The sequence below is a fragment of the Perna viridis genome, chromosome 15 (genome assembly GCF_037379345.1).
Source record: "Perna viridis isolate PV_CMFRI_1.1 ecotype Kerala chromosome 15, ASM3737934v1, whole genome shotgun sequence".
NCBI classification, from domain to species: domain Eukaryota; kingdom Metazoa; phylum Mollusca; class Bivalvia; order Mytilida; family Mytilidae; genus Perna; species Perna viridis.
In genome coordinates, this window is record NC_142459.1 from 13,701,714 (window position 1) to 13,990,071 (window position 288,358).

General features: G+C 33.1%; 10 protein-coding genes, 1 long non-coding RNA gene and 2 pseudogenes across 33 annotated transcripts in view; 6 read left to right on the forward strand and 7 right to left on the reverse strand.

Moving 5' to 3' along the window:
• Positions 1 to 7,978: 7,978 nt before the first annotated feature.
• Positions 7,979 to 12,874, reverse strand: LOC148597028 (uncharacterized). The gene is made up of 3 exons (XR_015919192.1): positions 12,745 to 12,874; positions 10,505 to 10,533; positions 7,979 to 8,230 (listed from the first exon to the last, which is right to left on the reverse strand). It is a non-coding gene; the product is annotated as an uncharacterized LOC148597028 (long non-coding RNA).
• Positions 12,875 to 31,345: 18,471 nt separating this feature from the next.
• LOC148597029 (uncharacterized) lies at positions 31,346 to 33,999 on the reverse strand. The gene is made up of 3 exons (XM_088562943.1): positions 33,893 to 33,999; positions 32,627 to 32,753; positions 31,346 to 31,768 (listed from the first exon to the last, which is right to left on the reverse strand). Exons 1-3 carry the CDS (start codon positions 33,902 to 33,904, stop codon positions 31,380 to 31,382), a joined length of 528 nt encoding a protein of 175 aa, XP_088419069.1. The 5' UTR covers positions 33,905 to 33,999; the 3' UTR covers positions 31,346 to 31,379.
• A 3,721-nt stretch (positions 34,000 to 37,720) lies between these two features.
• LOC148597030 (uncharacterized) lies at positions 37,721 to 70,085 on the reverse strand. 2 transcript variants are annotated; one of them, XM_088562955.1, is made up of 3 exons: positions 70,002 to 70,085; positions 39,114 to 39,246; positions 37,721 to 38,155 (listed from the first exon to the last, which is right to left on the reverse strand). In XM_088562955.1, the coding sequence occupies exons 1-3, from the start codon at positions 70,068 to 70,070 to the stop codon at positions 37,767 to 37,769; spliced, it is 591 nt and encodes a 196-aa protein (XP_088419081.1). In that variant the 5' UTR covers positions 70,071 to 70,085; the 3' UTR covers positions 37,721 to 37,766. The 2 variants fall into 2 exon arrangements, with proteins under 2 accessions (XP_088419081.1, XP_088419082.1); XM_088562956.1 differs by lacking the exon at positions 70,002 to 70,085 and adding an exon at positions 40,341 to 40,458.
• Positions 41,772 to 113,299, forward strand: LOC148597031 (hydroxysteroid 11-beta-dehydrogenase 1-like protein). Of its 10 annotated transcripts, XM_088562951.1 has the most exons (11): positions 41,772 to 41,936; positions 45,852 to 46,073; positions 68,461 to 68,535; positions 74,884 to 74,996; positions 99,057 to 99,126; positions 102,720 to 102,799; positions 104,822 to 104,952; positions 105,352 to 105,450; positions 106,210 to 106,423; positions 107,231 to 107,368; positions 108,629 to 113,299. In XM_088562951.1, exons 6-11 carry the CDS (start codon positions 102,727 to 102,729, stop codon positions 108,856 to 108,858), a joined length of 885 nt encoding a protein of 294 aa, XP_088419077.1. In that variant the 5' UTR covers positions 41,772 to 41,936; positions 45,852 to 46,073; positions 68,461 to 68,535; positions 74,884 to 74,996; positions 99,057 to 99,126; positions 102,720 to 102,726; the 3' UTR covers positions 108,859 to 113,299. The 10 variants fall into 10 exon arrangements, with proteins under 10 accessions (XP_088419077.1, XP_088419070.1, XP_088419072.1 ...); XM_088562944.1 differs by lacking the exon at positions 99,057 to 99,126; XM_088562946.1 differs by lacking the exons at positions 68,461 to 68,535; positions 99,057 to 99,126.
• Positions 113,300 to 115,210: 1,911 nt separating this feature from the next.
• Positions 115,211 to 125,861, reverse strand: LOC148597032 (uncharacterized). Its single transcript, XM_088564363.1, has 4 exons — positions 125,578 to 125,861; positions 124,204 to 124,576; positions 117,458 to 119,143; positions 115,211 to 116,808 (listed from the first exon to the last, which is right to left on the reverse strand). Exons 1-4 carry the CDS (start codon positions 125,752 to 125,754, stop codon positions 115,829 to 115,831), a joined length of 3,216 nt encoding a protein of 1,071 aa, XP_088420489.1. The 5' UTR covers positions 125,755 to 125,861; the 3' UTR covers positions 115,211 to 115,828.
• Positions 125,862 to 131,318: 5,457 nt separating this feature from the next.
• Positions 131,319 to 135,139, forward strand: LOC148597033 (uncharacterized; annotated as a pseudogene).
• An 11,415-nt stretch (positions 135,140 to 146,554) lies between these two features.
• On the forward strand, positions 146,555 to 175,639 carry LOC148597034 (uncharacterized). Of its 7 annotated transcripts, none has more exons than XM_088562970.1 (16): positions 146,555 to 146,696; positions 148,103 to 148,173; positions 150,114 to 150,200; positions 152,412 to 152,513; positions 152,796 to 152,894; positions 159,438 to 159,536; positions 159,860 to 159,922; positions 160,486 to 160,501; positions 164,000 to 164,251; positions 167,025 to 167,546; positions 168,556 to 168,662; positions 168,855 to 170,057; positions 170,410 to 170,440; positions 172,947 to 173,218; positions 174,200 to 174,221; positions 174,467 to 175,639. In XM_088562970.1, exons 2-16 carry the CDS (start codon positions 148,147 to 148,149, stop codon positions 174,745 to 174,747), a joined length of 3,183 nt encoding a protein of 1,060 aa, XP_088419096.1. In that variant the 5' UTR covers positions 146,555 to 146,696; positions 148,103 to 148,146; the 3' UTR covers positions 174,748 to 175,639. The 7 variants fall into 7 exon arrangements, with proteins under 7 accessions (XP_088419096.1, XP_088419098.1, XP_088419097.1 ...); XM_088562971.1 differs by lacking the exon at positions 146,555 to 146,696 and adding an exon at positions 146,704 to 147,146; XM_088562972.1 differs by lacking the exon at positions 159,438 to 159,536.
• Positions 175,640 to 189,962: 14,323 nt separating this feature from the next.
• On the reverse strand, positions 189,963 to 193,827 carry LOC148597035 (uncharacterized; annotated as a pseudogene).
• A 19,333-nt stretch (positions 193,828 to 213,160) lies between these two features.
• LOC148597036 (GA-binding protein subunit beta-2-like) lies at positions 213,161 to 233,172 on the forward strand. Of its 3 annotated transcripts, XM_088562682.1 has the most exons (12): positions 214,503 to 214,638; positions 217,666 to 217,733; positions 219,178 to 219,264; positions 219,400 to 219,506; positions 221,586 to 221,684; positions 222,573 to 222,670; positions 224,191 to 224,289; positions 226,154 to 226,252; positions 228,517 to 228,615; positions 231,730 to 231,792; positions 232,871 to 232,886; positions 233,117 to 233,172. In XM_088562682.1, the coding sequence occupies exons 2-5, from the start codon at positions 217,713 to 217,715 to the stop codon at positions 221,647 to 221,649; spliced, it is 279 nt and encodes a 92-aa protein (XP_088418808.1). In that variant the 5' UTR covers positions 214,503 to 214,638; positions 217,666 to 217,712; the 3' UTR covers positions 221,650 to 221,684; positions 222,573 to 222,670; positions 224,191 to 224,289; positions 226,154 to 226,252; positions 228,517 to 228,615; positions 231,730 to 231,792; positions 232,871 to 232,886; positions 233,117 to 233,172. The 3 variants fall into 3 exon arrangements, with proteins under 3 accessions (XP_088418807.1, XP_088418808.1, XP_088418806.1); XM_088562681.1 differs by lacking the exons at positions 214,503 to 214,638; positions 219,400 to 219,506 and adding an exon at positions 213,161 to 213,223; XM_088562680.1 differs by lacking the exon at positions 219,400 to 219,506.
• On the forward strand, positions 232,918 to 244,393 carry LOC148597037 (uncharacterized). 3 transcript variants are annotated; one of them, XM_088562661.1, is made up of 6 exons: positions 232,920 to 233,368; positions 234,602 to 235,168; positions 236,093 to 236,199; positions 236,997 to 237,246; positions 238,611 to 238,650; positions 240,621 to 240,760. In XM_088562661.1, exons 1-5 carry the CDS (start codon positions 233,101 to 233,103, stop codon positions 238,625 to 238,627), a joined length of 1,209 nt encoding a protein of 402 aa, XP_088418787.1. In that variant the 5' UTR covers positions 232,920 to 233,100; the 3' UTR covers positions 238,628 to 238,650; positions 240,621 to 240,760. The 3 variants fall into 3 exon arrangements, with proteins under 3 accessions (XP_088418786.1, XP_088418787.1, XP_088418788.1); XM_088562662.1 differs by lacking the exons at positions 232,920 to 233,368; positions 234,602 to 235,168; positions 236,093 to 236,199; positions 236,997 to 237,246 and adding exons at positions 238,151 to 238,285; positions 241,940 to 241,961; positions 242,365 to 244,393 and having other exon boundaries at positions 240,621 to 240,931; XM_088562660.1 differs by lacking the exons at positions 238,611 to 238,650; positions 240,621 to 240,760 and having other exon boundaries at positions 232,918 to 233,368; positions 236,997 to 237,956.
• Positions 244,394 to 247,609: 3,216 nt separating this feature from the next.
• Positions 247,610 to 255,449, reverse strand: LOC148597038 (uncharacterized). Its single transcript, XM_088562671.1, has 3 exons — positions 254,978 to 255,449; positions 249,358 to 249,858; positions 247,610 to 248,197 (listed from the first exon to the last, which is right to left on the reverse strand). Exons 1-3 carry the CDS (start codon positions 255,030 to 255,032, stop codon positions 247,932 to 247,934), a joined length of 822 nt encoding a protein of 273 aa, XP_088418797.1. The 5' UTR covers positions 255,033 to 255,449; the 3' UTR covers positions 247,610 to 247,931.
• Positions 255,450 to 259,456: 4,007 nt separating this feature from the next.
• Positions 259,457 to 280,334, reverse strand: LOC148597039 (signal peptide peptidase-like 2A). Of its 2 annotated transcripts, XM_088562663.1 has the most exons (16): positions 280,044 to 280,207; positions 277,324 to 277,446; positions 276,266 to 276,448; positions 275,595 to 275,684; positions 274,836 to 274,978; positions 273,447 to 273,652; positions 271,804 to 271,897; positions 271,433 to 271,540; positions 270,223 to 270,304; positions 269,383 to 269,457; positions 268,029 to 268,061; positions 266,016 to 266,075; positions 264,592 to 264,688; positions 263,359 to 263,436; positions 262,399 to 262,559; positions 259,457 to 261,444 (listed from the first exon to the last, which is right to left on the reverse strand). In XM_088562663.1, the coding sequence occupies exons 1-16, from the start codon at positions 280,083 to 280,085 to the stop codon at positions 261,298 to 261,300; spliced, it is 1,722 nt and encodes a 573-aa protein (XP_088418789.1). In that variant the 5' UTR covers positions 280,086 to 280,207; the 3' UTR covers positions 259,457 to 261,297. The 2 variants fall into 2 exon arrangements, with proteins under 2 accessions (XP_088418789.1, XP_088418790.1); XM_088562664.1 differs by lacking the exon at positions 268,029 to 268,061 and having other exon boundaries at positions 280,044 to 280,334.
• Positions 280,335 to 280,373: 39 nt separating this feature from the next.
• Positions 280,374 to 288,358, forward strand: part of LOC148597040 (uncharacterized) — a 10,766-nt gene continuing 2,781 nt past the window's right edge. Inside the window, exons 1-3 of one of the 2 annotated variants that reach the window (XM_088562645.1) lie at positions 280,374 to 280,499; positions 282,153 to 282,332; positions 285,094 to 287,626. In XM_088562645.1, the coding sequence (XP_088418771.1) occupies positions 282,162 to 282,332; positions 285,094 to 287,626 (2,704 nt within the window). In that variant the 5' untranslated portion in view covers positions 280,374 to 280,499; positions 282,153 to 282,161. The remainder of the gene's footprint in view (positions 280,500 to 282,152; positions 282,333 to 285,093; positions 287,627 to 288,358) is intronic. The other variant, XM_088562646.1, reaches the window with a different exon arrangement.

Consider the following 288,358-nt stretch of genomic DNA (forward strand, 5'->3'; position numbering starts at 1 on the left):
AGAAAATGAATTTTTAATATTACAAAATAAATCATTGTTTTTATATATTACAATTTTTTTTTAATATTAGAAATTCATTTTGTAATATTATAAATTCCTGATTTAGTAATATTATAAAATATCACACATTTTGTAATATTACAAATTGAATTTGTAGTATTAGAGAATGAATTTGTAATATTAGAAAATCAGTCACATTTTTTAATATTACAAAATAATTTTCTAATATTGATAAATCGCAACTGAATACGACAAATACATTTTCTAATATTAGAAAATCGATTTCTTATATTAAAAAATTGTTTTGTGATATTAGAAATCTAATTTGTAATATTAGAAATCTAATTTGTGATATTAGAAAATGAATTTGTACTATTGGAAAATGAATTTGTAATATCAAAAAAAAATCATTTTTTTAATATAAAAAAAATCATTTTTTTAATATTTAAAAAATCATTTTTTTAATATCAAAAATCATTTTTTTTAATATTTAAAAAAACATTTTTTTTTAATATTTATAATTTTTTTTTAATACTAAAAAAAAATCATCTTTTTTATATTGGAAAACACTTATTTCCTAATATTACAAATTCATTTCCTTATGTTATAAATCATTTTCTAATTTTAAAAATTCTTGATTTAGTAATATTATAAAATATCACAAGTTTTGTAATATTAGAAATTAATTTGTAATATCAGAAAATCAGTCACATTTTTAATATTAAAAAATCGTCACAGAATATGAACAATCCATTTTCTAATTTATGAAAATCAATTTCTATAATATCAATTTTTTTTTTAATATTAGAAATTTAATTGAATTTTTAATATTAAAAAATGTATTTTTAAAATTAAAAAAATGTTAAGTGATGTGAGAAATATAATTTGTAATATTAGAAAGATGAATTTGTAATATTAAAAAATCATTTTGTGATATTAGAAAATGCTCATGTTTGTTCCTTTTGGCTTGCCATGCAAAATCATTTTGATAAGCCAGGATCAGAACCAGGACCAGAACAAGGGTTAGGACCAGGACCGTTATTGTAGATGTAATAAGTAGAATTCTAAAAACTGCTTGACGTTATGTATTTTTCAATGATTTAGTTTTTTTGGTTTTTTTTTTTTATCACAACCAATTTTTAATTAACTGTATATTTCGTCCGATTTTTGTAAAATGACGGTTTAAATACGCACAATTGAAATCAAATGTTTATTAAAGATGAGTTTTTGTGCACTTTAGCATGTGTATTTATACATGGGGAATCAGTTCAAATTTACATGCATTATTGTGAAGTATTCAGAACAAATATTCAAAATAACCAAATTGATAGCAGTCCACCTAAAATTCAGACACTACCAATGGTAAAGTGATTCATGGTCAAGAAAAACCCACCAAACGAACGATGCTTTTTTAGTCTACATATGCTATACTTTCACATAACAACAATCTTTTCTGTCTTCAGATTTGAGAAAATCATACCTTTATCTCCCACTAAAAACAACTAAATGAAGCCAAATCAAGAACGATAACTCTTGCAAAGTGCAAATTTCATGTACAATCTCTATATTTTTATCTCAAAAGCGCAACAACCAAATGAAAAACTAACACTGGTTACGTGATCAGTTACTGTTTATCAACAAGAAATAAAACTGAATTTGGTGGGTTTTTGACTTGCATGAATCATATCCTGTCTGATTTGTATAAAGACTGGTACTTAAACAAAACTGTATTGTATTGACTAGACACTAAGTCTAATTAGGTAACATGAAAATAATATCAGATAGCAAATGAGTATTGTCATAGTGTTTAGATACTTTTTGTATTCTAGTAACAGCAAAAAGTAACGAAATAATACATATGAAAAAGAAGCAATTCTCCATACCACCTGCAACTGATTAATAAAACAAGTACACAGTTACACATACATGTAATACAGTGTTCAAAATATATAGTGCAACATATTTAAATGTATTATTTTCAAATATCTTCTTCTTCGTGATTAACACTATAATGACCTAGAGTTAAAGCGTTTTTACACTTTGTAGGAGTTATCCGTCTTGATATTGTCTGATTTGGTTGAATTTAGTGGGAGATATATGTATCATTCTCTCCAAATTGCAGATCTGAATGCAGAAATTATTATAGTTCTGTACAAAATATAGCATACACAGCCAAATGTGCCACATATGATAATCAAATGGTGCTCAATTCATATGATAATCATATGGTGCTCGATTCATATTATTATCATATGATGTTCAATTCATATGACAATCATATGATATTGAGCATATGATAGTAATATGATTATCATATGATTCTCATGTGGTAATTTTGGCTTAAAAAACATGACAATCATATGTTTGTGAAAAACATATCATTAGCATATGATAATTATATGTATACCGAAACATATGATTATCATATGGTGCTCGTTTTATATGATAATCATATGATGCAAACCATATGATTCTCATGTGTGGCACATTTGCCTGCCACAACAAAGAACATAAAGTAACCTAAATTCATACGTACAAATTAACAAAAGTAAATTGTAAATGGCGCAATTGAATTCGAGAAAAAGATCTATCTTTGACAGGTTCCCAGGATTATTAAATTCAAGAAAGAGAAGTAATCAAAGGTGTGCAATTACATATATGAAATTATAATTACAAACAAATAACTTCCAAGAAAAATAACAATATTAAGCAAATGTAGTTTTGTTGAATCAAACAAAAAATGAATAGTAAATAATGTACAATGTAGTCTCTTTAAGGAGGTATGCCTAAGGTAAGGGACACAACTCTTATAAATCATTGGTACGTTTGTATTCAGCATTTTACACCAACATCATCTATGCATCAACAAAACTTGGACTGATTTCATTCTGTGTCTAATGAAAGCTTGATAGGCTTTGGTGACATTGAATATGATACAAACATATCACTGATTTAAAGAGTTCTGTCCCTTACTCTAGGTCTAACTCCTTAATCAGGTGTTGCTAATGATCTTTATTTTTATTTTTGATAAATATTTTTTTTATAAATATATTAGTCAGCAAAAAGAAAACGGATTATTTATAGGAGTAAATGATCCATTAACACAATATGTAAATGGACGCTTTATTACAACTGGTAAAACCAGTAATACATGTAAGTGTGTATATATTATCTTCCAAACAAAATTCTATGAAAAGAATCAATTTATGATAGGGTAGGGTGTAAGTGTGGACACAGTCTGATATTCCAAAAGAAGGAAGTTGGACTAAAGAAAATGGAATATTTATAGGAGTAAATGATCCATTAACACAATATGCAAATGGACGCTTTATAACACATGTACAACTGATAACACCAGTAATGCATGTAAGTGTGTATATGTTAGCTGCCAAATAATTTTCTTTGAAAAGAATAACTTAAAATTTAAAATTAGGTAGGGTGTAAGTGTGGACACAGTCTGATATTCCAAAAGGAGGAAGTTGGACTAGTTTGTCTTGAAAACACAATTTCTTCTCAAAATCAACCCTACCCTTCGTATAATGGTATGACACATTTTGGTACGACATCAGAGTGATATATTCTCTGAAAGTCAAGTTTTTGTTAGGATATCATTTTTAGGCCCTTTTTTAAACGGTTTTAGGGTCTTAGTGACTACCCCCGTCACCCCCTCTAAATCAATCACAACATTACTTTTGTAGTATAGCAACATGTAATATAATTTCATAAAAGAGGCATCCACTTCTTTTCAATTTATTCGGACGACGAAATCATTTTTAGGTTGTAAATGGTATTGTAAATTAAAAGGGAAATACGCCTTCTATTTCAATCAAATATGAAGCCTATTTCACCCCTGTTTTGCAGGTAGGGGTCAGTACACCCATGTTTTAGTGTAAGCTTCCTCTAGAAACAAGTAACAAACTGTCAAAATTTCATGAAATTTGGTTGACTCCCAAAATTTTCACAGAGAGCAGTTACATCCGCAGATGGGAACTCTGAGCAGATGGCCATAAACCAATCTTATTGCGGCTCTTATTTAGGCTGACTTCACAGTGTCTCTGGAATTTTTTCGCTCAAGTTCTTTGGGATAAGTGCGATGTACAAAATCCCTGAAACTAGATTGTTCAACGATAATACGTCATCTATATAGCAGGAAACAGAGATCAAAGGATCTGGCTTAACGATGTTCCTACCTTTGGATCAGATCAGACAAAAAGTCAGCCTCATACGAGTGAAGGATAGGTCGGCGAGTAAAGGGGTTGAAAAATATGTTCACCTCTCAGGACAAATATGTTGTCGATCAAAAATTTCAGCATTTTGAAAACATCTACGGTATATTTGGAAGATGGTTTAGAAAGGCTTTTATACGAAGAATGAGAAACCTTTACAAGGTACTATATATCTGTATCTAGGAGTACCGTGTTTGTAATATGTATTTTTATTTAGTAACAACGATGTATAATGTTTTTGAGTCGGGAATGGGGACAAGAAGCATAAAGAGTTGAAAAATCATAGGTTTTGATGCTATTGTATTCTGATAATAATCTTGAATTGAGGGTTTCCAGAAATTTTTTAAATTTTTTCAGAAGCCACATTGAATTAATTGCAAGTGTCGTGGTAGGACTGAAGACTTACCGTACAATTACAGGGATTCCTTTTTTATGCATACAGTCCTTAACTCTTGAGAAGGGACTAACATCAAAGAAATAAAGTATTTTACGAAGTTTCAGGAAAATTGGTGAAATTTACTGAGATATAGTGTAAACACTATGAATTCTTCTTGTTATGAACTGTCCTATATACATGTATCTAATTCATAAAAAAAATGACTTCCAAAAAAAAACAAGAATTTCCAGCAATTTAAGTAAATAATTGAGAAATTTCATTGACAGTGCTGCAAGGGTCTTTTCTTCAGTTATAATAGTTCAAAAACAGAACAAAGTCAGTTACATAACTTAAAATTTTAAAAAAATCGTGAATTTATCAAAATCGAATGGAAGTTAACATCAAAAAATACAAAGACACCTCATATATGTTTTATAAGATTGGTTGCAGCACATTTAAGTTACTTTTGCCAAGTGTGAACTACGTACGGAGGGACGGTCACTGGTGTATCAGAATACACCCCGTCTAGGAAAACCTAACTGAGATAGCTTCCCATGATAATATGACTGCATATCGTGTAGTAATATAAAAAAAAGTATAAAAAATGTTTCGGCCTCAAGCATCAATATACATCATTCATCTTTATGTGGGTTGGAACCTTGTAACAAGGAACTTTTACGTTTCCGCTAAAACAATATCTTGCTTTTTTACCAAATACACTTCAAACTGTAGCTGCATTAGTAGCTAACAACACACTTGTTAAATGATTTGTGCTAATCTGTATTTGATCCGATAAATAAATAAATGTAAAAAGCAGCTTAGCTTATGTTTAAAATCGCATCGCATTTATACAAATACATGTATCAGTAAAGTATTTTTTTTTTATTTTGACGAACTGCATGATTGTTTGTTTGTTTGTTGGGGTTTAACGTCCGAGCAGCAATATTTCAGCTATATTCAGACAATGAACATGAAATGAAAAAAAAAGATGGGTCACAAGGATAATAGGGTCGACAAATTTAGATTGCCACTGGAAAAAGGGGGATGGGTAAGGTCGGGCAATTTAGCCTCCTGTGGCGGAGCGCAAAGGTTCCTACTCCTATCGAATACCACAGCAAGGTTCTTTAACGTGCGAGGAACGTGGCATCTTTCCCAACACGGTGCACCACTATGGTTTGCGGTCAGGTTTTCCGTATTATAGCCTGACAACCCCAGCATGTAACACGCCAGGGGTACCCCATTCCACCACCTGGGGCACACATCCCAGTTTCTCTGTGGGCAGAGCGCCCTAGCCCCCGGCTAGGTTTCTGAGCACTATTTAGTCGCCTTATACGACAAGCTTAGCGCTGCTGCAGGCCTATTCTTTTAACACCCGGACCTGCACGGGGTAACTGCATGATGGATAGCACTACCAATATTTTGCAATTTAAACGCAAGATAATTGCCATGGAAGGTATGCGAAACTATGGTTCGAACGTTAATTATGTAATTATGTTAACACTGCAAGAGTTTTAATGTACAATAAATAATTTGGCTCTATGTGGAAAGCAGATGAGAGTGAGTAAAGACGAAAGGAAGATACATGTACGTAGACGGAATATAGTGTTATCACTTACGTCCGTCGCTCGACCAGTTCACAGCAACATGTGCATATTATTTTTGATCTCATATTTCCTGACGTGTTTGATTATAATGCAGCTGTTGAAAGTTACTCCTTGAAACATATACAGCATTCCGACATGTACGATATAGCATTGGTACCGTGTATTATTTGTATTCCAATTCTTTAATATTGTTTCAGTAGATACGCATATTTATTTCACTAATTCATTTCATACATTAACACTTGCTTTGAAGGTAAAGTATGTCCTTTAAACAACATTGGCCAATATATTAACTTATGGTAGTGCTATCCATTTTTATATAGTTATTACTTTTTTATTTTATTTATTTTTGTTTTGTTTATTTTGTTTAAGTATCAGTCCAAAAAACTTCAGACACTACCTATGGTAAGGTGATTAATGATGTAGAAAAATCCATAAATCAGGCGATATTTTTTTTTTGTTTTTTTTTTTTTTTTGTCAGCATGAATTATTATATGAATCAGCAAGTTAATGTTATCCCTAAAAATAGGGACCTTTTAATGTTTGCAGTATTTTATCTGTATTTACTATAAACTTACATTTATCATTTAGTTCTTAAAATTAACCCTATAAAAATAGTATCTGGTCTTTCTTTACTTGATAGTAAATTTCTTGTAAATTTACATACATGTTTTACTGTTACTTTTTAGTTAATGGTACATGTCAAGGTGAAATTTAATTCGATTTTTATATACAAACGTCTCCGAATGTGACGACTCTATTTGCTACACTGCTCCATCGGATCAAATTGATACAGGGAAGATATGTAAACGTATAGAAAGGTCTGAAAAATTCCCAACAATGTTAGAACTGTCAAATTTGCGATGCAAATTTTTTGTCGTTCCCTCCGCGAGACTTGAACTCGTACCGCTGTGACATCTATGACAACACGGCCTGCACAAAGTCCAGCGCCCTAGAATACTCGGCCAGCTAGGCTATAAAATATAACTTTCGCTGGCCGGGTCATACCTCCTCGTAGGATTAATCTAGGGCTGTAACTTAGTACACGATGTATGTTAGTACGGCGGAACAGTTCATTTAGATGTTATTATGTAGGATAGTTTTTGACAGTTCTAACATAGTTGGGAATTTTTCAGACCTTTCTATATTTTGTTTTTCAAACCAAGATGTTCAGCAAAGGTCATTTTAGATATTGAATATTAGTACAACCAACTTATCGGTATTGATTTCTTATTGTTAAACCACCAATATAGTTATTACTTTTTAATTTTATTTATTTTTGTTTTTGTTTATTTTGTTTTAGTATCAGTCCAAAAAACTTCAGACACTACCTATGGTAAGGTGATTAATGATGTAGAAAAATCCATGGATCAGGCGATGTTTTTTTTTGGGGGGTCTACATATGCCATATTTTTAAGTGACGATGGTCCTTTCTGTATTTAGATCTGTACTTTTGAGAAATCTACACTTTAACCTACTAAAATCAACAAAATCAACCCATAACGATAAGACTTGCAAAATGCTAATTTCATGTACAATCTATATGAATTTCCTCTCAATAGCACAACCGTCAAATGAAAAACTAAGACTGGTTATGTGATCTATAAGGGTTTCTGAACAAGAAGTAAAACTGAGTTCGGTGGGTTTTGGACATGCATGAATCACCTCCTGTCTGATTTTTATTAAGACTCTACTAAATCGATAACTGTTTTCTTTCTTTTTACTGTTTGAGAATATGGTATAGTTCGTCTTTTCCAAGGAAGGTAAAATAATTTCTATTGATATATTATCTTTTATTTCAAGTACATATGTGTGTATGCTGCATACAAATATTGTAAGCAGCAGTGATTAGGATAACTGACTCAGCAAGTAATGCAGCCACCTTTGTAATATTTCCCGCCTTGGTAGTAGCCTCCCTTGCTATATCTCCCGCCTTTGTAGTAGCCTTTCCTGCCACTACTGCTGCTACTACTGCTACTTCCTTTCTTGTACTTGTACTTGTATTTTTTTTTATAGTATTTTTTCTGAAGGAAAAATCATAACAAATACATAAATACACGAATACATGCTACATTCATTACATAAATATCAGTCTATTTGTTTTGTTCCGGCACTGAGTACAACAACGCGTGACACTTTTTTGCAATCCTAGTATGCAACATTGTGTGTGTGTGTGTGTGTGTGTGCGTGTGTACGTGCTTGCATGTGTGTGCGTCTTCCGCTATAGAAGAAACCTTCTGCCATGAAATTATAAAACAAATAAATACAAATATATTAGTCATACCGAGCATCGCATGCGCGTCCAGCCAACCGAAGTTTCAACCAAAGGGTCAGGGAAGTGAATCCAAAGTGAAAGTAGCTTTAGATTGTTTTGAAATTTAAATTATACAGTTAATGAACAATGAAAAAATACAAACAAAAAATGTTTTACAATATCTTGACCCTGTATGCTTGATCATTTTTTTTTAATAAACAATCGTTAAGCTATCTTATCTTGCCCAATTTATCTATCGTCCCTCTTTTAATGACTTAACAAACGTACGAGAAAACACATAATTGCTATGCTCTGTTGTAAGCTTTGCTTAACTCATATTACTAATATTAAAAATTGCACTATGGTGTACGTGAAAATGATACCTCACATCAAGAACTATAATACATAGGAAGATCTAGACCCAAAAATAAATTGTATAAAGGAATTACTCAAAACCAAAAATATAGAAGTTGTTAGCCATATCCTGCACCGAGAAATTATACCATGGACAATACTTGGAATGAAGTCTCCGTTTAAAATAAGTGATTATCTATGATAGTATTACTCGTGTCAACAAATCACGCCATTTTTCCCATGTTTTGCGCTTACTATACAGGTCGAGTGATCTACTGAGGACATTGTATACATAAAACTGATTACCAGGAATGACCTATCATCAAGTCATTATGAGAAACCCGCACACGACGTTGTCTTTAAGCATGTTTACTATAAGTTTAGGAGGTAGACCTAGGGTAAGGGGCAAACTCTTACAAATCAATCCTACGTTTGTGTAAACCATTTAACATGAATATCATGTAAGCATCTAAGAAACATATCACTGATTTCAAGATGTGTTTCCCTTACCCTAGGTCTCCCCTTCTTAATTGCTGATACGTGTAAGATTGATTTTTGCTGGTAAATTGTCAACATTATTAGGTTCTTAAACGTGTGAGTAGTGAAGATCGGGGATATCTTCCACGGGTGTGAGAAATTCCGAAAAGACTCGAATTTTCACACGAGTGGAAGATATCCAAGATCGTCACTATTCACGAGTACAAGAACCTATTTTTTTTCGTTTAAAATTACTAAAACTATATGAATGAATGACGTTGAAAAATGGAGCAAATAAATGCACCCTTTTGAAAATGTGTGTCATGTCAGACAAAAATAAATACCTTAAAATAAAATCCTGAGTAAAACTAATTATTGTATAATTTCTAAGAATAATACAACAGACGCAATGACGTTGTTCAATATGAGAAGGTCATGGAATATTTTTTTCTGAAATATGGTTCTACAATGTACTTTTTTTGGCGAATATTGACTTTTGTACCTTGATTTTGATTGGATGGCTTTGCCAGTGACGACAGGGTCATGTGCCGCTGTCTTCGTTGGGCTGTCTTCACCAGAAATTGATCATAAACGAAAGAAACCTGTATGTCTCTGGGTAAACATTTCTTTCTTAGTTAGAATAATATATGTATTGTATGGATAAATGCTTCTATGAGCCGATTGACCGTCATTGTTTCAGTTAAAAACAGTCCCCAAATGTACCTTAATAAAATACGCTCTAGCAAGTATGACGTCATTTTTTAATCATATTTTCATATTTTCTTAAATAAAACCCAGTGATATTTTGATAAAATTTGAATCGGAACCTCAATTTACCCTCCGAAAATACTTTAAAAAGTGAATGATTTTTCGCCTTGCCTTCTAATTACATGTCACCACTCTTTCAAGCTGTCAATAGTATTGTACATCATTTGACAGCCATATGAAAGAAGTAGAAGTAGAAAAGATTTTTTTTCTTATTTCGTCACGGAAGCGTACATATATATTTCTTCATCATAATTCTAGTGCGTTTTACATTTACTGGTTTCGTACGGTCATTGCTGTTTGGATTAAGATGAATTTATCTTCCGATCGGAGTTTTAAATATATAGATTTACTGATACCTGCAAAACACAAAAACAAAATTATAAGAAGAATAGATAAGATTACTAAAATGAATTTTTGACAAATAATAAAGTAGGATTTCACTTACTTTATACTTTTTAGAACTGCTTGATGCATCTGAAAAGAAAAAAAGAACGTACTTATATTTCTAACAGTCTTAATCTGTTATTGTACACGTTCCACGCAGCGACGCAGTCGTTCATTTCCTTGTTTACTAACTGCTGCAGACAGGCCCTTCGAAGTTCTCTATCATTTGGCAATCGGAAAACGTTGCGTAAAATCATTCACATTTTCCCGCCTTCAAATTTCTTGCATTTTACTAACCGCTGCAGACAGGCCCTTCGAAGTTCTCTATCATTTGGCAATAGGAAAACGTTGCGTAAAATCATTCACATTTTCCCGCCTTCAAATTTCTTGCATTTTACTAACCGCTGCAGACAGGCCCTTCGAAGTTCTCTATCATTTGGCAATCGGAAAACGTTGCGTAAAATCATTCACATTTTCCCGCCTTCAAATTTCTTGCATTTTACTAACCGCTGCAGACAGGCCTTTCGAAGTTCTCTATCATTTGGCAATAGGAAAACGTTGCGTAAAATCATTCACATTTTCCCGCCTTCAAATTTCTTGCATTTTACTAACCGCTGCAGACAGGCCCTTCGAAGTTCTCTATCATTTGGCAATCGGAAAACGTTGCGTAAAATCATTCACATTTTCCCGCCTTCAAATTTCTTGCATTTTACTAACCGCTGCAGACAGGCCCTTCGAAGTTCTCTATCATTTGGCAATCGGAAAACGTTGCGTAAAATCATTCACATTTTCCCGCCTTCAAATTTCTTGCATTTTACTAACCGCTGCAGACAGGCCCTTCGAAGTTCTCTATCATTTGGCAATCGGAAAACGTTGCGTAAAATCATTCACATTTTCCCGCCTTCAAATTTCTTGCATTTTACTAACCGCTGCAGACAGGCCCTTCGAAGTTCTCTATCATTTGGCAATAGGAAAACGTTGCGTAAAATCATTCACATTTTCCCGCCTTCAAATTTCTTGCATTTTACTAACCGCTGCAGACAGGCCCTTCGAAGTTCTCTATCATTTGGCAATCGGAAAACGTTGCGTAAAATCATTCACATTTTCCCGCCTTCAAATTTCTTGCATTTTACTAACCGCTGCAGACAGGCCCTTCGAAGTTCTCTATCATTTGGCAATCGGAAAACGTTGCGTAAAATCATTCACATTTTCCCGCCTTCAAATTTCTTGCATTTTACTAACCGCTGCAGACAGGCCCTTCGAAGTTCTCTATCATTTGGCAATCGGAAAACGTTGCGTAAAATCATTCACATTTTCCCGCCTTCAAATTTCTTGCATTTTACTAACCGCTGCAGACAGGCCCTTCGAAGTTCTCTATCATTTGGCAATCGGAAAACGTTGCGTAAAATCATTCACATTTTCCCGCCTTCAAATTTCTTGCATTTTACTAACCGCTGCAGACAGGCCCTTCGAAGTTCTCTATCATTTGGCAATCGGAAAACGTTGCGTAAAATCATTCATATTTTCCCGCCTTCAAATTTCTTGCATTTTCCGAGAGGGCTGGTAGCAGAGTCTAGAGTGTATTCGGAACGTCAGAGGAGCTTGGTTGTTACAGTACAGGAAAAAACTTGTCTTAATTTACCGAAATTAAAGTATCACTCCAGCTAATAATCTTGCAAAATGTGATACATGGTTGGAAAGTCTACATATTTTTATTTTCGATATTTTGTTAAAAATGTCATAATAAACAGAAAGTAACATGCAGTTTTGAAATAATCCTTGTTCATAGGAGTATCAAAAAATCAAAATTAAGGGAAATAACTCAATAAGTGGCATTATGATAAAATACAAACTGTTGGAATTTCCACAAGGATTATCTCCTTGGAGCAGAAAGATAGGAATGAATAATTATACATTTCATCATATACACCAACATGTATAAAGTAACTGAATAACAAAAATTAAAATATGTAGCCTTTTTTAGGTGTATCACATTATACAGAATTTGCATGATTCTTACAAAGACTGTTAATTAAATAGACCGGTAACCTCTGTAAGCCAAACATTCTTTGAAATCCCTTCATATTGATCAGTTTCAAGATTTTAACCTGTGTTACATGTAACTGAACATCTGCCTTATCTGAGCAAAGCTTTAGTTCATTTGTACAGTCCAAAAAATGTTGAGTTTAGTCGATATCACTGTTTATGCGATTCAAGCCAAATATTTTAAGAATCGGAATTCTTTCTTCTGCAATTGTAAGAAGTTGATTTTTGTTAATATAAAATGTATGGTATACTCACCAACAGTTGTCAGGCAGATGACTGAAATAACAGCAAGTAGTAAGATAATATACGATATCTTCATAACGTTAAGTTCTTTATAAACCTGAACAGAACTTGTCTGGCTAAGAGGAAGGTATGAATGTCTTGTTGAAGAATGACGTTTATATAAGAAGGGTTAGCTTTTATTTGCAGCAGCTTACATGCTTTTTACATGCTTCATTTGTTAGATGCATGTATTTTAAAGTTTTTAGGTCGCACTTAAATGCTTTTTTCTATTGCATTAACACATGTTATTATTTTTTGACCAAACCTAAAATGTCAACATGCGTGTTGCCACCAAATACAATAAATTGTAATCGTTATTCTATTTTGACAACTGCAACAGGTTTGGAGAATCGAATGATATACAAAACAAATCTACCATCTAGTTATAAAATTATGCTTCATTACTTGAAATGCACATGGTAAAACCTGTTGAAATTGATTTGGTTTTCCACTTCGATAATTATAGATTTAAGTACTTCTTGTATACAATTAATTTTAAGTTTAAAATGTTCCTATATATATACCGATAAAGATGTTAACACACTATAATAAAGTATATAATGGGCACAATTTTCAGTCAACAAATGACCTTCTTCAGTGCCTTAAATAAACTGAGTGTGTATGAGAGTAAATGGTCTGTGAACACAACTCACTACCTAATCAGGTGAATACCTGTGACGTATAATTTTGTTTTACCGACTGTAACAAAGATCTTGAACATTGTGCTATAGACATACGTTGTGTGTTGATCTTGAATACTGAACTATAAAAATAAAAAATATTTACAAATAGTGTTATAAGAAACTATACAAAATAGGAAGAACTTAATGTTTTTTGTTAACTCCGTGTGGGTGTAAAACACGGAGTTCTTTTATCCAAAATCCCTCCCGCTTCACTCTCTGTAAATCGCTCCAGATCGTGTTTTGTTCCACGATGAAGATTTTCAATTTGTTAAAATCATCGAGGCAGTGGTTAGGTAATCTAAAGTGTTGACCCACTGGGAGTAAAGGCTTTTTTGTTAGGTCACTCCTGTATCCGTTCAAGCGCTTGTGAAAAGGCTGTTTTGATTCACCAACATATTGAAGGCCACAAATGGGACAGTGGAGCAAATATATTACATTAGCACTCTTGCAGTGCACGTTGCAAAATATTTTGTAGCGTTTCCCCGTGACTTTGCTGGTGAATGATGACGAGTGGTGAATTTGGTTGCAACATTTACACCTTTTGTCAGCACAGGAGCGACTCTCGCCTGGAGTCAAGTTGGGCTTAGATATTTCAGCCCGCACAAGTAGACTACGTAAACTGTCTGACTGTCTGAAAGCAATCATAGGTGGTTCGGGAAAGACTTTGGATAATGTTGAGTTTCTCTCGACAGAGGCCCAGTGCTCACGAATGGTATTGTAGCTGTTTTTAAGGCAGGGGTGGTATGTTAGAACACAAGGGGTTCTTTTGCATTTTTTCTTTGCCTTGTATTGTAGCAGACTACTTCCTGGGATATTGTGAATTTTTTGGAACCCTTCTTTGATGGTCTTGTATCTATATCCCCTTCTTCTTAAATTGTTCTTCAGTTGACCTAGACGTTTCTTTAAGGATTCGTCATTTGAACAAATGCGTCTTAGTCTAAGAGCTTGACTGAATGGTATTAGGCATAAGATATTGATGTGTGTCAGTTGGTTTTGAGTATAGGTCCGTGGAGAGCTCTCCCCCCGATAAGGTGCTGGAGGTATCGAGGAACGAGATGCTAGTAGCAGATGTTTCGTGAGTGAACTTAATTGAAAGATGTTGACTGTTGGCACGAGCGATAAAATTGTTTAGTTCTTCTTCGTCATGTGTGCACTTCATATCCACGTCGTCAATAAACCTATACCAGGACAGAGGCTTTTCTATAGAGGATTCAAGTAGTTCTTTTTCAAATTTTCCCATGAAAATGTTGGCATAAGACGGAGCCATTTTGGTACCCATAGCTGCGCCATTTATTTGTAAGTAATGGTCTCCTTTAAAAGTACTTTTCAGACGATGAAAACAACTATCGGTTTATAAAGAAAAGTGAGTGGGTCCCTGAAAAGAGCAAAAATTTAACTTTGGAATCATTTATTGATAATGTAAAATCTGACTTAATAAGAAATGTAAGGGTCAACATAGAGAGTCACGATAATTTAACAATAGGGGAACGTGCTGCACTTCAAGGTCTAAGGACCAATGACAATATCATAATAAAACCTGCAGACAAAGGCAGCGCTGTAGTGATCATGGAGAAATCCGCCTACATTAATGAGGCCGAGCGTCAACTTAAAGACGACCGTTTTTATATCAAATTAACAACAGACCCCACTCAATCCTTTACGGACGAAATAAACACTGAGTTAAACAAAATGTACGATAATAACCACATTGACATTAAAACTCTTGAATATCTCAAACCTGAAAATCCTAAACCTGGTCGATTCTACCTACTCCACAAAATTCACAAAGTTAACAACCCTTCTTTGATGGTCTTGTATCTATATCCCCTTCTTCTTAAATTGTTCTTCAGGTGACCTAGACGTTTCTTTATGGATTCGTCATTTGAACAAATGCGTCTTAGCCTAAGAGCTTGACTGAATGGTATACTCTTAGTTAGGTGAGATGGATGACAGCTCACAGACCATTTACTTTCATACACACTCAGTTTATTTAAGGCACTGAAGAAGGTCATTTGTTGACTGAAAATTTTGCCCATTATATACTTTATTATAGTGTGTTAACATCTTTATCGGTATCGTTGTACAATCCTTTAGACTTATATAATTATTTTTGTTTGTGCTGCATCGTCATGACTGGACGATCCGATACCCATTAAGTTTGCTGGTTGGCAGATTCCTTTAGGCTTTATATATGTCGTTACTCCCTTAAAATCGGTAAGCATCTTTAGATTCAATACAAACATCATGCACTGGTTCCCTTTCCTATATCTATTTCTTTTATCCTGCATTAGCTGTACCAGAACCAGTTTATCACGTACATCGTTATGGTGTGATATTCCACCAATCACAAATGCGATTACTTGTCCATCAACTTATTTATGTCCTTTAACTTCCGAACAATCATTTTGTCACGTCAATCACTGACCTGGTCACACTGACCCTACACTGTCCTGACAACGAATTCAATGTGGATTTGATTGACATATTTTCACAGCGTTTGTGGGAGACTTTCATTTGTCTGGCACAATTCCAGTTTTCCCTATCGTTCCTCGATTTTCTTAATGCGAAGTGGCGACAAATAGCCTTTTCACGCATCTTTAGTGCGTCAGCTGAAAAGATACAATGCAGCAGTCGAAAATTACAGACATGATCACTGGGTGGTTCTAACCTTTATTCTTTACTCAAAAACTAGGAGTAAAGAATAACTATGATCATTGGGTGATTCTAACCTTTATTCTTTACTCATAAACTATGAGTAAAGAATAACTATGATCATTGGGTGGTTCTAACCTTTATTCTTTACTCAAAAACTATCAGTAAAATGTGCATATTAAGTGAATTGAAGGGGGTTGCAATTACACTTACATTGTAAATATGTTACTAGATACACAAATATTACTGGAACCTACATGTGCAGGACTAGTGTGAAATTCAACCTGCCATACCAATATCATATCGCTTGCTCTCCCCGTATAATACTCAGGGTAACGTGCGCAGTTTGAGTCAATCATTTTGGTCCTGAACTGAATGGGATATTAATCTGGTTCCCTGGTCAATATCATAAGCGACCCTGGGATCGCTAAAATATAGACTCAGGTCACCACCGATGGATATGCACAGTATATGATTAAATTTCGTTTTTGAGATAAAGTAAAAACCAAGATACAATTATCTAAACTAACTTAATTATTGTCCATTTATATGTATTTCAAAAAATAATGTAAGTAATTTGAAAGAAATATTTCAACGTTTCTTTTCTAAATCGTTTAAATTTGAATATTAGAACGTATAAAAATAAAATGACGTCATATCCGCTCAGCCAATCAACAGACGGAAGACGTCATTTTTATATTTGATAGAAAATTGTGAAACGTAAATATTACCCGGGCTTCCAGGTTATAGGGAATATTTGCCATTCAAATGTACCAAATGTAAACCATTACATCGTGTCATATTGGCGTAATCTAATAAAATAAAACTAATTCTCGTAAATCTGTGAGAAAATTATGCTTTCTTGATGATACCCCCAGTCTACCAGAAACCAAAATAAGAGGTGGGTAATGGCATTATGTGCTAAAAAATGTGAACGTTTCATTAAACTCTATTCAACGGTTTCAGCGGAGGTGGGGAATAGATAATGGACCCACCCTTATCTAATGATGACCATAGTCCATTATTGCACCATGAAACCCCACAAAAATCACCCAGATTGAAATACGAAATAAGAGATACAAAATGGCATCATGTGATAAGGAATTTATGAAAGTTAGATCAAATCATACTTTGCCGTTTTAAAGGCCTTCGTTCGACAGTTGACTTAAATTGTGAAAACCAAATATGTTGCCCAACAACGTTAACTTCCATCTTAAGTGGCTCCTTCAATAGCGTTATATGTGATTTTGTATTTATCGATGACGTATAGTACAAACTTCCTGCGGAAGGAAGTCCTGAATTTCAAAATATAGAAATAGTATCGGTGAGCAAGCTTTTTTGAAAGCTTTATACTTGTTTAACTTAAGAGTACTATCATAATTTTGGTTGTTTTATATTTTATTATTTTTGTTAAAGTGTGTGTTTGGGTTTTTTTATTTGCTTTGTCTTTTTTGTGTTTTTGCTTTAGTTTTTTGGTTTTGTTTTACCTCACCTGGCTATGTTGTCTGTTGTCCGTCGTCGTTAACAATTTTTCTAAACTCTTCACCTCTGAAACTACTGAATCAATTAGAATGGAACGTAAGCGTATTCTGCATAGAACTGATAAAGGGATTTTTACTTTATCCGTCGAACAGCATGGCCGCCGTTGCTAAGAATATAACATAGGGGTCAGACTGACATTTTCCCCATATATCTCCAATAGCGTTAGATTTAACAAAATTCTGACATGTGAAAATGTTCAGCATGATGAGAGCTATCCGCAAACTGACTATCGTTTTAATCTGATAAGCAATATTGGAGTTGTCGACGTTTTTCTATGTTTTTCCCTATTTCTTAAGGTTATGTCTTTCGAAATTCTTCTCCTCTCATACCATTGGATCAATTAGAACCACAATTAATATGAATATTCCTTCAGATATTCTGCATAGATCTCGTGTTGGGACTTTTTTCCGTCTATAAACAAGGACTAAAATAGAACAAAGGGGTTAATCCAAAGTTTTTTTTCATATATCCCTAAAACCGTTAGGTTAAAACTTAACCAGGTGAGCAATGCAGCCTCCTAGGAGCCTTTTGTTTATTTTGTTGTGTTTTTTCCGAATATATATAATGTGTGAAAGGAGAAAGAACAATTGTATTATTATTTCTTTTAAGACATGAGTATAACATAACATGGATTACATTCATAATTCAACTGCATCACATTTGGGTCAAACCATGTTATATGCATATTTTTTTCCATTACAACTAACCAGCAATGTCTAAGTTAATACTGTACCATGATGTGACAACCTAATCCAAAACTGACAACAACAACAGGTTGCACGACTCAGACTAAATATGTACATTTGTATTTCAACCAATGAAAATCAATTAACATTTCGTTGCCAAGATGAAATCATAACTACTCGGCCATTCACACTAAATCTTAACCTGGGATGCAGGAATGGGAATTCTTGAATTATTTGCCGGAATATACATGTACAAATGTAGTGATACCCGGATCAAAGTAATTCAATCCACCAGGTGGTGCTAAAAATTGTAATAGACCTGTTTGTGCTAACAGTAGACTAGTCGATCAGCATGCGTAAAGCATGCTCTATGTACAGTTCCGCGAGGAACTCTCTTTTGTTCTACCCAAGCCCTATATTGTACCTCGCGGAAGTGTATACTGAGCATGCACATCAACTTACTACAAAAGTGTCTATAACACATGGCTAGAAAAAAACAGTAACCTTTCCAAGAATTTTGTCGCAAAGAAAGGAGCTAAGAAAAAAAATAATGGTAAAAATTTAACCAGCTCAATTATAATTTTAGATGAAAAGTAATAAGAAAATTACCAAACTGATAAAATTACGTAGTAGAATCAGATCGGACAAATTCCTGACAAATTGTACTAACATACCCACGGGTGATGTAACCATATTTTGCCTCAATCGGAAATTAAAGAGGGACACAACTCTTAAAAATCATTCAAACATTTGTATTCAGCATTTTACATCAATCCTATGTAAGCATCTAATTAACTTAGATTCATTTTATTCTGCATTAAACAAAAGCTTGAGAGGCTATGGTGAGAATGAATATAATACAAACATATCACTGATTTCATGAGTGATTGTGAAAACATAGAACAAGTACGATCTACATGTATGTACCGGTTATTTTGTTTGACACGCATGTTTGATTTGTCCGGATATTTTTTCAATTGCTCAATTGAGTCTTGGAATAAAGAAATTAAAATGATCTTACAATTAAGACACAACATCATACATTACAGTCTATACATTGTATATATATTTGGGAGTGTATTACCGATACTGCGAGATACATTTTATTCTATCTATTATTTTTTTTTTACTAAAACTAATATGGTTTTTTATTACTAGAATTGCTATTAATAGTGCCTCGTTCTTCTATAAAATTACGTAAAACAGACCTTTCAAACATTGGTAAAATGTCTATTGATCGGCGCACACCTTGTTGCTATCTCAACCAATATTTTTGATAAGGCCTGTTGCTACAAGTAAAGCATAAGTGTTCATTTAGTTTTGTTTAGCATTAGAGAATTTCCGGGTAATTTATTATTTAAGAATTGGCTTTGATATTAATTTTGTCTATTGAAAAATAACATGAATTTCCCATGTGCATATTCTTTATTGCGCGAAGCCAATTCTTATAAATTAATTTTAAAATATATTTTTATCTTTAAACATGAAAAAGGTAGATCTGAATTTTACTGAATAAGGGCGTGTCAATATTTTTTTATCCATTGAGATATAACAAAATTGTTTTAACCAATCAGTATTTATCTCAAATTAATTTATTCTGATATAATTGATTGATTGATTATCTTTTATTCATCCGTTAACATGAAGAGCATATTATTGTTACATCAGTATAAACAACTCAAACTAATTCAAGGAAGGAAACAAATAAAACATATTTACACATGAAAACTCGTAAATTGAATCCAAAGTAAAGTCATATCATCATAAAATATTCAATACATCTAAGTGAGGTCGAATATAAGACAGTATAAGGGGTATTTGAATTCGCCATGAAGCTTATAAATATTGTCAGCTGTGTGACTTATCAATTCAGTCCATACATTGGCAGATAACGCTTTACTACTGTCCGTCATTCCACCCAAAAGCGAAATCATAAGTTCGTCATCATCTTACTCGAGATAACTTATGGAGTTATTGATTGGTAAAATGTCGATTATTCCATAAAACATTTCAGTTCGAGTATTCAGAAAATGCTCACAACTTAGGACTAAGTGTTTACGTATATCAAGTAAGTAAATGTTGCACAAAGAACAGTTCGCTGCCTTACTTGGTAAAGAGCCTAGTTTTACAAGTAACAACGTTTGTTTGTTATTGTTTGGATATAAAACCCCCAGCCTTAATAGTCTATGTTCTGTAAGATTTGTGTGTATTTTCGCATATCGCACCAGGATTGGTCGTTTCATAAGTGCGGATCGCCATTGAATTTCTTCATAAGTTTCCAAAGCTTGGTTTATAATTTTCTTCCATAGTAGCGTGTTTGGGAAATAGCAATCAGTCAAAAACTCTTCCAGAAAAAAGTGTTAAGTCATATTTGGCCAAAATTTTTATGAAATTAAGAGTTATTGATTTTTTACTGCACACCTATTCCTCGTTAAAGTGCGCATTTGAATTTACAATAGTCGCCGACAGTTGTCAGTGAAGATATTGAAATAGTTTATAAAAAAATATTATTTATCAGTGCAAGTACACATTATATACCTTTTAGGTGCTATTAGTAAGTTTAACATCTGTAATTTTTAAAATTATGATCAACGAATATGCTCTACTGGATGAAAATCCCCATGTCGTCCTAAAGGATAACATTCTTACTCTATGATAGTATGAAATATATCGATCAGTATAAAATCAATCAAGTTGAAATATGTAATTATAATAATACTAAAGGTTTCTGAAAGTATTAATAACTTATCTGAAAAATTGAATCATAATTGACCTTTTAAGTTTGTCGCCTGATTTTGGTAATCTACGTTACTAGAACATCTACTTCTTGATTTTTTCGAGAAGGTGTCAACATAAAAACAGTATTGCAACAAGTCATATATTTAGACAAAATATCAACCACCAATACAGTTTCTATGTAGTCAAAAGTAAGTCACGCTATTCAAAGGTAAATCTAGTAGTTTTTTTAAGGATGTAATCTACGTTCTGACTAATCTCGCGGAACTTTATCCCACGGCCTATTTAACGATTAATTAAAATAGTCTTGCTATCAAACTGATCTGAATCACCCCAAAATGCTTTTTATAAAACATATTATCTTGAGTAAAATCATCGTGTAATGAAATCGTGTAATATACGTTCTGTAATATACGTTCCGATTATATTGTCACAGTTAAGTAGTGATAAATAGCTACGTCTATTTTGTTGGAAATGCGAAAAAGGTACGTTGTGGTACCGCCTTTGTTATAGATTTTATGTTTTTTACGTCATTTCCGAAATTTTGAGAAGTTACAAGGGCAGCAAAATTCGAATAGATACTGCATCAACATACACACAGAAATTGCCCCTGGCGGACCAAACAGAAGAAACAGAAGGTAAAAATAGTTGAGGATATATTTGTTTGTGTAACTACTTACCTGGCAACTGAAGTAAAAAAGAAAAACGCTTTGGAAACTATCTTAATCTGTAGAGGTCATGTTGAGAAATTAAACTACTTGTCACTTTTAAAATTTAATTATGCACGTGTAACTTCATATATACATACACTACGAAAAGAAACGCATATATAAATAATAGAAAACAAAATCAAAAGAATCACGAACAACAAAAATTAAAACTGTTTTTCATCCAAACATACCAGAACTTGTAAATTTTGTGAAGGTAACGTATATTAAATTTTGTACAGACTGAAAGCAATGAAACATGGATTTTACTTAATAGTTGATAAATATTTATTGCCTGTTTAGTTCGTCCATCCTGACTGATGGTATCCTTATCTTTTATAACAAACATTACACTTATAACTATCTTATTATATCGATTAAAAGCTTACAATATAAGGTAACGTAGATTACAATTTGACTTCTATCTTTTGTAGGATGCCTATGAGTAAAGCAGAAAAAAACATAAAGCCTATAGAGAGCGAAAAAAAACAAGAACAAGACGAATCATATCTAGAAAAAGAGAGAAAACGGACAAAACAGTACTATGTACCTATAGCGAAAAAATCATGAAAGGACCAGAAGAAGAGAAGGAAAAAAGTTAGAAAGCTTGTGCGTAAGCACAGAGAAAGAATAAGGCAATCGACAAACGAACAAAGCCAGCCGACCGAGCAAGTTGCATCAAATTAAGAGGAACAAGATCAAGCTGTAAGCTCAAGCACAGATATAATTTCAATTCCACTGGTAGTGAGACTACCATACCAAAATCCTAAAAATCGAACAAGAAAAAGGATAAGTAGACAGGTTGCTAAATGCAACCGCGAAATTGAACGCTAGAAAAATGAAAATATACACACAAAGAAAGTACACAACAGTATCAAAACGGTACCAGAGACTTTTGAAGAAAACTGGACGACATAAAGTTCCATCTAACAGAGTTGAACAAAATAAGCAAACAGGAGATGAAAAAGAAGGCCCGAACTCATCAAACAACTCAAAAGATAAACTAACTCCCAAGAAAAGAGCGTTTCTAGAGCTAAGAGACGAAGGCGTGTCATCAAGAAAAATCACCAAAAATTATGACGGACAAACTTGTCTTGGTAAATGTACCACCAGATGAAATAGAGGATGTTTATAACAAAAGTGACCAACAAGGGAAAGCCATTGTCACGAGTATAGTACCCAGCAACAAACTAAAGAGCATAAGCTCACAAAAACGCTTAGTAAAAGTACAGGAATTAGAAGAAGCCGACTCGTTAAGAAGCGGAAAAAAGTACAGAAGAGAACTAGGAACCGTATTCAACGTGAAACACTTCGCAAAGATATATCAAGGTTCTTGGAAAGAGACGACAATAGCAGGGAAATGTCAGGCATAAACGACAAAGCAAAAACGGCAGATGGGTACGCACATAAAAGAATCCTTAATGATAATATGGCGGTTTTGCATCTTAAATATAAGACTAAAACATCAAGTAAAGTATCATTTTCTCGCTTTTGCACAAAGAAAATTAATCAAAGATGTAAGAACTTCTATTCAATTACGAACTTTGTTGGAATGTAGTAATTTACGTTACCGATGTTTCTCAAAAAAACTATTGGTGAGACGTCGATTCCATTTCAATTTTTATTCCACAACATTTCATTTATACCTAGTACTATCAAATCAAATTGACAAGAACAAGAGATATGTTTTTCTTAAAGATTAAAAATCTTTCCACACAATTTCTTGTCAAGTTATGGTTACATTGCAATCTGTCTAGAATTATCAACAACATTTGAATTTTGTCTGTAATATTTTTTTTTTTTCATATATATGTTGTCATACTTTCGTATAGTTTCACTAAGATTCATTTTTGTTTTGGAATATGACATTATCAGGAGATTGTTAAATTGTAGTCTACGTGACAAATTAGTTGTAATTTACGTTACCAAAGTTAATCTGAAATAAAATTTTGCATTAGTAAAATTATCATTTTCAGACCAGAAACAACTTAATACAATTACCCATTGTTTTATTTTAACATCAAATGTTACTTACCGTTTAGATGATAATTGATGTAGGGTAGTTGGAAGACAGGCCTTTGTAAAACTGTTTTGTAACCCCCAAAAGTTGTTGTTCATTTTGATACTACATTTGTTTTATTAACCTCTTTTTTATAACCCTTTTTCTATGCTTCGGTATTAATAATCACACAATAGTTTTGTCTTTTGAATTAATTCATAAATATCCTTCATTTTTCTATGTGAATAAGTCCCAAATTACTAACAAAGGAATCGGAGGGGCTTCTTTTTTAAAATCTGAGTATGAATCTTGAGAAGTATCTCTGTGTTGTTTCAAGAATATTGATATCTCGGTTTGTAAGTGGTCCCCACGTTTCACAGCAAAAAGTCCAGTAGGAAGGATTACACGTTTCCATATAATACTACTTGTAAGTGAATTCATACCGCGTGGGTTTAAACCAACAGAATATAGTTAGTGAAGTTATTGCTTGAGTTTGTTGGCTATGTTTTCAGTTCTTTGAAGTGTGTTATTTTCCATGTCAATTACTGTCCCTGCATAAGTTATTTGTTTTTTTCCAGTCAATTATAGAATCACTCAGGTTGAATGGTATTTGCTCATTTGAATCACGGTTCTTTTTTGGTAGAAAACGTAAGGCCCTACCTTTTGATGCATTATATTTAAGCTTCCATTTCTTCGCATACGCATTAACAATATTTAGCATTTTCTGACAACCATTGATCGTTGAACTTAGAATAGTTGTATCATCTGCAAGAAGTATAGCAGGAATGTGAAGACCCCTTACGTTAAGTACTCCCTGCTTAATCCGAAAACATTACTTGAGATTCCATTGAATTGAACATGTGCAATGGCGGATTTGTACGAAATATAAACAATATTCCAAAAATTCCCAACTATACCAATTTCATTTAGCTTGTATAAGATACCATTTTGCCACACTCTATCGAATGCCTTTTTCTTATATAGAGATATAGCATAAACGTTAGAATCTCGTTCTAAGTAATAATGTAGCGACTTTTTCAGTGTATAAATTGCAGGTATTGCTATGTGGTCCTTAACGACCCCGAATTGTAAACGATGAGGAATAACACAGTTCGTCTTAGTTAATTTGTCTTGAATACGTCCAAGTAACGTTTTCTCGAAAAGTTTGCCAATCGCTGAGGTTAATGTGAAAGCGCGATAGCTGTTCGGGTTTGTCTTGACCTTATTATTCCATTTGTATAACGGAATATTTTAACACAGTTTTACCTCCGTGGATTAAATGTTGGTTTGTTATTTTATCTTGTCCCGGGGATTTACCAGTTTTTAAAGTACTAACATAGCTTTGCAATTCATCAGTTGTTATCAGATTTTCTAAATTGTTACCACTATTATGATTATTTGAAAATAAGTTATGAACAGATTGTGTCACGTGAGTTTGAAAACTTTTTTCCGTTTTCGTCGTCCGAAATACCCGAGTATAACCGTTCAAAATATTGTCCCCATAGGTCACACACTTCGCCTGGCGAGGTTCCTTCCTTATTATCGAAAAGTAATTTAGAAGTTGAAGCACCTCAATATTTTGCATTTCGGACCGTTTTGCAGAACTCACTTGTATCATATTCAGCTGCTTGCTTGAATTCTTCGTACTTTTCGGCATTCCATATCCTTTCTGCTTGTCGCCTCCGCTTTCTAAACTCTTTTTTTCAATTCTTTGTATTCCGTGTACAGTCTATTCGATATCCCCTTTGGTCTCCCAGTGTCGACCCACTCACGTCGGTCTTTTCGTTGTTTGTAATGGTAATTACCTAAATCGTTACGGTTCCAGTAAGGTTTCAAAAGGGAACGAAACTGTCCATACGGAATACACGAGTCCGCTGCCATGTGCAGAACATTCGTTATGATACACACATCCTGCTTTATCCCGTTTGTGTTACAGCACGAAATATCAGGACTATGAAAGTCTAAAAGTTTATTAATTTCAGTTTGATACATTTTAAGTTAAAAATTATCTGCTTTTGACCACTTCAGATCACGCTTATGAACACAAGGTCGGCATGATATGTCACACAGCAAATTAATATCTAATGACATAGACAGTGGAAAATGATCAGAGTATTCAAAAGGACAATCATCATGAACCTTAACTAGGGGTACACAATTTGTTAAAAAAAAAACTCTGGTATACCTATATAATCTATCAGTGTTCTCTGCGATCGATTTTTATTTCTATATGTATAGCAAGGACCAATTATTTTATGTAGTAAAGGAGCAACCTTTATATTCTTTGTTTCAAAAAAATACCTTAAAGAATTACTCTTGGTATTGTACAAAGTATTGTGTATATCAACATTAAAATCTCCCCAAATAATTGTGACATAATCTTCACTCAAAATATCATAGTAACATATTAGTATATCAAGATGTTTTATATACTCTGATTGTGAAAAATTTGTTGATGGCAACAAACTACAGATATCTTTGAAATTTTCAGAACTTAATACAGCTCCACATAATCTATCAGTATCAAAATCTAGCGGTTTGGTTGTTGTACCTGGCAGTTTACGTATGAAAAAAGCAGTACCACCTGAACGTCTATTTGAATCACTACAATTTTACTTATAATATAAACAACATGAAAACCTCTATCAAATTCTTGGTAAAAAGATACATTGTTCTCATTTAACCAATGCTCAGTGAAAAAAGATAAATTTTTCTCATTTAACCAATGCTCAGGGGAAAAAGATACATTGTTCTCATTTAACCAATGCTCAGGGGAAAAAGATACATTGTTCTCATTTAACCAATGCTCAGTGAAATAAGATACATTGTTCTCATTTAACCAATGCTAAGTGAAAAAAAAAATATCTAACATCGCAATAAAGTTTCTAAGTAATTTGTGCCATACAAGGCAACCTCAAATTCCAGCATAAAAAGTTAATCATGATAGAAAGTGAAACAAAACTAATTATGAAATACGTGTATCTCAATCCCATACTTGATTTGAATTGTTGTTGTTATATGGTATGTATTCCCGCCAATAGAATCATACAGGCCAAAGTGGCTCATCATTCACAACTTTTTCAAAGTCATTTTCATCAATGTTCACACGCATTGTATACGTGGATCTTCCACGAAAATCACGCTGCTTCAAAGGTTTCGTGTGAGTTACTTTAACACCATTTTTCTCAGCAAAGGTTACAACAGCCCTGCTCACCATATCATACGGGTTGTCACCCTTAACGTTATAAAGGACAATTCGTTTTGTTCTTTTTCTCACAACACCTTTGAATATATCTGTGTCAGTTTTTTTTTAATAAAATTTGTTTGTTTATGTTTATGCTTTTGTTTGATTTGTTTTGTTTTCTTCTTTCATCTTTTCGTTTTGTTTTTCCTTCTTTGTTGTTGTTCTCTCTCTCTCTCTCTCTCTCTCTCTCTCTCTCTCTTTACTATTTTGTTTTGTTTAGTTATGTTAGTTGGGTTTTTCGTCTACTTTTTTATATTATTTTTATTTTTTATGTTTTGTTTTTGAGTATTTCTTGTTTTTGTTTTGTTTGTTTGTTTGTTTGTTTGTTGTGTTTATTGATTTTGTCAGACCGGCTGTAAATGATCATGCTTTTTATTTCATCATTGTCATAAGGACTTTACTATCTGCACCAGGATGGAAATGATGGCAGTTGTTGAAAAGCAAGCTGTAGCTTCCAAACCTCCATCTTTCCAAACAATCAACACTTATTTTGCTGTATCCACCAGGAATATTTTCGCGGCGGGTCCAGCACTTGTCACTATCAATCGGGTGGCCGTAGGTGATTTCCTATCCCCAGCGGAATCTTTCAAAATAATATCCTCAATACAGAATCTATCTGTGTGAGTACTGTAGTGTGGACGGTCTGTGTATCTTTTTCCTTTCTTTCCACATCCTAGTTTGGTCGTGCCGAAGTAGTATGGTTTCCCTCTAGACGGGTCTGAAAAGTTAATGTTATAAATTTTGACCATACGTCCATACTATACACATATTGCCTGCGGTAGAGTGTGTAACTCGATACATCACTCTCTGTTGCAGGCAATACATGTTATTATACACATACTGTACTGCTTACAGTTGAGTGTGGTATACTAGATAACAACACGAAAGAAGTATATACTAATATTGACGACACAACAATTTTAGACCCTTATGAAAACTGAAGGAGTTCGCACTCATACTTTTTGCAAGAAAATTTCATATTTAAAGAATTTAACTGAAATATAAATGTGTCGCAGGCACCCAATATGATAGTAAGATTAAAAGAATTAACATTTTATACAGTAATGTAAGACCCGTATTGAACTTAAAATTGCTCGCACTCATAATGACTTATTTAAGAATTTAGACCGACATATATGCGTCACAAGTCACCCACATGATAAAAAGATTTAAAAAAAAATTATCATTTTATTAAAAGTAATTCTACAGTTTTTACTTAAACCGGTACTTATGTGCGTAATTCCGACTTCCTGTGCAATGAACGTTTTTAAACTGTTCTGCAATGCTAAGAATTTAACGCCACTTCTTAATCTAAGTTGTTTTCTCCCACTATCAAATGTGCAAATACAATATAACCTTGAATAATCCACAAAGCAAGTGGGAAAGTATTTCTGCTCAAGGGTTGTTCCCCTTTGTATATTTTATGCACTTCATATGTAAATTGGTAAAGTATTGCATAATTTTGCAGATAGTATTTGTATAAGCGGTGTCTGCTACAGTTGAGGAAGTTTTTACCCACAAAATTTTCTTAAAATTCTATTTACGCCTCCCCCTAAACCTGAGATCCTGTATCCGCCCCTGTAAACAATTGTCCTATCCTACTAGGGTGTAGCATGTTATGTTCCAGTCCAATCATCACCACTTACCATTGCATGTCGGTGATTGACAGGGATGTCTTCGCCACAACCATCCGGTACTGCATCGTGCTGATCTTGCTCTTCTGTGCCACCATAAAAATCCATCAGTCGAAGCCACAAGAGAAACAATGATCACAAAAAGAAACTAATTAAAAAGAAAATTTAAGATTACATAGTTAATTAAGCTATTTAACAAATGTCCATATAAATTCTGAAAGACTAACAGTGTATTATACAGCCTATGAAGGAACTTCTAGTTACAGTCCAGACGAAAGTACCTGGAAGTAGATCAAATGGATTAGCGGTTTCAATCTGAAAAAACAACAAACAAACAAGGGGTTTAAAGGTTATAATTTGCTATTTTTTGCCAAACTTTTCCAAAACAAATGACAAAGTTTTACATACAACAAAGGAGGATAAAATTCCGATTTTGGAGTATGAAGGGATGGCGAATAGTAACAAGCACATGTACATGTAATAGGAGTTGCGAACGAGCGGATGCGGATTTTGAGTGGGAGAAGGGGGTGCCGCTTCCATTTTGTTTCAAACTCGACTTCTTGAAGAATACCCATATTTATTTAAAGTTATCTTTCCTGCATTAACTATTTTATTTTTTATGTGATGGTTTGATGGTCTCAGTCTTGTATTCTTACCACATAGGCTTCTAAAGTAAACCTTTAATTTTCATGATTTTTTAAGGCGTATCTGTGTAATTTTTGACCATATTTATCCATTAAGGAAATGTCAAAAATACGTTTTAGGTCCATTTAAGAAAAAAAGGTGCAAACTTTGGTACACCAGAACAGGTCGAACTGAAAATAGACTTCTACTTTCACTTTTATTTTGAGTTCATAAAATAGACCCCTTTTCTGACGCATTATTGTTCATAAAATGCTGTTTTTCCTCAAAAACATTTATTTTTTGGTTTCATAGCTTAATATATACCCTATATTTTTTTATGAAAAATGGTAATCATTTGCGAAAAAGCAAAAAAAAAACAGGAAAGGCAAAAAGAAAGCGCACTACATGTTACAGCGTATACCCGCTCAGGAATATGCAATACAAGGCTGATACCTGATATATGGTATCCTGCCGTTAACTCCATGTAGAAAGACTTATAGAAATATGATTATCAAAATAAACGTAATATACAAGTGTATGATGCTGGACATTTCATGAACAAATCATACTTTTACCAACTATTTACGACTGGTTAGAACACTTTAAAAAAATACTTTCTAGATAACTAAGACCTTGTGTTTAAGATTTTTTACATTTCATGTCGATTTAGTAGTTTTCTTTCTTTTACGCAAAGTTAAATATTTTTGGAGTATTGATTTATTTTTTTTTTATTTGAAGACATAAACCAAGCTCATCCACTGACAACCTCGATAACTAATAAATAAATACAATCGTGTACGATGTATCTAACACGGCCTTGATTTTTTTTTATCTATATCGTTGTTATGATTATTAAAAAAAAAATACACTGTTATGATTATAATTATCAATATTATTATTATCATTATTATTAAAACTCTTTTTTTTTTTTTTTTTTTTTTTTTTTTATTTTTTATATTAAAATTATTTTCTTCTTTTCAAAATGATGTTTTATTCTATTTTCTCATTTCCTTTTTGTATTTATTTTCTTAGTACCTATATGTTTCCGTGTTTGAAGCGTAACATACATGTATATGTAATGTCTAACCGTCAAAGCTACATGTAGTTTCATATTGTTTACAATAATTTATGTTACGATGATACTTACTTTATTACACTACAGAGAGTGACAGCAGTGCATGATAATATGCAATTAGCATCGATCGTCTGTTTGGTTTTTTTTTTGGGAATCAGCTTTCACTTGTGTGTCGCATGTTCGTTTAAAAGATAATCTGATCAATTCCCAATTGCTTATTCTTATTTTTTTGTTTTTGTTTTGTTTTGTTTTAAAATTTGTTTTTGTTTGTTTTTGTTTGTTTCTTTGTTTGTTTGTTTGTTTGTTTTTGTGTGTTTTTTGTTTGTTGTTTTTTAGGGAATGTATAATATGTTCTTGTTTGTTTTAATGTGTTTATTTGTTTGTTGTTTCGTTATCTGTTGTTCTGTTTGTTGTCTTATTTTTTGTTTGTTTGAATATGTTATACATGTGTGTATGACGTGGATTTTTCTGTTCTGTTGTAATGAGTCAATATCTAAGCAGATAGTAATATGCTCCTGACAAATTAAACTTGTCTAGAGTATATCTAGGGGGCTACCATCTAATTTCTATCGGCGCAAAAGAGGATAAATTTTCTATATTCTGCCTTTTTATTTTGCGAAAATATAGGGCCTTCCTTTTTTCCGCGGCCTGTTCTACTTTTATATTTCTTGAAAATTTCAATCCTGCCTTTTTATTTCAAATATCATTTTATATATTGTAGCCCCCGCCCGATAAAACCAACGATCGAAGCATGAATGAGATGATTGTGGAAGCCCAAGACGGTCTTGCTTATGAGCACGTTCATGTGTTTCATGAGCATTTTAGCAAACTACCAAAGACACAGTGTTATTAACGTTTCCGTTATGAGGCTTGCGCCATACAAAAAAAAAAACAGTAAAAACAAAACAAAAACAAAAACAACAAAAACAAAAACAAAAAAACAAATCATAAAGATACTTTTCACAAATCGCTCAACCAGCAAAACACTAAAATTCAGTAATATTCATTTTATTTTGAATTTCTCTGTCATGCGCACCATGATGGGCAAGTGGACCTTGTACATAAAATGTCGGCCATCCGGTTGGCAAAGTGATGGCAGTTGTTTCTAATTAAACGATATCTTCCAAATTTTCGTTTATACTTGTCGGTGCAACGTTTCATGCATTGGACACCAATACTGCTGTAACCTGCCGGACGACCCTCACGTTTTGTGTAACATTTGTGCATAGCAACAGAATGGCCATAAGTATAGACATCTTTGTTAGTCATTCTTTCAAAGTAATACCCATCATACAATATCCATCGATGTTTTAGTTGAAGCGTCGGTCGTGATGGTGATGCTTCACGCTTCCCTTTCATTGCTATACACCAGAGCTTTGTGGTGCCAAAGTAGAATGGTTTACCTTTGGAAGGATCTGAAGTTTACAAAACAACTGCAGTTAAACTCATGGAACCCTCTATTCTTGGTGTATAAAGTATAACTTTTAATCAAAAATTCAACGTAAATGAACAAGGACCACCTTTCAGTACAACAAATGTCTTATACCAAAACTATCAAAATTCTTCCCGGTGTGTTTAATGTATTTAACCACGTGTAAGCGGACATGAGAACTGAGGAATCGACAACGATTCACCATTGCGCATTTGTAGAAAAAACGAATGTTTAAAAGTCTTCTGGAAAATACACAGTGTTGTTTATTTAAAATATAGACATTTTTTTACATGAAATCGGTATCAGGACACTTGTATTTTCTAGGCCTACATTGTTTGATATTAAAAGAGGCATCAGCATAATGAATACTAAGTTGAAATAATGTTGTCTAAAGTTCAAGAAGCAGGTCATTACAGTGAAATTGTTTACCTTAAAGTACCTCCAAAATAAATCAGCAGTTTTCCCGATTAGGCAGAAAAATGGATAAAAAATAAACGCAAAGGAGATTAAATATTTTCCGAATGTTAGTGAAAGGGTTGGATATGGAGTTTTTGGTCAAACTTACACTGATTAAATATTTATGAGGAGAAGAGTTTTGAAAATGTGTCAACGACGGAGACGGACGACGGCCACGACGGACGCCAAGTGATGGCAATAGGGATGATGTAGTAATGGAAAGGGCCAACAACATATCACTGCATTATAAGAGCTACTTCACATTTGATTAAGAAAATATTGCGATACTAGCTGTTCCGTGGCATGACATTTCAAAACAGGAAGTGCGTACAGGAAGTACCGAACTTTAGTTTTACACGATTCGATAGATACATATAAAACTCACCGCTGCATTTAGATGATGTGCATGGTCGTCGTTTCCACCACCTGCCACATCGATTTCTTCTATATCTCCGTCTAAGTAGCCAGCTATCTGTGGACAACACCAAAATAACCAATAGTACAATAAACGCCTGGTAAAAGCAAATGAATACTTTAACTGTAATAGACCCTTTTGTGGTAAGTTGATGAGCATGCTCAGAATAAACTTCCGAGAGGTAGGGCTCTACTCATGGTCATCGACTATTCTACGGTTAGCAGAAAAAATGTCTATTGAACTACATTGTATCAAAGGGGCTTGGTGAAATGTATTTTAAGTAACATATATGCTCGCTGCGTGTGTAATATGAACCTCGAAAAAAAATCAAAAAGGAAATTTACGAGTTGCTTACAGCCTTTATTTTAAATTGGATTTTTTCTCGCCTGAAATCGTCATTGACTAATTTAATTTTTCGATGCCAAAATCGAGTTGATATGTTCTATTTCTGTATTAAACCTCCCCTACACTCTAAACTTCTCTTTAAACATCGATTTTACCATGTTTTTTTTTCACCAGATACCAGACGACGGACAACTGCTACATGTATGACTGGAAGTGAAAGTATTGGCGCTCAGTATGGTCTAAAATGTGTAACCCGTACCCGTACCAGTACCGATCCAAATAATATTTTGCTAAAATATCAATTCTTACGGTATGTTAAGAAACGAAAACTGCATAAGATGTGGAAAAGTATGTTTCGATTCATTTCTAGTGAAGAAACATACCGTAAGAATTAATTTTTTTGGATGATTATATGTGAACGTGAGCCCTCTTTCGCATTTTAACTCATTAAGGCAAAATGACGTATATGTGCATTGTACATGTAATGTTTAGATGCGAATTAATAAACTCTGGGGCAGATCCAGACACTCAGAAAACAGAGGTGCTGGGACAAATTTACCAATTTTTGTCAATTTTACAAGTGAAAATGACAAATTTACAATAAATGGAGGGTTGCTCTTTGTAATAAAGAAACTGTTTCTAAGGAAAATACGCGAGAGAGAAAGAGTGGTTTTAATTAGTTGACAAGTCTATAATTTTGCCAACGGAATTATTTTGACTAGTTTCATTTCTTGCCAACATTAGGCAGATCTCTTATTTCTATTTTCATCATTAACTTTTGAAAATGTCTCCGATTGTTTAGAATATGTTCAACTTTTGAACTTTTTCTTTATTTGCATGCTACTTTGTTTGACATGTATTTAAACAAATAATGTATAAAGTTAAACTCACCTTAAATTTCATAGTATTCAAGATTAACAAAATTACACTCTGACGAATTTCAACACAATCTCTATAGAGTTTTGTGATAAAAATTGTAACATGAACATGTATAAAAGCTTAACATTTACACGTTTAAGTGGGGGAATCTTAATCTATACGTAAATTATCATTTGCGCCATTTATAAATGTTGTCGTTGTGTTATATTCAGGAACTGTTCATTGATAATCGATGCCCTATGGTGACCAATTTGAAATATCTCTTCCCTTAACTAGAAAAACACACCGAGTCAATCGTAAGGGGGAGTACCATACATGTATGATATTGAGTAGGGACCTTGATGGAATTTTGAAAAGAATAGTTTTGCTCGAACCATTTTGGAATCTGGAAGGTCATAATAATGCTGAAAAAATATCCTTCCAAATCACTCCAGATCTGATCCGAACATAATTTATTATACATAATGAAAATAAAAGAATACAAGTATGCATATACATATATAATTAAGTCTAACTTTCATCCAAGCACTGGAATCTATTTCAAGGCTAGAAATTTGCCGTGCAAATTTGGTCGCTATAGTTCTTTCTTTGCTCTGACACTACTTGCACTAATTCCAAATACACATTGTAGATAATATAATACATAATTCTCCGTAAACTTCTGAAGGAAGTAGACCGTTTGTATTCAGCATTTTACATCAATCTCATGTAAGCATCAAAGTAACTTGGACTAATTTAATTTTATTTCCAAGGAAAGCTTGAAAGGCTTTGGGGAAATAGAATATGACACAAACATATCACTGATTTCAAGAGTTACGTCCCATACCCTAGGTTTACCACCTTAAGCAGTTCTTACTCAGTTTTGTGAACCCCCATTTCTTTGGTCATGAACAACCACTTTACTTCTAGATTACAACTAGTTTTTACTACAGTTCAGTAACATTGATTTCGACATGTAATGTTGATGACAACGTGTAAGCTCAATAAAATTGCACACTCAGTTTTACTTAAGTAACAGTTTTAGTAACAATCATGCAAATTGTGTAAATTAAATATGTGATACAACTCCTCCCCCCCAAAAAAAAAAACAAAAACAAAAACAAAAACAAAAAACAAAACAAACAAAACAAAAACAAAAACAAAACAAAAACAAAAACAAACAAATGCTACATATTTTGTATTTATGTTATTAAATTGCTTTATATGTCTATATGATGAAATGTATAATTATTCATTCCAATCTGTCTGTTTTCAGGAGATAATCCACATGGAAAATCCAACAGTGTCTATTGAACTTTCATTACTGTCATTTTCATAGTTATTTCCATTAATTTGGAATTTTACAGTGCATTCTATATATATATTTTTTTCCTCCTAAGAACACGGTTTCTATGAAAAACCACTTAATATTTCCTGTTTACTTAAGCATTGTAAAGAAAATATTAAAAATAGAAATATGTAGGCTTTCCAACCATGTATCACATTTTGCATGATTCTTAGCTGGAGTGATACTTAATATCATTGGAAAAGTACAGATCTATTTGAACATGCTTTAAGAAAACCAACAACAGTGCAGGAGGAGTGGATGCTTAACAGAAGACCACCAGTTTTTAGAGGAATCAAAAATCTTAGTGTGAAGGCGAAAGACAACCACACATGTTCCATGTATGGAGTTCGTTCCGGGTAAGGATATTTTTCATTAAAAAACGAAGATGACCTTTATCGTGCATTAAACTCCACCAAAGGACATTTGCCCGAAGTCAGTCCAACTCGAACGTATTAGTCCGTGGGCTGGGAGGGTCCATCATGCACTAATCAACATCATGATGATTTTCAGGTACCATTAAACCTCCCATTACTGAATCAATTTGTCCCCAAAGAATTCTGATTCTTTTTCACTTTAAGTCTAAGTATATTTGTATCCAACTGACACAAAAAGCCAAAAATTTTGTGACTCAATTGTTCGAGCGTCTAAGTCTTCCTAGGATAGCACAAGAAAATAAACAATATATATATGTATTGGTCTCAGCTTTGTAATGGTCTAGTTGCGGTGACATGTAAGGTTTTGTAGCAAAATGAAAATTATGTATCCTTACCCAATAAAAAATCGCTCAAATTGACATTTATTTAATGTTAAAACCCTACAGTATTTATGCTTCAGAAGAAAATGAATTATTTAGTATTTTCTGCTTATTACCACGTCAATGATACCTCTGGGTTTTTATGACTTGTGGCGATTTTTATAGTTAGAATTTGACAAAATTGTGAAAAATGCAATTTTCGATTTTCCCATAAAAATTTCGACTGTACAAGTTATTGCTCAAGCAAAACATCTCAGGATTTAAATCATTCCAAAGATAATTCAATTTTCTTCATACGAAAGCCACCAGAAACTATTTTTTTTGAAAGAATATTCAAAAAAGGGGAAAATATCACAGCATAAGAACACCGTAACTCATACTGTAGGCATAATTCATTGAGATAATGATATATCCAACATATCGATAAATTCAGACGCTTAGATTTTATTTACTACATGTATTACTATAAAATCGTAAAAAATGGAATTTTCAGAATTTCTGATTTTCTTCTATATCACCTGTTATTGTCATTTATCATTCATACCTTAGTTCTATCAAGCAATTTGCAATTGTATGATACAGTACAATTATATAGAGTTGTCTAATTATCTTCCACTTTAACAGAAATTGGCAATTTCTTTCAAACACCGTTCTTCAAACAAGCATGTAAATATTCAAATACGTTTATATAGCATAGTAGCTATCTAATGATCCAAAGTAATGTTTTATTAAACCTATTTAGGTTGCAGAATTGTACCCTCATCCCACTAAAATCTGCCTCGATATGCAAAAAATTATCTGCTTGAGCAATAGCTTGTACAGTCAAATTTATGTGACCTTTTATGTGACCTTTTATGGGAAAATCGAAAATCGTATTACAATTTTTGATAAATTCTGACAATGAAAATCGCCACAAGTCATCAAGAGAACCCCAGAATTTTCAATTGTAATTGTTGTGAACAGAAAATACCAAATAAGCCATTTTTTACGGGAAAGTATTACTCTAAGGGATTTGACATTGAAAATGATGTCAAATTAAACGATTTTTCGGTTGGGTAGGTAAACATAGTTTTCATTTAAAAATTTTCTCTAAAACCTAGTTAGTTGGTTCTTGGCAATCAGGACACGTTCTTTCAACATGGTGGGACGGTGATGCATAGTCACCCGACCCCAAACTTTACCCAGCGGCAGACGTTCGTTTCTTCTCTTACTATAGTGAATTTCGAACGTCAGACGATGTTCTGAGCTTGACCCGACCCTCCTGTTACACTTGTAAGATACATGTAAGTATTTTGTGGTCGTTTCTTTATCTTCATCACGTAAGAAGTACTTACAAGTAAAAACGTAATAAAACCAGTAAGATTTACATGTACGCCCATAATTACATTTTAATATTTTAATCTTGCTGTTTCAAGTTATATTATGTTGTGATAGAAGTTGGTTTTTTCTGTTGTTGTTGTTTTTGTTTTTGTCTTTATTTGTATTAGTATTGTTTTTATTAGATCCCCACTGGTTCACTTATAGTCGCTTTATGTGGTTACTTATATGTACCTTGATTAGTTTTAGGTCAAGTTTACATTGTATTTGTTTTAACATTTGGTGTTCGTCGAAGTTAAATGTTTAGGACATTTTTTCAGTCACTAAGGGACTATGACTGTGCTGCTTTTTGTTAATATATACTCTCATAACACTCTCGTAGTTTCTTTCGATCATTTCTTCATTTATTTTAATAATATTTATGAAGATAAAAAGAGTAATATAAGTTTGCATTATTTATTTTTTATAATTTATATATTCGTTAATCCTCATGCGCACCATGATGGACACGTGGATCTGGTGCACAAGATGTTAGACATCCGGTTGGCAAAGTGATGGCAGTTGTTCCGTAACAGACGATACCTTCCAAATTGTCGTCTGTACTTTCTGGTGCATCGCTTGATACAGTCGACTCCAAGTTTGCTGTATCCGGCGGGACGGCTCTCGCGACTAGTTCGGCATTTATTCATGTCGGTGGAGTATCCGTAATTGTAAACGTCAGCATTTCTTAGTCTCTCGAAATAATAGCCGTCGTACAAAATCCATCGGTGTATCGTCTTCAGTGTTGGGCGTGTTGGATGGGATGCTCGTTTACCTTTTTTCGCCATACACCAGAGATTGGTTGTTCCAAAATAATACGGTTTCCCTCTAGATGGATCTGAAAATTAGATACAATGCAAATTCAGCAATATTTCATAGAGTATTGGCATCATTATTACATGTATAAGTATTTGAATTTAGAATATTAAATAATAGTCTCAGCCTCAGCTGATTTAACCAGACATTGTATATATACACACGCTTGTACCTCACCTTTTCCCGTTCTCCTTTCTTCGTATTCTCCTCGATATGGCAACTGATCAAGCTCGATCTCACGGATAGAAGATTAAAAGGATCAAGATTAAATGAATCTCTATAGAAGATCTTGAATTTCTTCTTTCTAGAAAAGCAGAGGACGCTTACCTTACCGGTGCACCTGGTCCATGCTCCCTGTTTTTTAGTGGAGTTCGAGTTGCTCATTTGCTTTTGTTACTTTGTATGTGTGATTTAGTTACTTCGTGTTCTTTGTTGTGCATGTCTGTTTTCCATGTCTGGTCTTGTCCCTGGATTACATTGTTTTGATTACCACTATAACCTTGGTTCCCTTGATTATTTTCTCAAGAGTGTGAGAAATTCCGTCTTTTTTTCTCACACGAGTGAGCGCCGACAAACCACTTGCGATTATAGTAATTTTTAATCCGACGTCATCAGTTTATTTTTCGGGTACTCAACGATTTTGAGGAACTTTGAATTGGAAAAATAGGAATTATTTGGTCAATTTGCAAGTTATCATTTATGAGTCAAGGGGAAGTACAGAGAAACAGACATACGGACACATAAAGGTACTTGTCTATATAACACATGATATCACATACTGTCGTGATAACTCGTCACTATACGTGTAGCGGGAAGTGTTAAAATTTAGTGTACAATTCTCAATAATAACTATAGGAGTATGTTTTAGGTGGCTATATTCTTTACTTCCCATGCAATCACCATAATTCTTAATTTAATTTCTAAACCACCCAATTGAGCTAAATCTTACCCAGCATTTCCTTCAAATACATCTGACTCACCATTACACATAGTTGATGTACATTTATGTCTTCTCCACCACCATCCTCCACAACGATTCCTTACACTTCGACGTCGTCGCCGGAACAACCAGCCGTCAACAGTCAACAAAGAAACGACAAGCACCAACACAAGCTGATTGAAGAAATATATATAATGAGCGACGATTTAAACAAGACCACGCGCCCCATCTGGCTATAAACTACACAAATTAACATTAGTTACCATGAACCTACACGTATCGATAGGCGTTACATTACAATATTGTGAAGGTAGAACATGATTCCAAGTTATGTGAATCTGAACTTGACTCTCTATTCAATGGCTCCGAATATGCAAATTTTATTAAAAATAAATTACATGTACATCGTAAATAGTAATGTCAGGATACCAATATCTTATTCACATTCTATTGATACCACCATCCTTATTCAAATTCTATCTTTTTTCCAGTTGTTCTGGTCAAAAGACTTGTATCATAAAAACATAAATAAACACGTTTCGATCATAGAATAGAAACTCAAAGTTCTCAAACCATTTTAAGAGCTAACATAAAACTTTTTTTAATATTCATGTCTATATATAAGAAGATGAAACAATACATGTAGTTCTATTGGAGTGGTATATTGCCTGTATCAAGCATTCATCAGAAACGGTTCCGGAAGGCTTTTAATGGTGAAACATTTTGTGCAATATTTTTTAGAAAGAACAGTAAAAAAATGTCTGCATGGAACGACCTTTTTTCAGTTTTAACACCTGCTTTCATATACATGACTAATTACATGTATTTTGAAACTATAAGACAGTTTATTCGGATGTATAACTGTGATTGTGATGTTTTGCTAAAAGTTAAATCGTGCGCAGGTCTGGCTGTAAAAATTATCATAAAATGAAAATTTTCCTGAAATTCTTGATTTTTTTTCATATCTTCAAATTCAAGTGATAGGTGATTTGATTGATATAAATCAAAATTTGAATTGAAGACGGATTTGAGGAGGAAATAAACCCGGTCCTGCTTTCGTAAAAATTTAATTACTTTCCTAATTTTGAGAAAAAAAGTTAACCAAAACTGAAACACTAATGCAAAAAAAAAATCCAAAAAACAAAAACAAACAAAAAACAAACAAACAAAAACAAACACAGCAACAAACAACGACATAAAAAAAAAAAAAAAAAAATTAAACCGAAAAAAAAACCCGAAAAAAATGAAGAAAAAAACCGGAACTTACCAACAGTCCTATTTTCATGTTGCCTTTAGTTGCAGACTCTAAGCTGAATGCTTTGCGGTACCATTATAGCGAAACTTGAGTTTTTGCGCAATTAGCATTGATTTTCATGTTTTAACAGAAATACTTGGAATCACTATTATATTTCAGTAACATGTTTACAACATAATGACCGATTTTATATTCTTGTGAAAAAATAATGTATTTATAACAAGAATTCATAACTTGTCTAGCCCGAGTTTTCTTTTACCCTTGAGCCCTCTTCACACGCGGAGTAGGGGAGGGTCTTTTTGTTAAAATTTGGTTCAGGGGTGCAGCTGAGGCTGAAAAAAAAACACTTCCATTCATATATTTGTCTGGGAAGAAATACATACCCATTCATATATATTTAGTTGTAGACAAAAATGTAGAAAAATGTAGTAGTATAGAGTGGACAAACATCAATATTTTGCAATATTAGAAAATAATTTTTAATATTACAAAATCAGTTTTTTTTTAAATTAGAAAATATTTTTCAATATCACAAATTCATTTTCTAATACATGTACATTGTATCAAAAATTCTTTATTTAGTAATATTATAAAATATCACACATTTTGTAATATTACAAATTGAATTTGTAATATTAGAAAATGAGTTTGCAATATTAAAAAAATCACTTTGCAATATTGCAAAATCAGTCACATTTTAATATTAAAAAATGATTTTCTAGTATTATAAAATAAATAATTTAGTACAACAATGCATCGATCAATTTCTATTATTAAAATATATAAATATTCGATTGAATATTCAACATTAAAAAAAAGGTTTTTTTTTTTATTAGAAATCAAATTTGTAATATTAGAAAATAAATTTGTAATACTAAAAGATCCTTTCTTGATATTAGAAAACACTTATTTTGTAATATTAGAAATCGTACTTTTTTGATATTGTAAATCATTATCTGATATAAAAAGAAATCGTAACTGAATAAAACAAATTCATTTTCTAATATTAGAAAATCAATTTATAATATTAAAAAAAATAACATTTTTAAATATTAGAAATTTAATAGAATTTTTAATATCAAAATATTATCTTTTTTAATATTAAAAACGGGTTTTGTAATTAAGAAATCAAATTTGTAATATCAAAAAATGAATTTGTAATATTAAAAAATCATTTTACACTCATTTTGTCCACTTTGGCTTGCCATAAAAATGACCCGTTTATATAGTATAGCTAAGAAATGGCAGCCCGTTGACAAAGTTAAAGGTCTAGATTTTATCAAAAGCAAAATATATGAATAGATTGGGGTAACACAATCCCAGCGGCATCCCTATCAAGGCCACCGAGATATACGGATATTGAAAGCAACCGACATTGTATGTAGTGTTGGAATTTTCCCGCCTAAATTAAGCCTGTGCAGTGGTAAGCAATTAGTTTTCTTGAAAGTTGCCATTTTTGTACTAACTGTGGCTAACAACGATGGCACCATTTTCTTTAGCAGATCCAGGGGAGGGTTAAAAAAAATAGCTGTGAAAGACTGGACCCCTCCCCCTGTTTTAAAAATCTTTGAATCTGACCCAGTAATGGTCCAGATGATAAGCCATAAGGTAGGTTAAATTAAAGTATAAAACAGGGATTGAATTTAAGTAATTTTTCACTAGCTGAATTTAGCAAGTGCTGAGATTGTAAGTTCCTTGGATTATTTCTGAACATATAGAATTCAACAAGCAAATTTTATTAAGTGGAAATAATTTCTACCAGCAAAATTGAATTTTAACTTGTATTTCCCCTCAAAGTCTGATCCCTGTAAAAGTGCCATTTCAGTTAAAATTTAATGACAATTAACAGATTAATGCTTCAAATCAGGGTAGGAAACTCACTCAAATTCTAGCCAGTCCAGAATAATTTTTTTCAATATATTTACTATATGGCTTAATAAATTTTTGCTACAATTAGCCAGTCCTGCCAAAAAATAGCCAGTCTCGGGCTGGCCGGCAGGCTACTATTTCTAACTCTCTTCAAAGTTAAAAAAAAAAGACAGAAGTTTGTTTTGTTGTTTAAATACATGTACAATATACTTTTGTACATTAACATGTTGCTTCTACAAAAAGATATAGCTGCGAAATCATAGCACTTGATCTTTTTTTCTTTTTTTTTTTGATTCTGCGATCTAGAGAAAATACCAAAAAAAATAGTTAGAGCTACGTTTCGCAGCTACAAAAGATATATTTTGAAATTCAAAATCAACTAATCAGTTAATGATAAGACATTAAAGTGGTCAAGCCAAGGTAAAGCTATTCCATATCTTCAAGTCCATAATGTTCTATAATTTTTGCTCTGTCGCAGAATACATGTATATGCATAACACTAGGTAATGTGTGATGCCATATGTTAATATTTTATAACATACTGGTGTGTATTGTGTAAGTTAAGAACATGTTCTATAATAGAATAAGATTAGATAAGTTTTATTTTCAATACAGCATACATGTATATATTTCAAAACTACATGTACAAACATAAGCTGTGAGGAGTTTTTTTCCCAAATATAGCATATACATGTGACATAAAAACATCTTCATGTACTACAATTATGAGGCATTCAAACATAAAAAAAAAAAAAAAACATACCGAGCACAGATACAAGGACTGGTGTGCCGGGCGTACGCCTCCCCTAAATCAGTGAGAAAAAAAATTTCACAAGTTTCACCCCATTGAAAGGTGGTGCCCAGTAATTTTTCCCTTCTAAGCTGCTGAAAGGTACCTCCTGAATTTAAAAATTTCAAATATGTTCAAAAAAGCAAATGAAGAAAATTACATCCTACAAAACCAAAGGTTCCTGCATTGCAAAAAAATAATTAAACCACTGCTAAGTAGCTGACTAAGCATCACTCAATAAGACCAGAAAAAAACATTAATATTGGAAATTAAAATTAACACAAAGCAGATTTAAGTTATTTGCATGCTTAACAGCGACATCCCAACCCTGTTCAGGACTGTATGAAGTTCTTAAATTATAGAAACTGTTGACAGCCCTGAAAATCCATTTATTTGCTGAGGTGCCTTTTTAGTTAAAAGCAGAAAAAAATTGCATATGTACTTATTCTTCATACCATTTAATCTTTTTGAATGCTCAAAAAGGGAGATCTCCCTTTTTCAGCATTTATAAGAGGGAGATTTAGCGTGGTGACATTTTTCACTTAACAAAAATCCAAGATCAAAGATTAGAACAAAGATTTAAATTTATGATTATCTCATTAATCCACTAAGGGTTTCTAATCAAAACTTGAGTAGTCAGTACAACAAAAGGATTTATTATTTATTGCAGAGTTAGAAATAGTAACCTGCCCGCCAGCCAGAGACTGGCTATTTTTTGGCAGGGCTGGCTAATTTTTGCAAAAATTTATATAGCCATATAGTAAATATATTAAAAAATTGTATTCAGGACTCGCTAGAATATGAGCGAGTTCCCTACCCTGTTCGTGGATTATTATGTTACATAAACATTGTATTTATATTAAGATACTGAATTAGATAAAACATAATTTGTGCAATATTTCTGCTAAGAGATATTTGGGAAAAATTTTGGGAAGAGGGAGATTTGTGTCTCCCACATTGGACATTTTCTCAGAGGGAGATTGACCTATAAGAGGGGAGTCTCCTTCCTATAGCGGGAGGGTAAACTGGTATAATTCTTGTTCTTCTCATGCACTTTTATCATTCAGACTTGTGCCATGATGTGTGTGACTTTATTGTTACCTTGACCTTTGACCTCAAGGTTGAGTATACATGTATGTTCATGTTCTTTGTTGTGTTTGTATATTTTCCATGTCTCGGTCTTGATCCTTGGAACATATTCTTCTGATATTTGAGTCTTGGTTCACTTGAGTACACCCACCTTGTGGGTAAGCATGTTTATGATCCACGTGAAAGAAACTAAGCAATCTCTTTTTGATGAGAAGTATGTAAATATTCCTGCTTGCTTTGTTCATTGGTGTTTTGTTTTTTGTTCAATAATTTTTGTGCTAAGTAAGGCTATAAAAGTTACTTTCTAATCAAAAATAGGGACGTCGGTCAGCATTTTCATTTTATGAACAAGTAGAAACGATCAGTTAACTCAAACACAGGGAGGACAGCTGAATTCTTTCATTTTAAACAAGAAATACTTTTTTTTACTTTCAGTATGCTGATAAATTGGCTTAGAGTTGGGGAAAATAATAGGATTAGGAACAGTTATATATTTATTTATGACAAACATTCAACATGCTTACAATGTGCAAGGTGAGTTTTTCGTGTGTTTATGGTTCAAGGGAAACAGACTAAGCAATCATTTGGCCATACTGCATTCATTTAGTCCATCTGTCTCACAGTCCCTTCTGTTACATGTTTTTGTAACAGATTTGTCAGCTTTACTGGAGGGAATGCTTAGATATTTGGTATATTGCCTTGAATCTCACCTTGACTGGCACTGGTCTTCCCATTTCTGGTTTGTTACTCTTCTTCATTCAGTTTACCAATCAACTAAGCAGTTTTTTACGCGCTGCATAATAGACATTTTTCTCACAGATTTCTCAGCTTCTAAGAAAGGGAGTGCTGTTTCTAGAAAAGCAGAGGACGCTTACCCTACGGGTGCACCTGGTCCATGCTCCCAGTTTTTAGTGGAGTCCGAGTTGCTCATTTACTTTTGTTACTTTGTATGTATGATTTTAGTTACTTCATGTTCTTTGTGGTGTACATGTACATGTGTATGTCTGTTTTCCATGTCTGGTCTTTGTCCCTGGATTGCATTCTTTTGAGTACCTCTATAACCTTGGTTCCCTTGATTACTCATAGATATTTAGTATATTGCTTTCTTGTGATGACTTTCACCATGCATCCCTTTTACAGGTTGGTGCCTCATCTACTTCCTGTTTACCAATCAACTTCATTATTTTTTAGGCACTGCATAATGAAAATTTTCCTAACTGATTTCTCAGGTTCTACTGGAGGGAATGCTTACATATTTGGTATATTGCTTTTGCATGACGACTGTACTGTACATTGTCTCCCCCTTTTTCTGGTCTGTGCCTCATCCACATCCAGTGTACCTAAAACTTAGTTTTTTTGGTGCTTCATAATGGAAATATTCTTAACAGATTTTTCAGCTTCTATGACATGGAAAGCATAGATATTTGATATATTGCTTCTGCATGATGACTTCATTGTGTGTCATTTTCCCAGCTTTGACTGAAATTGTTTAGTGCAGGTATTCTTTGCATGACATATCATGCAACGTCTTGGCAGTATGTTTACTTGTTTTGTCCAGTTTTGTTTATAATTTGTCCTGACATTTTCCCTGAAAGTAAACATTTAACATTATGTCTACTTTCATTACAAATATTCGTCACCCAAGTTTATCTTGTTCGTAATGGGAATGTTGTGCACTAATTATCACTTTAATGTTAGTGGTATCCCACCAAGTAAGCTATGCTTTTCTTACACAAGAAAAATTGCTAGAACCTGTCGACTTTGTTTATTTTCAGAAGCATAAATGCTAATCAGATTGCATATAGCTGTCAGGATAACTTAGCTTTGAATGTCTTAAAGAGGACATCTAGATGATGGAGTGATCATTTGTTCAGTACATTAGCCTTTTTATTTATAATTTGGCTATAATCAGTGTGCTGACATTACTTCTTAAGTGTGGATTAATTTGAAAGACTAAAAGAGACGTATATATAGTTGGATAGTGAATTTTCCTTGAAGTAAGTACATGTATTTATCAGCAAAATGAAGTTATAAACCTGTACATGAATATTTGTACATGTATGTTCCAATCCTAAATCAGAACTAGAGCCAGCGTCGCAAACTCAATCAAATTCTAGCCAGTCCTGAATACAACTTTTCATTATATTTACATATGGCTATATTAATTTTTGCTATAATTAGCCAGCCCTGCCAAAAAATGGCCAGTTTTGTGCTGGCAGGCAGGCTACTATTTCTGATTCTGCTATAGCACCTATTGGGCAGCTTTAATAACTGGAGTAGAATTTTTTTTTTCAACTGTTAAATGAAGGGAACTTTTTGGTGTGTATTAAAAATTTTTTTTTATCTAATTTGTGGTCGTAGTACTGACAGTAACATTTCTTTTGTAAAGTATATTTGTACTTTACATAACCACAAAAATCTTTTTCTATGATATAGTACAATGATTTAACCCTGTTATTGCTGTAATTGTTGTTCGTCTCTGTTAACTTTATTTTATTTATTTATACCTTTGTCTTGTACATATGCTGATACTACATTGATACATTGATTCTTCAATTTAATCTCACCTCTTGTCTGTAACTTGCTGTTATTGGAACAATATAATTGGTTTATTAAGGACTTAGACCTAGAGTAAGGGACATAACTCTTGCAATTAGTGATATGTTTGTATTATATTCAATATCACCAAGGCCTTTCAAGCTTTCCTTTGAAACAGAATAAGATCAGTCCAAGTTACTTTGATGTTTACATGAGATTGTTGTAAAATGGTGAATACAAACGTACCAGTGATTTGTTAGAGTTGTGTCCCTTACCTTGAACTATTAATGACATGCTTTTTGGCTCACTTGGTTGAAGGCCATGTGAGTTATTGCCATCAGTTGATGTTCATCATCATCGTCGATGTCTGTTGTCGTTGTGACCATGGCCGTTGTCAAATATGGTAACAAAGTGTGATACCACAATGTTCATTACAGAAAATTGCAGAATTGCAGAAGGGGGTGATTGGCCCCTTGTCAGTTAAGCAGGATCATTTTCAGAATAAAGGGGGCCAATATGACAGTATGATAGGGGGTTGTTTACAGAATACAAGAGAGATTCATTCAACAAATAAGTAAACATAAGGTTTATACACACTTCATAGTTTTATTTTAGGTGAGAGGTAACAGAGGTACATACACTTCAAATTAACAAAAAAATAGTTTGTTTTGTTTATTTATTATGGCATTTTGTTGATTGGAATTGATATTCATTTTGATGTTACAGCTCCACTTAGAACTTTCTGTTCTTTTCTGGGTCATATCCAACCCGGCCCAGGCTCATGGAATTCAGTTTCCATTTTACTCAGAATGCTCTAGGTTACCCCACTGTGTTAGTTTGTTTTCTATCAGTTGGCTCATATGAGATTTACTGGGAGCAAGGTCAGGGGAAACAACATTTCCCCTGCAAACTGCCTGCAGTTTCTTTAAGTCGTTTCTGACCTGAAAAAATTTTTGTTTCTCATGTTCAGTTGGAAACAGTCAAAGCCATTGGCGCTTTTATATGACTGAAATGTGTCTGAACATGGAACTAGAAAAAATTTCTGGAAATTCATACATCAATCTACGGAATATTGTACGCCCGCTGGGCTCATATGCCGCACATTTTGTGTGTCTGACATAAAATATCCATGCTAAGGCGCAAGGGCAAGGTCTGGAATGAACACTGATACATTTACCTTTACTTACTAAGTTAAAAGGGTATGGTTTGCCTTTTGAGGGATTCAGGCTCTTCGAGAGCCTCTTTTTTTCATAACAAACATAGGGTGATACAAAGTTGGACCCCCACCCACACCAAAAAAATGTCTTGGAAAAAACAATGCTACGTATGTTTTCATTTATTATTGTATATACCCCCCCACTTCAGGTGTCCTTTATTCCTTCTTCCCCTACCTTCCATTGCGTAGAGGGGTATATAGCCATCTCTTATCCATTACTCCACTTTCACCACTGAATGGCATGAAATTAAATTTTGAAATGATCTCCACGACATTGCCCTACTTTATCAAATGATCAAAAACCTCACAGACGCTGAAAACATGGATGGTCTCATGTTTTGCAGTTCTTGTTTCCTTAATATGTAAATATTCATGGTGAGTCAGAAAAGCGTGAAAAATAGTACATGCGAAATTGATTTTTAACACTAAATAATGCTTACTATTTTTTGAAACCACAAAAATTGATACCTGCCAATATGTTTACTTGACAGAATCCGCGAAAATTAGCAACCGTGAAAATTAATACCGTTAACAGTAGTCGTAAATGAATGATAATTTCCCCCCACCTTTTCATTGCTTGAAATACAATAATGATACAAATTTTATGATAAAAATTATTAACACTGCATAGTAATTGAATAACCAGTCATTTGTACTACTTTATTGAAGTAAACAGTATTTTTATTAATTTTTTTTAACAGATTGACGTTAATATTTTTCTAGAGAAATTCCTAAACAAAGAATATAAAAACTGTGGCCTAACTAAGGCTGAACATAGTAGTAATTGTTAATTATTCTTCTATATGATTTATGTACACAAACTGTTTCATGGCTGTGTATAAATACCTATTTATGCTATAAATTAATGATGCCAAAAATTTTAATGTATTAAGGCACATTCTTTGTACAAATGTTACTGAAAAATTGTCCATAAAATTGATTAAAAAATCATGTAATGCATTGCTTTACAAGTTCTGAAGGGTTTCCATCCAATGCAGCAAAGCTCTTTGTTGACCTTGAAGAAGGTAGTTTTATAAAAAGGGAAAATTGGCATTTAATACTTTTCCAGACTTCTGTTTTCTTTTGGAAAGCAATGTAGTTTATTTATCAAAATACGATACTTACAGGTATCTTTGATGTTTTTTTTTTTTTTTTTGGTATTAGTCTGTCTCTGTATTCTTTGCTATTTTGTGATACCCAGTTGAAATTTGTGCCTCTGTCCATCCCATGACAGTTTGTGGATCCATACAGTGTAATAACCTTAGAATATAGAGTAAAGGGTTCTTTTTTACCCTTTTATTACAGCCAAATATCGGCTGTTTCCCTTGGAGAACAATATTTTTCCGAAAGGAAGGAAAATTCTCATTTGTCAGGCATGATTTATTGAAAACCAGGTAAAGAAGCAAGTGAAACGTTCCTTGAGTGATTTCTCTGGCTGGTACTTTGTTCAATTCTTGGGAATATGTTTCTCGGCAAGTCATAACCTAATGAATGTTGAGAGTACATGTACATATTTGTCAGTTTGGTGTCGGTTTTCAGTTTTGGATTGGCATTATAATGACATGTTTCTGTGCTTTGTAAAATATTTCCCAAGGTGTTGAAAATATGGCAACAATTTCCCAAAAATAAAGGGTTGGGGCTGCTTTTAAACAAGGAACCAAATCACTGATTTCTCTGTCCATATGTCTGTTCTCACTAATAGTGAGTCTTAGTCATTACTTCATAATAGATGCAACTCAAAATGCTGTCAGCAATATTCATGAAACTTTAGTGAACTCTGTATATTAGCATGAGCTACCAGCAATCTTTTTTGATGATCCAGTTTTGCTTCTCTGAGTTCGGGGACTGCAAATCATGAAAATGGAATTTTTTGGGGAAGAGGCATGATGGAAATCAAAAGACCTAATTTAGCAAATTTAAATTGTGATAGAAGACATGTAGTGAGTATTAAGCATCCCATTTCCAGGAATTGATCTTGGCTCACAACAGCGAACAGGGCCCAGTTATACAAAGGATCTCAAATTTTTTCAGATTTTCCTCTAATACTTCCTCAACTAAAATTTCAACCAATTTGAAGATTTGTGGGGAAATTCAAGAATTTGAGGAAAATTTTCAATTTTGGACATGTTCAATGAAATCCAGGCCAGGTCTTTGAACCTGCAGAGTTTAATTTGAACTTTTTTAAAACAGCATTCGCTTCTATGCATGAATTTTTACATTCCTTGACAATTATTACAATTTTTATTTTACAAAAAATGAATTGGCTTACAGTTTCTTAGCAATAGCCAGATGATTATTTGAGCAGAATCTTCATTCTTGTAAAGATGATAACAAATCCTTAAGTATGGTTATATAAACTGATTAAGATACTTTTAATCACACACTGTACTTGATAAGTGACAATCTTGTATATAAAACACAACTTAATAAGATAGCATACCCAACTGATAACATAAACGATGCTTAAATACCTACATCATGTAATTAGACAAAGCATGCTACTGTTTATATAATCTCAAATTATCTTAGGATTTTTAGGTTATTTGTCTTTTCTTCATGATGGTATCTCCAACTGTATTTATTTTGTCTCGTTCCTATTTTTTATTTATTTTTTTACCATAAAACTATCTCCCATTCTAAGCCGTGATTAAAAGTGCACGGGACTATTTAACCACCAGCTTTAATTAAATTTCTGTGAGAGTTTTCCTGCCGTTTTACATTCCTAGTTTATCACAGATTTCATGGGAGAAACAGGTTCTTCTCTTTTAAATTGTAAAATTTTGTCAATTTTTCTCAGGTACTATTAATCACAGGTTGCAGACATTATTTTGTGTGATGAATTTTTGTACACATATGATCTCTATCTCAAAAAAAAAAAAAAAAATGATGGAAAGTTGCTCACAGATTTCTTGTTTTTGGTGGTATTGGTATTGTGTTACCTTCTTTGTCCGCATATTTAAGTACTTCTCTATCTAATAAACAGGCCAAATATGGGTAAGGTATGATCTGTGAAGAAAAGTATGCATACATGTAGACTTTATTGCATTATTCAAAGGTTTATACCTCATAACCTCCAGAAATAATCATCGAAGTGTAAAGATATTGATAGGTCAAACCACTTTGGAAAAATGGCAGGAAAAATTTCTTGCACTTTTCCCCTATACAGGCAGTCAAAAAATATCTGTGTCACAGATGCTTCAGGTTAAATTTAAATAGATTTTCAGTTGTTTTCTTTATGTTTTGAATATACATGTATTTGAGGCAGTAAAAAAGACCAAATTGAGAAAAACTATGTACCACCAATTGCCTGATTTCTTCACAGAATGGTACTTAGAACATGGTTTTCAGGGAATAACTTTATTAGTAGTTCAACTTAAAGGTTCTTTATAGAATTTTACTACCATAAGGTTCCCAACCTCGAACAAAAGGTTAAGATTGGAGACTATATATGGCTTCATTTGCTGAAGCCTTAGGTGACAATCATTCTTTATAACTTTGTATAAATTGCTTATTTCTTGACCAATTTCAACATAGTTTGATTTATAATATGTAATTTCTTAGGGGTCGTTGATATGCTGAATCTAACTGCATGGGTTCAAATTTACTTTCAAGAGTGAAAGGTCCTGGCGTTGATTTCACAAAAAATCGTAAGTGTGAAATTGATTGTATATTATGACCTCACAATGCTATTTTAGGTTGTGACGTCATTACTTACGATCAACTTTACACTTACAACTTTTTGTGAAATAGAGGCTTGGATCTTTTTGCTGTAAAAAAGTGAAAGAACCTATATAAGAGTGAACCTAAATGTGGTAGGTTCAGGACCTAGGTAAATGATATATAAAAGGACCTGCATCAGAAATTAATGTTCCTGGACCTTAAACCAATGAAATTAACACTCATCAGCCATTAGTCCAACCAAGGCTTATAGGGCTTCAATGTCCTGGAGTTTTTTGCATCCTAAATGAAAGGTCCTCAATCAGCATAATAAGAGTAAACATAAATATGGTAGGTCCAGGACCTAAATAAATTTTGTTTAAAAGGTCCTACATCTGATATTGGTGGTCTTGGACTTAAGAACCTAATTAGAATCCCTGACTGATGGATTTTGTTTCATAATAGATAATGTGTATTGATTTTGGATCCATGATATACATGTATTTTGTTTACCTGCTGGCAACCAAGGTTCCGGTGGCAGGACATGTTGCTTGGAGATTTGGTAATGTAGGCTTGATGTATGTTTGGATGGTATTATCTGCAAGGGCTGCCAAAATTTGTGTTTACCATAATTGTAAGATTAATCAAGGGAACCAAGAATTCTAGCGGAAATCAATAGAATGTAATCCAGGAACAAAGACCAGACATGGAAAACAGGCATACACAACATAGAACATTAATTAACAAAAGCAATACATACAAAGCAACAAAAGTAAATGAACAACTTGAACTCCACTGAAAACTGGGAGCATAGACCAGGTGCACCGTTAGGGTAAGCGTCCTCTGCTTTTCTAGAAACACCCACCAAGTTGCTCATAAAAAATCAAGTCCGGGGTAGACGAAAGAGGAAGGGAATACTATAACCCGTTGAACAAATCTGTTTTCAACGTCTTTAAAATGTCTTTTAAATTTTATTATGTAGTTAACTGTAGAAAGATCTATTATTGAGTGTCCATAATATAATTATGCATTGATGAAAAATAGCATGTCCAAACATCCATCTGTCCTTCCCAGGACCTTTTCCACATGATATTCCATTGTTATAGACTGAAAATACTGATCAAGATTTACAATGTACTGGTATATGAACCATGCAAGTTATAGCTGGGGCGGATGAAGAGATTCTGTAATGAAAAGGGGGTGTGGAATGTTCAAGACTGTTATTTACTCATTTTTGCCCCACATTTTGCACTAAGCTAGTCAAAATTTCCCCTGGATCGACCAATGTACAGGCTGTTTTAATTTAAAAAAAATATGAGACAGAAGTACCTAGGGTCATGGGGTGAACTTTCTGTATTTAATTTTGTTTGTCTGTTTGTACTTGGGGCATTTTGCTTTCAACAGTGTTGTAAATTTTCCTAATTAAGTATCAGTCTTCAAATTAAAATCAGCCAATTTGAATCTATTGCACTGGAATGTTGTTTACTGTATAGACATTTCCTGGTTCATTGATGTTATGAATAATTAAAACTTTCAAAAAACCCCTGGAAGCATTTCTGATTAAGATAGATTCCATCTGATTTTGATGTTTAATCAACAGATCCTCTGATACCATTAGATAAGATGCACAGCATGAATTTTAGATAAGTATGTTTTTTTTACATTAATAAGGATCAGTTTTGAGGGGACAAAGCCATTTGTATTCTAATAAAAGTTGGTCAAAGACAGAAGTGGCAGAGTTGCCATGAAGAGGAGGTAGAAGTGTGACAGACCTTGAATCGCTTCCCACAATATGGGACCACCTACTGAAATTGTGTACCAAATATCTAGTGGCCATGATTTATAGATGTGGAGAAAAATGTAATGAAAATATTTTCCTTGGGTCAACCACCCGTCATAGAAAGGATGTCAGATTATTCAGGGTTTGGTTAGGAGAGGTTGTCAGATTATTCAGGGTTTGGTTAGGAGAGATTGTCAGACTATTCAGGGTTTGGTTCAAACATGACGTCAGATTATTCATGATTTGGTTCGGACAGGATGTCAGATTATTCAGGGTTTGGACAGTATGTCAGATTATTCAGGGTTTGATTTAGAAAGGATGTCAGATTATTCAGGATTTGGTTCAGATAGGATGTCAGATTATTCAGGGCTTGGTTATGAGAGGTTGTCAGATTATTCAGGGTTTGATTTAGAAAGGATGTCAGATTATTCAGGGTTTGGTTCAGACAGGATATCAGATTATTCAGGGTTTGGCTAGGAGTGATTGTCAGATTATTCAGGGTTTGGTTCAGGAAGGATGTCAGATTATTCAGTTTGGTTCAGACCAGATGTCAGATTATTCAGGGTTTTGTTTGGACAGGACATCAGATTATTCAGGGTGTGGTTCAGACAAGAAGTCAGATTTTTCAGGGTTTATGTAAGAAAGGATGTCAGATTATTCAGGGTACACTGTATAATATTGTCTTTGATAATTTAGAATTTTGTATACACTGATAAAACAAAGTGATTGCCCCCTTAGGGACACTCAGGTAAAGAAATTTAGCATAAAAAATTTCCTTTATCAATCTACTCTAGATGCTCAAAACATTCTTATTTTGTGGGTGGCCTAAATATGCTAGACAATATCTTTGCTCTTTCAATTTTCCCCTTTTGATACAATATTTCTTATTAAATCACATATTTAGATCCCTTAAATGGGACAGCCTATCACATATCACCCCCTAAAAAAATATATATATAGGTATAAAAAATATAAAAACTGTAACTAAATATTCGAATCAATTACATACGTGCAAATCTGACATTATCTTTTACCCATTCATCAAATAGAACACATATTTCAGCAACAAAACAAATACAGTAAGACCTGTATGAAATATAACTCAGGAAAAACCAGAAAACTCTGTAAACCAGTCAACTGATTCAGCCCATTCATTTCAGTAGGTAGACCTAGGGTAAGGGACACAACTCTTAAAAATCATTGGAATGTTTGTATTCAGCAATTTACATAGTCTCTTGTAAGCATCAAAGTAAGGTACAACTGATTTTATTCCGTTTCAAAGGAAAGCTTGATAAGCTTTGGTGAAATTGAATATGATACAAACATATCACTGATTTCACGAGTTATGTCCCTTACCCTTGGTCTACCTCCTTAATCCAATCCTTTTTGAACCTGTGTTAGCCAAACACTATTCTTTACCAAGCAAAACTATTAGTCAAAAAATGGTTCAAGTTAGGCAGATTTCACTGTATCTATACTCATATCAATGTTTTATCACAAATATTTTACTCTGGGGCATTTACTTAGCATGTTCTCCAATAAAAATTATCTGTTAAACTCATTTTCTATGACCCTGAAGAGTAAATACACTAGCCATGCTGTATTAATTTCTCAAAACTTGCTGTTCAGTGACAAAGTGCCTTCATATCTTTCAATTATAAGTTAATTTTATACTGCATTGCCCTCTTCTCTCTGTTGACTTATTCTTGTATGCTGTTTTGAAAAGGTCAATGAGAACACTTTGGTGTATTGTGAAACTTTGACTGGCTTACAATGGAATGGAGTGGTAAAATGGATAATTTCTAGTAGCTTATATTTCCTGTGAACATGTGTCCTGATTTGGATAGAGAAGAACATTTTATAAAGAAAAGATGTTCTGTATTGGCTAAGCAATAACAAAGGCATTCTTGATTGGCTAAGTCAGTTACTTGAAATAGTCATGATGTACCTTTGCCCTCTGATTACAAAGTTTGTATTACAATAACTAACCCATGAATATTTAATTTTAATTACGCAAAAAAAAAATATTTCTTGACGTAGACATCACCAGTGTTCCAGTTTATTAAATAGATGGCAGTGTTTTATTGAATGTTCCCAGTGAAATAAATTTCGATAATTCACACTGTTAAATAAATTTGGTAATTTCACTCTCTGCCAAAACGTCACAACTTTGAAATCAATCCGCCGTTCACAAAATTTTGAAAATAGCGTCGAATAATTGAGGAACTCTATATAGTAAGTAGCATAATCAATTGGTTATCGTTAATAACCAAAATATGATCACTCGTGCCAAGGACACAGTAAGATTTAACTTGTGTGCGGAACAAGTTTCGCACACTTGTTAAACATAATATATTGATTTTGGATATTTTTCTCCTGTTTGGTCCATTTTCATAGATGCCAACTTTTATGATTTGTCTGTAATTTTTATGAAATATGAGTAGAATATATGGTCTCACAGTCAACAGACTAATATTTTAGAATTTCCAACTGTTTACTCTCTGAGCTGTTCCTGGTTTAGAAAGCGTGTTTTGATCTTTTTGGACACTTCTTAGATACCACTGAAATAATCCCAATGAGGATTTGGATCGTGGCGTGCGTTCAGGTTTCATGAATGTTATCTGTTTGGTTAATATGAATCTTATTGTTTCAGAGCATTGAACTAAACACATTTTCATGCAGACAAATTTTAGATGTCAATTTCAGTTTTACTGATAATTACTGACACAAGTACCAAATTATGATTCATAATTATAATTCATGTTTTTTTTACTGATCGTATCAAAAAGAGGTTGGCATCTATGCATTTTGAGTGTGCAGTATAACCAAATATTTTGGTGTTCAACTGTTGAATATTATGAATTCCAAGTGATATTAATGACTTTTTATGAGGGACTCGATGGGTGTTTCTAGAAAAGCAGAGGACGCTTACCCTACTGGTGCACCTGGTCCATGCTCCCAGTTTTTAGTGGAGTCTTGAGTTGCTCAATTACTTTTGTTACTTTGTATGTATGATTTTAGTTACTTTGTGTTATTGTTGTGTATGTCTGTTTTCCATGTCTGGTCTTTGTCCCTGGATTACATTCTTTTGATTACCGCTATAACCTTGGTTCCCTTGATTACTCTTGATGAAACTATATGACTAAAAATTCGGAATTGCTGTGGTATAAAGCTAGTAATAAATTCAATTCCATTCCATAAACCAGTTCAGACCATATTTTAGAATGTACCATAGTTGTTACCAGTAAAACTTTTCTGGTTGAGTAAATTCACAAAGCCTGTAATAGCTGTATCTGCTATGAAATTGCTTGTTATTTAAACTATGAACAGTTTTCTATTCCTCTCATAACAGTTGGGCTCTTTAATAAATTCATCAAACAGGAAACAACTTCTCACCGTTTTATGTCAAACTCCAACTCCAGAAGGTGTTAAACAATTGTCACATAAAATTTTCAGATATTTCAAATTCTTGACAACTTATGCTATTTAAAAGATAAAAGGTAGCTGATGTAAGTAGCTTTAAATATTAATATTGATTACAAAGTTGGTTAGCAATTAAAAGTGATAATTTGAGAGCTGAATATTATAGCTTTTTTTTTGTCAGTCAGTCTGTTAGTATGATATCTTTAAATGATAATTTCTAGGGTGGATCAAGAAATTTTGACAAAGAGGAGTTTCCAGGCTATTATTTGTTTGTTTTTACCTTAATTTTGAATGAAATAAGACATTCCAACAAAAGGGGGAAAAGGGGGGGGGTCAGACCAAGGAACCCTTTAGATCTGCCACTGATATTAAATTTAAGGATAGTTCAATGCAACTTTTATTTAATGTAAGCAATTAAAAGTGTTAATTTGTTTGGAAGCTGGATGTTATGGCTTCTTTATGTCTGTCAGTCTGTAGCATGCAATTGTCAATGAATTATTAACTAGAAATCAAAGGATTTATTGATCAAAATGACATAATTAAGGATACAGATTTTTATACAGATCTGTTTCAAGTGTTTGCGAAAGTTTTTGTTTCAAGTAGAGTATTGAACAAAAGATGTTTTCATCCATGAGAAATTTGAGATGTCAATTTCAGTTTTACTGATGATTACTGACAAATTATGGGCAACTCATGTTTTTTTACTGATTGTATCAAAAAGGGGTTGGTATCTATGCATTTCGAGTCTTCAGTATAACGTATAACAAATTTGTTGTTGAATAATACGAACCATATGACTAAAAATACTAAATTAATTTCCATTCTATAAACCAGTTCAGACCATAGTTTAGAATGTACCTCAGACCATTAAATATAACATAAAAATACATAAACAAGGTATTATTTAAATTTGGAATTATTTTGGATTTAAGAAAATAAGTGAAAAAAATTATTTATAAACTTATCCCTACTGAAGGGGTTAGTCATGCTGTCATGACTAAGAGGGGTTAGTAAGTTTCATTGACTTTAGTTATCCTACTAACTCTACCTTCCCTTAGACATACTGGCATGACTAACCCCCTTAGTAAGGGTTAAATTTACAAATCTTTTTTGGGGTCATTTTCTTCATTCAAAAATAATTCCAAATTCAAACTTGTTCTAAGTATATTTAATTCTTAAAGAACAATATAAACCTAGAATTTTTCATTTACTTATAACTCACTAACATTTAGTATGTCCCAAAATTCTTAAATAACCCCCCCTCAGAGAATTTAATGCTCTCTTTGTAATTCAGAGTAACCACCCTTCAGGGAATTTAATGCTTTCTTCAAAATTCAGAATAACCACCCCTCAGGGAATTTAATGCCCTCTTCGTAAATCAGAATAACCACCCCTCAGGGAATTTAATGCCCTCTTGGTAATTCAGAGGTGTTTACTTAAATTATTTCTTTTCTAATATGACAAAAAAGTACCAGTAAGTAATTGGACAAAAAAGTACCAGTAAGTAATTGGACAAAAAAGTACAAGTAAGTAATTGCAGTAATGCACTCCTTAAGAAAACAAAATATTTGGCGCTTCCACATCTCACCGTATTATATTTTTTACAATAAAGTACTATTATTTCAACTGTTGCAACAGTAATATTTTAAACACATGTATATAATGGTAATAAAAAGTAATATTTATACTTAGAAATCGAAAATTTTAGCCGCATTTACAAATAAAAAATCCAGTGAAATCATGTCATGACGTCACATTATGTTATGTAGATTTACAAATGTAGGTCATTCATTCATAGTGGAAATGCCCTGTTAAGTTGCTAGGGTTTGTCTAAACAACAAATAAGGGTCCTATAAAACACAGTTCATTCTTGGTGAATGACATTTCAATGTTGATTTGCTGGGGTGATCACAGTCCTTCAGTGCTGGGCCAAAACCTGTCATTTTATATGCGTCATACAGCCAACTGCCAGTTTGACCAAATCATTAGATATTTCTAAGATCTTAATAGATTAGAGCAGTTTCTCGACTTTTTTGCTTATATATTTAGTGAAGACTACAATTAATGAAAAACGACCCTTTCATTACAATGATTGTGCAAGTGCAAGTAGGGTTTTATGCTATTTAGACCTCCTCTACTTACAAAGCGAACATGTCGTGCCATATTGAAATTGATTTAAACCACCCACTCCCCAACCCCCCCACTCTCCCCCCCCCCAGTCCACATGAAGTTGTGAAGTATTATGTGATGCTTTGCAAAGTTGGTGTCTATATGTACGTCTCCAAACAGTTTTCTGATTATAACCTAAGTTTGTTTGTTGGGGTTAACGCCCAAGCAGCAATATTTTAGCTATATTCAGGCGATTGATTGATTGTTGGGGTTTAACACCCGAGCAGCAATATTTCAGCTATATTCAGGTGATTGATTGATTGATTATTGGGGTTTAATGCCTGACCAGCAATATTTCAGCTATATTCAGGCAATTGATTGATTGATTGTTGGGGTTTAACACCCGAGCAGCAATATTTCAGCTATATTCAGACGATGAAAATGAAGTGGATGATAAAATGAACCTGAAATGATGATGAAATGAAAAATGGGATGGGACACAAGGATAATGGGGGTTGAGAAATTTTGATTGCTACTGGAAGTAGGGAGAGGTGGGTAGTGTCTGGCAATTTAGAACTGATCAATCAATTTTCAAAACATTGCAAGGTCGTTCAGTACTATATTGAAACAAAGTTGGGAAACATGTATGTTCATACAGCAAAATCATAATTATTTTTTGGACTCTTCTTTTGTGAGCTTGGCTCCTAGTTTTTCTAGTTATAAATTAAGAAATCAGTCTGTTGATATACTATAGATGACAATCTAAAAAATTTCTATATCTGATCAAATTAAACCATGTATAATAATTCCCCTACAAGGTTAATAACTAAATTGAAATTCTGTTTATAAACTTTTTATTGATAGAAGTCCCCCACAAATAACTATTTATGGACTTGCGTAGGTTTTAATACAAATTTACCTTCATTATTGGAGAATTTATTCCTTAAAATTGTTGCTTACATTATGTTACTTTATTAATTTCTCTTTGCAATAAAGAAAAATAAAACAAGTTATTAAGTATGGGGCTTGAAATAAGCAGAACTCGCGAAGTTAATGCTGTACATGTGGGCAAACATACAAAATTATTGTTATATTTTTAATTTAGTTCCTGAAAATTGAAGAAGTATATTTGCAAGCCCTCTGAAATTTGTAGAATTCATCTTGTTGTATAAGCCTTTGTTAAAGTAACCTTAATGAATTAAGGAGTCATACAAGGGCAGGGGGAGGGGGATTTAGGAATATACAAGGGCAGGGGGAGGGGGGTTTAGGAATAGAGTTTTATATGACATTGTCAAAAAATTGTACTTTAAACAAGGTATTGTTTGAATTTGGAATTATTTTTTAATTAAAAAAATGACCCCCCCCCCCCACAAAAAAAAAAATTGTAAATTTAACCCTTACTTAGAGGGTTAGTCATGTTGGCATGTCTAAGGGGTAGGGTTTGTAGGATAACAAAAGTCAAGGAAAGGGGGTTAGTCATGTTGGCATGTCTAAGGGGTAGGGTTTGTAGGATAACAAAAGTCAAGGAAACTTACTAACCACCCTTAGTAGAGGTAAGTTTATACATAATTTTGTTCACTTATTTTCTTAAATCCAAAATAATTCCAAATTCAAATAATACCTTGTTTTTTATTAATATGAATTTCTTATTGAAAATAAAGACAATAAAATTAAAATAAGATTTCCCTCCCTACCTAGAGATATGTTCACTGAATGTGTTTTATGCCATATACACTGACAAATTTTCTTCATGTGAAATTCACAAAATTTGAGCTTCATGCAAAATTCATGTGGAATTGATACAAAATTAACAGAATTTAACATATATTAGTTCATGTTTCACATGAAATTCATGTTAAAGTTTCACAAAAAAATCACGCAAACTATCTTAATGTGAATTTTACATTAAATTCATGTGATGAAAATTTGCTGGTGTAAAAAGGGGGAAGGGGAGGAGGTGATTGAGCATACCTGTTAGCCTTTTGAACTGTTTGTGTTGGAAATTCTCTGATATTGACACTGTCTCTCGTAGGAGATTTTTAGGAATAAGCCCTTTTTTTTTTTTTAATGTTGAATCATTTCTTTAATATTTTTCACAGATAATATACAATGTAGTAATTTCAACCAAGCCCCTCCAATGGGGGAATTTGGTTTGCTGTCAATTTGTCAGCCTCTTGTGACAAAATCATCCAGTCCAGGTCTCAGTACAAAGTAATGTCAGTATGAGACTATGTACTTTGTATGGATTAAGATGTACTTGTGAATACTTGAAGCATACTTAAAGTGTGCTTGGACAATTTGGTCACGCTTTGTTACTTGGTTCTGACATAGCTTTAGAGCATGTCAAGTGCATCAAGTGTTTACACTTTTAAATTTCTAAATAACTTGAATTTAAAAAAAAAAATATATGAGGTTTTTCCGAAGTTGTACATTGTATTTCTTTATGGATTGTAACTTTGTTCCCAGGAATGTTGACTGTAGTTAAGGCCTTCATGAAAAGAATTTGTAGATTTTCTTACAACATTTGTTCAAAATTAGGCATGGGGGCGGGGGGCAATTTTTTTTTATTATTATTTTTTATTATTTTTTATCAATTTCAGTGAAAAATGCTGTCAATTTGAAAGAAATTGACTTAAATTGGGGAACAAATCAAAATATAGTTTTTCAGGGAGGGTGGACAAAATTGGGTTGGGAGGGGATGAGAATCTAGGACTTTTTTTTGGCCAAAACTCTATTGGTTGTGAATCACCAAATGTAAGACTCAAGGGATCAGTTTCATATAGGTGTTAGCGCTCCAAAATTCTGAAATAGGCGATCTCTTTCTCAAAACTTTCTCAAAATGGACAAGGTTTTGTTTTTGCAGCCCGTTTTACGTTAAGCAACAACTCTTATTTGAACTTAAATCCAATTTCACTGCGACAATTTTTCATGACATTCTCTCCCTTATCAATGTTTACCATATGTTACAATGGCCTTAATCACAGGTTTGAAATAAATTGGTTTAAGCAAGAATTAAAGTAAGCTATTTTGATTTTAATCCCAAAATTCAATTAAGGCTGATGAAATTTCTGAAATGCTGCTTAATCTTCAGCTTTGACATGGAAACATTTATTATCGGGAAATTGTGATTTTTTCAATTCAGTCAATGAATTTTCACTTTTTACCCTTTGATCTGAAAGATGCTCTTTCAAGGAAACGCAAGTCACCTGATCGCAATTCTGTTTCCCGAAATGCCAAATACTGTTAACATAGTGGAGTTTGATAAAGCTGTATCGAAATTGCGTGCCATGTGTTATTTCCAGAATGAAATGCTGAAAATTATAAGTAGAAAGAACATAATTTTACTTTGTTGGCTATCTATTCTTTAAAGATAGTACTTGTTTTTTAATGAAATATCAGGAGGCTTAAAAATAACGATGTCATTAAATACAGTTGCACATTTTGTCATTAAGTTGCATAAACAGGTTTATTTTTTAAATACCTTAGTAAAGAGCTGACACTTATTACCAGCATGTCCATTCAAGTACAGTATGTTTTTCACTTGCAACAAAAATCATGTATGTACAGTTTCAAAAGTCAAAATGTTCATGAACAATATTAGTGCGGAAGAACGCCTAGATTTAACGAGTATGCAGAACTTGTTCTACGCACGAGTTAAATCCTCAAGTGTTCTTGGCACGAGTGATAATATTTTGGTTATTCATGATAACCAATTGATTATTCTGTCATTGACGGATTCATATCAAATTTGTGACATTTTTGGCGGGAGAAAGCGTGAGAGTGAAAATACCAAATTTATTTCACAGTGTGAATTATCGAAATTTATTACATTCGGAACATTTAATAAAACACTGCTATCTATATAATAAGCATTTCAAATATTCCGTTTGGGAAACAATTAATGGTAATTGAAACTGGAGGTTAATGTTTGAATTTCTTGTTTTACATTCCATTAGTGTCAATATTTGAGAGTAAGATTTGTTTACATCAAATACAAAAGTGAAAAATTGTATTAACAAATCAATCAGTTGTACCCTTAAAAAAATATCTGTACCTCAAAGTTCAAAGGTGACAGTGGTGAAGCTCATTTATTATACAGAAATTTTCAAAAAGGCAAAGAAAAACAAATATGTCCGTTTATGGTGAAATGACTGATACTATTTTTTTTTTTGCTCTGACAGTTTTATCAATCAGTAAGTTATGGTTCAAAAAAGATCTTTAATGACAATGGCGGACCCAGTCATAAGAGGCCAGTCAGCAGCACTTGTTATTGATAATACATATTAAAGTATTGTTACATGTGCATGAAACAACACTCAGAGACTAATGATTTGATAGAAGTAAAGGTTTCAATCCATTGAACCACTATCTGGGATGGCCGCCTTCCCTGAATGTGCCGATGTTTCAAGCGCTGGTTTAAGTCGTTAATTTACAGAGTAAGTTCTCCAAGTTAAGGATTTGGAAGTTTTGAGTTTTATTTAAAAATTACGACCACCAAGGTCATGACGAGCACTAAGTAAAAATAAATTGTCACTCACTGCAACATTATGTAGAAAGCTACACCACTTGTTTAAGGATTGACCATTTCATTTGTTTTAAGGTTTGGATCTGTTTTGTAATTAAGAATGCTAGATCAGAAGTCATTAAGTTAAGAACAAGCAGTTGGTCTGAAGAGATGTTTACCTATTGTGAAGGTACTTTAATACGTAGATACCAATTTTCGCGAATCAGGAAAGAAACACAACTTTGTGGGGCCTCAAATTCGTGGTTTTGAATTTTACAGTATAAACATCGACGGGAATCTCTTATTTATTAGTAACCAAATTTCGTGGTTTGGTCTACCCACTAAAACCACGAAAATTAGTACCCCACAGACAACAGTACTTTCACAGTATGTATATATATATATATATATATATATATATATATATATGCACATTTCCTATAATTTGTATGGTTTTTCTTTTTGAATTGTGCATTTCTAAATTTTTTCTAAATTTTTAATAGAACAGAAAGCTTTTAATATGGTAACCTGTAACTTACGATCCTTGACACAACAAAATCACAATCACATCGGTCTGTCTGTGATCATTCAATCATTGGTCCAAGATCCGTCCAATCAATCAGATCAGTCATCAGTCTGTCAGTGATCATTCAATCATTGGTCCAAGATCCGTCCAATCAATCAGATCAGTCATCAGTCTGTCGGTGATCATTCAATCGTTGGTCCAAGATCTGTCCAATCAATCAGATCAGTCATCAGTCTGTCGGTGATCATTCAATCGTTGGTCCAAGATCCGTCCAATCAATCAGATCAGTCATCAGTCTGTCAGTGATCATTCAATCGTTGGTCCAAGATCCGTCTAATCAATCAGATCAGTCATCAGTCTGTCAGTGATCATTCAATCGTTGGTCCAAGATCCGTCCAATCAATCAGATCAGTCATCAGTCTGTCAGTGATCATTCAATCATTGGTCCAAGATCATTGCATGGATTGGTTAAGGAACTAGTACACTTGAACTGAGCTTGCACACATTTTGAGTTTCAATTTTTTTTTCTAATAAAGGTGGCAATAGCCTTTAATTTGTGTACTTGAGTGTTGGTCCATCCTTTGAAAATGTTGTAGAATAAATAACCTTTAATTTGTGTACTTGAGTGTTGGTCCATCCTTTGAGAATGTTGTAGAATAAATAACTTTTCACTATCCAAAATCGTCATCAGTTTTGCCAGCTTGGTTTATTAATGATATGAACAACTTAACTTTAATTAGTTGTCATAAAAAGTGCTAGGTGTTTCAATGCCATTACAAATTAAGTAGCAGTCTTTGTAAGAATCATCCATTATCTGAAAAATGTGATATCAACATTGAAAATCCAATAGATTCTATTGTATTTGAGTGTCATTTACAGAGTTAACTCCTTTAATTCTGAAATCTGCAGTGCATTCCTTATTATTTTTATCTCCTAAGAACACAAGATACATGAAAAACTGAATGTTAATTTCTATTTACTATGGCAATTCAAACAAAATATCAAAAATAAAAATATGTAGGCGTTTTACCCATGAATCACATTTTGCATGATTATTAGCTGGAGTGCTACTTAATATTCGAAAGTTTTAACAAGTTTTAAATCACAATAACAATTATGTTGGTTTCCCCTAACCTGACACCAATTCCTTGCTTTATGTAAGGAAATAGAGATAATATTTTTCCCTTAAGCAGTCATCGAATTTAAGGGGAAATACTTGCTAAATGCAAGTTAAAATTCAATTTTGCTAGTAGAAATCATTTCCACTTGATAAAATTTGCTAGTGGAGTTTTATATGTCATATAGGTAAAGTCTAGAAATAATTCCAAAAACATAAATTTAGCAAATGTAAATTTTCAGTACTTGCTAAATTAAGCTAGTGGAAAAAATTCTAAAATTCAATCCCTGCTGTGATACTCTAAACAAACTTGATCAAAAAAGTGAAAAATGTTCCTTTGAATTTTTTTTTTAAATCTGGTCAGAGGATGGAAGTAAAATTATTTAGGAAGGGCCAATTTTAGTGGGTGGGCAAGGGTAAGGGAAACAAAGTTCATTTTAATTTAAGTTAGAACATATTTGGCAGGATGAGGGAAACAGTTGTAATTCAATAAAAACATTAAAACTTATATATAAAATACTTGAAAAGTAAAACTACTTCAATGTATGCATGTACGAATATGCCACCTGTATTTTTTAAGATCAATATAATTTAAATAAGACCTTTGTTCCATTCAGATACAGTGACCGGATGGAACAGTTGAAAGATTTTATTATATCCTAGCTATGACGGGTAGGATGCATGTATGCTGTTTCACCCTAGTCCATGTTTCCATAACACTTTTTTTTGTCCCTCTTTTCTCAACTACTAATTAGGGCCTAAGTGGCGGCCGCCCTATAGTAATCAGTCTGTCCGTCCGTGCGTCCGTCCATAACAAAATCAGTTTTCCGCACTTTTTTTCAATATGCTTGCAGATATTGGGCTGATATTTTGTATGTGGGTCAAGTATGAATAGTTACAAATCAAGTTTAAGTTTCGTTCTGCTCCACCAATATTTTATCAGGTAATGGCCCTTGGACTTTGAAATTTCACTAAAATCGCATTTTCCGCACTTTTTTTCCATACGCTTGCAGATATTGGGGTGATATTTTGTATGCGAGTCAGTTATGATTAGTTACAAATCAAGTTTGAGTTTCGTTCCGCACCACTGGTTTTTGACCAAGTTACGGCCCTTGGAATTCCAAAATTTCACTAAAATCGCAGTTTTCCGCATATTGTTCCCATACGCTTGCAGATAATGGACCAATATTGTGTATATGTATCAAGTATGATTAGTTACAACTCAAGTGTATGTTTTGTTCTACTCCACTGATTTTTGACCAAGTTACGGCCCTTGGAATTCCTAAATTTCACTAAAATTCCAGTTTTTCACACTTTGTTTTCCATACGCATGCAGATATTGGACTTCTATTTGGTAAGCAAGTCAATCGTGTTTGAATTATGATGAGTTACAAGTCATGTTTACATTTCGTTTCAATCAACCAATATTTTACCAAATTTCGTTCCACTCCACTGATTTTTGACCAAGTTACGGCCCTTGGAATTACAAAATTTCACTAAAATCGCATTTTTTCGTACTTTTTTCCCATACACATGCAGATATTGGACTTATATTTGGTAAGCAAGTCAATTATAATGAGTTACAAGTCATGTTTACGTTTTGTTTCGATCGACCAATTTTTTACCAAGTTCTCAATATTTCCTGTTAAGCAGTGGATATTTAAAAATATATTTTCAACCAGCGGGGCCCTAAGAGATGGCTGCCATCTCCATTATATCTAGTTATCACTGTGACTTGAAATTTTAACACCTTCTTCTTGTTAGGTATGCTGTATAGCGAATAAATTTTCAGAAAAATTCAACACAAACTTCTTGTTTACCAAGGACTTGTTTACTTTTTACTTTATATCAATATTTTTCAATTTAATTTTTTCTCCACACTTTTCTTAGTAGCTGCTCATCACAGTGGCTTAAAATTTTATCACATTATTGCTATAGGTAAAATTGCCATATGGTGGGATTCATTTTTGGAAAATTTGTCAAGAACTTTCTGTTTACTGAAAACTTTGCAGGTTTTCCTTCTATTGTGATTGAAAGCAAGATTGAGCCATCATGCATATAGTACTAGTTTTAATTAGATTGCCTTTAAGAACAAATAAAAAGTTTGGCCAGAAGCGAAAGATAGCAGGAAATCTCTGAACACAAGTTTTCAAAACAACCAATATAATTTTAATAAGAATATATTTGAATAGTCTCTTGATTTGAAAAATACAGCCACCAATACGTTCGACTGTTCTTATAATGAGTGTAAATAAATCAAACGAAATATTACAGGTTTAGTTATCAGATTTGTAATAGTGCAGAAAAAAGAAAAATTGCTGATTCCAATTTTGGCAGAACCTAAATGATGCACGAAGTACTTGACAGGCTTAACTTCATAGTAAATATTTCATGGAATTTATTTTTGTGTTTTCAGTGACGGTATGAAGTATGATTTCAGATTAAAATACTCAAACGATTGTTAATTTCTCCATAGTTCCTGTGTTAGAATTACACGAATGTCAGAATTTTACAGACCATATCGTAAAAATACATGAAATATAAGAATTGGGCCAGTAATATTGTAACATTTGTCTGATTTTTACATGAATAGCATCTCAAACATTGAAAAAAAACACAGAAATCCCAGGGAATAAACCTAACTTTTTTTACCCAGGAGCCGTATAGGCTCCTAATTCTGGGAATCTTTGGAGCCCAACATTAAATTTAGGAGACCAGTTGATGATGAACTGTCTTCAGTAGTTTTGGATTTGCGTTTTTTTGGTTTTTTTTAGGGGTGCTCAACCCCTTTTGTAAAGTTCCCCATTTTACACAGGAAGTAAACATACGCTACAACTTTGAAAATGAAGCAATGTGAATATTTCTCTGAATTTGAACTAATAAATAAAAAATTCTTAAAAACCAAGTTTATTTGACCTAGCAATATTTTATTGAATATAGTTGCTGGATTCAAGATCCACCCTAAACCAATAACTAGAACAGCTTTTTCCATGGCTGTTCCATCTACTGATCAGTACACTTAAGGTTAATTGATTGGCTGTTCTACTAATAGATTTGTAAAATCTCAGCTCTCATTTGTTGAAGTACCAAACAATTTTAGAAATTCTATTTTTGGATATGGTAATTTAGGTGAAATGAATAACAAATCGGAAGATTTCATGGCTTCCCAAAATAATTTCATTGGTCACCTGGGTGAGAATTTTAATGATTTATTGTCGCCCACGAACAGTTTTTACTCACTTTGGCGACTGGGGAACTGTTAATCTTGTTCCCTGAATCCATAGAATTCATGATCACACAAATTGATTTTCAAGCTTTTATAGTGTTAACTAAACTAAATATACATAATGCGTATTTTTTCACAATTTTCTTTAGTAAATCTCTAGATTTCACTGAATGGAATTGGCTGGTTTGTTTGTTTGTTGTTTTTTTTTTTTGTGATACACACATGTATATATATATATATATGATAAATTAGTCAATAAATTAAATGAATGTAATTTGTCATTTTCAGGGTAATTTGACATTTCGGTAGATTGATTATCCTTTTAAGAACATATCAGATATTATACTGGATTTGCTAAGGGAGGTAAGAGATTGAATATCTTGTATCTTTCAGTAATGTCTTGTTTGATCTATTGAGTTTATTTTTGAAAGAGTAATCAAGGGAACCAAGATTTGTAAGGCAATCTAAAGAATACACATTTACATGTATTCCAAGGATAGTTACTAGGTAGGGGAAGCAGACACTCAAATTAAAGAACATGAAATCAAAAAATAAGGTACAAATATTAAACACAAGTGAAAGAGCAAACTGGTCTGTAGACTGGGAAAGTGGACCAGATGCACTGGTAGGGTAAGCCTTCTCTTCTTTTCTAGACTAACCCCTGAGTTGCCCATAAATTGTCATGTCAGGAAAGAGGACTTAATGTGATATGATAAACTCGTGATTTTCCTGTTCTTCCCTGATTTTGTACTGTTCCTGATTTTTTTCCATAATTTTCCAGGAAAAAATAGCTGACAGCTCCTAATTTTGAATGTATTCATCCACACACACACACAGACACACAAATAAAAGTGGTGAAATTATAATTTAAATGTTTTTATAAGATGCATTTTTTTAATACAAGTAATTCATAACATATGGTTCAAGGCTTCCAATATTCTAGTACTAAATAAAATTTGTAATGCCTTACTGAGAGGGAAGGAAGGAGACCATTTTCAAATTTAAAAAAAAAAAAAAAAAAAAGTTCAAAGAGTTCTTTTTTTTTCTTAGAGTTTGTTGAGTTTTTTCTGTTATTTATTGTCTTCTTACACAGCCAAATGTGCCACATATGATAATCATATGGTGCTCGATTCATATGATAATCATATGGTGCTCGATTCATATGATAATCATATGGTGCTCGATTCATATGATAATCATATGACAATCATATTATATTTAACATATGATAGTCATATGATTATCATAATATTCTCATGTGGTAATTTTGGCTTAATAACATATGACAATCATATGTTTGTGAAAAAGATATGGTTATCATATGGTAACCATGTGACAATCATATGTTTACCGAAACATATGATTATCGTATGGTGCTCGATTTGTATGATAATCATATGATGCAAACCATATGATTCTCATGTGTGGCACATTTGCCTGTGTACCACTGTGTTAAATACAAACAAATACTCATTTTTTAGTAAATGTGAGTTTGTGAACGTAAACATATAGATGTGCCAACCACACAGGCCAAAACTGGAAGTAACTTTGTTTCTACCTATAAATATGGCCCCTATCAAAATAATTTTTTTGCCATTTTCTGACGGGATTTTAGAAAAATTTCAAAGCAACAATTTTCACTTGTTTGGTGATAATTTTTAAACAGAATCTGATGACCTTTTGAAAACAAAACTTTTTCCCTACCTACCTCCCTAAAGCCAGGTAGTATGGCCGGGTAGGGGAAACAAGCATTATTCATGTTATTTTAAATGTGCCTCCACAGCCTTAATCTTGTACACCAGTCTAAGTGCTAAAAACCAATATCTTACCGAATAATCCTGATAAAGACCGTAATTTTCACTGTCGTTTTTTTCCAAGGTCTTCTCCAGACACAACATAATTTGTATTCAAATTGAATTACTTCCGAGGAAATGTAATTAGTATTTATGTCATATGTACATACAAATGATGAATACAGGATGGAAATTAATGACAACACAGGGATCTTTCACAATGATAGTGACAGCCGTTGGTTAAAATGGATTTTTATTGATTGTGGTTCGATCATTCTGTAGTGTAGGTAAAAGTTTAAAATTATAAATCCGGGGATGTTGTGATGGATGTTATTTGGTGGTTATTGTTTTATTTTATTTTTTTTTTTTTCAAAAGGTCGTCCGATTCTGTATAAATTATCACCAAAGTTGTGAAAAATGTTACTTTGAAAATTAAAAAAAAAAAAAGATTTAAACTTTTTTTTTGAAAAAAACAAAGGAAATAAATTATTTACATTCAAGTACTTTCACTTCAGAATTATTCCCATTAACAAGGATCTCTTAATAACACCCCCAGCCCTACTTCATATAACAGTATTAAAATATCAATATAAATATTTGTCAAACAGGAAGTCAATCTCTTTTTATTCTGTAATTGAATCCCACAATAGTTCTGAAATGAAAGTCTATGTATGTAGAGATTTACTATTGTTCTTAATACTCCCTGCTTTGCTGAAGGTAAAAAAAAAATTATCATAGTGTCAATCTGTCTGCTTCAAGCATGGATTCATGCTGTGCAACCCCCCCCCCCCCCCCCACTTTTCCCCTAAAATTCACAATTTTATTTTACAAATTTTTCTTCCAAAACTTTGTCTGCTGCGCCTGGCTCAGCACTACATGTATATTCTATAAAACAGATGTACCCGCTACACCTGAAATCCTGGATCTGCATTTGTCTTTTTTTTTTCTGTAAATAGCTAATCATCACAACTACTTGATATTTTTGTTAGAATATTTATATATGCATGCCATATTGTGGGATTCAATTACAAACTGAAAGGAGATTGACCAGACAGATAAACAACTATTGCTACTTTGTAACTTTGAATTACCCAAAATTACCTAAGAAGACAATTTATGATCTTGAATTAGGCCTGAAGTAAACTGTGTTGATTTTTACATTTACTTTAATTGCTATGGTAAATACATGAAATATTGCAGAATAAGTTGGCTTTTGTCATGAAAGAAGAAATAGCTTATAGCTTTCGCCAGATGGGAGTTATGAAATTAAATGTCATCTATTCTTTGTAAGCAGACTGTGTTTTCTTATATTGAAGTGATTCAAGATTGGTATTTAAAGGTTAATGAATAGCATTGCTGTATTATGTGTAAGTGTTTGTAAGAATCAGGCAAAATGGGAAAAATCAGAAACGTGTATGTCAAAAGTTCACTGATCTGACAATGTAATATCACTCCAGGATATTTTCTCTATTTGAAAATAACACTATTTAATCTCTATATCACTGGATTTGCTCAGAAATTTTTCAATAGAATGTTAGAAAAATGAGGTTTTTGACAGAGTTATCTGCCCTTGAAATGTTCATTTTCAGTGCATTTCAATGAAATTGTAACTCAATGGTCCAGCATGATATGAAAAATCTTGTCTGTTGCCTTTATTCTGATGGTGCAAATAATGGGTTTTTTCATACCATGTTTCACCCACTGCCTATTTCTTACAGGGACTGATACTTAGAATCCTCAATCTCATGGTTCAATGTCACTTTTAGCTTCTTCAACAATGGATCAAAAAATGACAGGCAGAAACTCCATGAAAACTGCATTGTTTAATCTTCATTCATATGAAGAGGGTCTCTTTGATTCATTTGGTCATAGTTTCAACTCTAGCTAGATATATGATGCTTTGTATCTTATTCTTTAAAAAAAATGTTTTCTGGTAGTATACATTTTGTTTATATAAAGATAACATACCAAAGCAGTATATAAAAATTTTGCCCATTCTTGTTTTTTCGGATGCTCAGAGGTGCACTTGAATTCTGCTCCAAGTAAATACTTTTCAGAACTTTTTTTTTGTGTTTCAAGACAGAATTATAGAATACGTGAATATCAGCACCAGGCGGAAATTAACCACTTTACAGAAAGTTCCTATAAAAGTGCAAATAGGCCAAAAGTACCCCTAAATATACCTTATCCTATACTTGAATGTCTCGTCTTAACAAAATATTCAACTCATGTGGTAGACTGGAGATTAATGATATAGGAGCAAAATAAATCAGATTGAAGCACAGAATATAAATGGGGTAATCAGTCTTCTGTTGTCGGCAGTGGAATACTAATTAATTACATGTTGGTTGTTTTTTTACCTGAACAGTTTTGGTGACCATAGTATGTACATTTCAATGCCTCTATAGTACTTGTACACAAATTTCGCAATTTTTTAGTGATGGTTATTTGGTGGTTATGGTGTACATCCTTGAATCTTTAGTGATGGTTATTTGGTGGTAATGGTGTCCATCCTTGAATCTTCAGTGATGGCTATTTGATGGGAGTGGTGTCCACTCTTGATCTTTAGTGATGGCTATTTGATGGTAATGGTGTCCATCCTTAAATCTTCAGTGATGGTTATTTGGTGATAGTGGTGTCCGTCCTTCAATCTTCAGTGATGCTTATTTGGTGTTAGTGGTGTCCATCCATTGAAGCTTCAGTGATGGTTATTTGATGGTAGTGATGTCCATCCATTGAAGCTTCAGTGATGGTTATTTGATGGTAGTGGTGTCCATCCTTGAATCTTTAGTGATGGTTATTTGATGGTAGTGGTGTCCATCCTTGAATCTTTAGTGATGGTTATTTGATGGTAGTGGTGTCCATCCATTGAAGCTTCAGTGATGGTTATTTGATGGTAGTGGTGTCCATCCATTGAAGCTTCAGTGATGGTTATTTGATGGTAGTGGTGTCCATCCTTGAATCTTTAGTGATGGTTATTTGATGGTAGTGGTGTCCATCCATTGAAGCTTCAGTGATGGTTATTTGGTGGTAGTGGTGTCCAACCTTGAATCTTTAGTGATGGTTATTTGGAGGTAGTGGTGTCCACCCGTGAATCTTCGGTGATGCTTATTTGGTGGTAGTGGTGTCCATCCTTGAAACTTAGTGATAGTTATTTGGTGGAAGATGTGTCCACCCTTGAATCTTTGGTGTTGGTTATTTGATGGAAGTTATGTCTACTCTTGAATATTTGGTGATGCTTATTTGGTGGTAGTGGTGTCCACCCTTGAATATTTAGTGATGGCTATTTGATGGGAGTGGTGTCCACCCTTGATCTTTAATGATGGTTATTTGGTGATAGTGGTGTCCATCCTTGAATATTTAGTGATGGCTATTTGATGGGAGTGGTGTCCACCCTTGAATCTTAAGTGATGGCTATTTGGTGGTGGTGGTGTCCAACCATTGAATTTCAGTGATGGTTATTTGGTGATAGTAGTGTCCACCCTTGATCTTTAGTGATGGCTATTTGATGGTAGTGGTGGCCATCCTTGAATCTTCAGTGATGGTTATTTGGTGGCAGTGGTGTCCACCCATGAATCTTTGGTGTTGGTTATTTGATGGAAGTGGTGTCTACTCTTGATCTGTGGTGATGGTTATTTGGTGGAAGTTGTGTCCACCCTTGATCTTTGGTGATGGTTATTTGGTGGAAGTGGTGTCCAACCTTGAATCTTCGGTGATGATTATTTGGTGGAAGTGGTGTCCTTTCCTGAATCTGTACTTCTGCCCTTTTACTTCCATTATTCATGGGATATGCTTCCTTTATTTTATCCACTTCACCACTAAATGGAAATTAATGAAACCAAATATTTTTAACCTAATCTCATTGTGTACCTCCTGTTTTAGATTTTTTCAAGGATAATGTTTCTGGGAGTTTTTTTTAATGTATATGTTATGGTAAATAGTTATTTGTGAGAACTAGACTATACTCAGTAGCAATAGTTCTTGATGTCTTTGTCTTTTTTAAAATAATATATATGGAACATTCCTTTCTCCATAACCCTGTAATTGACATTTAACTGTATTGTATTCATTGAATAAAGTTTGTAGTGTCCAATGCATTAAACTACTATTTTGTATTAAATGATTGATGTTTTTTATGTCATGCTGAAGGGAAGAGAATTTATGAAATTTCATCAAAATCTGTTAACTTTACTTGCCATTTAAACTTTTTTTTTTAATTTACTATACAGTTTTATCTCCAAACATTTATTTTTTATGAAATTTCATCAAAATCTGTTAACTTTACTTGCCATTTAAACTTTTTTGTTAATTTACTATACAGTTTAATCTCCAAACGTTTATTTTTATGAAATTTCATCAAAATCTGTTAACTTTCCTTGCCATTTAAACTTTTTTGTTAATTTTCTATACAGTTTTATCTCCAAACGTTTATTTTTCATCTTGTTCTTGAACAATGGTCATCCCAAGCGACTTGTCACTTTCTCGTTAACCTGCGTAAATACCTGTCACTCCGGCACAATAGCTTGACATGACAGGACCGGGGTCGCCCAGTGCAACAGGCGTACCATAGTTATGATGGAAAGATATTAATTTAGCATTAAATATGTCCAGTGAAATATTAATGTGAATGCCATTTATTTGTTTAATTTGCTATCAAGTTAGAAAAAAATTCTATTTATTGAAAAAAAGAGGATTTATCGAAATAAGGGGCGTAAATTTTCAAGCACTTATAAAACTATCAAAAATTAAATAGCGATTGGTTTTCAGCATCATTTAGCTTTTCATATTCAGTTTAGAAATGGAGGTTTGTGTTGATTATTTACTATAAAAGGTTTCTAATGGCAAAAGTTCAATTCAATGTTGGTAAAAAATCAGTTGAGCATTCATAATGCATTTGATTACATTTTTTTCCCAATAGGAAGGTGTCCGCTGTTCTTGTGACTATAGGGGAACAGATGTTCCGTACATTTCAGTAAATTGGATATAGTTCGGAGACAAAAAGCTCAAGATGTTTCTTCCAGAAATCCAAAGGTAAGAATGCTTTTATCAGGGGTTGTTAGGTTTAGTGAATGATATTAAGGGGCAATTATTTTTTTTATTTTTTTTATTTTGTTTTTTGAGGAAATGGGACAAAAAGGGGGAGGGGGTGCTCTTATTCATTTGTGACAACCACAATGAATATTTGCAGTTTGTTAGGTTTCCACTACAATTAAGTAATATATGAAGACATATTAAATTAAAAGTTTTATAGATTTGAAGAATTTGAGAGTTAACATTAGTTAGAATTAACCAATGTTTAAGATTTTTACTGATCTGTAATCAAAGTGGGGATGTTTTTTTATTTATTTATTTATTTTTTTTTTTAATTTATTTATCTTTTTTTTTTAAAGATTTTTACTGATCTGTAATCAACGTGGGGATGTTTTTTTATTTTTTTTTTTTTAATTTATTTATTATTTTTTTTTAAAGATTTTTAGTGGTCTGTAATCAAAGTGGGGATGTTTTTTTGTTTTTTTTTATATTTATATTTAGAATCAGGACAGATATTCTTTTTGATCTCATTTGAAAATGAAAAATCAAGTTATGTACAAATAAACCCAGTCTTCACATCTAACTTTCCAGTTGACAGGCCCGATATGTAACATTTTTCAGAATTTTTCATATGGTGACTGTAGCATGTAATAGTTAATTTTACAAGCCTATCTCCATTTTGACAAACCTTGAGCCTCGGACTACTGCTTAATAGTGAAAACTGAAAACCCACAGTAAGTGGAATGATTTGTTTCCTTTAAGAAATAGAGCAATACCTCTCTAAACCAAATTCTTTTTTTATAATTAGGTTGGTTTATCCAAGTGTTTGGTATACCAAGGTTCAAAGTATTTTTAAACTGATATAAAGAGACTTTATACAGTGTTTGTTTCAACAGGTTTGACCTCTCTAAGTTAAATTCTTTTTTTATAACTAGTTTGGTATAGACAGGTGTTTTGTTTCAACAGGTTTGACCCCTTTTTGAACTCAATAGTTGATTTGGTTTAAACAGGTGTTCTATTAAAACTAGTTCAAAATACATTTAAACTGATGTAAAGGGATTTTTAACAGTGTCTGGTTTAGACAGGTTTCAGATTTTTCGAAGATTGGTTTTAACAGAATTTACTGTACATATCTAAGTGTACAAAAGTGTTGCTTCCTACACATTTGACTTTATAAGGTATTAATTGTGAGTTTAAATGTTCAGCCATGTGTTGTGCTTGATAGTTTTCACAGTTTCTTTTTGGCATCATGATCAGTGAGATGAATAGAACATTGTGATAATTAAAATCCAACACCACTGAGCATGCAAGACAGAGTAATCTCTGAAGGGTGAGATTTTGAATTGTCTAACAAGGCTCTATTCATGTTCATTTTGTCATCAATTTCATGAACATCGTCTGAATATAGCTGAAATATTGCTGCTCGGACGTTAAACCCCAACAAACAAACAATCTAACAAGGCTCTGTGGAGAATGAAACATCATCAGATAATGAAGACTTAGTGTTACTGTATCCTGATTATACCATAGTCCTCAAACAAAAGCAGTTTTAATAATTGAATTAAACATCACCAGAAAATGCAAGACTTTGAAATCTCAGGCCCTGGTGTCACAAAACTTTAAAAAAAAAAATACTTAATTCTGAGAATATTCTTAGCTTCCATGGTAACTGTAATCAAAGTATTTTAACTTGATGATGTCACAAACAGTAAACAATTTTCTCAGATGTAAGTAATTTTTCAAGTTTGGTGGTACTGGGGCCAGGTACCATTTCAGTGCTAACTAACCTTTCTTACCTGGTGATGTTGAATTCTTTTTTCTCACTTTTAAAATTGCTGTTGTTATCACTATGCAAGTTCAGAATGCCTTGCTAAAATCCTATCCAAGGGTTTCTGAGATTTCATAGTCTTGTAGTTTCTGGTGATGTTTCATTCTTGTTCTCACTTTTAAAATTGCTTTTTTTTATTAGTACACCAATTCAGAATGCCCTGTTTCACATAATTCCTTTGAGTTTAAAAGATGTTGTAAAACATTTTATGGTGACATCACAAACATCACATGTAGGAAATATCACATGGCTAAAAATTGAATAAGTAAGAGTAATCAAGGGAACCAAGGTTATAGCAGTAATCAAAAGAATGTAATTCAGGGACAAAGACCAGACATGGAAAACAGACATACACAACAAAGAACATAAAGTAACTAAGTCTTTTTAGTAAGAAATTATGTTTCTGGAAAACCAAGGCTTACTTACACATATTTTCCCTACATAAATAGGATGGTGTGAAATAAATGTTCTACGATATCAAAGATGTAAACAATGGCTATGTCAAAATATTTGTCTCAAATTGTACACAGGCAAATATTTTTCACGTAAAAATTCATGTTAATTGAGCTTCACATGAAATTAACATGATTTTCTTGTGAACATTTCGTGTGAATTTCAAGTGAAGGCTCCATTCACCCGAATTTCACGTGAACTCTGTCACTTAATGTATGTGCTCAACTCAAGTGAAAATCATGTGAAATTCTTGAGAAAATCATGTGAAATTGCTGTGTACCTACATGTCTGTGGAACTTTCAGAGGCAGAAATAAGAAAATGTATATTCAACTATTCAAGATGGCAAGTATTAACCAAACTAAACTGGTCCAGAATGAAATTTACTAGCCCTTATAATATATGTTGAATAGAAAGAAACATCCAAAATAAAGGTGCCGATCAGGCAAACTATGTCTGACAAATCAATCATGAAACTGGCTTGATGCATGCCTTAGGGAAAGTACTTGTTCTGACCCCTGCTTATGAATATGAATAACTCTATGAATATTAAATGTCTCTATTCGTCTTTCGATTTGCCCATTTTAAGGGCGCATTTCTTACTTGTCTGTGTGTTTCACTGTAATTTGACCACAACAATTAGTCTTCAGAAAACAGATTGATACACACTATCAGAAATAGGGTATATGTGTATAATTGATTTGCATTTTCCTAAGTGTTATAAAATGTATGCAGTATACTTTAAGTATTAGAGCTTCTGAAATGGTCGTTAAATGGTTTATACTTCCTGAATAGCACAAATTTGACATGTGGCAGGTTCCAATTTTTTAAATCAATCAATCATTAAATTTAATGCAATTTAAACTTTTCTTTTGTTAAAATATTTGTAAGGTTGACATATCTGCCTTATTTATCGAATTTAGATGGCAATCTTAAAATGTACATATTGAAGTTTGATTTTGATCTTTAAATAGAAGGAAAAAAATTGTCAGATAAAGTACGCCGATAAAATGTTTGAGCGATCATACCTGGTAGTAATAATTACTTACAAAGATAGAGAATGACGAGGCCAGTCCTATTTAATTTTTTGTTTTTTTTTTTTGTTTTTTTGTTTTTTTTTTTTATTTATGCCTTTTTTCAATATATATAGATATTATTAGTGTACTATTGTACATAGCTGCCCATTCACTTTTTGTAAACACTTTGACAGATTAAGTACCAAGCCATATCTAACTCAGACATTACCAATGGTAAGGATAGTTCGAGGAAGAGAATAGAACACACTGAACTTTTCTCCCAAAAGTGCAACAAACCAATACAACTATGACTGGTTATGTTTCATATTTTGAAGAAGAAAAAATAGGAATTTTGTGGTTTTTGACATACATGATTAACCTCCTGCTTGATTATTAGAGACTAATTAGAAACTTTTTATGTGGCTGCAATTTTTTTTTTTTTTTTTTTTTTTTTTTTTGGTGGGTAGGGTTATTTATTGGTATGGCGCTGTTGTCATTATTGTCATTCGTAAGTACTTGGTTTTCATTTTAATTTGAGTATTGGTTGATATTTATAAAAATTTTGTAAAAGGTTCCAAACCACAAAAGGAAGGATTGTATTGATTTTGGGGACTGTGGCCCCAACTGTTTTAGAATTAGGGTCCAGAAAGAATTTTTTTTTTTCTGATTTCTGGATGATAACTTGAGTGACAGGGAATGGGTTGCTTTGAAAATGTGCCACAAAGTGCCTTATTCTTACAGGAAATTTTGGATTTTGCAAGTTTTGACTAGAACCATTTAGAAATAAAGGCCATAAAATGAACACTTTGGTTCTGGGTCAAATTTTTAACCTGTGTCAAATGTCTTGATTGCAATCAAAATTCGAAACTACGTCAAGTTTGAATGGTGCGTCCATACTTGCACCAACTCTTCAGGATTGGGCCTTTGCGGTCGGGTTCAAGCTGTACCCTATGGAACATTTTATTGTACAAAGTTTTTGTGCCCTGTCCAGTTTTAGGTTGTTTTCAGGTTTTATCATTAAAGAGATATTAGAATATATACTATATACACAAAAAAAAAGGTGGGTGAGATCATTTGCTTAAACTTGTGCAGGTTTGTATTCGATTTGCTGTACAGATTATCACTAATCTTTTTATCCTTTTTCATTAAACCACAGAATGAACAATAAATAGGAGTAGCCTAAAAGAAAACATGCCATGTTATAAAATTAGACTGTATTTGTTGAAGGGTTTTGAATATCTTTCTACACTAAAGATAGGGGGACTTTACATTGTTTGCTTTTCTTAGTGATTGTAAGGGAATATTTATGAGCTAAATTTTCTGACTTGTTATTTCTACATGAAATTCTGGGTGAACATGCATCTGTCCGTCTGTTCAGTAAGTGTTTTATGCCACTCCAACTGTAGTGTATTAACACAAATCTAGACTTTACCAGAGGTGTTTACTCGTACGGATTTTCCATATTTTCTACCAATTTTGACTGCAAATTACGCTATATTGATTCTGAATATCTCCATAGTACCTTTGTTAAAATTTCAGAAAGTTGAGGATTTTATGGATCATTTCCATAGAAAAAGGCTGAAAAATATGGATTGTCATCAAGTAGTATAAACAAATCTGCTGTAGATCTAAGTATGCCAAACTGTTGACAAACATGTAGATACAAATTTACACTTTCCAAGCATATAACGAAAATATTGTGAATATGTCAAAGAATCAACAACCCCACTTAGAAGAATTATGTCAGTTCAAGGTCACTCATGTGTCTTCAGTATATGACGAGGAAACCCTCACACCTCAGGGCAGGCTGCAGCTGGCTCCAAACCTCACGCCACAGGGCAGGCTGCAGCTGGCTCCAAACCTCACACTACAGGACAGGCTGCAGCTGGCCCCAAACATCACACCTCAGGGCAGGCTGCAGCTGATCCCAAACCTCACACAACAGGGCAGGCTGCAGCTGGCCCCAAACCTCACACAACAGGGCAGGCTGCAGCTGGTCCCAAACCTCACACCTCAGGGCAGGCTGCAGCTGGTCCCAAACCTCACACAACAGGGCAGGCTGCAGCTGGTCCCAAACCTCACACAACATGGCAGGCTGCAGCTGGTCCCAAACCTCACACAACAGGGCAGGCTGCAGCTGGCTCCAAACATCACACCACAGGGCAGGCTGCAGCTGGCTCCTTAACAACACTATACACAGGCTGCAGCTGGCCCCAAACCTCACACCTCAGGGCAGGCTGCAGCTGGCTCCAAACCTCACACCTCAGGGCAGGCTGCAGCTGGCTCCTTAACAACACTATACACGGGCTGCAGCTGGCCCCAAACCTCACATCTCAGGGCAGGCTGCAGCTGGCTCCTTAACAACACTATTCACAGGCTGCAGCTGGCTCCTTAACAACACTATACACAGGCAGGGCAAAATAGTTGCCCCAATTATACTCCAGCAACAGATCTAGAAAGGAAAACTGAAACCGAAAATGGAACCATACATACAAAAAAAAATGGTCTGAGTTCCTTGTTATAACAGAAATAAAGAAACTGAATATAAATAACACAAGTGCACAAACTAAGGACTACTAGCAGTTAATTGAAATACCAGCTTCAGACAAGTTTAAACCTACAAAAAGTTATGCCCTCACTGTATGTAAAATCGCTCCCAATTCTTTCCTTGTGGGGATGATAAACAAGGTACATCATACGACATACAACCTATGCAAAGTGGAAAACTACTTTTGAATATAGTGTGTCAGTTTGGATTGTTATCATTTTGTGGATCGTTATGGTGTATCCATCTGCACCATGAAAACTGATTTATTCAATGGGTCATAGCTTTCCTTTCCTCGTTTGTCTACCCCGGACTTGACTTTTTACGAGCAACTCGGCAGGTGTTTCTAGAAAAGCAGAGGACACTTACCCTACCAGAGCACCTGGTCCATACTCCCATTTTTCAGTAGAGTTCGAGTTGCTCATTTGCTTTTGTTACTTTGTATGTATGATTTTAGTTACTTTATGTTCTTTGTTGTGTATGTCTGTTTTCCGTGCCTGGTCTTTGTCCCTGGATTACATTCTTTTAATTACCGCTATAACCCTGTTTCCTTTGATTACTCTTTCTATTTAAAGTCCCTACGAGTGATTCAATGTTAAAACCAAAAAAGGTTATCTTTAATGATTTGATTGGTCTATTCAACGGTTTAGTCACCGGTAACTTATTTGGTGAGTATTGAGCATACCATGTTTTGTGAAGAATATTACCACAAAATGTAGGTTGGGAGATACGTGCACATATTGATCGTTTACAAGTACAGCTGTAGTTGAGAATGAGTTCATGAGTTCCTTGTATCAGTTGAAAAATTTTGTGGCTATTTTTAAGAGCTATTATGATTTTTAAAAACATTGATGTTGTAATTTCTTGTTTTTATAAAGATTTCTTTCATTAAAATCATAATTATTGTTGAAAATACAAGCAAATTTGAGCCAGTTGTGATATGTAAACACCATATGATGTGAGGCAAGGGGATGTTACCATAAAAAAAACAGATAATTAACAGTAGGGAATGAAAAATTATCCCTTTTACAGTAAATTTAGGAATTAAGTCTACCGATTATTGTTAAGTATACTAATTTCAAGGAATGGACATTTTTGGGCCTGGGTTTAAAAATCTTCAATTTTAAGTGACTAAATTGGTTGTACCACAGTAAATATATCAAGTTAGGAAAATTACAAACAGTATTTTTGTTTTTTTCTTTATGGTTCTGAGCTTGCAATTGCAGACAATGGAAATTATAATCTAGGATATTTAATTAACAATCATGTTAAAGTTAAGTCATGCATTCAAGAGGTATATTGGTGGATATAAAGATAAACAAACCAATAAACACACAGGCAGACAAACCAATGGACACATCAACAGACAATCAGCTGGACACACAGACAAGTCAAAGGTCACTCTAACAGACAAATTTATTGACAGACAGACAGACAATGAACACACCAACACACAATCAGCTGGACACACATGCAGACAAGTCAAAGGTCACTCTAACAAACAAATTTGTAGACACACAGACAGAAAAAACAATGCAATAACACACCAACAGACAATCAGATGGACACACAGACAGACAAACCAATGCAATAACACACCCAACAGACAGTCAGATGGACACACAGACAAACAAAGCAATGCAATAACACACCCAACAGACAGTCAGATGAACACACAGACAGACAAACCAATGCATAACACACCCAACAGACCATCAGATGGACACACAGACAGACAAAACAATGCAATAACACACCCAACAGACAGTCAGATGGACACACAGACAAAACAATGCAATAACACACCAACAGACAATCAGATGGACACACAGACAGACAAACCAATGCAATAACACACCCAACAGACCATCAGATGGACACACAGACAGACAAACCAATGCAATAAGACACCCAACAGACAGTCAGATGGACACACAGACAAAACAATGCAACAACACACCAACAGACAATCAGATGGACACACAGACAGACAAACCAATGCAATAACACACCCAACAGACCATCAGATGGACACACAGACAGACAAAACAATGCAATAACACACCCAACAGACAATCAGATGGACACACAGACAGACAAACCAATGCAATAACACACCCAACAGACCATCAGATGGACACACAGACAGACAAATTGTGAGAAAGGGAAGAAAAAATTAGCAGTTTCAATTCAATCTGTTAATTTGGATTGCTTATATCCATTTTCATGAAAATGGGAATTTTTTTTCTTGTTTATTTCTTTTAATGTAATTAAGTTCCTTTATAATTTTAAAAATTGCTTTCTTCTCATTTTCAAGTTATGGGACTTAATTAATAAAAAGAGGGATTTCCGGTATTGATGCACAATAATTTGAAAGTGCTTCCAAGAATTTTTTTTATTATTGTTATTATTTTTTTATTATTTTTATTATTTTTGTATTTTTTATTATTTTTTTATTATTATTTTTTTTTTTTTATTGGATTTTCAAAGAATTGCTTATGGTCCAGTTGATTTTTATTTATTTAAAATTACATATCATTGAGTTGTGAGACTTTATTCATAAAAAAAAAATGTTAAAAAATGCCATTTTTCTATTTTGACTTAAAACACAATTGACATGAAATTAAAACTGAGTTAAGCTTCAATCAAGACAATTTTTATCATAACCTCCAGAAGAAAATTGTATGGGATGAGAGTTAGTAGAATTGACGGCCTGGGGCTGCCAACCCGGTGAGGTTATTGACATATTCACCATACCTAATCTGGTTATATTTGGTTAAATTAATAAAAATTTAGAACTCCATATCCATTAGGCAGATGGAGTATTATTGTTCCCTCATTACTAGATTTTTTTTTTTTTTTTTTTTTATGCAAACAATAAAAGGGGGGCTTTTCCTAACTATCCCTCCCCCTTTATTAATTATTTTAAACCATTCCCCCCCCATTTTATTTAATTCTAATATTTTATTATTTGTCTGGAAACAGACTAATATTGTACAGAAATAGGGAAAGTAGAAATGATGTGATAATTATTTAGGCCTGTGAATTACAGAAAAACTCATAAAACTAAAATATTGGCTAATATAGAGAAGCTCATTGATATGTACATGCTAAAATTAAAAGTGGCTGTATTTATAGACTATAGGAGAGACGGCACGGGAATTTAATATTGGACTTCGTTAAATTCACTGGAGCGGAAAACTTCTTTGATAAACAGTCTATTGATACCCAGTATATTTACAAGTTTTACTGAGATAATTAAACGGAGTGGGATTTAAAGGTCACAGGTCAAAGATTTATGACTATTAAAGCATGTGTTTAAATATTTAGAAAGTTAAACGTTTTGTATCGAAACCGATTGTTACGAGGAAATTTGAAGAATTTTTGGATAAAAGTCTAGTGTGTCTTTTGGATGCATGTTATTCTATAGTTATAAGGTAGGCCGTTTAAAATGTGAAGTTTTTGTCATTCTGTAGATATAAGATATTGATTATAAAATAATTTTTTGAAAGTGCAACCCCATATTGTGAAATCCATTCTTGTATTCAAAGTTTCTATTCTGTAAAAGATATGTAGGAATTAAGTAAAAGTTGTAATTAATGGAGGAGAAAAGTAGAAGTCTCCCTCCCCCCCCCCCCCAAAAAAAAAAAAAAAAAAAATCCAAAATTAAAGAATATTGTGGAAAGTTGTAATTAATTAGGTTATATGGAAATTGAAAGGCCATGTTCAGCATAATTATAATTTTAAGAACACTTGACAACTATACCTCCCTTCTCCCTCAAAAAAGAAAGAAAGATAAGGAAGGAAAAAGAAATGTGTTCTTATGAATGAGATTCTTAATTTCAGTGGTTGAAATTTATTTTTGAATTTCGAAATATAATATTTATTTTTGTTCTGAACAAATACTACTTTTATTTATTGCTTTTACTTATAAATCATTCTGTTCACAGCAAAAAAAAATAAACAAAAAAGAAACATTGTAATTCATGTAATGATATTGTCACATTTTTTTGGTTTGACCAAATTCATTATAGAGGTAAAAACACTTAAGGTTGAAATGAGACCAACATTGGTGACCAAAATTAAATAATCGGTGAACAACACAAACATCAGATACCATATAGTGGTCTTTTCTGGTGGGTGTAAGTTTTGGTGATTTTTAGGTGAAAAGGTATTTTTTGGTGTTTCTTGTTTTGGCAGACGTTTAATGATACACCAAGCACTTAAAGAGGTATACTTAGGGTAAGGGACATAACTCTTGAAATCAGTGATATGTTTGTATCATATTCAATTTCACCAGAGCCTTTCAAGCTTTCCTTTGAAACAGAATAAAATAAATAAATGTTACTCGGATGCTTACATGAGGTTGGTGTAATATATTGAAAACAAACGTTCCAGTGATTTATAAGAGTCTCTTACCTCCATAAGCCAAGAGCAATTATTTCGTGAAATTTGTTATTGTGTTTTTAAACAGACCTGAAAAATGAAGCAAAATTAGAACCCTCCTGTAACTACCAGCTATATGGTATGACACTATTCAAAAGAACTCACTGAAACACAAAGCAAGAATCAACATAACTCTGGGAGTGAGCTCTATTGCTCTTGCTGAAAGGGTGAGCTGTGCATGCTTCATGCTATGCACCTGTCATGCTACTAACAATTAATTTTCTATTCTATTGAAAGGGATCAGTTTTGACAGGCTTCATATGGCATGTTTTGCCTATTAGAATTTCTAACTTTAGAATGGGTACAATTATTGAACCAATTTAAGGCAATTATTGAAAATATGCACTTAAAACAATAAATGATCTTGGGTTCAAAAATTGGGTCAATGAAAAATTTAATTATATTACTGCCATCTAAAGTAGTACTCAAGTTTAATTTGATGTAAGTACATGTATTATTATGTTAGATCCAATTAGCAATTACATGTATTGAAAAAAAACACCTGAAACTTAAGTATCAGGTCCAAATAGAATTCAGAAACTGCCTTTTGTTCTGGTGATTCATTGCGTAGAAAAACCCACCAAACAAATGATGCTTTTTCAGTGTACATATGCTATATTTTCACTTCACAATGATCCTGTCTAGATCTATTGTTTTGAGATGCATCTCCTACTAAAATCACCAAAATCAAACCTATTCAAGGACAGTAACTCTTGCAATATGCTTATTTCATACATGATCTATGCATTTTTTTTTATCCCAAAAGTGCAGCAACTTTATTGCCAATCTAATATAATGTTATGTGGTGTGTAACTGCTTCTGAATAAGAAATACAGGAGAATTTAGTGGGTATTTTGGTAAACATGAATCCCCTCCTATTTGATTTTTATAAATGTTGCTACATGTATTTAAACAAAAAAATACCTATTACTTAATGTAGCAATTTATAAAGCTGTAGTACTGTTATTACAGCCACTCAAGTAAAGTACTGTAATTACAGCCATTCAAGTAGAAGTACTGTAATAACAGCCATACAATGGAAGTACTGTAATCACGGCCACTTCATATTTTGAAATTACTCTCTAAAATATGGACTTTGCATATTTTGCTGGATGGAACACATTTGCCAGGATGACTTAAACATTGAGTATTTAATCATAGCTGTTGAACAATTTCCAAAAGTGGGAGATTTTATAAAATTTCATTTTCACAACATATTTTACCTGTTAACTTGTTTGTAATAAACTGTTCGTAGACCTGTAGTTAAAGAGGTTTGCATCTAAAATTTCTCATTATCACATGGAGGGAAACAAGATCTCGTTCTTACTTAATCAACAATGACAATTTGACTTCAAATGATCACAACTAAAAAAGTATTGTGAAAATCCAAAATTTAACCTTCAGTTTTCCATTGAACGATATCTTAGCTTCATGGTCATACCACATTTTTCTTTCTACCAAAACAAATGGCACCAATATTATTTAGATAAAAAACAATATTCAACTTATTTTAAGTAATTTTTATTTTCTATTCCGTACCTAAATTTGTTAGTTTTGTCCACCAGACACACATTTTTATATTATTATTTCATGACCATTCATACTATAATAATAATGTTTATTTACTGGTTTATAGTATGAATGGTCATGAAACAATTAAGAATAGCACCTGAGACTAATTTTATAAATGTGAAAAATATTATATATATAATCACTATGAGCGCTTTCATTTATTTATAATTTCATGGTAGGACCACAACAAAATGGCTTAAGGCCAAAACCAAATAAAAAATTATAGTTTTTATTTTTCTTCGTTCCTTAATTAACGAATAATTTATTTTTATTGTTTATTTCTCATCAAGGCAAGATGGGTTATTTTTATTTTATAAACTTAACTTGGTACTGTGACTTCATTTACATTGATCGATCCACATCCTCCAGTTAAGGAGGTAGACCTAGGGTAAGGGACATAACTGATGAAGTCAGTGATATGTTTGTATCATATTCAATTTCACCAAGGCTATCAAGCTTTCATTTAAACAGAATGAAATCAATCAAAGTTACTTTGATGCTTTCATGACAGTGATGTTAAATGCAGAATACAAACGTTCCAATGATTTGTAAGGGTTGTGTCCCTTACTCCAGGTCTACCTCCTTAAAATAACTAACCTACATAAGACTTTAATGAAGGGGCAAATCATAATTTTTTCATGAATTGATAATAAACTAAATTATAAAGATTGTGTTTAAGTTTAGATCAAGTTACGTTTACATAACCAACTTTGGGGTAATTTACACGTATTCATAAACTGATTTAAAAGCAGTCCTTAAAAAACCTAGGACAATATTTAAGATATTGACCAACTTCGAAGTACAGTATCAGGGGTTATTTTGGTGAGTGTAAAATTGGCACTTATACAGGTAGTTTGGTGGATACTGAAGTTGTAAACTAAATACTACAGTCCTTGTTTTTGACTCACTGCTAAAATATGTAATAGCATAGCAGACCATGAAAATTATGTGCTATAGAGTCACAAATTAAGAATGAAAATATGCTTTTACTTATATTTGTGAATAATGAGGCAAGATATTTGTTTCTGTAATGCGAAAAATTTTAAATTTATATTTGTCTGTGTTTAAAAATTCTGTTGTTCAATTAATTTGAGATTAATACTGTAATCTGATTTAAAAATGATGGTTAAAATGATTTTGTTATATCTCAAAGGAAAAAAAAATATTGACACAGCCCTATTCAGTTAAATTCAGAGCTACTTTTCTCATGTTTAAAGATAAAAATATGTTTTAAAATTAATTTATAAGAATTGGCTATGATAAAAATTTTGTTTATTGCACTTCCCACAATAAACAATATGGACAATTTATGTTATTTCAGTAGACAAAATTTTAATTATTACCAATTCTTAAATGTCTTTATAAATTACTATTTAACAATGACAACAAACATGAAAAGTTTACTACCAATTAATTCCATAGAAAACAAAATTATCTTCACGTGCAGATATGCTTGATTTTTTACAATAAAAACTTTTAACTTGAAAAAAAAATAAATCAACCATAACTTTTTATTTTGTTCAAATAAATACATTAAAGAAAACTTTCACACACAAAAAGAAATCATACAAATTGTTGTTGTAATCCTTGTCACTTAAAAGCTTATTAATTATTTATTAGGTACATATTAAATAAACATACAGATGACCAATTATTCTATCATAAAAACTCATAAAATTGACTGATTTATGATGATCCACTGATGGACAAACATCAGTTAAGATGTTCATCTAATAAACACGAACAGAGAATTAATTATACATGTAGCTATATATGGGATAAAGTTCCTATATAAATAAATATGTAAGTATAGTTCTATGAATTTAGTTTTATTCCTAACATGAATTGGTTGCTTGTTCTTAAAACTTTCAAATTCTATTTCAAGTTTAATACTGCACATATAATTCTATTCACATCACAAACCTTTTTTTTCTTACATACATGTACTTAATTTGAAGGGAAAAATATTGATACATTGTTTTGATGGTGTTTTGAATTTCTAATAATGTTTTAGACAAGTTCACGGAGGTGTATTGTTTATAACATTGGAAGGCATTAAGTCCAAATTCTTTCAAGAAGTGTTCATGCAAGAATGAAGACATTGCTATCGAAATTGTATTATGATTGTAGCTATATAGTTTATTTAGGGTTAAAACTAGCTCTGGTCCAAGGTAAGGGACACTCCAGTTCTTACACAGGAACATTAAAATTTCATTTGAAGCTAGTACCTGGTCCCACCATACTTTTCATTTACACAATTCGGGCGGACCTTTCATTTGCGGTACAAAAAAGTCAAGGAGCTTGCAATCTTGAAAGGAAATTTGGACCTCTGATTATTGTAGTTGCAAGAGTTTGTTGAAAGTGTATGTACAAATCAAAATGAGGGTATCATGCAGAAGTTGCACCTACATTGTCTGGCAAATTGTATATTCTTGGTCCACTTTCCACAAAATCTGCTAAATAAATTAAGACCTAAAAGTAAATAAAGAAATCCATAAAGTTGAGTCAGCCACATAACCCTTTATACCTTATATGTCGCAAACCGAATGGTCGTATTATCTTTTTGATAACAATAGGGCTATGAGTATTAAATGAAACATCTTTTTAACACTTCAGAGTTGAAAAGGGTGCTTTTTAAAAGATCTTTTGTTTTTGAGATACAAGATATTGTATGGGTGTATTGAAATACAGTTGAACCTGACTTGGCAAAAACCTGTATTTAGCCATTACCTGTCTTAAAAGACTTAGGTTATGGTGTTTTTATTTGATGCATTTTATGTAAAATTAACTTTTATATTAAAGACCATCTCTCTTATGTGACCATGCTTTTACTCTTTCTTGAAAGGTCATTTAAAACAGGTTTGACTGTAAGTCAAGTTTTTCATGTGGGTGTTTTTAATATTTTGAATGTTGTTGGTTTTGTTTGGATCCATTTACATTCCTCCTTTATGACATGCACAGATGCATATTTATTTTATTGCATGTTGAAGATGCTCTGTGATCATGTTCCTTGTATCATATGAAAAAGTTTTGTGATGTGATTTAAAAGTGAAATATGATTTGTACAGATGTTGTAACTTCGGAGTAAAAATTTTTTCGTGAAATATACAATAACAGAAATTTCCATGCAGGGAAGGTAGTGTATAGCTTTTCAGGAGGCTGTTTTTTATGTATTTATACACCACTTTCAAAGTGGGGGTTTGGAGTGAAAGGAGTGTCCATATAATGGTATCACCCTATTGTTGTCTTTGTCACCCGTTAAATAGTTGAACTAGTCTATTGGTTTGGTCATAGCGGGCAAACTTGAAGGTGTGCGTTGAAGTTGGTTTCCAGACAAAAAACTAGAAAAGTTTATATCAGATTCAAACTTTGGGATATTGTTACATTCTAGGTACATGAAATACTTTTTGATTTGGGCAAAATTTCCTTTAAAGTCAATGTCATAGCGGCCAAAAACTTGATTTTGTTCCATGAAATTGAGATTTCCTTATGAAAACTCAAAAAGTTTATGACTGATTCAAACCAAACTCTGGGATTCTTTTACATACCAGGTTAATGCAAACATTTCATTCAAGGTCAAGGTCACAGTCATAAAAAAACTCAATTTAAAAAAAAATAAAAGAGAGGTTTCCGATTCAAACCAAATGTTCTAATGTTCATATACTGTTACATGCCAAATAAGTGAGATACCTATTTATTTGGGAAAAGTTTTTGTCAAGATCAAATAGGCCTAAAAAAAATTTGCATAAAAATTCGGATCCCTGATTAAAACTTATGAAGTTTACAACTGGTTGAAAGGGAACTCTCAGATACCACAGAATTGAAAACATTATAGGGGAAATTTCATTTGCAGCCATGGTCACAGTTGTAAAAAAAACTTTTTTAAGGGTTTTTTTATTTGTTGAAATCAATTTTTTGGACAATAACTTGGAATGTTTGCATCAGATTCAAATTGAACTTTGGGATATTATTACATAACAGGTAAGTACCGTATTGATTTAAAATATCTAAAATATTTCTTCTCTAAAATAGGTGCGCACCCTGATGCATTTGAATTTTATGGAATCTTTAGAAAGGCAAATCTTTTAGAAATTTTAACATGTTGTTCCCGGGGGTGGGGGGGGGGACGTAGTGGAGAACACTAAAGTTTTTGGAGGTTTTTGCCCAACCCCTTTTGGAAATCAGGGGCTAAAAGGGGAGAAAAGGGTGTTATCATTGGAAGTGATAGAAAAAGTTTATTACAAGGCTGATTTTTAATAACCTGTGGTCAGTCTTTTTTTTCTCTTTTTTTTTTTTTTAGAAAAAATATTACAAGGTAGGCTTATCTTTAACTGTTTGGGAATTAACAGGTTATGAAATTTCCCCACTTCCCAAAAAGTCAACTTCTTTACTTTTGGTACTATGTTGAAGTTTTTGAATTAGATTCATTATGAAAACCCTGCCAGGGTTTACAATCAGATTTCAGATATCTCTTTTTGTGTTAAAATGTGCCAAAGTGGCCATGGACACACCCAAAAAATTTACTTTTTTACTAATGGTCCAATTTTGAAAATTAATAACCGGTAATCAAATTTCATATTTTGTGCTATATTGTGTCCAAACCAGTTGTTGTGTCCATAATGAACTGTTAGTCCCTTTACTTAAGTGTGTCAAAACCTAATATTGTGTCCACATTTGCCACATTCAGTAAACAGAGTTTGATATGCTGTGGTCATATCCTGCTGAGCTTCTTGAAGCTCTTCTTTCAGCTATCATTTCTATATTACTTTAGGAAATTTGTAACTGGCACTGTAATTTTTTTTCTACTAAGGTTTTTTTAACGTCCTTGACAACCCAGTCAGGTCTTGCATGGTCGGAATGTAATTTTTTTTTACCTTGCTCAGTGTTTATATATATATTGACAAATATATGACTATCACCCTGGTCGAGAGATGCATTAGTCTTGTTGTAATACAAAAATTATAAACTGAATGTCCAGACTACAATCTTGTAATTCAGTCTTTTCTGTCTTAATTTTATTTAGACAAGAAGCCCCACTTGCAATTTGAAAACAATTTTATATAGTATACATTGGCTTGGAAGCAAATTTTCTGCAAGTCCCGCTGTTATTTTTACCAGCATTGGGCTGGTGGGCTGGTCCCAATATCGAAGACTGATTATATTCTTATTGGACATTTTTACATTGAATAAGTTTATACCATGTGACCTTTTTACCTATTCAAGCATAAATATTTTGTATAAGAATTTTGTTTGATGGAAGAATGGTGAGGGTATCTGTGTTATATGGACACATTTTTTTTTCAGTTTGGTAGCCAGGTTGCTCATAAACCTTAACAGAAATTTTTTTTGACATGATCACGAAGGAAGCTGGCCCACTTCAGATTAAGGCTATTTATATAAACATACATCGAACCTTGAACTGGTATAAACATTGTAAAGTTATTTACCTAACAAAGATAAAGTACTGTTAGCTTAAGATTTAATTAACTAGGATCTGTATTGGATGGTAAGGTAAGCCCTATAAACTAGTATGTTTAAATGTCTGGCAGATTTTAATAGACTTTGTTTATTTACTAATTTCATTGCAAGATATATTGAAGAGCTGTGTCTGATTAAATTGAAGGCTTATATGTATTCCAAACTTGCCAAAAGTCGATTGGTTTAGGACTGTCTTATTTTCCAGTGTCATATCTGTGTAAGAATCATGTTAGCAATGATTTTGATTAGATGGATCTACTTATTATGTACAGAATCTCATTCTAACGAGAATAATATCCAATTAAAATAAAAACATATTTGCTTACAATGTTAAACTAATGCCCAATAAAATTCTGAAAGTCAAAAAAAAAAAAAAAATTTTTTTTCACTGAACTTTTAAGGGGCAGATAACTACCAAAAACCTCAATTTTCTAATGTTCTTAAATTTGATACCTGAGAATATGTTCACTTAATAGAATCTACGAAAATTAATATGTTTTCAATGCCCTAAGACTACTATGTCAAACTTGCATATTTTTGTTTCTGTTTTTGTTTTTTTTTATTATTTTTTTTTAAGAAATCCACTTTCTCTTTTTATTCATGGTGTCTTGCTGTTTGACTCTCACAATGAATATCAAATTCTAAAAAGTGATTGTTAAATTATCTTTCTGCCCAAAATCAATACTTCCAGACTTTTATGAGGAGTGATACATTTAAGAACAAGGCTTAGTGTCCAAGTGAAGGTAAATTCTTATATATCCTACCAAATACCTGATACTTGTATTTATTTTACTGTTCGTCTAAGTTGGGCCAATATTACATACATGTATTTACATAGCTGTAATTGTCTGGTTTGTCATACTGAAGATATTTGTTTAATGTCATTTGGCCATTTCAAATAAGTTCTTATTTTTAACCTTTACCGTGGTACGTGATTGTATTGTTTATAGCCCCTACAGTTTACAAGTGTTTTTCGTGAGATATCATAGGAACCTGTTTGAGATCCACTTGACAGTTTGTGTAGAATATACTTAATCATAGCATAGACATTCCTATTAGCCACACTTATGTAGGCTATGAAAGATATCATTTTTTAACATATTCTTCAGATTTTCTATGAATTTTAACTGCAAAATACCCTCTACTGATATAAAATCTCTCCAAAGTATTTATGTTGAAATCTTACAAAGTTCAGGATTTTAATGGAGAATTTCTATAAAATTGGGTCTAAATACTGTGAAAGTATTTTTATTCATGGATACCAATTTCCATGGTTGAAGGAAAAAACACCACTTTGTAGATTCTTGAATTTGTTTTTGTTTTTGTTTTTGTTTTTTTTTTGTTTGTTTTTTAATACTCTACCATACAGTTGAATGGGCAATTTCCATTTTTTGGAAACCAAATTTCATGTTTTGCCAAACTGACCAAAACCACTAAAATTGTTTCTCCACAATCAATAATACTTACACGGTAATGGATAGTCATAAAATATCAAAAACAGATCTGTGATGCTTTTTTTTTAAGATCTGTCCATGTAGAAACCAGGCAGATCATATGATAAAATAGGAAAGTTCAGTGCAAGTTTTCTTCCTCCAATTTTTTTCTAATGTAATGTTGAATTCATTATGATGTCAGAGAAGACAGGAATTTTTTCAATATCAAAAGTGTATGACTCAGAATATATAATAAAAGTTTTCTTCCAAATCATTTGCTTTATGAATAGATCAAAGAGTTATTTCCCTTTACTATAAAACTTTAAAACATGATTGAAAATCAGGTTATCATATATGTGAATGTTGGACGGGTGTGGAAATTATTTTTGTAAAACTTTTCTCACCAACTGCTAATTGCAGCATCCTGATATTTGGTATCCAGCCTAAGGAACGTATCCCATATCATGGAGTTTGATTTCGGGCCTGTCACACATATTCCTGTTTGAATGAAATTTGGCCATTTCTGTTGTTGACCTTTTTTTTTAATTATTTAAAAAAAACAAAAAAAACATGAGTTAATAAGAAAATTGAGATGTAAACCACTGCCTTATAATTCCCAGTACTCCCTCCAATGAATGAAAACTGATATAGATGGCTTTGCTGAACAAATGGTTTTTGGACAGGACTTTTGTTTTTCAAGAACTTTTTTAGCCTTTGATCAGCTGTTTCTAGCTCTATGCTTGTAGTTCAACGTGGCTTTCCAAAGCAAAAGAAAAGTAGTCTTTAGATTTCTAGTACTATACTAGGATTCACGTCCCACATATAACATTGGTTTGAGGAACAAGGAAATGAAAACAGGTATAATTACACCTGGCGAAATTACCTGTACTTACTGTTAATTATTTATACTACCTGTTTCTTTCATCTTTACAGGTTTACATGACACTAATAAGAACATAATTGATTTTTGTTCTGTGGTAGGCTAATATTGGGTTACATTAAAGGCCAACTACAAATAGTGTTTAGGTTCTCTGTTCCTCCCTAATGCCTCCATTTCAGCTGTCCCATTATTCTTTTTATATTGTTAAGGTTCTCTGTCCCTCCCTTACCTCCTTTTCAGCTGCCCATTTATCCATTTTTATTGTAGTATCAATAGATAAAAACAACCCTCCCTTACCTCTTTTTTAGCTGCCCCTTTATAAATTTTTATTGTAGTATCAATTGATAAAAAACAATATAAGCATGTCCTTAATCTCTTTTTTGAACTATGCATTGAACACACTGCTTATTGAGTATGATAAAAATACAGATCAAGTTCAAATTTTAGTTTGATTGGGTTATTTAAATAAAAGTTACAGCCATTTTAATTTGTTTTTACCTCCAAAATTATTTTTGCAACATGGCAGGGTACTATTTAATGCCCCCATTAGATGCCCTATTTGTCGTAGGCATTAAATGAGTAAAACAAATGTTTCCTGTCATTGTTTTTTTTTTCATGTCAAACGGAACCAACATTCTATTTTTAGAATGGTCTTAAATATTTTTGGGTTCCGTTTTTAATGGGTACACCGATATCTCTTATGCCTTTTTTTATTTGTAAAGTAGGGGGAGGGTATTGCAAGCTAAAGTTTTCCTCATTAAAAAAAAATGAATCCTGGGGAAAAGGGGGAGTACTGTAAACATTTAAGCAATAAAGAAAAAAAAAAGCAATTTTTTGGTTTTGTGGTTGGAAATTTAATGGGTTTTTTTTTTATTATTGTGGGTGCAAATGATTTTAAATTTTAAGAAGGGGGAGGCATACCATGTATTTATAACATAGCTATTTTAGAATGAAAGAAGTCAAGTGAGCACCCAATGCACCCTTATGTTGGACTCCTGATCCTAGGAAGGGGTCCCCCTCAACCTATCCCATGAACTATTACGTTGGGACTCCTAGTCCTAGGAAGGGTCCCTCTCAACATATCCCATTTACCCTTATGTTGGGCTCCTACTCATTGGAAGAGGTCTCCCTCAACATACCCTATACACCCTTATGTTGGACTCCTAGTCATTACTTATGAAAGTGAAATTTTGAGAACCTCTTAGTTCCTCTAATAATGTTTTCATCATTGCTCTGCTACACAGTATAACAGACAGACCAAGACAGACATACTGATCTCAATAAGTTTCCAGCTGTAAATACTAGATAAAAAAACAAGGAAACTCCCCCTTTTCTTTATTTCTTTTGATAATTCAGACGTGGTAGTGTTATTAACTTTTAAATGGCTTCAAATTACTTGAAAACAAAAAAATACCAGTTTTATACATTGTAAATTTCTATATGCTGTACACGTGCTTCAAGGAGTAACCTCTCATCAGCGGCATTAAAATCAAATATGTAGGAAGATCATAATCAAAATATCAGTTGTATACAAGAAATACTCATAACCAAATCTATTGAAAGAGGAAGCCAAATCCATCACCGAGAGGTTCTACCATATGCAATGCAAGGAATGAATTGAAAGTTTTTCCCTACTGATACAGACCTGGTATTGAGATTGACTTACGATTTTGTAATACTTGAGAGATTTGAAGTGAGTTATAGTCCATCCTGCTGTGTCAGACCAGGTAGTGCAATGGATCTGTGCTCTTGAAAACTACTTGAATTCGATAATTGTTCCTTCAGACCAGGTAGTGAAATTGACTTTTGACTTTGGGCTACTTGAAGTGAGTTCAAGTCCATCCTGCTGTGTCAGACCAGGTAGTGCAACGGACCTATGCTCTTGAAACTACTTGTATTTTCCATAACTGCTGATTCATACCTGGTATTATTTTTGACTTATGCTCTAGACCACTTGAATTCCATAGTTGCTGATTCTGACCAGTTTTTGAATTTGACTTGTGCTCTCAGAGACTAAAACTTGAAGTACATCTTGCTGAGTCCTAGAATATATAAGATCATATTGTGTTGGTTATTGTGTGCTATTAGTTCTTCTAATTGATATAATAGTCTGAAATTTAATCGTCTGAATTTAATTTAATTTGACCTCATTGTCCTTGTGTCCCATCCCATTTTTCATTTCATCATTATTTCATGTTCATTTTATCATCCCCTTCATGTTCATTGTCTGAATATAGCTGAAATATTGCTGCTCGGACGTTAAACCCCAACAAACAATTAATGAATCAACTCAAATTTAAAGTGAACTTAAAGGTTTAATAGTGAAGTTTAATCCCAATGTTAATCTTTCTAGGTTAGTATAAGTTAAGTTTATTTTCAACACAACCCAAAATGCAGTTTTTGAGTAAGGCCATTTTGAATAATTTGCCAGCTACCCCCGTCTTTTCATCATTGCATAGCAAGATATTATTTAATGTTCCATTAATACTCTTTTTTTTTCTTGTTTGTTTTAGTTAAAACATAGGATCTTTTTTTTATTATTTTATTTACCCAGGTCTTGGCCCCTAATGCTTTTAATTGACTCATTATTGTATGACTTTGTTTTTCCTCAATTTGTCCATCATCTTGGAACTTGAAAAAGTCCAGTATCTTTCACATCTGACTGTAAATTTGAACTCCTTTGTAAATAGGTTTGGTGCCCAAATAGCTGACATTCCTTGGTTTATAAGATTAGTTAACATACCTCAAATAATGTGCATGACTTCAAAATTTTAAGAAATAAAATATAAAGTAACATGACAATATTTTTCTCATTTACTCCTAAACATAGAGTCATATGTTATGGACCATAAAACTTGATATTTGGTCTCTGAGCCAGTCGGTTATATGTATGTTAATTACTTTTTTGATATATGTAAAGTGAATTTAGCTATAAATCTTAGGTGGACATTTTACAGACCCTTTCGTACCATAATATCTACTCTGTTCATTGTAATTTCATCGTATATGTGCTAAAACAAGAGATGTTTTGTCAGATAAAGTACAGGCTTTTACTGTTTATGTATATTACTATGTAAAAGGGAACATTGGTTAGAGAAAATTACTGCGTTGTAATTACCCCTGCTTTGTTAGGGGTACTGTGGAATCTGTCTAAACCAATCCCTGAAAACAACAAAATCTGTCTTAAACAAATCTGTAAAAAATTACATAATTAGTCTTAACTAAACCCTAAAAAAACTAAACTAGACCTGTCTAAACCAAACCCTGAAAAGCTAAAACCTGTTTTAAACAAACCCTAAAAAACTGCAAAAAAAAACCAGAAAAACCACAAAATCTGTCTGAAACATGTTACTGGTCTAAACTAAACCCTTAAAAAACATGAAACCAGCTCTTATTTTGTCCCTTGCGTCATGTTGCGAGGGGATATGAAAACTAAACCCTTAAAAAACATGAAACCAGCTCTTATTTTGTCCCCCACATCATGTTGCGAGGGGATATGAAAATGCTGGGCGTCCATCCGTGTTAACCGCTTTTTTTTTATTTTGTTATGCTTTTACCGAATAAGTTTGTTTCTGGTATGTGGCCTTATTATGAAGAGTTACAGATTAAGTTTAGCTCTGGTTACGGTTGAATTATTTTTACAGAAGTTACTGCCCTTGGACTTAGAAAATTTCAGTGAATTTACAGTTTTCAGCACCTTTTTTTTGTAATGCTTTTACCAATTGATTTTATACTTTGTATGTAGTCTTGCTATGAGAAGTTACAGATTAAGTTCAACTTTGGTTATGGTTGAATGATTTTTTACGGAAGTTACAGTCCATGGACTTTCAGTGAATTTTAATTTTTCCACATTTTTTTTTTGCGGCGGACATTGGAACGCTGTTCTTTCATAAAATATTTGTTTATCAGTATAAATGTATTTTGAACCTTAGTGAACCAAATACTTGTCTAAACTGAACCAATTTTAAAATCTAAAATGATTATTTTGTGTTTTGGGAGTGTTAGTTGAGACGGTATCCGCTTGCACTATGAGAACTAATTAGTTTTCTGTATCAGTTTTCCTTTCCTCTTTTCTCTACTAGGGACATGACATCTTATGAGAAACTTGACAAGTGTTTTATGGAAAAAAATCAGATGACACTAATACCTTACCAGTGCACCTGGTCAACGCTCCCAGTACTCATTTACTTGTGTTTCTTTGCACATGTTATTAAATTATTCATGTTCTGTGTTGTGTGTGTCTTTTTTTTCCTGTTTTGTCTTTATCCTTGGGATATATTCTTTTTACTTCTGCTTTCCGTTTATTACCCCCTTGTCAGATTAATTGCAAAATTACTTTAATTTAATAGTTTGTTTTAAACATACATGTGTTTACGTGTACAAAAGCTAATTTCTACAGCATTTGTTGTAGATATCAGATATGGTCTGGAGGTCCATTCAAAACTCATTAAATCAAGCGAGGCTGCCACATAGTGATAATGGTAGATATGATATAACACTTTTGGTCTCTTTGTTCTTCAAATCTCCAATAATCTAACTATTCATTAGAAATAGGAAAACATGTATCTTTCCTGTTCCTAATGCTATATTTGTTATATTATTTTTAAAGTGTCAGTCCCTGTAAGAATCAGGCAGTAGGTGAAACATGGTATGAAAAAAACCTGTCTTTTTGATAGTGTAATTTGACTATTTGCACCTTCAGAATTAAGGAAAACAGACAAGATTTTTCATAGCATGCTACATCATTGAGTTACAATTTCATTTAAATACATTGAAATGGAACTTTTGAAGGGCAGATAAAAAAAAAAGACATTTTTCCAACATTCTATTGAAAAATTTTTTAGCAAAGCCAGTGATGTAGAGATCAAATAATGGTCTTTTCAAATAGAGAAAGTCTCCTTGAGTGTTATTACATTGTTAGATTGATGGGTTTTTGACATGCATGTTTCTGATTTTTCTGATTTTGCCTGATTCTTACAAATACTTACACTTCAGATCAAATATATGTATGACCAAAGTATGAACTTTTTATCATGTATGTATACCTGTTAGCTGAAGTTTTCTTCAGGACTTTCTTCGTTTTGCATTGATCTGAAGCATATCACCACAAAATTTTACAAGTCATCAATTCTTAACATAAAGAAAAAAAATTCTGTAAATGAAAGTAACAGGAAGTCAATAATGGGTTAATTATTATCACTTAGACAAAGAAATGATTCACTCATGATTTTCATATTTTGATCTTTGTTATGCAAAATAAGAGGTTTTTTTATTTATTTTTTTTTATTTTTTATTTTTTTTTTATTTTTTTTAATTTTTTTTAGTTTAATTATTCAACATTTGATCTTTGACAAGTAAGGATACAAATGTATTTGATATACATGTATTTTTAAGCGGGAAAGACGATGAAATGTCTAATTAAACAAATAAAGATTGCCGTAAAAGAGTCTTGGAGATTCTTGGATTCTTGAAGACTAAAAAATGAAAAGGGTTATATCAAATTTACTCAGCACATTTAACCTTCTGAACATGGTAAGCCAAGGCAAAAGTTATATTTTCCCCGCTACAATTCTCTGCAGGGACGTACGTAGAAATGCTGGGCACATACAGATATTGTTATCATAAATAACTTGGACAAGATAGAAATAAGGGGCTGAATAAAAATTTCTGTTAGAGTTACTGTTCTTTGAACTTGGAAAATCATGCTGAATTACTTTCATCTGAATGACATTGTAAGTGCTCTCAAGACTTTTATGGATAGTTTCACTTAATTTGTTTTTGGGCCTTATACAGCTTGTTTTATTCAGAATTGTCATCTTTCCTTTAATCTGTGGCAACATCCATTCGTCTCCTACGTATAGAGTGTTCGTATCACAACTCATACGTTATGCCAGAGCTTGCCGACACTATGCAGACTTTTTGTATCGCACTAGAACTCAACAAATAGGCTTCTGGAACAGGGTTATGTTGCTACAAGATTGAAGTCATCATTACAGAAGTTTTATGGTCGTTATTATGAACTCGTGGATCGTTATGGTGTATCCATCAGCACCATGAAAACTGATTGATTCAACGAGTCATAGTTTTCCTTTCCTCATTTGTCTACCCCGAACTTGACTTTTTATAAGCAACTCGGCGGGTGTTTCTAGAAAAGCAGAGGACACTTACCCTACCGGTGCACCTGGTCCATGCTCCCAGTTTTTATTGGAGTCCGAGTTGCTCATTTACTTTTGTTATTTTGTATATATGATTTTAGTTACTTTATGTTCTTTGTTGTGTATGTCTGTTTTCTGTGTCTGGTCTTTGTCCCTGGATTACATTCTTTTGATTACCGCTATAACCTTGGTTCTCTTGATTATTCCTTGGCTATTTGTGGATGACTGTCTCATTGACAATCATAGCATATTTCCTATTTTTATATTTATATCTTTATAAAGTTCATAGATTGGGGCAGAGGAAAATGGAACACTGTACTTTCATTTCTACAGGAATACTTAAGGAGGTAGACCTAGGGTAAGGGACACAACTCTTAAAAATCATTGGAAGTTTGTATGCAGCATTTTACATCTGTCTTGTATAAGCATCTAATTAACTTGGATTGATTTTATTCTGCTTCAAACAAAAGCTTGAGAGGCTTTGGTGAAATTGAATATGATACGAACATATCACTGATTTCAAGAGTTATGTCCCTTACCTTAGGTCTACCTCCTTAATATTACTGAATACATCCTCTGGGAAAGAACAAAATGAACAAACTATCAATAGTACTGTAACAGTATAAATGAAATTTTCTATTATATATATATATCATTATTTCTTTGGTGACAGTATTTATGATCCTGATGATGGTTTCCAAATTACTGCCCAATTCTTACAAGAACTTGTATTAATTAAGTGTCATGTCATCTTAGTGGGAATTTTGTCACATAATGTTTTGAATTACTATTTGTATATCCCTTTTAAATCATATATTTTAATATAATATAAGATAATCGAGAAGCTTCTCAAGATTTAAACAAACACTAGATCTCACAACTACAAATTATATCAAATCTTATCCATTGTTATCTTTGGATTTACAAATTGTAAATCATATTATTCTGATAAATGGATCTTGATTATTTGGACTACTTTAATTTTTTTTTCGTCAATGCTGTATGTAATAGTATAGGCGATTAGTCTTTGGTAATAATCTCCCCTGACAATGTATTTTCGCAACCTTGGGCAAAGACTTTCGAAAAATTTACCTTGTTCCCTACTCTGACTCAGCTATGATGATTGCAAATGTTTGCCGATATTTTTTTCCCAGCTTAAGTTAATTAATCAGGGATCTGCCATAAAATGTTGCAGTCAACCGATAATCTGTCTATTTGTCACAAGTTGTTTTTGAACTGTAACTTTTCTGTCCTTTACTGAGAACATTTTTAACTTGTTAAAGTAACCTCATTCAAACATTTTAGTGAAAAATTTAATAGAATTATTCTTGGTTGAATTCAATACCAATTTGGCTGTGAATATCTACTACAGTTTACTCCCACAGCCACTTTTGACAAATGTTGTAAAGCTTTTTTTAGTTACCATTTGTTGGGATGTTCAGAAAAATAGAGGAATTATCTTGACATAAAAAAAGGAAAATTTTAAAAAGTGATCAAGTCAGCAAATGGTTTTAGTGAAAGGGAGATTTTAAGGAGGAAGACCTAGGGTAAGGGACATAACTCTTACAAATCGTTGGAATGTATGCGTAATGCATTTTACATCAATGTCATCTGACCATCAATGTAGCTTTGATTTATTTCATTCTATTTGAAATGAAAGCTTGATAGGCTTTGAAGAAATTAAATATGATGCAAACATATCACTGATTTCAAGAGTTTTGTCCCTCCCTTACCTCAGGCTCTACCTCCTTAAATTATATCAAGGCTCGATCAGATTCATAAAACAGGAGAGTCCTTGGCTGAGGAAAACTGATTGTACCATGGTTTTCAAAATCAAAAAGTATTTTTATGCGTTCAATGAACTTTACACAGCAATACATAAAATTCCAACAATTTTTAATATGTTTCATCTGTTTTAGTATTGCAATGTGGAAGAAGATACTGGCTGCTGTGTTAGGTGTCATAGTTGGTTACTCACTGATTGATGATTTTAATCCAGGTTTGTAAATTATGATTATAGGCTTTGTCTGTTAGGACTGGAGCTATTTGTTTGTCTGATAAAAGTTTAACTTACTTTTAAATACACCAATATGTTGTTAAATCGCTGATGTCATGACCAACAGGAATATTCCAGTTGTCCCATAACACAGGCTGAGCTTTTGCATTAAAGGTTCAAACAATCACTTCCTAATTGTATATGTCATTTCCAAAATACGTCCCTTCTGACTGAACAATTTTGATACGTTAGAGTTTCAGAGCATCCACCTGAAAACGTATATAGGACGTCACTAGCTGCGAAACGTAGCTCTAACTATTTTTTTGTATTTTCTTAACGTCTAGATCGCAAAATAGAAAAAAAAGGAAAAAAAAGATCAAGAGCTACGATTTTGCAGCTAGGACGTCATTGACTCCATTCCTACTGGTCATGTAAGTTCTGAAAACTGGATGGTCTGTCTGTCTATCAGTCTGTACTGTATTAGTGGTGGGGCTTAACATGATTTAAAGCCAATAAAGGAATCAAAGTTATATAATCAAGGACTGTTTTGTGTGCCATAGATGACCACAGCTCAGGGGATCAAATTAGGTATGGAAATTAGAAGTTTTGGGACCTTTTAAATTTTAGAATGAAATTTAGGTCCACATGAAAACAAAAAGTCTTTAATACAGCTCACTGTTAAGTATGGAAGGTCCAAGACCTAGGCAAATGAAATTAAAAAAAAGAAAAGTACTGTATAAAAAATACATTGGGACATTTTCAGCTGGAGTGTGATAAATGACACATTGCCCTGTCTAATTCCAATCACTGCCCTGATGCGGGCTTTGTTATACCGCCCACTAACACAGTTTGGGGGTATATAGCTATCACCATGTCTTTCTGTCCGTCTCCGCCATCCTTCTGTCCACATTTATTGTAAGCCACACTCCTCCTTAACTGCTCAAGGGATTTTGATGAAATTTTATAGGAAGGTTGGGTATCATATGTAGAGATACACAAATGAATATAATAATTGTCTGAGGACTCAAAAAAAAGAAAATCGAAATTAAGAGTTTTACATGGTAAAATATAGTAAGCGCAACTCCTACACTGCTGAAGGGATTTCAATGAAATTTTGTAGGAAGATCGCTTATTATATGTAGATTTATATGAAGGTATATAATTTATATATTGATCATCCAGCAAGTGTTATACATTTAAGTCCATTTGAACTTGCTCACAATAGTTTATTCAGATTTTATACTCAAGATAATCCTTTTCACAGATAGATTTAACAGTTGAAATATAGTGGAGATAAAAGTATTGGAAGAATATTGTCAGAGCTTCTCTTGATTGACATGACACCAGTAAACTTAATTTGTTACTGTCAAACCAATGATAGATGTTAAAATCCTAACACACACAATCAAGTTATCTCTGTGTAACACATTTTTATATTTAGGTTATAGTATTTTTGTGTTTAAACTTTTTTTTAACCAAGTCTAAATCACTATCATCAGTGGTGAATAGGGTGTGGGGAGTGTTTTGGGCTGGAACCACCTTCCTTTGTGGAATATTTTTTTGTTTATGTACACACATTTTTTTTTTTTTTTTTGGGGGGGGGGGGGGTGGAGGAGTGGAGGAGGGGTAAAAATTGACTTGAATTAAGCTATTATAGCCTGCTTGTCCCTTTTTTTCTTCTATAATAACTGCCTTTCTGGAGCCATCACTGCATTTTCTTAAAGTTGAATAGGAAATCTGTACAAATTACGTATATTTCATAAATTAAAGGACCATAAAGAATTATAAAATGCTCAGAAAAGAGTTTTCATCATAAACTAATCTGAACACAGACATGATTTTTTTCCCTGCTTTTTAGGGGAATTCTGCTATTTCGAATCTGAATTTTACCATTACAATTCTTTTTTTACTGCATATTTACTTATGATTTCGTCAATTTCTGCTTTGTTTGTAGATCTCATAAAATCATGTCTGTAAACACTGTTTTTGAATATACCGCTGTAAATCATTACATTTTTTTTACAGATAGCCTAAAAGGGAAGAATGTTATAATCACAGGGGCATCAGCAGGGATTGGGGAACAGATGGCATATCACTACGCCAAAATGGGTGCTAATGTCCTAGTTACTGCTAGGAGAGAGAAAAAATTACAAGAGGTAAAGATTATATAAAATGTCTTACTGTTGCTATGCTTCTCAGTTCTTTTCTATGCATTACTACATTTTATTACCTAATTATAAGGTTTTATCTTGTTTATTAAATATACACATATTCTTCTCTATTTTCAAAATTTATTCAGGACAGGGCGATCTTTTGCCTACCTTAGCTGAAATCTTTAAAACTGTTTGCTGAGGAAACTAGAATATATATTTTCTGAAAAAAAAGTTGTGGATCTTCAGGAATCATTTTGACTGCTGGACTGTCTGTCTGCCTGTCTGTCTGATATATTGTAAACTTTTGCTTGTAGTCCTTCAAATGAATTACAGTATGTTTTTTTCAATTATCACATTGATTGGTCCCATTTTTCTTTAAACCTTTTTTTTCAAATCTTGTAGGTTGTAGCAAAATGTAAACAGTTGGGGAGATCTGATGGAATATATCATTATATATCAGCAGACATGAGTAATTTGACATCAACAGAATTAGTTATAAGGGTAGGTAACTCTAACTTGTATAATTCAGCATCAACAGAGCTAGTTATAAGGCTAAGTAACTCTATTGCTCTAAAGTCTTAATATATTTAACTTAATTTTACCTAAAAGTTTGATAGCCCAGCTCAGAATCTGGTAACCATTGGATACTGGGTGACTGCTAGTATTTACCCCTTACTATATGTTAGCTTTGGTCTGTTTTTCAGCCAATACACGGCTAACTTTAGAGAAAGTACATGATGGTCATGCCCCTGCTTCAGTTTGATCTCTCTTGTGTTGCACGTCAATTAAAGATATGTTTGATAGTTTCACATTAACTTGCCTGGTTCAAATGCATTAAGTAATGACTTGTTTAAAGGGAGGTAATTCAAAATCCATCCTGAAAAAGTCAGATGGTTTTAATATTTAAGAAAACTGGAAGCTTCACTGTACAGATATAATTTGTAACCTAATTTGACTTCACTTTCTGTATGTTTAAATTTACACAGTTTTAAAAAAAGAATGCATAAAAAAAAACATTAAATGGGTTATTTTGTGGGTGTAAAATTTTGCAATTTTTTTAAAGTTATTAATATATGTTTCTAATTTTGCAGATGATGTAGTACATTAAGAACATGAGCCTACAGTAAATATTTTTGCAGAATTTATATTGGCTTGTTCAGACTGACCTCTAAAATACACCAAAAAATTCAAGACCCAGGTATAAATACAGTCTTAAATAGGATAGTAAACTATATTCGTTCAATCTATCTGTCTTTACAGGAGGCTGTTGCAAAGCTTGGTGGAATAGATTACTTAGTCCTCAATCACATTATAGTAATTCCACTGGGTATGTGGAAAGGATCTACTGATAACTTAACTAGGATGGATAAAATAGTAGACGTCAATTATAAATCATATGTTCATCTGACTTCACATGCATTACCATTTCTGGAGGAATCTAAAGGCAGCATTGTGGTTGTCTCTTCATTAGCAGGTAACTAGTTTAACCTTTTTCCGACGCAGTCAGAATAGTTTCGCTTTTTACCCTTTGACCTTAGAGACTCTCTTCCATGGAAATGCAAGTCACCTGATCAAAGTTCTGTTTCCCGACTGGCAAAATACTGATAACTAAGTGACGTTCGAAGAAACTGTATCGGAATTCCAAATTGTGTGCCATGTTTTATCTCCTGATGAAATGTAGAAAATTTTAAGTTAAGAGAACAAATTATACTGTGTCAGCTATGTTTTTTAAAAGATAGTACTTGTTTGCTACAGACAGTGTTTAAGGTTTTTTTTTTTGTTCCTTGCTCTTACTTAATGGAGCACCATCAAAGAATTTAGTTGCAGTCTCAATAAAGATTTAAAAAAAACATTAAAGACAGTGACTGGAGAAAAAAAAACTTCTGATATTGATTGTAGCTTAAAATACCCTAAACTTTCTGCAAGTATTATTTCATTTATCTAAAAGTCGATATTATTATATCCGCCTATCGAGTCCTTCACTGTCTTTAAAAAATAAACAAGTTGGTAGTGGATTATTTACCTGTACATAGGAATAGTGTATAATCAAAAGGTAGCCATATATTGCAAAAATAATATCTGACAATTTTAAGAACTATGAAAAAAAAAAAAAAAAAAGGGCGGGAGGCTCAAATTTTAGCCCTATTGCCTTTGTCAGTTGTGTGAATATCAGTGGATTTGAGAAGAAACAAAAATGATATTTGTTGAAGGTCAATTATCACTATTTAGTCATACATAAGCAAGGTTTAGGCTAAATCTGATTTTCTTTTTGCGCCTGTAGGAAAAGTAGCACAGCCGTTTTCTGGAGTATATTCATCAACCAAGTTTGCATTGGATGGATTTTTTGGTAGCATACGGCAAGAGTTTGCACTACGTAACTGTGATGTATCTGTTACCCTCTGTGTTATTGGATTAGTAGGTAAGTTTTAACTGGTATACCTCCTTTCCTTTACAAAGTTTTAGAGAAATAATTATTTTCAACTATTGAACTTCGGGCATGCCAATTAATTAACGTAAATATATTAATTTTCATAGTGTACTAATTTTCACTACTAGTATTTCAGCAGTGTACTAATTTTTGCTATTTTCGCAGTGGACTTAAAACCGTGAAAAATAGTACACATGAAATGGATTTTTCACCACTATATAAAGCGTAACATTTTTTGAAACCATGAAAATTGATACCTGCAAATATGATGAACAGTGTTGGAAACAAATTTTTGGTTAACATAGACCCACCATAATTTTTTGTAGACTGCACTGTAGATTTCAAAGGAAATTGAGCAAAATTTGTCATAGACCTGGTTGATTTTACATAGACTCCGTTCATAGTTCTATTGCTATTTTCTTTTACTTGACAGAATCTGTGAACATTGATACATTTACAGCACTGGAGTTTGAAATTTTGTTGATTGTATTATTTACATAAAAGTTACAGCCATTATCCCTCCTCCAAATATTTGATGAATTGGAGTTATCTTTCTTGGAATATGAAAAGGATAAAGTTAGTTCTTCTAAGATGATGAAGTCAGAATAAATATAGAAATCTGTGTTAGATCTGGTGTTGATTTGTAATTTAGCATGTTTCCATGGATATTTGATACAACACAACATGACAGGCTATCAATGAATACCCCACCCATAGATGCCCTTTTTAGCTTGAATATGCTAATTTTCATCTGGTGGAATGATCCAATAGAAATCTCTGTTGTTGATTGGATATTCATCAGTATATGAATAAGGATTTATTAAATTTTGTTCTGCTTGACTATACATTATGGTCAAATAATTTTTAACGGGACTGGCAACTTTATGGTGGATGCCCTATATTTATCGGTCTGTACGTCTGTAGCTAAGGTTTTCTAGGCTGTAACTTTCTTGTCTTTTGGAGTAGGTTTTTGTACTTATTATCAGACTTACTTAACTTAGTCCTCTTCACTCCTTGTGGAGCATAGGGCTACTACAGTTGCTCTCCTTCTCACTCTGTTTTGGGACGTTCTTTTCACTTCACCTCCAGCTCTTGCCAATTGCCTCCAGTTCCTTCAGCCTTTTTCTTTTCCAGCTGTGAAGAGGTATTCCTTGCTTCCTTTGTCCTTGAGGATTCCAGTCAGGCTGTTCTATTAAAATGTGTATAAGAAATGATTTGGCTCATTACATCAAATTTGTTTTATGTTTTCAGCAACAGAGAGTGCTATTACAGAACTGAAAAATTTCGGTCAGTTTTTCTTACTGAACAATATAAAAGCAGCTGAACCACCAGAGGCTGCTTACGCCATCATAAGAGGTGGAGCTTTACGAGCAAGAGAGATTTATTTTCCTTATATGGAAACACGGGTATTGACAATGTTTCGTGACTGGCTGCCGAAGACAGTAGACTATATCAACCGATATGTGTATACTATTAGCTGAGATAGCTGTTAGGTTTTTTTTAATTTCAATTTCTCTAAGATAAAGGCAGGGCTTTTGTATTATCTCTTAAATATCAGTTATTGCAATGTGCACAAAGATGTATATTTGAAACTTCCTAAAATAAAAAATAAAAATTTTGTCAGTACTGTTGAAAGTTCCATCATTTTTTTTTTTTTTACATTTTCAATCCTTTGACATTTTTGCAAAAATATAAAGAAATGGCAATGATTTCAGAATTAACAACTAGTATTTCTGTTGAAATTGTAGGCAATTTTTATTTTGAACTGGAAAAGAAGTTACGTGACTTTTTTATGTTTCTTTCTACATGTTATTTTAGAAAATTGTTGCAAAAACTAATTTGCAGTACTTTGCAATAACTGAAACCTGTATTGAATGACAATCTGCCTATTACTTAGAGAGATCTGTATTATTTGTGTGTTCATAGATCACTTATGGGTTACACATGGGTAGACTGGTACCATGAACAGTGATGAAAGACAGTGAACCAGGTAAACTGGTTCATTTTTTTAATATCTTTTCTCAATACACTCCAGTCCACCTAAAAGGGTACCATTTAGTGATGTGTAGCACACTGTATTTCTAGTCATTGGAAATTTTAACTGGTCAGTAAAACTCCAAAGATACAGCAACTCATTATTAAGCTTTAGCCAAGTCTTCCAGATGAAACCGATATATGCATTAAACTATCAAGCTTTTAAGGAGGTAGACCTAGGGTAAGGGACACAACTCTTAAAAATCATTGGAATGTTTGTATTCAGCATTTTACATCGATCTCATATTAGCATCAAAGTAACTTTGAGTGATTTTATTCTGTTTCAAATGAAAGTTTGAAATGTTTTGGTGAAATTGAATATGATCAAACATGTCAATGATTTCAGGAGTTCTGTCCCTTACCCTACCTCCTTAATTTATACTTCTTCCTAAAAGTTATACATGTACATAGTACATGTATTATACTGAGATAAGTTTATTTATTATACCTTACAGGTAGTTTCAGCAATGATAGTACCTTGTAATGCTGAATCATAAGGAAATACTAAAACAAAATGGTGAAAATTTATCTGAACTTTTTTTAGTGAGTTTATGTTGATTCAAATTTCATTTTAGCTGTAAAAAAATATATCTAAACTCCAAAATGCTGAGGTATTTATTGGGCTCTCTGAATTACTCTGGGATATATTAAATCCTTTAAACAAAAGAAAACTTGTAAGAAAGTTATAGGTATATATTCTAAGCTCACTATTGTAAAATATTCATATTGGTCACTTTTGCATGGTTCTTAGTTGGTGCAATAATCAGAAACTACTTAAAGTTTATAGATCAGGGAAAATAAAAAGAAGGGTGCTGCAAATGTTGTGTTACCACACTTTAGGACAAATGATTAATCTCTGTCTGTCTGTCAGTAGATAACACTATAATGGGGCTACTCCATATTTAGGTTTGTTTAGTCTGTTCCATTTAATACTGTTTAAAAGAGTATAACTGCAGAGTTCTTAATCTTGTAGAATAGTCCAAAGTTTTCTTGTTAGCTTTACTGTTATTAGCAGTCCCTGAAGTGATCCACGCTACTTTTTGAAGGATCTATGACCAATGAATGAATGATCGTTTAAAAGATTGATTACAATGAACATTTTTAGGCGGATCACAGTTTTACAATGTAATTGGACGGATGATTGGTTCATGTAAATTAAGGAATTTTAATTGGTACGATTTAAATGTAGTGCCATATAAAATTTACTTAGAAAAGAAAATTATAATTCAACAATTTGCATTTCATAAAAAAAAAAATTTTAAAATGGCAAATTTAATAGAAAAGTTATTATTAAATGTCTAAATTTATATCTGGAGTAAATTTTTGTTGAAATTGAAAAAAAAAACAAAACAAACCAATCCTTAAAATATATAAACCAACTGATTGGTGATCGATGAACAATCACAGTCATAGTTGCAGGTCTTCAAGTACTTAAGTGTCAAGTCATATTTTAGTAGGATTGAAATTAACATCATTTAATTAATTAATCTGGTGATTGGTTGTTTTTTTTTTTTTTGTTGTTGTTTGTTTGTTTTGTTATTGGTTTGTTTTTGTTTTTTTTTGTTTTTGTTGTTTTTTTTTTGTTTTTTGTTTTTTTTGGTTTGGTTTGGTGGTTGCAAACGAAATAAGTAATCCGTAAAATATATTTACCGCTTAGTTGACAGGTAATGGGATTACTAGTTAAAGCGGTTTGGTTTGATGGATTAATTACTGATTGGTGATCTATCACTGATCGCAACTTTAGTTGCATGGGTCAGTTCAGATACTGTACGAGGTCTTGACTAACAGCTATAAAGCCCCCTTTACTCAATATACTTTTTTTTGCATGCATTTTGTTTTTGCAATCATTTTAAGTACCATTCTGTTTAAGAATCAGGCAATGGCTGGCACTTCATTTTTCCCAATTTAGTCATCATTGCCTTAAATGTATTTCATACATCTAGGATACATCCAATAATGTATTCAAATCTGTCTTGAGACATCTGTGACTAAGATAATTTTTACTGCTTTTATCAGGGAAAAGTTCAGGAAAATTTTCCCACTATTGCTTTTCAACTGAATTTGACCTATTAATATCTTACAAGAGCAAACTTGACAAACAGCTTAATGATTATGTTATGAAGGTTAATAGGTAAAGACACTGGGATAATGCAATAAAATTTCTGCATTTAAAAAAAAAATGTACCACACCTTATACACATTTTGCCTGATTCCTAGACGGAGAAGTACTTAATTACTTTATATTAATATATATTTATAAAAGTTATTGACTTAAAAAAAACAATAATTTTGTCCAGATTTATATTTTCAGTAACTTTTCATTTACTACTAAAAAAAAAACAATAATTTTGTCCAGATTTATATTTTCAGTAACTTTTCATTTACTACTTGTTAAGCAATTAAGTACCAGTCTTTATAAATATCTGACAGGAGTTGATTCATGGATAATAAAAAGCAACCAAATCCAATATTTCTTATTCATACAACATAACTAGTCTTAGTTTTTCTTTCAATCATTAAACTTTTTAGATTAAAAAAAAATATAGATTGTACATAAAATTGACACTATAAGTGTTATCATTCTTAATTTGGTTGAATTTAAGTAGGAGAAAGATGCATGTTTTTTTTTTCTCTCTCAGAAATACAGATCTCTGTGTATAAAGGAGTCTGGTTTGTTTGGTTGGTTTTTCTTCACCATGAAGCACCTCTAACATTGACAGCTTCTGAATTTTACATAAATTGGAACTTTATATCTTGTCCCACACATGGTATTACTTTTTTTACACATAAACATTCATCAGATGCGTTCAGATAATCACAGTGTTGGGAAATCCATTCTAATTTTGGAAGCAACCATTTAATGGGGGTGGGAGGGTGGCTGCCTGGAGGATGTTTCTTATGGTCAGCAAGTATTTTGAAACTTAAGAAATATCCATGTTCATTTTGATGAATGACCAGAGTTATCTGTTTGTCTAAAAAAAAGGTGTTGGTACAGATAATGAAAGCCATGAACAGAAAGTTCATTTTTCATTGAAAAAGTCAAAGTAACTACTTGAGAATTAATACCTTTTCGTGATGAAAATCAGATGAATGCTCCAAATTTATACCTTATTACATGGTTATAAGTTATTTTGTTTCAGAAACTTGTGAATACATAGCATTGTCATGTTTTTTCTTTGTAAATTAGTACAAATCCATGTAATAATCAGGTAGAAATGTTGGTAATACAGGTGTAGTAATACGCCAGCAAATTATCGTTTTGTTTTGTTTGTTTTGTTTTTGTTTTGTTTTTTTGTTTTGTTTTTTTTAGAAATCATTTAGAATCATTTCCATATATTAAGAATGAAGACTCATTTAAACATTTGGAAATTGGTTGTAATACAGTTAAGGTATTCCGAATCATTTTTATACCTATATTTCCCAATAATTCTTTAAGTATTTATATCATTCTTTACCAGGCTATTTTAGCACTAGAACATTTGTTATTTGTATCAGGTCCTGTGTTTTTCTTGGCTGTACACAAGAAAAATCATTTAAAATGTTCACTTCATATTCACCTGAATTGAGCAAATAAAATCTGACTTTGTTCATATGAAAATCTTGTCTCACGAATCTTCATGTAACTTTCATATGAAGTTCATGTTATGTGAATTTCTCGTGAGGCTCAAGTTTTACTTCAACATAATAATGAAATAATGATTGTATGAGAGACATTTATGACCTGCTTAGTTCTTATGTGGACCTGTACTTAGGTATAATTACTGCATTTTGTTTATGAGTTTGAAGGATAGAAATCCTGCATTTATTTCTAACATTATCACTAATGCTTTGTCTACCTCATAATTTATATCATTGTTGATACATTTTTTAATAAAATACTCATTTTCACAGGGTCTTTTTTTTTTCACACTAAATGTAAGTACATGTAATTAGTTTAGACATTTGTACCCTACACGTGTATTTATAAGTTACTTTTGAAATGCATCGTGTACCTAAGGTTTGATCCAGAAATTTAAAAGGAAGGCTAATCGAAAATACCAACATGCTGCCAATGAAAATTGGGGGAAATCGATGAAAGAAAATCAGTAGGTATTAAAAGCATGTTCGAAAATCCACAAACAAACGGACAAACAACAAGAAAGACAAATAAGTACGTAGTGAAATAAGCACAACGAGCCCCACCTATAAAACAACCCTGGTCAACTCAAGTGCTAAGTTCCTGCTTCTAACAAGTCACCCACTGCCGCTTGGTGAAGGTTTTATCCGGTAAAGAAGATGGAACTATACATTGTATGTATTATTTTGTTTTCAGTTTCGGTGTATTGTTATGTTGCTGGGGTATATAGGGACAACTCTTTCGCTGTATCTGGGTAAAATGTTGTTTTGGGGCCAGCTGCAGTTTGCTCTGTGGTGTGAAGGGTTTCCTTGTCTTTTGAAGACCCATGGGAGGTTTTCATTCCGGTTGGGTTATTGTCTCTGTCATATTCACAATATCCTTTCTCGTTATATTACAAAGTCATTCTTGAAACTGAACATTGGCCATTAACATCAACTAGATCATGTTGACGACTTAGAACTTTCGACGCAACGACTTCAGACAACATAGTTTCTATGCTAACGCTTAGTCCGTACAAGAACAGTTGCATAGCCACAACGATTTCTTGCTTAACGTTTGAGTTGTGAATAGAAAACTTACGATGTGCTAAGTGGGTTCTGATTAAGAATTATGCAAAGTTGGATAATTCGAAACTACAATTTGCTTTCTGTCCAGCATTTTTTTTAATCAAATTGAATTTTTCAACTGGGGTTAGGGGTCCAACGATTCATCAGCTGTTCGCAGCTCATCTGGTTTGTAATACATGTGTTAGTTGGGGATAGTATTTTTATCTGTTATTGAAGTGGTTCACTTGAATGTATTATGCATAGTATTCCTTAAAATCTTGTATGAATATTAATTCTGAACTCGTGTTCGTAAACGTGTACATATTTAGTAAGCTGTACATGCATGTACATTTGTATAGGTAAAAAGATGGATGAAATAATCATAAAATCACTTGCTACATGTACATGTAAGCAATATCCAGGGAGGAACGTACATTTGTAAAACTGCACAACTTGAAAGAAACATTAATTCGGATCACAACATGGGTGTACGTCGAAAATTATAATCATGGGTCGATAAAGCACTCTACCACTGACCCACGGTAAGCAAGTTCCATAGGTCAGTCTATCACCGTGCCAACTGGCCACACAAATCCTGTTCAAGATATCATCTGGACAGGTAAACTTTAATCCTGGTTAGTTCAGTTTCAGCAAATTTGACCGTTTGTTTATGTTCTATTTATACTCTTGTCTTTATAACGAATGTGCACCAATTTCAATAAGACTCGAATCTTCTGAAACAATATTTATTTTAACTGGTTGATTGATTAATTATAGTTAAATTTTCTACGACACATAATTAATGAATTTCAGGACGAGAGCATTTAACCAATCGAACAGACCCTGCTTTGTAATGGCCCAATATGCTGAGTGAGGTTTTAATGTGCCAGTTCGTAAAGGTACACATGTCACCTCACTCGGACACATTATTCTGACTCGTGATCCGTACCAACCAGTCGCCAGTCATATTTATAGCACGGTCGCAGACTTTGAGCCCGCAGGATATTTGGACAACAAAGCGGTGCTATAAAGGATTTGTGACATGAATTGACCATATACAATTTAACATATATAGTTTTCTTATATTGTTTTATTAACAAAAAAAATCATCTATAAATGAAAACAATTTAACGCTAACTAAATGAAACAGTTATATAAAAATTCAAATATACGGGTACGCATGACTTGCATTTTATAAATGTAACTAAATTGAGTTAAATTTGTAGAAATGCATGTGATGACTACAATTTTTATGCAATGAGCACATTCAATATGTACTTAAAACTCCCCTCTTTTCATCTAATTTTGATGGTTTGTTTAAAGTAATCATGATTAACTGCAGGTACATTCGATAACGGACATACTGTATTAGTTTTTGCTCCCCCTTTTTATTTGCCTATACGCCTTTTGTCTTTATTCTATCGTCCATCCTGTTCATCGTCGTCATCCTTAAAACAGTATTTGACCTTTTGACCTTAAAGCCTAGTTTTGCATAAATAAGTACATGTACTACACTATCAATCGAGGTAATAAAAGCAAGTTGCCCTAATGAAATATGATTATTGAAGGGACTTTTTAAAACATCCCGAACTGCACTTCATAAATTATCTACACGGAAACCTAAATAGATGAGACAAATTTAAATAGGTAATATATTTATCCCCCTTTATTTCAGTTTAAATGCATTTTGAGCCATACATTTCAGTCCTGAAACACACGTGTCTGTAGTTTTGTAAAATTGATCTCATTTACAATTTATGCTATAACGTTACCTTGAAACAAGCCTAAGCCTAAAGGACTAGCAGTAGTTGTTTGAGTATTCCATAATAAATCATTTAGTATATTGTTGGTCACACCATCGAACGCGTTAAATAATGGTGGGTTCGCTGTACCCATTGGAGTCCCAGGATGAACTAAAAGTCCATTGTTTAAAAGCGGGTTGAAAAGTACATTTCCAAAAGGAGTTACTTCTGTCGGTAGAACTTGATTTTTGTTTATATTTAAATTCTTTGCCATGTTCCATACATTTATCGGCGGTTTTGATTGCTTTGAATTTTCATTACTAGTAGTCTTCTTTGCATTACTTCGATAAAGCGTCTCCAAAGCTTTTTTCATTGAATCCTTCGACACAGGTTTTACCGGCACAAAGTCTGTTGACCTCGCTTGTTTCGAATTAGAGACCATTATGCCCGAGTTTAAACGTCCAAGCATTTTCTCAAACAAAATCGCATTCGCATTCTGTTTTTGCGTGTTTTTCATAGCCACCGAATTTTGCGTGATTTCATTCGATTTTGATATTTCTACAAATCTTTTATTTAATGTAGATTGCGCTACATCCGAAACTGTGTTATCTGGAACATCACTTATCACGAAATTCTGATTATTCGGTGAACTTTGAACTGTGTTCATATTTGCCTGGATTCGAACGTTGCTTTGTGGAGAATCCACAAACTCCACATTTCTCGCACCTAAATTCGCGAATGAAAATTGTGACTTCGGGTCCGAAATTATCAAAGGTGTATTTTGGTCTGCGTTAGAGGACTGTGATGCAACCATTTGGTTCGGTATCATTTGAGAAAGTGACTGCAGATTCTGATTAATTGAGTTGCTCGTTATGTCGGCTACCTGTGAAGTCAACAGTCCATTGCCAATCGAGTGCACCCTTCCTACACGGTCTCGCGTATCCTTGTGAATGGAATCGCCTGATATCTGTATATTAGAAACGACCACTCCATCTGTAAATATCGGAGGAAATATAATAAATCCTATAATGTTTAACTGAACTATTTTTTTTTTTAATTGTGAAGAATCATACATTAAAACAGATTATTATTGAGATTTGGGGTGTTAAAAAAATTACCGCAAAATTTTATCTGTAACATTTGAGAAAACACTTTCATAGAAATATAAAAAAAGCATTAAGGATACATTTTAAATCGATGAAAACCCGGACGGTGTTTTCCCGATATGCAAACAGTTGTCGAAATCCGCTACTCTGAACAAGTTTGGTACATGTACACCGTGCTTCAATATTCAACTACACATACATTGATATACTTAAGCTAACTATAACAATTAAACAAAACAAATTGAAAATTGCATTATGATTTATCAAAGTTTTAAAAAGTCATAAACGAAAACAAAACAATTTTCTAAAATATCTTAACTAGACCCTTTCAACAGGTTGTTTCAAAATTTTCTGAAATTTTGGAAGCCTGAAATTTGTATATACTACATTGTGTGTGCTCAGCAAAAAATTTTTGTCCTTTAAAACTAGACATGTTTAACTATCTTCAGCATGTGTTTTGAAACTAATTGTGCAACACTAAGCAGATATAGCTAAGTTACTGTTAGTTGTATAAAGCATGTGCGTTAATATGTTACCTGGTTGCTTATCAGTTAACTTACTAGCAAGGCGTGTCATATTGCTTGTGGTTTGTGGTATATTTCCGGTTACAGTGTCGACCTTTTTGGTTTGATTGACTTCATTGATATTGATCCGATCTTGGTCGATGGTATTTTGAACATCAGTGTCGATGTTCTGATCCTGGATGGTGTTCTGCCCTTTGCTTACAGTGCTAAGGCCTTGAATCCTAGTGTTTTGACCTTTAGCGACGGTGTTCTGACCTTGGACAATAGTATCAATATGATCGGATAGGCTAACTAACATACTATTCATGTTAATCAACATCTCGCTCCATGGAGTAGCTGTTGTTTCCAGCATACCAGTGGTAGTCTTAGTTGCAGTTGACAGAGGATCAACAATCTGTCCTGTTGATTTTGTTCCCTGTCGCGTTGATCTTTCAACATTTCTATTATTATTTGCCGTTACGGACTGCCCTGTGGTCCTAACCTGACCCTCGGTCTTGACTTGAGATGTTTGACCTTCAACCTTCGAGATTGTTTCCGGTTTAGTTGCCACAACCTGTTTATTTATACCCGTTCCTACCGTTGGTAATAACGGTGCATCCATGGTTGACATTTTGGATTCCAACATGGCCGATTGTTCATTTGTCAAGTTAAGTTTTCTTTGTTGATTCAGCGCGTACATTGTTCTAATAAATTGATCGGCTGTATCTCCAAATATAGGCTGTTGTTGGGGGTCTCCCAGTAAGTTGAAAGGGAATAATGAAAATGGCAAAAGATTTTCAAGCTCAGGATCAACACCCGAGGCAACTGCCCCGTAAAACATCTGACTAAGCATATTTGAATTTTTTTGCATGGTTGGTGGGTCAAGCGTTGAAGTCTCTTCAAATAGCAAATCGGTAAGAGATGTGTTTTGTGCATTAATATTAGGTTGGTGTGCTTTGTTAGTAGAAGCAGCGGAAGCAGAAGCAGGCGCGTTACCTGAACCAGTAATTTTACTCGCCCCTACACCAGTAGCTTGTTTGGTACTACCTTCAATCAAGTTTACTTTCTTGGAAATTTCATTTCCGGGAGGTTGTACCAGATCTTGTTTTACACCATTCATAACTTTCTCTGACGTTAAGTCGTAAATTTTATTTTGGTTTGAAGCCTTACTGGTGCCCGATAAAGACGGTTCTGTTGGCATTGGGATGGGGATCGGTTCAACAGAAATAGGTGGCATTGTTGTTTGAGGTTTAGCTAAAACGTGGTCAACCTTATCGTTAAATCCAGGAACAATAGTAGGCATTAAAGTAACGGATGGAAGAAATGGACTGGAATCTGTTGGCACTATATAAATCGGAATACCCGATATTCCAGTATGTACTTGATCGCCAATGCCAAATGGATCGATGAGATTTGTAGACGGCCTATAAATAGAATCGATCGACTTAACGTCATTTACGTCTTTAATCATCGTTTTCACATCTTTTTGGATCGGAATAGTCAGTTTGTCGTCTTTGGCAATATTTTCATTGACGACTTGTTCCCATTGGTCGGTTGGTGCGGCAGTGGTTGTTGTTGTCGTCGATGGTTCTGGTTTTGGAGTAGACTTACGTCGACGTTTTGACGGCAAGATGGCAATATCGGCACAATTGTAGTACTCTTCCTGGTTACCACATCCAACATCCTGGTACCCATCGTCACATCGTCCCCAGTTGTAAGCTATAAGAACAAAAAGACCTGGAATTAGCAATTTTGTCTCCTTTGTCAAGTTATAAAATGAAACCTGGCTGGCTAATCCAAACCCTGAATAATACGAAAACCTCTCTAGACGAGACACCTGTTAGAGTCCTTAAAGACCTTTTATTGCTACTGAAATGTATTTTGAATATTGGTGTACCGAAGACCTGACTTAACCAACCCAAGGTCAAAAAGGGGTTCGTTTTAGAGCGTTTCACTGTATAACAACAAATAAGGTAAAGATCCAAGTAAGAATCAGGGACGAACCATTATAATAGTTAACGTTATGTATCTGAAATATAAATTTCAGAAGTTTTTTTTTGTATTTGTATTTTTTTTTGTATTGTTTTGTTTGTTTGGTTTTTTGTTTTTGTTTTTGTTTGTTTTTGTTTTTGTTTTGTTTTATTTTGTTTATTTTTTATTGCCGAAATACATTAACAAAAATTCAAGGACGATCCCTGTACTTTAAATTGCAGCTCTACAATATGTAGACATCATGTATACATGTGCACATTAAATTGCAAATCTAGTACTGTGAAGATAAATTTTATCATTTGAAAATTTAATAAAATGAGCTACAAAGTGTTATATGTGATCAGTGAAAATATTTGAGACGGATATAAAACTACATAGTAAAAAAGTGAACTGACGAAATACGATTTACATGTATCTCCCTTAGAATATTTGCTAATAGTTCCTCAACCTCCTAAAGACAATCAGTCAGTCAATCAATCATCGTTATGTTGGCTGTTTCATAGCTAATCATGGGTGGATCCAGGGTTTTATGAAGGGAGAATCAGCATAAAAGGAAACCAGTTTACGATATGTTTAGTGAATGAATATGATAAATTGCAATCTGCAATACAATATTTAGCAGTTTGCAATAGTTTCTTTGAAAGGGGGCATACAGTGGCGGATCCAGAGTTTAAGGTAAGGAGGGCTCCCAAAAAATTCTTAACAGGGTCACCGGTGAGAATCACGAAGTGAGTGCTTTTCATGATATTACACACACAATTTTTCAACAATTTTTTCTGAGGGCCCCTGGGAGCGCCCTGGATTCGCCACTGGCTTACGCCCATAACGCCCTCCCCTGGCCCCGCCCCTGCTTATATACACCTGTAGAGTGGTACGTAATAAATCAGGAAGTGAAGGATATTAAAACATATAAAGCTTCGACATGAATTATCCCAAGCATGATTATTAGGTAGACAGAGCTCTTACTAATTCATATTTTCATTTAAAAAGCATTAGAAAACATCGGTTGTTTCACTGACACAAATAGAATGACATTGAAATATTCTTTATGTCAATTCATTTTTCCAATTATGTAAATATCGAACTACATTTTTGTACAGATTGATTCTTCCCTGTCCTAATATGGCGTCTAAATTGACAATAACACATATGTGATGTCCTTGTTTATGACATATAATGCGTGAAAATACATCCAAAATGTTTCATAACAAGTGTGATACATGCTTTAGTGATAACCAGGCTTCATAGAAACACTGAAGATTACGATTAGAATAAAGATTTAGCTTCACGGTTTCTTTAAAGAAGTGAACATTTTAACTTTTTAAATTTTGTACTAAAATTTAGTAGAAATCCTTTTAGGGCAAATCGAGATATCACAATTTGGCATAAGACAAATTAAAATTCCAATTTAAACTGGTTACAATCCAGGGCTAATTGAACTTCCGCATCCTATTGGATTCCTATTTGGCCTGTATTATATAAATTGAATGCGACACCATTAGGAGTGTCTGTTAGTGGTGGAAAAAATTAGGAAATTATTCAAAATTCACATCTTTTTAAATCGGGGAGAAGTTGCGATAAAAACATGATAAAAATCAAGCATTATAATAGACGTTACCCGCGCCCCATATTCTTATATTTTATTTACATGTACACGTATAAAAACACAACTGCTTGTGTTATTGTTTACAGATATTGGAAATTTATACCGCTAATTGGCCATTCAAAATCTGGGAGTTCTAAATTACTCGTTGTTTTCTACAGCAATATTAAATAAAACATATTTAAATTATTTCTTTTTTTTTTTAATATCAACGCACATGCAATTTTGTGAGTACGAACACTATTTTCCTTTCTTACTTAATAAAAGCGTGCCTTTTTACTTGTATGTTCTTGTACATCACGGTTGACTGAGATACGGATTTGGATATTGCAAAAAACTGTAAAAACACTTGTTCCGACACAAATCAAACGAATATCTGTTTACAAAATACAATACACTCATTATTACGCATGCATATTTGAACGCTTAATTCATAAACAATAGAAAAAACACCGCGGAGTATTTCATTCCTATTGGTTATTTGCCGGAAACGTTCGCGAGTGATGATATGTTTTTGTCGTTACGTCGAAATAGTTTTTATGCTACTTTGTATATAATTGACAACAATGTAATAACAATAAAGTGTCGTGACATATTTGTTGTGTGTATCTTGTCAATTGCATGCCATTATTTATGTATTTTAAATAAAACAATAATTCCATGTACATGTAGATGACAATTGGTCTGCATTAATCTGAGATCTTTATCTACAAAGCGTATATTATTTCTGTATATTTTTTTAATCAAATAGCTGTCATGTAAGGTTAAGTAATTATCTTCAAGACTTATTCAGGAATTGTTTCACTTTTAATATCATAGCGGAACCTGTCTTAACCGGACCCTGAATAAATTGAACATCTGTTTTCTGAAATCTCTTCCTGTCAATGTCTGTGTTTTTGAACCCCTGTAAACCGAACGCCTGCCTAAATGGAACAAAACCGCCGCCGGTCTGAAAGGGAACCTGTTTACACAGGTTTCAGGTAACATGTGGATCATATGAAGCTAACATGATGTTTTTTTTTTGGTTTTTTTTATTTTCCATTTGAAAGTTTAGGTCAATTATTTTGTATTTCAATAAAATTTTAACATTAAAGAATTTATGTTATTTCATCAATTAATCCATAACAGATATCAAATTTTAACATTTGTTTTATAATGACCCCTTGATTCCATGACCCATCTGTAAAAATCTCCTAGTAACATAGTCCTGTATTGTTTTGTCTCATATAAACAAGCACACTGATCGGCAAATACAAAAGGGGTGGCCAGGGGGGGGGGGGTGATTTTTTTTTGTCAAAATGTCATATTACTTAAACATTGAACAATACTCAGAAAGCAATATAGTTCAATAATTACCTTGAGCAAATACTTCCATTAACATCGTATCAATAACATGAGTAATTTAGATATAATTTATAGCTCTTCACACTCTCTTTTAATGGCATATCACGACATTAAAATGAACGACAGAACACGCTTACTGCGAACCAACAGGTTTGGTAGTGCGTTCCGTTAAAAAATCAAATTAGTGATATAGGAAAACAACTGACTTCACGTCATAGATTCATTAAAATATTTAGCAAATATCATGACCTACTAAAAGTACACATGTGAATGACTGTCTTAGAGTTTTAATTTTACAAAATAGGTATTTTTGTTGTCAATAAAACACGTGCATTTTGTATTTAGACCTTTTTGTTTCTTTTATGCATAAATACGAAACTTGTATAACTAATAACGTATACATGTAAGGGACGGAGGAGGGGTGTTGGTTCAAACTTTTTTTATTTATTGTAATTCCCGTCATAACCTATTTTCTTATACATGTTTTTATAATCTAACTCAACGATTGGATGGTACATGTACATGTATAATGGAGTCAGATTGTCCGTCTGTTCGACATTCCAACAGTCCTAATTTCGTCACAATCATGCATCTCCATGTACATCCATTTGCGCCGTGAAAATTGATTTGTTCAGCGTTTCATAGTTTTCCTATCCTCTTTCGTTTACCCCGTACTTGACATTTTTCATGAGCAAATCGGTGTGTGTTTGTAGGAAAGCAGAGGATGCTTACCCGACCGGTGCACCTGGTCCATGCCCCCAGTTTTTATTCCGAGTTGCTCATTTGCTTTTGTTACTTTGTATGTATCATTTTATTTACTTTATGTTATGTATGTCTGCGCCATGAAAACTGATTTGTTCAACGTGTCATAGTTTTCCTTTCCTCTTCTGTGTATCACGGACTTGACCTTTTTATGAGCAACTCGGCGGGCGTTTCTAGAAAAGCAGAGGACACTTGCCCTACCGGTACAACTGGTCCATGCTCCCAGTTTTTAGTGGAGTCCGAGTTGCTCATTTGCTTTTGTTACTTTGTATGTATGATTTTAGTTATTCTATGTTCTTTGTTGTGTATGTCTGTTTTTCATGTCTAGTCTTTGTCCCTGGATTACATTCTTTTGATTTCTGCTATAACCTTGGTTCCCATGATTACTCTTCCAAGTCTTGTCTTTGTCCCTGGATTACATTTTCCTGATTACCGCTATAACCTTGGTTCCCTTGATTACTCTCTCTGCTCCAAATTGGTCGTATGAAGTTTTATATGGATTGGGCATACGATTGTGAGTGCTGTGCGATATTTTACTTTCCGTTTCAAGGAACTTTGTCATTTTCACTTTATGGAATAACCGGGAAAAATAATCACTAAAAGACCCTTAATTAATAGATTGTCTTCAAATTTCGTATTTCAATTCATATAGATGGATCATGGAGCATACATTGGATACAGTTTTGGGACAAAGGAACGGTGCCTACTTTATGGGGAGATTCTTTGTTAATGAGATAGCGCCTTGCCTATGTGGCGGTCCAACATACACCAGTCGACCCCCATATATCAGAAAACTTCATATCGATAATATAAGTGCAATATTTACTGTTAAAACACATGATTTCGTTTTTTTTTCTTTTTAAAGAAAAAAATTTCGACCTCAAGTACCTGTGGTTGCGACCCCCGGTTCCTGGTTCCGCAATTATTCTATCGATAAACTAGGTAGTAAATTAATGATTATTTCAGATCCAATCACAAAATGGCGAGAAATTCGCTCTTGATAACTTAACCATTTCACCCACACGTGGTACAAAGGTAAGTGGTAACCACAAGTAGACATATGCATAGGAATACTTACATCCTCTCCATTTCCACTGAAGAACACATTGTTTACACGTTATATTTTTTGGCATATCTAATGCCAGCTTAAACTTTTCATCGCCTTTTGGATAAAACTTTCGTCCATGTTCATGTATAGTGAGCGGATGTTTATCTAAACACTCTTGTGTAACTACTGCAGACAAATTGTTATGTGGACAAATGCGAAATTCGAAATATCCACCTATATTTGATGTTATATCGATTGTAACATTTATGAACTTCCGGTGCTGTCTGTATCTGCGCACTATGATGCCATTTGCAAAGGTTCCTCCAGCTTCGTTTTGACGTGATTCAGCATCATACGGATCACCACATACCCCACATTTTCCTTTATTGATGCCGTGGAGGCGCTGTAACAGAATTATGAAATAATTTAATCGCATCAACAAAAAATAATAATAATAATAATGATAAATGAGAATACGGTAACCAGCCGCAAATGAACGGAATGGTGAGCCAGATATACGACCCTAAACTTTGGAAAACAACATTTTTGGCAAGAAATCTTGAATTTTGCAAATTTGCAAAATAATTTTTTCCTCGCTTCGCTCGGCATTAAATTCGATCTACGTCACCCTAACCTGAAATCACAGACCCTTCTCTGGTACCGAGTGGACAATTACAACCGCAATCTCATTTTGGAGAGGCACATGTATGTTCGCTATCGCAAGACATTTTCAGACGTCAAACTTTCTTGTAAAATGTATATATATTGAACTCAGTGATAATGTTTAAACTAGCTCTGTACACCTTTCCACCTGGTAAATACTTGGAGGTCTTCTACAGTAATTGAAATACACTTTTTGTGCAAAGTAATGTCACCTATCTCCTTTACAGAGGAAGCATGGGCATAACGGACACTATCGTGCGGGTAAGGTTCGAGCAATACATGTATAATAACAATATTATGATACCGAGTTATGATAAAATATTATGAAAGACGGACAGACACATTGACTGCAAGTGCAATCATTTTTCAATTTGAACAAAACAAAAATATGATAATATCGAGGTACAATATTCAATCATGTAACAATCCGGGTCGATCCAGAAATTTAGAATAGGGGTTCCTAGGCCTTTGACTAAAAGGGAGGCTTTCAACCCGACAAACTCAACCCTCAATCTCCCTCTGAAAACTACATGTATAAAATGTCGTACATGTATATAATGAGAAAATGTTTCAATGACTTAATAATTTAAGCGTCAAATGCGAGTACACGTATTGCTTGATAAAGTACGTATATTTACAATATTTGGGTATTTGAATTATACCTTTTGTGGAACAATAAACAAAACCATTTTGAAAAATTATTTTAGTTTCCATACTCAATAAACTTTTTACAATACATACCCAAAAGCCGCCACAATTTAGGCCGTAATCATCCAAATTTTTCGGAAAAGTTTTATCCTTTTTCCACGGTCGGACTCTCCACAAGCTTGATCTTTGTGGAGGTTCCAGCATACTTCCCCTACTTTCAATGAGTTCAAATAATAAAACAAAATTCAACAATTTAAAAATGATATCCATATTTTTTTTAAGAATGGGAACAAAATATTTCCCACAAAACTATGACGTTGATGGCTGCCGCTAATTGACAGAACATGTTCTTCTCATTCCGTGGCTAATTACAACTCTTTCGGCCTACTTTCTCTCGTCTTCGTGTAGTTTGAACATCGATATTAAAAGAGTATGGATATTTGGTAGTAATTAATAAAAGACATTAAGAGGCTCTTACAGGGAATCAGCCACTTTAATGCGTCAATGTTTCTACTACAATGTAAAAACTACATGTACAATACTTGTACTATAAATCTCCCGAATTGTAGATTGTTCATTTGTGTTTTTGCTGTCTTCATATTTATGAAAAAAACACAACTATGACTTTATAAATACCTCAACCTTTATATATAAAACAAGTAGCTTTACTTACAAATAATCGAAATTTATAGTATAAGTCTTAGTAAGAATATGGCAAACTTGTTAACTACGAAATACGACATTAATTGTATTTCCAACTTACATTGGATTTGATCGGAGTTAGTTTGAATTTGTAATTAGGATCTGTTACATTTTTTGAAATATATATGAACAAAACAAAAAAACAAAAACAAACAAAACAAAACTTAACGGCGTTGTGGTATATTTTTGCATAAAAGGGCGGGATTAAGAACTCAGTAAAGTTATGATACTGGCTTTTCCAATCTTTTTTCTTATTCTCAATATGGCAATTTTATACTTCAATTCAGAATGCACAAAAATGTACGTCACACAAACTGTCTGATTCTTAACAAGAATAGTACTAAAATAAGTAAATTTCATTTATTAAAACGTTACATCATTCAATAATAAATACAAAAAAGATTAATTAATATATTTTTTGTCTGCATTGTAATAGCAATTAACTCGGAACAGTTTCTTTCATAAGTTTAGCAAAACAATTAAATCTGATTTTCTCGCCTAACTGTCCGTATACGATTGATTGATTGATTGATTGATTGATTGATTGATTGTGCTTTAACCTTAAATGGAGGATAAATTCATGCATTTTATTATAATTGTGTAAGATCCCATGAAATTTAATCTGACAATTCAAACCTTTAGTATACAAAAGGTTTGAAATATAAGATTCAACATTTTATTAAAATTCAGCGGTACACATGTACTCTTGGGCAAATCATTTTGATTTCCAAGCATTCATCACTCTAGTCTATTTACAATGAGCCGTGTCCTCAGAGGAGCAGCATGCAGTAACTACATATGCATGTATAGTCTGTTTGAAATCAAACTATAAATCTTCGAAAAGAAACCCCGAAAAATAAGCTTTTTAAATGATTGGCCTGTTCGACTGCATATCTTTTTCTATAATTATATTAGAACTCTTGGAACTGTCTTCAGATTTTAACCTCATCTCATAGTTCGTATGTACTATAGAAAAGAATATGCAAGAATAAAGTTCAATTATTTTGAAAAAAAAATTTTAAGATATTTTTAAAGATTAATATAACTCAAACTAACTGTATTCAATATGGTTTTCGAAGTTTTTCGAGTAATCGTATGAGCTTGATGCATAAATCTTTATCACAGTTATTCAGCATGGCTGTTTCAGCTTGATTTTCAGTTACAAAGTAGAATGTGCAGTTCGCATTTCATTTCGTAAATAAGTCAATTCTCCTGAACGGTGAAATTATATTGTGTACGTTATGTAAAATGTCGTGTTCGGCCATTTGAATAGCGTTTTTCGGCACATTCCGTTGGTTCGAATGTCTATTTTTAGGCACACTTATATATATATAGGTCAGTTCTATTATTTAAATATTAAGTGTTTGATAACTAAATATTAGATTTGGAACGTCTAACTGTCACGGAATATTCCGTGACAGTACACGTACTTTTAAGCATATTCAAGGGAACCAGGATTCGAACGATTATCAAGGAATAAAACTAAGCAATGAAAATAAACTTACAATAAAGAACATAAAATAACAAAAAATACACACACGCATAGAAACAAATGTTCTAAGCAACCTAGGCTCCCCTAAAAACGGGGACCAGCAGTGACGGATCCAGGGATGCAGAAGGTTAGAACACCCCTTTTTCATTAGAAAATGTGTCATTTTCACGTGCAAAATTGACGAAAAAATGGCAAATGAAGTTCTCTCAGCCCTTTTTTCTGGGCTCACACCCTTCTTTTTTAAAGTGTCTGGTGCACCGACAGGGAAGGCATTCACTTTTTCTAGGAACGCTCCGATAAAACTGTAATGTAGGTTGCATTGGTTACTTCAACGATCTAAAAATTGTTCATGCATTGCAAAAACGAACTCATATTTAATGAGTGAAATGCAATAATGAATTGAGATGATTCCAAAAAACCTTGAAAATTATTGAATGATGTGTTTGTAATTGGAATAGGTCGTATTGTTTTAAACACATGCACTGTAAGATTCTTGTTTTCATAATGTTCTATGTGTGTTATATGTGGCTTATTTTTGTCTCTTTCAAAAACATTGTTTTTATTGTACATTACAAAGACAGGTCCATATTTTTTTTAAATGGGAGGGTTTTAGAACTAGAGGCTCTAAAGAGCCAGAATCGCTCACCTGGATGGACAAGCAAGATTCTACGTTTCTGTAAAAGCGGCCATGTTTTTTCTTCGATAAAAGTTCCTAACGCTCATATCTAAATTTGCTTTATCCTATTTTTTGCACGGACTTTTAAATGGTGTTATACATGTACCCCATAACGCATGAGTACATGGATAGCATTTTATGTAAGATTTAAGATTTTGATTTGAATAATGATCACGACATTTAAGTATTTTATTTGTCAGATGACAGTATTCAGTAACATTTATAAGGCCTGTTCAAATGACCGGAAACGGATCCTCTGCCCTTTGGTAAGTAAAATTGTAGTCCTTTTTATGATAAGGGAGCAATCATTTGATTTTTATTGGGGTTAGGGATCTAGGATCACGTTTTCTGTCCTGGATATTTTCATGTTAAGACTATCCTTAATATACATTGTACATTTTTTATTCCAGCTTGTCCTTATTTTTTCTTCAGGATATATACAAATATGACAAATTAAAGTGTTTACAAAAACATATCCTGATTTTTTTAACAGATCCTGCCTTTTGTTTTCACCATACATGTATGCTACCATCCTGCCTTTTTCTCAAATATAAATAAATCTTAGCTACCCCCTTCAAAAATCAAATGGTCGCTCCATAAAGTATGTAAAATGTTATTTTGCCGAGTTTGGTAAACAATGTGTACAATATTTCAATATTTTATCTTCCGATTAGAACTGTTTTATTTACAATAAAGCTTCGCAATGTGCTACATGCCATGATAAATAAATGTAAAAGAAAGGTTATTTATGTGAGGTTTAAATTGAAGTTGGTCTTATTACATGCAGTAAATTGATAAAAACAGAAACAAATTAAAGCCTTTATATAGTTCAATGTCTAAATCACAGAACTCTGATTCTTCATTTTCTGTGGCCATTAAGACTCAATACACAACTTTTGTTGCCTTATACATGTAGGCATACCTATTAATAGAGATGTTCATTTTCTGAGCTTGAAATAGATAATGACGGTGTCAAGGTACGTTTTAGAATTTTCTGTAAAAGAAAATATGAGTAATGTTCATTTGAAAATGAGTTCCTTCTTACACTACCCTTAGAGATCATTCTTACACTACCCTTAGAGTTCCTTCTTACACTACCTGTAGAGTTCCTTCGAACACTACCCTTAGAGTTCCTTCTTATACTACCCTTAGTGTTCCTTCTAACACTACCCTTAGTGTTCCTTCTTACACTACCCTTAGAGTTCCTTCTAACACTACCCTTAGTGTTCCTTCTTACACTACCCTTAGTGTTCCTTCTAACACTACCCTTAGAATTCCTTCTAACACTACCCTTAGTGTTCCTTCTTACACTACCCTTAGAGTTCCTTCTAACACTACCCTTAGTGTTCCTTCTTACACTACCCTTAGTGTTCCTTCTAACACTACCCTTAGAATTCCTTCTTACACTACCCTTAGTGTTCCTTCTAACACTACCCTTAGAATTCCTTCTAACACTACCCTTAGTGTTCCTTCTTACACTACCCTTAGTGTTCCTTCTAACACTACCCTTATAATTCCTTCTTACACTACCCTTAGTGTTCCTTCTAACACTACCCTTAGAATTCCTTCTTACACTACCCTTAGTGTTCCTTCTTACACTACCCTTAGAGTTCCTTCTAACACTACCCTTACAGTTCCTTCTAACACTACCCTTAGTGTTCCTTCTTACACTACCCTTAGAGTTCCTTCTTACACTACCCTTAGTGTTCCTTCTAACACTACCCTTAGAATTCCTTCTAACACTACCCTTAGAGAATTTCTTACACTACTTTTATGGAGTGTACCATTCTGATTAATAGTTCATAACTAATACTAATAATAACAAAAGTCAAACTAAAATTATTTATTAGTGAATTAGATGATGACTCATTATGCACACATTGTTATAAGTTAATAAATTCATAACTGAAAAACAAAATAGTAAAACAGTTCATCACAGTGCCATTTCGAAATTCTTTAAAGCAAGGATTTCGAACCACAATGTATAAATAAGAGGCATTCTCATCTAAACGATTATTAAAGAAAAACAAGCAAACACGAAACTAGCATTTGTTTTACCAGCATAACTCTAATAAAATATATTGTGATTCAAACTTTCAAAATAAATCATATACAATACACTTGCTTTGCATATGTACATGTTTGTATTACAAAAATAGTATTAAGTCTAAAAAAAACTCTTACAAGGGGAAGAAATTGCCGTTTTTCAATAAAAAAAAAAATTTACACTTTTTTTAAAAATAATATTTTACAAAATCGTCAAAACTCCCTAAACATTTTTTTTTATTATTTTGTAACATATTACCTACAGTTAGGCTAAATAATCTCAACATCAAGTTTGGTAACCTATGTTTAATGTCAGAACTTTACTGTGTGTTCATACATGGTTTTAAAAAAAAGAATATATGTATGTACAAAATAATATAAAGTATGGTTTACCTTAATGAACAAACCCTCTTATAGATACGTGTGTTTTATTTAGTAAGTGGACTAGAAGGATCCACCGTGGAACCCTCCTCCACGTACCAACTTCATGATGATTTTCGAGTTCTTTTATACCCCAATTCACGAATTGCTTTGTCGCCAAAGAATATTCTAAGATTTGTTTTCAAAATGAGTCTATCTGTGTACCCGGTGGAGAAAGTTTTAAAGAAATAACACTAGAAAGATCTCGCCATGCTGGAAACTTCTAGCCTATGCCATAATATACTGAAAACCTTACAGTTTTGGAAATATATTGGACAAAATAAAGTCTTATCCTTTTGTCGATGAATAAAATAAACCCTTACATCAGTTCTAGGCAAAATACCCAAAGAAACATACAAATCAGAATTGGTTCTAATTAGTCCAGTACTGTCAGGGAAAAATCTTATAAAATTATTAAAGACGACAACAACGGACGCCATATCATGGCATAGCTCACATTGCCCACTACGAAAAAATGGCTAAGAAAAATGATTAGTAATGGGTGGTACATGTATTAGCTAGCATAAAATTGTAGTTGATGAGATCGCAAGGTGGTTATCTTAGCCGACGTACTCACATGTATAGATAAATAATCTAACTAATCATACCAAATATACAACACAACATTGTAAAGTAATTTATGCTTTATGTACACTCATAAAAAAACATGTTCACTCTAGGAAATTTGTGACGTTCTCGATCTTTTTATTCTACAGTTTCATTTTCCCGTTCATCAGGTAAAATATATAATATGAGAAACCCGATAAAGTTGTAATCTTGACTATCTCTATCGTATACGGACAAGTTCGGGTTAACTTTGGATGCCTGGTCTTAAGGCCAAGTGGTACATGTGTTCAAATAGGAAGCGAACTTTTTTCATTTAAGGATTATAAAACAGTAAATTGTTCAGGGCATGACAGAGTTTTTTTGTTTTTTGTTTTTGTTTTGTTTTTGTTTCTGTTTTCGTTTTTTGTTTTATTGTTTTTTTGTTTTTGTTTTGTTTTTGTTTTGTTTTGTTTTTGTTTGTTTTTGTTTGTTTGTTTTTTTTTTATTTCAAAATGTATTATTCTATCTTGAAATTTAAAACATGGAAACGTTTATGATTAGTTGACTTCTAATTCTTTGTCCACAAATGTCGAAATGTTTAGTCCTACATTATATAGAACCTATGCTAAGTTTTTCATTTGATCTTTCCTTGGATGTTATGATTTCCACTGCTTTAACACATTTCTGTTGATTTCAACGATCTTTTCTCTATCATTTTTCATTCCCAGCCACATTGAAGCAATATGGCAAAGTTCTAGAGATAAAAACAGACTCTCAGTTATCACCTCATTTAAAATCACATCCAGTATCTTATCCGTAGTTTCTTGAATTAGTAACTTGTCTACACCAGCTGTAAAAACACAAAACAAAATCTGCATTAGAAATCTGTTACATGGATTTTGAAAATTCTCGAGAAGTTTTATCATTTCAAGTTACATTTGATTCATGTTATGAAGGAAATACAGTACTTACTACTGTAAATCAAATGCTAATAACTTAGTCTTGTAGCATTTCTTTATGCCCGTTTTTATTGTAATATATTTATAATCCAGATTGGAGCGTGAAGAAGTATTATTTCCTACGTTTCGATAGTATAGTAGAAAATTATGGTATTGACGGTACTGTAGTGAATTGTCTCACGGGATATTTATCGGATATTGGACATGCACAAAATGAAATATCGTAAACTCAAATGACCAAGATCGAAGAGACACTGACTGACAACTACACCTTTCAGAGGAAAGGGAATGAGAACCAGTACAAACATGAAGTGAAAGTGCTAATGAAGCTTAAAGAAGCAAACACAGACTTAGAAGTGCCCGAATCAAATTTGGGATCCGTCCAGGTTTCTAAAATGACGATAGCCGAATGTATTGGATTTGTACAAGAAAGACAAAAACTAATTAAGCTCGCTGATTCATCTGTACTTGGTTGGAAGGTTGTAAATGAATACATAGCCAACCCAATTGCAGATGAATCAGAAGATTAAAAGAAAATGGTAAAATCTCAGAACCGCACTGAACGCAAGAACAAAGCAGAGAAGACTAAAGGAGGAAAATCGCTAAGAAAAGTTCCTTACAGTAAAGACAAGCAGGAACCAAGCACATCATCATGGAAATCTGGCAGGTACTTTAACTGCGGAAAGAAGGGGCATTGGGTAGATGGATGTCCGGAAAAAAAGATAAGTACATTTAATAATTTTACCGCATTTGACATTTGATGATGTTTGACAAACAAAAATCAAAACAGATGATATGTCAAGTAATTATGTATATAGTAAATTATCGATTGAACGTAAACACAGTATCAGAAACACGTGAAATGGTGTATTGAAGCTGACAACGTTCAGGGCGAGTGCTCAAAATTACTATTTTTAAACCTGTTTCGCCAGTAGGTCAATTGAGGGCACATGTAAATGAGTGAAAATCAATAACTGACAACAAACATGTATTAGATGTAATAGAAAACGGGTATAAAATACCTTTTAAACTGAACCAAAATCTGTCCATTTAAAAAATAACAGATCATCATTAGACAATCCAGAGTTGGTTAAATCTGAGATAGATATTTTATGACATAGGAAATGCTTCTCAGAGTTTAATTCAAGGCCATACGTTGTAAATCCACCTGCAGTTGCATATAACAAAAACAAGACTAGACTTGTGTTAGACTGCATACCACACTTGTTTAAGTTTATGCACAAGTATGAAGATACAAAAAACGCTCGACGAGATCGTTTTCAAATGGGTGATTTTTTATACAGCTATGATTTAAAATCAGCGTACCATCATCTAGATATTGTAGACATCCATAGGACCTTTCAAGGCTTTGCTTTTGATTTTGATGGGTTAACACGATATTTTGTATTTAACGTACTACATTTTGGTATAGCAACAACAGGTTATATATTTTCTAAAGAACTTAAAGAAGAGGTCAAACATTTAAGGTCAAAGGGTGAAAGGGTCGTTATGTTTTTGGATGATGGCCTCGGAGCGGATAGTGATTTTGACAAAACAAGCATAAGGGTTAAAATGCAGATAGAAAAAATAGGGTTTTTAATAGCACATGACAAATGTATTTGGAAGCCAACTCAAAAAATTGATTGGTTGGGGTATACTTGGAATACCGAAATTGGTAAACTTTTTGTTAAAGAAGAGAGAACTGACAGATTTGAGACCAAAGCTAAAACATTGATGCAAAAAATAACGAATGGAAAGCTTTATTTCAAGCAAGGTCGTTAGGTAAAACTGTTGATCAGTTAATATCAATGCAAATTGGTTTAGGAGATAAAGTTCGATTACGAAATAGATGTATTTATGATAGTATTCTGTCTAGAGCTAGTTGGGATTCACCTGTGAAAATAACACAAGGTGCTATTACTGAAATTATGTAGAATATTAAACGATCAAAGAACAAATATTTCCGATATTGATCGTGTTTTGGAGTCAGATTTTGACATATTTGTTGACGCCTCAGATGTAGGCTTTGGTCGCTATTTTGCCAGAACACGTTTCTAGTGTTACTGGACAAGAAATGTCGGGCAATTGGACAGCCGACGAAAAGGTGGAGAGTTCAAAATGGAGAGAACTCGAATGCGTAAGGTGTGTATTGAACACATTTGAAAATAATTTAGAGAACAGACGAGTTAGTATAAACTCAGAATATCAAAATATGCCACATATATTGAAAGTCGGTAGTAAGAAAAGTGGACTTCAGAGTATAGCATTAGATATTCACAATGTATGCGAAAGCAAAAATAAACAATTAAAAACACATTGGTTACCTACATCAGAAAATCAGTACGCCGATGAGTTGTGTAGACACACAGATCCTGATGATTGGGCAATAAAAAACAACATATTTCATTATATTTACAAAACATGGGGTCCATACAGCATTGACAGGTTCGCTACACATTATAACAACCAGTGTAGGAGATTCAATTCTACAATTTGGTACCAAGGCACGGAGGCAGTAGATGCTTTTTCTCAAAATTGGAGTGACGACACGAATTGGTTGGTCCCTCCACCAAATTTGATAGCTAAGACAATAAGAAAAATGGAGCAAGATAGAGCCAAAGGTACTCTTATAGTACCAGTTTGGAAACCTTCTTTCTGGCCTTTGTTATACTCTAAAATAGGTACACCAGATTTTGTACAAGAGTTCAAATACTTACCTTGTAAAAATGTAATAAAAAAGGGACAGGAAAGAACGGAGTGTTTGGTGAGAAACCAATGAAATTTAAAATGTTGGCTGTTAAGATAATATTTTAATTATTTGTGTTATTTTTAGGAATAAGCCTGAAAAACAAAATGTGGACAAGGCGGGTGCAGATAGCGGTATTGGAAGTCAACATTTTGTTCAGAAACTTGCCAGTAAGATGGTTACAACAATAGTGGACTCAAGAAAGTTATAACACTACCTAAAAGTACTTTTCGAGTTTCAACTGATGGAAAAGGCAAATGAACACGGTTTGAAAGAAATGCCAGCAGACCCAGTACATGTAGCTTTATACATAACTTATTTAATTGACATACAGTGCTCTCCAAGTGTCGTTAATTCCGCTGTTTATTCCATTAAGTGGGCTCACGGAATAAATGGTTTCAGAGATCCAACAAAAAAACTCATTTGTTACGTCACTTTTAGAATCCGTTAAACACTGAATGGTAATCTCGTCAACAAGAAAGATCCTGTAAATAACGAAACACTTTTTGACTTATTTTCTATGTATGAAAACACCGATGACCTACTATGATCGTAATCGCTTACTCAGAATTTTTACGTTTTGACGTTATAAGTAATTTAAAATGTAAAGACATTCAAATTTTTTATGAGTATTTAAAGATTTTTATTGATAATAGCAAAGCAGATCAATACAGACAGGGAAACGATATTTTGAATTGCAAAGGTTTTACTGTAGCATGTCCTGTTAAGATGTACAAACGCTACGTTAAGATATCAGGTTTGGACGCTCATTCAGATAATTTTGTTTTTAAGCCTATATTTAGAGCTAGAGGTGTCGCAAACCTTATTTATAAAAAGAGAAACATTTAAGCTATACAGGAGCTAGAGAAAGTAATTTGAAAAAGATCAAAGCTAGTTGCACCAACTTTAAACTAAGGACTTCACCCATTACGTTCAGGTGGTGCCACTGCCGCTGCTAAGTTTAATGTTAACAAAAGATGTATTAAGAGACACTGTAGATGGAAAACTGATTTTGTAAAAGACGGATATATAGAAGACACTATTGAAACGAGAATGTCAGTGTCCAAAAATCTCGGAATATAACAACTCGGTCCTTTCTTTGTATATTTCTAGTCGCAATGGGCTATTTGCAATTTATATAATTGTTTATTTATATGAACCTTGAACTATATTGAACTTGAACTACATTGAACTATATATATATAGTTCAATGTATAAATTATACGTATAATTTCCTACGCTTCGATAGTATAGTAGGAAATCATTGTATTGACGGTTCTGTAGTGAAATGTCTCACGGGATATTTATCACGTGATATAGATTTTGAGCGGGAATATGTTCCCTTTTGTAATCACTTTCTAGCCTACATTTGACTGGCCAACACTCTAGTTTCAGTAAAAATATAGTAGATATATATTTTTGTTGTATTTGCTTAAACTTTATTATTATGATTATAATTTTTTAAATAATATTTGATAGATATGTCTTATAGACATAATATTCTATTTTATGTTTTCCAATTTTCTAAATTTATACTTCGTCCAGGTATAACTCTTGAGACGGTCTTTTGCATGGGGTATGGACACAGGTTTCCACAGAACTTTCCTGCATATAAAGTAGTTGCACAACCTAGAAGTTGGGTTTGGTGGTTTTTCCTGGCCGGCGAAGCCGTCCGTGAAAGAGAATGTTTCGATACACAGTATTTGTATTTGGAAATACAATATACAATATACATATATATATTATTTACGATGTCATTTATATTTATTGCTTTAGTACGCCTTTTATGCCACATATATTGAAAGTCGGTAGTAAGAAAAGTGGACTTCAGAGTATAGCATTAGATATTCACAATGTATGCGAAAGCAAACATAAACAATTAAAAACACATTGGTTACCTACATCAGAAAATCAGTACGCCGATGAGTTGTGTAGACACACAGATCCTGATGATTGGGCAATAAAAAACAACATATTTCATTATATTTACAAAACATGGGGTCCATACAGCATTGACAGGTTCGCTACACATTATAACAACCAGTGTAGGAGATTCAATTCTACAATTTGGTACCAAGGCACGGAGGCAGTAGATGCTTTTTCTCAAAATTGGAGTGACGACACGAATTGGTTGGTCCCTCCACCAAATTTGATAGCTAAGACAATAAGAAAATGGAGCAAGATAGAGCCAAAGGTACTCTTATAGTACCAGTTTGGAAACCTTCTTTCTGGCCTTTGTTATACTCTAAAATAGGTACACCAGATTTTGTACAAGAGTTCAAATACTTACCTTGTAAAAATGTAATAAAAAAGGGACAGGAAAGAACGGAGTGTTTGGTGAGAAACCAATGAAATTTAAAATGTTGGCTGTTAAGATAATATTTTAATTATTTGTGTTATTTTTAGGAATAAGCCTGAAAAACAAAATGTGGACAAGGCGGGTGCAGATAGCGGTATTGGAAGTCAACATTTTGTTCAGAAACTTGCCAGTAAGATGGTTACAACAATAGTGGACTCAAGAAAGTTATAACACTACCTAAAAGTACTTTTCGAGTTTCAACTGATGGAAAAGGCAAATGAACACGGTTTGAAAGAAATGCCAGCAGACCCAGTACATGTAGCTTTATACATAACTTATTTAATTGACATACAGTGCTCTCCAAGTGTCGTTAATTCCGCTGTTTATTCCATTAAGTGGGCTCACGGAATAAATGGTTTCAGAGATCCAACAAAAAAACTCATTTGTTACGTCACTTTTAGAATCCGTTAAACACTGAATGGTAATCTCGTCAACAAGAAAGATTCTGTAAATAACGAAACACTTTTTGACTTATTTTCTATGTATGAAAACACCGATGACCTACTATGATCGTAATCGCTTACTCAGAATTTTTACGTTTTGACGTTATAAGTAATTTAAAATGTAAAGACATTCAAATTTTTTATGAGTATTTAAAGATTTTTATTGATAATAGCAAAGCAGATCAATACAGACAGGGAAACGATATTTTGAATTGCAAAGGTTTTACTGTAGCATGTCCTGTTAAGATGTACAAACGCTACGTTAAGATATCAGGTTTGGACGCTCATTCAGATAATTTTGTTTTTAAGCCTATATTTAGAGCTAGAGGTGTCGCAAACCTTATTTATAAAAAGAGAAACATTTAAGCTATACAGGAGCTAGAGAAAGTAATTTGAAAAAGATCAAAGCTAGTTGCACCAACTTTAAACTAAGGACTTCACCCATTACGTTCAGGTGGTGCCACTGCCGCTGCTAAGTTTAATGTTAACAAAAGATGTATTAAGAGACACTGTAGATGGAAAACTGATTTTGTAAAAGACGGATATATAGAAGACACTATTGAAACGAGAATGTCAGTGTCCAAAAATCTCGGAATATAACAACTCGGCCCTTTCTTTGTATATTTCTAGTCGCACTGGGCTATTTGCAATTTATATAATTGTTTATTTATATGAACCTTGAACTATATTGAACTTGAACTACATTGAACTATATATATATAGTTCAATGTATAAATTATACGTATAATTTCCTACGCTTCGATAGTATAGTAGGAAATCATTGTATTGACGGTTCTGTAGTGAAATGTCTCACGGGATATTTATCACGTGATATAGATTTTGAGCGGGAATATGTTCCCTTTTGTAATCACTTTCTAGCCTACATTTGACTGGCCAACACTCTAGTTTCAGTAAAAATATAGTAGATATATATTTTTTTTTGTATTTGCTTAAACTTTATTATGATGATTATAATTTTTTAAATAATATTTGATAGATATGTCTTATAGACATAATATTCTATTTTATGTTTTCCAATTTTCTAAATTTATACTTCGTCCAGGTATAACTCTTGAGACGGTCTTTTGCATGGGGTATGGACACAGGTTTCCACAGAACTTTCCTGCATATAAAGTAGTTGCACAACCTAGAAGTTGGGTTTGGTGGTTTTTCCTGGCCGGCGAAGCCGTCCGTGAAAGAGAATGTTTCGATACACAGTATTTGTATTTGGAAATACAATATACAATATACATATATATATTATTTACGATGTCATTTATATTTATTGCTTTAGTACGCCTTTTTTGTTATGTTTATTCTCTTGCGCTATTATACATACATGCAGTATGCCTTATGATAATAAAACTCCGTTTTTAAGAGACCTCCCTGTGACTCCTGTCGGAGAGCTGCAGTATTACCAGACTATACTCACGTGTAATATGACGGATGCAATAATGTGTAATAAAAAGATCTTTGATTAAGCCCACTAATACTGCTGACAGTCCGTACACATTCGCAGATATCACCCATTTTTTTTATTTCCTTCTATATAACGAGCAAATGTAATACATGTTAATCAATCGGGCAATTTGTTCTCAAATGGATAAATACTGGTTAAAAACAGTTGTACAAGGCTTACTCAATGGTTTGTCTCTGGTTATCTGAAATCAATAAAGAGTATTCAAAATTGGTTCGTAAACCGTAAAAGTCTAGAATACTTCATCACATTTAGAAAAGATAAAAGTGTTTCATGGACTTTAATAACGAAAACTAGTATTCAGCAATTTAACATTCTGCCGAAGAGTACAATGCCTGCACTTAAATGTGGCACAATAGTTCTTAGCAAATTTCTTTATACGTGTCCTGCACAAGAATTGCATAAGGACCAGCTAAAACAAAACAGATGTGTGTTTAACCTTTTAAAATTACGCATAATAGCCTATTTATTCTGTGAAATGTTTCTACGACAAAACAAAATACATCGTACTTTACAAGCTGCATGAACATCAAGTTCCATGCCCTTCATAGCCTCGATAAGATCACCAACAGTACCATTTTTCTTCATTCTCCATTTTTTCAAGCAAAGGAAAGCAACATTAAGGGAATTTCCCCCATAGTCATCTTTAAAAAACATAAACTTCAGGTTTCTTCATTCCAAGTCTTATCACCAATTCATATACATCCACCGAAGTAGTCTGGTAAGCAAGCTTCGCTAGTTGTAGTTCTGATGGAGTTTCAGTAAGATATGTCCAGCTAAACCTATTACGATAAATGAATATGACAAACTTTGTCTTAAAAATCATTGTACCTGTTGTTTTATCAAAATAAAGTATAGATTCCTCTATATATGAGAAATAATTGATGGGTTGAATAGAAGGCCGTCTGTCCTCCAAAATCCATCATATTGACTGGAGCTAACGATCTTTTAATTAATCCTTTCCTTCCTTGTCGGATTGCTTCCTTTTGCATCTCATTTGCTGTACGTATGTCAGGCTTTTTCACACTAGACTTTTGTTTTATCGTGAATAACATCGTGAATGATGCCTGGGGTGTTGTATGATTGGTATGAGCTCTTCTTCCATGGTCATCTCCCATTAGATTTCCCCCCCTTTCCAGTGTCCCACTACTTCCCTCGTCATCTTCCAAATATACAGAAGAAGATGTTTACAAAATGCTGGAATTTTTAATCGACAACATATTTGTCCAGTGTGGTGGACAAAAAAATTGTAATAAAATTGTCAACTTGCCTTTCATCTGTGGTAACATCCCTTCAGTGCCTGCGTATGGAGTGTTCATATCTCAAATCATATTTTATGCCAGAGCTATGACTACGCAGACTTTTTGTATAACAAATAGGCTTCTGGAACAGGATTTAAATCATCACTACAAAAGTTTTACGGCCGTCATCATGAACTCATGAATCGCTACGGTGTGTCCATCTGCGCCATGAAAACTGATTTGTTCAACGTGTCATAGTTTTCCTTTCCTTTTTCATCTACCCAGGACTTGACTATGAGCAACTCGTCGGGTGTTTCTAGAAAGACAGAGAACGCTTACCCTGCCGGTGCACCTGGTCCATGCTCCCAGTTTTTAGTGGAGTCCGAGTTGCTCATTAGATTTTGTTTCTTTGTATATATGGTTTAAGTTACTCTGTGTTCATTGTTGTGGGGGTCTGCTTTCCATGTCTGGTCTTTGTCCCTGGATTACATTCTTTTGATTGTCGCTATAACCTTGGTTCCCTTGATTACTCTTTCTATCAATACTTTTATTCAATGTCTTCTTCAATATGTTTGTGCGTTGGAACTACTACTGACTGTTTGTTTAACAAGTCCCTTAAAACTATTTCTTCTAAATTTAGGTCTGAAAACGAATTGATAAGAAAGGCTTGTTAAAATAGATAGGATAAAACATATTTAAATTGTAGGTTATATTTACCATCTTAACCCCCATCCTACAATTTACACAATGTGGTTAAACGCTATATTTCTATTTAAAATTATTCATTTTTTTTAAACCAACAACCCAATAATAAGACGACTATTTAAGCGATCTTTTTTTTATTTTTTCTGAAATAAAAGACGTCGCAATTTTTTCAGAATGAATCTGCTAAAAGTAAAAATAATCTGTTTCGTTGATGAACGTGTTTGAATGCCTTCCATAAGAATAAATAACAAACCTTGTGATACCTATTTCCTTGATTCCCTATTGATTGCAGCTCTGTGTATGTGGAGATCTAAACCCTCGGTATATTTTCTTATTTGGCGTGGTTTCTTTGCCATTAGTGCACCAGTAACTGCTGTTTTCCGGACGCCTTCATTTCCAACACACATTATTTTCCCAACGTATGACAAATAAAAGCCTGATCGCAAACTTTATGCAAATGACGCACTATCCTGATTTGACAGATACATGTGCTCCTTAGGTAGTCCTGTATGAACAGATTGTTGCAGAATTGACATTATCTTTATAATGATACAGCACAAAATGATAGAGAATAGTGCAATAAAAGCAGATATACTAGTTTTAGAACATCTTAATTTAAACGATTATTAGACTGTGTGCTTCTGGTTAACAGACTAATTACATACATGCATTTTAACCACTTGAAGATGAACTGATAATATATATAAATACCGTTACCGGTAAAGCTAATTTTATACGTTTTTGTCCTCATGTAAAAAAATCAAAAGTATTTTATGAAACAATACCTATATATATTTCTTTTTCCAAGACATTATCAGTTTGCAATGCTAGATAAAAATCATTAAAGCTAAACAGAAAGGAGTATTTTCAGTATCGCTTTTTCTTTATTATTGTTCGACAATAGAACGATCATCATCGGCAGATACAGATTTGTTTGTCTACTCGGAGTCAAAGGGCAATTTTGCCATAGACACTTATCTTCTAAACCCTCTGTAATTAAAGTATGTAAAGGACTATGTATATCTAGCAGTAGCACTTTGGTTTTGCACCCGGTTTCTGATTACTGTTCGTATTAATTTCTGTTCACAGTCTGTCCGTTTACATTCATTAAATGTTCATGGGGAGGACAATAAAATTTACACTTCTAATTAATGCTAAATGTAACGAAGAATTCTAGATTTATTTTGTCCCGTATAACAGTCTACAATGTTTATTACAATGATTTATACAGGTATCTCCATAATCAGATTCGAATTGCGCGACCATGGTTGTTAATAGTCGTCTGATTACGCTGTATCGGATATCAACTCGAAGATTAATCCCGATAACATCTGATCTTTGAAAAGCCATTTCAATTTCGATGTAAAAAAGAACAGGGAATATGAATAAGGCATCACTTAAAAGCTGTTGGCCGGGTAAAAATAAAAATCAAGGCTTTCTGAGGCAATGTTATCCGTGTTACATGTAAGTAAATATGGTTAAGTATGTGATCTGTAAATTCGTGTTCTTATGTAATCGCTTTTAACAAAAGTTAAATTATTCACATAATCGTTACCGGTAAAGCTAATTTTATACGTTTTTGTTCTCATGTAAAAAAATCAAAAGTATTTTATGAAACAATACCTATTTGTTAAATAAAAAGAAAAATGACAGAATTAAACAAAACCAAAAATGTAAATAATACAAACAAAGAACAATAGAATCACTTTCATCATTTATGGTAGTTAAAGGGTCGTTATACTTTGTTACATTGCAATTAATAGGCATATAACTTCGAACATTTCCACTGAAATCATCCCATTAATGTCATAATACGTAATGAAATTATAAGTCTGTAGCAAAAAATTGATGCGTACAAACATTAATCGTTTAATGAAGAAACAGTCTGACTTCACACTTAAACCGCAGTTGGCAATCGATTTCTTTTGTCTGAAACTCATTTCGAAAAAATTACAATATTTAAACATAAACATTTGTCATAGGTAGAAACGTAATTGAACATTACATTCATAACATAAAATGTTTCTACATGTCGTAATACAACTCATTTATAATTTTCATATCAGTGATATATGAATATTCGACCACTTCTGACAACGCTACATGCACCGAAGCTTTTTCGACGCCGTTTGTATACGTGCTGTCGTTACTTGTAGAAAGACTTTTCTACAAATAAAAACCACTTAAATGGGCGTTCGTATGCATAAATACTTAAGTTTATACTATAAGTAGAAGTAACCAAATAGTATTAAAACCATCACTTGATACGTATTGATTCATTTTTCAATCAATCCTGAAATTTTATTCAAAAATATCTTTAGGGTTTAATCCTCATTGATGGATTTTTTTTTCTTGTAAGACACCAATCAAATTAAAAAATGTCAGACCTACCTCAAAATCAATGAAACAAAGAAAAAAACCAACAACCAATCAATTGTTGTTATAATTATGAAATTATAATAAATATTTCAATTAATATACACTACATACCTGAAAATAGAAAATTGAATTAATGAAAAAATATAAATTAATAATAGTTAATAATATAAAAATAACAGTTGAATCGAGGACATAATCAAAGTACAGTTAAGCTCCGCCCACCATCTCGCGTTCCGTCGAATCTCATCTGTCAATCTGTCAGTCACAGCATTCCTTCTCCCAAACAAATATGTCTAGCCGTGTCAATTCAATGTTTTACGGTGCAACTTTGAACATTGCTACTTTTAATGTGTACACACACAATCCACCAAATCAATAACTTTGTCAAAAGTGAAAGTAGGTCACGGAAGAATTTATTTCACATCAGAAAAACATGTTAAATGACGGAAATTGTTGTTTAATTTTGAATATTTATGTTATGTTTATGAATCGTTAAAAAGTAAAAGTTACAATTTACAATATTTCGTCAAATAATGTCCATCTCTCAGAACTATTTTTGTCGCGGATTTTCAATGAACCGTAAATGCTTGGGGGCCTACAACATGTTCCTACTTTTGAATGAAATACTCTTAACAACACAAAACCATCAAAATACTTATTCCAGGATAAACACAATATTAGTGTATTATTGAAAAATATAAAGAAAGTATTTGCATTCGGCTCGGAAGGGGAGTAACGGCTCAGCAGAGCCTCGCAGTTACTTCCCCTTCCTTAGCCTCATACAAATATTTTCTATATTTTTTTCTGTAATACACTTATATTTCATATGTATCAGTGATGTTTTAGAACTGCCTATAGTAAATGTGAAACCTTACTTCGGTTAAGACATGCTTCCGCGTAATCCATATCAAAATAGAAGGAAAGAACCTACAATATTCAATAACTTGACAGCGTGCCAATTTTCAAAATAAACTATAAAACGTACTTTATTTAACTAAAGGGAATGTCGTTCTTACACTGTTTCAAAAATGAATTTGTATTTAACTTGTATCTTACAAGTTCATTTTTTAACAATAAAATTAGTCCAAATGTTATCATGAAACATGACGTAATAAACAAAAACAAATTGTGTAAATACATAAAAACAAAATGACTGTACTATAAATAGAACAATGTTTGACAAGAATAATAAGGATTTTGGGGAAATCTTAACTTATTACATTCCAACCCTAACATAAATTTTCATTGAATGCAAAAATGTCTTTTGCCAAAAATGAGTTTTTTGCATGGTTTTCTAAAAGACTTCAATAGTATAAATTTCATTAAGTTATGGTAAATTTTAACCAAACTCGACGTCATCTGATTTCTCTTAACATTGAAAGAAAGTGTTTTTTGATGTTTTAAAAATGACGTGTGTCCGCTTGGTATTTACGTGCGTGCAATTTTAATTTCCATAATGGTCTGGAATTATTTCATAAAGGTAAATTTGTCAGTATAAGTATCATGTGGGTAGGTGTGACAGTTATTTTCAGTCTAAGTCCTAAAAATTGCATATTTCAATAACTGATGTATGGGTAATCAGAGTTCTATATAAATTTTCCCATAGATAGATCTCATCATGCTGAATATTTGACTGACGGATTTGGCGCTATACGCGAGAAACTACTGTCTGATCACAATGTTCTGTTTCCAGTAACGGTGGTAATGTTTATCGACGATAAAAAAAAATAATTCGATACAAAACATCACAAAGAAAGTAAATTTCATTCTACTTTGTCTTTTAGTGTCAGAAAAGAAGATTTCTGAAAAATTGTATAGTACGACAACAACGGACGACGACGGACGCCAAGTAATGGTAATAGCTACATGTAACATGGTCCTTTGGGACAGTGAGCTTAAACTGGCGCACTTTTGTTAAATGTAAGGACTTGGGCACTTCTAATTTCAATATACATTTGTAGTCGGAATTTTCTTAAGCGTTAAAATTGACAATATCAATTTCATATCAGTGAATGACCCATAACGTCCAGTCCAAATTTTAGAAAATTGACATATTTTAACAAATTGTTTGAGTACGAACATTTGTATTCCATATTTAATGGTCTGAAGTAATTGTCACAATATATAAATAATAAGGAAGTAAACTGCAATAAATAAACTTCATACCAAATTCTAACGAATGACATATCCTTTCAAATTATTTTAACCGCCCTAACTAACGGAACGAATTTTTCGCTTGACAAAAAAAAATTATTTCCATGCCTCATTTCCCATTGCCCCATTTCTATTCTTTATTCCTCATGCTATACCCTGGTTACTAATGTCCCTATACGCCATAAAATGGACAGGTAACTTCATAAGGACTGTTTATTTACCTAACTTATATTGAGCAGTCGGACTGGTTGCTTTTCGACCGGAAAACCTTTCCTTATTATTTTTAAACTTATATTACATGACGCATATTTTAACACTGTGTATCAATAATAGTCTTTTTAACTTGGATAATTGGATAAACAAATACGAACTAAAGATTGTACTTTATATATCAGTCTGTATTGTACAAAAATGTTACTTCCCACTTGAACAATAAAGATTAACGGATATTGAAACTTCACTCTAAATCTGCTCGTTATCTGTAAAATCAAACATCCACTTGTAAGGCTCTAAATTAGGAGTAGTGTCGTCTATAAAAATAAATATATTTGTTTTCAGAAAGCATTATTTTTATTAAACAACTGGTCATGTTTAAGCCAATCACTTTATTGATTCATTAATTTTCATTCTTAGATTTATGTTCTTAGAAAATGTAATAATTTTATGAAACAAAATAAACAAAAACAACATCTTCCTTATGAGGCTCAAATTTTTCATCGTTTAAATATAATTGACAACCTACACACAGGAAGTGAGTTAACATGTTAACATATAAGCACTATAAGTAAGCTTGACGTTTGATATAATCCCATCTGTTTAGGAACTTGGACTTCTATATTCAGATTAACTGATTCCAACAGAAGCAAGGTAAAGAGCTGTTTTTATTTCAACATTAGACAACAAAAAGGTTCGCTTTGTGATTGACGAGATACATTAAAGCTGAAAAAGTGTCACGGGATGAGCTCTCCAACTGACCTGGCCATAATATGTGCAACAGAGGCCAAACAATGATGTATAATGTTTGCATGAATATCGAGGACTTTTTGCACGAGCACATATATATTTTTTCTAGAATTTGACTAATTATACATGAAAGTGTGTTTAAACTTGTTGAAGACCTTTTTTGGTGATAAATGCATGAACTTATTATGTGGTATTTAGGATATACGCTGGCGCATTTGTTTCGTTTCGCATTTTACCGGATCTGACTTTTTATAAGCAACAAGGAGGATATTTCTAGAAAAGCAGAGGATGCTCACCGGTTCATGCACCCAGTTTTGAGTTGAGTCCAAGTAGCTCATTTCACTTTGTTGCTTTGTACGTATTATTTTGGTTATTTTTTCTTTGTTGTGTGTGTGTCCATTTTCCATGTCTGGACTTTGTGTACGGAATGCATTCTTTTGATTTCCGCTAGATTCTTGTTTCCCTTGATTACTATCAACATATCAGTTTACTCTTCTGCTCAAGAGACAGGCGATGCCCTTTTTCTCCGTTGTTTAATTTTGTCATCGACAACAAATGTACAATTTGAAAATCAGCACTTAACGTCTCTGTAATTTCTTCCGGATTGTATAAAATGGCGAAAAATTATATTACAAGTCTATCTATCTCTATATATATAGAGATATATATATATATATAGATATATATATATATATATATATATATATATAAAGAACAGGAAACGGAGTAAAATGTTGACGCATATTGTAATTTTGATTTCTATCAAATTAAATGGGCATTTTATTTTACTTTATAATAAAACATCTGACCAAATAGTTGGCAAATTCAGCCAAGATTGACGCGATTCACAATCATAATTAGCACTTTAACATGTACATCATAAGTCATGCATTTAACAACAATATTTGGTAGAACAAAACTACTTTTTAAAAGGAAATATTGGTATAATAAATCTATTCTGCGTTTTCTTTTCTTTAACATTAAATAAATTATTTCACCTTCATAATTGCTTGATTTACACTTACCAACACTGCAATGCTTTCTAAATTTTATATTTACACTGGCCAAGCTGGCAAGACCTCGAAGTTATACATTGTCGTATTTGGAAGTTTTTTATACATCATATACATCAAATTAGTCAAACCGAACAAAGAAAAGATTTTTAACTTATATTTCAAACTCAGAATGTCGTTAAAGGTAATGAAATACTGTTATTCCTGTAATTCGTTACAATGGATGAACCGTTATTCCATAAATCAAGTCTGATATTCAATCTATATGGACACATTTATTTGTAAATCGTATTTTAGATAAACTGACCACATGCTGATTTACTGATTTTAAATGCAAAGAAATGATATCACCAAACTTCACAAACGAGGTAAGATGCTGTTTTTCTTTCCATACCTACCTTTGTACCTACATGTACTCTATACCCGACTTTTTAAGACATGAAAACCTTAAAAGAGACTTTCCCTTTGGCCTTATGTAAAATATGCTCGGGATATCGCCGATTTCCCTTTGTTGTTTACATTCCATTTTTACATATAAGTAGGAAGCGGACATGAGAAAAATCACATAACAAAAGCTTGGTATACCATGTGAAGTGCTATCTTCTAAAATCTTTGCCTGCCGTTTAAGAAATCCGTGTCTCTCTGGAGGAGATGTTGTTCCTCAGACTTATTCGTTCAATGCCGTGATGTAATGAACACTAATAAAAATGTTTTGTTTTTAAGTTTTAATAGAATCTATGTAGTCTAGAATGCATTCGTTTTTGCAAATGTAGTCTGGTACAATTAAGACATCCCCTCATGCATAGTAAAGGAAGAATGGTGATTGTTTTAGGGTTTGTGTATATGTAGACTTATTTTACGCCTGGAATCGATTAAAAAGTTCAAAATGTATATTCAACTTAATATTATAAAATCTATCTATTAGATCAAGTACCATATTTGTAAACAATATACCATATAGTTGTTTTCATGAATCAATGAATAATAATCAAATATTGTAAGATGTCTTTGTAATCAGCATATCATTTGTTAAAATATACGTTTTATAGTGCAAAGAATAGAATTGGGTATGGTATATTAAGGGGTCCGATATTGTATTGGATTAGAATGATGTGAAGAGGGTGTAACCTTTTAGTACTCCCGAAGAAAAAAAAATAATTCAATACATTTGATGTACTATTCTTATAACCTTCTAATAAAGTAAAATTTGTAATGATACACGGTTTATTATGCATTATTCTATTCGTCGTGGTTTGAAATGTTTATGGGCCGAAATATCCGGTATAATTATGTATGGGTATTCTGAAAAAGGCTTTGGGTCGAATTTCCGGAATAAGTTCATATAAACTGCGAATGTCTTTAAATATTTTTTTCATTTCATTTAGTTTCGTTCGTTTCATTATATTCCGTTTTGTATTGTTTTATTTTGTTCTTATTTCGTTTTGATTCATTTTGTTTCGATTCTCTTTTTATCGACTTTTCTCAAGTACCTTAGAAATGTAGGTCAAATTGAGTATGTCACTTACATAAACACCTGGGCGCCATAGTGCAGACTGAGATGGCCAACCGTTTCTTGGAAAAGCTATTATTTAATTTGCATTTAATCATCGAAACTATCAAATATTTCCGAGACTGTTTTGGTTCCCAATTGCATTTACAAATTAAACGCAAATGAAGCTGTCATAATGCTAGTTTTAGGCTCCTGAAACTAAAGCCACAAACCGGATATGTATGTTATGATCGGAAGATAATAAATATAATTGAGGTTGAATTCATGTATAAGCTGTACACTTGTTTAATAGAGATAATGTTGTTTTTAAGAAGCAATCTTCATAAAAATCAGACAGACGGTGATACATGCATGTCACAAACCTATTGATTTCAATTTAATTTCTTGTCCCGAAAGCGTTACTGATCACATAACAAATTTTATATGTTTTTCTTATGGTTGTTGCGCTTTTGAGATAAAATTTGTATAGATTGTACATGAATTTGGCATTTTGCAAGAGGTTGGTTGGTTTTAGTGGGAGATAAATGTATGATTTTCTCAAAAGTGCAGGCCTATATACAAAAATAATTATGTTTGTCTATGAAAATACAGCATATGTAGACTGAAAAGGCAAGGTTTTTTTTTTGGTGTGTTTTTCTACACCACGAGTCACTTTACCATTAGCAGTGTCTGAATATTATGTGGACTGGTGCTTAAAAATACATGATACGCTATCTTAAATTCAGTGCGGTTGTTAATTACTGTAGACTTGAAACACTTTCCCCCAATATTATTTTAAACTAGTATAATCATTTTCAGAATCTTTTGGAAGCAGCTGAAGCAGGAGATGTCGATCGTGTTGAAACGCTCATCGATCAGGGCGCTGATGTTAACTTTAGGCAAAGAGTAATATATGTATACGTTAATTGTATATTTGCATGCATCGGTTTTGTCGTTATTCAAAACATTATCTTGACTCATCATTAAATATTAAATCATAATAAGAATCTACTTATGAAAGAGAATAATATTTTCTGAAAACTCTGAAAACAATTTATACATGTAAAATCATATAATTAGATCATATTAGAATAATTGTTGATGGGTATTTTTTACAACTATTTGCTTTTATCACACCAAGAGTTGTATAAGTTTATAATAATAGTTTAATTTCAATTCCTCGGTAAAAAAAAGTTTAAATGTTTTTATTCTTCAGATTGACTGTGAATTGTGGGCTACTAATTAATTAGTATTCTAAACACATACATGATTTTCCATACAGCATGTTTTTGTTTTTCTTACAACAAAACAAAGTGATGCTTAAACATTAAATATTTCATTCCACAAATGATTTCGTTTTAACGATGATGACCTTTGATTTATACTTTGTGGTGCTCTTAAATTTTGTTTTACACGAAATAAATAACTATGCCTCTTTCATAGATTAACCAGTCTATTTTAAGTGTATTATATATTTCTCCATACTTTATCGAATGATTTTCCATGTTTTCTCTATGATTCAGCACACTTAACGGTTGGTGCTTAACTTCTTACTTTCTATTCAAGCATGTTCAAGAGTAATCAAGGGAACCAAGGTTATAACGGTAATCGAAAGAATGTAATCCAGGGACAAACACCAGACATGGAAAACAGACATACACAACAAAGAACATAAAGTAACTAAAATCATACATACAAAGTAACAAAAGTAAATGAGCAACTCGGACTCCACTAAAAACTGGGAGTATGGACCAGGTGTAGCGGTAGGGTAAGCGTCCTCTGCTTTTCTAGAAAAACCCGCCGAGTTGCTCATAAAAAGTCAAGTCCGAGGTAGACAAACGAGGGAAGGAAAACCATGACCCGTTGAATAAATCAGTTTTCATGGTGCTGATGGATACACCATAACGAAAATAATTCATTGTTGCTTGCCCTAAATATTAAATAAACCATGTAATAAGATTTTAATTATCTCAAATTCATTCAAAAACAAAACAAAAACAAAAAAAAAATAAATACTACCACTACATAACTGGTCTCAGTATCGAACAGAATTGTCATTCACAGCATATCTACACTGTGTAGATAATGATATACCTAACATATCTGATCAATTTTGGCGCTTAGATTTTCTTTTTGGGATATAATTACTATTAAATTGTGAAACTACTGTAATTTAACAAACTTTTGTGTGACGAAGTATAAAATAAAAAAAAATATTGAAAACATGCGCTTTAAAGATGAAATGGAAAAAATATAAATTTCTGAAAAACACCCTTTTATATGAAAAACTCATTATTGTCACATTGAAACCGTTTACAAGGTAAAAAAAGTATTATGGTTCATATTGGGGTATTTTATTTCGTGGGTAGGGGGACAGTTTTTCAATTAACTTGACTTGGGAAAGTTAATAAGTTTATTACTTGACCTCAGTGGAAAGCTAAGACACTATATAAATGCACTGTATTCTATGGCGACAAACTGACTCGATAATGGGAGATATAAAGGTACCAGAAAACCATCATGAAGTTGATGAGTTTTCCTTTATTTTTCATTTTTTTTCTTTCTATATTTGTGGTTTTTTTTTTTTTTTTTTTTTTTTTGGGGGGGGGATTGTTTTGTTTGTTTTTATTTTTTTTTGTTTTTTGTTTTGTCTTATATTTTTTTTTTTGTGATTTTTGTTTTCTCTTTTATTTTGTTTTTGTTTTTGTTTTGTTTTGTTTTGTTTTGTTGTTTTTTTTGTTTTGTTTATTTTTGTTGTTGTTGTTGTTTTTTTTGGGGGGGACTGTGCACCCTCCTATCCCATGAACTATTGAGTTTAAACTTCTTTTGTATGCATTCCCTACCACAGATCTCATCCTAACCACGACAAAATAATCTACTTTCAAACGTTTAACCCATTTCTTTATAATGTAAAGATTTTTTTTGCAAAATATCCAACATTAACAATAAATATGTAATAACTTCAAATAAACAAAACAAAAGAACAACATTAGCATGTTTCTTGATCTAAAAAAGAAGTATTCAAAGATATTCTAATTGTTAGCTTACAGGATAAAAAATAAAAGAATTATCGTTACTTTATTATAAGTTAATATAACAACCGTTTGTTTATTCAAGGGGCATACACCTCTGTATCTGGCTGCTAAGTATGGTCGTATACCAGTTGTAGAATTGTTAATTAAAAAGGGTTCTTATGTGAATACAAGAAATGATAGTTCGGTAAGTATAGAAATTTGGTAAATCACAAAATTCTAATTTGAATAAAGATTGACTGATAAAAGTATACGGTGTGTCACCTTCCCATGTGAACCGAATGAACTTTGAGTTGTCATATTGTGACGGAAAACTGTTTTTTTTTTTTTATTTCAAACGAATACAAGTTCATTATGTTGCTGAGTAATGTATTTCCGAAATTGTCTGCGACCAATGCCAAATATAGTGAATACACATATCTTGACAATTCCATTTTAGATTTAACCTGGTTAATTATTAATATTTAAGGGAAGCACTCATCTTCACGTTGCAGCCAGACAAGGCAATGAACATGTTATATCACTTTTCTTGGCTCATGGATCAAAGCCTAACGCAAAGGACCGATTTGTAAGTTTCAGTAGTAATAATAAATCTATGGCACGTCATGACAACGGAATATTTGACGATCACGGTTTGATCGTGTATGTTTCATGATACGGGCAATACATTAATGTTAATACCAAACATGCTATCCCTTACGATTTGACAATAATATCAAAAACTATTTTACTTATGACTTAGCCTATTAAACAGTTTAGTTATCTTATTCGGTGATAATTGATCTTTCCTGGCACTGAGAGCATTTACATGTACATCTGTATTGGTGCTGCCATAATAGCAAAATCAGAAATGGACGCAGTAGAGATGATGTATATATTCATAGCATGTGGGTAGTTATAAGTGACACATTTTTTTCTTTTCTTAAAAGTGAACAACTTTTTTCTGAATGACGTATTTCAGAAAAGTATTTTCTAGCAAGTGACCGTCGGGATCTATCAGGAAGTGTTTTTATCCACGTCGTTTAGAAGCGGATTCAGTTTTTGTGCTTTCCAGAATGACTTAAAACATAATAGCTATCTAAGAACAGTTCCTGAAATAGAGTGTCACGACTTACGACAGATTATGACATGTTTGTTCATAACCATGACAGATTCTGACAAGGTTTGTCGCGGGAAGGACAGAGTCTGACAGTTTAGTCAATAGACCTCGAAGAGAGATTAAAAGCGATCACAATTGTACGCTGCCATGAGTGGGCTTGTACATACAGCAGATGTGTTAATTGAATAGAAATTTAGTGTGAATACAAGTAATTGAGGTTTTGGTTTAGAAATTTAAAAAAAATACTCGAATGAGAACTCTAAGACAAGTTTAGTTTATTTAAAAATAATCATGGAAATCAAGATTTTAGTGGAAATCTAACCAATGTAACCACTGGACAAAGACAAAACATGGTAAACACAAACAGACAAACACAACAAAGAACATAAAGTAACTAAACTAATACATAAAAAGTAACAAAGGTAAAATGAGCAACTCCGACTGCACTGAAAGCTAGTAGTATGGACCAGGTACATTGGTAGGGTAAACGCCCTCTGCTTTTCCAAAAACACCCACCGAGTTACATAAAAAGTCAAGTCCAGGATAGACGAAAAAGGAAAGGAAATCACTTGACACATTGAACAAATCAGTTTGTATTTGGATACATCGTAACGATTCACGAGCTCATGATGACGGCCATAAAACTTCTGTAGCGATGACTTCAATCTTGTAGCCACATAACCCTGTCCCAGACGCCTAATTGATAGAAGTATAGAGCGGTGCAAAAAGTCTGCGTAGATACGGCAAGCTCCACATAACGTATGAGTTGTGATATGAACTCCATATGCAGGTGCTGAAGGAATATTGGCACATATGATAGGAAAGTTGGCAATTCTGGATTCAAAGTTATAATCACTACTAAGTAATATGAGTTTGAATATGGTACATTTTGTTCTAACCTCTGCTAACTCTGACTTAACTTCTCTAAATATATCTGAAAAATACTTTGAATGTCTCGACCGTGTCCCACTATGTCCAATTAAGTCGCAAAAAGTCTTGACTTGTCTAGAACAAAGTTTTCACCAGTCTCAACCTGTCTTAAATAGCCTTGAACAATCTTACCAGTCTTCAATAGTCTTAAAAGTTCTTAATCAGTCTCAAATGAATCTCAAACTGTCGACAACCTATTCCAAGTCTCGACTGGCCTCGACTAATTTATTTCTCAAGCAGTCTAGACAATCATAACAAGTCTCGACTTATCTCAATATTTTCTGTGCGTCTTGATTCGTTGTTTAATATTAATGCATAAGCATCACATAAAATCACACAACAAACTCCATATGTGCCATTCTCCTATGATCATAGTCCAAGGAAATGTTTTTAACAATTTAGGACTGAAAGCAGTCCTCATTTAAGAATTCAAAGATAACAATACTGTATCTCTTTATGCATGAATTGTCTTTTGCATTTAGACTGTTACTTATTTATTCAATTTATAGGAAAGAGCATTCATACCAGGGGCGGATTCCGTCAGGGTGTGGTGGGCGTGCGCCCCCTAAATTTTCAAAGCATGGGTAATCAGGGTTAGATTTAGGCGGTTTTAGGTTAAAACTTTAATTTCTATCTAATTTTACCACACGAGATATCTACATTGCACCCATTCTAGAAAACAATATTTCCAAAATGTAACCTAAAAAGAAATTTTGGCGAAATTTTAACTGTACGCCCCTTAATCTAAAATCCTGGATCCACTCATGCATACTATGATATGGAAAACGTCAAATGGATAATATGAAAGTGTGGAAAAAATTTGAAAGAAAGTCAAATAAAGTGCTGCCTGTGAAATAACTAACTTCAGAAAAAAAATATATAAGTAAAATTTACTCTTCCTAATTAAAATCAATGCATGCATACAATCATTTACAGTTGATAACAGGTTCTACATACTCTCTGATTTGAACAGCAATATTGTGCTGATAGATTGAATCAGTAACAACTGAAAAATGTAGGTTTTTTGACAAAATTATACAGCTTATAGCTTGAAAACCCCCTTCGTGGTAACCTCTGATGCCCGTCTTTTTAAATACTCTTGTTCAGTCCCGTAGTTGTCTTTAAAAAGGATCTGAATCGCTTTTCGGTGCATCTTAACGCCGCTCAGGTGTCTTGGATACACACAGGACTAGATAAAATTCTAGGTACCTGTATGTGACGTTCATCTTTATACTAGAGAAAATCGCATACAAGTATTTACGCTATTCCGACAATATACAATTATACCGGTCTGGCGCGTGGCATTTATTACGATTCTCGAAATCACAATACACATATTACTTTAATAACTTTTGAACAAAATTGCGCAGATTATGGCTTGAAAACCCTTTCGTAGTAACTCTGAAGCCCGTCTTCTTTTAAACACTCCGGTTCCGCCCGAAGTTATTTTTTTAAAAATGACTTGAATCGCTATTCGGTGCATCTCAACACCGCCCAGGAGTCCTAGGTACACACAAGACCTGACGAAAACACTAGATATATGTACCTGTATGTGACGTTCACTATTGTACCAGAAAAAATTGTATACGAGTATTTACGCTATCCAGACAATATATATTGCAACCGGCCCAGCACGTGGAATTTTTTACGATCCTAGAAATCACACTATACCTACATGAACATGTAATACTTGAATCACATAACTGATAAACACGGTACCATATAACATGATAATGTTGTATCGTTATTATACAAAACTATGTTGATATCCAATGTTTGTGTGATAGATTAATTACAAAAAAGCAATAGTAGAAATTTTCTTTTCTCTTCTTTTGTTTACTTTTTGTATGTTGCGTGTGTCGCCTTTTTATGATATAATAAATAGTTTATAAAAGTATTTATATAGAGAAGAATATGGATTAAAATCATGGCTGTCAATAATAGTATTATCTTTTTTAAATACATTTGCAATTAATTTTCGATATCTTAAGTACATCTATGTATAGATATACTTAAGCCATAGAAAACTAATTGCAAATTAATTTAAAAAGATAATTATACTATTTTTTTTTTTTTTTTTACATTTGCTATTGTTTTTCCGAATATAATGAAATAATTATGTCTATTATATTGCATACGAGAATGAAATTTAAGCAACTGGCAAATGCTACACGAGTAGGATTCCATCCAGAATAATCATATGTTTTTAGTTAACACATACTTGCAACGCCGGAAGAGAAATCAAAATATGTTTTAAAAAGAATTGAAGATATGAGAGACGATATTACGGACCGACGGAAGTACGGATACCCTACATCATTATTTATCCTCACTTTGCAATTTTCGGTACAAAATATATCCAAATGCCTGTTCATTTAATAATATGGTTTAACGTCCTTTTGCAGAAAGGACGAGAACGACTTTACCCATCGAACAAAACCTGCTTTAAATAAGTCGTACAGCCAACATAAAAGAAGTTCACATTCTCGCTTTCACCGGAAACAATGCGTCTGGCTATCTTTTTTTAAGATGTAGCTTGTATAAGTATTTCTAGATATATATTTAGAATCTGTAGCGGATGTTCCGCGTTAATGTTTTAGACGCATGATAACGCAAAAAAAATATAGTAATAAACAGATCTAATTAGTTGACGCTAATAAGTCTTTGTGGTTACATGTACATGTTTGACATCTGTCTATACAAAAGGTTTCTGAACTATCTCACTTTTTATCTAGTAAAAAGCAGACAAGTGACATCAAATTTGTATAAGTTACATGTTTAAGTTAAAACATGCCATTATTGACTCCTTTTAGTTTGGCTATGCATTATAAAATCGAATGTTTGAATTTGTAAACAACAAAACACAATCATCATAATCATCTTGCATGTAAGCGGGTTATTTCTATGGTTTATACGCTACTCTTTTTTAGACAGTAGTCTCGATGTAATACTTTGATCGATTTTATTTTAAACGAACACATGTCAATTGGTGTCAGAGATGAGCCAGTAACGCGGGATATAGAGGTGAAAGATGTCTCTTTCTTACATTTGTATAGTTATTGACCTGTATCAAATAAAAAGGGACTTTGTGTAAGTACATGTACCAGTATAATGAATTGTCGATATGTATATTTGTATTACTGTTTTCTATGTAGTAATCTTTATAAAATTACACGTATGTTGTATCGCTTAATTGAAGGAGATCCTTTCTTGGATTAGTCCCAATATTATAAAAAAAACCTTAATCAGTGGCTGTATTATTCCCTAGTTAATCTTATTAAGTTTTCAGAATTTAACAAAAAATGCATGTATTTAGATACATAGTAGTTAGCTGACAGTTTTGACACGTGTGTATTGCGTCCTTAGTGACATTACACAGATACTGAGAGTAATTATTTATGTAATATACTAGCGTATACTTGTACATGTATAAAATATTTAAAGTCCATTTTTGGTATCAAAGTAATGTAATAAAATCTAGTACTAACCAAGTAGACTTCTACATATATATATATACGTGAATTTTTCTATTCAAAGATTAGACAGTTCAAATACAAACATACGAAGTACCTTCACGATGCATTATTTTCATTATGTGATGTTTGCTACGCATGCTTATTTTCAATACAACACATGTATAGTACATGTATAATTCACATGCACAATTAATTTGCGCGCTGGGGTTTGAAATATGCAGCCGATAGATAACGCACTGATCGAAGTACTATCTGTTTTCAATAAGTTGCATGGACTATGTATATAAAGGATTTTTTTTCATATCGAGTGAAAAATAAAGCGAAATTAGCGAGATGCCTCATTGGAATAAATATAAAAAAGGACTCCGTGTATTTCAGTGATATACACTACTGGACCAAATAATGACTGATATGACCATCCCTAGTCGTTTTTTGACAGATACAGACACAAAATGTCTCAATCAGTACTTTTTCTGTCTATGAAAAATACATTTTGTCTACAACAGCGGTAAAAAGAGTTACATTACTTATTTTTTTGTCAATCTAAACATAATGCAATGTTTTTTTTTGTTTTTGTTTTTTTGTTTTGTTTTTGGCAATGTCAACAGTTTTATGTCAACGCTTTTTTGGTTGATTTAGACACAAAATGTCTACGTCAACACTTTTTGTAGACAAAATGTGTCAACCTCAACACAACAAAACGTTGTATTAGACATTTTGTGTCATACTCAACTCTACATTTCCTTTGATGTTTTAAGATTGTCTTCTACAATGCATTTTTGTGTTCGATTATTCGAGACTGGTAAGACTGTTTGAGACAGGTCAAGACTGTGTCAAGACAAGCCTAGACACGGTCGAGACTAGCTTTACTAGATTGCACAAGGTGAGACTCGGTCAAGTATTTTTCAGGCGTATTTAGAACAGACAGAGTTAGCACAAATTCGAACACAATGTACCCTATTCATACTTATATAACTTAGTAGTGCATGCTTGTCGTATTTTTTTCATTTACCATTGATCTCTAAGTGTAGGTCAAGATGTGAGGCTGACTTCACAGTGTCTGTAGTATCTCTTATCTCAAATTCTTTTAGGTAGATACGAAATATAAAATACCTGAAACTAGGATTGTTTTAACGTGGTCTATAAAGCGGAAATTGATATTGAAGAATTTAGCGAAACGACATTCTTTCTTTCGGATCAGATCAGCTATAAAGTCAGCCTCATAAGAGTGAAGTAATAGGTCGGCAAGTAGAGGAACATAATGTGTTCCTATTTAAGGTGTGCTTACAAGTGTGATTGAAAATTCGCTTCTTTTGAAATTCTTATAAAATACATTTTTTTATATTATTTTTTGTACCAAAATCAAGTATATATCTCTAAAATTTAACAATACATATAGTTTTTTTTACATGAAGTTAACGCGAGATCAATAACGTATTTGATGCAAATTTGAAAGGTTTAAAGTTTCTTTCATTGATTTAAAGCTGTGCAATAATATCTCTTTTCCGTACACGTTAAAATCATATTATATTAAAAATTATACATTTTACATTGAAAGGTTAGAGCAAAAGCGTTTTCTTTTTGATATTATTGAAAATTATTTCAGGGCTTTACGCCACTCCATATAGCCGCTATGTATGGTTCATTGAAAGTCACCGTGGCTTTACTTAATAACGGTGCAGTTATAGATGAAACTAATGCACAGGTTTGTTGGATAGATCATTGAAAACATAACATAATAATTAAAAATCTTGAAGTACATTTTGCTGAGTCAGCGATAAGGGTACAGTATAGCAAAGACTGATCTAGGTCAACGTGGACGTTGTCTAGTATATCTTATTTACATGTACTTTATTTCTATATTTATCGGAAAACTGGGGTTATTATAGATTGAAAGTATTGCTTTTACAAGAAGGTAATTATTAGATATGTTGATTCAAATATTCAACATACTTTTTTATTATCTATTATGTTTTAATGTTTATTTTCTTCTAATGCATCATAAATAATGATTTTATATTTTAAAAGGGCAAAACAGCGATGGACCTTGCGCATGAAAACAATCAAAAGACAGTTATTCAACTTTACCAGGTATATCATTTTTAATATTGTATCTCAATTTGTACCAGGAACATATTCTTTGATTCATTTATTGTGATTATACGTTCGTTGTCAGATATTTTACCTTCAGGGCAAGAACGTTTAATTATTCAAACCGTACTAAGATTGTATGTGTTCACGTGTTGAACATATTGAATGAAGTGCTATTGAGTTAGCTCATAGAAGCAACATACCTTAGAAAGGCATGTCGTCAATACATCTTCAACATTTCTAGTGATTGACGGAGGACCAGTTTTGAATTTGTTAGTGTCGCTCATCCGTGGGTTGACTCCATGACCTCCCTTTCTCGAGGCAAAATAAAATGCCACCATGAGACAACATGATACTTACTTGTCAATCGAAAGCCACGTATTGAACGAATAGCCATTCGTTATTTTGGATAAAGTCTTTCGGATGTTTTGTTATCTTTTCTAGAGCTGAATCATTAAAATGATTGGTCCATAAATAATTATAATGTATGTGTTAAACGAATATAACCGACTTTAGTAAAATCAATCCTACATTCGTCCATATTTAATTATTTTTACTTGCAGAAGATATTGTCATCAGGTAAGATACATTCATTTCTGTTCATTTTATGTCAGCTTTCCTACTTCCCTCTGTTATTATTTGCTAATGTTTGACAGTTTTTGTACGACCGTTATTTTTTTTCGGTCGTTGTTACCATCGGCGTACGTTAATTTTCGTTTGTTTACGAAAACTTGAAAACTTTATCCAATCTTTTTTTGAAATTTTATCACATATTCGTAGGAACATGGTGGAGCTTATTGTCGATTCATTCATGTTTGGTCTTTGTCCCTGGATTATATTCTTTTGATTACTGCTATAACCTTGGTTCCCTTGATTACTCTTTAAAAAACCTGGAAATTGCAAACGTCTCCTTCGCCATTATCAAAATGACCGCCAACGCGGTGGAAAATTCAACAGTTGTCCGATTACGATGTCCTTTAGTTTGCCTCGATAGGTCCGATTTATAACCTGCGTTAAAATGACAGTTTGAACGACGGGTCCGTCGCCATATAAAATAATTATATATATATAATTATGTAGCAATCGTTTCGATGAAAACGCGAAAAGGTCATAATCAAGGATATATCTCGGAAACCCAGGTGGATAAGATCTTTAAAGTTTGTATGGTGGTAGAGTTCAATAAGCCTAAACAAGTATGCAATCTACATGTTTTCTGTTGCCACGGAAATGAAGAAAATGTCTCGGATACCTGTTTTTTTTATTATTATTTACTGAACAATTTTAATGATAGTTGCTTATATGATATTTTTGTGGAGATCTCGGAATCCACATTATTAATGTGTAATTAAACACATTATGCAGAAATGCTGCCATTTCTAAAATTACCGACTAAAATTATAATATAAGAAAATGTTATATATCATTAACCTGAGTGACTAGAAACTTGAAATTTGGTATTTTGATAATGTGGACGAGGTACAAAAAAATCAACGACAGAATAGGAAACAACATATTCATGATATTTAGCCGTGGGTAACATTTACCATTAGTCTCATTTACCACCTCGGGGTCATATGGTCACCCCTTATGTAGTACAAAAAAACACACTGAACCCAGATATATACATTGTAAGTACATCATTTGTGTGCATTTTTAACAAACGTAGCCAATATAAAGCTGAGAACGTGTACTGTGTTCATATATGTATATATATATATATAGTAATTTACTACAAAGTGTCTGAATGTTTTTTTTACATTTTTGAGTAATTTGCCCCCATGCTATCAGTTTGCAGAAAAAGCTTAAAAATTGGATTTTCAGTAATATTAATTCAGAAGAAAATTGGGTAGAATTCCAAATACCCTTTCACCATTAGAATAATGATTTTGAAATCTTTATGTTCCAAGATGTCATTTGTCCTGTGTATTCACAGTGAAACTTTGAAAATTACTTTTTAACATGTAAAGTAATGGGATTTTTAAGTGGTAAGTGAGAACTATGCTCCCAATGGCAACTCTAGCTTATGCTTCAGTTTATTTACGTATTTGGGGTTATCTTTTTATTTCCTTTTTAATTAATGAGATTTGTATGTTTGTCATTGATTTCACTTTCATTTTTTTTTAAAGTGCCATCTAAATATGAATGACTGTTATTTGAAAATTACACCTTACTCTAGCTGTGTAATAGCTCGTATCGATACATGCTACAAACTTTTTTCGGTTGCATAGTTTCTGAACATTTTCATTTCAATCATTTTCGCTCGAACGGAGATATTCCGTCGTTACTCATATAAAAATTATTCGCTGGTCCAGTAGTCAGACTTCTTGGACCTGAATTATTTCACAGATTGATCTCCAAAATCTGCAGTATCTAATAGTCTGAATCCTTAAGACACCGAGGCCTTATTAGATATGGTAAAATTTGTTGGTTCTTTTTTGCATCCTATTCATTTATTTATTTATTTATTTATTTTTGTTTTTGTTTTTTGTTTTGTTTTGTTTTGTTTTGTTTTGTTTTTTTTTTTTGAGTACTTAAGTAATCATATAGGATCTCGATCATCTAATGTTTTTTGCCTCTGATGATTGTGGCTGTCGGAAAGATGTTCCTTAAAACATGGGTAAAAAAACACCAAAATTCACAACATTTTCATAAGTTAATTTTTTAATTTTTTTTCTGATAAAAATACAATGTTTATTATCAGATATAGACCTTGAAAATAATAGCAGTAATAAGACTTATAATGCTACCACATTTTCAAAAGAAGAGATAGAGGAAAACTATATATTTGTGCAATCCTCTTTCAGTCTCTTTACCAATGCCGATGATTGTGATCTACCGTCTATGTATTGAATTCTAAACTCAGTTCAAGACTTTTATCAGAATGCAATAGCATTACAACTATGATTAGTCAACTCTTTTTACTTCTATTCCCCATTTTCAGTTAAAATCCCGACTGAAAACATTATACATCGTTGTTACTCCAGAAAAGACGATACACCTAAATACAAATATGTAGTTCTTGGCAAATCATTTTCCAAATATACAGAATAAATTGTTTTCAAAATGCTTGACGTTTTGATTTACAACCTATTTGTCCAATGTGGTGTACGCATATATCAACAAACGGTAGGCATTCAAATTGGGTAAAGTTGTGCTCCTTTACTTACTGACCTATTCCTCACCCTTATTAAGCTGACTTTATAGCATATCTGATCCAAAAGAAGAAACATTGCTAAGCTATCTCCTTTAATCACAGTTTCCGCTATAAAGAAGAGTATTATCATTAAACATCCAAATTTGTGGAATTTGATACATCGCATCTACCCCTAAGAACTTGAGATAATGGACACTACAGTGAGCAACTCAAATTCCACTAAAAATTGGGAGCATAGACCAGGTGCACCGGTAGGGTAAGCGTCCTCTGCTTTTCTAAGTTTTCTAATTACGGACAATTGTTTAAAAAGAACTTTACTGCACCTTGACCTTTTTCTCTGTACTTCAGTTATCTAGGGTGGTTTCAATATTATTCATGATATAATAATTTACGACAATCATGGGCGATGTGGAACCATGAAATCATAAATAAAACAACCAATTATTTCCCAGGATGAAAGTAGATTCCGAAAGAACGACATCCTGCAAATGTTACTGGTGAAAAGATATATTGAGCGGTCGACATCCTTTCATTTTTTCCTACTTTTATTAACGCTGAAATCAATTATCTGTAACCACTTATAAGCGTTGGGTTACTTTAATTGTGCAATGTCAGTGTTGAAAATAAATATAGAAATACGTGTAAAAGAGATTTTCGGGAATTTTTCAACTCTCAACCGCTTTTGGATGTCGTAAAAGTCATTTTTGTAAATACTCTGGGTTTCACCATATACAAATTGAACTTAGGCCTGGCAATGACGCACGAACTATTTAATCAAATATAAATTTGACATACCGAAACTTTCATTCGGGATCTAGGAAATGAAAACAGAAGTCAAATTTTGTAAATTGTTGACGCACAAACCAATTACAGTCAGTTTTGATACAAAAGTATATCATATCTATAATGTTTTGTTAATTTAGGACTTCCTAAGGAGCTCATGTATCTTTCGAATCAAGATAGCGATTCGTTCACATCAAACCTGAGAGCAGGTTATTATTTGTCTTATGTTGGCAAAATAATGTGTGTCGGTAATGAATCAGTGGGGAAAACAGCTCTTACATCTGTACTTAGGGCAAAGAAACCACGCAAAAAAAGAGAGTCCACGGAAGGGTTAGATCTTCACATTTTTAGAGCAGCAGTTGATTTGGACAGAAAAAAATGGATATCACAGGGTAGGATATATATTCTTATCGCAACAAAGTTAATCATACTTTACGTTTCATCCCTTTCATTCTGAAACAATTTGATGTCCTTTTTTTAGCTCACCTGGCCGAATGCCATGTGAGCTATTGCAATCACTTGGCGTCCGTCGTCATCTTCGTCGTCCGTCATCGTCTCTTCTCTTCTGAAACTACCTGGCCAATTAAAACCAAACTTGGTATGATATGAATGTTCCTTGGGGTATCCTGCATGAACTAATATGGGGATTTTTAATTCGTCGAAAAATATGGCTGCCAGTACTAAAAATATAATATAGGGTTTAGACAGTAGTTTTTCGCAAATATGTCAGGTTTAGCTAAATTCTGACAATGTAAAAGTGTTCAACATGATGAGATCTGTCTGTGGTCAAATTTTAGTTTTAATTTGTTAAGTAATTTTGGAGTTATTGCCTTTTTTTAACGATTTTTTGTTATCTTTAATGTTATATCTTTCTAATACCTTCATCTCCGATACTACTTGATCAATTGGAATCAACCTTAAGATGAATGTTTCTAGGTGTATCCTGCATAGAGCTGATCTGGGAATTTATGATTCAAGGACAAATGTGGTCACTCTGACTAGAAATAGAACATAGAGGTCAGACAGGATTTTTTTTCATATATCTCCAAAATCGTTATGTTTAGCCAAATTATTTCAGTAGCTGAAATGATCCTTTTTATAAGGACTACAAAAGTCTTTAAGGATAAAAGTTGTCAGATGACTCCTTATAAGAGTTATTGCCCTCGAAAGGGACAAATGGTGGATTTTTTTTTAGTTTTCAGTAAATATCTTGAAAACTGTGATAGATTAAAAGAATCTTTCAACTGTTAAAATGATCCTTATGTTAAGTCGTACCAAAGACTTTTTCAAGTAAAATTGTCGAACAACATCTTGTTCAATGTATTGCATTCGAAAGGCAAAATTCTTGTTTTAAGAAAATGGTCAAATGATGTCAGGCTAATGGGTGCGAGAAATTCAATAACAACGTAATAGAATGTTTCGTACTTTTGAATGGTAAAGTGGCAAAAAAAAAATATCTCCCAATAATTTTTTTTTTCACATTACATTTACGTAATATTTTCTTTTTATTATACTTCATGTAAATTTGCTGGAATTAATATGCGCAAGGTACATGTTCATTTCAATAACTGATAAAACATCGATTAATATTTGAAATTTAGCAGACGTATATATTTGATTAATATTAATATTTTTGTTTATGATGCCAAATCACCTCAAAATTTGTACCTAAACATCTCACACTGTTTTGTTAAATTAAAAAATTGACAGGCGTGAACTGAAAACGTCGTGTTCAAATGAGAATGTGTGTCTTGATGTTCAATTTCCATATACTGCATTATTTCTGGACTTTTAGTTTTTGGTTTTTGTTCGTGTTAATTCTGCCTTGTAAAGATTTACGGTAACAGTGGGATCAAATAACTATATACAAGAACACTTAAAACAGAAAAAAAACTCTTAAACAGATCAAAACAAAACAAAACTTAATCATCTTATTGACATTTCAGCTTGTGAGCAGGGAAAAGGTCCATCTACGATACCTTAAATAAAGGTCACCATAAGGGATATGATCTACAATTGACGTTTACAATATCTAATTAATGAAAATTTGAAAGAAAATCAACAATTTTAATGACGAAAATAAAGACAAAAGACATACATACAAAACTCATTGTTAAGACTTACTTTCAAAAAGAATGACAATATAACGTTCAGTATAAAAATAAATAGTATATAGCTTAGAGAGTTTGTTACCCCTTGAAATTACACGCCTCGCATGTAACAAACTGCTCTATGAAAATTGATTTATTCAACGGGTCATAGTTTTCCTTTCCTCGTTTGTCTACCCCGGACTTGACTTTTTATGAGAAACTCGGCGGGTGTTTCTAGAAAAGCAGATGACGCTTACCTTACCGGTGCACCTGGTCCATGCTCCCAGTTTTTAGTTGAGTTCGAGTTGCTCATTTACTTTTGTTACTTTGTATGTATGATTTTAGTTATTTTATGTTCTTTGTTGTGTATGTCTCTTTTCCATGTCTGGTCTTTGTCCCTGGATTACATTCTTTTGATAACCTTGGTCCCTACATAAAAGGTAGCTATATGTTATTTATATAATAAGATTTATCACATATTTGGAAAATTTGAATTGGCATTATTGTTCATGTAAATCTTATTAATATATTTCAAATGTTGAAGCAATGTTTACCTGTCATGAATTTGGTAATAACATTGAGTTAAACATTGAGTTATCAAGAAGACATGGACTGCAATAATTGAAATATAATGAGTTATCGATACAGTCCAAGAACCAATCTGCGCAAAGATTTGAATGCTCGATGACCGGTGACCGATCTGATCGCAGTTTTGTTATGTACAATTACGGCAGATCAGTTTAAAATAAAAGAAATGTAAAATAAAAGTGAAAATTGATGTTAAAATCGTTTGCATTATGTAAATATTTGTAAAATTGACGTAGAAAACAACGAAAACCGTAAAATACATTGACCGTTCTGTGGTCACGTTATGCGATAACAGGTTTAATGGATCGGTTCGAAGCATCGATGAATGATCGGAAACTGATCGATACTCGCAATTTTTGTTGGACAGATCGAATCAGGTATTGTATATAACAAGTGACAAAACAAATACGATAATATATAATTTACATAAGCAAGCGTCCTTTTGTCTACCAGCACTGTTCATTTAAATATGAATAGATTTTTGCAGGTCTTGATTTAGAGAAAATAGCCTTTAGAGACCTTTTAAACAAACCAACAGTAGAAGTTTCGACGCTTGAAAATATTGAAGAAATAATTGATAATGAAAGTATTGATGAAAACAATTTCGACGAGAGAAGCGATGAGGAATTTGAAAGGGGGAATTCTTTAGAGAAATTAGAAAATCCAATGGTTCATGGAAGAAGAACTTTAAGAAGTCATCATTTTAATCCGGGCTCAACATTACACAGGATAAAACAAAAGTTAGGTTTGGAAAAAGCTTTTATACGAACAGCAGAAGAGATTCAAAAGGAAGCAATTAGAAAAGGGAAGAAAGGTCTTATCAACAGCTCGCTAGCTCCGGTCAATATGATGGACTTCGGTGGGCAGACAGCATTCTATTCAACCCACCAATCATTCCTAACATATAGAGGAATTTATATCCTAGTATTGGACGGTAGTAAAGGATTCGACGAAGAATTAGAGACAGAGCTTTTTATTCCCGGAATGTACGGGAAACCCACATCACGAAGTAAGTACATCCGTGAAAATTGCAACATATTATTTTCATTGTGGTGACTTTTAAAAAAAAAAAAAAACAAACACAAACAAGATGATTATAATGCCATTGGTTATACCCGAAGGTGGACTCACACTAAAGATGTAGGATTCATTGTTTTATATGCAACCAAACCAAGACGTACAAAACGTAAGCATTCTTTTTAATTCCAGAGTATTGAAAAAGGGAACATTCTTATCATTAAAGTTCATTACATGTTGTTATCGAAATTTTTTTTTTCAATTATAATCTTTACTGCAATAAATGGTAATTAAAAATTGAATACAAATGATGCAAATAATTATAATACAAATACACATTAAAATCATGTTGATGTATTGTAATACTTCACAAATTACTTAGTAGTTACCCAGGGTTGCAATTTTGGGCCGAATATCACTATTTGTGACAATAAGAATCAAATAATAGGCAGTCTGTTGGAAATCGTTTCCTTCTCTAATAAATCTTGTCAGGTCATCTAAAAAAGACAATCGGATTTTGTCTGTAAGACATAGATAATATTTCCGGGAAAAAAACTCGGATTGCAACACCATTTTTCATCAAGACCCTCAAAGTACTATTATACATTTGTATCAAAGTTTTATAATTGTGAAACAAATAATAAAGAGGTCTGTGATATCAATACCTTTTATTCAAAAGATTTTATGTGAGGAAATAATTGCATTCATTAAAAAAAAACGAGAAAAACGGATCTGTTGTGAAATATCAAAAAACAAAAACAAAAATTAAAAAATAGGATAATCAAAATCATTTTCATTGATATATTTTTTACTATGAAGGTAGTTTGAGTGAAACTCTAAAAACCTAGTTTTTGTTCATTTGTAAATCTATTTAAAATTAGACCTTTCAGTGTTCTGATCAGTCACTGCGTGAAATAGTTAGCATATTATCAGAGTTTTATTATGAATGTGATGAATTAAAATTGCTGTAGTGTATAACTATAAAACGTTGTATTTTTCAGAGTTTACATTATTCTGGGTTAGTTCAATAGAGTCTTATTCAAAGGGAGGGTCAGATTTGTTCCCGAAGATACTGGTAGTCTGTACACACAGAGACAAAGTGCCAAAGGTGACTAAATTAATTATAATTCAACTTACTCATTTTAAATTGGCTCACGTTGGCAAGTACCTACGATATCTAAAAACTGTTATAACTGAATTTTCTTGAAATAAATCAAATTTTTAACATCAAATAATTGGCTCTTTGTTGTTCTTGAAATAGTTTAAAATGTACATTATGAAAATAAGATTTATCTTTCAGCACGAGGTAGATCTTAAACTAAATACCATACTTGCTGAAATAGAAGACATGTTTAAAGACACAGCTGCCATGAAGCATTTAGTCCTTGAAAATCGGATATTCCTCAATGCACTTGATTCTGAAGATCCTGGTTACGACAGATTAAAGGAAGTTTTGGTTGAATTACTTTGTTCTCAGCCATCGTGGGGAGAGAAGCTACCCAAAGCGTGGATACACCTTAAACTGATGATAAATAGAACAGTAGAAGGGGGAGACAATATCATATCAATGCAAACATTGAGAAGTATCAACCTTGAAAATCCTGTACAGGTCCTGTCGGAAAATGATCTCAAATTATTTCTTAAGATGCATCACTCACAAGGGGAAATAATCTACTTTCCTCTTCCAGGTCTCAAGGAACATATTGTTATTTCACCAAAGTTTCTTGTTGATGCATTACGGTCTTTAGTTACAGACAAAAGGTTTTGTAAAGGTCATCGCCTACAAACCATCGAGTCGATGAGTCGGAATGGTCTTTTGCATCTTGAGGATATACGCACCATTTGGAAAGGTAACAAACAATTCCTTCGTTACAAGGAATACCTATTACCATTGATGAAACATCTCGATATTCTAGCAACCCCCAGAAAGTATGACAGGTCTGGTGAATATATGAGGTCTGATTTCTACTACGTTCCAAGCCTTGTAAAGACAGCTGATGATACACAGTATCTACAAGAATCCCATTGTTCAAACATTCTTGGTTTGTCCTTCAAATTCCATAGCAAAGTTTTGCCACCAGCCATAGGATACAGACTCATAGCCTCCTGTGTCAACATGTTTGAGATCAAGAATTATAACGGTACGGTTATGTTGTTCTCCGGAATGGTAGTTGTCAGTGTTAAGAGACATTTAGACATGGCAGTCATACTTCGATCTGAAAGAGTTGACATTTTCCTGGTTCACCATTTATCTAGATTTCACATTGTACAAGATACTGCCTCGGGCATTGCTGAATGTTTGAAGGACATACTGACAAGTATTCTAGAAATATATAGAGTTATATCGTCAGAAGCTACCAGAAGTCCTGATCTCCCGTTCCACATTGAGTATCCATGTTTCAATATGATATCTCCATGCTACAATCAAGACAAAAATGAATGGAAATGTAGTCATGATCACAACATTACCAAAGAAATCAAGGCAAAATGGAGAATAAACCGGGTAATTTTTTTTAATAATGAACTTAAAAAACAATCAGTGCAATGTTAGTTTATTTCATAATCCAATCGTTTTAATATTGACATGTCGTTTATTTGATGATCTTTTGATAACTGACAAAATTGAATACATATCACCGTGAAACATGTATAGATTTTAAGCATAGGTATATTACCTATATAGATATCAGGAAATACAAAAGGAATGTGAAACATTTGATATATGACCGCTTTCTAAAATTTACTCAAATTAAATCGAGTCTTAAGTAAAGTTGTAAATTTAAAATGATCTTAAGAGTCGGGTTGTACATGTAATTGTCGAATTATGACAAATTGCCCCATCTTTTCTTTTCCAGAGAATCGAGTCATGCATGCCAGACTGTGAAGGTAACAGAAAATCAATTTTATAAACATTCCATAAACGAATTCATTATGATTTTTTTTCTCCTTTTTCATTTTTTGTTATTTTTCTAGAAACGCCCGCCGAGTTGCTCATAAAAAGTGAAGTCCGGGTTAGACAAACGAGGAAAGGCAAACTATGACCCGTTGAATAAATCAGTTTTCATGGTGCTGATGGATATATCATAACGATCCACGAGTTCATGATGACGACCATAAAACTTCTGTAGTGATGACTTCAATCTTGTAGCAACATAACCCTGTTCCAGAAGCCTATTTGTTAGACTTTTAGCGCGATACAAAAAGTCTACGTAGTTTCGGCAAGCTCTGGCATAGCGTATGAGTTGTGATATGAACACTCCATACGCAGGAGCCGAAGGGATGTTGCCACAGATGAAAAGAAAGTTGACAATTTTGAATGAAAAGTCATAACGTTTGTCGTAAAGTTTGGTCAATAGTTTTCCTTTACCATCGATTTCTAAGTGTAGGTCAAGATATGAGGCTGACTTCACAGTATCTGTAGTATCCTTTATCTCGAGTTATTTTGGGTAGATGCGATGTATCAAATCCCCGAAATTAGGATCGTTTAAAGATATTACGTCATCTATATAGCGGAAACTGAGATTGAATGATCTAGCCAAACGATATTCTTTCTTTCTGATCAAATCAGCTATAAAGTCAGCCTCATAAGTGTGAAGAAATAGGTCAGCAAGTAAAGGAACACAATTTGTTCCCATTGGAATGCCGACCGTTTGTTGAAAAACACGTCCACCACACTGGACAAATATGTTGTCAATTAAAAATTCCAGCATTTTGTAAACATCTTCCATATATTTGGAAGATGATTTGGAATTATTTCTTACAAAGTATGAGGAATCTCTACCAAGAACTATATATTTGTATCTAGGTGTATCACCTTTTTTTGGAAAAAAACAACGATGTATAATGTTTTTAAGTCGGGATTTTAATTGAGTATGGGGAATAGAAGTATACAGCGTTGAAAAATCATAGGTTTTAATGCTATTATATTCAGATAATAGTCTTGAACTGATTGTCTCCAAAAGATCTTTCGAATTTTTCAGGATCCACATTGAATTAATACCACTACGGGAGTAACAAGTGTTGTGGTAGGACTGCAGACCCTCTTTGACAGTTGTGAGTATAGAAGTTAAAAGTTTGAAAGAGGTTTGGTGGTACATTTTGCAGATCCAGCTATGAAACGTTGTTTGTATTGATTCATGTAAAGTTTAGGAATCCAGTACATAGACGGTAAATCACAATCATCGTCCTTGGTAGAGAGACCAAAAGAGGATAGCACAGATTTATGGTTTTCCACAATTCGTTTCAAAATTAAAGACCTCACGGCCTTTAACCACTCTGACAGTGAATCAATGTCTTCTTGTTCTCGTTTTATCCATTTTCTTGCATAGTCCTCGACGGCATCCATAAGGACTTTAAAGTTATAATTCCAATTTATGGAGCGTGGTTCACGGTACTTGGGACCTTAAGAAAGGATATTACGTAGAGATTCGTTTTCGATAATGGTTAAATCTCCCGTAACGACGAGACCAGAAGGACCATATTTGAATGGAGAGCTTTTGCAAGAACAGTCAGGTGGTTTAGCCTTGAAGTCCTCAATATCGAGGTTCTGCAATAGCCTTTTGTAATTGAAAATTTTGGATGCAATGGGTGAAGTATAGGAATATAAAAAATAATTGGTATGGATTTGTCTTTGAAATATGGGGGAATTTTGTTGGTAACGTCTTTGTGATGGAGGATGTTGGCCAAATTAATTACATTTATACCTTTGTTGACAAACGGTAGTGGAAGAAATGATCGTTTTTCTTCATCTTGACTTTTCACACAAACTGGTTTAAAGAGTCTGTGGAAACCAATATCCAAATGATGGCAACAAGTCTGTTGAACAATGGTAGTTAATGCCTCAAAGTGGTAAGACTAAAACAGTCCCAAATGTTTGAAAAATATATAAAAAAAATTACTTTTCATCTAGAATTTTGCTTATCAAACATTTGGTGTCCTAATGCCATGACGTTATTATGACGTAATAATTGGGGTTTTCTTGTTGGCATTGGTGTAATTCTTCGAAAATCCGTAAATTTACATTATTTTTTGATTTCATAGCTATCTCCATATTTTTTCTACCAACAATTGCTTACACATGTGGTATGTGTAAAACATATCAAAATAAGTTTTTGGTGAAAGGGTATCATGGGAATTATCGAATTTTTACATTGAAAGAATATTAAATAATGTCATTCTTTTCCGTTTTTAATTAATGAATCAAAATACCCATATACGAAATGCCGTTGCAATATAGCGGATTTATAATTTTAAAACCAATTTAAAAAAAAAAAGAAAGATGTCTATCAGATGTAAAAATGCGCGCATATTCAAGGCAGAAAACAATTGAGTTTCTTTTTGGCCATTTTAATGCTTCATAACCCTTTTCGTCTTTTTTTATTTTTGGTAATAGGCCTGATTGGAACAGATCTTTTTGGAGCACCGTCAGAACTGCAACTTGCAAAGCTCGCTCTGCAATTCACCTGGATGGATTTTTATGCATTAGCAATAAGAATTGGATTAAAGGATACTGAAATTAATGCTTTTCGTGATGACTATGGCACCAATCTCCTAAACGTTGCGTTCCTGTGCTTGAGAAAATGGAGATTAAAAACAAATGGGACTGTCAGTGATCTTGTTAAGGCTATAAAGGACATGGAGCTAGATATACATAAAGCTTGTAAAGTAAGATGATTTTTTTTCATTGTTTGAAACCGTCCTTATATTGATGATGTTCACAATCATTATTGTAAAAAGCATTCTTAGGCTTTTGACATACTCCTTCGCTTGTAACATGTCCGTGTTAGCTCGTCGTGTCAGACTATCGATGAATACACAACTTTGTTCCTAATTTGACATATTGTCATCACGCCTTAATACTTTAATCCACTGCATATTTTGTGTGTGTCCCAGTTGTCTTTTTATATCAATTATTATTATTATTATCAATCGTTCTCAATAATATAATATTTAATAATACCTAGATGAACTGTCCCGTGCTACCATACATCGTGTGCTAAGTTACAGCCCTAGATTAATCCTACGAGAAGGAATGATCCGGCCAGCGAAAGCTATATTTTATAGCCTAGCTGGCCGAGTGGTCTAGGGCGCTGGATTTAATGCAGGTGGTGTTGCCATAGATGTCACAGTACGAGTTCGAGTCCCGCGGAGGGAACGACCAAACATTAGCTTAGCAAATTTGACAGTTCTAACATCGTTGGGAATTTTTCAGACCCTTCTATAAGTTTACGTTATCGTCCCTGTATCAATTTGATCCAATGGAGCAGTGTAGCGAATAGAGTCGTCACATTCTGAGACGTTTGTATAATATTGATTTGTTGTGACATGCATCATTAATGTGATCCTCTATCCTACATAATAACATCTAAAATAAACTGTCCCGTACTACCATACATCGTGTACTAAGTTACAGCCCTAGATTAATTCTACGAGGATGAATGACTCGGCCAGCGAAAGCTATATTTTATATAGCCTAGCTGGCCGAGTGGTCTAGGGCGCTGGACTTAGTGCAGGCGGTGTTGTCATAGATGTCACAGCGGTACGAGTTCTAGTCCCGCGGAGGGAACGACAAAAATTTACTTCGCAAATTTGACAGTTCTAACATCGTTGGGAATATATATTAATCAAATCTTTTTTTTTTTTCAGATGATTAGAAACAAACCGTTGGGTAAGCACACTTCGCCTTTCAATTCAATTAAATATGTCCTGATGAGATGGATCCCTAATGTTGATTGATTTAAAACGACCCTTTTATAAGGGCAAAAGGTGACTTTAGATGCAATTTATGATAATATTTTATCTTTGCATTTCATTCAAAATAAGATTAACGAAACAAAGCTAACTTTCAATGTTAAAGCCTTGAAATGATTTTCAACATATATCTAACAGCGGCACAATACAACTATTTTTCAGCTTGTGTTGACAAAATATTGTCTACAGACCCTACGGATAAGATACTAGATGCCATCTGTAATGAGGTGATAACCGAGAGTCTGTTTCTGTCTATAGAACTTGGTCATAATGCTTCCTTGTGGCTTGGAATGAAAGACAATAGGGAAAAGATCGTCGAAATCAACAGAGAAGTGTTAAAAAGGTGGAAATCAGAACATCCAAGGAAAGATCAAATGAAAGACTTAGCACAGGCTCTATGTAATGTAGGACTGAATATCACAACATTCATAGACAACGAATAGGAAGCTAAATTTACCATTGCCCGATAGTCTATTAATGTGTCAATGTTGTTACAAGTTTAGTATATGTTCTTATATAAGTAATATCTTAAAATTGTATAACATTTTTTAATTGGTTGAATTAATTGGTTCAAGCGAGTTGTTCATTTGCTTTTGTTTCTTTGTATGTATGACTTTAGTTACTTTATTTTATTCTATTTTTTGCTTTCTGTTTATTTTTTGTTGTTTTTGTTTTTGTTTTTTTAGTTTTTTTGTTTTCTGTTTATATATATATATATATTTTTTTTTGTATGTTTGGTTTTTTTTTAAATTTTAATAATGTCATAAATTTTCCTTACCTATGCAGCAATATCCCTCCATCTGCTGTATATGGTGTTTATATTTCACAATTGATTTGTTACGTTAGAGCAAGTACTAACTACTCTGATTTTCTTGAACGCCATAAATATCTGCGTAACAGACTCCTGCATCAGGGGTATGAGGAAATATGTCTTAAAAGATATATATCCAAATTCTATTTCAGATATCAGTTGTTGGTTGTAAAATACTTAATTTATTCTTAAACAATGAGTAATTTTTGTTTTGTTTTATTTGTTTTTGTTTTTGTTTTTGTTTTTTTTTTTTGTCTGTTTTTTTTTCTGTTTGTTTGTTTGTTTCTTTTTTTATAAAATGTTCATTGTGCTGATGTGACCGATTATGAAAATAGCATGCCGACGCTTTTTAATCATCACTGGTATAGTCATGCCGCAATGGAAGAGGGAGGTTTAACACGCTGTAAGACCTAGATTTAACCCACCATTTCGTTTGAAGTGCCTGTATCAAGTCGAGAACATTGCAGTACCAGCTGCATGATATACATATGGAGTTTTAAATAAATGTATAAACTTACTTGCAATGGAATCATGTGTCATTTTTATAATACAAGTGTATATTTCTTTATCTGCTTGATATCTTAGGGAGATTTTAAATGTGTTTGGTTTGATCTAAGAAGTTTACGTTTTGTGAAAGAATTGATAAATTTCGTCCTTCGGAATAAAAATGGAAACAAAAATATTCCACTACATTGTATCATGAATTTCTACTCCAGTTCCACAGTGTGACGCCCTCATCAGTTTGCCTCCATATATATAAAATATTTCTTAATTTTATGAAAGTTAAATATAAATTGATAAATTTATTAAAGTGCTGAACAGAAGCATCTTTTCAATAGACTCCGTAAAATATCACAAAAATCTTCCCAACATAAGGATCAAGGTGATTTTCTTCTATCATATCCTTCACTTATGAAAAAAAGAAGTTGTATACATGCTTACAAGAGTAAATATCAAATCATCACATTTAGATACGGTACGAAGAAGACAAAATATCGAAAACATGAACGCACTTTCTTATTTATTTTTTTTATCCTTGATATGTTTTGCATTTATTTCATAGTTGATGTATGTCAGAACGTTTTTCTGTCATTGTTACAAAAAAGCATGAAACACCTTCTGTTTATTCTCTGAATCCGGTGGAAACATTAGTCAAATAATAAATGGAGAGTTATTTCCAAATTATTTAAATTGTAACAAGCTTTTATGGTTGGTTGGTTCTCTTTGAGCAAACCGGGTCATTTTGTTTAATCTGGATTACGTACGATGACACCATTTACGTGGGCTGGTCAGCATTCAACGATTTAAATAATCGCAAATGAAATAATGTATTGATCAAGAAATAAATCACTGTGACTCAATTTTATCATTGCTTTACCACGGACTGACCATTTATGCCGCATTATTTTACCTTGAGTGTTAGCAATGTATAAAATATCGGAATGAATGTTAAGCCTGTGTAAAAACAGTGATAAAATGGAGTTTCCGTGATTTTTTTTCGATTCCAATACGACAATACTACACTCTACTTAGACGTGCAATATTTATCCATATTTGGCTATACTATTTACACTAGCTATGTTATTTGAAATTGTCTCTTGTGAAACTTTGCACTTTTCTCATTATAAAGTGAAGGGTGAATTAAGTAGAACGATGTTAAATATGACAATAGTTGTTTGCATTAAAAGTCACAGTGTTCATACATCGCAGGTGGTACAGTGGACAGTAATTTACACACACACAAGCCACGCCCAATGCAACGCGCAATAAGTCGCATGCTGCTCATATTTCAAAAATCGTCCAGAGTTGTGGTTTCAAAACTTATTAAGGACGTCATATTAGCATTGCAAATAATTATCATAATTTGGACATCCATTGGAAATTGATGGTCTTTAATTGGAACAAGTTATACATGGAACATTACCTCATAGATTTGGCCAGTTTCCAAGATAGTTTCGTATAGCCCGTTCAAAAATTAAAAAAAAATCAATAACTAGAACAATAATAGAATAACTGGTATATCTGTCATCTAAAATTAATATACTTAAACGTCGTGATCATTGTTCAAAATCTTAGATATTACATAACATGCTATCCATATACACATGCGTTAAGTCAATATTCGTTACGGGATGCATGTATAACACTATTTAAAAGTCAAAGTAAAAAATTGGATAAAGCAAATTCAGATATGAGCGTTATGAATTTGTATCAAAAAAAAAAAACATGGCCGCTTTTACAGAAACGTAGAAAGTTGCTTGTGAGCCATTCTGGCTCTTTAGTTCTAAAATCCTCCCTTTTTAAAAAAAAATATGGATTCGTCTTTGAAATGTACAATAAGGACAATGTTTTTGGAAAGAGAGAAGAATGGGCTACTTCTAACACACATAGATTGAACATCATAAAAAAAAACCTAGAGTCTTACAATGTATTTGTACTAAAAAATCCATGTCCTATCCCCATTACAAGTACATCATTCAATACTTTTCAAAGTTATTTTGAATCATCTAAATTCCTTATTGTATCTCACTCATTTGATATGAGTTCATTTTTGCAATTCATGAACATTTATTAGATCATCGACGTAACCAATGCAACCTACATTACAGTTTTTCGTGGACGTTTCTTGAAAATTATGAATGCCTTCCCTGACGGTTCACCTGGTCAAGGCCAGATCCAGACACTTTGAAAAAGAAGGGTGTGAGCCCAGAAAAAAGTGGGGCAAGAACTTTATATGCCATTTTCTTGCTAATTTTAAACGTGTAACATTTTTCAAGGGGCGTTCTAACCCACTGCATCCCACTGGATCCATCACTGCTTGTCTCAGTCTTTAGAGGAGCCTGGGTTACTCATAACATTTGTGTCTATGTGTGTTTGTTATTTTGGTTATGTATGTTCTTTGTTGTATGTCTATTGTACGTCTTGATTTTGTTCTTTTTGATAATCGTTTTAAACCTAATCCCCTTGAATATCCATAAAAGTACATGTACTCTCACGAAATATTACTCGACAGTTAGACGTTAGAATTCGTATGTGCAGTTAAGAAACACTAACCATTTAAATAATGACGCATAGAACCATGCTACCCATTTTACAGTACATAAATTTAGACTTTCGAACCGATGACTCGGAATATGCCAAAAACGTTTTGGCGTTTAAAAAAGCCTAACACGATATTTATCCTGAAGTACACAATAGAAAATATTATGAACACCGTTCTGAGGAACTGACTTATTCACGAAATGAAATGCGAACTGTACATTCTACAATTTAACTGTAAATCAAGCTGAAACAGTCATGTTGAATAATTTTAATAAAGATTTCTGCATAAAATACATACGATTACTAGAATGACTTTGACAACCACATAAGAATAGATACAATCAGCTTGAGTTCTTTTACACTTTAAAAATATATTTAAAAAAGGTTAAAAATTCATTTTTCAAAATAATTTAATTTTTCTCTCGCAGATTATTTTGTAAAGAAAATACAAACTATGAGATGAAGTTAAAATCTGAAAATAATCCCAAGAGTTCGTATAAACTATAGAAAATACATGCAGTCGAAAAGGTCAGTTGTTTTGAAACTTTATAGCTAGAAATCAAGCGGACTATACATGTACATTGTAGTTACTGATGCTTCTATTAGGACGCAGCATATAGGAGATAGATTTGAGTGTTGGCTTCTTGACTCAGAGTCAAAATAACATGTCCATGCGTATGCTTGTTGCTAATTCTTTTCAAAAATTTGAATCGGACAAATGATATCTTTTCTATAACTAAAGGTTTGAATTGCCAGATTAGCCAGTATGGGAGCTCACACAATTATAATTAAATGCATGAATTTACCCGCAATTTACAATTAAATCAAAATCAGTCAATCAATCAATCAATCAATCAGTCAATTGTATGACAACAGTTAGACGTGGAAATCAGATTTAACTATTTTGTTAAAGCTATAAAATGAACTGTTCCTAATTATAAAGCTGACAAAAATACATTAATTAAAGATTTTTTCCCTTTTTTATTGAATGATATCATCTTTTATTACATGAACTTTACTAATTTTAGTACCAGTCTTGTTAAGTATCATATAAGTTTTGAGACTGAAGTATAAATCAAAAGATTGGAATCGCCAGTATTATAGCTTTATTGAGTTCTCGACCCCGCCCTTTTATGTAAATTAGTTCAGTACACCACAACCCCATTAAGTATTGTTTTGTGTTAATTTTTTGAAATGACAATTTATATGTAATTTTGGAAAAAAGGTAACAGATCCAAAATACAAATTCAAACAAACATCGATGAAATTAAGACTTATATTATAAGTGTCACTTATTTGTTGGTAAAGATAACTGTTTTACAACATGTATATATAAAGATGGAATTATTTATACGGTCACAGTTATCATTAAAACAACAAAAAAGATAAGAAAAAGCAATCTACAATATATAAGTACTTAGGTACAAGTATTGTACATGTACTATGTATATATATAGAAATATAAAAGCGTTTAAGTGGTTTGTTCTCGGTATGAGCCGCTTAAGAACTCTTATAAATTACTACCAAATTTCCCAGTTTTTTAATATAGATGATCAAACTACACTTAGATGGGGAAAATGGACCGAAAGACTTAGCGAAGAAATGCATATAACTTGTTCTGTCAATAAAAGACAGCTATCAACATTATAGCTTTGTGGGAAATGTTTAGTAACCATTTAAAAAAAAATGGATATTATTTTAAAATTGATGAATTTTGTCTTATTATTTGAAATCGATAAAAGTAGAGGAATTATGCTTTAACATCCGCAAAGATCTATCTAGTGGAGAGTACGGCCACGGAAAAACAATTAAACTTTTCTAAAACAAACATTCGGAGGGTTACGGTCTTAATTGTTGATTTTTCGGATTTGGATTGTATAAATGTATTAAGACCTGACAAATATTTTTAAAGATAATTTTCTGTCTTTCTGTCTGTTGTTTTTCAAAATGTGAAATTTAAAAACTAAAATATTGTAAACACACGTATCTGATCAAACAACAGAGTGTATTCACATTTAACGCTACAATTTATAAGCTTCTAAAAAATTTTCTCATCATATAAAAAAATTATCAAAGGGATTGCTATATGTAGTTTTCAAAGGCAAATCGAGGGTGGAGTCAACGGGGTTGAAGGCCCCTCCCCTTTTTGTTTATCAGTGTAGATCTGGTAAAAAGCCAAGGTACCCTATTCAAAATCTCTAGACCCATCCCGGTCTTTACATGTTTGAATGTTGTACCTCACTACACTACCAGCAATTTTACTACATATTTCTTGTACTTCTAATGCCAATATGAATTCAGTAAGTTTCTTTCGCACAACAATTCAGTAATGTATTATCTACAACTATTTCAGTACTGAAATTTTCAGTTAATTTTCAGTACTGAAACTTTCAGTTAATATTCAGTACTGTTTTGATCAGTATTCGATAATAATAGTTCATACTTCATAGTTAACCTTTCATCAAGAAAATCTGTTTGAAAAATAATTTTTTTGTAAGTCATTTTTGTTAAAATTGATTTGTTTTACTGTGTTGGGTTTGTTATTCTTAATGTGTATTGAACGGCTTTTGTTTGGGGGTCACAACTATTTCACTGTGTTTTCCGTGCTAATTATGAATAGTTTTGGAAACATTATTGCTTCCTACTTAACAATTCTTCATATTCTCGAGGAAATGTATATCTAGAATACTCCCCGCATGCTATAGATATGTCACATGTAGCATAGATTTCTATTCATAATTACTTTCATTCAATAGCTAAACCTTTTTAAAACAAGTGCTATCTATAAAAAAAGGAAACCAGATGCAGTATTTTTTTTTACTTATAGAATTCTACAATTTAATCAAGAAAATAACAGATATATGCAATTTCAGCTTTCGATACAGTTTTTTTTTTTCGAACGCCACTTAGATATCAGTATTTGGCAAATTGGAAACAGAACTGTGATCAGTTGAATTGTGTTTCCAAAGAGCGTCCGTAAGGTCGAAGGGTAAAAAGCAGTACTATGCCGACTGCGTCGGAAAAAAAAATAATGAAAATATGTGCAGTTGCATTTACAGGGAATTGTGTACAGAGAAACATATACAGAGGACCACTTACCAAACTACTTGTATAGTTGAGGAGAAACAATAATAGTTGCATACGATTTAAGTCATTAAAGGCAAATAAACCGGAAAGAATTGATTATGATTATTGCCATCTTTGACCTTTCCATAAAACACAATTATGTTCAAGAAAAATATAACTACACATCAAGTGTACAGATGATTTATTTTCAAAATCAAATCTCTCTCTCTCTCTCTCTCTCTCTCTCTCTCTCTCTCTCTCTCTCTCTCTATCTATCTATCTATCCATATCCCTATAACTATTTTTTGAATAAATCACAGTTCACTTCTTTCATCTCTTCTCTTCAACTCTTCTATTATCTCCGCTCTCTCATTCAACGTCGTTGCTTTCATCTCACACTTAACCTTTCGAACTTTCTTCCAGAACTCTCCCCTAGCTGGATCCGTTCTCTGCATGCATCTCTGAAAAAGATGAGTTTCTATATTATCAATTTTTTAATAACTCGCTATAGTGATTTTAGTATTGTGCATTGCATTCTTAAATGATTTGCATAATTGTATATCACTACACCACCTTATGTTGCAGATAGGTGCCATAGAACCGTCATTTCTTGCTTCATGCGATATCAAATTGTACCTCTTAAATGTCTTACACACATGTTCTACACCTGTTCTTACTTGTATGAGAGAAGAAAGTTAAGAACAAATGTAATATACAGACAGGTATGAAATGAAAAAAAAAAACATGAATGTAATCAGCTATTACACAAATTTGTGATTTTTCCTATTTGTGTGTTGAACATTGGTTAACATACGTACATTTAAAATGATAGAAACTAAAATTTGAAAAAGAAAAAGAGGTAGTGACAACAGGTTTACGAATTATCAAGAGTTCAGTTTACATATATTTTACAATAATGTCATCATTATTATTTATGGTGTATTGTATAAAAAAAACCCGAAAAACCATAGAAATAATTCAAAGATAATACCTGCATGTATATGTGAAAATGTTTTTAGTGTATACATGGTTCACAGAGTAGGGCAAAATCCATATTTAAAACTAAAATAAAAAAGTGATTTTTTTTATACTGCCAATCAAAAGATCGTTTTTGATTGGCAGTATAAAGAACATTTCTTAGATAATAACTGAAGATAGCCCCTATACATTTAGTTAATATACAAACCATTATCAGAACCAGAAGATTTCTGTATTCACCGGCCCCACACTCTAACGGATCAGTAAAATTTCTGAAACATTTCCGCGTGGCATACAGTCTACTTTTGTGCATTGTTGACTTCAGCTGTTAATTAGAATAGAATATTTTGCCTAATTACAAGCCCCATAAAAATACATAAATCAAGTGCAATGTACAATTTTTGAAGTAATTGAGTTAACATTAATATTTCAAGTAACCGGGCACATTCTTACAAATGTTTTGAAGTCGCTTTGACATGTACACGTACTACATTTGTTTATACACGACTACACATCAGGTAAGAGCTAAGTAAACCAGCATCAGATAAGTCATGTACACATTATTACACTATAGATAGTGATATAGTTCATAATAACATTCTGGTACTTATCCTCTGTTGGTCGGTTACACGGTCTTAATGGGTATAGCCTATAATGCGTATAGTCTATAATTGATGCTTTACGACATAAAATGTAATTATTGCAAAGTTCCTGTAGACTACATACATTTTTTATATCTAGTAAAATATATGTGTACAGTTTGGAAGTCCGGGACAGACTCCTGGACTCAATTAGACAAAACCTATTCTATAGCTTGACAGAGGATCATAAAACACTTAAAACATTCCGAATTTTGAGGTATTACATCAATTAGCCATAATTGCAATATTGACAAATATGCTTGGGCGGTTTTTCAACGACAAAATAAACAATGTGCAGATATTAAAGTTCAATAATATTATGTATCCACTTAAAACTTCCATGGGGTCCGGCTGTCCGTTTTCTCTTGGTTACATTAAATATTTACCACTCTTTACATTGGCGGCCTGTACTCGGTGGCATATTTCCTCTTTATATGATTCAGTACATTGCTCAATTCTGAAGGTTTGGCAGGCCTCCCTATTTCCCCGGATATTAAGTCCAAACATTCTTTCTGAAATGAAAAATTATTTGTACTATAAATTTTTTCCAACACGATATAAAGGCCTTTTTCAGAAAAAAATATTCGAAGGATCCATGGTCCAATCACGAAGTTTTTGAATGAAGGAAAGCATGATAAATAATTTTATTTATTTATATTTAAATTTTGTTATTATAAATACAATTACTTGTACATAAGGAACGTTTTGTGAAGCTTTCTCAATGAGGAAATCTAGAACAATTACTGGTTGACATGTTTTATTTTGTTTGAACATATTTGTGCTTTTGGCCTGCTTTTCAATGTTTCATATATCAATTTAATGACAAAATGAGGTACTGCATATGTGATGGAGTCCTATAGCGGTAGCAACATTTTTTGGCAAATTAACTTTATAAAGACAATTACCTTTAAATCTTCACCTACGTTGAAAACATCTAGTCCGAAATACCTCTTTGCCAACATCTTCACTTCCTTTTTGTTTTGCCCTTCCAATTTGTATTCTAAATGGCTGTCCATCTTTCTATGCGAAGCAGACATGGAATCTCTAATGTATTTGATGTATTCAAAGATGTTCCTTTCTATAAGAAAAAAATATCAATAAGCAAACTGAATAATTATATAACTATTTTAATAGACATCAGCATGCTAAGTTAAACAACTACTTGTATATATGTACTATATATACCATTCCTGTATTACTTAAAGCATGAATATTGCGTTAATCTTCGCAATATTTCTGAAGCAGAATATCTCCCTGTTGAATTTTCTGAAACGTGAAAATTGCAACCATTGTGCTTTTGCCACTTGTTTCATATTTACTAGCAGATATTATTAGAACTTTAAAAGATAAAATTTATATTGAAGTAGCCACCCCTTAAGGATGACACTCAAAGAATATTACAACTGTAGCAACGGTTGTGATAGGACGGTGCTTAGACATTATTGAATAAATTGTTATTTTTGAGAAAGGGAGGAATGTGTAATGACTTTAAGAATTAATGTTGTTCATGTTAACTATGAATTAAATTATATGCATGTACAGGAATAAAACACCCAAAAAGGATAAGGTATAAAACAACCAAAATGGGGAAGTAAAAGAACATGTTATGAAAAACAACAAGTAACAAGTAATAAGCAAGTCAAAAGAAATACCTGGAGGACAAAAATACTCGAACACAAATAAGAAATGGGCGGGTAAACAACTGGGCACATAGGATGTTTATGTCCAGATTTACATTGATTGATGGATGTGTCTTATATAATTGAATAGTATATATGTTTGAACATGTTGTATGTTCAGAGAGCTCGCCTTTACTATTGTAATAAATGTTACAGTCAGTTTTACACGTCTTGGAATTATTAATCCGTGCCAGACTCTACCACATGGTCTTTACAACAGGTTCCAGAAACCATGTACGTGTTTTGATAAGCAATTATATAGTTTATTAATATTTTAAGAAAATTAATCTAATACGAAGGGGAAAATTTCCAAATGCGGCTATATCTCCATCTGTGATACGGGAATGTATGCAGAAGATTGCTGAATTTTTACAGAGATATTCGGTTTTGAGACACCCATCAAAAGTGTGTTTGTTTGTTTTTGTTTGTTGGGGTTTAACGTCCGGGCAGCAATATTTCAGCTATATTCAGACGATGAACATGAAATTGATGAAGATGAAATGAAAAAGGGATGGGATACAAGGACAATGGGGTCAATAATTTTAAATTGCCACTGGAAATAGGGAGAGGTGGGTAAGGTCGGGCAATTTAGCCTCCTGTGGCGGAGCCCTATGGTTCCTACTCCGGGAGAATACCACAGTAGGGTTCTTTAACGTGCGAGGAACGTGGCATCTTTCTCAACACGGTGCACCACTATGGTTTGCGGTCAGGTTTTCCGTATTATAGCCTGACAACTCCAGCATGTAACACGCCAGGGGTACCCCATTCCACCACCTGGGGCACACATCCCAGTTGATCTGTGGGCAGAGCCCCCTAGCCCCCGGCTAGGGTTCTGAGCACTGTTTAGTCGCCTTTTATGACAAGCTTAGCTTATGCTTATGCTGCAGGCCTATTCTTTTGACACCCGGACCTGTAAATTAAGCACTTATGTGTACAAATGTATTATAGCAACTTTTATCCCTGGACCCTCTCTGTGCTGTAATGACAGGACTGTAAACCCTGTCATCACTGAAGCGTCCCAGAGGCCTTTCCGGTATATATTCCATATCCTTCAATGCAAAAAATATGAAAGAGTAATCAAGGTAACCAAGGTTATAACGGTAATCAAAAGAATGTAATGCAGGTACAAAGACCAGACATGACTTGAAAACATGACAAAGAACATAAAGTAACTAAAATCATACATACAAAGTAACAAAAGCAAATGAGCAACTCGGACTCCACTAAAAACTGGGAGAATGGACCAGGTCCACCGGTAGGGTAAGCGTCTTCTCCGTTTCTAGAAACAACCGCCTAGTTGCTCATGAAAAATCGTCAGGGGTAGACAAACGAGGAAAGGAAAACTATGATCCTTTGAATAAATCAGTTTTCATGATGCATATGGATACACCACGATGATCTACTAGTTCGTGATGACGACCATAAAACTTCCGTAGTGATGACTTCAATCTTGTAGCAGCATAACCCTGTTCCAGAAGCCTAATTGTAAGAATTATATCGCGATACAAACAGTCTGCGTAGTTTCGGCAAGCTCTGGCATAACGTATGAGTTGTGGTATGAACACTCCATACGCAGTTGCTGGGGGTGTTGCCATATATGAAAGGAAAGTTGACAATTTTGAATGAAAAGTCACCGCGTTTGCCGTAAAAGTTCGTCAATAGTTTTCAATGAAGTTTATATTACAGATATACAAACAGATTTTGATGTACTCAAAGATATTTCCTGTACATTTTGATGAAGTATTTTTTTTAAATCTTGGTTAAATTATATCAAAATCAAAGTCTGTAATCCATTACTTACCATTCTCACCTGATTTCTTTCCAGGATTTCTGGGGTATTCAGCTCAGGTGATTGTTGGGCATTCTGTAATATAAGAATAAAGATGTCTTAATAAAAGATACAAAGTACTATTATACTTGCATGAAGTCTTGTCAGACTTGTAGACAAATACATATCAACTGTTTTCTTTAAAATCATTGATTATGTATGAATAAATTGAAGCTTTGAGGAAATTTGAGATTTTCTATGAAACCGGGCCCAGGTACTTTCTGTGTAATCTGTTTCTTACTTGACATTTCTGTTTGTTATCAACCAATTATCGTTAGATAAAGCAATCGAAAACATGCACGAGTTAAGTGATGTTTAATGTACATAAATTCTGAGGAAACAAAATTTGAAATTTGTGAAAAGCTGTGTCTGGGAGAAGTTTTATATACTTCATTTCACTAACATCTAAAAGTGATTTCAGGAAGGTAGCCATTTAAAGTCCTGGAAATGATATTCATATTATGAATCTGATAGATAGTTATAATACTATATGTAGTAGAAATGAATACCAAGGTGACTGTCATTTGATTTCATCGGGAGTACAAATTAAACATTGCTTCTAGCGGAACTAATACCCCCTTAGCAGTCTATTCCTTGTTGCTGTTGGGGCGGGGGTATTTGTTTCTTTTTCATGCGTGTTTTCGTATATTTTAATTTTTATCTTTTTTTCATATCATAACTTCGTTTACATGTAAAACTTAACGCGTGAACTGTCTTTCAAGTGAATTTGTCTATGAACATTGTAACCATAAACATGTGTCTATTAATTAGTTTACCTCCTTAAACAGGGTTGAAATTAATTTCCCGTAAAGCATAATCCGCTATTTTTCAAAAATACTCTTTTGAGTGGGAGAATGATCTCCCGACTCAATGCATGTCTGGAAGTATCAAGTTTGAAATTAAGTGTAAATTGAAAGGTAATTACAAAACTGCATTAAACTTGTAAAAACTGGTCAACTTTTTAAGAATCCGCGGCAATTTATAAAAGCCCCCTTTAGACCCTCTCAGAAATATTTAACGCTTGGGTGAGTCCTCCAATAAAAACGTTTGTTTAGATATGTAAATTAGCCATGATGAATTTGTCCATTTCTGCAGTACACACAAAAATGTGTGTTTATCCCTTCGAAAGCAATGACCAGTATATCGTTTAACTTACCTATGAATGAATTCGTTCTTTTTTTCTTGTAAATGTGAATATTTCAAACGAAAATTGCACTCGTCAAGCACGTGAAACGGTTATGCAATGACGTTTTATGCTGGATCAATAGAACGTTTGGTTGAATATACTCTGATAAAGCCTTTCGAAGATTATATATAATATAGACGGTAAACAATCATTTCAAAATATTGGTTTAATAGTTGAGTTATGTTCGGCATGTTCTTTTTCTTCGGCGAAACATTCAAACTATCTAATTCATTTGGAATCAAAGAAGCACATTGAGCTTTCATGTTTGTTTTTGTTTGAAAATGATTGCATCGCGACCACAGTGTCTGTTGGTTATTCAGTACCTTACCCGTACGATAGTTACCTTATGCCGATCTGTAGAAGAGATTGGCGACATAACTTTACACAAACGTTTATTTCAATTAGAAGCCCTCCAAATATTTACTACTTGCATTCTTACATGCAATTGTTACCAAGTTCAGTGTATACATTGTACAAGAAAGTTTGATGTGTGAAAAAGCTATAGGATGGAACATACATGTACCTCTGCCAGCAGTTGTAATTTGTTTACTTGGTACCAGAGGATGATGAAGATTTCAGGTTTGTGTGGCGTAAAAAGAATTAAAATCCAATGTAAAGGAAGGACAGAAATTCTGGGGAAATCTTGATATCCCGTCTTAAAATGTTGCTTTCCAAAATTTAAGGGCGCAAGTCTAGATCGCCTTTCAGTTAATCTGCGCATGATTACCGTTATCTCATTTTTTTGTGTTTATTTTTCAATGCCTATCAATTATTACAGTATTCTGTTAAAACGCCTCCATGGCATCAATAAAGGGAAATATGTGGTATGTTATGATCCGTATGATGTTGAATTACGTCAAAAAGAAGCTTGAGGTAAATTTCCAAATGGCATCACGGTGCGCAAGTACAAACAACACCGGCAATTAATAAATCTGACAATCGATATTACATCCACTAAAGGTTGAAATTTCAAATTCTGGATTTCAGGTAGTTTCTAATGCAACTTTTGATGATTTTATATAATGTATATTTTTTAATACTATGTACATGTATGTGTGTCTTCGTTACTGATAAAATTAGTATCATTATTTTTTTGCAATATTACGTAGCACCTTGACTACTAATCTGTAAACTATAGGGCCAAAGCAACTATTGTATCTAACAACACAAGATGAAGCGACATTTATATCTAACTTGAGATCAGGATTTTATTTGTCGTACATCGGAAAGTTAATGTGTGTTGGAAATGAAGCGGTAGGGAAAACTGCTATTACATCTGTATTAAGGGCAATGAAACCTAGCACCGTGTGAAAGTCAACCGAAGGCTTAGTTCTTCATAGAACTGCTGTTGAAAGGAAAGCATGGCGTTCGCAAGGTCAATACATTAAAAGTATAATTATTTGTATCGTAAATGTCTCTTCTACGTATTTGTCTTCATCTTTTCGTTAAAGTTATTTCTCCCAGTGGTCGTGATTTCCATTTTTGAATTGTTGTTACTTTTATTTTTGTATGAGAGTATAAGCAGTAGTAAATGATGCTAATCAAATAACGTTGTTTTCAATGTATATGTTATAACGAGTTAATACGGCATTGGATTAGTTATAACTGACACGATTATTCAATCCAGTATAAATATGTTTTGGGAAAGTTGTATTATGCTAGATACATTTGAAAATTATTCCTCAACGGACATTAACTGAAAGCATTGAATTTTTACAAAATGTATCACTTCATGACTTTATTATTTTAAAGGCTAGATGTAAGGGCTGTAGCCTTTAGGGACCTTTTGATCGAACTTACAAGTGTAGATCCTACATTAGAAAATATCATAGAGGACAACGAAGGAGATGATTTAGAAGCTCATTGGAATGAGGTAAATGATGAAGGTATCGAGACCCCACATACAAAGAAAACTTATGAGTCACAAGTAGAAGTTCAGTGTGTGAGACGTGAAAATATAAATCCACTTCCTTTTTACAGTCCACTCCACCAGGATACAAGAAAAAAAACAAGTTAGTGTGTCAGAAGTAACTGAGGAGTAGATGAGAATGTGTTGAAAAGAAGTCCACGAATCATGTAAGGAAATAGTAAGGGTAACATACCTGCTTCTTTGCATCCTAGAATCTGTCATCAAAGTGTGCACAGAATTTACTAGGTATTAAAATAAATGCTAAGTTAAGAAAATAGTGTATGATTTTGTAAAATGAATTACAATTTTGATAAATACTAAAGGTGTTAACCAAACAATATGACATTTATTATCCGAGATCTTTTAGGTTAAACATGATTAGAATGGCTAACTAACTATTGTTGTTCTAAGCTGAAGTTGCATTAACAGATGGCTAACAATGTACATATACATGTAATTGCTTCTGGTTGAAATAAAAGAAAATTGTGTGCACCTTTTTCATGACATTTAGAAATTGTTCATGTTTCCATTTCTACTGTCTCTAGAGTTGGTTTTGTACTTAGTTTCGCTGGTCTCAGAATAGAATGACACCGTTGACACATATCTGCCTTCCGGATGACACCCTTACGACATTTGTCAAGCATCCATCTGTCATATATCACACATTCCATCCACACAAAGTTCATGTCTTTCTTTCTCAAACTTGGACGCTCATCTGCATGACAAACAATGAAAGGTTCGACATCAGAGTTCTAATACGTATCAGAGGTATTTATGTCATGGTCATTGTCATTTTCATTGTCTCCTACCCCCTCATCCAAAATGTCATCATCTTCACATTTGTCTTCGTCAAGTCAATAATAAATGATATCATAAACTCATTACCTCTTATACCATCAACTAGCAATAGATTTTCTTCTATCTTTTCCGCAACGTGTTTCAAAAATGTGACCCAGCGCCCCGCATCGAAATGAGACCTGGCCTCCATGAAAAGCCTTATAACGTCATTCCTTTTGTAACTAGAATTGTTTCTAGCTACATGGCCTTCCAAGTCAGACTAGACCATTTCAATGGGATTGAGCTTACAGTGGCGTGGAGGAAGACGTAAAACTTTATGGCCGTGCTCCGATACAAGCTCATGAAACACATACCTTGGATGAGGCTTGTTCTGCTTCACCAACTCTAACAACTCAGCATTGATTGCATTTTTGGGGTAATGGATATTGTTTCTATTTAGCCATGCCGAGATCACAGGTTTATTAGAATTAGTGTTAGGCACTGCAGTTCCTGGAACTAAGTGACTATGACAAGGAGCATTATCCACCACTATCACAGACTGGTTTGGCAGATTTGGAGGGAGTTTGTCTTTGAATCACTCAGTGAAGTGCTGTGAATTCATTTCGTCATGATAGTCTGAGTTGGAGTCTTGGACTCCAAAATTAGACAACATTCAGCAATGAGGCCTAATTGAAAGGAGCCAGCATCTAAGATTATCAGACGCGTGCCCTTTCCAGAGGGAAGGGCACGTCCATTACCTCCACTGTATGGCTCAAAGACGGACGTAGACGTACTGGGCTCGTCCAGTCAATCTCCTTGCACTGTATGATTGGTCTTCTGCGAAGTCTCATCTAGGGATACAATATGACGACCCTACCGCCTAAACTTGCGTAACATCCGGAGATATTAATGTCGCCAAGACAAAATATCTTGTTTCTCTTTTACAGACCGACGGCATGATCCTTTCTTCGAATACCTAAAAAAGGAATAAAAACATACTATTGGTTAAAAAAGTTTACAATGTAAATCAATAGTTGTATAGTTTAAATTACAATTGTATTTTAGGAAATGGTGTACATGAAAAGTATTGAAAATGCAGTCTGGAATATCTGGAAACTAAAACACTGTACATGTACTTATTGGTTAAGGTAAGTTCAACTTCTTTAAGTATTTATTTTTACCATGTAAGAGAAATACATTTTTTTTAATTTTAAATAGATCTATTATCTAAGGCGTTAAATCAACTTTACTGTTTAAAAACACACAAAATTAGATGTATGATATGATGTAGATTATAGTATGGTAGATACTTTGATTAAGTTTTAAAATATGCATAATGTGTATTTACATTTAGGTCGGAGTTGGAAATAGTAGCCTGCCCACAACTGGCTATTTTTGGCAGGGCTGGCTAATTTTAGCAAAAATCTACAAAGCCATACCATTGTTTTATTGAAAAGTTGTATTTAGAACTGTCAATGTCAGCTGATCGGCGTCTGTTTGCAGGAGTAGCTCCCCTTTGCACGAAAAAAACATTGATGTCGCCGGTGGTAGGTGACCCAGAATATAGGCTAATCAATCCAAGCGAGCAATTTAGACTTTTATATCCTCTTGTATTTTGGCAACTTTATATACCTCGTTGAAACCAACGTTTTTTTTTTTTTTTTTGTTTTTTTTTTTTTTATCCTTTTTTTGCAGGACAAGGGTAAATTCCCATATAAAAGTATCATCAAAGAGTAATCAAGGGAACCAATGTTATAGCAGTAATCAAACGAATGTAATCCAGGGACAAAGACCAGATATGAAAAACAGACACACAACAAAGAACATAAAGTAACTAAAATCATACATACAAAGTAACAAAAGTAAATGAGCAACTCGGACTCCACTGAAAACTGGGGTTTTGAATTTTTTTACGTTTATTACCGAACTTAATTTCGAGATTATTGAGCCTTAATGTATGCTATTTATTTGTAAATATTATTAAGTATCTATAGTTGATTTTATGTTCACTATTGATACATATGCCTTGGCAACAAACGATGTGTATTGAGTCTTTATAGCCACGGAAAATGAAGAATCAGAGATCTGTAATTTAGATATTGAATTATATAATGGCTTTAATTTGTTTCTGTTCTGATCAATTAATTTATCAACTACATGTAATAAGACCAACTTTAATTGAAACCTCACATAAATGACCTTTCTTTTACATCTGTGTATCATAGATGAAACAAAACATTACGAAGCTTGAATGCAAATAAAACATCAAGTCGAAATGAGTTGAGCAAACCGAACTACTCTTTAATCGGGATATCAAATATTGCACACATTGTTTACCAACCTTGGCGAAATAACATTTTACATACTTTAGGGAGCAACCATTTGATTTTTAATGGGGGTGCTAGGATGAAGTTTGAAAAAGGCAGTATGGTAGCATGTGGTGAAAAAAAAACCATCCAGGATGAACATTCGGGTAATAACAAAAGGCAGGATGCTTCTGTTGAAAAAAAAATGTTTTTGTAAACACTATAATTTGTCATATTTGTATATATCATGAATGTTTAGGACAGACTAGAATCAAAAATAAAAATTTATAATAGTCTAAACACAAACAAAAATATCCAGGACCAACAATGTGATCCTAGCACCGCACCCACCACCAATAAAAATCAAATGGTTGCTCCCTTATCATAAAAAGGACTACAATTTAACTTGCCAATGGGCGGAGGATCCGTATTCACTCTCTCTCTCTGTCTCACTCTCTTGCACTCTCTCTTTGAACTGATAGAAACATTATTGAATACTGTCATCTGACAAAGAAATGCTTAAACGTCGTGATCATTATTCAAAAATAACATGCGTTATGGGACACATGTATAACACCATTTAACAGTTCATGTAAAAAAAAAGGATAAAGCAATTTTAGATGTGGGCGTTGTGAATTTTTATCCAAGAAAAAACATGGCCGCTTTTACAGAAACGAAGAATGTTGCTTGTCCATCAAGGTGAGCGGTTCTGGCTCTTTAGAGCCTATAGTTCTTAAAGCCTTCCCTTTTTTTTAAAAAAAAATTCTAGATTCGTCTATGTTATGTACAAAATGGAAAATGTTTTGGAAAGAGATAATAATGAGCTACATTTAACACACATCGAAAGAACATCATAAAAACTCAAATCTTACAGTGGATTTAAAAATAATCATGACCTATCCCAATTACAAATACATCATTCACTACTTTTCAATGTTATTGTGAATCATCCCAATTCATTATTAAATCTCACTCATTTAATGATTTTTATTTTGCAATGCATGAACATTAATTAGATTTCGACGTAACCAATATAACCTACATTATAGTTTCTGAAAAACCTAGAACACCTTCCCTACCGGTACACCTGTTCAGGACCGGATCAAGGCACTTTGACCAACTAGGAAATCAACCGAGCTTCCTCAGAAAAGAAGGGATGCTAGAACTGTACTTCCTATTTTTGTCAATTTTACACATGAAATTGACAAATTTTCTAATAAAAAGGGGATGGGCTAACCAGTTGCACATCTCTGGATCCGTTACCGCTGGTCCAAGATTCACGGAGGTCCGGATTGTTCATTTCCTTTGTTTCGACGTGTTGTTTTGGTTATTTTATGTTCTGTGTTGTATGACTATTTTCATTGCGTTGTTTTCTCCTTTGCTTGTGTTCTTTTTTGAAAATCGTTCCAATTATATTTTTCTTGAATATCCGTAAAAAGTACATGTACTATCACGAAGTATTATTAGGCATTTAAACGTTAAAATTCTTATGTACCGTTATCAAACACTTACAATTTAAATAATGCAGCATAGGCCCGAGCTATAATAGCATTACAACCGATGATTTTTTAACACTGTATACTTCTATTACACATACTCGGTTAAAATCTCAACTGCAAAACATTATATATTGTTGTTTTTTCCAAAAAAAAATTGTTCACCTAGATACAAATATATAGTTCTTGGTAGAGATTCCTCATACTTTGTAAGAAATAATTCCAAACCATCTTCCAAATATACAGAAGATGTTTACAAAATACTAGAATTTTTAATCGACAACATATTTGTCCGGTGTGGTGGACATGTTTTTCAACAAATGGTCGGCATTTCAATGGGAATAAATTGTGCTCCTCTACATGCTGACCTATTCCGTCACTCTTATGAGGCTGACTTTATAGCTGATCTGATCCGAGAGAAAGAATATCGTTTAGCTAGATCCTTTAATCTCAGTTTCCGCTATATAGATGACGTATTATCTTTAAACAATCCTAATTTTGGGCATTTGATACACCGCATCTATTCCAAAGAACTTGAGATAAAGGATACTACAGACACTGTGAAGTCAGACTCATATTTTGACCTACACTTAAAAATCGATGGTACAGAAAAACTACTGACCAAACTTTATGAAAAACATGACGACTTTTTATTCAAAATTGTCAAATTTCCTTTCATCTGTTAGAATATCCCTTCAGCACCTTCGTGTGGAGTGTTCATATCACAACTCATAAGTCATCACTGCAGAAGTTTTATGGTCGTCATCATGAACCCATGGATCGTTGTAGTGTATCCATCTGCACCATGAAAACTGTTTTGTTCAATGTGTCATAGTTTCCTTTCCTCTTTCGTCTATCCCGGACTTGACTTTTTATGAGCAACTCGACGGGTGTTTCTAGAAAAGCAGAGGACGCTTACCCTACTGGTGAACCTGTCAATGCTTCCAGTTTTTAGTGGAGTCCGAGTTGCTCATTTGCTTTTGTTACTTTGTATGTAAGATTTTAGTTACTTTATGTTCTTTGTTGTGTATGCCTGTTTTCTATGTGTGATCTTTGTCCCTGTATTGCATTATTTTGATTAACCTTGTTTCCCTTGATTACTCTTACAGATCCTAAAAGTAGACTTTCGAACCAATGACTCGGAATACGCCATAAACGTTTGGCTGATAAAAAGACTGAAGACGGCATTTTACCTCACGTACAGTATAGAAAATACTATGAACTCTGGTCTGACGAATTGTCTTATTTGCGAAATGATATCCGAATTGCACATTCTAAATGAAAATCAAGCCGAAACAGCCATGTTGAATAATTGTAATAAAAACTTCTGCATCAAAGACATAAAATTACCCGAATGACTTTGAAAATCACATAAGAAATGATATAGTCAGTTGAATCCTATTAATCTTTCATAAATCTTTCATAAAAAAAAATATTTTGTAGTTTTTTTTCTACAGTATATACGAACTACATGTATGAGATGAAGTTAAAATCTGAAAATTATTCCAAATACTTTAAATTACGATATGCAGTCAAAATAGTCAATTAACTGAAAAACGCATTTTTCAGGATTTTTTTTTTTTTTTTCTTTTTTTTTGAAGTTTTATTAGCTGGAATTCAAACTGGCACATGTATTTACTGCTGCTCACGGCATAAACTAGAGTGGTGACTGCTTGGCCCGGAGTCAGTGCAATATCTCCATACGTATTTGTGTTGCTTTATTTATTAAATTTTGAATCTGTCTATTCAATCCCTTTCTTTAACTCATTGGAGCTCGCACAATTATTATTGAATGCATGAAATTATCCGCCATTTACAGTTAAATCACAATCAATCAACCAATCAACCGTCCAACGACAGCTAGACGATACAATCAGAATTTAACTAATTTGTAAAAGTTATAAAAGAGACTGTTCCGGGTTAATTGTTATTTACAATTGTATGAGCAGACAAAAATTTGTTTTTTTTTCCTTTCTTATTTGACCGTGGACAAAGGATAAAAGTTCCGAGAAAAATAAAGGATGACGGCCTAAATTGTTGAAGCTTTTAGATACGTATTGTAGATGCATTTTGAGCATAAGAACTATAAATACTTTTGTAGGAAAAACAAAAGAGCGCCGGTCATCAGCCCTCCGTTTTATATTTGCCTATCTAAATGCATGAATATATGACGCAAAACGCAAAACCAGTGATGCAGAGATCAAATTATGGTCTTTTCAGATAGAGAAAGCTTGAGTGAAATTATATTGTCGGCTCGGTTTGGATGGACAATAGCTAATAGTGTTTTACTTCGTCGATAGTCAAAAATCGTAGATGACGTTCTCAGATAAATGCAACCGAATTGTTAATAAACATGCAGATTTAATTCAAATAAATTTGGCACGTAATTGACAAGGTACATACAACAAATATATCACGATATATTTTTATCTTTTGTTTAAGTGGGTCTTAAATAAGATTAATCTTGTTCCTGTCAAGTGCCCTCGCTTTAGTATATACCTTAATGGGGTAAAACATTACGCCCTGACGATTTTATCCATGTGAACAGTCCACTTGTATTTACTGCTAAATGTAATACCAAGATGCTGATGAAAGTTGGCTTCAATATTGCATTACCAAAGACACAATTCAAGTCATTATTGCTGTTTCTATACTGAATTCTACAATTTCGGTTTTACTAGGGTTCCAGTTTAGGTTACAGACCACCAATTCAACCAATGAGCATTTGGAACGTACGCAAAAATAGTCCTACGCAGAAATTACCCCTGTTCCTCATAGTGCTGTGAAAAAAGTTCTCATCTCATTTAAAAAATGTAAACAGTTTCTGAAAGGAAAAACATTTCTGTACATTTTATAAGTGCATTTTGCTTCTTGTGATGTGAAGCCTAATCTCCATAATGATTTCTAAATATACCCCTATCTTGTGAAAACATTGGGATTTCCCATGCTATTTATAGACACTTCACTTCCGGTGACCAGTACTGCACTGCAAGTCTGCTAACCCCACATGCCATTCTGAGGATTGTGAGCTGACATATGTAGAATCATGCTGATATATAGTCCTCTGCTGGTTAAAGTTAAGGTAAAGTCCAGAGAAGCCATTGAATATTGTGAAATTAGCATAGAAGCCTATGGGAAGTGGAATTAGTGGTTTTTAGCCTTTATTACCTATTTTTTCTGACTATATTTGTATTGTACATCATATTAAATAAATTGTGTAAATCTCAGGTATTCAATGCTTCGTGACGTAAAGAATTATAATCAGCAATCAACCAAAAACATCGAAATCATCTGCTCATCATTTATAAATAACAAAAATAATATAGAACCTAGTACATACCACTTAATTTCACCGGCATTCACTTTACCAACACTTAATATGCAATATCTTAAAAAAAAACACATCATTGTTATAGAAGATAAATGATTTTTTTAACAATCTACTGAAACGCTCATTTTGTTTTTTTTTTCTGTTTTTTGTTTTGTTTTTTTGTTTTGTTTTTGTTTTTGTTTTTGTTTTTGTTTTTGTTTTTTTTTTCACCTTTAAACTGAAACATGTATGTATTCGGTTTTAAACTATTTTTACCCAATATTCTTATCATAAGAAAATACAAAAAATCCATAAATTCCCCTTTTAATGAAAAAAAAACTAAAGAATCACATTGAAATTGGAAGAGAAATTAAGGGAACCAATGTTATAGTGGTAATCAAAAGAATGTAATCCAGGGACAAAGACCCGACATGGAAAACAGACATACACAACAAAGAACATACAGTAACTAAAATCATACATACAAAGTAACAAAAGCAAATGAGCAACTCGGACTGCACTGAAAACTGGGAGCATAGACCAGGTGCACCGATAGAGTAAGCGTCCTCTGCTTTTCTAGAAACACCAGACGAGTTGTTCATAAAAAGTCAAGTCCGGGGTAGAATAACGAGGAAAGGAAAACTATGACCCGTTGAATGAATCAGTTTTCATGGTGCAGATTGATACACCATAACGATCCACGAGTTCATGATGACGACCATAGAACTTCTGTAGTGATAACTTCAATCTTGTAGCAACATAACCCTCTGAAATTAGCAGACATGTTGGATAAATCGATACTTAAAACAACAGTAACCCGACATGTCTGTTACACAGCGTCTATTACATTAGCTACGAAATAACGACAAAACAGGTGATATAGAAGAAATTCCGAAATTTGCTCTTTTTACGATTTTATAGTAATTAAGGATATAATAATCCCGAGGAAAAAAATCTGAGCGACTAAACAGACAATATTAGGTACATCGTTATCTAAATTATGGATTCCTAAAATAGGAATTTTACAGTGACGGTGTGCTTTGAACGAGAATTATGTTTGATCATGAGGGCACTTCTTAGGGGTTTGGGTAATATTTTCAAACATTTTTTTTAAAAGTTTTCCTTGCAAATTAGTTTTTAGTAGTATGTTCGTGTAAAAAAATAAAATTATCGAGCGAATGATTTTTTTTTTCAAGCGAAATTTTTAGAGTCGATCTTATGTGACTTTTACGGGAAAATCGAAAATCCCAAAGAAATAATTAAAGCGATTTTTTTTTCGGTGGGATAGGGGTATATTTTTTTATATTTTACTTCAAACCCTAACCGCAACTTTCTTGATACCATTGGGATACACGTTTTGATACTTATATATGTCAATTTACTTCGTTTTGGTGAAAATGGAATGGATTTTTTATCTCAACGAGATATAAAAAGGAGTGAAAAAGTACAAATTGCTTCAGCTTATATTTTTGGCGACAAATAATTCAAATTTGGAGGGATAAGAACATTGGATCGGGTTTTTTTTCACCCCACGTACTGCATTTACAAATATAATACACTGTCCATTTAGAAATCTGGTAATGACTATGATCTTGACGATACATAATTAGTTTTTTCCCCCACGGAATCTCTTCTTCCAAAGTAATTTTTTATCATGTATATGTCCTATAGTGCACAATTTATTCTAATCGACCATGATTAAACAAACATCAGGAAATGATCTTACAGTTTCTAAGGAAAGCAACCAAAATTTGCACTAAGTCAAAGAGTTGTTCCCCTTTTTTCAAAGAATTTCAATGCCTTTCGCATGTACGCCTACTGAAACTTTCATATAATCTGCCGTTGCTAATTTTAGGAATGTAACGTTCTATAAATAAGGCCCCGTGCAGGTCCGGGTGTCAAAAGAATAGGCCTGCAGCGCTTAGCTTGTCGTAAATGGCGACTAAATAGTTCTCAGAACCCTAGACGGGGGCTATGGCGCTTTTCCCACAGAACAACTGGGTTGTGTGCCCCACATGGTGGAATAGGGTACCCCTGGCGTGTTACATGCTGGGGTTGTCAGGCTATAATACGGAAATCTGACCGCAAACTATAGTGGTGCACCGTGTTGGGAAAGATACCACGTTCCTCGCACGTTAAAGAACCCTACTGTGGTATTCTCCCGGAGCAGGTACAGGAGGCTAAATTGCCCGACCCTACCCATTCCCCCTTTTTCTAGTGGCAATATAAATTATTCTCCCCTATTATCCTTGTGTCCCATCCCATTTTTCATTTCATCATCATTTCATGTTCATTTCATCATCCACTTCATGTTCATCGTCTGAATATACCTGAAATATTGCTGCTAGGGCGTTAAACCCAACAATCAATCAATCAATCAATCTATAAATAAATAATTATATTAAAATTGAAAGAATCTCTAAAAAAATCACTAAACCTATTAATGATAAGGTATTAACCTTATAATAAAGATATAACCATTTTGCCTTCAATGTGACATGAACACGTATAATTGGTGAAACATTCTGAATTTATCTTTTTCGACATTGTTTACCCGGAACAGCTTTGCGCTGGTGCACGGCAGTAAGAAAATCACAAATAGTTTAAATTGTGTATGATATGTACGATTTCTATTATTTCAATACGCTATTTTTGTTTAAACTGTTTTGATAATAACAAGCCATGAAGAGGATTTTAAACAGGCAGGCATAAGATGTTGCGGAAAAGTGAGTTACATGTATGAACTATTTAAAGGTTTTTTAATGGAAACTGTCACAGCCCCCTCTGTGACATGACGCTTAGTTACTGACACAGCAGTAGGTATATTGCATTTTATACTTGTGTTTGTTTTGGTGGGGTGGGGTTATTCTTTGTTTTGATTTTTTGGGTTTTTTTTTTTATTTTGTTTTTGTTTTTGTTTTTGGTTGCACAGATCATTACACGTGATTGATACCAAATTATCCATAGGTATGGTCCATTTCAAAAACGTTTACGTGACGATTATACATGAAAAATATAGAAACACACAACAAAGAACATGGCAAAAAAGAAAAAAAAGTATACGGAGAAACAAAAAAAGGAGCAACCTCAAGTACACTACAAACATGGAGTATGGACCAGGTGCATTGTTAGAGTAAGCGTCCTTTTCTAATCACGATACCTTCGCTGAATTACTTACAAAATGTCGCATTGGTGGTACTACAAAGAGGAAAGGGGGACTATGATGCTACGGTGAAAAATATTGACATTATAAGACATGTAAATGTATATGTTATCTTTCCTTTATCTATTTATATTTAAACAAAAACATTCTATAGAAATAATAAGTATCGATAAAAATACAAACAACAAATAACAAACCAAAAATGTCAAACAACATAAATCAAAACACAACAAAACAAACAAAAAAAAAAACACAGAAAATTAAACACCTAGGTATGTAATGATCTAATGAAATTTTCGTATTGTGCATACAATGCGGATTATCTTGTCTTTTTTTTTTTTTTTTGTTATTTTGTTTAAAATACCTTCGTGCACCATGACCACTTATACTTTAAAAATATTCTGAATGATTGAAAGTTGTTTATCCGAAACAGTTTTGGACTAGTGCATGTCATTGTAAAAATACAAAGTGTAGTAAGACTTCGCTCAATTATATATTGCCTATTTTTTTTTTTTTTTTTCTTAAATGTCATTTATTTGTATTGCGACTATAGGAAATATATTAAATCAAATTGAATGCTTTATTTATTCAACGAAGACAAAACCTAAGCCACTTAGTGGCTCTCTTTAACATACATTCAATAGAATACACTGTATATACAAGACAAGACAATGTAAGACATGCACAATACAAAAGTTACAAACAAAAGATATAAAATGTACAATCACAAAAACAAAAACAAAAGGATAGTAATGTGTGGGAAGAGTATATCTGTCATATGTATATTTTAATGTCATAGAATTGATTGAAATGTTAACAAAATCTCAAAATCATGATGAAATATTCTTCTAAATTGATGACATATGTTTTAGACAAGTTGATAAAAATGTTGAAGTTAACATATGGACAAATTATCATTTTAAGTATACTATACAATCCCTCCGCAAGTCACCGTAAAAAGGACAATACCGTAAGAAGTGATCAATGGATTCAGTCACACCAAGATTACACCGATTATAGTTGCGATATTGTATAAGACTGCATTTATATAAATTCATAAATTAAGTAATTAAGTGGTCTTAATTCAATTCGAAGTCTCGTATGGTAAATCTTTCCCATTCAGAACCTAATATAAAAATATTTTGGAGTCTGCGTCGGTATCAACATCTTCAAATTATCATTTTAAGTATATATACAATGCGGATTATCTTGTCATATCACAACTCATAAGTTATTCCATAGGTTGCCGAAACTACGCAGACTTTTTGTATCGCGCTAGAACTCTAACATTTAGGCTTATGGAACAGGGTTATGTTGCTACAAGATTGAAGTAATCACTACAGAGGTTTTGTGGTCGTCATCATGAACTCGTGGATCGTTATGATGTATCCATCAGCACCATGAAAACTGATTTATTCAACGGGTCATAGTTTACCTTTCCTCGTTTGTCTACCCCGGACTTGACTTTTTATGAGAAACTCGGCGGGTGTTTCAAGAAAAGCAGAGGACACTTACCCTACCGGTGCACCAGGTCCATGCTCTCAGTTTTTAGTGGAGTCCGAGTTGCTCATTTACTTTTGTTACTTTGTATGTATGATTTTAGTTACTTTATGTTCTTTGTTGTGTATGTCTGTTTTCCATGTATGGTCTTTGTCCCTGGATCACATTCTTTTGAATACCGCTATAACCTTGGTTCCCTTGATTACTCTTTCAAAAGATTGTCTTTAAAAATATTTAAAGACTTAGACACTATAATTTCTTGTGAAGGTAATCTTTAATCTTTAATCTTTAATAGTTGCTGGAAAATACGGAGCCGCAAAATCGACAGTTCTCGTCTGCGGAAGTTATATTCGCTTATATTATTGTTAACTAGGGGATATACCCTACTCAATTATTTCGGACACTTTCCGTGTTTAATTTAGTAAAGCATAACCAGACGATCTACTTTGCGTCTACCTTGAAGTCGGGTTAAATTTAACTTTTAATAAATTCTCATATTTAGTGATCTTAAGAGCACCACCAGTAATTGAAATGGAATCACGCCGTTGAACTTTTTCAAAAGTTTTGATTCTAAAATAATGCAACTATCACATTTAATGTCAGCATAGTCAAAATTGGACAAATCATCGTTTTATATAATGCCTCTAAACAAACACGCGGAAGATACCGTTTCATCCGAGTAATTAGATCCTGATGATTTATCAATTTTAACAGATTGGAGAACTTCCGATTCCTCTACTTGAATATTTTTTCGTTACAGTTAATCGAATCATCTTAAGGTACGTTTATATGTAAGTCAAAAAATTCATTAAACAATTCAACTTTCTGTGTATCATCACTGATGGTTATACCATTATTAATTAAAGGAGGAATATTATGCCGTGTTTTTTTAATTTAATATGCTTTTACTGAGTGACCAAATGTGTTTCACATTTAAATTCAGTTTTTCAAAGAGTGCGAACAACTTTTCAGATGGATTTTCCGCAACGATTTCAAATGTCGATCTCGAATTTGAAAGGCACGTCCACTTTGTCAGGCATCTAAGGTTTATCCTTAGGTCTGATCAATTCATTTTTATACAGAATAAATTTTCATAATAGAGAATTAATAAGGTCATACGTATAACCAACTACATCATTTATATCATCGTATATTGCAAAAGTTTGTGAAAAAAGGAGCATTTATCAATGTTTCATTTAGAGCATTGATATATATAGTTTTATAATCCCATACTTCTCTATAGTACCAAGGTGGCATCCGTATATCGCGTTGGTTCATCGATTAGTTGATGAAAATTAAGTGACTGACTCGCTGAGGTTAAGAAGACGCGTACCCAGTTCGCTCGCTCCATGAATGTCTCTCCAGTATCAACGGTCATTAAAATCACCCAAAATAAGTGTCGCATCAGGAAAAGATTGCTTCACCAGTTCAATAGATTCCTGAAGCAAGAATAAAAATCTTCACACGCTGATTTGGTGGTCTATAGTATGACTCAATACATGTAAATTTACTAGTCTGATCTTTGACCCATATGAGCTCAAGATAATTAATTTCATAGTCAGGTTTATGGATTTCAGCCTGTCCGTAACCTATATAGCGACACCATATCCGGACCCATCATCGCGGTCATGCCGATAAACTGAATAGATCTGTATATGAATATCACCGGTTAATATTTTGTTTGAATGCCTGGTTTCTTGTTCCACATTACGTCGAATGCGTCGGAACCGTTTCTATCTTGTCTATGTTATTACTGTTTAAATTCTTATCAAAGGCTGCGACTGTTTATGTGACACACTGGTAGTTTATCAAGATTGGGACCCGGATTTTGAAGAACCGTTCAGGACATAATTAAAAGCAAACACATAATCACAGTCAGTTCATACTGAGTGATACATACAGCTAAAACGGTAATAACGGTACACGACAGGTTCATCCATTGAGTTTTACTCAAAGTTGAGCGACGAAACACAAAGAGAATAGGTTCATAAGTTTTCTGTACAATGGAACTCCATGATCCGATTGAAAAAAGTAATCAAGGGAACAAAGGTTATAGCGGTAATCAAAAGAATGTAATCCAGGACAAAGACCAGACATGGAAAATAGACATACACAACAAAGAACATAAATGGCTAAGATCATACATACCAAGTAACAAAAGCAGATGAGCAAATCGGACTCCACTATAAACTGGGAGCAATGACCCGATGCACCGGTAGGGTAAGCGTTCTCTTCTTCCGTCGATTTGCGCAAGTCCGGGATAGACGAAAGAGGACAGGAAAACTATTACACTTTGAAGAAATCAGTTTTCTGATTCACCATAATGAGTTCGTGATGACGACCATAAAACTACTGTATTGATGACTTAAATTTTGTAGCAACATAACCTAGTTCAAGAAGCCTATTTGTTAGAATTAAGAATTGCAAAAAGTCTGAATAGTTTCAGCAGGCTCTGGCATAATGTATGAGTTGTGATATGAACACTCCATACGCAGGTGCCGAAGGGATGTTGCCCCAGATGAAAAGAAAGTTGACAATTCTGAATGAAAAGTCATCACGTTTCTCGTACAGTTTGGTCAATAGTTTTCCTTTACCATCAGTTTATAAGTGTAGGTCAAGATATGAGACTGACTTCACAGTGTCTGTAGTATCCTTTATCTCTAATTATTTTGGGTAGATTCGATGTATCAAATCCCCGAAATTAGGATTGCTTAAAGATAATACGTCATATATGTAGCGGAAACTGAGATAAAAGGATCTAGCTGCACGATATTCTTTCTTTTGGATCAGATCAGCCTCATTAGAGTGAAGGAATAGGTCAGCAAGTAGAAAACCACACATTTGTTTCCATTTGAATGCCGACTGTGTGTTGAAAAAAAACGTCCACCATACTGGACAAATATGTTGCCGATTAAAAATTCCAGCATTTTAAAAACATCTTCTTCTGTATATTTGGAATATGATTTGGAATTATTTTGTACAAAGTATGAAGAATCTCTACCAAGAACTATATATTTGTATCTAGGTGTACCATCTTTTGTTGAGAAACAACGATGTATAATGTTTAAAGTCAGGATTTTAACTGAGGTTGGGGAATAAAAGTATACAGTGTAGAAAAATCATAGGTTTTACTGCTATTATATACTAATAAAAAAAAAAGATCTCTCAAATTTGTCAGGATCCACATTGAATACCACTACGGGAGTAACAAGTATTGTGGTAGGACTGTAGACCCTCTTTGACAGCTGTGGTTATAAAGTTAAAAGTTTTGAAAGAGGTTTGGTGTTACATTTTGCAGATCCAACTATGTAACGTTGTTTGTATGGATTCTTGTGGAGTTTAGGAATCCAGTACATAGACGGTAAATCACAATCATCGTCCTTGGTAGAGAGACCAAAAGAGGATAGCACAGATTTATGGTTTTCCACAATCTCTTCTTTGCAGACAAAAACAATGTTGTTTTGGGCTTTGTCTGCTGGAACGACAACATATTTGTCATGTATAGTAGACAATGTTATTGCTTCATCGGTGTCTTTGAAAATTAATGTTGCATTGGCATTCATTGGCCTACTTTAAACTTTTATTACTTTCAAAATTAAAGATCTCACGGCCTTCAACCACTCTGTAAGATAATCAATGTCTTTATATTCCCGTTTTATCCATTGTCTTGTATAGTCCTCCACGGCATCCAAAGAACTTAAAAGTATTATAATTCCAATTGATTGAGTGTGATCCACGGTACTTGGGACCTTTAGAAAGGATATTACGTAGAGATTCGTTTTCGATGATGGTTAAATCTCCCGTAACGACGTGATTTGAAGAACCATAACAAAAGTTTGGATGCAATGGGTGAAGTAGGAATTTGAAATAATTGGTATGCATTTGTCTTTTAAATATGTGGGAAATTTGTTGGTAACGTTTTTGTGATGGAAGATGTTAGCTAAATTAATGGAATTTATACTTTTATTGACAAATGGTAATGACAGAAATGATCGTTTTTCTTCATCTTGACTTTTCAAACAAACTGGTTTAAATAGTCTGTTGAAAACAATATCCGAAATGATGGCAACAAATCTGAATAATGATGAGGTGGGGTCAGAAACAGGAGTGTCAAGACTTGTTTTGTAAAGGGATTGTAGTGGAGTGAGAGGTTAAGAATAAAGTTTGGTTCTAATGTGATGAAGTCCAAGAGGTTTTTGTATGAAAGGAAGGAGACCATCTATGGAGACATCATGTAACTTATGTGACGTATAGTGGCGATGGTCGTGACTCCTTTCCTGTCTTGGATTTTTGTCAAATAAATTCATCACATTTATGCTATTGTTATATTGGCTTGAAAGGTTTCTTATACTTTTAATGTTGTCATTGCATCTGTAAGGTATTGCAGTACCTAGTCTGCGTATCCAGTACTCCTTTCGTTCCCTACGATAGTTTTTACTTAGAACGAGACTGTTCGTAGGATTGTAAGTTGTATTTTTTTTTAAATACGAACTTTCATAGAGAGGATTGAATGATCTTGTTAATTAAAATTTTGATAAACTGTCGGGAATTTGGTGGTATTAATTCCCGAACGATGACCGAAAATTCTTTTGTTTAATCGTTCTTGTGTTTCACCGACATATACTAGACCGCATAAGTTGCATTCTAATACATTTATGAAGTTAGTTGATTTGCAACTTAAGTCATTGTGACTTCTTGTATGGAAGGTTTTGTCTGTAAGGGAGCTAGAAAAGTAAGAGTCAGTTATAAGAATGTTGCATGTTTTGCAATTTTTAATACCACATTTTGATATAGTAAAGTGTGGTTTTTCATCGTTGTAGTCAAATATATCATTTGAAGTGATGGAACATGGTGCAAATAGTCAGAATTTTTGTACTGAAATAGATGGTCTGAACGTGTGATTGGGTACTTTTGGTTGTAAAGGTCAGGGCACTATCCAAACCAGATGTGAGTGTGCCGAGATATCGTTGATATTTATTTCAAAAGTAACTAAGACAAAACAGTCTGAATGAAGAGAAATAACGAAATTACCGAACCGATCATTTCTATATAATAGCTATAATGAATAGTCAAAGGGAAATTTCATGTAGAAATGGAAATTTGGAACAACAGCAGTACAACACATCTGCCGCTAGAAAAAGAAGGTAGAATCATTACTAAAAAAATTAAACACGTTATTTTGATATTATGAAAATCTATCGGTTATGTTGAAGAACTCCGACTTATGTGAATCAACATGTCATGTCAAGATTATGATTCATAATACACATACTACAATACTTATAATGATAATAGTAAGATACAGCTGCCATCTTCAATTAAAAGAAACTTGTGTAGGAAATAGAGAGTGGAGAAATTATTTGAATCAATAATTGGATTAACTAGAACAGGTTTTTCAAATGGAACCAGTAGAAAACTTGAGAATGAAAAATGCCAGGAAACCTCGCACAGAGACTTTGATTACGTCAAAACAACCGAGAAAGAGATAAATCACGCCTCGTACAAAAGAAAATATGGAACAAATCGATAGAAGTCCTTTGATTGTATACTTCAATCTTTCGGAGTCTTATGCACTTTCATAAAATATAAAAAAAATACCAATCTAATATATTGCTCTTCAACCTTGAAAACCCGGTACAAATCCTGTCCGAAAAAGACCTTCAATTATTTTTGAAAATGCACCATGCTCAAGGAAAAATCATTATCTTTCCACTGCCAGACCTTCTAGAGTATGTTGTCATTTCACCAAAGTTTCTCGTTGATGCATTACGATTACTATTTACAGACGAAAGATTTTGTGATGGTGATCGTCTCGAAACCGTGAAGTTGATGAATCTGAAAGGTCTTCTGCGTATTGAAGATATCAACCCTGTTTGGAAGAGTAATAAGCAATTCCATTATGCATAAGAAATACCTATTACCATTGATGAAACACCTCGATATCCTAGCAGCCCCAAAAACGTACGGAGATTAGACTACAGTAAAAATGGAACTGGATCGTTTCTCATTGTAATGAGTTCGTATACTACTTACAATTAATGTCGCTAAATATCACGAGTCTTTTTTTTTTGTAATTATCAGATTAGCTTTTATTTCCGTTCGTTTTTGTATGATGAGTTTTGTATATCCTTTTATTTTTGGTTATATGGATGTTTAATTTTACTTACATCTACCAGATACAAGTAAAACACTGTTGCTTAATGATGACTAAGTATTGGTTTATTACCGGTACATGTTACGAGATAATCAATTTGATGAAAACAAAACAAAATGTCATTTTATTACAAATAATACGTCATCTAGCGAAGCGAATAACCTATGGTTGGCAGTCACGAGCCAACAGTCAGGCTTGTTTGACCTAACTTCTTTCATATATTAGATAATGCAAATTGCAGTGTCTCAAAATTCAGGCCTCCAAAAAAATGAAGGATCATATTTTATATTGCACGTGGTAAAATTTCTCTGTGCCTGGCTCAACTTTCGTTTTTATGAGTATATTTGGGTTTGAAAAATTAAATGGCGGAGAAACGTAAACACACAACTTCCTCTACACAACTTTGTAGTCATTGTGAATTTGCATTCTCCATTTTTTTTTCTGTTTCTAATGTTGGGCAAGTTGAAAAATTACTTATTGCAACACATGCAAAACACACCCGATTTTGTAATATTTAAATATTATTTTTAGTTTTTTTATTTTCTGATTCCCGGAAGAACTGTATTTAAGAAAAATAATATTTGCTCATGTTTAGAATAGAATGACTATTAAGGGTGTACAGTAACAACACAAGAATTCATAAAATTGACCTGTTTTACTCCTATTCGACAATTCGTAATTTATTTAGTCTGATATATAGAGAATAAAGCAAAAATGTATGAAGAAAGGAAGACACTGACGTTAATGTAAATCTATTGTTTTACGCTTAGTGCAATACACTTTTACATATTCAAGAGACATGCATGTAGGCAAAAGCCCAATATTTTTTCCATGATCAACAGCGGAAGTGACAAAAACCATCTAAACTGGTTAATTTTGGACACTCATTTTCCTTTTTTTTTCCTTTACGAGTTTATGTACTTTTTTGATAGGCGTTCTAACCATCACGTTGAATAAATCCGTGAACGAAAATTCCCCGGAATCCCATTAACGTCATAGACGTATTGCGACGTTCAAAAACAATATGCACATGTACAATAATAGGATTTGTCTTTAAGTATAAATGGATTGTCAAAGTAGATTATAACTAGCATTTCGTTCTGTCTTTTCCTTAAGACTAAATATCAGATGCATATGGGTGACACCTACTTCTTTCTATGGTGCTACGAATCAAATACACGAAAGAACGCAAATGGTACAAAAATATAATCATTAAAAACATCACGAACAGACGTCGTTTGATCCCATTCAATAATTTGTCAGGTGTTTACTGCTTTGACCTGTTTAAATCAACGCTGTACCATAAGATATAGTTTAAAAGATTTTATGCTAATGCCAATTCTACTACAACTATAGAATTAGAAGATACACGTACTGATTTTGTGTTGGATTTTATTATTATTTGCTCATATCAATCATCAAAATAGCTTGAATTAAATAATTCTTACTGTTCCAGGTCCCACCATCATGGATTCAATGAGATTCGTCATAATTCAAAATATCGGATAAACCAAGTGGTACGGCGTGTTCTATTTTTAGGTTCAGTCCATTGAACCGATACGAACCACATAATCGATAGCTGTTTGTTTGTTGTTTGTTGGGGTTTAACGTCGTTTAAAGCCGTTTTTCAAACTAATGGGTCTAAAATATAGCGGGCAGGTGAATGCAAATTTTAAACCTAAACCTTATCTATAACTGTACCATATATTTTGTTTTTCTTATCTAATTGTGACAAGAATTTAGTGACTGATAAAACAAGAAATAACTTCCTTGTCAATTGTTTTTGTATATATTTTATTGAATTGTATGAAAAACAGATCATTTGAGTTGATGACATGAATATATACGTAGCTCCAAAAAATTGTAGTATTTAAATTTAGAACAGATTGTTTCTATTCTGATTTATTTCATTCCATGATACAACTGACGAAGGTATATAAATTATTCCTCGCTTTTTTTATACACTCGAAATAAATGCAATGAAGATTTTTAACATGCGAACTTCATTGCGCATGTTAAATGTCTTGCTTTTAACTATCGATCATGTAGAACAAGTTTACTCCAAGAAATTGAAGGAGTATCTGTTTCTCCCATTTTCAAACAATTTAATTTTTTTTCATGATTTTCCCTGTAGAGTACTGCAATGGTGTGTCGTAACATAGTGCAATGATTTAGAAGTGATTTCCAAAGTGTTTGGTTGATCTTCGCTTTGACTTCAGGGAACTTAACTTGATTGCAACCCGTCTAACTATGTGAAATCACACATTTAAACAATTCTTCGTATACAAATTATTGTCACCGTGTGTTTGCACTTCCGCAAATCTTAGATTTGAATTCTCGTTTAGCCTGTAAGTTAATCATATATAATATGAAATAAATGAACACCCGTTTAAAGGACTTACATACAATATCTAATTAGTTGCACCTGGTCCATGATCCCAGTTTCTAGTGGAGTTCGAGTTGCTCATTTGTTTTTGTTACTTTGTATGTATGATTTCAGTTACTATATGTTCTTGTTGTTTATGTCTGTTTTCTATGACTGGTCTTTGTCCCTGGATTACATTCTTTTGATTACCGCTATAACCTTGGTTCCCTTGATTACTCTCTGACGTGCTTATACTACTCAATGGTAATAACATCGTGATACATTTTTAATGCCCTAGAAGTCTTATTTTACTATTTGGTTCAGTACCGTTTTCGCAATAAAATGTAATTGAACTAAAACATTAATCCAACAAGCATTATTTTTTGCACTCACATGTCATTAATTTGAAGTTCATTTCTTACATGCCCAAGACGTTTTCTCAGGCATGTGATAAACATGCATTTTTTTTTTATTTCCTCAATTTGATAGGGTGTTGTGTTTTTCAAATTTTTGTCAACGTTGATATTGATTTATTTGTCATTTCAATAAATAACTCTTCTGCATTGAAAAACAATATTTTCAGTTCAAAAAAGAAAATGATAAAACATTACTAAAAAAGCATGAACATTGCACTTAAGTGATCAGTTATTACCAATGTATCTGGAGGACGTAAGCATAATTGTATTGCGAGCTATTTTTCAAGGGGGAGTTATATGTTTAAACAGACACAATTTATTTAAAAAAAAAACATTGTTAACATAAAACTTGATTTGTTCATATGATGCATGCAATGCTAACTCGTTAAAACGATAAATAATCCCATTTGAAGATAGACAGCTCGATGAATGAGTTATCAAGGAAACCACGATTCTAGCAAAATTAAAATAATTTAACGCAAGAAGAACGACTCTACAGAGAAAACAGAAAACCGGGAGCATGTGCCATGTGTACTTTTGAGGTTAGTGTCCACCGCCGATCTAGAACAACCCACCGAGTTGCTCAGAAAATATCGGACGTAGGCGGAAGGAAAACGGAAAACTTTTTATGAAACACTTAACAAATCTTTTTCATGTTTCAGTTGTATGTACAATAACAACATGTGAGTTGGTGAATACGGCCATAAAACATCGGAAGTGGTGACTTTAATCTCAAACAACATAACAATGATCCTAATTGTTAGAAGTTTTTTTTTACGGTACAAAAACTCTGCGCAGTTTCGCTAAGCCCTCATCGCATTTGTCGTATAGTTTTGCTCTTGTGCTTTTTCTTTCTATCGGACTAATATAGGTAAAGACATGAAACTGACTTCATAGTATCTAAAGTCTTTTATCTCAAATTCTCTGGGGTAGATGTAATGTATAAAATCCAAAAATGTAGGAATGTGTAAAGACAATACATCATTTATATAGCAAAAACTGAATTCAAAGGCTAAATCTTTTGGATCAGATCAGATATAAAGTCATGCAGTGATTAAACAGGTCATATAGAAGCGAGGCACACTTGTTCTCATTTAGATGTCAACTGTCTGTTGCAAATCACATCCATAACACTGGACAAATCTGTTGTCGATCAAAACGTTATCTGATCTTCGTTATATTTAAAAGACGATTTGATACGGTCTTTTTATATAAGAGTAATCAAGGGAACCAAGGTTATAGCGGTAACCCAATGAATGTAATCCAGGGACAAAGACCAGACATGGAAAACAGACATACACAACAAAGAAAAACAACTAACGAAAATAATACATACAAAGTAAGAAAAGCTTTTCTAGAAACACCCGCGGAGTTGCTCATAAAAAGTCAAGTACGTGGTAGACGGAAGAGAAAGGAAAACTATGACACGTTGATCTAATCAGTTTTCATGGCGCCGATGGATACATCGTAACGATCCAAGAGTTCATAATGACGACCATAAAACTTCTGAATTGATGATTTCATTCCTTGTAAACTAATATTTTGATCATGGTCTTCCTATATATTTGATTTTAATCCTGCTGATGAGTAGTTACTCCTTGAAACAATTGTACAGCACATCGAAATTAAAAAGAAATATATAAAAAAACAAGAGTCTCTACCAAATTCTCTGTTTTTGTATCTAGGTATTTACAAATATTATGGCTATCATATTCCCATAATAACATAGCATTTAGGGATCTATTTTTTCAGGATCCACATTAAATTGATACCACTCCGGGTCTAGCAATTGCTGTGGTAAAGTGTACTGATAAACTCATGAATTACATATCACGTACCATACATCTTTTGCAAATTTTGTATTTGAATGTATTTTTTTTCCTGTGATCTGCCGGGAATTAGTCACAACAATAAAATATGCCTAATCAAAACCAAAATCGATTTCAAGGGAATTGCAATGCCGACATCAATAATACATGAACATGCATATACCTCATGCATTACATAACAATATTGATTCGTTCTTGATAAAACATTTATGATCCAGTATTTTCAGTTTTACATTATAATATGCAATCGTGTTGATAAGGATTTTAACGTATTGGCTGTACATACTTTGTAGTCTATCATATAGGTATATGAAAGAATGGTATGCCGAATAAATACTCACCGGTGAGCACATAGATTTAAATTTTCAATACTTTAATAAACAGTTTTATATTTTATCGTAAGCGTGTTATGATATGACTATCAGTGATGTTTACACGAACAAACATTTACAATGGCGGAACGGTAAGGGTAAATTTACTATTTATACTCAATATTACGTAAAAGGCATAATTGCACTAAATTATTCATTTGTCATTTCCTATTGTTGTACGTTTGTGCGTAATTGTTGATTAAACAATGAATGTTTTGCACATTAATATATACATATAACGAGGAAAGTTGTATATGTGAAAGAGACAACAACTCCAACTGGATGAAAAAGCTGATACTTACACAAATATTTTGATTAAATGATTTTTATATAGCGTCATACATAACAATTCCCTATTATTTAACGTAGTAGAAAGCTACTGTACGGGTTTATGAGTTATGTATAGTATAGAATAAAGCTACAAGATTAGTTGATCAAAAATTTAAAAACAAATGGGTATGGGTCATTTTTGAGCCGACCAACAAAGGAACTTGACAATTGTAATGTTTACATCCATTAATTATTATGCCTTTGATATATTTGTCGAAAAGCTATCATATATAGAGTTCAGTGGGTACTCCTCCAAATTCCATGGCTGACGTAATGTTTGCCATGTTTAAAAGAGCTCCAAAAAATCTTACATAGAATTGCTTGTTCAAATCTAATCCATGATAAAGTAAAAGTAATGAAAATCTTTCTAGGAATAATCAAGGAATTAAGGCTAAAGCGGTAATCAAACGACCAGACAGTGAAAACAGATATAAACAACAAAAAACATGTAGTCAGTAAAATCATACATACACAGTATCAAAAACAAATGAGAAACTCGGACTACACTAAAAGCTGGAGCATGGACCAGGTGCACTGGTAGGGTAAGCGTCCTCTGCTTTTCTAGAAACACCCGCCGAGTTGCTCATAAAAAGTCCGGGGTAAACAAAAGAGGAAAGGAAACTATGACCCGTTGAATAAATCAGTTTTCATGGTGCAGATGTTCCAGAATCTTAATTATCAGAAGTCTACCGCTACACAAAAATACTGCGTAGTTACGGCAAGGTCTTGCAAGATATGAAGGTGTCGGATCAGTATAATACTTTTATGCATATCATGTCAACATGGACTTTTTTTCTATTGTTTTCAAATTCAGTATTGGAATCTTTTTTTCACAATATTTGTGTAACAAATGTTCAAAGGGGCGGAAAACGCCATTTTGGAAAACGTTTATCTTCGAAGAACTTTTCATCTTATTTAATAGTTTGTTTTTTTTTTGTTTTTTTTTTTTTTTTGTAAATTGTTCCATTTTACAATGGAAATTATAGCAATCATCATCTGTTTTGTTTTTTTCTTTTAGATTATGATTTAAAAGTGATTAAATTTCAAAGTATAGTGGAGTATTCTATCTGAACTAGTTGTTAAGTATTTAAATAACTGAAAGTCCCTGTGGTTCAACTCATATTGGGTCAACAATTGCTCAAAGTGAAGTAATTATGGGGAATCGTACTCGGAGCAGGTATGTTGTTCCGTAAGTTGTATGTGATCACAAATCTTAATATCATAGTTGCGTTTCGTAAGTATAACTTCAGCATTAAGCACCAGCTAATTAGTAGTATATACCAGTCGGCACGTGATTCGTAAAGCGTTTGTTTGGCATTCGTGCAATGTGTGAATCGTGTGCGTAACGTGTGTTTCGTGTGCGTGTTGGTAAATGTGTGCATGTTTGGTGCGAATTGTGTGATTAGGAAACTGACACGTTTCAGGAGATGTACGCAAAATGAAAAAAAAAACAAAAATATTCAGTAACGCAATACAAATTGAAAAAAAGGATAAGGTAAAGTAGCGTTTTCAGTACGATTTGATATGAAAATCAATAGACGACTGATTTAAATGCATTTACCATACTGTCGTACAGGTATAGGATGAATCAATAAATATTGAAGAGTTGCAACCTTTTAATGATATAATGTTTATATAATTTATTTTTGTAAACTTAAACAAATAGCAAATTTAAACTTTAAATTTGCTAGCAGTAAAAGTTTACTTCATTTTGATTCGGATTACTTATAAAAACTTCATGACTTCTTGTTTACTCAATAAATTTATCTTGTAGTAGAGTGTGTTAGTGAATAAACCATAGTTCAAGAACACATAAGACAAATCCAATAAATTAATATGTATCGTATAGGGACCTTAAATGTATTTATCTTTATTTTGTTGAAAATCTCTTTGATCTTGCTATACGGTCATTTTCAATCTCACACAAAAAAAATCCACAAATTTTAAACGCGACCGCCATAGTTAACCAAATTTGTCTTTCTTTCAAATGATGTGTATATCACAGCTGCACAACATACGTGACGTCACGTAGCACTTCGCCAAAAATAGTCCCGAAAAGAAATTTTGCAGCGCTTACAAAACTTACATATTCAGGTCAGGAAAATAAAAATAAAAGAAAACTAATAACTTACACTTTAGCAAAACAGCGCTAAACAGATTATATCACATTTTATTTTTCAACCCGCAGGAGTTTCTTATGCACATCAGCATGACAAACTCCCTCACGTTGAAAAAAAAATCAAAAATCTGGTAGTACGCTTCCGAAGGGAGCGTAAATGGCTGTATTATCAACTGGGACATGTATACTTATGGGCAGAAAAGGCATCAATATCCGATTTGTGCACGTAAATTCAGCTTCATTTTCGTACACTTCGAAAAATGTGATTGAGAACAGAACCAGCCTCACTAGCGTTTTTGGTTAAGTTCAAAACATATCAAATTTTTTGCAAGATATGGATTGTCAAAACAGTCAACAGAAGGCGCTCCAATGTTTACGAAAATACCATTACCCATAATTCCGTACGATTGCCAAAACGACCCAAAGACATTTCGGACCACGACAATCGAACCAATAACCGTGACTTGCGCAATAACGTATATCTGTTATGGTTGTATTATCAACTTGCTTCTGTATACTTATGGCAAGAAAAAAACATGAATATCCGTTTTGTATCTGCATTTTAAGTAGCTAAAAAAACGGCAGCTTCATTTGCGTATACTTGTATGTTAGCGAGTGAGAACCAAACTAGTCTCGGAAAATATTTTCTAGTTTCTATAATTAAATACAAATCGATTCATAGCTTTTTCCAAGATAATTTTGGCCTTATAGTCAGCAGTATGGCGCCTGGATATTTACAAACATAACGTAATCAATATTACCCATAATTCTCGGTTCATAAAAATTGCGAAACGAAAATGAACCAAAATGAAACGAAAATAATCGATATAAGAAAGAATCGAAACGAATCAATTAAATAAAATGAATTTATTCGTTATAAAAACATAATTTTACTGTACAAAATTTAACAGATTGAAGCAAAACTAAATGCAATAAAAGAAATTGTTTAAGAGGTTTCGCAAATTTAAGAACCATTATGTTAACCAGTGCCGGACGATTCGACCAAAAGACATTTCGGACCATGACAACCAATAATTCCTTATGAATGCCAGATAATTCGGCCAATAGACATATCAGAATATGGCAATTAGAGTAATTGGACAAATATAAATCATTACAAAATGTACCATACTTGAAGGTTAATATGGTGTAGGCATTGCCTAAATCAGCGAGCACCGTGAGCTTTACCATACAGGAAGGTTATAAGTATAATATATCAAAACAGAGCTTGGGGATTGAAGCAGGCAATCTTAATCAACATTTTTTTCTACATTACTTGACTGGTAACCAAAACTGTCCACACTGTAGGGACCACATTGAAGATAATCATCATTTCTTGTTATCTTGCAATTATTATGCTCACCACAGGAGGTCACTGCAGTCTGTCTGCTTAGACCTTAACATTATATTGCTGACAGACATTTAATTTTTCATAAAATATTGATTTTATAAAAAAAAAAAAAAATTATTGATCTATTCATCAGTATTTATGATTATAAATGACATATTTATCATGCACTTTAATTATTGCTGGCTAGATATTAAAAAAAGCATTTCAGATCAATTCCATCTTCCTTAATGAAGGGATCGGTGCATGATGTTTAGTAAACATGAAGTATGCAGAAAATACTTCTTTTGTCAAGATCGAGTTAATAATTTTCAATAAGTTAATAAATTTTGAAATATCCTTCTACAGTGGGTGAAATGTGGATATCTTTTGTGGTAAAATTAGGGAGAAATTAAAGTTTCAACCTAAAAGCGCACGCCCGCCACGCTCCCGCCTGAATCCGCCCCTGTGTATGGAGAGGATATATATAGGCCTTGCCTGATATCCAATCCTATTCAATTTATTTAATGAATAAAATATGTTTAAATCAGCAAATCAGAGCTGACAAAAATTAACAAAGTTGTTGTTTTATTAATGTTTTTTCGGCGTTAAAAGGTTTCACCTTCATCATATTATTTTAACAAAATAATAGAGTGTTTCAACATTATCTCTACTTTCAAGTTACCTAAAAATAATCTTACTTTCATTTCGGGAAATATTAGAAAGATAACTGTGTATGTATTTTTTTTTCATTTCAGAAAAAAACACCAGATGATGATTCTTTGTTTTTCTAAAGTAAAGTGAAATGACATCATCGATAAACAAGGTAAAGTGATGATTGTTTTTTTTAATTGTCAATATATATATATGAAAAATGTTAACGTCCATTCAATTTCGATTTAAATTTACGAACAAACATCATTTCTTTGGCTTAAATTAAATTTGCAGTTTTACAGTTCATGTCCTCGTTTGCGTATATAGTGGTTCCATCCCTTGTAGTGATCGAGTGTCCTTCGTGTATGTAGTCGCAAGTGTTGCAACGTTTGTCTTTGCATTTCGATATAGTGTAGCGTTTTTCGGCAGGGTCGAAACGGGCACTTGTAAGTATTCGTTTAAGGTTTTTCGGTTGACGTTTGCTTTGTATTATATTTCTTTGTTGATATGGACTTTTCTTTCTTTCATTTTAACATTTTTGACTTAATATTTAACTCCCTTTATACTATTATAACGTCACTATATGTTTTTTCCATGTCAATATGAACAGCCAATAACATAATAAGTAAAATTGATTTCAATGGGATTAGAAGCGGCAGATCTACTGATCATTGTGTTTGTTCTGTAGTCCGAATATTTCATGTGACACTATTTCAATCATCACAGCTAAGTACAGGTGTATAGTATAACTTGTTATGATTTTATAAAGAAGCGTCATCAACGTTTTGTTTGACGCATTTAATTATATTTTGTCCACATGTGGTTTGAATGCAACAATTTTCACTGCAACTACATATCACTGATAAATCTTTGTGTAGGTAAGCAATATCCAGAAATTATATCTTAATTTTGAAAGATATCAAAATGTGTTTGATACTTTGCTTATATTTTTGTTTAAATACATATACAGTCGAACTTTGATGTGTCGAACTCGGATTAGACGAATTCTTCGATAACTCAACTAATTACAAAGTCACAGCAAAACTCCCCGTACTCAAATACAAGTTTACCTCGTAAAACTTCTCTATATAAATACTTTTCAATGTCGCATATCATTTTGACAGATTTGGTTTCAGACTTTAGCGACATGTTTTTCTGTTTGATAACTTGTTTTTGTATTTAACCATATGATTGAAACACAAAATGTTCATAACAGTTTTTTTGTTTTTTGGGGTTTTTTGGGGTTTTTTGAGGTTTTTTTTGTTTTGTTTTTTTTTTTGTTTTTTTGTTTTTTGTTTTTTTAACAATTGGGTACACGGCAATTTACTTTTTGACACGTCGTCTTTGAATAAGTACGCAACTTCATTGGATTTCGTTTTAGACTCGATTTACTTTGACATTATTTGTAACAGCTTACTTTAACTTTGACCATATGGTTTTGTGGTTGGTGTGGAATGAATACTGTATAAATAATATGAATCAAAATTGTGTAATTGCAATGTCCGGTATAATGTTGTCTTCTAATATGATATAATTCACGTGCCGCGGAAATTTCAATGTTTATGTCTTATGTTCATACCGCAGATATGTTTTTACAAGTATTCTGATTTCTACAGGCACTGTGGGAAGCAGCTGAAAAAGGAAATGTTGATCGTGTCAAAACTCTGATCGATAGTGGAGCTGATGTAAACTATATGTTTAAGGTATGTTTGTCATTATCTCTGTCGGAACAGTTTTTCTCATGGAAAACAAGAGAGCAATAAATCAGCAGAGTACCATTACTATGAAGAGATTGTTTTTTCTTCCATATCGATGTATCAATCATTTGTCAATTTTAGGAATGTACACCTCTACATCTGGCTGCTAAGCATGGTTATCAATCTCTTGCAACTTTGTTAATCAAAGAGGGTTCCGAAGTAAATATAAAAGATAAGATAGAAATTCGGTAAGTAAAGGTATTTTAAGAAAATTAATATTGTCGCTAGATGAGCCGGTACCGTGGTGTCGACACTGCACCATAAAATCCACCATACCACACATTACATGGGTGCAAAGTTAGAGGGGATGCAGGATAAAGCAGTATGCAGGATAAGGCTGTTGGACCTGTTGCAATGAACAGTTTATTGTCATTGAAATGTAAAGAGTCCAATTTTGAAATATGCAGTATAAGTTCCTGGTACATAGGAGTCTAAATGTTTTATACCGTTATACTACAGTACATTTTATATGTACCAAATAAAAAAGTTCTCTGTGATTATGAAAATTTACGTTCCTGTCCGTAAAGTGGCGACCGCAAAAAAAGTACAGTTCTTTTGCACTACCTAATTTCGAATTATTTTCTTTGTTGATTAACTAAAGTCCGATAAAAAAGTAAGGGCAATTTACAGTTTAAGTTATGTCATCACTTTGTTAACGGCACATAATTATATTTATTTATACACCGATCGATGGATAATAACATAGATCAATAAATGCTGAGTAATTTCCTTTTTGGTTACGACAGCAACGTTTCAAACGCAAACATATAAGGCTGGTTCTACAATCCAACGTTTTGAGGCTGACTTTATAGCTGATCTGATCCGAAAGAAAGAATATCTTAGTTTCCGCTATATATAGGACGTATTATTTAAAAAAAAAAATCCTAATTTCAGGGATTTGATACGTCGCATCTACCATAAAGAACTTTAGATAAAAATACTACAGACATTGTGAAATTAGCCTCAAATCTTAGCTTAAACTTAAAAATCGATAGTAAAGGAAAACTATTAACCAAGATTAGAGTCATCACTACAGAAGTTTTCGTTATCATGAATTCAAGGATCGTTATTGTGTATCCATCTGCGCCATGAAAACTGATTTATTCAACATATCATAGCTTTCTTTCCTTGTTTGTCTAACCCAGACTTGACATTTTTTATGATCAACTCGGCAGGTGCTTCTAGAAAAGCAGAGGACGCTTACCCTGCAGGTGCATCTGGTCCATGCTCCATTTATTTAGTGGAGCCCTAGTTGCCTATTTGCTTTTGTTACTTTGTATGTATGATTTTAGTTACTTTATCTACTTTGTTGTATATGTCTGTTTTCCATGTCGGGTCTTTGTCCCTGGATTACATTCTTTTGATTACTGCTATAACCTTGATTATGAGTACTCTCCCAATATCAATTATTTTTTTTAAATTATACATCTGAGTAACGTTTTTTTATTGTTTTGCTCCACTACAAGACGACTTTATTCTGTTTGAGCCATAGTGAGTACTAAATTCTGTTCGACTTTTTTTCTTTAATTTGTCGATTCCCTAATATTCAGCAAACATTCTTTTAAAATCCAAGAGTCAAATTTACTCTAAATTATCTAGCGTTTTTGCGTGATATAGTTTGGTCTTTTAATGTAATAAACCGTCAATGATTTGCCATTCGAGAAAATATAAAAAAAAGACATAAATACAGAATACAATTATTATGTTTTCCTTAGAATTAAGCGCTAATTCAGTTATTGATGCCAATATATCATCAATCTCTTCGAGAATAACACCTTTTTATCTGGCAATCAGGCACGAGCCTGTACCTATTGTACGCCTATTACTACTTCCATGGATCGACAGTTGGCGATAAAAAAAAATTGTATGTATCGTAAAAAGGGCATAAAATATGTCCGTTCTAAAGGACCAAACGGAGGGAAATTTATATAACTTGAAAAATTATTAAATGTAAGATATTAGACAATCTTTGATACCCTTTTTATATTTTTTTTTATTTTTTAAGATAATTAGCACATGGTTACATGCTATATGTAAAGGAAATGTACAACATTTCTATTATGATATACAAACAAATATATTCTACCTGATTTGATTTGCACTAGTTCATAATACCAAATAAAAAGAAATTGCTTTCAATCTTTGATTCTTGACATCACCTGTAAAGTCTTATTATGAAATATTAGTTTACTGACATGGATTACAGAATAGGTCCTGATGACAGCGCCATGATAGATAATACGGAAATAAAACATTTAATATTTCAGGGAGATACTCCTCTACACCATGCAGTCTGGTTTGAATTTGAACCTATCGTGTCCTTATTATTAAATCATGGAGCAGTAGTTAACGAAAGGAACGCGTGTGTAAGTTGTGTTTTTTTTTTCATATTGCCAAAATATAAATGCAGAATTTGCTCAGTATAATAAGAACAGTAAAGGCCGTGACATGAAAAACACACCTTTTGATAAAAACTAAGTTTTCCAAAAAAAAAGAAAATAAATACAAACAGGTGTCAGATGCCATAAACAATTCAGTATTAATTTATTGAATGCTTTTATTGTAAAGTTAAGGACGAAAAGGGGCAAAAATAATCTCCTTTTCAAAATTTCTCTGGATAGTGCCTTGAAACACGGGAATATATACACTAGTAACCCCTATTCCACATACCAGAAGTCAGAGTTATACTGTTTTCTGGTACATTGTTGTGTTTTAATTTGTTCATGATTGTCATAGTTTTCCTTTCCTCGTTTGTCTACCCCGGACCTGACTTTTTAAGAGCAAATCGGCGGGTGTTTCTAAAAAGGCAGAGGACGCTTACCCTCACGGTGCACCTGGTCCATGCTCCCAGCTTTAACTGGAGTCCGACTTGCTCATTTGCTTTTGTTACCTTGTATGTATGATTTTAGTTACCTTATGTTCTTTGTTGTGTATATCTGTTTTCCATGTCTGGTCTTTGTTCCTGGATTGCATTCCTTTGATTACCCTATAACTTTGATTGCCTTGATTACTCTTTCTTTACATTTTTGGCTATTTCTTTTGAAAATATCGAATGGTATGATCAATGGACAACTTGAACTATAAATAATTTAAAGATACCAGATATAATGTTTAAAAGATAATAACTTTGGTCCTTTCCACCACTTGTGAAATGTGATTTATAAAAAGCATAATACGGACATGACAATGAAATATATGTCTCAAACACAGTGGCATATCAGACATTGATATTACCACATATTCAATGTTTCAAGGTGATACGCCTTTACACGATGCAGTCTTCCAAGGATCTAAAATTATTGTACCATTACTGCTTACTCATGGAACAAAAATAAATGAGAAAAACAATTCTGTAAGTTGTTAATAGTTATATTTCGCTGACATATTTCCAAACATCTTAAAAGCAATAAATGCATTATGAATAAACACAGCAAACAGCATGTTTTTGTACAGAAAGAATGAATTCAACAAATCCAAATTGACAAAAAATAAGGCTCATTAGAGATATCCCCGCTCATTCGGTTAACAAGAAGATGGCATACGGCTTCGCAAATGAGAAGCTGATAAGTCGGTTACGAAAAATTCACCTTTAAAAAAATTTCAGTAAACAGGAAGTACATAAGTGAGGAATCTGAAAAGGGGAGAAACAGTGAAAGTCATTATGCAAAAGCTATGTACCAAATATCTAAGCATTCCCTTTAATACAAGCTTAGAAATAATATATGACGGAATAACGGTCACGTGACAAACAGTATACATGTGTATCCCCACTCTTACGCAGCACAGATAAAACGAGTAGTAAGTTATTTTTGTTTACAATAATTTAATGAATAATGAATAAGTAAACAATAGCCAAAAAAATAATAATAAATCAAGATGCGCAATGATTTTCGGCCTTGCGGCCTTCTTTAAGGAGAATACTATTAACTGCAGATACCTGCGATAGAGACAGAGTGCTCTTCAAAATAAATTTTATTCATTGTGAAATATGCGTCAGGTTCAAATAAAAAAATGTCGAATTGTAATTGAGCCAGTCCACAACATATATTATTTTAAATAATTATTTCGCTGCATAATATGACATGATGATTTCTTAAGGTGCTATAGTAATTGCGCTTTGATAAATAATTCTAAGAAGGAAGGTAATAACTGAGTTTAGTCTTTACCTAATATATTGTGTTTATACTATATCTGCTTAGAAATTTATATATACTCAGTATTCGTATTGATAAAATTTATCATCATGTCTGTTTTCTAGTACATTGTATACCGCGTATAAATTCTGGTATTTTTCTGTCAGATAAAGCTTAAAAGTGATTGTGCTCTATTTAATCTTTTAAATACAGTATTTTACGGAGGGCATACGTTTATTGTCCTCTCAGTAAAAAGAAATGAACCAAATGCAGTCATAATACAATGAACTAATACTTTTGCAAATTGTGCGTCCTGAACTTACTGTTTCTAAGAGGATATAGTATAAACACAATATATTAGGTAAAGACTAAACTCAGTTATTACCTTCATTCTTAGAATTATTTATCAAAGCGCAATTACTATATCACCTCATCACGTCATGTTATGCAGCGAAATAATTATTTAAAATAATATATGTTGTGGAGAGGCTCAGTTAAAATTCTACATTTTTTATTTGAACCTGACGCATATTTCACAATGAATAAAATTTATTTTGAAGAGCACCCTGTCTCTATCGCATGTATCTGCAGATACATGAGTGTTAAGAAATCTTCATACCAGACAAAAGATACCCTTTCATCACCTGAACTGTGCCGGTATAAAATGTATTTTTTCGACATTCCTAATATATAACACTTATTGATAGAAATTTATTCTACGAAACATTCAATATTTTAGGGAGATATACCTCTACATGATGCAGTCACAAATGGATATGAACATATTGTGGATATATTATTAACTCATGGATCAAATGTCAACGAAAAAGACGGCTAGGTAAAATATGTTTTATTTGTACTTTGTTTCTTATCAACAAATATACTTTTTATACACACGAAATAAGGTGGTTTTATTGTCATGCCTGAAAAATTATTCACCATGCATCTTTGGTTTTGGTCTGCTCTTGTTAGTGTTTTGTTTTGTTATGTTTAATTTTCCTCGTGGAAGGAAATTTGTTCTTTATAAGCTTTTAATGCTAGCAACTTTTGTGACAGGGTGTTTTAAAGCTTCCTCTATAGTCAATATATAGTGTTTCATTAGTCAATTAAACATTCATTAAATGCAGGTCTACACCTTTCTTATACATATCCTGATGTGTCATCTAACATTAACACACATGCCAAATTTTGGGAATACATTTTAAAATGTGTTTAACAAACAACAAAGCTTTAAAAAAACAGATATTTAAATATTTTTACAGCTGTCAAAACTCGGAGTTAACCATGAATTAAATTCATTCATTTCTGGATCAAAATGTCTTATGAAGGGCAGAGGACATTAATTTGTATTAGTTAGTTATCAATTCGTCAAAATTTGATAAATTACGATAGTGTAAGCTGTAGTCCGGCTAAATTGAAATAACAATGATAGCAAAATGTCATTTATTTCAATATTATTTTCACAATTGTGGCCATTTGCTTGGGAATACATGTTAAGTCTATGAGATATGTTCATTTCAAACAGAAATATGTTATGTTTACATTTATCTTGCTTTTGCCAAATAAATTTGGAGTAAATTGTTTCATCAAATAATAACCTATGGTTTTGTGTTGAAAACTGCATTTAGCAACGTTTTAGGGCTTCATCAAATAATTTCGTAATATTATGAAAGTAATGTCCTTCATTTGACTAAAGCGGAACCTTAAAACTACGCTTGTAGGGATAAAAAATTTATTGTATTGTTTTCATTCAATTAGCTTTGATTCAGGCATTTTACACCATTTCGGTGAATTGGTGTAAAATTGAAAAGGCTGCCATCTGGGTGGGAATATATTTGTTTGTTTGTTTGTTGGGGTTTAACGTCCGAGCAGCAATATTTCAGCTATATTCAGACGATGAGCATGAAATTGATGATAAAATGAACATGAAATGATGATGAAATGAAAAAGGGATTGGACACAAGAACAATGGGGTCGACAAATTTTGATTGCCACTGGAAATAGGGAGAGGTGGATAGGGTCGGGCAATTTAGCCTCCTGTGGCGGAGCCCTATGGTTCCTACTCCGGGAGAATACCACAGTACGGTTCTTTAACGTGCACGGAACGTGGCATCTTTCCCAACACGGTGCACCACAATGGTTTGCGGTCAGATTTTCCGTATTATAGCCTGACAACCCCAGCATGTAACACGCCAGGGGTACCCCATTCCACCACCTGGGGCACACATCCCAGTTGCTCTGTGGGCAAAGCACCCTATCCCCCGGCTAGGGTTCTGAGCACTATTTAGTCGCCTTTTACGACAAGCTTAGCGCTGCTGTAGGCCTATTCTTTTAACACCCGGTCCTGCACTTGGCGGGTGGAAATATAAGTTATACTTGTTTCTGTCAAGACATTGAATTCCTTCAACTGTTTGAATTTGGGTTTCGATATTAGAACGGAGTTCAGAATTATATGTAAAATCTTAATTGAATTTAGCATAATTTTAACAAAACACAGGTTATTTTGGGCTGCAATTTGTACCAAAATGTTTTCCAAAATAGAAAATCAAAGTACGTGCTTTAAAACGGCAGATAATGCAAATCGTTGCTACATTATCAGACTCATAAGTATTTGTGATTTCTTTAAACTGATTACGTTATAATCCATGATTTATTTACTCAGAACCAGTATATTGTATGCTGATTATTCTGAATTATTTTAGGGGAACATACCTCTTCACATTGCAGTCAAGCATAAGCATGAACATACTGCATCATTATTACTTAAACATGGGTCAACAGTTGACGAAAAGAACAGCTTGGTAATTTAAATAAGCTAAAATGATAGACACATATTAAATTTATGCAACTGTGAATTACCTTACCCAATGATAGGCAATTGTTCACTATTTGTGAACTGTAAAGATTGCTAGTATATATCACTTACATTCGATATGTTTATTTTTTCTCGTTAATGCTAAATGATATTACTACGTTTCAAAGGCAACAGCATGGAGCATAGTAACAACCATGTCTTCAATATCAATCGGTAGAATTTACAAAATGATTATAAGGGGAAAGGCTATCGTATTAGAACAATGGTTCACCATAAGTCATACTATAAGGATACAACCCATTTCATACCAAAAATTGCTTTTAAATATACTGTGGTAGTTTCTATGTAAAAGACCTTATAAGCAAATAAGTGTTTATACTTCAAAACATTATGTTGGGTATTGGGTATTGTTTATGATAAGAATACACTAGAAAGTGTGGTTGTAAGTAAAATTACATTTAATTGACTATGATGAAAGTTTTTCCTATTTCAATACAGATGCTTTTATGTATTTCTTGATTATACTCTTTGTTTTTGCTATCCAATTTGACTGTTCATGCTTAAAATGTATTAAAATATAACACGTCTACGTGATATGGCAACCTCTGGCATAATGTATGAGTTATGATATGTTGACAGTACAGAATGAAAGGTCATCGCGTTTGTTGTATAGTTTTTGTTCAATATTTTTCGTTTACCATCAATCTTTAAGTGTAGGGAATGGGTACACACAACACAGGTTACCACTCAAATTATTGTTTTAATAAATAACAAATATTTGGTAATTCAACTTTGTATAACCGTCTTGATTTTAGGGAAATTCATCTTTTCACCATGCAGTCACGTCATTACTCAGAAATCCCCACTAAAATCATTAGTGTAAACATATTTTATTTAGAAATTCAAACAATAGTATACAAACATAAATACAATGCTAGCAAGGGATTCGGAAACAAGCTTTAAGCTTTTATAAATCCGTTTCCTAGTGAAAAAATGACAAATTTATATAAATAGTGTATGCTCGTACTCAAATAATATTTACGAAAATTTAATAAAATATGATGAAAACTTAGATTTTTGGTATACAATATGAAATTGAAAATGAAGATGAAAAAGAGAGGGAAAATCAGTACATCGTTGTTTTTTTCTAAAAATGATGAGGTATACCTAGATACAAATATAGAGTTCTTGGTAGAGATTCCTCATATTTGTAAGAAATACTTCCAAATCATCTTACAAATATACAGAGGAAGATGATTACGAAATGCTGGAAATTTTTAATTAACAATATGTTTGATAAGTGTTTTCAACAAACAGTCCGCATTCCAGTGGGAACAAAATGAGCTATTCTATTTGCTGACTTAATATTTCTTTCTTAAGAGGCTGACTTTATAGCTGATTTGATCCAAAAGAAAGAATATCGTTTAGCTAGATCCTTTAATGTCACTTTCCGCTATATATATATTTGATACATCGCATCTACACCAAAGAACTTGCGAAAAGGGATACAACAGACATTGTGAAGTCAGCTTCATATCTTGACCTACATGTAGAAATCGATGGTAAAGATAAACTGTTGACCAAATTTCACGACAAACGTGATGACATTTCATTCAGAATTGTCAACTTCCGTTTCATCTGTGGCAATATCACTTCAGCACTTCGAATGGATTGTTGATATCACAACTCATACGTTATGTCAGAGCTTGCCGAAACTACATAGATTTTTTGTATCGTGCTAGAATTCTAACAAAAAGGCTTCTGGAACAAGGTTCTGTTACTATAAGATTGAAGTCGTCAATGCAGAAGTTTTATGGTTGTCATAATGAACTCGTGTATCCATCTGCTCAATGAAAACTTATTTATTCAACGTGTGATAGTTTTTCTTTCCTCTTGTGTCTACCCCAGACTTGACTTTTTTATGCGCAACTCGGCAGGTGTTTCTAGAAAAGTGCAGTACACTTACCCTACCGATGCACCTGGTCCATGCTCCCAGTTGCACATTTGGTTTTCTAACTTTGTATGTATGATTTTAGTTACTTCATGTTATTGTTGTGTATGTCTGTTTTCCATGTCTTTGTCCCAGGATTACATTATTTTGATAACCACTTTAACCTTAATTCCCGTAATTTTAAGTCACTTCACAAAATGAATGAATACAAGTGTCAAAAATTGGTTTCATTTTTCTGAAAAATATATGACTTTCCTACTTACGCGTTATTTTGATAATACAAACTCTTTAATTTTCAGGGAGATACACCTTTACATATCGCCGTCCAGGGTGAATTTGAACCGATTGTACTTTTATTACTAAATAATGGATCAAGAGTTAACGAAATAAACAAGTCGGTAAGTTGAATCAATCCTTCTCAAATGGCTTGATAATTACTTGTTCCCTTAATTGAATATTACTTTAACTGAATGCACTTTGAACCTATTTGATCTACACCTATTAGATTACTGATTTATTCAATGATTGGTTTTATTACATTGAGTGAGTCATTATAAAATGCATTTTCTTTGCACAATCATTCGAAAAAAAGTTGTCTTATTACTTTTTGATACCACTGCTTAAATGATATCGTAAAACAGTTATAAAAAAAAACTGAAGTTCTTTAATGGAAAAAGTACTATCAAAATCAGCATTACGTAATCATCGATCAAAACAAAGTAATAAAAGTATAAAAAAACCAAATTATTATTATGATTAAGCGCATTATAAAACATGGTTACACCTACAAACTTTATTTCCTGTACCAAATCATGTCCACTGCGTTTTTTATTTCTTCTACCTTTCCAGTTTAAACCTTATACATTTTGTATTGCTATTCGTTATACTGATTTCTTTTATTACAGTGCTTGGACTCTTAAATGTTGTTTTTTTTTTACTTACCTTCATAAATGTTGTGTTCGATATTCTGAATACATGCTTCAATGTGTAAATTCTCAACACCGAGAGTAGGTGGGATTGAAATAGTAAATACTTCAATACAGAAGGAGTCAAAAAGCAATAAATGTAGCATACAACGTTGACGTATACGTTTACATAACTAAGATTCATGGGATAACTTTCTATGTATTACTTTTAAATGAGTAATCAAGGGAACCAAGGTTATAGCGGTAATCAAAAGAATGTAATCCAGGGACAAAGACCAGACATGGAAAACAGACATACACAACAAAGAACATAAAGTAACTAAAATCATACATACAAAGTAACAAATGTAAATGAGCAACTCGGACTCCACTAAAAACTGGGAGCATGGACCAGGTGCACCGGTAGGGTAATCGTCCTCTGCTTTTCTAGAAACACCCGCCGAGTTGCTCATAAAAAGTCAAGTCCAGGGTAGACAAACGAGGGAAGGAAAACCGTGACCCGTTGAATAAATCAGTTCTCATGGTGCTGATGGATACACCATAACGATCCACGAGTTCATGAAAACGACCATAAAACTTCTGTAGTGATGACTTCAATCTTGTAGCAACATAACCCTTCTCCAGAAGCCTATTTGTTAGAGTTCTAGCGCGATACAAAAAGTCTGCGTAGTTTCGGCAAGCTCTGGCATAACGTATAAGTTGTGATATGAACACTCCATACGCAGGAGCCGAAGGGATGTTGCCACAGATGAAAGGAAAGGAAAGTTGACAATTCTGAATGAAAAGTCATCACGTTTATCGTAAATTTTGGTCAATAGTTTTCCTTTACCATCGATTTCTAAGTGTAGATCAAGATATGAGGCTGACTAAAACAAATACTCAATTCAACTTAGATAGCGAAAATTAACTACATTGACATAAGCAGGGCACCCCAGACACTTAAAACTCAATGTACATGGTCATAACATGAAGACGAGTGGATAAATACATTATACGACATTTTAGGCAATAAAGACAACAAAATAAAATATAATTACAAATAAGATATCACGCGAAATTTACTCGCTATATGAACGCTTAAAAAATACCAGGAGTACTATCAGGTGCTCCGAAAGAGTATACAGGTCTTGCTTCCCTAGTTGCTTCCTTCATAAGAAAATCAGTATTTTAGTGTAAGCAAAAAGCTTTTTTTCGGTCGTCGATTTGTTCAGATGTAATCTCACTCTCATCTTTGAGATAGAAATCTGAAAGTAACCGACCATATAATCTTTGTAGGAATGAAATGAAAAGTAATCAAGGAAACCAAGGTTCTAGCAGTAATCAAAAGAATGCAATCCAGTGACATAGACAAGACATGGAAAACAGACATGCACAACAAAGAACATAAAATAATTAAAACATATATACAAAGTAAAAAAAAAGCAAATAAGCAACTCTGACTCGACTAAAAAATGGGTGCATAGACCAGGTTCACCGTTAGGTAAGCGTCTTCTGCTTTTCTAGAAACACCAGCCGAGTTCCTCATAAAAAAAAGTCCGGGGGTAGACGAAAGAAGAAAAGAAAACGATGACATTTGAAAAAATCAGTTTTCATGGCGCAGATGGATACACCATGAAGATCCACGAGTTCATGTTGACCATAAAACATCTGTGATGACTTCAATCTTATTGCAACATAACCTCTATTTGTTACAATTCTAGTTCGATATAGAATGTCATTTCAGCAAGCTCTGGCATAACATATGAGTTGTGATATGAACAAAGCTACACCTTTGTACATTCGCTAAACATCCCCTCTTTTATGAAGCTTACTTTGGCAGTTTTCTATACGACTAACGCAATGACTTTTCATTCTGTATTGTCATATTTCCTTTAATCTGTGGCAACTTCTTTTCAGCACCTGCGTATATAGTTTTCATATTATAACTCGTACGTTCAGCCAGAGATTACCGTAACTACGCGGTCTTTTTGTACCGCCCTAGACTTCTTACAATTAGGATTCTTGAATAGGGTTATGTTGCTAAAATAAAGATTGAAGTCATCACTACAGTTTTATTGTCGTCATCATTAACTCGTTACGCTGTATTTATCTGCACCTTTAGAAACAATTTGTTCAACATATTAAAATTTAACTTTTGTCATTTGTCTACTCCTGACTCGACTTTTTATAAGCAGCTCGGTGCCCGTTTCGAGTTTCTGAATCATTTTTGGTCTTTTGAACTTATTATTTGGGTTTGTTTTATGTCTTCGGTTTTTTTTTGTGTCTGTTTTCCATGTCTGGTCTTTGTCCCGAAATTACATTATTCTGATTTCCGCTAGCATTTTGTTTCCGTAATTTATCTCTCTTTTTATTGGGACAGACAGTGGACATATTCCCTGCATGACAATTACAGTTCAACTGGAAAATATCATGTCGAACCATAATAACTAACAACCATACTTAAACTTCTTTTTGTCAATGATATGAAGTTATGATATAAGGCAATACACTTCCTTATTTATGGAAATGACATTCTAGTAAACAAAATTATATTTTCTCTTTAGAATGATGAACATTATTTTCCTAACACACTCATCAATATTGTAGGGTTTAACACCGCTTGACCTTGCACAGAGAGGCCGTAATCCGAATATATTAGCTCTTATTAAGGTAATGTATTTCTACTGTATGGGAAATGTCTGAGTTTTCCTAAAAGAGATGTCTACTAAATAGATGAACGATTTGCAATTGTGATGGAAATAAAACACCAACCCGGGTGCACCTGGTCCATGCTCCCAGTTTTCAGTGGAGTCTCAGTTGCTCATTTGCTTTTGTTACTTTGTATGTATGATTTTAGCCACTTTATGATCATTGTTGTGTATATCTGTTTTCCATGTCTGGTCTTTGTCCCTGGATTACATTTTTTTGATTACCGCTATTCCCTTGATACTCTTTGAAATCTCAATCAATCATTGTATCTAAACAGTAACGTACTGTACGAGGGGTGATGCGTAAGTGCTATTTTATTGCTTAAAGTACTGTATTATTTGGCTTGTTTTCGATTATCCGATACAATTCAAATTTTACTAATTCTAATTTCGACTCGTCTGATACGTCATTTAGTACGAACAACTTGTTTTTAATCAATATAGAAGGATGGATCTATGATTAAACAGGAACAAACTGCATAACTGAACGCATCCTTAGTCTTCATATAACTTATCAATTTCCTTTTGACAACATTTTATTTATGAAAGAATGTTTGACAAATCGATATTTCCAAATTAGAAGTCATGATTGTAAATGGTTTACTAATCATTTCCTTTTCTATTTTTATGTCTTACAGTAGGTCACTTACTATCTGTACTATGCTTCGTGTAAGGTTCTTAGAGATAATATAGATGTACTAAAGGTAGTGGAAACTCTAAGGTTAATGAACTTCTTCAAAAGAATGAAGGAACAGATCAGAAAGCAGAATATTGTATATGGTGCGAACTCCCTGTTAAATGATGGTCATACACCAATCAAATATCGATTCTTTATTTTATATAATTTTATTTAATTTTATTTTATATATTTTATTTATGTATTTTGTCTCTTTATTTATTTATCTTTTTGCAGTAATTTTTCATTATACGTGTATTTTCATTTTTATTTGTTCGCTCGTATTTATGAGGGGTGTTGTTGTTGTTGTTCTCATATATAATTTTACTCCTTGATATCATTTTGTTTATTATTTTGATTACAGAAAGTCCAATCATCGCGTAAGTATATGTATACTACATGGAAAAAAACTATGTATATCCGTAAAATTTCATCGAAAAAAAACTTCCTGATCAATAAAAAAAATAAACATAAAAACTAAGTTCAAAGTGTTATAATTAAATAAACACTTCTATCAAGATAGGTTGAAAGAAGATTGTTTCTAAGAATATAAACTTTTATGTTGTACAGAGTATATCATGTTCTAAAGAATAAATGATTGTTTTTGCAGACTTGCCGACAGAAATTCAATACCTTTCGATCCAAGATAAAAAGGCTTTCACGTCGATGCTTAAATATGGTCACTTTTTCTCATATGCTGGTAAAATCATGTGTGTCGGTCACGAGGCTGTCGGAAAAACAGCAATTACATCAGTATTGAAAAACGAAACGCCTTGTAAAATTAGAAAGTCTACAGAAGGAATTGACGTCCACATACACAAGGCAGCTGTAGACATGAAAAAATTAACATGGGTTCCCAAAGGTGAAATGTCAGTTAATTTTCTCAATTTAAATAACATTTAATAATTACGTATATCTGTTTCATGTACTTGAAAGCTTATCAATTCTGCCGTCTTAAAAAATATTTAGAGAAAATACCATAGGTACAAATAATTTGTTCGATACATATCAAATATGTTCTTCAACATCTAAAATGATATAGTTGTATGTGTATATAGGTAAATGTATGCTATAATGTTACACTACATGTATGGGGAAAACTTCCATGACTATTGTTTGTCTGGATTATAGAAAGGGAAAGAATGACTTGTTCCAGGGGTTTGGGATTTTGGAAGGGGAAATGGGAAAACATGTTCCCCGTCTGGCTCTTTTGATTTTTGCAAACTATTGGTTTCCCTAATTACTCTTTCAAAAGCAAATCAGAATTGATTGTTTCTTTTTATGTTTCGTTGTCCTGTAAAAGTGTTGATCGTAAAACAGTGAAAAATTAAAACTGGAACATTGAATTCAATTCTTAAAATAACATTTAATATGCTTCTCTCATTTTATTTCTATTTTCCATTGATTTCTACAGCATCATTCATAAATTTGATCATCCAATAACAATACATTAATTAATTATATTTACAGTTAATATAATTATTTCCTTTCTTCTTTGGTCTAACATGCACGTATGTTTTTTTCTATAAGCAACTCGGTGGGTGTTTCTAGAAATGCAGAGGACGCGCCTACCAAATCCGTGCACCTGGTCGATGCTTCCAGTTTTTTTGTGGATTCCGAGTTGCTTATTTACTTTTGTTACTTTGTATGTATTATTTTGGTTATTTTAGGTTCTTTGTTGTGTGCGTCTGTTTTCCTTGTCTGGTCTTTGTCTCTGGACTACATTCTTTGATTTCTGCTAAATTCTTGGTTCCCTTGAATACTCGCACATGAAAAGATATATTTTATTTGAAAGATGAAGGAAAACAATATTTTAAATGTTGAAGAAGACAAAGTTATTTTAAGTTGGTGATGTAATTATGAAATTTAGATATTTGTAATGTTGTATAATCACGGGGACAATGCGTGATGTGGATGAGTCTATGGGGAGTTCGGTTAGAGTCAATCAGGAGTAAAGGTAAGTGAATGGTGGAAATTAAAAGTTTATGAATGCATGTGCCGTAATCGTTTTTCTTATATTTTTGAATGTAAAATTCAACATCAACATGTTGGTTTTTTATATTAATTTTGGTTCTATTTACATACACAAAATCAGAGATCAAATCAAAAGACGTAGCCTACCGAGATCTTATTGAGAAACCAAAAGAGTTTTTAAGAACAGTCGATCCTGCACATGAATACGGGAACGAGAAGAGTTTACATGTTGGTGAACTGGAATTTAAAAATGTTTTAGATCAGGACCTTGATTCTATTACTGAACAATCTGATGAACAAATTGAACAGAATTCAGACGGTAAGGGAAAAAAGGAAGACGACAAACCTACGCATCCGCACAAGACGATGAGGAAAGATAGGGAAACAAAAAAATCACCTTTCAATAAATTGAGAAAAGTCTTACCATTCAGGAAGACAAATGTGATTACAAGCGGTGAGCTTAAACAAAACGCAATTCGTAAAGGTAAGAAAGGTCTCATAGATAGTGCCTTAGCACCTGTTAATATGATGGATTTCGGTGGCCAAGTAGCTTTCTATTCAACACACCAGTCTTTCCTGACCTACAGAGGAATCTACATCCTCGTTTTAGACGGCAGCAAAGACTTTGATGATGTGATAGATACCGAAACCTGTCTCCCAGGACGTCATGGCAAACCAACATCACGAGGTGAATATTTTTATGTCAATACTGCCTTATATGTATGCAATACATCACTCATCAAAATACACGCTGTATGCTGTCATCTAAAAAAAACATCTTGTAGTTCGAACTTGGGGAACATGTTGTCTTTATTTCTGTTTGAACATTCTTCTTTCTTATAACCTCCGTCTTGTCCTTGGAACGCTTTGAATTGACTGATTCGATTTAAACCAAATTTGGCACAAAAATATACCACCATATGTACATGTGCACCACGATTTTGACCAAAAAATCTTAGAAGGTTCATACTTGCTTTAAAGAATATGTAACCACAAGGACTTCTGATCAGCCATATTGGAGTTTAAAAAATGGCCACCAGTCAAAATATTTATAAAAAAAATAAGTCAACAAAACTGTGGAAACGCAGAAAATTAAGTTAACGTCCCTGTGATATTAGGGGAGCAAGGGAAACATCATATTAAGATGTGCGTATCAATATTATCTAATCTGAATGTTAATTTATGTTTACTGTCAGTTGAATGAATAAACATGTACTCTCAATCTACAAAAGAGTTTATATCTATGAAAAAGGATTTGAATTTAAAATGGAGCATAAATATTATATGGAATTTCTTTTCTTTCTTTTTCGATATATGGTATGGAATGATCTATTGATATTATTTAATTGCTTTGTTTTTGATAACAGCAAGTTGCGAACCTCATTGTCAATTATTTTATTTTAGATAAACATGTACAATAATGTCAGATTGGCAATAATTTTATACAGTTTTTAATTCTACTTAAATTGTGGAGAAACATATTTAACTCTCATTACATATTTATGAAATACTGAGAAAATTCGCACACATTTCGTTTTGAATTCATCTCCACTTCCATGGTCTATGACTTTTTCAATTCAAGTTCTAAAGTATATGCATCAAACGATTGCAGATTTCATATCATTCTGGGTCAGCTCTATTGCATGTTATTCCAAAGGGACCTCAGAACATTTTCCTAAGATATTAGTTGTCTGTACGCATAAGGACAAGGTGCCCAAGGTATGTAGTAGAAGAATTATTATTTAATAGATTATAAAATGACAACAACAATCGTTATTGAGTGTAAGCAAAAACATATCAACATAATGTAATTTCATTAGTAACAACCTTTCTTTATGGCGTGGTTGGTATGAATGAAGGGTATGGTATGACAATGATTGACTGGGAAGCAGTTCTCATGTAATCATTGTAGTTTAGATTTGTCTCCCTTTCTATTGCCAGAAAAGTGATATTTTTATTTTTGGGGAAACCCCGTAATTTGGTATAACATGATTTGGGACTATGACATCCTTAACGTCGATTGGTCCGCTCTTAGCGATTCCAATGATCCCAAACAAAATGTTATGATAACGAATCAATTATCAATATTTAGACTGTTGCAAACTTAGCAATATCGTATGATCCGATGAAATTATAATCTTTCCTTAAATAGATAGATACATGCTTATTTAAAGTTTGACATATATTATCATATTTATGAAATGAGTTAAAACTGAAGTGATAAGGAATAATCAACTATTTTTTTATTATCCTGCGTTGAATATAGGGTTCGCAGCAACCGAAATCAACACTTTTATTTGGAAGGTTCTGTCCTTTTAAGTGATATTAAATAATAGAGAAAATATTAGTATAGAATCACTATCCTTTTTTTATTTTCTTTTTAAAAAAAAGACCCGAGGCTCTCTTCGCTAATAATTAATTCGTATTTATTTTATTCTTGATTAAGGTCTACATATCTTTATATTGAGCATTTAATTTAATTGTCTTTGTATATTAATTTTTGCATCTTGTGGCAGGAAGATTCCGACCGACGAGTTGAAAAGATTTTCCAAGAAATAGAGAACATGTTTTCAAATTCATCAGCTGCCAAACATTTGGTGCTCAAACACCGAATATTCCTGAATGCAATGGATCTTCAAGATCCGGATTATGGTAGATTGAAAAAAGTCCTTGTGGAATTACTCTGTAGCCAACCGTCCTGGGGTGAAAAACTGCCAAAGGCATGGATTTATCTGAAAATGATGATCAACAAATTGGTTGAAAAAGGTAAAAACGTCATATCTATTGAAAAGTTAAAGAGTATTGATAAAGAAAACCCTGTACAGACTCTATCAGATGCAGAATTAAATACATTCCTCAAGATGTACCATTCCCAGGGAGAAATTATTTATTTTCCCGTTAAAGGTCTGAAAGAAAATATCATAATATCACCAAAGTTTTTGGTAGATGCATTACGTTCCCTTATCACTGACAAGAGGTTTTGTGAAGACCGTCGTCTTAAAGGTGTCGAATATATGCACAAGAACGGTGTTCTACAACGCACTGAAATCATAAAGATCTGGAAAGGGAAAAATAAATTTCTGAAACACAAGCATTACCTGATATCGCTAATGGAGCATCTCGACATTATTGCAACCCCACGACGTTACGGAACACATGGTGCTCTGTCGAAATCAGATTTATTTTATGTCCCTTGCATGGTTACGGCCAATGATGAAACAAATTATCTTAAACGAGATTTGAAATTATTATTATTAATTGGTTATTGGGATATTCTCTCAAATTCCAAAGCAAAGTTTTGCCTCCAGCTATTGGTTATAGGCTGATCGCATCCTGTGTTGACATGTACGAGGTAAGGCAATACAACGGGAAGCTAATGCTGTTTTCTGGAATGGTGGTTCTGAGTGTGATGAGAAAGCTTGATCTGGTGGTACTGTTGAAGTCAGATTGTTTAGACATTTTCCTTGTTCATTCAACCTCAAGAAATGAGATAAACAGGACAATTACAGCATGCGTTTCAGAGTGTCTAGAGGACATCCTTGTAAATATCCTTGAGAGCTATCGTGTTACGTCTTACGATGGAAAGATCAAACACGTTGTACCTTTCCACAGAGAATTTACGTGTTTCGAAATTTCTTCACCTTGCTATAGGCCACAAAATGCGTTTTTTTTTTTTTTTTTTTCTTTTGTTTTTTTGTTTTTTTTGTTTTTTTTTCCTTGGAATATTTGTACGACAAGAGACTGGATATGCAGACACGGTCACGAAATTACAGAGGATATGATCAACAAATGGTCTGTAGGAAAGGTTCGTTTCATTATCACTAAATATTATTGACTGATTAAACATGCGGTTTTTTTTTTTTGTTTTTTTTTTCTTTTGTTTTTTGTTTTTTTTTTTTTTTTTGTTTTTTTTTTCCTTGGAATATTTGTTATGGACACAGAAACAAATATTGAATACTTGGTGCATTTGTTTTCAAATTTAGCTCATAATCAAGAAAGTAGGTTTTGTTTTATTATGTTTTTTTATTCATTTTATTTTATTTTGAAGTGTAGTAAAAATATGCAATAGTTTCAGTTTTATTCAGAAGATTAATATCAATGAACTGTGTGTTAATTTATATAAATTTCAGACAAGAAGTATATCTGAAGCAAGCGAACTAGAGTGTAGAGGTGAGTAATTTTATATAGCGCGGGGTATAAACCCTATGGTCAATGTCGGAGTGGATAACAAGTAAGAGAATGCTCCGAGCGGAGGATAGCGATTTCGAAACAATTAAAACGCATTAAAATGAGAAATGATTGAACGCTAAGACAATATACATTTTTTGTCAAATATGATAAATGCATATATCATTACTTTTTCCACCAGTTCATTCCCAAGTTCGTCTATGGCTGAAATTAGTTGTTGAGTTAAGTGTCTAAATGATGAGCAAAAATTATTGTCAGTATACGAGCGGATGAAAAAAGTATATGCAAAAATGGAGAGGAGCTGTTAGTACTTGATAATGATGCCCTCCACATGCAAAAACGGCTGTATATAGTAATAGGAGTTTCCGTCCGTCCGTCCGTTCGTACTTACTTCCATTACACAGTCTCATTTCTTATCAGTTACAACCTGCTCACCCTACACGATTGAATGTAAAACGCGCACATGTGTATTTTGTTCAAGTAAGTCTTTAGTAAGACAAGCAACGCCCTCACATGAAAAATTGTTCAAACTGAGGTTTCGTGATTTATTTAATTTTGCAAATTGTTTTGTACTATCCACTCAGAATAAGGCACATACCGTCTTTTTTGCATTTCAGCAATAACTTAAATGCATTTGTTTTTGAAAAAAAATATTTTCGTCCTTTGGTTTGTCATTTCTCATATGGAGAGTGAGTTACGCTATTTTAAAATTTCCCCCTTTATTTGTTTTTAGACATAACACTATTTAACGCCTGACCTCTTTTTAACATAAAGAGTTTCATAACACATGTTGAAGACAGAATTTTACTTGAGGAGGTTTTGAAATAAGAGTAAGGAAACCTCCCATTGAAAATAATGCTGTAAAATTGCTGCAAAATTAGCATGTTTGAAAGAGCATAGGCCATCAATAACCATATTCCAGCTAATTAAGTTCTGGGCAATTCGAACTGAAGCCTGCCCTCATCAGCTCCTCTGCAGTTGACCTCCTCCAGTATTTTCTGAATCTATATACCTTTTGGTTCGTCTCCCTGCGGATTCCGTGGAACTAATACATGAACTGGAATTTTCTAAAAGCATGACCTATCAAGGTCCATTCTCGTCCCGAACCTGCATGGGGCATTAAAGTTCTTTGGTATACTGTCAGAGGTCATGAATTTGGTTTGTTCTTCTCGAACACATGTCGATTAACGATTAGGTCTTCTAGGAGTTGAATATTCTTATTTTACTTCGAAGTTTCTCTTTCATTCCATACCTGTTTTAGAATGTTGAAGGCCCTATCTTCAGAGGACGCTTACCTTTCACGTGCACCTGGTCCATGCTGCATTTTTTTCTGTGTAGCTCATTTACATTTGCTTCTTTGTATATATCATTTTAGTTATTTTATTTTCTTATTTGCGTGGGTCTATTTTTCATGTCTGGTCTTTGTCCCTAAATTGATTTCTTTTGATTTTCCCTAGAATCTTGGTTCTAGAATCTTGACTACTCCTCTACTCAGAATCATCTTTTTGCATTTATACGCTTGATGCATGTATAACACTTCTTGATGTTTTATGAGTGTAAGGTATGTAGTAAAACACAAAAATACGCTATTTTCATTTTGCATATTGATATAGGGGCTAGGCATTTAGTTACCCTTCACTGTCCTTCAGCAGTAATGATAACTATTATATTTTTAATGTTCAAGTCTAAGCCTTAAATTTTAGCAAGATGATAATGGCTTTGGTCCTATTATAGTAGATTGGATAGGTCGTGGTATAAAATAAAGGTTAAGGTCATATATTACTGCATCGGGCACATTAAGTCACACTGGTCCCGTTACGGGTAATGATTTAAACAAATTTTGCCTTATTCATGGATTTACTTGTCGTTCTTTGCTATATAATTTTTATATTTTATTGCTTCCAATTGTGTATCTAACATATGTTTTATTTTGTTTTACATTAATCATGAAGTTGTGACAACGTCAAAACATGAGTCCACTAGAGTGTCGTATGAGATAGATCATGGTACAAAGCCAACGGATCGCCAACTAGCAAACTTGTCGTACCAGTTAACAAAAGATGAAGTTTACTCTTTAGTGGTAGACCTTGGACTTAAAGCGCACGAAATCGAATCCATTGAAGTAGACTACGGAGAAAATAATTTAAATAATTTTAAGTTTCTCTGTCTGAGAAAATGGAGAAATAAAGTCGAGGATGGATCTATTCAAAATATCATTGAGGCTGCTGAAAGGCAACGAATAGGACCACAAAAGATTTATAAGGTAATTATATTAAAAGTACGTTTATTTTCATTTATGGAATGTTAGTATGAACCTAAAGGGTATCACGATCAGGCTAAACAGATGTGTTGAGGAGGCCACTGTTTCTGGAAATTATGTGGCATTCTGCCTTTAACAGTTGAAACCGCTACAATAAACAACCAATCGGGTTAAACCAAAGAATGTCCTTTTTTTTTCACATTGAAGTTGAAGACGAGATGCACTTCCTTGTTAACTGTGAATTTTATAGTAACTTAAGAGCAACTCAATTTGATAAAGCCATCTCCTAAAACACATCATGTAGTACTTTCTCATCTTTAGACAAATTTATATTTCTATATAAACTAGTGATCTGCAATATGATCTTAGAACAGTATCATTAAACATGATAAGAAGACGCCATGCAGTCAAATGATGTAATTATATGTATGCATTTGTTTTCCTTTTTTTACAATTATTATCGTACGCTTTGATTCTTTTTTGCTTATAGGCATATCTTATTTTTATTTCCCCTTTTTTATTTTAATGAATGATGTATTTTTCATCTTAACGATGTCCCATGAGCCAAATTTGGCCGGATATCGGATTGTTTTAAAAGTTCTTTTAGTATGATTTCGTTGTTATTCTGCATGAAAATCTGCCTATATAAAAATGTAATTTTATTTGCAGTATAAATCTATAATAATTAATCAACATGTATTTAATTGCATTTATACAATTTTTTGTTGCCTAAGTATTTAAATGATTTTTAACCTAATAAGTTTGGTCATGTGTTAAATATATAAGTTACCTCAATCTTATTCTTTTTTATACCAATGTGCTATTGTATGTACTGAAATTCATTATTTGCAGGTTTTGCTTGTAGTCAACTTTTGTTATTATTGGCTTCATTTTGTATGTTTTATTCTTGTTCTAAATCTTTGTGTTTGATTTAGACCTAAACTGTTATTCATAGCGTGAATGCAATGAATATAGACTGAAAGAATGATATATTTTTTTTTATACTTTCAGATGAACCAAGACAAGCATGTTGGTAAGTTGTGTGTCGATATGATATGTTCCCTGCTATACTGATTTCAGAACAAACGCATTACCTTTACGTGGCAATTATTCACGTATTTATTATTCTTATTTTGGTCCATCTGCTCCGCCAATCTGCTCCTTTTCACAACTCATATTTTTATTTTGTAAACCAAAGTGTTTTTGTTTTGAATGCTTTTGCAGTGTTTTTGTGAAGTAGGGTGAGAATGGGAATATAAACACAGTTGTTTGACACATGCTGATGATAATTGCAAAGAACTCAGCAAGGACGTCAGAAAATTATTCTTTAAAGGTAGTTTCATTTGAATAAGTGCATTTGTTTGAGGTTTGTTAACATCAAATATTGAATATGAATGCCACGGACAAAATATTGATATATCTTGCTTTATTGCTAGACATATCTGAGGAAGTGTTGAAAATGTACCCGAGCGATAAAATCCTGGACCCTATAGCATGTAGAGTTATCCACGATAGCCTTCTATTATCTGTACAACTGGGTCATGAAGCCTCGTTTTGGATTGAAATGAAAGACAACAGATATAAAATGGTAGAAATCAACCGGCAAGTGCTGGGGACGTGGAGGTCAAAATATAGTGGAGGCAATATCATGAGGGACTTAGCACAAGCCTTGTGTAATGTAGACATAGACATCACTGCTGTGCTACCAGATACTTAGGTCAATGTAGAGATATGTGTAGATATACTGATTTAGATATGTGTTGTATAGTTTTGTAAAATTTCCTTAAACTTTTCATATATCATAGAAGTGTGGCTTGTCTGACCTCGATACTAACGGAAATAATTGTTTTGATGTCATTCATTAAATACCTAGCTGGCCACAGATATTCATAACACATATCATTTTAGCTCACCTTGTCGAAAGAATATGTGTCCGTTGTCCGTATTCGTCGTCCGCCGTTCGTCGTCCTTGTCTGTAAACTTTTTCTTCTCCCCTTAAACTACTCAATAGATTGTAGCCAAACTTTGCACAAATGCTTCTAAAGGGGATTTTCGATTTGGCAAAAAACAGGACCGCCTTTACTAAAAATAGATCTTACGGGTCAAATTGTAGAATTATACAAATAAACTCAAAAACAGTTGGTTGTAGCTAAAACCTGGTAGGGTAGAATTCTTCGGGATGATGGAATGGATCTATTCTGGAATGTTAGAAAGATCCGTTGACAAATGAATGAGTTATGGGTCCTTAAATAATTTTTCCCCGAATTTTACATTTCCAACTTTTAAAATATTCTCCTCTGAAACTACAGGATGGATTACAACAAAAGTTTGCATGAATATAATGTAGAATATGTTCAACAATCTATGCGTGTGGATATTTCATCTTGTGATAAACACGGCCACCGTTTCTAAAAATACACCATAAGGGTCAAATTCAAGAATTATGTACATAATTCAAAAACAGTAGGGTTTAGCTAAAATCTGGCAGGGATTAAAATTGTTCAGCATAGGATTACCTACATATAAATGTACGTGAATGCCGAAACTTTCAGAAAGATCAATTGACAAACAAATAAGTAATGGGTCCTGAAATGATTTTTTTTTAAAATCTCCTCTTAGACAAATTGTATGATGGATTGTAACCAAACATTGCATGGATGTTTGTTAGGATATCCTTAACAATCTTTTATCTGTCGAAAACATGGTCATCGCTAATAAAGATTGACGACTAGTTGAAATAACTTGAAACCAAAGGTTCTAGCCTAATTTTCTATACGAAAATTGATCAACTAGTGACACTGACCTATGCTGAAATGTTCATAAAGATCTGTTACTCAATGTTAGATTTTTTGCCCTTGACGAGAAAAAATGACAATTAGAAATTTTATTTTATATGAAACCTGATGAGTAACTAAGATGATCGGTATTGATTAAACGATTCTTGTGACAATAATACGGAATGTAAGGTCAAGAGTCCAGCTTTAAAAAGCTGTAACGGCTATTTTGGCCAGGTGAGCGATTCAGGCTCTCTAGAGCCTCTAGTTGTAATTCTAATTCGTCTCATTTTAACCATGGTCTCTTTATTATAATGGCAAATTAACCAAAATTCTCTTTTGATTTGTTATTTAAAAGCACTTGCTTTTTATTCATCAAAAATGCCACTTATTTTCTGCGTGTACATGTACCAGCGTTCTATTATTCGGGCATGTTCAGAAAGTTTTTTTTCCTCCATTTACTGGCCATTTGTAAATTGAACATTGGTGATACTTAATATTCATTGGACGTTTTACTCGTTCATATTTGTTGTGGAAAATACGAAATATATATATTCAGAAGAAAAGAATACCATAGTTTAGTAGAAGTTTTGTCCATGTATTTTCAGTTATTAATGCATTGATTGTATTTCATTTCGTAAATAATATCTATATATAATCATAAAGTATTTTTTCTTATTTTTTTATTTTTAAAACTTCAATAAAATAAATTAGCATAAATATCGGCAAACATATACTAAAACCCTAACAAATGGGACAATTCAAATAACGAACCGGATAAAATGAATAACTTATAAAGAGTAATCAAGAGAACCAAGATTACAGAGGAAACCAAAAGAATGTATTTTTAAGGACAATTACCAGACATGGGAAACAGACATGCACAATAAGAGCAACTTGGATGCCACTTAAAACTTGGAGCATGGAAAAGGTGCACAGGTAAGTTAAGGGTCCTCTGCTTTTCTAATAACACTTGCCGAATTGTTCATTTAAGATTAAGTCAAGGCTAGCCGAAAGAGGAAAGGAAAACTACGACACATTAAAAAATCCATTATCATGGTGCAGATGGTTACACCGTAACGAACCACGATTTCAAGATGACGACCATAAAACTTATGTCTGTAGTGATGACTTCAAACTTGTAGCAACATAACCCTTTTCCAGAAGCTTAACTGTAAGAATTCTTCAAAACATACTCAGCTTAGTACTCTAGAACGTGATTTAAAACTTGTCAATTTACAAAAACTTACTAAGAACAAATGCTCAATGTGAAACTGTGCTGTTTTTGTTATTCAAGTTAATGCGAAAATAAAATACTTCCTGATTTCAGGTGGTTTTAATCCTGAATGAATTAAGATAAGATAAAATTAAAAACAAGGATTCTGAAATCTTGTTAATTTTCTTCATGTACTTATGACTGGTCGTTAATAGAATCAGGCAGGCTTTTGCTAAGCCTATTTATTGTTTGAATTTCATTCGAGCAGCAGTCATCATACTAATCAGATAGAAGGTGATTCAAGCATGCAACAAAACTCAACAAGAAACAGGTAAATACCACATAATTCGGTTACGGTAGATTTAACAATCATCGAAAACGAATCTATGCGTAATATCCTTTCTAAATGTACCAAGTACCGTGAACTACGCTCCTTAAATTGGAATTATAACTTTAAAGCTCTTATGGATGCCGTCGAGGACTATGCAAGAAAATAGATAAAACGACTACAGGAAGACCTTGATTATCTGTCAGAGTGATTAAAGGCCGTGAGGTCTATCATTTTGAAACGAATGAAAGTTTTAAGAAGGTCAATGAGTGCCATGGCTACTTCTGCTTTCAAAGACCCCAATGTATCAAAACCATTGTCTACTATACATGACAAGTATGTCGTCTTACCAGCAGACGAGGCCCAAAACAACATTGTTTTTGTCTGCAAAACGTTTTACATCCAATGTTTACGTCCAGAGGTAAACGTAGAAATAATAGCAGTGATACGACCTATACTGCTACCACACTCTCCAAAGAAGAGATTGTGGAAAACCATAAATCTGTGCTATCCTCTTTTGGTCTCTCTACCAAGGACGATGATTGTGATTTACCGTCTATGTACTGGATTCCTAAACTCCACCAGAATCCATACAAACAACGTTTCATAGCTGGGTCTGCAAAACGTACCACCAAACCTCTTTCAAAACTTTTAACTTCTATACTCACAACTGTCAAAGAGGGTCTGCAATCCTACCACAACACTTGTTACTCCCGTAGTAGTATTAATTCAATGTGGATCCTAAAAGATCTTTTGAAGACAATCAGTTCAAGACTATTATCTGAATATAATAGCATTAAAACCAACCTATGATTTTTCAACACTTCTATTCCCCATACTCAGTTAAAATTCCGACTTAAAAACATTATACATCGGTTTTTTTTTCAAAAAAAAGATGGTACACCTAGATACAAATCTATAGTTCTTGGTAGAGATTGCACATACTTTGTAAGAAACAATTCCAAATCATCTTCCAAATATAAAGAGGAAGATGTTTACAAAATGCTGGAATTTTTAATCGACAACATATTTGTCCATTGTGGTGGATGCGTTTTTCAACAATCGGTCGGCATGCCAATGGGAAAAAGTTGTGCTCCTTTACTTGCTGACCTATTCCTTCGCTCTTATGAGGCTGACTTTACAGCTGATCTGATCCGAAAGAAAGAATATCGTTTGGATAGATCCTTTAATCTCTGTTTTCGCTATATAGATGACGTATTATCTTTAAACAATCCTAATTTCGGGGATTTGATACATCGCATTTACCCCCAAAGAACTTGAGATAAAGGATACTACAGACACTGTGAAGTCAGCCTCATATCTTGACCTACACTTACAAATCGATGGTAAAGGAAAGCTATAGACCAAACTTTACGACAAACTTGATGACTTTTCATTCAAAAACTTTCCTTTCATCTGTGGCAACATCCCTTCAGCACCTACGTATGGAGTGTTCATATCACAACTCATACGTTATGCCAGAGCTTGCCGAAACTACGCAGACGTTTTGTATCGCGCTAGAACTCTAATAAATAGGCTTCTGGAACAGGGTTATGTTGCTACAAGATTAAAGTCATCAATACAGAAGTTTTATGGCCGTCATTATGAACTCGTTGATCGTTATGGTGTATCCATCTGCACCATGAAAACTGATTTATTCAACGGGTCATGGTTTTCCTTTCCTGGTTTGTCTATCCCGGATTAGACTTTTTATGAGTAACTCGGCGGGTGTTTCTAGAAAAACAGAGGACACTCACCCTATCGGTGCACCCGGTCCATGTTCCCAGTTTTTAGTGGAGTCCGAGTTGCTCATTTGCTTTTGTTACTTTGTATGTATGATTTTAGTTACTTTATGTTCTTTGTTGTGTATGTCTGTTTTCCATGTCTGGTCTTTATCCAAGGATTGCATTCTGTTGATTACCGCTATAACCCTGGTTCCCTTGATTACTCTTGTACTTTAGATATAAAAAATATATAGAGACTATGAATGAAATCTACTCTTTGCAAATGTTATCGGTCATGATTAGTTTGGTTAAAGTGGGAGATGACGGTATGTTTTCTTTTCTCCAAAAAACAGATCTGAACCAGGGATTTCATATATAACCCCTATAGCACAACATAATGTGTTCGATGGGTGTTTATACACCATTGTGAATATAAAGTTTTAGTTCGACGCTGCTTCAAATTGTCCATAAAAATGCTATGCTAGTTATAGAAACATTTAACATACATTTTCTTTAGTTGGTCCAAGTGTTTACCATATGGTATTGGAATTGATGCATTAGGACAATAAAAGACGTATATCATAAAAAATTACCATTTTGGAAGTTAATAAGATAAATTTATAATAAAAGCAGAGGGGACAAAAGTTTATTTTATGTACACAGGCAAAATTATTCACATGGTTTTCACGCGATATTGACATGATTTTTACCTGAATTGAACGAAACTTTGTGACAGAGTTTACGTGATATTTAGGTGAATTGAGCCTTCATACGAAAGCCATGTTAAATAATTTCTACGTGAAGTTGACATTAAGCGCGATTAACATGAATTTCACGTGAAAAATATTTGCATTTGTATCCTCGGGATGGTTTTAAGGTTTCACCTTCATCATATTTAATCTGATATGAACAAATAAGATATACTGTTTGTTGTTTTACAGAATATGACATTAAACTGATATTAGTCAATTGCATTTAGGCACATGGATTTATTCTGAAGACATTTTGTGTAGAAACTCCATCCATTCCGTGCAATCTTGACAACAATCTGGTTTCCAGCTATTAAGTGACAATACTCGTCAAGATGATTAAAGTTAAAACCGAGACAGAGTGGATTCAGACTACATTGCATTGAGCACATAAATACGTTGTGTATTGTATGTTCTTCCAATGTGGTCATGTTTGCATAAGCCATGGCATCCGCTAAGTAGTGACCAGTAAACATCACTGAAATATACAAAAATTCATAATTAGTTTTCTTTATACAGTTACTGTGTGTTGTAGTTGATATCAGATACTAATATAAGAGTAATACACGATCTTCTCCTTGATGAAAGGCTCAGTTTTGATACTGATATTAGAGTAATACATGATCTTTGATGGAAGAGTCAGGTTTGATACTGATATTAGAGTAATACATGATCTTTAATGGAAGGCTCAGGGTTGATACTGATATTAGAGTAATACATGATCTTTAATGGAAGGCTCAGGTTATCAAACTGATATTAGAGTAATACATGACCTTTGATGGAAGGCTCAGGTTGATACTGATATTAGAGTAATACATGATCTTTGATGGAAGGGTCAGGTTTGATACTGATATTAGAGTAATACATGATCTTTGATGGAAGGGTCAGGTTTGATACTGATATTAGAGTAATGCATGATCTTTGATGAAAGGCTCAGGTTCGATAGTGATATTAGAGTAATACATGATCTTTGATGGAAGGCTCAGGTTCGATACTGATATTAGAGTAATACATGATCTTTGATGGAAGGGTCAGGTTGGATACTGATATTAGAGTAATACATGATCTTTGATGGAAGGGTCAGGTTTGATACTGATATTAGAGTAATACATGATCTTTGATGGAAGGGTCAGGTTTGATACATGATCTTTGAGGGAAGGCTCAGGTTTGATACATGATCTTTGATGGAAGGCTCAGGTTTGATACTGATATTAGAGTAATATATGATCGTGTTCTTGGTGTGAGATAAAGATAAATTGATAATGATTTTCATAACAAAACGTTTAGACAGATCAAAAGACAACAAATGTTTTAATGTATAACTATTAATTGTAAAAGTAAAACTAAGTATGGGTCTTAATAAAAATTTTGATGATGTAAGTAATAATGTTACAGAATATTGTATAGAAATGTGACCTGTATGGTTCAAATAAACAATATCAGAGATCAATTGTAGAATTTTCCGTGTATCAGCATTTCAGCAATAAAAGATGAAATGATGTTTTGAATAAAATCTATTTGTAATAATATTTGGTACGATACCAAAAGTTTAATCTTATTGATATTCAACTAATGCATTATTGTTCCATTGATTCACTCCTTTTGGAATACAACAAACTTCTATCTATCTACACGTACCTGTGATTGGTATAATCCAGTCTGCGTCATATCCCCATCCAGACCTAAGTCCGATTCCTTTGACAGATATATTTATTGGTGACATGAAGTCAACCCAAACCTTGCCGCCATCATCTGTAATAGTCAGTCTGTCTCCCTCTCGCCATGATATATTGTACTTTCGGTATTCTACATCGGACAACACCCCGGGTGTGTTGATAGGTTGGGAGTTATATATATCACCTGATTCGATTTTGTACCAAACATGTGAGTTTACATTACTGCCTCCTCCAAGAACAATTTCAATAAAATTTGGAGAGATCAAATCGTATGCTCGAGATAAAAGTAGGTAGGCATCTGAGATTGCCTTCACTTTGAATATAAAGTCCTTCTCGTTTCCGGGAATTTCCGGAATTCCATAGTTAGACAACTTTGTGTTCAGTTTGTATATATCTGGAGTATTCCAAACATTAGTACTTCCGGTATCGAATGTTCTGATGTGTATTTCGTTGATAGAATTTCCTGCAAATATCAACAATATGATGACGAAAATAAATAGTATATTAACCCACTGGAACTGGGGCCATTTAGAAATGCACAGAATCCTTGAGTTGATTCAAGAAAATCTCAATTTATGATTCTATATATATATGATACCGAGTCATAATTAGTTATTTGAACAGATTCCGGAAATTTAACGGTTCACAGGCTAAAAACCACTAATTCCACTTTCCATAGGCTTCTATGCTAATTTCACAATATTCAATGGCTTCTCTGGACTTTACCTTAACTTTAACCTGCAGAGGACTATATATCAGCATGATTCTACATATGTCAGCTCACAACCCTCAGAATGGCATGTGGGGTTAGCAGACTTGCAGTGCAGTACTGGTCACCGGAAGTGAAGGGTCTATAAATAGCATGGGAAATCCCAGTGTTTTCACAAGATAGGGGTATATTTAAAAATCATTATGGAGATTAGGCTTCACATCACAAGAAGCAAAATGCACCTATAAAATGTACAGAAATGTTTTTCCTTTCAGAAACTGTTTAAATTTTTTAAATAAGATGAGAACTTCTTTCACAGCACTATGAGGAACAGGGGTAATTTCTGCGTAGGACTATTTTTGCGTACGTTCCAAATGCTCATTGGTTGAATTGGTGGTCTGTAACCTAAAGGGTCACTTTTTGTCTTAGAAAAAATAAATAACTATACAGGTTTCTTTCTACACACATACTGAATGCATTTGCAAAGTTTCAGTGAAATGTGACAAGCACTTTTTTAAATATTTGAGTTTTAAATATAGGGTAACCAAGTTGTGCGAGCAAAAAAGTGACAATATTCTACCATACTTAAATGCATTAAATATTTGCAAAGAACTTTTTCTGACTTTTCAAATAAAAAATATCAATCACAACTTGTTTTTTAACAATATTAATGAAGAAATAGTTTTAAAAGTAATCATTTTCTGAGAAATTGGTCTATTTTTAAAAATTTATTTCTGACATGCCTCCCCCTTTTTCTTGATCACATGTCAAAAATCCTAAATCTTTAAATTTTCACAAAAGGTGATATATTTGACTTTAAATTTGTAAATACGGTGTTTTCACATTAAAACATGACCAGTAAAGGGCACCTAAAGCAAAAAAAGTACTCAATAATGGATTTTCCATGTTGCCATAGGGGAATGCTGATATGGCCTTAACCGCAGTAATGAAAGTGAGTTTTTCCTCATTTCTAACCTAATTTTTGCTCAAATCTACACAAAACTTGATTTCAAGTAATTATTACCACCATATTTAGGTAAATATAGTCCTCAAAGTTTAATATTTGATATTTTTACTAAATTTTCTACACTTTTTACAAGATAGGACATAAAAATCAGCCAAAAAGACCAATTTTCCATAATTTGGATCTATAACTTAAAAAAATGCATATTTTGAAGGATTTTTGTAGTGTATTCCTCTCGTGGCAAAGTTAACAAGATCTTCAAGTAGTTTAAAGCTATTTAAAGAAACTTTTCATTTTGCCATGGCTTGAACTTAAGGCTAAAAACCACTAATTCCACTTTCCATAGGCTTCTATGCTAATTTCACAATATTCAATGGCTTCTCTGGACTTTACCTTAACTTTAACCTGCAGAGGACTATATATCAGCATGATTCTACATATGTCAGCTCACAATCCTCAGAATGGCATGTGGGGTTAGCAGACTTGCAGTGCAGTACTGGTCACCGGAAGTGAAGGGTCTATAAATAGCATGGGAAATCCCAGTGTTTTCACAAGATAGGGGTATATTTAAAAATCATTATGTAGATTAGGCTTCACATCACAAGAAGCAAAATGCACCTATAAAATGTACAGAAATGTTTTTCCTTTCAGAAAATGTTTAAATTTTTTAAATAAGATGAGAACTTCTTTCACAGCACTATGAGGAATAGGGGTAGTTTCTGCGTAGGCCTATTGTTGCGTACGTTCCAAATGCTCATTGGTTGAATTGGTGGTCTGTAACCTAAAAACAGATTGCGGGAATGTGTTAACTTACACATAACTTCAAATATTTCGATTCAATCGAGGCAGATTAGGTAAAAATCTAATGTTTCTGGACTGAGATAAGAATGTCGATTTATTTTTTAGGACGTGTAAGCCAGAATATTTACTTTCAACTTTTATATTATGAACAGCCAGTGGAACAACGGAAAATGATGCGTAAGCACATCAAATTTTTTTAAACACGATTAGTCGTACTTTATCTTTGCACATCAGAAAAAAAGTAGTTGAAATAATTATCACGAACCATCTAAATGTTTCATTTTTTATGAATAAGATGTAATCTATTAAGGTATTTACGACAGATGTTTTCTCATTCATCAATTTGGTCATTTTGGCTACATTTGATACAGAAATACCGAAGAGTTCAACAGGATGTAACTTACTGAAAGAATGAAATCAGACTTCCAGTGCTTCCATGATCATATCTTAAATCCGTTTTGATTACCTCCTCTTTTAACTGCAAAGGTTCATATAATAATCAATCCAAAGCATAACTATGTCGTCTGCCATATGTGAATTTATTTTTTTAAATTTTGCTGATCAGGAAATTTATTTTCAAACGCATTGGGCCAAGATTACTTATTTCCATTACAATGTTTCTGGACTGAGATAAGAATGTCGATTTATTTTTTAGGACGTGTAAGCCAGAATATTTACTTTCAACTTTTTCAGGACCAGAAATCTGCCAGGACCCCATCTCAGAATCAAACGGCTGTCCCCAAACCTACCTTGTATAAATTTATGCAGTACTTTTATGGTTAAGTAAAACAATACATTTGAACTATGTAATAATTACTCTGGAACCGGGTTGATTTGTTACAAAATCAAAGTTATCTCTACACAATATTTATGGTCTGCACCATAAACTAAATCGTTATATAGCTGCACCATGAGAAATGATTGTGCACGGTGTCATAGTTTTTCTTTCCTCTTTTGTTAAACCACTGAGGTGACATTATATAAGCAAGGCGATTGGTGTTTCTAGAAAAGCAGATGGCACTTACCCTACCAGCGCATCAGTTTCATGTTCCAAGTTTTCAGGGGGGTCTTTATTGCTCGTTCAATAACTTTTGTTTCGATTTTGCATGATATTTTAGATATTTCATGTTCATTCTTTCTTCAGTGTGTCTGTTTTTCTTGCCTGGTCATTATACCTGGATTTTATCGGTTTTTTATTAGTCTTTGATCATGTTCTCTGTTATTGATAAATAGATCACTCGCTCAGTTATTTACGAGACATGAGTAATTCTACGCAGCTCGTTTTGGTGTTAAGAACATATTTACTCACAGAGGCGGGGAAGGTAATAAGTACTAATATCGGCAAATAAAGGATCAGTATTGGCCAGCTCCGACGTTCGAAATTCACCCGAGCCGCTGCAGCCAGCCACTTGCACCAGCCCTTTAAGAAAATGCAAGAATCTTGCTAAGCCGGGAAAAAGTGAACGATTTTACGCTACGTTATCCGATTGTCAAACGACGTATTATTATAATAACACCCGAGAATTTCGAACTGCTTATCTGCACCGCTTAACAAGAGAGGAATCGAAGGTCTGCCGCTGCATGGAGTTTGCGGTATTTGGACAAATCAAAGAGGTCGAAATCTGAATACATTACCTGGATGTGAAACAGGGAACAAGACGATCTACACATATACAATCGAGCGAACCGAATCAAATAAATTACACAGAGAAACTGCAGGAAAAAAACGAGACATAACACAAATACCTCGGTCTATATTATTTACATTTATGATATATGTGTTCAAAGTCATGTAATGCTAATTCATGGTGTTAAAAATTTACTTGATATAGGTACCGAGGACTCACAAAATCACTCTGTAGAATACATTATGTATCAGATACTTTAATATTTATACTAATCATGGAACTGTGAATTGATACCTTCCTTTTCTTCTTCCCTGAGAAGAACGTTTACATTGTAAACAAGGACCCTTATACGTATATTTTGGCCATATAAGGTTGATTGATTGATTGTTGGGGTTTAAAGTCCAAGCAGCAATATATCAACTGTATTCAGACGATGGACATGAAATGGGTGATAAAATGTACATGAATTGATGATGAAATCGAAAAAAGGATGGGATAATAGGGTCGAAAAATTTTGATTGCCACTAAAGAAAGGGAGGGATGGGTATGGTCGGACAATTAAGCATCCTGAAGCGGAGCGCAAAGGTTCCTACTCCTATCGAATACCACAGCAGGGTTCTTTAACGTGAGAGGAACGTGACATCTTTCCCGACACGGTGCACCACTGTGGTTTGTGGTCAGGTTATCCGTATTATAGCCTGACAACCCCGGCATGTATCACGCCAGGGTTACCCCATATCACCACCTGAGGCACACATCCCAGTTGCCCTGTTGGCAGAGCGCCTAGCCCCCGGCTAGGTTTCTGAGCAGGCCTATTCTTGTAACACCCGGACCTGCAAGGGGCGGTTTATATAAGGGAATTGCTAAGTAAGTGTAAATAAACTGTATTACTCGAGCTAAGAATCATTCACAATTAATGTGATTCATGGTTGGAAAGCCACATATTTTTATTTTTTATTTTTGTTTAAAATGTCATAGTTGACAGAAATTAATATATGGTTTTTCATATAAACCATGTTCATAGGAGATAAAAATTATAAAGAATGTACATATAGAATTCAACATTAACGCAGATAACTCTGTAAGTGACACTAACAAACAATAGAAATTGTTGAACTTTCAATGTGAGTTATCTCATAAGAGCAGACAGATTGGAATGAACTATTATACATTTCATCATGTACATACACATACAACTTAATAACAAAAATAAAAATATGTAGCCTTTTTGGGGGTGTATCACATATTACAGAATTTGCATGATTCTTACAAAGACTGCTACTTAAAAATTAAAAAAAAAAACACTATAGCAACATAAACTCTCACACAAAAAACATGGGTGACATCAGATGTTCCGGAAGGGCAAGCATGTCCTGTTGCACAACTGGCACCCGTCATATTGAAAATGGGCATCATGCATATAAAACATTGAAATAGTAAATACTTCTGTGTACATGTAAAAGATTGATACGATATTTACCTGAAACAAGTAGAAACACTTTTGCAATGGTAATGAATAAAGCCGTTATATCCATTCTATTAACTGTCAGAGGAAACAGCAAAACTTTTTTCCGTCCGTGTAAATCATACCTGTAAAAGAGTTTACCAAAACGAAAACACGTTTACTTCTAAATGTTTTTGCAACAATACAACGCCAATTACAGAATTGTGGTCTATGATGAAAAAAAAATATCGATTTATATTTATTTCCTGAATGGTGAAAGCTGAATATGCTGCCAATCAACGCCTGATGAATGATTTAAGAGTGATCTAAAAAAAAACGGAACTGGAAATGATGTTACTCTTGTAAATCACAAGTCACACTTTCTTCACCAGTTCACATCGCTGTTAGATTAACAGTACGAATAGGTGTTTGTAAACAATGCACCAACGCAATGTAAAAGCATTCCTAAATCATCTTATCTATTTTCTAGGTATATTAGTCAACCACCGCTTCTTAAAGAATCCATCTTTAGAATGATAACCATATATATCCATAATATTTTTAAGTGAAATACTATGTAACCTGTATAAATTAAACTCTTTATGGGCTTTACAGATTTGTTCTGTTTAGACATGTGTTCGTTCAAAATACATTGGAAATAATATAAAGGGACTTTAAAAAAAACAGTGGTAGATCCAGAGGGGTGCAGGGGTTGCCCCCAGTTTATTTAATGATATGTCCTTTTCCTGTGTAAAATTGACATAAAAATTGGAAATAATGTCCCAGCGCAATCCCCCCCCCCCCTATTTCTTAGGAACCCCGACTGACACCCCTCCTTTTTTAAGTGTTGGGAACCGACCTGTACAAGCGTTTGGTTTATCAGGTTAATCGTTTATTCTGGTTTCTGTTTAAACAGGCTGCACTGTACGGATTATGAATTTGAGATCTTCGTTCAGGTACGTAAACTTCGCTTTGTTACCTTTCTAAAGCATAGTCGGCTTAGCACTATAAACGTGAATTTAAATAATTTCAGTAATAAATATCATCGAAGAATAAAAACTCAGTGTGAGACTTTATTGCTTTTGTTATTTGAGTTAATGCAGAAATAAAATACCCGCTACTTCCCGAGTAGTTCCATTAACGAATTAATCAAGATTAAATTGAAAATCAAGGATGTTGAAATTTCATTAATGGACATGTCAATGTGAGAATCTAGCAGGTTGTGTCATAATTGTTTATATTTTAGTAGCAGGAAACAAGCACAGAACCGGCCTCAGTTTGACATTTGTGTGGTTTTTGCACTTTACAGTTCCACCCAGCGGCAGACGTTCGTCCCGTCATTTACTTAAGTGACTTTCGAACGTCAGGTGCTTTATAGAAGCTTGGCACTTTTGATATATTGCGCATGAAATACCGTAGGTATCGTTCTTGATTTGGTTGAATTGAATATGAGATGAACGTGTTATTTTTCTAAAATACCATTCTAAACATAGAAATGATTGTTGTTATGGAAGCTGCAGGACCCCCCCCCCCTAACAACAACAAACAAAAACAACAATAGCAAAAACAATGTTGTGTGGGTTTTACTACACCATGAACCAGCCCTAGTCAGATTTTTTATTACATCTACCATTGACAGTGTTTGAATTTTATGTGAACTAATACTAATTAACATGCATGCAAATACATTGTAGTAGTCCAGCGGTCTCGTGCACATTTTAGAAGAGTTGTGCACCTTGTACAAACTATGGCACAAAAAATGCATCGAACGCTTCACCTTTGTCAAGATAGGGAGTCACTCGGAAATTCACTCGAATTTCTACTCGAATCAAACCTAATTACTGACGAACAAATTAAAAAGTGCAGGGAAAGCATACTGATTTGTGTATGAGGACAATTTCAGCTCCTACGAACAACTTTTAGAAAAGACTAAGATGCCCTACCTCCATATCAGAAGACAAAGAACAATAGCAATTGAAACATTCAGTTGAACGTTTCGGAATGCCGCTGTCCCATGTGAAAACATTAATATTCTTTGCCTAAATTTAGTGCTGTTTTCCTACTCATCTGTATACATGTAGCTTTGCTGCTGTCTTATAAACACTGTATCTTATTTATTTAATATGCATGTACGCCTAAGCTTTTATTGTGCTGTTTATTGTTGCTAAGTGTTTTATCATACCCTGTTATGATTATGTGTATGCTACGTACTTTACATCTTATATATGTTATGTGACATTCGGTAAAAACGTTATAGAGCTTATGTTTAGTGTTTGTACCAAACCGAATTGAAATAAATCTTTGGTATTCGTGCTCGTACTCATATTTCGTTAGCTCACCTTGACTGAAGAGCTAATGCCACTTGGCATCCGTTTTCCTTTACAACCTTCTCTAAAACTACCTGACCGATCAAAACTAAATTGGGTATGAATGTTTCTTAAGGTATCCCGGTGAGGGAAAAAGGATTTTATACCTGTTTGCAAACATGCATATGGCCACGGCCACTGAATTGAGCGGATGTCCATGCAAAAACCAGGCAGTGGGTGGCACATGCAATTGATTTTTGATTAACTGCAACGGTTAAAGTGAAATAAATTACCTAGAAAGCATTATTATTATTATTATTTTGAAAAGGGGAGATAAGACTTTCATTTTGTGCAGAACTTGGAAAAAATGTACTGTTGGAAATACATATGATATCAAAAATTTATATTGGAACAAAAAAATCTGTGGGATAAAATTCATATCATAGAAACTGCCTGGTTTCTAAATGGAGAGTCTCTTTAATAGGTTGGTTTCGGCCATTATGTTTAGACGTATTCTGACAGGGTGGAAGTGTTCAGCAAGTATGAAGTATAACCATGGAGATATTTTGACCTAAGTTTTAGGGATTTCCCATTTTATTTATTTATTATTATTATTATTATTATTATTATTTTCATTATCATTTTTTTAAAATCTTCTACCCAGAAACTGTTTAAGAGTGATCAAGGGAAATTTTAGCTGAAAACAAAAGAATTTAATCAAATGGCAAAGACCAGGCGTCGATTTCACAAAAAGTCGTAAGTGTGAAATTGATCGTAAATAATGACGTCACAATGCTATTTTAGGTTGTGACGTCATTACTTACAATCAAATTTATACTTACGACTTTTTGTGAAATCGACGCCAGACGAACTACAAAGAACATAAAATAACCAAAAACAGTACGTACAAAGCAACGAAAGTAAGTGAACAACTTTGCTTTATAACCAATGTCTACCAAATATTATATACATGTATCTTGTGTTATTGTGCAAAAACGCCAAGTTGCTCATAGAAGGTCAATTTCAGGGTAGACGAAAGAGGAAAGGAAAATTATAATACGTTGAACAAATCAGTTTATATGGTGCAGATCGATGGATACACTGTAACGAGTTCACGATGACGACCATAAAACTTCTGTAGTGATGACTTCAATCTTGAAGCAACTTAACCCTGTTCCAGAAGTCTAGCGCGATAAAAAATGTCTGCGTAGTTACGGCAAGCTCTGGCATAACGTACGAGTTGTGATATGAAAACTCCATATGCAGGTGCTGAAGGGATGTTGTCACAGATGAATGGACCCTTACACTGTAAATAATACTCTTTTTAACTATGGGATTTTTAAATAAATATTCAGTAATAAGACTTCATGAGCATAAAATTTTTAAAGTAATTTTATATGAAAAAAAAGAGGTTTACATTATAAATATCATTTCAAATCTATTTTTCAAGTAAAAAGAGTTTTCCCATACAAAATATGAATTATTTTATCTACATGAAACATTTCACAGAACCAAAATTGGATATAAAAGTAACAGTTATAAAGTTTGGAAAATTGGAATTCTAATCATGAAATTGTCAATTGTTTATTTAGTTGTTTATTTGCCAACCAATTTGACACTTAATAATATGCAAATTAGTGAATATGACGTCACTAATGAGATTGGCGAACTCTCCTATTGTTTCTCTCAGTATACAAAACACTGACTGTATATTCAGAATAGTAAGTTTATTTTCCCGTCCATCGGTTACAACCATTGTACTTAGCCACACTTCGGGCAATAGATGTATTTCATGAAAAATAAACTTTCTATAACCCTCATACCCAGTCAATAAGTATAAACCAGATTTCAGGGAATAACCTGAAAATTAGCTACTTGATCTAGGGAGTGTAATATAGAGTCCTTGATTGATCTTTGTAAAATCAAAGACCTGTAATTATAGGTCTCTCGCAATACTATAAATCAAATCAGCGGGGTTTGGACACGATTATTTTTCCATACCCTTTTTTAACCCGCTAACTATTCATAGAGACAGAATCTCTAAATTGTATTTAATGGTCCTTGAGCTATGCGTTTTTGTTTTTTTTTTTTGTGTGTTTGTTTTTTTTTAAATCTTTTTAAATCTTATCTGGAAACTGAAAGTGTTGGACTGGCTATTTCATGTATATACTCTGACCAGCAAGAGGAGGCATTAAAAAGTATGAACATCTTACAATGTTACAGACATTTTATTGTAGTTAGCAATAACCTTGAATAAAAATACTGTATATAATAAAAAAAAATACATATGTTACTGAATGTAATTTTGTGACATTTGAGCTTCAACGTAAGTGAATTTTTATATTTAATATCTATTCTGTGGTGAATTTTCACAAGTCTCAAACTATTAAGTACATCTCCATCTAAGACTCAGGCAAAAAGTGTACAAGATGTGGTACAGGAAGGAAAAAAAACACAGATTTATGACATTATAAAATTATAGATACCTCATAACTTTCAAAAATTACTGTCAAAGTGTTTGTAAAGATATTGATAAGATATTGATAGGGCAAATTTAGTTGAAATCCACTATAAAAAAAATGGAGGGAAATTTTCCCACACTTTTTTCCTATTTGATCAGTCAAACTTATTTATGTCACAGATGCTTCAGGATAAATTTCAATGGCTTAATGTGTGAAAATATCCAGAAACTGGTACAAACAGTTACAAAAAAAACTTACAAAATGTATATTGAAACTAATTGAATAAAATCCAAAAAAAGACAAGTTAAAAATTAATCTTTAAAACAGCATTGCATGGAACACAATCGTGCACGCATTCTTTCCTAAGCACATCTATATGAAGCTTATGTGAAAATGTCAACTGATAACAACAAACAGTTAAAAAGAAAACTGTTCTGATTTTTTTCTACAAAAACATTTGGCCAAAAAATAAAATTTGGCAAACAGGTACATATAGCCTGAGAAGCCTGTTTCCCTCTTCCATTTTGAAAATACCTAAAATTATTAATCTTAAATTTGATGTTTTCCATAACGATGCGTACAGACCCTGAAACAATCCATGCAACTTTTTGACTGATCAATGACCGCTGACTGATTGATCGCTGACGGATTAATAACTGATGACTGGTTACTAATCAGATCACAGTTCTGTTATGTAAAACGATGAATATTCAGTTAATGTAAATTACAAATATCCATTGGAAGAAACCAAATTTACTACCATATCAAATTTACCTTAAATTTTAGATATTAAATCCACATATTCAATTTTGTTCAAATGTAACAAAATTTATTAATTGATGTTTCACATGATTAAATCTATTGAATTACCCGGATGTAAGTATATGTGTGAAAATTGACAAACAAAACAAGGGAATCATAAAATATAATGATCGATCTGTGGTCATGTGATGCTATCATCAGTGTAATGGATCTGTTTGACAGATCAATGTAGATCAGAAACTGATTGGTGATTGATTGCAATTTTAGTTGCATGTGATGCTATCATCAGTTGAATGGATCTGTCTGACGGATCAATGCAGATCAGAAACTGATTGGTGATCAATTGCGATTTTAGTTGCATGTGATGCTATCATCAGTTTAATGGATCTGTTTGACGGATCAATGCAGATCAGAAACTGATTGGTGATCGATTGCGATTTTAGTTGCATGTGATGCTATCATCAGTTTAATGGATCTGTTTGATGATTCAATGTAGATCAGAAACTGATTGGTGATCGATTGCAATTTTAGTTGCATGGATTGGTTCAAGTACTGTTACACAAAGATGGGTTTGGAATGGAATAAAATAATTTTCCTCTGAGAAGTAAACATAGGGGAGACTACTCAGTGGTTATGACAGAGAGTCAACTAAAACTATTACTGTGACCCTGACCATTTTTAATGAAAATATTTTTTTCTTAAAATCCCAAAAATAAAATTTACCAAACCCAACATCCTGTACAAGAAAAGATGCAAATCTATAAAAAAAGTATCACAAAGTTTTAATTTTCCCATAATTCCTCCTGTTATATATGCCACAGCACAGTCACTCCCTGATCAAACTTTTGTTTTCACTGTCTATAGTGGAGGAACCACTACCTACTTCAACATTGACCTGGTTAACAGACACAGTGTCTGTATCTGTATGACTTGGAGGCAGATTAGAACTCCCGTCCTTTTCTGATTTGTTGTGCTGAAATACAACCAGAACATGTTTAAAGCTCTATAGTATAATATCTGATGAAACACATTTTCTGATTGGATGAACAATGTTGTTCATCATCTAATAGACCTAATTCTGTAATGTCATCATTTGTAATGACCGTGACGTCATCAACCTTTTTCACTGATTTACTTGTTAAATTTTGATATTGAAATTAAATCATAAGAAATGAATGTTAAATTTTGATACTGAAATTAAATTATAAGAAATGAATGTTAAATTTTGATACTGAAATTAAATTATAAGAAATGAATGTTAAATTTTGATGCTGAAATTAAATTATAAGAAATGAATGTTAAATTTTGATGCTGAAATTAAATTATAAGAAATGAATGTTAAATTTTGATACTGAAATTAAATTATAAGAAATGAATGTTAAATTTTTTCGGTCTATTAGTATTTGAAACATTAACTTCAATGCCTGTGGTGCCCACTTGAATATAACGTGCTACTCACGTTATTAAGCGTGCACCACGTGATTGAAGTTATTTCTTCATAGATCAAAAAACAAATAATAGTATATACCAAATATAAAAGGAATCCTTCAAACAGTTTTAGAGAAATTTGGCTCAGAAAGTCTTTTCTAACTATGAACATCTGAAAATATCACTGATTTCAAGAGTTATGTCCCTTACCCAAGGTCTACCTCCCATAAAATTTTCAGAATCAAAATGATGGTATACATGTAGTATACACACCTTCACCTTATAACTAAACACCCTACCAAGAATACATGTAAAAGGAATTTGTCAAGCAGTTTCAGAGGAGTTGTGCTCACAAGGTAGTGATGACATTAGACCCTGTGCAGCCTCGTTGTGTTGGTATAGTAAAAAATAAAATGCAAAAGGGTAAAAAGACAAGAATTTTATCCAGTACAGGTGTATAAAATTTCAAATGACCTACATATGTATATTTATACCATACCATTTTCTGAAGTCCATTCCATAATAGGTTTACTTCCCCTCTTATACAGCCAATCACAAATGTTGTTATAAGTGTACAAGGCACAAGATAGAGTAAAGCTGGTTGGCCAGTTTCCATCACCTCCAAAGCAACAAAGGTTATCACCATACCAACAGCATATCCTGTTGAATAATTTAAATGTCAATACAGGATCATTTATACAAAAAAATAAAACAAACTAGACTTTGACCGTAATGGGATTAATATCCCCTGCTCTCTGTTGAACCCTGTACATTTGGGGACCAATGTGGACACATGATTCATATTGTTCTTAGCTTTTATGGGGATAAGCGCTGATACTTTTTTTTTGTCATTCTAAAACACCCTACTTCAAACAGAATTTAAATACCACGTCTCAATAACAATTCTGCCAGCTGCTTATGGAGGTACAATGACACACCTATGACTATAGCGCTGTACAACTTTTCTATGACTTTAGTTTTAAGTGATTTACCTATGAATGTATTTTTGTAAGATTCACATGTGACTGTAGTTTTAAATAAGCCACCTTTTACTGAAGTATTGCATGACTCAATCATGACAGTAGTTTTGAAGACTCACCTATGACTATAGCTTTGAGTGACTCACCTATGACTGTAGCTTTGAATGATTCATCCATGACTAGCTTTGAATGATTCACCTATGACTGTAGCTTTGAATGATTCACCTATGACTGTAGCTTTGAATGATTTGCCTATGACTAGCCTTGAGTGACTCACCTATGACAGTAGCTTTGAATGACTTTCATGTGACTGTAGAATTGGATGACTCACCTTTGACTACAGCTTTGAATATTTAACTATAGGTTAAGTATGACTGTAATTCTGAAGAATGACTTTTCTAAGACAGTAAGGTTGTATGACTCATGTATGACTGTAGCTTTGAGTGACTCACCTATGACTGTAGCTTTGAGTGACTCACCTATGACTGTAGCTATGTAGTAGACTTTTCTGCTGTTTACTTTCAGATCCATTCCATGATTATAGCCAATCAACAGCCCTGAAATAGTTTGGACTTGTTATAGATATGATAGATGGCATTTAAAACAATTAAATTTCAAAGAAACAGAAGAGAATTTTTTTTAAATAAGTGATTTCTGAATCTATCATAAATACATGAATGGTGTGAACAGGAGAGTAAATGTCCACTCTAAAAAAGATTTTACCAATTCATGAAAATTGTTTTCTTTCTTGTTTGCAATAACAATAGCTTAAGTGTTACTATGGCAACTGACAGGACTTTAAAAAGCCAACAATAAGTGGAAATTAGAGATATGATACATAAATATATGAGCCATGAAAAAGGAAGGAATGTCAAAATCCAGATTTGAATTATGTTTTTGAACAGGAGAAATTCATGTATTCTTCACTCTGGTACTTTTGTGAATTTTGTAAAAAATACCAAAAAGCTCTTCTGTTACAGTCAGTTGTACAATTAATTCAGAAAAAGGCATACATTATTAGGTACAAATCCATATATGTCAATTATAGAGGTGCTTCATACAGTAGAAAAACCCACTGAAAAAACAATGTTTTTTGGATCTTAATATGCCTTCTTTTTACTGATCTAAAGTCCTTTCTACATAAAAATTTGTATGTTGAAAAAACACATTCATTCATCTCTCAATCAACAAAATGAAAACAATAAATTTTGCAATGGGACCGTGAGAGTTTGGGCTATAGTGTATATGTTAAGTACAAGTCCATATAATATTCAGACACTGCCAATGGTAAAGTGATTCATGGTGTAGAAAAACCCACCAAACAAACGAAGCTTTTTCAGTCTATATATGCTATACTTTCACATAACGGTAATCGTTTCGGCATTCAGATCTGCACTTTTTTTTTATAAAATCATACATTCATCAACTCAAATCAACCAAATAAAACCAAACCAACTCTTGCAAAGTGCCAATTTCATGTACAATCTACATAATTTTTATCTAAATAAGAAAAACTAAGATTGGTCATGTGGTCTGTAATTGTTTCTGAATCATAAATAAAAGTGAATTATGTGGGTTTTTGACATGCACGAGTTATCTCCTGCCTGATTTTCATAAAGCCCTTAAAATCAGTGAAAGTTTGGCAAACACCTGACAAACATGCTAAAAATCTGACACCCACAAATAAAGATACTTTATCATTATTTTCTAACCTGGGACAATAACATCACCAAATCCCAACATAGAAGGTTGATTGATACAGCTGCTGTAAGGAGATGTAAGTCTTGGTACTATGAATACCATTGGTAACTGAAAAAGACAGAAAAGATGAGAGATATAAAGAGGCTCAAAATAGCTGCTTGGACTTGATTATGGTAATAAACAGTTGGATTTATCTCCTACCATAGTTACTGGTCAAAGCTGCTATCCTTCATGTACACTTACATTTACATGAATATAAAATCAATTTTTAAATTTATTTTGGTAAAAACTGTTTGATTGACTGTATGTGGTTTAATGCCCTATGACATTTGTTCTCTACATTTCAGGAACGGTATGATAGACCAATTGAAGAGATCAAGCCTTGTATCAATTCAACACACTGAGCAGGATCTTCATTATGCTAGCTCACAGATTGAATATCTGGCATATATGTACCAGCCTACAAAACGTGCCGAAAATAGTGAAATTGAAAGTAAACATATGTTAAAAAGAGAAGTATAATGGTAGAAAAGGGAAATTCTGTTTTTTTTTAGTAGAAGAAAATCATGTTTAATGTCATCCTAATTGAACACATAATTCTGACACCAGGCTAAACAGTCATCACCCTATCCCCTTAAAGAGGTAGACCTAGGGTAAGGGACACACCTTCATTCTGTTTCAAAAGAAAGCTTGATAGGCTTTGATGAAATTGAATATGATACAAAAATATCACTGATTTCAAGAGTTATGTCCCTTACCCAAGGTCTACCTCCTTAATTGAATATTGATTGCAGTCTATGATCTATTGACAGATTAAAGAACCTCAGTGACTGCGCTCACATACCCCATGAATCCCAATGTTGGATGCTCAAGTAAATTTGTTCGTAAGAGAAATACATGTAGAAGGACCACTACAATAAAGGAATAAGAGCGTTTTATCAGCCTTTTGTCCTTTATCTTCTAACTAAATTCTGTTACTCAGAATAGTAGTTTCAAACTTCAGACTGTGATTTCTTTGAATTTTAGTTAATCCAAACTAAATATCATCAAAACAGAACAAAACGTATACTTGACCTGTAACTTATCATCATAAACTTATATACCAAAAATCATGTCATAATCTGCAAGCATTCAGAAAAAAAGATCAGGAAAACTGTTATTTCTGTGAATTTTGCTAAGTTCAAGGCCCTTAATTTCGGTAAAAATCAACAGAGCACAATGAAAATTAAACTTGACCTGTAATTTATCATGGTGAACTTATATACCAAAAATCATGTCAATATCTGCAAACGTTTAAAAAAAAAAGTTTGGAATACTGAAGATGGACTAACAACACGATTGACTAGTCAACAACATTGTACCCTTCGCAACTTTGTTGCGTGGGGTGTAATAAAGTGCCCTCATACATGACTCATTTAGTATCCAAGAATGTTACCTTTTCAGAAGATTTGCTCGCACCTCCTGTTGCCACTTTTACCATTATACTTTCACCAGTCTACAAAACAATACTGAAATACTAGTTTGGTACGTATTCTCAAAAAACATTATACAATACAGGAATACTAGTTTGGTACGTATTCTCCATAAACATAATACAATACTGGAATACTAGTTTGGTACGTATTCTCCATAAACATAATACAATACTGGAATACTAGTTTGGTACGTATTCTCCATAAACATTATACAATACTGGAATACTAGTTTGGTACGTATTCTCCATAAACATAATACAATACTGGAATACTAGTTTGGTACGTATTCTCAATAAACATTATACAATACTGGAATACTAGTTTGGTACGTATTCTCCATAAACATTATATAATACTATGATGATACGTTCATGCGAGGGTATCAATGTTCATTTTTTCTCAAATTTCCATACATGTATGTGCCAGGAGTTTTGAAATCATCAATCCATTCTCTTAGTTACCAAAGGATTGAGAATTTGAACTTTTGGTTTGACCAAACCATACAGAAACTATGAAAAATGATATTCTACCTTGTACATATATCTAAAATAAAAGATGCACTACTGAAAATAACAGTTTTCACAATCAGACAACTCCCCGAGTTCAAACTATAAATCTTTTAAACGTTTTGTCTATTTGAAAATTGATACATGTATTTAAATATTCCATTAACTTGGTTTTTTCAGCATCTTTCCAAAGGCCAATCTTGTTCCTTCATATCATTAAAAATTCTGAATCAACAAGCATTCTAGGCCAAATACAGTGAAACCTGTCTAACCAAACCCTGAAAAAACCAAACATATGTCTGAACCAGCTGATTTCACAAAAAGTTGTAAGTGTAAAATGTTGTCACAACCTAAACTAACATTGTGACATCATGACTTGCAATCAATTTCACAATTACGACTTTTTGTGAAATCGACGCCAGACACATTTAGAATTCCTTCTATATACCTTTAAATATATTTTAACCTATCTAAAGTAACATGCCAATTAAATTACTGAAAGAGAAATCTAAGACACCCATGGAGAAGATTTCAATTTCTGCTTAATGATGTTACACACGAAGATTGGCTGGGAGATTTAAACTTTATTTTTAAATTAATTTATTTTAAGAAATTAGAGAAAGAGCATCTCATATTTTAATTTGTAGATTATAAGAAATCAGACTGTCACTTAGCTCTCTCAATAAGAGAAATCTAATACTGTATAGTGGGTGATTTTGGCGGGTGTAAAATTATGTGATATTGAGGCAAAAAGGTAAACGAACAATTTTAAGTACTTTAAGCCAGAAGAAAAACTTTGATCGCTCAACGTTTGTATGGCAAACTTAACATCACATGCAAAATACTTGCTATACCGTCATTCGTTTGTTAAAATGAAAGATAAATATGTTCACCAAAAACCTTGGTATTGCTACATGCAGATTCCCAATAGTATGTAGTGAAAACCCGTTTAAAAAAAAAAACAAAAAAACAAAAAAAAAAGAACTGGAATGTTCAAATATTTAGGCTTTAAAGTCCATAGCCCCATGCTAAAAAAGAAATTGGCTTGTAAAATAGTAGATACCGCTAATCAATATCAATGATTTTCCTATTGTTTTGGAGAAAGGACCCCAGGCCCATGCAATCGGGAAAAAGGACTAGTGATAATTGTGACTCGGGGAAACAAATTATATACATGAAGGCAAGGATTTTTAAACAGTATTTAAAAAATTATTCTTAATTGAAGTCCATGAAGAGACCATTACAATTTTTATTATATTGAAGTCAATGAGGTGATTCATGCATGCCAAATAGGAGAGAGGATCTGCACATCTTACAAATCTCCATTTTAATCAAGTACAAATCTTGAGAGATTGTTTCAAGTCATAATTGGAAATTTGGAGCATATTTCTCTCTAGAAATGGGACCGAAATTTAAACCAAAAGTAAGGGTTGGAAAATCACTGAACATATGAAGAAAAAATCTTACTCTTCGATGAATAGAAAGGTCCTCTTTCTCCTCCTTAGTAGCAAACAAAAAAATATAGAAAATTATGATTATTCAAAGTGAAATTTGACGAACTCCCCTTTGAATATGTTGAATAAAGGAAGTATATAAAGAAAAAGATGTAAATGCTTACTGTGATTTCCAAACCTTGAAAAACCATTTATTTGACCACTCATTTTTATACAAAATTTACATTGTATAATTCAATACCCTTAACTATCTAAACAAATTAAATATGTTAAACTACGTATGAACAATTAACAGGAAACTACAGTCAAACTTCACTCGCTCCAATTCAAATGGCTCAGAAACCCAAATTCAAAGTATCAACATTTTCTCCAATATAATCAGTATGAATAACTTTGGTAATAAATCTTAGGAGAATAGCCCTCACTAACTCGAACTCGTCAGCCATTTTGTCAGTTTGGGCAATAAAAGGAGTGAAAAAATGAGTTCTGTCATTAATCAAAGTGTCATTTATGTAATTACAAGTAATATTCATGTCATCACAAGTTAGGTAGGTTCAATCTAACATGGAACTCATCAAAGTTTTAGAAAGTACCGAATTTGGTATGATAAAAGCATAAAGGAAAAAAAAATTAAAACAAATAATTGAGCCACAAACTCAAACCTTAAATGTATCTTAAAAAATTAAGAACAGCATTTTGTTAATGTCTACAAATCAATAAAAATGTAAAATCTAACAAAATAAGCAACTTCTAACAATTAAGTCAAAACACAGACCGGCAAAGGAAAAATACGGAAAACTCCTGAACACATTTGAATGGTCCTTTGGGGCTTGAGTAACCGAGGTTTGACTGTTGTAATGAATGGGGCTCGAGCTACCCAGTTTGACTGTTGTAATGAATGGTCCCATGGAGCTCAAGCTACCCAGTTTGACTGTTGTAATGAATGGTCCCTTGGGGCTCGAGCTACTGAGATTTGACTGTTGTAATGAATGGTCCCTTGGTGCTCGAGCTACCAAAGTTTGACTGTTGTAATGAATGGTCCCTTGGTGCTCGAGCTACCACAGTTTGACTGTTACAATGCAAAGATGAGGGCCAAAGTGTAATGTTCTTTACACAGCAAAGAACAAAAAGAAAATACATCAATGGAGTTCAACCTTTTAGACCTACACATAATGATGAGCACTTATCAGCCTATAATAAAAGTTCCAGAAGGTATACATAAACATACACTATAAACACAAGCCAATCAAAATTAAACATCAGACAACTAGATTTATCAGGAAATTGTGTTTGTTACATGCCAAGTTCCACCATTGGAAGTGGAGAAGGTAAAGTCCATTTGAGCAGTACTGTATTTTTAGCCTTACCTTAGTAAAATATGGAGTGATGAACACAAAGAATATATCATACACAAACAGGAGTATCAGTAATATGGAACAGATCTGGAAAAAAAATAAATATCAAAATGTCTCTTAATATTAAATGCAAGCTAATTTTGCTAACTTAAAACATAGGCCAAAATAAATTATAGTGCTGTTTCATGTTATAAGCAAGAAAATAATAAGGTAGCTAGGTACTGAAATAATTTAATTTCATAAAATCATTTTAGATTGAGTTTATTGGAAAACAATCTAGATTTTAATAGTGCTTGAGCTAAAATGGCTATAAAAGTTTAAGGTACGTATGCATAATAAATTAGGGTAAGCAGGATAATGGGAAACATATTATTTATTATAGCCTCAGTACCATAGACAGAATAGATCTGTTTAGCATGACCATGCCAGGGTGTAACCCATGACCTCTCACACTTGAAGCAAGAAATCTGATCTCTTTTCCCAAAATTTGGATTAATGGGCAAATCTGATCTCTTTACCTAAAGCTTAGAATAATGGGCAAATCTGATCTCTTTACCTAAAGCTTAAAGTAATGGGCAAACCTGATATCTTTATCCAAAGCTTAAAGTATTGAGCAAATCTGAAAAATGTGGAAATCAAATATTTCTGCCAAAAACCATTAATTTTCTAACATTCTAATGAACATTTTCCAAAGTGAGGCAGAGATCAAGTATGGGTCATTTCCAAGAATAGAATACTGAAAGTATCTTGTAAGATAGATGATATTTTAATATTCAAATTTAATAGATTCTGCCTGATTCTAACAAAGTCCTGTACTCCATATGCAACAATACCAAAATAGTCTTTACATACCTTTAAATTAGGCACTTGGATTGTTTTGAGCATGTTAATACAGAAAGCTACTCCTAGAATGTCCTGAAGAACCCAGGCATAGCTGAAAAAGAAGGAAGCATATGTACAACCATATTTTGTAAATTAAAGAAAAATATTTACTTACACCCTAAAATACCAACTATACAGAGAAATACTGATTACTGTGTTATATAATGTTGAAATACATAAAACTTTGAAATAAAAACCTATGGAATTATCTCCCTTGAATCATTCAGAAAATAAAAATTATTAAAGAATTATTTATTCATTATGGTAAACAGATATTTCAGGATGAAAATGATTGACCTTCAAATATCTTGTCATGTGAAATTAAGTATCAGTCAATATAAAATTCAGACTGTGCCAATATTAAAATGATACATGGTGAAGAAAAAACCACTGAACAAATGATGTTTTTTTTCAATCTACATATGCTATATTCAAGCGCAGATCCAAGGACTGGCATACCACCCCCCTAAACCAGTAAGAATTTTTTTTTTTTTCCCACAAGTTTCATCCCATATTTTTTGCCTTGCTTTGCACTGCATTTAATTCAATTAACACCCCCCCCCCAAACTCAAATCCTGGATCCGCCCCTAATATTTTTATTTGACGTATTGTCCTTTCCATATTCAGATCTGTATTTTTGAGAAAATCATACATTTATCTCTCACTGAAATGAACTAAATCAAACAAAATCAAGAACAATGACTCTTGCAAGGTGTCAATTTCATGTACAATCTATGTAATTTTTATCTCAAAAGCACAACTTCTAAATGAAAAACTAAGACTGGTTATGTGATCAATAAATGTTTCAAAACAAGAAACAAGTGATTTCAGTGTGTTTTTGAAATGTAGAAATCACCTTCTGTCTGGTTTTTATAAAGACTGATACTTAAGTACAACATATAATGGCAACAACACAATTACTGGTCAATAATCTGATCCATAATCAAGTCACGTCCAAAAAAAATCTGGCAAAATAGATATTACACCACCAGAGCAGCTGGTACAGCAATGGTCTGACTTGGCAGAGGCGTTTCACACCAAATGGTGGGTTAAATCTAGATTTTACAGTGCACTAAACCTCCCTCTTCCATTGCAGTGCGAATATACCGTGATATAGAAATATCCCTCAACAAGAGCGAAGGGAAAAAAGAACTGATTACCCAGAAAAACTTGTACCTGCCTTTCATGTCTCTGAATGGCCCATACTATGGCAACAGTGGCACATATACAGTACAGAATAATATACTTAATCTCTGGCTGACTCTTACAGCATGGGAACTTTGGAAATCTAATGAAAAAGAAAATTAAAATAACTTTCTGAATAGTAAAATACAGTGAAATTTGTCTAAACTGAATGCTGAATGAACCAAACACCTGCCTAAACCAGACACTTTTAAAAGAACATTGATTCAAAATGCATTTTGCAATTTTTTTTAAGTAAGCATGGACCAGGTGCGACGGTAGGGTAAGCGTACTCTGATTTTCTTATATTTTATATTCATATGTTTCAATAAAAAGATTGTTTTGTTTCACCATAAAGACTAAAATTACCTGACAGACAATGGGATATACTTCCACATTGGTAGGATACAGTAGAACAGTCCTACACTGCCAGCTATACAGAACATCGCTATAATCACAAATACTGAAAACAGAAATATGAATATGACAAAAAAAATCTCTCTATGCATCTCTCTGAGATATTTCATATGTGTTAGTTGTGACAGGTGGGAAGCAATGTTTATCGGAAATCCATACTTTTTCCTTTGATCTGGTTGACAGATATTTTTCTATCTCTCATGCATGACAAGATATTCGAAAAAAAAATTTTATTATCAAAACTTTGGCATAGATAGTGATGTCACCAGGTCATCTTTGGACTTTTGAATTAAAATGACAGCATGCACCAACAGTTTGTAGTTGCACTACTAGATTTTGAGCTAAATATACATAAAAAAAATCAAAAAGGCTGATTATAAGATTACCAGTAAACATAATGATAGTTACTTTGGATTTTGATACTGACAATATCATGTGGAACATCTCAATTCATGCTCGTCGAGATATTCCACGACATTGTCAGTATCAAATTGAAGAAATGATCATGCTATACTGTGAAGGTACTTGAATTTGTGGATACCAATTTTCAGGAATTTTGGAATAAACATAAGTTTGTTGATTCTTGAATTTTTTAATTTGTAGTTTTTGAGGTTCGCAGGATACACTTCAACTGGAATCTTCCTTTTGTTGGGAGCCAAATTTCCTACTTTGGTCTACCCATGAAAACCACAAAAATTGATGACCCAGGAATAACAATGCTTCCACAGTATGTAACAATTTCTCTGTCCTAAGTTGCACTTACAAAAAATAAATGAAAAAAATTTACCATTTCTAGAACAAGAAACAGAATACTCATGGATAAATGAGAACCCAGACTTCACTAAAAACTTGGAATTTTGGACCAGGTGCTCAGATACGGTAAACTTCCTAATGTTGCAAGTGTTATAGAGAACATGGAGAATGCCCCTTTCTTTTCTACTGATGTAAAAAAGGCTGAACTAATGCAATAAGTAATGACATAAGATGTATGACAACAAATTATATTGAGCAATATAATGTTAGAAGGGGTTTGAGATGTGGGATATACCTAGGTAAATACTGGTTCACTTCATTTCTTTCAACAGTTAGCTACGACAAAGAGGTGTAAGAAAGTACAAGGAATCCAATGACAAAGAAAAAGACTGATAGAAATAAGCAAAGTACATGTATAAGGATCCACTAACAAACAAACAGACAATCAGACATACAGAACAGTCCCCACATGTACATGTAATACTAGATGAGGTATAAGGATCCACTAACAAACAGACTATCAGTCACATAGAACAGTCCCCACATATACATGTAATACTAAATGAGGTATGAGGATACACTAAACAAACAGACAATCAGACATATAGAACAGTCCCCACATATACATGTAATACTAGATGAGGTATAAGGATCCGCTAACAAACAAACAGACAATCAGTCACATAGAACAGTCCCCACATATACAAACATGCCAAGGCAATTGTAATAGGCAGCATATGCATTCACTAGAAATCTACAGACAGTCCAACAGGCAATCTTACAGACCGACAGGCCAAACGTCAGACAGACAGCATTGTCCATACAGCTACATATATACTTACCCAGGTAATCATAAAAGAAGTAAAGAAGAACCAAGAATCCACAGACCAGCACAAAGAATATGAGCACAGATGGTAATGTGATATCTAAGTTTTCATCATCATCTTCTTTTTCATCTTCTTTTTCCTTTTTTCCTTCCTCAGATGATCGGGTATAGTCTGTTCTCTTAGCTTTCTTTTTCTGTTCTTTTTCTTGTTTTTGTTGAATCCTTGTAAAAATTATCAAATATTTAGAGAATCAAGGAAGCATTTTACAAAATTGATAAATTTACTTGATATAGAAATACAGTGTACTAAAATATTTCAACAAATCAAATATCAGTAAGTATTTTTTGAAAACATGATGCATGTTACAAATTTTGCCTTGTAAAGTCCCTGAACCAATCCTGGAAATTATTTGATTGGTCGATGACTGTTGACTGATTGATCGCTGACGGATTGATAACCAATGACCAGTGACCAACCTATCGCAGTTTTCTTATGTAAAATGATGGATGATCTGTTAAAAAAAAACAAATTTAAAATAAAGGCATTAATTGATGTTTGAATCTACTGCATTATGTTTACAGTCCTTGAACCAATCCTGCGCAACAATTTGACGGATCGACGACTGTTGACTGATTGATTGCTGACTGATCGATGACCGATGACTAGTGACCGATCTGTTCGCAGTTTTGAAATGCAAAATGACATAAGATCTGTTTTAAATAAAAGAAATTTAAAATAAAAATATAAATTGATGTTTAAGTCAATTACATTATGTAAATATGTGTACAATTGACAACAAAAACAACAAAAACTCTGTGGTCACAAGATGCGATCACCAGTTAAATGTATGGGTCTGACAGATCGATGACAGACCGGAAACTGGTCGAATTTTTGTTGCATGGATCGGTTCAGGTCTGCATATGTATAAAACTGACAAATAAAACAATGGAACCTGTAAATTCTACTGACCGCTCAACGGTCACATGATGCGATCACCGGTTTAGTGGATTGCTTTGACGGATCAATGAATGATCAGAAACTAATCGGTGATCAATGACCGATCGCAACTTTTGTTGCACGGACCGGTTCAGGTACTGTAACAAGTAAGCAACATGGTCCAGACCACAAAATTAGCACTAGATTATTAGCTGAAGACTAGTGAAAATCTATTCAGAACAGATAAAACCAAAGTATTACTTAATAGTGCTTAATTTTGGCAATGAAACTGTGTTTTAGTAAACATGGTTAGTAGAAATTACATCTTTATAAAGCCCCATATCACATCTGAAATCTATCCATCCCCAGAAGTCAAGATAATTGAAAAAAATCTTTAAACAGACAGAATGGCAAAAAAAAAACCAGAAAGATAACATGGAGGAACATTTTATTTTAGACATCATTTACCTGTCAATAGTGACCAATCCTGACCAATAACCTCCAATGGCAATACAGAACACTGCCAATAAGAATATCACCACTAAACAAGGATCAAAACCTTCATGTAAGCTAGGAGCATAGATCAACACCTCTGTTTTCTTCCCTAAGTCCTGTGTAATGTATAATATATATACTCAATCAAAACTACTTCTTTTTGAAAAATTTTGCCGGAATCGTAATTATATGCAAATTGTCAAAGTAGTTCTATCCACCAGGTGGCGCTAAAAAATTCAATCAGATAACACGAGAAGTAAAGAACAATAACTCTGTCTACAATTTTGGCATGAAGTGAGGAGCTCAGAAAAAAAGTAATGGTAAAAAATTCAACCAATTTAACTTTAAATTTAGAAGTGGATCTGTCAAAACATACTATGATAGTACCTCTAATCGTGGGTACAAATTTTTGTGGTTTAGGGAAAAATCATCAGTTCATTGATTCTTGAATTCATGACAAAAAATGGTTAAGTTCAACATCCTCAAAATGTAAGTCAAAAATAATCCAATGTCTTTATGATATTAGGTCAGATTGTCAATATGAATTTAAACAGTCTGTAAAATTTAAACAATATCGGTTATATACTTTTTGAGTTATAGATTACACAAAGCATGTACACTCTAAGTATGACAGATACACAGTCAAGCAGCTATTACACCAGCTTCCACTGCTGGATGACATTGAAGGTCTTTGAATGGAGACCTATTAAAGTCTATAACTATATAACCAACCTTGATTTTATTGAAATTGGACTGCAATATAACAGCACTAGCAATATTAAACCTGCCAATGTCTGAAGTCTGGTTTAATCCAGGATTCACCTGTAAAAAGAATAATCCATGATTCAGATTCATGGTTTACTACTCATATAAATAGCATATGGAAAGGCTGATTTAGATAAGGAGATGTAAAAGCTTTGATAGCCTTTTAGATGCTATTCTATGTTGTAAAATGGCAGACTCAAGCGGGTTCTAGATGTAAGAACCCACTTTTGTTGGAAAATTTTGTTAAGTTATTGCAAACATAAGGCGAAAAGGGGCAAAAAATAGCTGGAGCCCTTTCTTTTGAAACTCCATTTTCCAACATCAATTGGATTAACATCTGAGTGCTAAGTACTTCTACGAGAGGTAAATTCTGAAATATAAAAAATGGGGTGGGGCACTGACTGGCCGAAAGACGGCTGTGTAGACCAGTGATGTCCAATTTTTCCAATGTAATTTGTTTATGCTACTTAATGAGAATGCACATTTTTTTGTCATATTTTGTGAAAATGACTTGTACAATTCTGAATAATATCATTTTTTACTTTGCACTATGGAGAGAATCACAATCTAAAGAGCAAAGGTCATAATTCACCGAAAATTATGGAGAGTCCATAAAGAAAAACACCTCTATAACAAACCTGGCTTTCTGATACAATCAGTACACCCTTTGTCCCATGTTTTTCTGCCATATCAGTCTTCTCAACAAAGGTACAGTTACCCCTAGCAACAGCAACAATATTTCCCTGTCCTTGACCTCCATTGTAAACTTTGCTGTCATAGCAACCAAAGTCTGGTGTGAAGTCCTTGAGAAGGCCTTGAATCTGTTGAAATACATGTACATGTAAGCATATAATGAGAATGGATATGATGAATATGTCAAAGAGACAACAACCCCAATGAGATGAGAAATGTAAGCTAAAGGCCACTCATGGGTCTTCAATAAATAAAGAGGAAACCCTCATACCACAGGACAGGCTGCAGCGCTATACACAGGTAAAGTGAAATGCATGTAAGTGCCCTTATAGACTCCAGTTAAATAAAAGTTAACTGAAAGTGAAAACAAAACAAGACATACAGAGGCCAGAAATTCCTGACTCAGGAGTGGCACAAAAAGTGTTGTGGGGTTAAAGTACTTTGTTATGATCACAAACCTCTACCTTTTAAATCTACTCACTGTGGAAAAATATTACATAATTTAAAAAAACCTAAAAATCAGTTCAAAACAGAAATGAAGAAATTTATATTGTTATTCTAAGGCTAACAAAGCAGAGATATTCAAAGCTTTATTTTTCCAATACTGTGCTCTCAGAAAAATAACTAGAATTAAAATTGCATGTTTTTGCCTTCAGAAATGTACGTTTTATTGTACATCTTCCGTTTTCTTCACCATTCCAAATTTCAAAGGGGTATAACTCCCACATACAATATAATTCAGTGGATATATGAACAACCACATAATCATGCCCTAACTACCTACAAAGTCTCATGAAATTTGGTACAGTAGTTTCCAAGAGACAGACTGCCTAATTTCCACTTGATTACATGAATGATTAGGTATTTTTCATGCATCTGGGAAGGTTATTTTTTCATTGGTAATCAATATATTTCCTTTCAAAGCAACATCACACTTTGGTTATTGTTAGCGCAGAAACATTCATGCAGATTCCTTATAATTTTATTTCTAAAAATAACTTACAGCAGATTCCTTGGTAGTTGGTAAGGTATAAAATTCAGGATTGTATGTTAAACACACTTCAACAGACCAGTCTTTTGTTCCTCCTTGTCTTCCATATAACAAGCCATAATTTTCTGCAGAGACCTGCAACAAGCAATCAGCACATCACAAAGTATTTGATATATAATTCCATATACTGGTATTTGCAATTTTGAATACTTTATCATGGGTACATATGTTAAGGGTTTTAATAAGGGTGAACATTAGTTTGTGTAGGAGATTCTTGAATTCCAGTTTTTGCAATTAAAGACAATTCCATCAAACATATAAATGAATGGAAAATTCCCTTTTTTGCACCCAATCCCATAAATCGTAAACAGTGTAGGAAACTCACTCAAATTCTAGCCAGTCCTGAATACAATTTTTAATATATTTACTATATGGCTATATAAATTTTTGCGTAAATTAGCAAGTCCTGCCAAAAATAGCCGTGCTGGCGGCAGGCTCCTATTTCTAACTCTGTCATTAACTACTTGGCAACCTTTCATTTGTGGTTTAGAAAATAAAGATCAACCAACTAACACTCAATTTATTACTAATATATACCAGGTTCTACAAACATTAGTATGACATCAATGATAACAATGCCATACAAAATAATACCACATTTTTTAAGTCTAATTTATTTGGCTTTCTATTCACATAAAATGCTAATTATGATCAGCAAATGCACACATCACTAGTGGCATACATTATCAACAAACTGGGAAAAAATTATTTTTGAATAGGTACAAATATACAATGTTCATATATAAATTTTATTTTATAGATGCAAAAGTATTCATAAACATTCAACAACATATCTACCTTTTCAAGTGAAAATATTAGTATTTTGTGTTACAAGAACCAACTTTAGAAAGTAAAGTATAAAAAATTTGTGTAAACATATTCTTATTAATGTTTAACATTTTTTTGTTGCACTCTCAATTCTTCCATTTTTAATTTGATACATTATTCATCATCTTCCTGAGACTGTAAATGAAATTGTTTAAAATGTAAGACATATTCTAAGAATTCTTCAGTTGAAGATCATGATAAATTAATTACAAGAAAATCTAGATGAGTTATGTGATTGGTCAAACGTTTGGAAACAGAAATTAATGCAGCTAAATGCAAATTTCTTAAGGAGGTAGTTCTAGGGTAAGGGCCACAAGTCTTGAAATCAGTAATATGTTTGTATCATATTAAATTTCACCAAAGCCTATCATGCTTTCATTTGAAACAGAATGAAATCAGTCCAAGTTACTTTGATGCTGTCATATGATGCTGGATATTATTCAGTTAATTATGAAGTACTAGCAGTTGAAACAAAACAAAAATATGTGTAGGTTGCTCTTCCATCTTCCTTTTCATTTTTTTGTGTCGTGATATGTTTCTAATAATTTACTGGTTTATAGTATTATAATCCCATTTTCGAATATGATACAGTTTGGTCTCCCTAAATGAAGAGGGATATACAAAAGCTGGAATCATTTCAGACAAGAACCACAAGTCTGGTTACATATACTGATCATATTAGTTATGCAGATGGATCAGGAAATTTAGGTTAACCAACTCTTGAATATAGTAGAGACAGATATATGATACAGGTGTTTTTTACATGGTATTGATGATGTAGACTGGATAAACTTATTTTCACTTGCACCAACAGAAGGTCATTCACTAAAACCATGAAGAACATCACAGAGAATGATAGTAGAGTATTGGAATAGTTTGTCTGATTCTACTTTATCACTGCAATGTCCATCAATGCCTTCACATCTGCCTTAAATGATGAGGAACGTAGCCCATATAAATTTACATGTTCATGTTAATACACATACATGTAAGTCTATATGTTTAAGTGTACAAGTTTATCATTACGGGAGACAAACCTAATCCAAGGATGATGGGCTCTATAGAAACCTGAGTTTTTATTTTCCGACCTGAAGATCAAGGTACAGTACCGAAACAGATCTACCATGACTGGTTACTGACAGTGATTCACCACTCTGTGAGTGGTAACCCACCTTTTTTTTATCCAAAGATATATTCACAATTTTGTTTAAATTTCAAGTGGTAAGTTATGCCCAACTAATTCAAAAAAGAATTGGTAAGATTTTTTAAGAAATAACAATGTTACTGGTTACCACTCTCAGAGTAGTGTACCACTATGTCCATGATCAGTCACAGTACGTCTCTTTCTGTACAGTACATAGCTGTGAAACATAGCTCTATTTTTTTTTTGGTATTTTTGAAACGTTTTGCAAAACCAAAAAAAATAATAACAAGAGCTACAATTGTGCAGATATACTTTACATGTATCATTAGGTAACAAGGTATAAAATCCATCCACTGGTTTTGTTATTAAATAGCCATATTACAATTTTTAATTTTCGGTGTGATGTCACACTTTAATATGATCATATGTTTATTTACCAAATCTAGCAAACAGGTCTTCAAATGTAGAATTTAATACTGAACATGACATTGATCATGAATATTCAAAAGATTGTCTAAAAGATTACCAACGTAATTCTACTCAATGGCAAATAAACATTTTGTACAATTACAAAGAGAAAGTAATAACTCCTGTATTCTAATGAAAAAGAATTCAATTTCACTTAGGTGTCGTGTCATTCTTCAAGTTTGTTTGTTTTCGTTTTTTTTTATATCAGACAATTTGTTTTAAATGAAATTACCAGAGACACAAATAGCAGAACGTTCAAAAGTTGTAAATTCATATTTTTTCAAACTTGACACATCAAAATCTGAATCGTCTTCTTCCTACAAATATATATATATATAATTTCTGGGTCAAAACCGTTTTATGATCATATCCGTGAAATTTTAAAATTGAATTATTTTAAAACTTTTTTTCATAAATTTCATCTGATTCTGGTCAAATTTTAAAAAGTGTTTGATTTAGTATCATTCAATCATTAGTTTTATCGTAGTTTGTTTTTAATGATAACTGTGTCGTGCTAAATCTTGACCTAAGAATAATCCAGTCACATTTCTGGTTCCCGGATGTGAAATTTTTGCGCTTTCACATCGCGGCCATTTTGCTGCGGAAGGTTACCAGTGAAGAACTGATACCAATTCTGAAGATTTGGCATATTTACCAGTAGAAAGAACTGGTTACTCTCATTAGTATAGTAAGATATTTGGCATGAATTTAAAATAGAAGTTTTAAACATTAAACGATTATGAATGTTTTAGATTGACCTATTGGCTCAAAGTCAAATTGAAATACGCGTGTAACCACGCGTGTTTGTCACAGAAACTTGTTGTAGCTCCTTGTGTTATCTCAGACTCAGACACAGGTCTGCTGAAAAAAAATTGGTTCTGTATCAATAGAAAAAGAATTCATATGATGAAACCAGGAACTTAAAACACATGTGCATGTATTACAGGGACTGGTCACAAACCTCAGCCCTTATCTACATTGTACCTCAGCCTCAGGATCAAAACCCCCTTCGAAGATGAACCACACTTTAGGTCTTTACTGTAGAAAAGTCAGTTTTTAAAGTTTGGGTATGTTGAAAACAATTCCTTACTTTCCCGACCGGTGGCAATTATTTCTGAATTCATTTCAGCAGAATTTAAAATTCTTCATAAAACGTGATTGTTTTTTTTTTGCTTTTTTATTCGTCACGATGTGAAATGTATTGAGGGGAGAGGGGCACCTGAGTCAGAGAAAGGGGACTAAAGGGTAAAAAGCCATGAACATGTAAAAGTTCCCATACAAGTTTTTATCATAGTTTAGCTCAGCAGTGTCTGATTCCCAAGTCTCTGATCTGATCATGGTTTTATAATTGAATATGATATCTGAATTTTAATTATGTCTATGGCCTTATAAAGTGTGGTTCCCCTGACTGAAGGATTGGTATACAGAGTGGTGCTTACTGCCTGGTACTTGATCCTTCTGTCTGGAGCACCATATCTTTCTATGGTTAGTATATGTTTTACTACGTATTATTTATAATAATTATGTATTTTGTATGATGTCATGTATTGTTTTACTGTTTTGTACATTTTATAGTCGGTTAAAGAGCTCATAAGAGCTCGTGTTGATTTGTTAAAATGTATATATGTGCCGACTCTAAATAAAGTTTACTTACTTACTAATGTTTTTAAATACAATACTAAATGTTTAAATGGTGGGAAATTCAAAATGAAAATGGATCTCCATAGTTTTGGGTTCACACCTTCTCAAAGGAGGTAGAGTCCCCCTCTAATGAAGAATCAAAATTCTTATTGCCTTGTTATCAAGTGTATTCATTTATAAGAATCAGGCAGTAAAAACACATCACATTATCTGCTTTTTAGAAATTATTGCACTTGTTACCAAATTGTATGACACATATTTTGCCTTTGAAATATTACTTTCAATGTGGGTAAGTTCATTTAAAGTCTTGGTTAGTCATTTTTTGCAGTCCACTTAACCGTGGTAAGTCAAGTTGACCAAAAAAATCCTAGAACACTGAAGCAGAAAGACACAATGTTTACAGCTTATTTGAGTATATTTTTTGAAATTGAAAATTTATTTTTAAGCAGCAAGCGAAATCAATATTTTTATTTGAAAATCTGCCTTGTCAGATAATGGGCGAGTTTTTTTTTTCAATGGATGAGTAACTTGAAAAAAATGTTTTTTCCTAAATCCCAACCCCATACCCCCTTTCCCCTAGCTTTCAAAATGGTTGTTAACTTTATGGCACTTCCCTATACTTTTTAACCTTTAAAGGCATCTCTGGCAACATCCTTTTCAATTCTGTCTGATCAGCTTGTACATATTTCATCTTTTCCAGCAGCCCAGAATGGCAGAAGATGACCAACAACAAAACACAGTGTACCAGGTAGCCCAGCTAAAAGATGACAATGGAGAAGATTTAACGAATGTTCTTGTCATTATAACCCAAGGAGGGGCAGAAACTGTGGACCTAAATTCTTCTGATCAACAGATTGTTGTTGTCAACCAACAGGAAAAGGTACACATCTATCCAAAGCCAACCCTAAATGGCATACATGTAGCTACATGTACAGTAATCTGGTTCTCTGGTCAATATCATAAGCTACCCTCAAAATGCAGACATAGGTCACTATATTGTACAGTGTATATGGGTGAATTACTGCTTATGAAATAAAATAAAAATAAAGATGAAGTTGTCTAAATTACTCAGTTATTGAATCAAAAGTATTATAAGTAGAAACAAAATCTTTAAACATATTTTTTTAATTTGAATATAAGAATGTATAAAGGTAAAAAAAATACTTGTACATCATATTTGCTCAGCCAATCAAAAAATAGAAGATGTCACTGGTGACCTGGTTTATACTTGAGAGAAACATGTGGAAAGAAAATATTACCCAGGATGCCAGGTTATGGCATAGCCAGATAAGATACATGTACATGTATCAAGGTGGATGCTTACTTCATGAAGAAGAATCTTTCCTTTGTTTTTTTTGGGTTTTTTTTTTGTGTGTTTTTGTTAAAATGATGATGCACGAGTATTTGAGCATGCATGTACGTGCAAGCCACTGTACATTGTACATCACAAACTTTTCAATTTATCATAATTGTATCATATTCCTTTTACTTAAAAGTGTATAGCAATTTCAGGTGTTAACCTCTTGGTCAGTGGTTTCTTTTAATTTTGATTGTAAATTTCTCTGTTTATTGTAAACTGTGTTAAAAATCTCAATTTTGTCTTCAAAAGAGCCATGCAAAATTCAAATTTAATGGTTCATTAGAAAAAAAGTCACATTTTTAAAAAAGTGTGATCCAAATATATTGTAGTAATCCTGCTGTGTGGACCTAGACAGGACAGGATTTTTCATTGACTCAAGCATTATGATTAAGTGCAAGTGTTAGTAAGAATCAGGCAAAATTAGAAAAAATCAGAAACATGCTTGTCAAAACCCCACTGATCTGACAATATAATACCACTCAAGGATATTTTCTCAATTTGGATAGACTATTTAATCCCTGCATCACTGGCTTTGTTCATTTTCAGTGCATTTTAATGAAATTGTAACTCAGTGGTCCAGCATGATATGGAAAATCTTGTCTATTTTCCTTGATTCTGATGGTGCAGATAGTCAATTTACATCATCAAAATGATGGGGTTTTTCACACCCACTGCCTGATTTTTACAGGGACTGACACTTAAAAGATCTTTGAGCTGAAAGTTACATTTACATGTATGATTGACAACATTATCACTGGTATCTCCCATTAAAAGAAATTCTAGTATGACGTGCTTCAAAGCTCTTTAGACCACAGCCTTGGTAAAAAAAAATGAAAACACACGATTAACATTTTATGTCTATTCAAAAATATAAAGAAACTAGTCCTTTTAGAATTAAAATATAAATAAATCATGAAAACTCCATTTTATCTTTGTTTCACCATTTGTGTCATTATTTAATTATACTTGATTTATTTCTTAAATAACCACCAGCCACCAAAAGTAGCAAACTACAAAACCAAGCATGCTAAACATTTTGTTCAATGGTGTATCCAGAAATTTAAAAGGAGAGTACCACCAATTGTCCTCAAGCAGTGTTATCAAGTTTTTATATGACCACCAAAGAATGCAGCCTTATAATGGTATGGTGCTGTAGTTGTCGGTGTCATGGTCTGTAGATACTTGGTTTTATGCAATAACTTGAAAATTAGTTCGTTGATCTTTATGAATTTGTTCAACAAGGTTACTAACTACAAAAAAGAATGATTTTTAAGGTTATGACCCCAACCTATAATAAAATTTCAGGCGAAAAAAAAACAAGTTCATAAAATTTAACTACAAAAATGTAAATAACTCTATTAAAAGTATATATGAATGTCTATGATCTTATTGTACATTATTCTATACCACAATGTTCAGACTGGTATTGATTTAAGACTTGAACATTTTAGAATTTAATAGCTAAAAAAGGGGCAAGAAACATGCATTTTCCTAATGTCCAGACAATAACTTTACTATTAGTGTGTGGATCTCTTTTGAAATTGTATAGCAAGTTGCCACACTACCAAAGGAAGGCTGGGGTTGATTTTGGGGGTTAATAATTGAACTTTCTTGATTTAAGGAGCTTATAAGGGGTCTTAGATGATAACTTGAGTAAAAATAAATGGATCTCATTTGAATATTACTTCAAGGTGCCATACCGTCTGGGATTGATTTTTGGGGTTGTGACTGGAGCCAAGTAAGCAAAAAGGGCCGCAAAGGGACCAGAAACTAGATTATTTTTGTTTTTATTTTTATTTCTTGATTATTATTTGAGTTAAAAGAGAATGAATCTCTTTGAAATTGTACCACAAGTGCCATAATCCTCAAAGGAAGGGTTGGATTGATTTTGGAGGTTTTGACTTCAACTATTTAAGAATAAGGGGCCAAAAAGTGATCACTTAAATTCTTATCATTTTTTTGTCCTCTGTCCAAATATCAAATCAGAATAAAAATTCTAAGCTATATCAGTTTTGAATGGTGTGTCTGTACTCGCCCCAACTGCACACAGTTCAACCTATACAGTCGTAATAAGTTGCACCCTGTGAAGCATTTAATTTTTATATTAACATCACTTTTCATGCATAAGGGGGCCCCTTGGATCTGCCTATGATAGTACAAATAAAATGTAATCCTTAAATCACCCTCTGAATGATTCTTAAATGGACATTTTAATTTTATCTGGTCTTATCGTTATATGTTGAACATGTAGTTACATTTTTTGTACCTTGTCTTGTTTTAGGTTGTCCCAACAGTGGTGAAAATTAATGACAACAAACCTAAACAGACGATTATTCTCCGTCCAAAATCTGGGACAATAGGACAACAAGGACAACAACAGACAATTGTTGTCAAGCCAAGACAAGAAACATCTTCAGCAACTACAGTCCGAGAACTGACTGATGACGAAACTAGAAATGCATACATCGAAAGTATTGAGTCCCATCCTCCAGAAGTACATGTACAAGATGTTGCCATCCAAACAAATGCAACTACTGCACACTCTAAAAGTGATTACACTAATATGTCAAAAATGTTGCCCAACAAAACATTCCAGTGTCTCATCTGTGGCAAGCAGTTGGCTAATTCTTCCATCCTTAAACGTCATATCAGGATACATACTGGTGTCAGGCCTTACCAGTGCTCTCTTTGTAATAAGCGCTTCACTCAGAGTAATGACTTAACCTCTCACATGCGTGCACATACAGGATCACGACCTTTTAAGTGTGAAGTCTGCGGGAAAGGATTTACTCAAAGGCAAAATGTCAAGAAGCACATGACTACACACACTGGAGAGAAGAATCATGAGTGTCCAATTTGTAACAAAAAATTCAGTCGGAAACATCACATGCAGGAGCATATGCGAATTCACAATGAATCTGACATCCGCTGCGATATCTGTCAAAAAGGATTCACTGCCAAAGGTCACTTGAAACGTCACATTCAACAATACCACAATGATGAGCTTTCTGATGACATCAACAAAATTATGGAGCATGAAAGAGCAGAAACTGTAGAGAACGAAATTCCTGTTGTCAATTTTGCCACCGATGAAAATGTTGAAACTGCAACTATTGAAATTGGAAGCATGGACGCCGAATCGGCTCCTCAAATGATTGTTGGAAGTGGTACTTTGGAATTAGATAAAAATGACAACTCAAATGTTGAGGCTACTCCTGAAATTCTGTACCGATGTGACCTGTGTGAGAAACAGTTCAAAGATTTGTCATTTCTTGAGCGCCATCTAAGACTCCACTTGGAGGGAAAGCTGTATAATTGTACCACTTGCAACAAAGTCTTCAACTACAAAGGCTTACTGAAGCGACACATGGTAGTCCATACAAAAGAAAAACCTTATGAATGCCACATTTGTCATAAATGCTTCACTCAGAGCAATGACCTCAAAATTCACATTCGTCTACATACAGGGCAAAAACCATTCAAATGTGAATACTGCACATCATCATTCAACCAGAAACAACAGCTGAAAAACCACCGTCGTAAACACACAGGGGAAAAACCTTTCGAGTGTGAAAAATGTGGAAAGAGGTTCAGCCGTCGAGACCATTGCCGTGCTCATCTTAAGACACACAACAATGACCACTTACGATGTCAGATATGTGGGTTTACCGCAAGGCATGGCAACAGTCTTGAGAAACATGCCAAAAAACATGAAAACCTGCATCTCCTTCTTGATGATAATGAAAAACCTCAGGATTCAGGTCTGGCTATTAATAATTCAAATCTAAAGTGCAAGTATTGTGGGAAGCTGTTCAAAGATATAACTAGGTTAGAGAAACATGAAACAAATCATGAAAAGTCTAAGTTCTACACTTGTAAGATATGTGATCAGGTTTACTACAGGCTTGAAACATTCCAGTTGCATTGCAAATTGCATTCCAGGGCAGAAAATCTTGTCCTGATTGACAATGAAGATCCTGATTTTGAGAAAAACAAACTTGAAGATTTTGTTGGCACTATGATTAAACTGGAGGCTGATGATGAAGGTGAAAATGAAAATGAAGATGAGGCTAATGAAGAGAACAAAAGTGCTGGTAGTGCTGAGGGAGAGACAGGTACTAGCACAAATAGTGAAGAAAATGGAGCAGGAAACACAACAGAAATGACAGAAGGAGGAATATCTACTGAAAAGAATGAAGGAGAGAATGAAATTGATGCTGGAGGCATGCAGAAAAATTGTCTGTACTGTTGCAGCCACTGTGGAAAAATGCTGCCATGGAACGCTGACCTTGTTAAACATATGGAGACCCATTTACCTGAAAAGCCTGGTGAAAGGCCAAGTGATGTCACCAAAACTGGAATAGTTCAGACTACAACTGATGGTCGTTATATGTGTAGCATTTGTGGTAGAAACTTCACAAATCTCATAGCACTGCAGAGCCACATCAAAAACATACACAACATGGATATTTCTGACTATGAATTGGATTACAAGGAGAATGAAGGCTTTAATATGACCATGGAAGATATAAAGCTTGTAGAACAGAAAATCCAAGAAAATCTTAGGTTTACAGGATGCTATAGTGTTCTGAAAAATTCAGCAAAGTCCCAGGGCAAACGTGTTAGATCTGGAGATGAAAAGTCAAAGCAGATTTACCAGTGTGAAATTTGTGCGAAGGTTGTGAAACGGAAAGAAAACCTACAACGCCACAGGAAGTTACATGAGGTCATCCATAAATGTGATGTTTGTTTTAAAGTTTTCAAGCAGAGGAACCATTTAGAGACTCACAAGCTAATGAAACATGATACAACAGGTATTTAAAGAAACATACATGTACATGTATGTTTCTTTAAAGGGGTAGGGACACTAAGACCTACAGTAGTTTGGCCTAGATATACATGTACATTGTACATGTATGATGCAAAAGTGGGTTGTTCCATGTGAGCAAATTAAAAAAAAAATATTGCTTTGATTTAGTCAATTCATGGATACTTTTATACTAGATGCAATGTACATGTATGCATTGAAACTGCAAGACCAAAATGTAGATGACACTGCCATAAGCAACTTTTAAATAGAATACCATTACATGTACATGTACATGTCAACATCATAATCAAACACACCTATCAACACATCATGTGAAGACCTTTATTTCATGAAAAATTAGATACAAGCACCAATCAATTTATTAGCCAACAAGACCGGTATAGACTTGTGTACCCGTAAGATTTCTGTCTAATTTCTGTGAGTTTTGACTGCAAATTACACTCTGCTTTTTTATCGTGAATCTTCCCATTAAACCCTCATACAGACTCACTTTCATGAAATATGACTTAAACTATGCTCTGTCTTAAAGTAGCAAAACAACTCGCCTGGTATTAATTTAAGAAAGAATATTTAAAATTTAAGAAAAGCAGTTTTTTCACTCAGTCATCATCAGCGCTCACACTACTGGGCGATCGATGGGAAGTAGTTGTCTTGGGGTCGCTTACTTCAGCCTTGGACGACGCCAAAAGTGAAGTGAAATTACCCTTGTATTTTC

What these genes read in the sequence shown, in the direction of transcription:
- LOC148597038 (XM_088562671.1), bottom strand. Translation starts at nt 255,032, where the DNA reads ATGGATATAACGGCTTTATTCATTACCATTGCAAAAGTGTTTCTACTT. An exon ending in AGTGTTTCTACTTGTTTCAG is followed by an intron (nt 249,859 to 254,977) that starts GTAAATATCGTA and finishes TGATATTTGCAG; the next exon opens with GAAATTCTATCAACGAAATA. An exon ending in CTGGATTATACCAATCACAG is followed by an intron (nt 248,198 to 249,357) that starts GTACGTGTAGAT and finishes TGTATATTTCAG; the next exon opens with TGATGTTTACTGGTCACTAC.
- LOC148597039 (XM_088562663.1), bottom strand. Translation starts at nt 280,085, where the DNA reads ATGAATTTACAACTTTTGAACGTTCTGCTATTTGTGTCTCTG. An exon ending in TCCAAGTGCCTAATTTAAAG is followed by an intron (nt 269,458 to 270,222) that starts GTATGTAAAGAC and finishes TTTTTTTTCCAG; the next exon opens with ATCTGTTCCATATTACTGAT. An exon ending in ACCTTTCTATTCATCGAAGA is followed by an intron (nt 266,076 to 268,028) that starts GTAAGATTTTTT and finishes ATTGTTTTGTAG; the next exon opens with ACTGGTGAAAGTATAATGGT.
- LOC148597036 (XM_088562681.1), top strand. Translation starts at nt 217,713, where the DNA reads ATGACATCATCGATAAACAAG. An exon ending in ATGTAAACTATATGTTTAAG is followed by an intron (nt 219,265 to 221,585) that starts GTATGTTTGTCA and finishes TTAATATTTCAG; the next exon opens with GGAGATACTCCTCTACACCA. An exon ending in TTAACGAAAGGAACGCGTGT is followed by an intron (nt 221,685 to 222,572) that starts GTAAGTTGTGTT and finishes CAATGTTTCAAG; the next exon opens with GTGATACGCCTTTACACGAT.
- LOC148597029 (XM_088562943.1), bottom strand. An exon ending in CACATCATCTAAATGCAGCG is followed by an intron (nt 31,769 to 32,626) that starts GTGAGTTTTATA and finishes TGTAAACTTCAG; the next exon opens with ATCCTTCCAAAGGTAAACCA.
- LOC148597030 (XM_088562955.1), bottom strand. Translation starts at nt 70,070, where the DNA reads ATGTTGTGTCTGGAGAAGACCTTGGAAAAAAACGACAGTGAAAATTAC. An exon ending in GTCTTTATCAGGATTATTCG is followed by an intron (nt 39,247 to 70,001) that starts GTAAGATATTGG and finishes TTCTTCAATCAG; the next exon opens with CTTGTGTTGGTGCTTGTCGT. An exon ending in TACATCAACTATGTGTAATG is followed by an intron (nt 38,156 to 39,113) that starts GTGAGTCAGATG and finishes TCTAATTTTCAG; the next exon opens with ATCCATCTAGAGGGAAACCG.
- LOC148597031 (XM_088562944.1), top strand. Translation starts at nt 74,974, where the DNA reads ATGTTTCTTCCAGAAATCCAAAG. An exon ending in GAGAGAAAAAATTACAAGAG is followed by an intron (nt 104,953 to 105,351) that starts GTAAAGATTATA and finishes CAAATCTTGTAG; the next exon opens with GTTGTAGCAAAATGTAAACA. An exon ending in GGTTGTCTCTTCATTAGCAG is followed by an intron (nt 106,424 to 107,230) that starts GTAACTAGTTTA and finishes TTGCGCCTGTAG; the next exon opens with GAAAAGTAGCACAGCCGTTT.
- LOC148597037 (XM_088562660.1), top strand. Translation starts at nt 233,101, where the DNA reads ATGATTGTTTTTGCAGACTTGCCGACAGAAATTCAATACCTTTCGATC. An exon ending in ATTAACATGGGTTCCCAAAG is followed by an intron (nt 233,369 to 234,601) that starts GTGAAATGTCAG and finishes ACACAAAATCAG; the next exon opens with AGATCAAATCAAAAGACGTA. An exon ending in TGGCAAACCAACATCACGAG is followed by an intron (nt 235,169 to 236,092) that starts GTGAATATTTTT and finishes AAACGATTGCAG; the next exon opens with ATTTCATATCATTCTGGGTC.
- LOC148597034 (XM_088562970.1), top strand. Translation starts at nt 148,147, where the DNA reads ATGATATCACCAAACTTCACAAACGAG. An exon ending in ATGTTAACTTTAGGCAAAGA is followed by an intron (nt 150,201 to 152,411) that starts GTAATATATGTA and finishes TGTTTATTCAAG; the next exon opens with GGGCATACACCTCTGTATCT. An exon ending in AAAAAAATGGATATCACAGG is followed by an intron (nt 164,252 to 167,024) that starts GTAGGATATATA and finishes AGATTTTTGCAG; the next exon opens with GTCTTGATTTAGAGAAAATA.
- LOC148597032 (XM_088564363.1), bottom strand. Translation starts at nt 125,754, where the DNA reads ATGGATATCATTTTTAAATTGTTGAATTTTGTTTTATTATTTGAACTC. An exon ending in TAAATTGTGGCGGCTTTTGG is followed by an intron (nt 124,577 to 125,577) that starts GTATGTATTGTA and finishes ATTCTGTTACAG; the next exon opens with CGCCTCCACGGCATCAATAA. An exon ending in GTTAACTGATAAGCAACCAG is followed by an intron (nt 116,809 to 117,457) that starts GTAACATATTAA and finishes CGATATTTACAG; the next exon opens with ATGGAGTGGTCGTTTCTAAT.